The following is a 207,804-nucleotide window of genomic DNA, read 5'->3' as shown; positions in this document are numbered from 1 at the left end:
TGCCGCGGCCCCCGCGCCGCCGGCCCGGGAGGGCTCCTGGCAGCCGCCCGGCTTTTGGGGGGTGACACAACCATGGGATGTTCTGAGTTGGGAGAGACACACAACGATGTTGAAGTGCGGCTCCTGGTCCTGCACAGCAGAGTCCCAAGAATCCCACCACGTGCCTGAGAGCGTTGTCCAAATGGTTTTTGAGCTCTATCAGGCTCGGTGGTCACCACTTCTCCAGGCAGCCTGTTCCAGTGCCCAGCCACCTTTTAGCAAAGAACCTTTTCCCAATATCCATCCTGAACCTCCCCCGACACAGCTTCAGGCCATCCCCTGGGGTTCTGTCACTGTCACCGCAGATCGGTGCCTGCCCTTTCACTTCCCTTCCCAACCCCACAGTTGTACACCACAATAAGGTCTCCTGTCCGTCTCCTCCAGGCTGAACAGACCAACTGATGTTTCACACAATTAAACAAATGTGACTGGTTGGGTGAAGTTCACCCCAGGAGCTGTAAAGTGTCCAGGAGGAGCTGGTCCCATCATCCCCAGCACCCCTTCCTCTCTCCCAGCATAGCCCACCTCCTCCTCCACAGGCTCTGGCTCTTTTCCACTCGCTCCCGTGCCAGGCCTCCACGGTTCCTCCGTGGGGAACCAGCCAGGCCTCCACAAGTTCCCCAGAGTGCCTCCATGGAGCTCTCCTCTGACGGACTCTTCTTGATATCCTGCTCCAGAGCTCGGCATGGAATCCCTGTTGTGATAAGAAACCTTTCCTGGCCGCAGCCTGGTGTGTGGTTTGGCCATCCCATCTCTTGCCGTGCAGTGACCCACAAGCTCTGCCCTGTGGGTGTGTGCTCGCAGGTCATTCCCTCCGTGGCAGGAACCTCTCACGGGTTTGCCCCATCCTCTGCTCCAGGCTGCCCAAATCCACCAGCCCTGGCAGCACCCACACCGCTTGCGCACTCGCTCCTGTTTGTTTGCCTCTCACAACGTCAAATCCCAACTGCAGGGAAAACAACGCTGCTCGTGGGCAGCACCGCTGCTCGCACGCTCTGCCTGAAGTTTGTTTTTTACCCAACTGTATTGACCCGGCTATCGACCTGTGCCAGCGCCGCAGTTCCAAACACGCAGTGCCAGGGTGATGCCAGCGGCTCTGCAGACACCCAGCACACAGGGTGCTGGTGTTGTGACTGGGTGTTGGGTGGCTGCACTTATCGCCATTCTCGGCACAAATCGGGCACAAACAGCACTTCACAGCGTCAGGATGTGTTATCTGCACAAAGGCAGTGGCTGTCTGATATGCTATCTGGCCCACAGGCTGTTGTCCTTGGTTCCCACATAACTGATGTTCAGGTACCTTCACCTTCCTCCACTTCAAATTTTAGTGGGAAAATGACAGTGTGTACTAAGAAGTGCCTGGCTGGTAGGGATTGGCATGTCAAATTCCAGCAGTTTAGGGCTCGTCGGGAACTGTGAAAGTGACAAGGAAACTCTTCAATGGGAATCTGAAAACTGTCTCTGTTGCAGTAGCCCTTAAACCAAAACAAGAGCACCTTATTAATTTCAGCAGAAATTCATTTTAGAACTCTTTTTTAAAAAACATGCAATATATTTAGCTATTTGTTTTCTTTCACACTTTTGTATCATCCACATCTACAATTTCAGGCCTTTGTCAATGATCATAAGGGGTTAATTTAAAAACGAACACAGAAACCAGTAAAAATGTCAAACATCATCAAAAGATAGTACTTGGCAAATGCCAGACTTGGGAATTAATTTTACCCCTTGTTAAAAGCCACTGTCTCTAATGCAGAAGGTAACAGTTGAAAAAGTTTAGGGCAGGAAGTGAAGAAAATGTTTTGAAACTACTTAGATGATTTCTAAGCAGGCAAAATCTTGTATCTGCCATGGCTGGAAAGCAGCCAGAGCACTCTGGTTAGCAAGTGCACTCTTGCAAGAGCTGTGGTAAAAAATCTGCAGTACCCACAGGTGTTTCTGCTTTTCCTTCCCCAGCTCAGCAAAGACGTTCAGTCCTGGGTGAAGGAGGAAGTTGATATGACTGCCGTTCAATTAGAGGCCAAAATATCCCACTGATGAATGTCCTTTGTTCTGTACAGAGCGTGCTTATTTGTTCCTTCACATGCTGCTGGTAGTAAAAAAAAAAAAGTTAAACGTAAGTTAGATTTGACTAAACGTGGGTCCTAAGGCAGCTCTTTGCATGCAGCTGTTTACAGAGCCAGGTGGCAAAGCCAACCTCCTCTCTGCTGACATTCTGCTTTTGTTTTAGGCAAATTTGTTTTGTTTTTAAGCAGGCTCACTGGGTAGCTTTCTAATGAGCAAAGGGACTTCAACACAGCAGAATAAAAGTCTGTACTAGGATCAGGACCAAGTAGTACTGGATGCCATGGGCACACGAGGCATCACATGCACTTTGAATGATCAGTTTAACATTTGTAGCAATTAAACATCTTTGAATTGTGTGTCTTCCAAAAAAAAAAAAAATAGCTTGGTGAAAGTATTTTGAACTTCTACAAAAATTTAGAATCTTCCCCCAGGACCACTAATAAAATGTAATGCCCCTTGACAGCAAATATGGGTTTGAGATGTTTGAAGTGCACTCTGCAGACACATTTGTTCATTTTGGAACAAAGAGGGCTGAAAAGCTTTTTAATTAAATGTAGGATTCTTCAATTTTTTTTTTCCCTGTGGTCTGCTGATTAAAAGCTTGTGTTGTATCAATTCTTCCCTGATGTCCAGAATTCAGTGAGAGTATGCTTAGGCCAACATCCAACACATGCAAATTCTGTTCTCCTCCCACAGTCTCCCATTTGCTAATCATGAAAGCACTACTGCCAGCACGTATTCAACTACTTCCTCAGATGGAGGCATTAATCTTTGAGGGGACAGAGTAGAGAGTTCAATTTACTAATGCAAAACATCAGCGGGGGAAGATCCACTGCTGAGATTTACAATGGGTCGAGAATAATATAAGCATACAATACACCCACTGTGGGAAGCCTTGGAATATTGTCTTGAAAGTCTCTTTTTAATTTGATGCAATTTTATTCTTTTTTTTCTAATTTAAATGTAAAGGAAAGCGATGGTCAAGTGATATCCTGATGACTCAAGTAATGCTCTTTTCCAATACCATGTTTTAATCAGGAGTCATAAATATGGCTCTTTCTACCTCCTGTAATCCAAGAGTGCCATCCTTACCTCTTGGCACAGTGTAATTATCTCTGAGCTAGGGAATTGGTTAAAGCTAAAGAAGTGTGAGAGAATTATGTAAGCAAACTCAGAGTATAGATTTATCATAAAGACAGGAAATTTCCATCTTTTCATAATGCTTTTCTAGACAATTCCATCTTCTTCATACAAGCACTTCTGTTGGCCAGACAGCCATCTTTCCTAAGATCTTATCTTTGCTTTTCTAGTTCAGCAGCTCCAGCCTGGTGTTCCCTTCAGTGCCCAGTGAGAGATCAGAAGCTTCCCAGCAGGCACCCATGAAGCTCAACCACTGAAAGGCATGGGGCAATCCTTGCCCAGACACCATCACAAGGAACAAGTGATTTCCCTTGCTGTGTGTCTCTGTTTTGAACTCAGATTTCTGCTCAATACAATCTCCAAGGCCTTCCTGTTTAATCTTTTCATTACAGCAACTGCCCCAGGGACACAAGCACTGAGGGACAGGACAGCAAATCAATATTTCTGGAGGAAGTGCTGGATTATGAGGCTTGGGCATGAGCAAGATGTGATTGAACGTGTTACTGCACATAGGCTGAGCTTCATAATTGGTCCCACATCTCCTCTTTGTGTGAAATGAGCACTGAAGCCTGAAGATGAGCTTTAATATGTGCTATAGCTCAGTTGTAGGTGTGCTGCTGCTGGGTAATTATTTTCTTCACAGAAATGTGTGCTTGAAACTGGATACTTCACAGCCAAAGAAAATGGACAGAGTAGCACAGGAGGAAAGATCAGAGTTTGAGTTTCAGAGTACCTCTGGATGAAAAGCAGACTCTGTATTCATGTGGATTCAAAACCTGATGCAAATTTAGACATGTTGAGGCAGTTACACATCCGCTTTCCACAAACATCCCAGTGGCTGAGCATAATCACCAGTATCTGGGCAGAGCCAACACCAACCTGAAAGCTGGAATTTTTGCCAGGTTCATCAGGAAGGAGTGAAGGTACTGAATATGCAGTGCTTGGCTAAAGATCAGTTTGGTGGAAGAAATATGTGGAAGGTCTACAAATATCTGTAAATTGTAAAGGTAAATATTAGCCTGGCATTAATGAATGGAAGAAGGGAAGCTACAGGCTGAATTTAATGGAAAATTAAAATTATGTTGTTTAATCATACTGGTTTGTGATGTCTGCTAGTAGGCTGGATTCTGGCTCAGTTACAGTAAGGATAGAACAGAGATTACAGTCCAACAGCACCAAATTCATCAGGATAAGCAAGTTTTGAACACTGCCTTGTTGTGTTGCATTCCTACAGAGGCTGAAGGAGTAGATTAATCTGGAGCTCTGAAAACATCTGCAGATTTACAGCAGCAGTAGAAGTTGTGTCAAGAGTGTTGTTCATACCTCACCAGGGACCTGCAAAAACATAATTCCAGCTCTGGTAAAATGCTTTTGTTTTAGGAAAGGAGAGATCCTCCACTTAGACCATCAGCTCTTGATCACTGAAATGAGACACTGAATTAAGTGATGGAGTCTGCAATCTGCACCCTGACTTTCACAGCCAGCTCCCTGCATCACACACAGAGCAGAGTTTAAAACATTTAGGTGACAATCAAACATGGGATAGCACTGGTGGGATGTCTGAATATTTGAAGTACTAGAGCATTGAGGTTATTCAAATACCTGCTGGAGCAGTGTGGCACTTAGCACAGCACACAGGAGAGGGAGAGTCGCTTTCCATGTGCTCCCATAGTCCTGTCATTTTACATTCTGGGTTTATTTATGCTGTGAGCCACTCTATTGATTAATAGTGCTGAGAGATTTAACTAGCCACTGAATTATCCTGGCAGGCCAGGTCTGAGATGTTTTATTACCTCCCTCCTTGCACATACACACCAGCTTACTGAACAGACATTGTGAATTATTGAAGGTGGCATTTTCATGTACTCAGCAAGGTGCTCTGGCAATGGCCTTCCTGGGTTCCCATGGCATTTTGGTATCAAATGCATTTCAGCTACTGGAAGAGGGCTCTGGGCACTAAAGGCTGTGCTCAGTGTTCAAATCTGTTAGTGCTCACATCAAGGATCATTACCTAACCTGCCTGCCAAGCAGCTGATTATATTAAAATGAAGTTTGCCAATAAATAAGAGTCTGCAAATCCACCCAGAGCAGTCTGTTTTCAGGCTAATTGGAAGCTATTTTTTGCCAGAACAAGTACTGCTTGTCCATAAATCAGCAGGTTTCATTGTGCAGTTCCTTACAAGATGTTGTCTCTGTCCTGGTTGGGAACAGACCCACTCCCACCACCCTCAGTTTCCCCCACAGCCCCCTTTGGTGTGTGCCACCCATGGGGTCCCTCATGTCAGTCCTGGTTTGTTCAGGGTGGGCTATGGGCCTCACTTTAGCCTGGGCTCTGGGATCCCCTCCAGTGTCCATTCAAGTCAGCAGGATCCTCTGCAGCAGCTCCAGCACCAGCCCCTGCTTTCCTGGCCTCTGCATGACTAATACAGGGAAATCCTCCAGGTTTAAGGACCCTCTCTTTTCTCTAGCAGAGAGCTGAAATTCATGGTCAGAAAGAGCCCTTCAGCCCAATGAAGTCTTTCCAAAGCAATCCAGGTGGACAGTGAAATCACATTTTTCACTTTTGGCATCCCAATCCCTCTCAAAAGCAGCCTTGAGACAAAAATCACCAATGAAATCTACAATATTACAGGACTGCAGTGAGTTCCCAGAGAAACCTGCATCTGTCCTGTTATGAATCAGAGGCCTGGTTGCTTCTCCTTCTCTAAGAGGTGCCCATTTAAGAGCAGGTTTAACCCCCTTTCACTGCTGGCTTACAGCAAAGAGCCACAGAAGAATGCAGGCTTATAGAACAGTCATTTCTTCCTCTCTGTCATGAACCTGGGAGGTCAAGGACATGCACCAGTTTAAAAATAGGATTGTCAGGCATTTTCTTTGCAGCTGAGCTCCTTCTGGGGTTTGGTGCATGAGCACTGCTGCCCCAGGAGAAGGGAGGCACAGCCAGGAGCACTGCCCCTCATGGGACCAGCTCATTTGTGATTCCTAACTGCTTCCAGCAAGCTTCCAGCTTTGCCTTGGGAAGGGATTGTTAATAAACTGTTCTCTTTATGACTAACTGGCTCGGGGGTGTCTCTGTTTTCAAGCAGACCAGTAGCACGTACAATTTTCAGTAGGCATTGTTCCAGCCAGGGCCTTACTCATGCAGTGTAAAGCTGGGCAGAAATGATAGCTTCCTTTATTTACAGATATGTCACTAACAGCAAGGAATGGCCACAGGAGATAGGACCAACCATAAGAAGCTCCACCAGTGATGAAGGAGATCTCTGCCCCTGCTGATGGGCTCAGGAGGGGAGCAGGCTGCCCAGATCATTGCTAGAGCTCCCTGGGACATATTGGGCAAACACCTGGCAGGAGTGACACAGCCAAGGACAAACTGTGTCCTTGGATAAGCAAATTGTGTCATGCCCAGCTCTGTCCCCTGTTCTGTGTTTGTTTTCAGTGGTTTGGTTTTGGACAGAGGCTGAAAGTTTCCCTAAAAGCCCAGGGTGAGGGCTCCAAAAACAGGCCTTGAAGGTTATCATGCTACTACCACTCCAATGGATACACAGAAAGATCACTTGAAAAAAGACAAACTTGGGTTCTGCCTCTAGACCTGTTATCAGTTTTGTCAACTGACAAGGACAGGCTGCTCCCAGCAATGTGAAAGGCAGCACAGAAGCTCCCTGCAGAGGCTGGGCACTGCTGGGGGCAGCAGCTGGGATCTGTACCCGTGTTGCAGCACTCCAAAGCAATGATTCCTTGTCTTTGTGTATTTCTAGGAAGCCAGAGAGACCATTCTCTCACATGAAGAGCCATTAGTGGCGTGCAAGAAAAGCTCTCAGTGGATCACGAGAAAGATTTATTTTGTATTTAGTGCTTTCAAACACATTTTTTAAAAAATTTAAAATACTTTCTATTAAAAAAACAACTGCTGTGCTAAGACATCATACCCACCCATACCTATACTCCAGCACTTATGGCCTCACTGCAAAGGAAGACCTAAGGACAAGGTGATAAATTATCTGTAATCTGATATCTGATTTTTTTTTCTCTGTGTGTTTTTCTGGACTGAGCTCTCTGGTCCACAAATTCACAGAGTAATTTCCCAGAAATGCAGTTTAGCTGAAGCACTTGCCTGGGACTGAAGGTCTCTAGCCTGACGAATTAGAAATGCATTTCTGAGAAGTATTTAGGTATTTTAGTCCCCTAGATTGCTATCTCTCCCTTTACCTTATCTGTGTGAATTACAAGGCCTTAAAAGACCTAATTTCTCATAATTATTTCTGTACTACTTTGATTTTTGTAGCACTAAGCAGTAATGGCTATTCCAAATTAAAGATCAGAAATGTACAAAGTTCAGCATTTGTCATTTGTCCTTTGTCAAATGATACAAGACACCATCACTAATAAAGCAAATATCTGAATAAAAACAAGAGGAAAAAGCCTGACCCCCTTTTTTTTTAATTCTTTGTCCATTACCAATGCTCTTCCCAGAGCTGGGTACAAATAATGAGAATTGTTCTGCTAACAAGCCAGGTTAGCACTAATATTTCCTAGTTGAGGATTTTGGGCTTATTGATGCTCTGCAGTGTTGCAGGATGAATTTGTGATGTCCATCTGAAAGGCACTTGAAAAGGCACTTGACCAGGCAGCACCAGGCAGCAGGATCATCCAGGACTGTGGTGCTTTCCCATGAGTCATGAATTCATAGTCAAATATTCCATGACTCATGGATTAACCTAACAAAACCCAGAGGGAAGAAAAGTTATTGGGTTATTGGTTGACAAGAGCCTTTTAAAATTAACATGGCATAATAAGCAGGATGCCAACATCCTCTGACTCGTGAGAAACTTGTCAGGAAGAGTTTTAGGCACTCACCTATTACCAAGGGACCTCAGCTGGGCTTATGTAATTAGGATGGGACACTTTTTGCAGCTTCAAGGCTTGAATAGCAACATTGGTATAATCTGGTTACAGAAAGCAGAGCCACATGCAGCAAGCTATTAATACCACTTGTATTTAATTGCAGTTCCCTTCCATTCTAGTGCAAATAAACAAAATCAGAGAAATAGATGGAAACCAGAATGGAGCCATAAATGAACCACAAGATAAAATATGGTAAACAAGGTTATCTATCTCCTTTTCTGCAAAAAGGTTATGAACTTGTTTAATGCTATAAAAAGAGTGGTCTGACCCCACAGACAGGGCATGGAAGAGAGGTTTTGAACACATTTCCCAAGTCCTGAGTGCATTTGTGCTCCCTGCTTTGCAATAAATTTCCTGGGAAGCTCTGGGCACCTCTTCATTAGCAGCAACATAATGAGAATTAGGTCATGCACAGACTCCTCTAACCCCTGTATAGCTCTGTCCCTCTGTAAAATAAGGTGAGTGGAATTGCAGAGTAAAGAAATACAATAAATACTGTGGGGCCAGTGGTCAGCTGCAGTAACAGAGGCCATAGGAAAGCCTGGGATCATGCTGGTCAAAGGTATAAATTTCTGAGGAACACACAGGAACTGGTATTGGAAAGCTTGTCCACTGTGGGACTTACAGGGGATAGAAAATGCCCCACAATTTTAATGTGGCATTCAGTCTCAGCCTGATCCTTTCCATATCCAGGACCCCAAAGGCCTGTTTGAGTTCTCTTGTGTAGACATAATATTACAGACCTAAGCCTGGGGAGCAATGTAATACATTTTCCATTCAAAGCATAACAGTCAGTTTGGTTTAGATAAGATATTGTATCATTTCACCAATACTGACTGTGTGTTTAAGATTTTCTCCTTCAGAAGCTATATATGATGGATAAAGAGGGAAAACCAAAAAGCAAAAGAATAGAGTTTAAATGGCAGCTAGGGGTAGGAGAGGAACACTGGAAATAGTTGTTTTAAGAAAACTTGGGGGTTTTTTGTAGATATTATCCAGTGGCTCAAAAGACTAGGCTTTGAGCTTGGCACAACTTGCTTTAGATTTCAGATTTTACACTGAGAATCAGATATTTCTGTCAACAGTCCTAATTTTTTTTAAACTAATATATCTTTCATTAAAAACTCCCAAGTGCTTCATCATCCTCAGGCTGTATGTTTTCAGAACTTACTCAGCCATTCTCAATTTACTGTAGCACCCATATGGGAGCTTGGGGCCTCCCTCAGCCAGATGAAACAATTCTAATTACACTGACTTGAGCCAGCAGAGGAGCTGGCTAATGCCAGCCAACATACTTAGGAGGAGAATCAACTTGAAAGACATGTGTAACATCAATTTAATGTGTCACAGGACATGAAATTGAGGCCATGATAAAGCAGTGAGCTGCTGATAGCTGTGTGAGCACAGCCTGCTGTGTAAAGCACACAAGAGCTGTCCCCTGTGACTGTGACACAGACAAAGCCACTGCACAAGGGTAGGGACAGCCATAGCAAGGTGCACACTCATTCCCTGTCACACCTGCATGTCCAATCTGTCATCCCAGGGGAGGGACAGCTGGCAGGAACAGGCCTTGGGAGATGGGAGGTTTAGTTTTTCTGACAGTGAGCTTCAGAGGAAGGTTTCTCACATTTAAACAGGATGTCCCAAGAGCACTTAAAGAAATACTTATAAAAAGAGAAAATATACCAGAAACAATGGAAACACAAACACTGCCAGGCACTGCAAGTCAGCTCTGTCACTGAGGATGAGAACTGCCACCCACAGACCCACCCACATCGAGCCAACCTGCCTAATTTGATCAGAGAAATTCCTGTGGCTGGATTCCTTTAGAAGGACTATGCACAAATGGGTCCTGGAGCAAATGATACCATTTTAACAACATAAGTGTGCTCTTATCTGAATCACAGAGGGTCTGCTGTTACACAGCAAATCAAGTGTGCCCTGTGTCATCATTTGGCCAGCTCCCTGTGACCCAGGAGGCACAGCTGCCTGCATCACCCAGGACATGGCCATGGGCATGTGAGGGCATCACTGCAGCATGAGTTCCTGAGCATCCCAGCTGGCAGCTCCTGAGCACCACACCACACCCCAGGTTTCAGTTTCTTTATAGCCAAACTCCTTCAGCTGCTCAGAACAGACCTGACAGACCTGATATTTGTTTCCATACAAATGCTCCTCACTGGAGTGCCACAGGTTGCAAGTGGGAATGAAGAACCACTGGTGGTGGGCAAGCCTGCCAGAATCCCTGCCTGATGGCATATCAGATGAGAGAGGAGATGAAAAATTTCAGGAGAACATAAGTCATGAAAACATGTTTCAGTTTCACAATGAGCAATGATTTCAGGCACTGTTAAACCTATTCTGTAGCTACATAAAGTGACCAGCTTATACTGGTCACTTATACATTGCTGGTTTACATACCATCTGCTTTTTTTTTTCTTTTCATCATCCAAAAAGAAAACAAACTCAAGGCCTCTTTGCTGTTAACTCTCTAATTTCATTAAAGAGTAATACCCCTTATCATGTACTTGGCTGTAACAGGTTTGTATTTTCCAGAAAATTTCCAACAGAATTCCTTGGACTAATTCCAAGAACTGTTATCAATCAACTGGTTTTAAATAGTGATGCACACATAGCCTTGGTGAAGGGTTTGAGACCTATATTTCATTTATCTTGAAAAATAAACATGTTTGGCAAAATTCTCTCCTTGTGCCCTTGACCTCTCCCAACTGCCAGAAATGAAGACTCAAGGGCAGGAAAGGATTTATCCCTCTGCCACCCTCTCCTCAAAGGTGTCAGTCAGTGAAGGTTGGGGTCAGGCTGTGGTAATAAATTGAATTCAGCAGTTTTAATGTGGACCATATAGATTCTATCCACCTTCTACTCTCTGCCTGGAACATCCACAAAGTTTATTACACCCAGGTAGGTGTAACTCTCAAGTGCCAGCCTGAGCCCAGGAGCAAAACAGGACAGAGCACTTGGTGAAACAGGCTGCTGGGAGGTTCCTCAGCTCTTATGTGATCTCAGAAGTGACCTCAGAAGGAAGGAGCTTAAAGAGTCTGCCAAAATGGATCCTTGTAGGAAACAGCAGCTGAAGCAGAATCAAACAGTGCTGCTTTTCTCTGCTATGTGTAATGAATAGGATAAAAAAGGAAGCCATAAAGATTTCTGACATGATCCTTTTCTGATATTAGGTTTTTTTCTGAAGGTCCTGTCACTTTTGATAGCTTTTCAGTTGCCCAAAGGAGATGTGATTTAACTTGATGTTATAATATAGTACTGTCTGCTGTGTAAAATGAAACACTAAAGATATCATCCAAAGAGAAGGTAATTATAGGGAGTATTTATGTTTGAAGAGTCAATCCTTAAGGTTTCAGGGCTAATTAATTCCTGATAAGAAACTTCTGAGCGAGAAAACTCATGGTGGCAACAGCAGGGAACACCAAATTTACTTGAGAGAGCAAGCAGAATTTGTCTGGCATGTTGGTATGTGAAATCCCACAAGGCTGGATTATGCCTTTCCTTCCTTTATCCCAAATTTTGAACAGGCCCAGTAACACCAGACCAGCTTGAGTCCTGAGCTAGCTCACACCTGGAGCTGTGTCACCATTCTCCTCCTGGATTTACCAAGCACTGAAGCCCAGCATCTTCCCAGAAGCGGAGATCTGAAGTTCAGGAACTAATTTGTTAGCAAACATCTTCAAACCCTTGGTCAGCTCAGACAAAAAGAGTTCAGTCCCAAGGAAACTCAGGCATCCACATGAATTTAAGCTTGGAACTTTGCAGAGGAAAGCAGCTTTGAAATATTTGTGTGCAGACTGTCAGCTTGTGTCCCAGGCTCTGGGACAGAAATCACCAGCAGAGCTCCCAGAGTGAAAATTCTGTTCTGCATGCACACAGAGACCAGGCACTTCTCATCTGACATAGGAAAGGTCTGGTGATTTTTCTCAAGGTTTTTTTTTTGTGGTTGGTTTGTTTGTGGGTTTTTGTTTGGGGTTTTGGTGGGGTTTTTTTTTAAAGGCCATATTTCAATCACACTCAGTCATTTTCCCTCCAGTTAAAACCCAGCTGTTAATTGTAGGTGTTTCATCTTGGTGAGGCTGTGAAGCTGGTGCCAGTACAGTGGAAATCCCACACAGCACACAAAGACTTTGCTGCAGTCTGTCATTTATTGCCTGAATGGAAAGAGTAACAACCCAATACAAATATTTGGACTTCTCTTTGTTCCTGGCAGGGCTCTTGAAGCACACACACACGATTGCCTTTGGTTTTGTGAGGATGGGAGAAGCAAAAGAGAGACAGAGCTGGGAATGAGCCAAATTAGCACAGGAGAGAGGCAGAGGCTGCTCCAGGGCTGTGCCCAGGTGTGCAGGGCTGGAGCACCAGCGCAGGGTTTTATCACGGCAGGATGAGTGGATTCCTGGAGCCTTATCAGGGTGTGCATCAAGGATGGCTGTTGATTATGGAGAACAGCACAGAGCAGAATCTCCCACGGGTAAATCCTCTGTCTGTGGGGCTGTGAGCAGAACTGAACCAAACACCAAAGGACAGAGATGTTTTGCTCCAGATCTGAGCACAAATCCAGTTCTGGACCTTCTTCAAAACTGCTCCAGCCTTGTTACACCCCACTTGACCAGAGCAAACCCTTAACCAGATAAACAGCACCTTCAAAACAACAGCATTTTCCTGTCCTTATCTCAGAGCAAGGGCAGGAGCACTGGAAAGCTCAGCAATTCTGGCTGCACAACCACACAGGTATGATGTCCTACCACTCTCACATCTGCTGCAAGCCCAAATACACAGCTGTGGTAGGGCCAGCTTGTCTTTGGGAGCAGTTTCAGAGTGCTCACCTCATGTTTGGTGCTCTGGAAACTCGTGCAAGGTGCTGCCCCACCCTCAGAAAGAACAGGAGCAGGAGATCAGAGCCCTCCACCGCCCGCAGAGCAGGAGGCCATGAGCAGCCCTGGTTTCACTGATAACAGCAGCACAATTTACACAGCCCGTGGAAAAACAAACGGCCTCTTGGTTGATATCCCTGATTCCTTGGCTCATGGCCCAAGGAGGGAAGCTTGGGAGCACTGAGCAAAGGATTCAGAAGACAGGCCTTGAGTCAAACACCCACCAGAGAAGTTTGTGACCTGTTCTTGCACCAGTTTGTGACCTGTTCCTGCACCAGGACTGAGCTGAGGAGCTCCTGGGAGGGCACTGCCTCCCCAGCTGTCTGCTGCTCCATTTGCCCTCCTGGTGCTGATTTCACCAGCCATCACAAGGGGCTGCTTGTCTCCAGTTTGGAATATGAGTCCCTAGTGACATAACTTGTAATCCATACAAAAAGCAAGATTAGAATGAGAATATTAACTTCTAATATTTCTCCTACTGTTCACCCTGCCCTAATCCAGCATGGTTTGCCAAATACTAAATATTAACTACTGCATCAGGCCTTTCTTCTGACATTAAAAGGAATTGAATCTGCTCTGCAGTCATGGCTTTAAGAAGTAAGAAGTGAAGGAAAAGGTCCAATAGCAACACTCTCTTTGCTGCTTTGTGCATAGCAATGGGCTCAACCAGACACAGCAGCTACACAAACTGTTCTGCTGCAGTGCTGGGAACACCCAAAATATCTGTCTTCAGAAGTTCAGTGCTATGTTGGGTATTCCTGATCCATGTTAGAATTATTCCTTAACATTTACCATAGCTCTTCACATCCCTCTGTGCCAGCATGCCTCAGAGCTGGGTTCAGGCAAGGTGACTGCAGGCAGAGAACAATGCAGCACTTTCCCTCTGCAATCGTGCACTGGGGCTCAGCCCCGGAGCTCCCCTGGGCACACCTGCCTGGCCCAGCCCAAACAAACCTGAGACAGTGAGGGCAGGAGCACTCTGACTCTGCCTGGCAGTGCAGCCTGCTGGCAGCTCTGTGCTTGCTCACCCTCAGAGACACACACAGGAAGGTGGGGAGCAGAGGGAAACTCAGCACTGGTTTTGCAAGGCTCAGGACAGCATTAGAGCCCTTCCCATGCTTTGAGAGCAGAGCAGCAGGGATGCTTTTCAGAGCTGGTAAAGCAGCCCCTGCAGGTGTTGGTCAAGCACCTTTCTCTTGGCAGCCTCCTGTAGGGACCAAAGGAAACAGGAATTGCTGAAGGATCAGCAATCTCTTGGCAAGCACTTCCCAAGTCAGCCTGTACCAGACACTCATGGAAGGAGAGGCGTTCCCTGAAAGGCTTTGCCCAGGACCTGCAGAGGTGCCAGCTCACCCAACTGCAGCCATCTCATCCTGCCCATGCCAAGGGCTCTGGCAGGAGAGGGCAAAGCACAAAGCTCTGCACCAGCTCCCAGCAGGGTGGACAGCAGCAAATAAACAGACAGATGGCCTTTGGCAGCATGTTGAAAAGCATTTCAGCTTCCTAACGAGAAACAGCTCCTGCTGTGGGCGCTGGAGCAGCACTGGCACCATCCCCCTGTGCACCAGGCAGTGACAGCAGCTCTGCTGCACATCTCAGCGGGGCAGTGACAGATGAGGTGCTGTGACAGAGCCCAAGTTCTTCCATCACGTCACTGCTACCTTGTGTGACCCAGGGGGTAGCAATAACAGCCAGGCTCCACTCCATCATCCTGCCAGAATGAAACTGTTTAGAGACAGCTTCCAAGGGCAGCCATGAGCTTGCTTCCCTGGCAGGCTCACTGGGCCAAGAGCTTTGAGAGGTAGGGCCCATCTATACCCCTGAAGGGGGTGAAGGCCAGTAGGGACATGACTTCCTTCATTCCTATAAATGCAGGAGGTGCCAAATGTTTGGAATGTGCTTTGCAGAGCAGGATTAGCATGGGTCCTGCAAAGCTCTACTCGCCCGAGCACGGATTTTGCTTAGAGGGTTTCTAATCTCACCTGTTTATCCTGGGTGTGCATGATAATGAAGGTGCTCCAGAGCCAAGAGAGATGAAGGAAGTGCATTCCTGATGAGCTGCTCCCTCTCTTCCAGCAGAGGACTCAACAACCTGCACAGGGCATTCTTTTTTGTGAGGGTTGGGGCTAGGCTTAGGCTTGAGAGACTCCAAGAGCCTAGAGCTCCAGGAAAGCCATGCCAAGGCCATCCCAGCATTGCTGCTCCTCCATCTTTCTGATCTGAACCAGCAGCACTGGTGATGGGCTGACTCTGAGCACAGTCTCTGGGCTGAGGAGAGACTGCTGTGAGTGTTTGTTTGAGCAATCCAGAGAACATGGAGCTGGGGATTCCAGGCAATAACAGACCAATGCCTTAGGTCTGTTGAGTTTGTGCCTGTGAGAACTGGGACTCAGGCTGGAAAGGAACTGTTGGGAACAAAGGATGGAGTAATTCTGCTCTCTGTGCAGTGAAGGACTGAGGAGCAGTGAAGGAGCAGAGAAAGGGAATATTTATAAACAATATGAATATTTCACCCAAACTGTGGGTGAGCAGTGATGTCCATGTTGTCCTACAGAACTGCTTCAGTTATGGGTCAGAGAGAGAAGGGAAACTGCTTTTTATTTTCTTGCCATTTTTTCCAGACAGAAGTGGGACATCATCTTGCCCTTCCCCAAAGCTCTCCAGGCACATGGGAGTAGCTCAGTGCCGGCCCAGTTCTCTGAGAGATAACAACATTTGAGAGATTTGAGATAAGTGTTACTAACAACTCTGTTGTCTCTTGATTGCAAAGATTCAGTCCTACAGACCCAGACTGATGAGACAAAAAGGGAATTTCTCCATATGGGTTTATCCTAAGAAACACTTTCAGCTCCCTTGCTTTCAGAGCCCAGCTCCAGCCTGCAGTTCCTTGTTCCTGTGCATGTTGATGGTTTGCAGTCACTGTGCACGAATATCCCTTGCAAGGGCTCATTTCTGCTCTGCAGTAGCGCTGTGAGTCACCAGGTGCCACCAGCGAGTCATCTCAGCCTCTGCTCATGTGCCCGCCGCTCGGATTCCACCCACAAAATTCAATATATCCGAGGTTTGCTCCCAGACAAAAGCTGCCAGGACAGAGAGGATTTGGGGACTTCAGCTCCCCAGGACAGCCTGTCACCTGCACCTGAGACACTGGGGCTACGTGCTTTCCTTCCTGTGTCATTCTCTGCCTGGATCCCATTGCTGGAATTTCAATTCCACCTCCAAAATTGCATATATGCAAGGACTGCTCCCACACGAGAGACGTGGTGCTGGGGAACAGGCAGAAGTGCTCTGAAATGGAGGGAAAGCCTCTGATTTAAGCCCTTAAAATGATGAAAAAGGGTGAGTTTCCTTCAATTTAACCCCTTAAAATTAGGGAAGAGGAGGGGTCTGCCTTCACTTAAATCAGCCCTCATGCTGTCACATCCAGTGCAGTAAGCATGCTTCCTCTAGATCTCATTATCTTCTGAACTGAACTGTACTGTCAGCATGTACTCTTAATCATTCTTCTAAGTGATAACAGGTTTTAGTTCCTCCAGCAAAATTAAAGCATAGAACTTTTGCCAATGACCCCGTGGCCTTGAGCTTTGAAGCAGAAGTGCTTGTAAAACAATAAACATCTACCTCCCTTTCAGAAAAACCTGACTGTTAATGTGAAGGAGTTGCAGTGGCTATCTCCCCTTCAATCTTTTCCTTGATTGGAGATGACCTCTGAAATGGAGCATTTCATTCAGTTTGTTTTGCTTCAGTAATTTACAACAAACCTTTGAACAGAGAGAATCTTGTTTATTTCTGGACACCCGTTTCCACTAAAGGCTTTTCTCAGACTAGCACAAAGACTACCACAATCAGCCATCCTGAATCATCTGGACAAAATATGAAATTCATTGGCTTAGACGTTTCTTTCTTCATTCTTTCCACCCTCACTGCTCTTTGGAATGCAGGTAAGTGATTTTCAAACATTTTGCTGCTTTTAACTGCAAATTGTTTTGACTTCTCTACTTCAGAATACACTTACTTTGGTAAGAAATTGTGGATACCGTTTTTACAAGCTAAAGTAAAGGCACACAGGCCAGCTTTTACCTGCATAGTTTCATTTTCAATCCCTTCTTCTGTAATTTTCAGCAGGTCAGTGGATCTCTTCTGTAAGTAAACAGACAATCTGGAGAATGCAGTAAATATATTTAAAGACAGAGAAAAACTTTCCAGCTTCCCATATTGGACAAGTGCTTTTACTTCTCTTCTTTGCATTTTCCTGTGCTTGTTCTTCACCACCCACCTTGATCCCTGCCTTTCTTTCGCTTGTGTCCTCCCAAATAATCAATCCTCCCATAGTTACTTTTTCATAATTGGCTCCAGTTTTGTAAGAACCATGTCCAAATTTAGAATTTCTGATACTTACCTAGATCATCTCAGCATTGCACGGTATTCTTGATATAGCTCCCAAACACTGTTATCCTTGCAAGATTCCACTTCCCAAAAGGTCCTCAGTGCTCCCCCAGCTGTCTCTGCAGCTTATTCATCTCACTTAACTCCCCCTGAACTTTGTGAAATCCAGCTATTTTTTACAGTGCTACTGTAATGTCTGTCTTCTTCTCACTGTTTTATTTGTTGAGTGGTTTTCCATGTGATGTCCAGTGATTACTGACAGTCTGTAAGCCACAAGCCTCCTCACCTCTCTGTGTATCTGCCGTGTTAAGGCCTGACTCAAATCAAATGCACAAAACAAAGACATTTCAATTTCTCTTAATAAACTTGTGTTGGAGCCCATTTCATTGCTGATTTTAACTTTCCAAGAGCATTGGCTTTCTGTTCTTAATGATTGCCATGTAGGGTTGATGGTGGGGTTCTGGTACATTTAAGAATTATCCTCAAAAATAAGTGTAATTGGTGATACTCACTGAGGGGCTGCTCTGGAGATTTATCTATTTATAACATACAAAAATACCCATGGAATTAATGAAATTATGTACTCTCTGGGAGGTAAATAAGTGTATTTTGCTATTCAAAATGGAGCACCCTTAATGTGCAGGTGATTACAACCTTCACCTAAATACATTTCTAAACTAACATAACCAGCCCATTTTATTTACTTACAGCAGTCTTTTGGATGATGTACTTGTGCTTTTGAGAACATCTAGAAGAGTTCAATAACATTCCTGACTCTTTTTTTCTTCCTTTGACAAGGAGCTGAAGACTCTTGTGCACAGAGATGTGGGGAGCTGCTTGGTACCTGTTCTTGCCAGGTGACATGCCAGTCCTTGGGGACATGCTGTCCTGATTATAAAGAGTTTTGTCTTCAAATTTCTCCATACTCAGGATCTCTTATGGGAGGCAAAGACTTTGTGATTAACAACACAGCTTTTGATCCCTCTTCTAAGCTAAAATGCAGGTGGGCCATGATTTTATATTCCTCTGCCAAAGGGAAGCAAAACTTAAAATCTCACTCTCCAGCAATAGGCAATTACCACAAAACAAGACCAGTCTATACAGGAGTGAAAACTTTGTAAAGTTGTTAAAATCCTGAAATGTACAAAAGTTCTTCTCAATCTCACCCTCAAGGATACTTGTGGACTGTATTTCTACACAGGACTGTTTCTTTTAGGTGGAGTTACTGTGTGGTACAATCATAACTCTGCTCATTCTTCCCTTAACATATTAAAACAGTGACTTTTTGGAAGAGTTTCCTTTCAGGGCACTTGTCAATATTTCTTTAGCATTTCCCTTTGTGGGAAAAAAGTATTTATTTCTTAATCTGAATGAGAAAACAGCAAGACAGAGATGTAGGTAGGACACCTGATGTTTTTCCTGTAAGAGAAAGCTGTGGATCCTAATTGTGTCAGCCTGTATCACACTTAGGTGCATGTGGCACGTGCAATACATACAGTACACTGAATTTTGATGACCCAGATGTTGTGCTATTATTTCCACAGAAGGTTCTGAGTGAGATTTTGGAGTCCTTCCCATCTGGGTAGCAGTACCTGAAAAAGTTTTCAATTCTTTATTTGGAAAACCTTTGACCAAGGCATTCACTCTGTAGAACACAACTGTGCACTTCGAAGTACCTGCAGAGTTACATAATTATAGCCAAGGCAAATTGCAGTGCAGAAAAGCAAAGGTCCTATTTCCTGGCAGGCCCCAGCTCCCTCTGATACTTGGAATAGATATTCAGTCCCCATATATCAGTCTTGAAAAGTCACAGGTGAGGTTAATCCCCAGGACTCTGGGCAAGAGCCCTAACTGGAATCAAATGGTTAAATAACAAGTGGTGCCTTCTGAGTTAACCTTTGCAACAGAAATGCTACAACAGCATGAAATTCCTTTTGTTGCCCTCACAGGACTTACCAGGGAAAAAAAAAAAACAAATCAGAAATTTGCAATAACTGCATCATGGTCATTGTTAGCGACCCTGTAATCTTACTAATGCTATAACGTTATTTTCCTCTTCCTGTTGCCCATTGTTGCTAATTTACCATATCTCCCTCCCCCAGAAATTAAATAGTAAATTGAAGGTTTGTAGATCGCTGTATGTTTGTGCAGTTCACAGCAGAATTCATATTGATGCAATGAGCAGATTTTTCCAGTTTATATTCCCTGCTACGAGCAAGACAGCCCCAGACTTGAAATGATCCCCTCATGACACAAGGTTGCTTGTTGAAGAATATTCAGAATTCTCCTTCTATCTATGGTGACATTAAAAAGTGTTTTCAACATCTACAGGTTCAAGAAGGAAATCACAACCAGTGGCTATATTGACAAGGATGGAAAAGCCCACTGCATCTCCCCATTGCTTTATGAGACTGGTTTCATCCCTTTTGAAGTTTCTACAGATTCTGGGTCAACGTTTCCCTACTCTGGAACTTGGTTATCAGGTTACTTATATCTACAGCATTCCTTTTCTTGCTATATTCTTCCACCATGCATGCAAGATTATAGAAGTCTTTTCCTTTAGTTAAGTTTTATTCTTCCTTAACAGGCCTCAGAAAAGAAAGTCTCACTCGCCTCATGTTAATTCATCTTTTGAGAGATGAACTTTCACAGCAATTGAGTAGCAGCAGCAGCATTAACTGATGAAAAGTCCTGCTTTAAAAAGAGATTGACCAAAACTGTTCCCACCTCATCCCTACTTCTATCCCTTTTTGTCCCCTCTTCAAATAATTGCATTGTGGTGTTGTAATCTAAGGACTGCAAGTATTAGTAAGGGTTGCATTCTATCAGCTTCAGCTTATTCTTTTCATGTCATGCATCCTGTGCTGTGTAAAACATACCCAGGGGAAATCCTGCTAAATCTTAAATAATAGAGTAGCACTTTTTCAGGACTATGCAAAGCCAAAATGTCATTAGCCCTCTTTTTCTGCTCTGCAATGCAGTACATCACAGCAAAGTTTCAGATGGAGAAAAATGCACTTTGGTAAATGAGACAAAATGGCAATACTATGGCACCTCCAACACTGGTGGAAACTTAACTCTTACCTGGACACACCAGACACTTGAAACAACTCATGTCAACATAGAAGTCTGGGGATACCAGGAAACAGGTAAAGTGACCCTTTTCCTACAAGCATTTATCACACACAGAACTCTTGTGCAGAGCTCTGCACAGCTTGTGGTCACTTTCACTGCAACCTGCAAGTGTAAATAACTGATTGCAATAATGTCAGCTTTTCCTCTTCATTTATATATGGGTGGAGACATCTCATTTCAATCTTGTGGCTATTGCTCTTTTCCAGCATCCAAAACCTTTTTCCTCCTCTCTCTGACAGGTGACAGTTATTCAGAAAACTGGAGGGCTGAATGGAAATACCTTTATACTTTGGCAAGAGAAACCCCCAATACAGGGAAATATTCTTTCCTTCCTGTACCTGCTGAGGGAAATTACAGTACATGGGACTATGGAATTTTGAGAATTATACCCAGCAGCTATTTTGATGGGCAGAGGCAAGTGAATATTATAATACTAATAATACTAATACTAATACTAATACTAATACTAATACTAATACTAATACTAATACTACTACTAATAATAATAATAATAATAACTACCTTATAAGCTGTTGTCTCCTTTGGCATTCAAAACTGAGACTCAGGCTCCATTTCCTGGGAAAAAATGGGGAGAAAACTGGAAGGTCAAAAGTGAGAAAAACTCATGGGTCAACATACAGACAGTTTACTAAGGGAAGAGGAGCATGGAGGAAGAATTATGAAGTCTCCCATGAGCAGACTGATGCACAGTTAGTCACCCAGTAAGGGCTGCTTTGGAAAAACACCCCTGCAATTTTAGTAATGGACCTGCTGGTCTAGGGCATGGAATATCCCTTTGGTCAGCTTGGGTTGGCTGTCACAGCTGTGCTCCCTCCTGGCCTTCTCCCTGGAGCCAGCACGAGACACAGAGAAGACCTTGACACTGTGCCAGCAGGAGATAAGCTGGTTTATCAGTGTTATCAGCACTGTCTTGGTCACAGATCTAAAATGTGGCTGCTATGAAGAAAATTACTCCAGCCAAACCCATGCTCTCAGCAGAGCAGTATCTGCTGATTCTTTTGTTTTGTCACAACTGTGAAGGAGTCCCTAATTGTGGGACTCAATCCCTGCAGCCACAGCCCTTCCTCTTCTATTTTGTATTCAGGTTTTTGCATTCCTTCAAATTTTATGGCCATTTTCTTTTTTTTCATTGCATATTTCCCCATGATTTTTGGTGAACTACCTTTGTAAGTGCTCCATGGTTATTCCTTCATAATTCTTCTATATCTGCAGGTTTCATGTAGATGGTGTAGACTGTGAGTACATAAATGCCACCTCTTCAGTGTTACAACATATTGCTAATATGTCAGAACATTTTTGAACATAGAAGGATAACCTTTTCCCCTTCTAGAGGGCTTTTTATTACACTTTGTATAGATTTTTTTTTCATGGGGGAAAAGCAGAGTGGCTTTGGAACATTTCAAGGATTCTGAATGATTTCTGTAGCCATTAGTTCTGATATTACTGCTGTTGTTGTGTTTTGTTAAAGAATCCAGATATTCTTCATTCTGGCCTAAATGAAATTGCAGTGTCAAAAGGCATGAATACAAAACCTTCCTCTAAAAGGATCTATGTAAGCCAGAATCATGATTACTAAAATGTATTCTGATTATTGCATACTTGCTGCATGCTGTCCTGCCACCTTTTGAATTTGAAAAATTTTGATGTGCCATAACTTTTTGAAGGAAAAAGAAAGCAGTGGGCTTTGCAATGAAATAACTTGAAAGTCAAAAGATGCTTTTAATTATAATTAGCAATTGAGCCACAGTGCTACTGTCAAAATAATGCTTGTTCAGCTATCAGATCTATTTTTTGTTTCTCTTTTTTACCAGCAATATTCCATCAATCTGGAGCCCAGACCATGCATTGGCTTGGCACCTTGAGAAAGACTTCAGAAATGACCCAAATGCATGGGCAACTGCAAAATGTATGGAATGGGACAGAAAGGAAGAGTTGCTTCCAAACTTCAAGGAAGAAATTATAGACTGCCCTTGCACCTTGGCACAGGCAAGAGCTGACACTGGCAGGTTCCATGTAAGTTATTAACTGATCCCTCTGGCTTATTACAATTCCAGGTGGAAGCTTTAGGAGTGCCAAACTCCACACACACACACCCCTGTTCCCTCTCTAAACATCATTACAAGGACATTAAATTACATATAAATTTGCCCAAGTAGAATATCAAATGGCAGAGGTAAATACAGCTTATCTAGGCAGTATGAATAGAAGTGCCTATAGAATAGGAGATGGAAATGACAATCAAACAGGGAATTAAAACAGGAGTTCCAACGGCAGACTGAAAACACTCTGTGGAGCTGGGAGCAGGGATGGCTTCTTCAAGATCCTACAGGATCACAGTCTGTGTTTGAAGGTGATATCCCATGCTGTGACAAACTATTTCTGCCTAGATTTTCATACTTTGCTGCAAACCCTTCTGCCATGTACATCAGAGCTCTAATCCATTATTTCCTTTATCCTGCTTCCTTCCTCCTTCTCAGCTTCACTGTTATCAAGGAACTGACAAAAGCTAAGAAATCAATTGCCATTCAGTCTACACTTTCACTTACACTGCTGATCTGAGGACCAGATGAGAGTGACTTCCTCTCCTATTTATGACACCAAATAGTGGCATGTGTGGCATGTGTTTATGCATTTTAAAAAAAAAGTTTTGGTAAATATTGTTACTATTCTGGTTATGAAGCTCCAAACATGACGTTTAAAAGCTTGTGAAGATAAAGAATAGATCTACTGCCTCTATGTAAGAACACAGGATAAACATTTACTCTGTGTCTATGTTTGTTGTACACTTACAGTTGAATTCCCATCTGGCTGCCTTTGTCTTCAAGGTCTGTTGTAACAGACTGCAAAATGTTCAGGTCAGACACGTGCTCCAGACACTTGAGTATAAAATTCACCATTTTTCCTATCATTCCACGCTGTTCAACACAACCTTAACCAGTTCATGTCAACTTTACACACCTGTCAGATACAAAAGGTGGGAACAGAATGTAAGAACAGAAAGGACAATGAGGCAAGAAGCCCATTAATTGTGAACATTGATCTTTTTCAGACAGATTATGGCTGTGATATTGAAAAGGGGAGTGTGTGTACTTATCATCCTGGTGCTGTGCATTGTGTAAGAGCCATTCAAGCCAGGTAAAGAACTTCTTTTAAACCGCATTTTTTTGGTTAATCTTTTCATCTCAGAGACATCAGCATCACAGAAGTCAGGGGTGAAGTCTAACTGGATATCACATAAAGCTTGGCTAACAAAATATTTGGCTGTATCCATAAAAACTCAGTAAGCAACCCCTAAATAGAAACGAACCCCACAGAGGTAAATGATGATTTTCTTGCTGCTTTTCTCAATCAGTCCCCGGTATGGGGCTGGACAGCAGTGCTGCTATGACTCCACGGGAACCCAAATCCTCACATACGACTCCACCGGAGGCAGCACACCTGATCGAGGACACGACTGGGGCTCACCGCCTTTCTTGAAGCCTCCCCGGATACCTGGCTTTTCCCACTGGCTTTATGATGTTATCAGCTTCTATTACTGCTGCCTGTGGTCTGAGAATTGTGACTTCTACATGAAAAGGCGGCCCTCTAGTGACTGCAGGACGTACCGCCCTCCCCGAGCTGGTAAGGGCTCCAGATTTCCTTATGGAGTGTAGATTTTTCATAGTGTTGGCTCCTAGAATATTTGTATATGTGCATATATGAGTTGACAATGGTGAGGGGATAATGTCCTGTGGAAAAATTCCATGGAAAGTTTCTCTTGATATATCACTTACAAAAATCTGTGTGTTTTTTAATTGTGCTGCAAGATTTTCTGTTGTTGAGCATCTCACTCATCCCTGGAACCTAAATAGCCAAAGCACAGTAGTCAATGCCCACAACTTTATATCATCAGTGTGGACTTCTTCAGAAAAAAACGTGGTTAGAGGTGGTTAATGACAGGTAGGAAGCAGCTAGAAAAGCTGTCATGGTGAGAAACATTCATATCAAATAAGAAAGTTTTACAATTTACAAGATGTCTGGTTTTCTCCTGCTTGCTTTTAAATCAGTCTTCAAGTCTTGCCATATCTCTGTTGCTACCACATTTTGCCTTCTATGCTGCTGAGATGCTGTGGTGTCCAGCAGGACTTGGCCTCCCATAAAGAAGCACCAAGAGGCAGCAGTTTGCATCAGGAAAAAAGGAGAAAACTGTAGAGGACATTGCACTAGGTAGTTAGGGGTCATGAATGAGTGGTCTGGCTGCTTAAAGAAACCCCATCAAAAGTATTGGCAGAAGTAGAGTTTGAATTTGTGAAAATACAACTTTACAACTTGATGGCAAGGCTCATTGAATTAGTTACTATACAGATTAAAGCATACAAAAGAAGATAAATTAGTAGGAACTTGCAGGAATTTACATGGAAGTTGGAAATGCAAAAGGGGATTAAGGGTGCAAAGGATATGGATGCAAAGATAAAGCAATAGCTCTGTATTCATGTCCAAATCTCCCCATATATGGCATGTGACAGACTTCTCTTTCCTTTCTCATGAACTTGAGGAGTAACAGGTTGTGATTTTTGCTTGATCTGAATTCTCTTTTTGTTTTTAAAAATAGCATCTGCTTTTGGGGATCCCCATTTCTTTACATTTGATGGTCTGAACTTCACCTTCAATGGCCTAGGAGAATACACATTGGTAGAGTCTGATCTCACATCCCTGAGAGTGCAAGGGAGGACACAGCAGGCACACTTTCCCAATGGTAAGAGAGGAAGTAGAGCTTCTGAACTTCTGAGATTTGCAGAACTGAGATTTGATATTTGCTTGATTTGCACTTAGCATCAATCCTCCTGCCATCTCTAGTCTTCTTTTTTGGCCATTTGTGAATAGTCACCATTCTGAAGATAATCAGAAAGCAGACAACATCTTCAGGAAAAGCTTCCCAATCGAAGTTTAATTGCTAGGTTTTTTATTGGGTGTGATTAATGGAAGTGTAAAGTTTTCTACTGTGTTTAAGAGCTCCAAAAAATTCTTATTTCTCTCCATGCCCATTCTCATCAATAAGGAAACAGAAGGCCAGTTCTAGAAATCAGGCAATGCCAGCTGATGCATTTTGATAGCATTGTTTTTTTCCATTTGGAAGGAACTGGGGCTCAGGGGACAGGCCTGTCTGCAGTGGCCATGCAGGAGGACAACACTGATGTGGTTGAAGTGCGCTACTCTGAGGATCTGCACCTGGAGGTCCTCCTGAACCAGAGGGTTCTCAACTTCTCTGAACAAACTTGGATGGACTTGAAAGGTTAGTTACACATATCAGCCTTGTAAGCAATTCCATTCTGATGGAGCCCATGGATAGTTAAAGGTGTCTCTAGGTGCATGCATTTCAACTCTTTTTTTCAGCATCCTTTTGTCAAGTGTTTTAGGTGGCTTCAGTGTCCGTGGTTTCTATGTCCTCTTTCAGTTGTTTGTAGTGTGAAGGTGTGGCTTCCCTTTAAATGCTTCTCAGAGTGCAGCTCAGAGTGGAAGGGAGGAAAAGCTGTATGAAAAAATGGTTAAAACTGATGATTTAAACTGATGCTAAAACACAGCATTTTTTTTACTGTGGATAATCAGCTGTTTTCTCTTCCTCTCATGGTTATAGGTCTCTTTCTCTATTCTACACCTGATCAGAACATCACAGTGATGTTCTCTTCTGGGTCTGGAGTGGAAATAAGGGGAAATGGAGGATTTCTGACCCTGACAGTTCTGCTCCCAGAGAAGTTTATGAATCACACATGGGGTCTCTTTGGAGTAATGAATGACAATCTACAGGATGACTACACCTTCAAGAACAAAACCACCATGTCAGTTCATGCGAGTCCCCAGCAGGTGTTTGAGTTTGGAGCTAGCTGTAAGTAATTTCTGTGGTCTGTTATTACATTTTCTTTACAAATTTAAGACAGATTATGATTTAAGGACTAGGAAATTAAGTCTGTGCCAAGCAACCAGTACTGGGGGAAGAGAAGGGAGTAAGAGAAATATGCCCTCCTCTACCCACCTGGGGAGTGAAAACAGAGCCATGGTGGAGGACTTTTGTTCCTATGTCTCTTCCAGCTCCAGCTACATTTCTGTAGATAAACACTTGGATTAATAGCAGAAGGTGGTCTATGTTGGCAATGTTATGGATGAATCTCTTCCTGTCTCCGTCTCCCAAGGGGCAATTGAAAATGGAACTTCTCTCTTTACTTACGACTCGGAGTTCTTACTGGACAGTTTCTTTTATGGGGACAAGCACAATGCCTCCTTCCTGCCCGTGTTCTCCCCTCATGAGGACCCTGCTGATCCCCTGCTAGAAGAGATGGTCTCACACTGTGGCTCTGACCCATTCTGCAGATTTGATGTCCTGACAACAAGAAACCTTCAAGTGGGAAATTCCACAAGGCTTTCCCATCAGAATCACAAGCTGCTGGTAGAACATCTAGAGCCAGGTGATACAACGTTCCACAAAACATCATTACAGAATAACAGGATATTCTGAGTTGGAAGGGGCCCTCTGGGATCATCAAGTCCAAACCTTAAGTGAACAGCCCATAGAGAGCATCACTATAGATATTTCTACAGGGAAACTAAAGAGTTAACACTGTTTGAGGAGGCTTTGCTTAACTGTAGGTTCATGTACCTATAAATAATCTGATTTTAGGGAATCATCTTTGTACCAGGAAATCTCTGTACTGATAGAATACTTAGGCAAACTCAAAATAAATTTCTTTCCATTTCTTCCACTATAACACCAGAGCACAGAAAGTTTATCTTCATTTTATATGCATTAATCTGTCTTCCTTGGACTTAAAAATAAATTTTAAAAGTAGCAGGAAGTATTGTCTTTCAGATAGTTTAAAAATCTTTGTTTTTCCATGAGTTGCCACTAAAATTCTGTTTGAATCATTGTAATGGAGATTTGCTGGTCTAAGTCCTAAATACTCTAACCAGATATGTTTCTTTTATTAGTGATCTCTTGTGGCTGGCTGGATCAACCAACCAATGGAAGAAAGAATAGTACTAACTACCTGCTGGGCTCAACCATCAATTTCACCTGCAGTGAGGGCTATGAACTCACAGGAGGGTCACAGGAGAGAACCTGCCAAGAGTCAGGAACCTGGTCAGGGGACACACCCCAGTGCAGCCAAGAAACAGGTCTGTTGCCTTTTAGATATCACATATTGTCACTAAAAAATCATTATCAAGGACAAGGCAACCTCAGAATACCATGATGGCCCTTGACAAAAGCAACTTCTCTTACTTGGTAAAACATTGGACATGAGATATCTGAATTTCTAGAAAGACTGTTATTCAAATCTATATAACAGGTGACTTAGGGTGGTTTTGTGTGTTTTGGTGGAGATATTAAAGTTTTTGTTTTATCAATGGGTACAGGTACCTGAAGGCTGGGTGAAAAGAGGATGGAGCCAGGATTTTTTTCAGTGGTCCTCAGGGACAAGAGCAGAGGCCACAGGCATGCTCTGAAGCACAGAAGCTTACCTCTGAACATCAGAAAACCCATTTTACTGTGATTGTGACAGCACTGGCACAGAGAAGTTTGAATATCTCCCTCCCTAGAGATATTCAAAAGTTATCAGGTCATGGTCCTGGACAACTCACTCTGTGTGGTCCTGCTTGAACAGGAGAGTTGGACAAAATGACCTCCAGAGTTCCCATCCCACCTCAGCTGTTCTGTGATTCTGTGATTTGAGAGCAGACACAGCCCACACTTGTTGAACTCTTTCACTTTTTCTTTCTAAAATATTATCTTATCTCAAAACATAATTCTATTATTCTGTAGCAGTAAAAGTATTGTGAATGATGCAATAGTATTTAGTATAAATAACACAGATTTATTCCCCCTCTTGTGTCACTACTAATAGATTATCAGTTAGTCTGGGATTGTTGGATTTAGTAGCAGTTTAGTAGCATAGGCTGTCTCTATGATTTACAGAAAATGGCCCAAAATTTTCTTTTTATTCATTCACCACATACACTCCAAATGTCCTCAAGATGGCAATATTTCAAAGCACCAGGGTGGTGCAAGGCCAGATGGCATGTTGAAGCACTTTCAATGCTGAGTTAATAGCTCCCAAAAGCACTCATCAAATAATTCATACTAACATATTCTCCATTCTAAGACCCTTCCAAAGAAATGTGGGAAGTGCATTTCACATCAGCAACGAATTCCTGTCATGCTGGCACATTTCATCAGCCTCTGCTGCCTGTACCAATTGCTTGTACATTTCCAGTGCAGTTCTCAACTTAGCAATATTTGTAAGATGAACTGCAGTGAGTTTGGGCAGCAGAAAAATTCACAAAGGCCAGATCTTAAATAGGCAATGGCAAAACTTTCTGCCAAGCTGAAAGCTAAGAATATTTTTCCACTGCTGCCATCAACCACATACATACTGGATGAGAGCCAGTCAGTCTCAATAAGCAAAACAGATGCTGACATTTACACTAGCAAAAGGGGGACAGAAAGGCAGCCCTGTGAGATCAGAGGAAAGGAGATGGAAGATATGCAGGGATTGATTGCATTCAGAATGATGGAGATGTGACACAGCTTTGTGGATAAGCAAACAAAACGCACAATGTTTTCCAATGCTTTCCTGGAAGGTGACAAAGAAAAACAAGGTGTGAAAGAATTTTATTGATCTGATTGCAACAAAGATCTTCCTTACTATTTGATATTTTTTGCTCTAGTTAATTTGCAATGTGAACCAAAATTGATGGTTTTTATTAGCTGCAGGAAGTTGAAGTATGGCAAGGCTGCCCACAGCAGCAGGATGCTGACAACACCAACGACTGAGCAACACAATATAAAATACAAATTTGTCTATTCTTTTTTTCTTACTGCTATGCCCTACTAGTGGCATTTATAGCTAGCCTTGCTTCTCCTTCTTCCATAAGGTGCTCTGCTAGATGTCAGTGATTGTTTGTGAAGGCTATTCTATTGACAGATCCAGGTCTCTACAGAGAAGAGAGACAATACAGTTCAAATTTCCTTTCACTAATATCTAAACTTCTCATATTTTTATAGCATGGACAGCTAGTACTTGCTTTCCAGTAAATACATTTCTGCCCCTGGCCCAAGACACAGCTGAAATCCAATGCCAGTTTTCCTTGTCTTATTTCTCTACTTGGCTATTCTCTCTATTCTCCATCCCCCAAGCCTTCTCTTCTCCAGAACAGAAAAGGTCCTTGTGTTGTCATAAGCTATTGTTCCCGAGGTCAGTTTTCTCTATTGTTTTCCTCCTTACACAGCAGCATGCTGCTGTTTCACCAACATCCATTTTATCAAGTCCTGTGACAAAGACCTTCTTGACACCAGGAAAATGCTGAAAAAATTAATGGACAGCCCTTCCCAGTTTCTGGGTGCCTGAATGGGTGATCACTGACCTAGCCACTGTGATCAGCAGTCACTTTTTTACTTTGAAAGTGAACTATTAAACACACACTTTGTCAAGTTATTTCGTTCATGCTGCTCAGGAGCACAGGGCCCAGCCCTCTGTAATTCTAAGCTTACAGGTGTATTTCTTTACAGTTCTGTGTCCATGACACTGCAGTTTTGTGGCACATCAGGTTCAAGCTCTGTCTTGCAAATCATCAAGGTTTTTTAATTGCTATATGCCTTTTCAAAAGGGAATATTTAAAATAAAGACATGGGAACCAGGAAAATTTGATAGGAAAAGAGGTGGAAACAAGAAAATGTAATGCCAGTTATTTTACAAAATCCATTTTGGTATTTTGAAATTTCAAATACAAATGATGTTGTTGGGCCTGCATATTGTTGTTTTTGAGTTTTGCTTCCTTGGATTAAAGTTTCCATGGAAATCCTCTGCTAATAATTATTTTGCTATGCTTCTAATTACAATCCCACTGCAAGTCTTGCCAGTACCACAGCAAGCTCTCTTCACAGAATATCACAAAGAGGAAGAACAAAGAAGCCATCCAGCAAAAGCAAAAAGGAGATTCTAGTAAAATGAGATGTAACATCCAGCTAAAAATCATAAGATAGTGGCAGCATATGTACATAGAGTCTTTTTGAGACAGACAATATGGTGATATTAAGGGCAATCTAGTTTTGTTTGCCTTTTGGGTTACATTCTCCTTTCCCCCCCTCCTCCTCTATTCACTTTCAGATTTCCTTTTCCAGTCTCAGGCTCTGTGTAAATGCTGTTCATTTTGAAAAGCTGTCAGAAATCTCATTAGTCTTCTGCGTTTTTTTCAAACACAAAGATTTCACAACAGAGGCAAATCACTGCTGGACTAACTACTTCAGCCAGTGGTGGGTTCTCATCACTTGGCAGGGACTGGTGCCTCCCTGTGAAGGATGTGCAACACAAACATTAAGCCTTGTTAAGAAGTTGCTGGATGATGGATCAACGCTTGTGAAACAGATTATGCATCCCATTTCTTTCCCTAAACTTCACTATGAACCAAATCAGCAGCTGAATAATCTGTTCTAGGATCACAGAAGTGTCTGTTATGCCATCACTGTGTGCTAGGCTGTGGGTTGGGCAGGTGTGACAAAGTGATGGAAGAAATGCAGCCCTGATGTATTGAGGCTCAGATACAAAATGCAGGAATCATTGTCTCTCCCAGACACTTCACTCCACATGCTGCATCTCTTACCTTTTACAAATATTCTTATATGGTAATCTGCCACTGCTTAGTAGAATAAGAAAACAAAATTATAGTTTTTATTCAAAATTTGTTTCATGTCTGGTTTCTTTCTCTCTTTCAGGTGTCCTTGTTAGGCAGTCACAGAATCAAGCAGATACTTTTTTTGTTTTAGTGTGTTCAAACTCTCTGATGTAATGTAGTCACTTCCCTTTTATGTAGATTATTAAGCGGCAAAGGTAGTTTCAAAATTTAATGCCAAAATAGGGGCAATATTTAAAGTAATCAAACCATATGGAATAAAGATTGAAAACTATTTCAGTTGGGATTGACAGTTCCACATCAATATTGCACATTTAAAATGCTGACTACATATTAACCACTAGCCACCCTTTGTGTTACAAAACTTTTGCAGCCACCTGCCCTAACAGTTAAATGTAGGAATTCTGTGAGTTCCTAATCTTTACCAGTTTCAGAGAATCTGAAAGAGTAAAGGGTTGGAAGGGACCTCTGGACATCATTCAGTCCAATCCCACTGCCAGGGGAGGCAGTTCCACAAAAAAGAGAACAGAAAAATTAACACTACATGTACAATTTCAAAAATTGTCATGCAATTGCATTCAAACAGATATGAAGAAATGTATATCAAAGTCTTCATGGGGTTTTTTTGTGGTTGGTCTCTGTTTTTCAGCTATCAAACAAGTAATTGTTATTGGCACTGTCTTTGGATTAGTTGGCCTTGCAGTCCTGGGACGTCTGGGTTATTTATGCACAAAGAAGAGGTAAGCCTTGACTGAACTGAAAACAGAAATGAACCTCCTAAAGAAACAGCAACTGCTATGACTTTTTAAACAATAATTTAGTAATGACCACTGGCAACAAACTGCCAGTGGGCTACAGGTAAAAAAAAAGTGCAACTGATGTATAAACACTTAACTGTGTGTGAAACTGACTAGTGGAGAAAGAGGGCAGAGTAGTGAATGAAAATGGTTTTGCTGGGAATACTGGTGGGCTGAAATGGAGATATGGTTGATTTTCTGAACTTCGTTAGCAACTGTTACAAATTTTTAATCCTTCTCTGTTCCAGTGTTCACAAGTAATAGAATGCCAGCTAAAATGGAATCAAAATTGAGTGAACGGAAACAAAATGAGGTTCCAGCCCTTGGAAAGAAGACTGTATGTGTGAGGAAGAACTAAATACTTCTGAACCTGTCACAAAAAAGAAAAAAAAAGCACAGTGCCAAGCTAACAGAACACTGATATTGTTTTTCAGTATTTCATCACTTAAAAATGCTACATTCACAATGAATTCAGCTCAAAGAAATAAGAATGTGGCATATTATGCTGTGATATTAAAATTTATGGGTAAATCCATGCTACTATATGAAGACCATTTTTTTCTTTCTATATGTGTCACAAAGGCCAAAAGAAATGTAAGCATATTTTCCCCCTCAAAATCAACTTTATATGGCAGGAAGTTTCTGTGTGCTAAAAGTGAGATGCATCCACACTGTGTATTGGTACAATAGTTAAGGCCTACAAACTGTATTTTGATTGTTCCCCTACAGAATAGCAAATTGTTCTCTGCCTGTATGGGTTGCTATTTGATTACACAGCAGTGTTGTAAAGGGGGTACAAGGATGTACCTTGTACAAAGGATGTTTGCCCTATTTCTGTTCCTGACAAAGCAACTTTTAAAATGCTTTTTAAACTGGTCGTGTGGGGGGGGGGGTTTCATATTGGTTGGTTCTTAGCAAAGCTGTTTTACCATTACTAAAATGTCTCGCAGACTGGGTAAAGACTTTGTAAAAGTTTAGACGATTGCTTGAGATTACCACCTTGACACTTTGTCCTTTGGGATCTTCATGTAGATGAAAACAAACAAACAAAAACTCAAACCAAACAAACCACAAACCCAAACCCTATCTTTCTGCACGTGCATTTTCAGAAAGCAACGATGCTCCTTTCGGCTGGGAGCTGCTGGCTGCTGTGTTTTTTGTCGCTCTGGGTGTGTGTTGTGCTGGAAGCGTGGGTGTCCCCTCACGTCCCCATGTCCGTGCCCGCCCGCCAATGCCCCGGGTCCCTGGGCGTGGTGGGCTCCTGTGGCTGTGTGTTCCTGTCTGTGTGGCTGTCTGTGCGGCTGTGTTCCTGTTTGTGTGTCTGTCTGTGTTCCTGTCTGTGCGGTTGTCCCTGCCACCCGCGGCCGGGACAACCCGGCCTCAGCTCCGCCCGCCTCGGGACGCGGCCTGCGGGGGACACGGCGGCTTCAGCAGCCGCGCTGCTTTCGGCCAGCGCCCCCCGGTCACTTCTGTGAGGCGGCTGCTCTGCTTTTTCACTTTTAGAACGACGCCCCAAATGGCAGCGTGCGGTGCTGGCACCTCGCCGCCCGCGTCCCTCAGAAAGTTTGCAGCGTTCTCTCCCTGTGCCGTGTCCGTCTACGCCTTTGCGGCTTCAGGAGAGGCGAGCCGGGCTGCACCTGCGCTCGCCCATCGGCTCCGACACCCTCAGGGGGAGCCCAGCGGGGCAGGGGCAGCGCCAGCCCCCGGGGCTGACGGGCTCTTGCCCGACCTCTTCCGCGGGACACTTGGGAGTGACGAGAGCAAGGCTTGGACGCTGCTGGGATGGAGGAGTCTGTGTGTTTGTGTGTGTGTTCGTAGTGAGGCGTCCCGGCTAGAGAGGAGGGCTCCGCGGGGCCAAAGCGCTGCCCCGGGGCGAACAGCACCAGCCCGAACGTGTCGGTGTCAGAAGTGGAAGCGGCAGCCCTGCGGTCCCGCGCCGCAGCAGGTTGGGATGTCGGTCTCTATCCTTTCCTGTCACATGGCTGGTAATAGGATCCCTCATCTGCCACTCGGCACCTCGCCGGGGCGCACTTACAGGACACATGCTGTAGGGCCTCCGCTTCCCGCACTTTGCGCTCTTCCCGGCCGCCTGCCACCCCCGGAGAGCCGGGGCTGCCGCCTGCGAGCGCGGCGCGGCCCGGCGGCCGCTGCCTATGGAGCCTCCCGCCCTCGCCGCCGTCCTGGCCTTCTCCGGGCTGGCGCTGAGCTGCTGCCGAGAGCCCGTCCTGTCCGGTGAGTGCCGCTCCGCGGGGAGCCGGGAGGGGGGCGCGATCGGGGCTGCTCCCCGAGCTCCCGGCCGGGCTGAGCGGTGAGGGAGCGGGGCAGCCTCTCCCCGAGCTCCGCAGAGCCGCAGCCCCCCGCGGAAGGGCTCTGCCGGCCGGCAGCGCCTCTTGGAGGTCTTGACGACGTCCCTTCCTGCTCGGCTGAGCCGTGCCGGGCGTGCGAGCGCCCAGCGGGTGTTTCTGCCGGGAGTCCCGGGCTGTTTGAGGCTCTCCCCGTGCTTGCGGAACTGGGAGCTCGGGATCTCCTATGAAAGCGTGATGTGAGAGAAAGAAGAGCTGCACGTTTCTCTATAAAAGTGGTTCGATCTGCGGAATGGAGGCATTTAAAGGGAGAGGGGCGTGCAGTTGTTTGTGTCACTGGGGAAAAGCTGGGGCAGCAGAGCCGGAGCTGGAGGGGTGAGCATCCCGCCGGTCCGCAGTGTGCTGCCCCAGCTCCCGGCCAAGCCTGGGCTCCTCTCACCATGTAGAAGCCTGCAGCTTCGCTTCCTAAGGTGATTTTTCACTTAAAATTTCTCGGCAGTCTTTTGTCCTCGTTTTAGTTGTTACTAATGATTTCAAGTACTGTAGTTCTCCTCTGGTAAACATTGGCCATGCTTTGCAAGATCAGAAGTGGCGGTTCCAGATGGTCACAGCCATCAGATGTGTGGTCCTTCTGGATACGTTTTGTGTATTCTTGATTGCTGTCTCTTCTTACAAAGTAGAATTTGCTCTCTTTCTTTTTGAACACATACTTGCTCATCAAGTTTTTGTAGATGCAACTAATTAGATACGGAAAATACTTGCATAGTGATTTTCAGGGAATAAGAAAACTTTTACAAAAAAGAGTTCTGGTAAATTTTAGTTCTTCTCAGAAGTAAAGCACGAGAGTATTTTCAGATAAGCATTTAGAGAGCTGCCTAGACAGGACCAGGTCTAAGAGTCTTTTCCCAGTACCATTAGGACGTGCTTGGTGCACTCAGTGGATGCTCCTTCCTTTGCTTGGCTTGAAGAATGTTTGCTTGTAAGGTTTCTGAACAGAACACTCCATGTGTAGCCATGTCTCTCACAGAGGGCTGTGTGACAGCCAGTGGAGGATATAGCCCAGTGTGAATGTTTGGCTGCTAAAGAGGACAGAAATGCGTGAGCACAAGCAGCTGGGGCAGGGGGAGGAGGGAAGGGTATATGATGCCTCCAAAAGAAAGTGCAGCAAAGGAGAATGGATCTAGAAAGCACTGCCACCAATGTGTCTTCTGCTCAAGAACCTGGAAACAGTGCAAATACAGCAACTTGTAATTTGCATGTCAAGTACAGGATCTGCAGAGTTCCTGATCTGCACAAGCTACACATAAGGGTCTTCATCTTGACCCTGAATCCCACAGAACTGAAACGGGATCAGCTCTGTCAGGTTGCACTTGAAACTAGCAGAATTCTGAAATGACAAACCTTGCTATTGCTTTTGGAAGGCAGTTTGTTGAATGGTATGTTTTTAATGCCTATTCCTTGTTTTGGTTTTTTAATGCGTGTCCTTATAAGCTTATTGTAAAGTGCAGTCAAAATAAAAACTGTGTCACCATCACTTGCTAAGATAGGAGAAAAACTTCAGGAATTACTATATGAGAAATTACTCCAGTTGTCAGAAATGAAAGTGAATAAACAACCATTTTTGCACATAGTATTATGGTACTTTCCACATAACGTTTCTGCTTTGCCATGCAATGTTCAACAGTTTCTATTAACTCAAACACTGACATTTCTGCATTCAAACCTTGGCATTTGTGCATTCAAACATCACCCATACAGAATTTCTCAAGTGGATCAGAAATAAGAAGTGTGTGGATAGATTACCTACCATTAAAGCACTGTTTGAATTTGGTGAGTTTTGTATTACAATGCCAAAAAATGGAAATGCTTTCAGCAAATGTTAGTTTTGGTGAACAAATGTTATTTTATATACTCAGTGCAATAAGATGTAATTTCTACTTTCTGTATTTATACCATTCATTTAATTTCCCCATCAGAAATGTATGTGATTATCAATCTCTTTTTCCTTTCTCTGTTTTCTTTCCATTTAGCAATACTGAGTCACCATGTCCTTGGTTTTTTTCCCAGCTGAGTCTTTCCTTTGAGCTGTTATTCCAGCCTTCTCTTACAAACCTGCTATCTCTTGCCATCTAATTCTCTCTAAGCCTTGGTGATTCAGAGAAGCAGTTCTACTTGATATGCCATAGACAAGCCTCATAAAAATACTTTAAAAAGCAATTTTTTTCTCTTTCTAACTATGCAGATAGGGGATGAAATAGTCAGACATTTCAGCATATCATGCTTGTACATGCATAGAGCATAACTCAAAATCCAGAGTTATGTGAATAGATTTAAGCAGGACAGAGCCAAAGAAGTAGGAGGGAGTCAGGGATTACTTGCTGCCAGCTGCAAAATTTTCATTTTTGTTATATCACACCATAATGGTTGTGCAACTGACCACTCCCTTCATCCACACAGTGGCTATGGCCCATCCTGATCAAATTGCCAAAGGGATTCAGCCCTGCCACACTTGACAAGGGAACAACAGTTTGAAAACTTCACAAAGAAAGAAAACAAATGGGTGTATTAAGGAACAGAAATTCTTACGGGGTCACATCACACATTCTTACTTCCATCACACATTCTTACTTCCAGTGATAAAGAATCACAAGGCAAGCAAGTGTGTTTGCATCTTGTGGCTGAGGACCAGCCAGCAGCTGCAAAGCTCTGGCTAATATAGCATGTTTGTATTGTGCAAATAAAAAGACAAAAGGGACAGAATGCACTTAGAAATAATGGGAGCTGTCTCTTGTGCTCATAACCTAACTCGTCTGCTTCCAACATATTCCAGAAAAGGTCTGGCCAGACAGATTTTTTTTTTTCCAAATAAAAAGTGATGAAAAGTGATTAGCTTGACAATTAGAGTCAAAATTTCACAAGGATAGCAAGTTCACATGTATGACAGCTCACACACTGCCAGGGAACACAAGTATCAGCTCTGCATGTCTGTACATTTCCAGGAATGTGCATTTTTACAAGACAGATGCTTCAGTCAAGGTTTGAGCAAATCTCAGCTGGCATAATTCAAGTATAATCAGTTATTCACTGTGGCTACTTTCTGGCTTGCACCAATGCTAATTAGGTCTCTAATTCTGACTAGCAAAAATGATTGCATTTGAGGACTTTCAAAAATTAAATATGTATGTCTGTGTGTGTGTGTGTTTGCATGGATATGTAGAATGAGCAGATACAATTCTTAAACTACATGTGGAGTGCCTCCACATTGTAAAGGAAAAAATGATCAGCTAATCAAGTGCCCTCATAGCATCACATCAAAATTTAACTGTCTGATTTAAGAAATGGGGAGTTGTTTCTAGGAATTTGGAAAATTGCTATTTTAAACAAAGATAATTCTTTCATGATGGTTATTCTTTAGCTTGTATCAACTGTTCTATTGTGGGAGGTTCTTACTGTTACAGCACAGGCACAGAAGCCTGACAGTTTTGATGAGTGGTTGTATTATATTAGTATGAATTGGAATAGAAAAGTATTGAAATGCAAAAATAGTACACTATTTTTTTATTTGGGTAGATCTAAATCAGCCTTACACTCCCAAAAGCATTTATTTTGCATCATAATACGGAATGAGATTTTCTTTTCCTGACCACTCTTATGATAGTATGCAAATTAACTTTTGGTTCAGTCGATAAAACTGCATCTTCAAAGAAAACCATTGCAATGCTAAAAATATTTTTAATAATGACCACAGAAGCCATATTTGTGTCTTTCATCTCCTGAAGCTTCTTCTGGTTTTAATCAGTGTTCCCACATGAAGAACTGTGGCAACCTATGATAATAGAATCCCTATTCACATCTCTAGGGAAACAGCAATGTTCTCATTTGAAGAAGGTGATGTGGTGTTCTGCCCCTTCCACCCGTGGGCCCCTGCCTCTGTCACTGCCGGGGTATCTTGGCATCACTTAAGTGGTTTCTGTCCTTTCCTCTGCGCATTACTTTCTCATTGAAGTGTTTCTGCTGTCTAATTATACCCTTTCAATCAAATTAGAGACTGCAGCATCTGGTTAGTGCCTGTAACTGTTGCCATCTGCACCTAGATACAGTGCTTCCATTTAAGGAGGAGTGCTTAAATTGCAATCTCCAGCAAGAACTAGAACGGTTTAGATAGAATGGAAATGACTTAAAATTATTCTTGGAATACTCTGCAAGCACATGCATCAGGCAACCCACACTGAGTCACTATCGGACCTGGCACCCTTGGTTTCATACCCTTATATTCTGCTTAAGTATTTTTCTGACTTCTCTAAAAGGCTGTAGGAAAAACAAGTGAAAACTGAGCAGGCAGTTATACCACGTAAATTCAAGGAACCTTTAATTTTTGGTCCAACCTTACATTTAATTACAATGCTGTAATGAAACCCAAGATTTAAATAGTAGCCACTTTCATTTATCTTTCATTAATCTGCAGATCTTTAAAAGAAAACCTTGCTTATTGTTGGGCAGTAGGTGATAGGATAATTTCTGGCTTGGGTAGGCTAGTTTCAGGTTGATAATTGTTGTCAGTCTCTCTGGACGCTGCTCAATGCTCCAAGTCGCTTTGAAAACATTAAGCAAACAAAGTGGTTTGGTTTGTTTTTTTTCCTCTCCAGTGGAATAGGAAGAAGTTTGTCATTCTGAATTTTCAGTCTCAAAAGCTATGTACAGGCCTCAAACTTGGAAAGTACTCTAAGAAGTCATTTAAACCAATCCTGAAACCTCCATCCCTTCAGCCTGCAATTTGTAGTGTCTCTAGATAGATGTCTTTGAGAAAATCATTGGAAGCCAGTGCAGACTCTGAAATGCCAGTGATTTATCATCAATATAACATCAGGCTGTTATAGTCTGCACTACCTTAATTTTTCAAATGATCCTAAAGTGGCGCCCATGTGGAGTGCAGGCAGCCATGCCGTCCCAAAGTAACAAAGGAAAATGATCATTGTAAGGTCCCTACATTGAAGAAGAAACCGACACAGATGGAAAGAATTTCTACAACAGCTGCTGTTTGATCTTCCAAATGTTGATCTGGCTCTAATAAAACTAATTGTGAACCTGTATCACACACTGAGTATTCACTTACAGTGGACAACATCCCTAGCCTTGTTTTCTGCTTTTTTGTTCTAGCAGTTGTCACTCAGTACATGCTTACCTAGCCTCAGCATTCATTTTAAAAGTTACTTGCTGTCAACCGTGGCGCCTGATGTGTGGAAAACTAAACAGCCCTGACAACAAAGTGCTGTCCTCTTTTCTCATCAAGGCTCATGAACATTAGCCTGAACAGCATCTGTTGGGACCTTTTGTGACTAGAACCACTGCAAAGGTTCTCTGATTAATTATCTCTGATTAATTCTGTTTACAGACATCCCCATGACACGGCAGAAGCAGCAGGGTCATTAGGCAGTTAATTGAGTGAAATCATCATGGACACTGATTCTAATCACAGATTTGACATAAGCCTCTACTTCAAACCATGTCTGAAACCCAGCTGACTAAGATCTTAGAAGTATGAGGTCACACACTTCTAGATTTGAGTGGTCACAGCTTTCTTCATGTCCTGTCTGAAACCCTATTGTTTTAGTAGAGGTTTATAGCTGACAGGATGATCTGAGCCTTGCGTGCCTGAACAAAATCCATGTGGCAAATCTATCAAGCACAGTGGCAACCCGATGCCTTCTTGGGGGCTGTGGTGTCCCCAAGGTGTCTGTCCTTGCCACTGGGAGAGGATTTGAATACAGTGCAAGTTCTGCCACAGTTTACTATAATCTTACAAAATTTAAAGGAATAAGGCTTGCTGAAATTCACAGAACCAGTATGAATTTTCTTGAGGCACAGTTCTGATGGTACATTCCAAGTGAGAGGCTTCATACCCTAAAATGTCATGGGAGTATCACTCAACCTAAGGGTGCCACAACACAGAGGTGGTTGTTGCTGCTTGATTTACTCCTTTCCCCCTCCCTTTTGCATAATCTACCAAAGAGAAATCAGGTGATTTGAATAAACTGAAAAGTTTTACCACCAGCATTCAGTCCAGTCTTTTCTAACTGTTTAGTTTAGATGACCTCATCTGAATTAGTTTTGTGCAGACAAATCCAGGTGACCTTTTTTTAAGCTCATCTTTTCACAGAATTATTGCACCAGTGGTACAAGACAAGAAGTAGGGTGGAGGTTCTAACCTCCTGTTCTCCAGAATCTCTTAGGGCTTGGATTTGAAATAGAGAGGACAGCGGCCTTTCTGCAGACAAAACATGCACCTTCAGCACTTTGAGAGTATTAATTTCATGGTGAAATCACTAAGGTAGTGTCTTGGCTGTCACGCAGCAAAATATGATGAAATCACTGTGTGTGACAAATAGAAGAATTTTTTAGTTGCTGCCAAGTAGTGCTTACTCTAAATCAAGGACTTCTCAGTTTCCCATGCTTAGCCAGTGAGCTCAAGAAGCCAGGAGGGAGCATAGCAAGGACAACTGACCTGATTTTTTGAAATGCCAATATTTATTTGAAAATATTGCACTCCCATGCTATGGCAAAATCGTTATTAATCCTTAAGAAAATCCAAATTCCCTGTAACCCAAAAGGTTTTGTATTTCATTTGATAACAGCTGCTAAATTCCATGACTTAAAGTTTTCATTTCAGTGTTTCAGGGATAATCAATGATTTTGCATGGTATCTCACTGCCTCCCCTTTCCCCATCCACATCTAAGCCAGAGGAGCTTTGTTACTCAGATGAAACATTTGCACCAAATCTCTTGATAGCACAAAGGAACACAGGAGGCACTGATACAGCTACCTATTGTCTGGGGAACAAAAACTGCAGTTAAGAGGAATGAAGAGAGATAGGTAGGCTAGATAGGTAGGCTCTGACTCTACCTTTTCTTAAAGTGCAGTGAAGTTTGAAGAAAATCAGTTAAAAAAAGCTGACATGTAAATGTAAGTCAGTACTGCAAGTTAAAGCATGGGCCAGTCTTAGCAGATTCTAAAATGGACTGAAGATAACTTGAGTTTAGTTTGTGTGCCAGACTAAATTCAGGTATTGTAGCATTCCTTACATTTCTGAGTAGATGGAAGTATATATTGCTTTTCATTTAGGAGTGAGAAGTGAAAAAAAAAATAAAAGCACAAAGCTAATGTAGATATCTTTTCTGGATGTGCTTATCACTTCTCACAGATTCTTTTTTCTGCTTATTATTTTGTTTATATTTTGATTACATTTTTCTGTCTTTTCTGCTAAAATTCATCAGCTTATATTTTTCAGCTGTAACCTACAAAAGCTTTTATATTATCTGCAAAGCAAAAGAGGTATTGAAGAAAGATGCAACACAGTCATGACCTTAAAGTGGGGTTTTTTCATGTTTACACAAATATCTGTGGTGGCCTGAATGCTGGAAACTCAGATTTGCATTTTTAAGCAAATGTCTGCAGCCCACCTGTTTTGCTAAGGCAGGTACATTACAGCAAGGACGAGTATTGACCTGAAGCTTGTTTTTGTTAAATTATACACTTTCTGTCCACAGATGATAGCAGAATATATTAATGGCTGTGCAGCCACCTCTTCTATGTGCCTTCAGCAACAAAGTTTCATTTAATAGAAATCCAAACTTGCCTAGGCATGAAGATGCACAGTGAAAGCACAAAACCATTGTCTTTCATCTGCTGTGTAATAGAACTCTGAAATAATTATTATAATTGTACCATTCTGATATTTGTGAGCCCAGACTAAACTAATTTCAGAGGCATGGTTTTAATATTCCATTTTTCCTTCTTCTACAGTAGTTCTAAATACAAAAACAGTATACTGTTAATATCAGGATTAAAATGTGTGTGGGTTTTTTTTCCCCTCTTCCAACTGCAGCCACACAGGTCTTTCTAGACTTGTTTTGTAAGTTAGATTTCATGAGGGACACCTGACATCAGCACATACTTCAGAGCACTCTCCCACTCCCTCAGGGCAGTAGAACATCTCTGCAGCTGCAATATGGTTTCTACAGAGAACACTATCAGATGAAACAGGAGGTTTCACACCCTATAGTTAGCAGAAAGTTAATTTTCAATGAATTTCCCCAGTAATGCTGTCCAGTACAAAGAAATGTTTACAACAGTTTTAATTCTGTCCCAGACTGTTACGTTTTAATCCTATTCTTACAGAAATGCAAGGATGATAAATGTTAGCAACTATTAGTTATAAGCAGGATGGACTTATTTATGGTAAACTAATTATAATGATTCTTCCTGGGAGCTAATCACAGAATGGCTGAGATGAAAGTGACCTCTGGGGGTCACATTGTCCAAGTGCTGTGCTCAAGCACAGTCACCTAAAGCAGGTTGCCCAGGACCACGTCCAGGTGGCTTTGGAATATCTCCAAGGATGGAGATTCTACAGCCTCCCTGGGCAACTTGTTCCCATGCTCTGCCACACTCATATTGCATAATTTAATCAAAAATGCTTGGCAATTTCAGCAAAAGTAGAATTGTTCATTCATTTGGATGTTTATTTCATCAGAAGATGTCCAGTGAACATGTCCATGGCAGGGGGGTTGGAATTGGATGATCTTTAAGGTCCCTTTCAACCTGAACCACTCCACAATTCTGTGATTAACAAGGCCCAGCAAAGCCATGCAGCAGGAAATTTGTAGTTCAGCTGAGAAGGGGCTAAGGTATTTAGTGAAATCATTCTCTACTTTGGTTTCTAACTTGCTGAGTATTAGGAGGCTAGGAAAATAAATGTAAGTGGGAGAAGATATGAGTGAGGCAGAAGAATACTGACCCATACTTTTTAATCTGAAAGCATAAATGCTTTAGTAGCAAATCACAGTATTGTGATCATACTCTGCTGAAGGAGGTCCCTTTCTAGGCAACTCAATCCATAAGAATTTTTCTAAATCAGAATGCAAATGTTGGTAAGATCCATGCTTACAAAGTCTTTCACTATGTAAAGTACAGATAGTCACAACTTTAGCTGAAGTGGCATGAGATTTTGGTTAATATGCTGATGAGTGGCAGACTGATAATTTCATATGTTTTCACTTTTGGAAAGTTAACAGGAGTCATCCTAATGAGTAAAACACAAGGAAATGTAAAAGTATAAAAGTATTATGCATATTCAGAAAATGCATGTTAATTGTGTAAACCTCTCATCAGACCTTTCTTATACATTGTTTATTAAAGTAATGACAGCATAATCTCTTGAATAGAGGTTTGACTGAGAAAGCTTAAATCCTAGCCAGCATCTTTAGCTGCCTAAACAATGCAGGAAGCATGGTCTGTTGGATATGGGGTGGAGAGTGAGGACAGAACAAACACTAAACCTACACACATTCTTTCTTTTCCATTTCTCTTTCTTGCCAGAATGCTACACAGCCAACGGGGCTGACTACCGTGGCACTCAGAACCAGACCTCCCAGTATGCAGGGAAACCTTGTCTTTATTGGAATGAGACCTTTGAGCATCCTTACAATACTGTGAAATATCCCAATGGGGAGGGAGGGCTTGGAGAGCACAACTACTGCAGGTAAGAAATATCCCATTGCTTTAACATTGCCTCAACACCCAGTGTTACTGTAAGCAGTTGACAGAAAATTAGGAAATGTCCTTTTACACAGCTGAAGAATATCAGGACCATGGGTATCTAACACTTTTTGGTTTACCCTGTTATCAGTACCCTGAATCTATCAGCACGATTACCAGCATAATTTTTTCAACCCAGCTCCCACAGTTTTTCAGTACGGTCTCTATCATGTCCAATTTATAAGGTGGCACAATGGAGAAAGACTATAGATTACTTAAATGAAAAGGTGGAGATAAAAAAAAGATAATCCAAATTAGAAGGACACAGTGCAGTGAGTGTCTGCAGGAGTCTGGATGGTTTTTGTCCTCACACACAAGCCTGGTTCTGTTACGCTTCCCAAGTTTTGTGTTAATGAAAGTTATGTAGTCACTAAAAATTCTAATTGAGTGATTTAGAGTTATTTGAATTCAGAAGCCCATCTGTCAGGGGTTACAATACCAGATTAAACCATGGATTAAGTGCATTAAAACGTGCACTTTCCTTGCCTTCTAGAGAAAGTTCTCCATAGCTATGGATAGAACTTAGAACAAAACTTAAATAATAACTTCAGAATTTAGGAGGCAAATCAGAACTTAAGTTCAGAGATGTTTAGGCACTGTTGGCTTTTTTTCAGCTGTCTCAGTAGGCATACTAATACAGAGCTGTGAAAAATACAGTGGCCACTGAATTCACTTTGATACTAGCAGAATCAAGAATGTAATTTTGATTGTTGCTGTGTGGCAATATTCTAGACAGGCTGTAGCTACAGGATCTTACTCTTGGCAGTCATTTCTGGCTAATATTTTGGTTAGTACAAAGCAAAACATGTACAAGCTGAGCAAAAACATGCATGAGAAACTGGATGTTTATCCAGATACTCAAAAAACACTTACTTGGGACTTGCTTTACTTAGCAAATGAGAACTTGGTAAATGCTACAGGAGCAAGAAGCCTATAATCTGATATGTAAACCTGAGAAATTACTTAATTACAAAAAAGAGCTTTTTTTACCTGAGTCTGCTAAGTATTAGATTATCCTCATTTTTTTCCTTATGCTGTTCCACTTGACCTAGGGATATTCTCACAGGTTTATGGAATGACAGTCCTAACTAATGGATGACTTTTAACTTCACATTCTCTTGAAAGAAAGTTTGGAAAGTCACTAGGAGTGCCAGAATATATGTATAGCAAATGTTGCTGAGGCCTGTGATACAGCTGGTTTAGCTCTTTCTCTGACATTCATCTGCTTGATGACAATGGACAAGTGGATTTTCCCTTTTCTCAGGCAGCACATACCTCACAAGGCTTTTTTAAGGCATAGTACATGGCCTTGATATTTGATTTTGGGGACAACATTTGAATAATCAAATTTTACACTTGAGTATTAATCAGAAGCATGTTGCCTCTCCATGGGTGGTCCTTACTTGGAACACTTTGTTTACTGCAAGACACCCTGTTAAGATGGAAATGTCTCACTCACTTCAACCATAACAAAATTATGAGGACTGAAATTTTGGGAGATTTTAAAAGACAGAGAGTTGTTTTCTAACTGCCATGCCCTTCTGAGGTTGAAGACAAAGATTTCTAAAGACATTCATCACGCTTTTCTCCAATTTCCTCACATTTTAAAGGCATTTCTATGCAGAGTGCCATTCTCATGATTGAATTCCTGACATACGGTTTCTGTCACGAAGATGTAACAGCAAAAATTCCTGTAACTCTGGCAACAAGGGGAAATGGGTTAGTTCAAGTACAAGCTTCACTTGGTTTTAGTCTTCTACTTTTTTTAGCTACTGGAGGCTCTTGCATTGCACCTAAATTCCTAGCATAGCTAGTCTTAGACTTTCCTGGTGCACTGCCTCTACTAATCTGTTTGAAAGCCTAACTAGCAACATTTTAGGTATCTAAACTGCACTCATCTCACCAGTTGTTTCCAGCAGTCTGCTATTTGACCAAAAAACATCCACAGAATTTCTAAAATTGGATCTCCCACAAAAGAGTTGTTAATAGGCATAAATGACAACATACAGCTGGACTGACACTTCAGTACGGCTGTGTCATTTATAGAATTCATGCCAAAGCACATGATAAAAAGATTGCAACTGGTGCTAGTTAAAAGAAAAAGTCATATTTTAACCTGACTGTCCAAAATAAGAAATTATTTTCTTAAATAGATCTTTGCAATGTGAGTAGCCTTTCACAGTGTAGATAGAAAAAAACTTTAAATAACCTAGTGACTAATTAGTTATGCATTTGTAAGTGGTGCTACACAATAGCAAATAATTATAAAAATAGTGATCATCATCATCATGGACACATAAGGAATTAACCATCAATATAAAGAGATCACTGGAATGGATTTAGTTAGTCTTATTGAAAGGGAAGAAAAAAAAAAATCAATCTTTTCCAGAAGCCTTTATCACCTAAGTGTTTTTATCACCATACACACAGAAAGTTGGAGTCTTTTGTACCAAGGCAGAAAATCAGTTTATGAGTCTATGGAACCTGTACACAGGATGTGGGACAGCAAATCTTCCTCTCTGTCAGTACTGACCAGAAACAGCTCTGCACCTTTTAACCTTAGAGTAAAACAAAGCTACATTTTAGACATTACTAGCATCTTATGCTTGATGAATACTGTAATAACCAAAGCTATCTGAATATTCTGGTAATGCAAAACTTTGCATTTTTTGGTAGGTACTACAGCAAAAGTAGTAATGCCATTGAAGATTAATAAGATTGACCTTTTTTTGTGTGATTTTAGGAAAAAGAAAGATAAATTTCAATGACTATTTCTCTCTTTCAGAAACCCTGATGGGGATGTCAGCCCATGGTGCTATATTGCAGAACATGAAGATGGAATATACTGGAAGTACTGTGAGATCCCATCCTGCCGAAGTAAGAGCACCCTGCAGAATTTTTAGGCCTCCATCTCAGCTGAGCAGAGATTGGCAGTTCCACAACAGTGGGTAGTGATTTCCAAACACAAATTAGGATAAGGCAAAACAGCTTCTTTTCATTTGCAGACTAAGCTGTATTTAAAAATTTAAAGGTTTCTTAGAGTTAATGACAAGCTTACTGAATTTTTCCTCCACTGTTATCCTTTTCATCTTACCTTAGAATTACTGGATTATATTATTTACAAACAATACTGTATGACAGGGAATCACACAAAACTTGTGAAGTACTGCTAGTTCTTTGAATCCATAGATAATTATTTTATTTAAGTCTAGAGGCCAAAAAAAAGAAAGTTTTTACAAGGTATATATGTGTACATTCATTGCAATTAGTTTATGAAATAAATTACATTAGTTCAATGTGTATAGAGCATCATACACAGAACTGCTTGGAGGAAACATGAAAATATGAGGGGACACAGTGAAAAGGTGTCTGTGTGCTATATGGGAGCTCTGGAGTAGAATTCTGTCTCTGGCAGGTGCAGATAGTTAACATTGCTGTGAAACCACAACTTGGACTTAGTTTGATTTTTTTTAAATCAGATCACTTACAAGCTACTCACATGAAGCTTCTTTCCAGAATTGAATTTTTTTAATGTATTCTACTTTTTACCATGTCCACAATGTCATGATTTGTTTTTCTTCCAAAATTCTCTTTCCCAAATCACATTGTTTAAAATATGCCCAAATACTAAGAAGATATTCTAGTCTTGCATGTTACCAAGCAACCATGGCTACACATTTTAATAGGTCTAATCATTAATGACTTCACTTGCTTTCCTAACTTCTTTTGTGCAAGCACCCTCTGTTTCTGAGGCATAACTTAGGTCTTCACTGCTAAGCAGAGCAGGTGCCCATATGTGGACACACATTTGATTAGAAGTAATATATTTCTTACTTGAAGTTAAGAAAACAAAGCCAGACAAGAAAACCGGAGCTAAAGTGATTTTTTTTTTTTACTTTGCTCAAAGCTTTGTTGTTTTGGGGTTTTTATGAATGTGAATGACTCACATCTTCATGCTAGGCAAACAAATACATGAGTGTGACCTTAAGACAGATGGCTTTTACCTAGACTTAAATACAGATTAAGGAGTCTAATTTAAATAACACAAAATCATTCAACACTTTGATATTCATTGTTCAGAGGACATCTTACTTATTTTATTAATATATAAGGTATGATTTAAGAAACTTGACCCTCCTAATTAAGAAATTTAACTTGGTCTAAAATGAAAGAATTTGCATTTTCTTTAAAGACCACAGATGTTAACAAATTATCTGGATATGGCACCAGGAAAAAAGCTGAAAGACAAATTCTCTCCACTCCATTTGTTCCACACAAAGGATCCTTTTAAAACCAGCCTTGCTCATTTTCTCTGTGGTGGGGAGCAGAGGATTTAAACTTGGACACTTACTTGCACAGATAATCCAGACTTACATTTACAAAATGTCCTTTTGACCAGTAGCAGCTGCTTCAAGCATTGCACTGAAACTCGATACTAGAAAAAGGAATTGCAGCAATTTAGAGCAAACTGTACATTGCAAGCCCATCCAAATCTTAATACAAACCTCATGGTTTATGAAGCTGTGTAAAAAAATCTTTTATTCTTCACAAGACTTTCTGTTTTCAGTAAGCATGATGCTAAGTCATAGGACCATCAAAACTATCTTGTGAAGTGTACAAATGAAATGCAAAGTCAGTTTTTGAAATGCAAAACTTGACTTTTTTGATGGGGCAAGAAAGAAATTGTTTTAAAAAAACCTATTTGAAACTTTTTAGAGAAAAATTTCTTATATAAGCTTCTTTTCCTTAATGATATTTACTACTAGAAAATTATCTGGAACATAAGTTACCTATTAACTGTGCCCACATAATACCATGGCAGTGCCAACAACATGAAGCATCTTGATTGCCTAGAGAGATTTGCATGCAATGATTCATCTGAACAATAATTAAGAATCTACAGTTAAGAATTTTTCATTACGGTGATGAATTCACATGATTATCTCATGTGTCTCATTCCCTAATATTTACACATAACACCACATGCTTCAGTCAGAAATGTGTTCTGACAATCTGCATGGGTAATGTACAGAATTTAGCAGCGTTAGATGAAGATGGATGAGCACAATCACAGAAGACAGTGGTGGTTACTCCAGGAGGAGCTTTGTCTTCCCTTTTCTTCCTCTCTCCTTTTTCATGTCTGCTAAGCAGACTAGGATGGACAGAAACAAAATAAAAGGCAAGGCTGCAGCTCTGAGTGCTGAGAGAACATGTGCATCTCACATGGAACATTCAGACCTGAATGCTTCAGATGGTTTGTTTGCAGTGCTGCAGCTATTCCTGACTTTTTTGGTCTCCTTGTTAATGAGGTTAGGTTTAAGTTCAAAGGAAATAACAACTTACACTTCCAAAATGTGAAAGAAAGAAAGTCTTGCTATACCACTTAACTACATCTTTATGTTTATGACTCACATGACTCTCTCCTCATAAACAGATTTCATTACTGGAATCATATTTCCAGTGTGCATGTATGTAATGCAATAAATTTGACTGAAATATGGAGGAGGTGTTAAATGGCAGGGCCAGGTAAGTGACACAGATCTGTATGGAACACAGGAACAAGGACAGCTCAAACACTTTGTGCATGTGCAAAAAGCTGGGAGGCTCTTCAAAGACAGCTACATGAGCATAGCTGGAACATGGTTTTGAGCTCAAAAGGATTAATCCCGTATTTTAATACATTGAATATGTGCCTCAACATGTAAAATGCAGAAACTGTGGTGTTTGCCAAGAACTCATTAAGTCAAATGCTGCTTAAAAGAAAAATAATATGCTTGTGCAAAAAAAGGTGACCTTTTAAGCAGAAGAGGACAAATAGATACAAATGGGTGAAGACAACGTAATAGTGAAACATCACTGGTGAGCATGAACAGTAATTGCAGAACACTGACTACCTCACTTTTTTGCCAAGTTTCTTCAGCAGGCTAAATATTAAGAGCAAAGAATGTTAAAATACTGCTGGGACACCAGAGACTTATTAGCCTTAGGATGTACGCTTGATTTAGTTAAAAAATTTAAGAAGTTTTCAAATTACTCCGGTTTCTTTGCATACTGAAGTACTAATCCTCTGGAGCCAAGGTTGAAAGGTCTCACTAATAAAGCTACTTTAAAAAAGAAAAAAAAAATTAAATTCCCAGGTCTCTTAGGAAATGAGCTAGGTTGGATAACTAGGAAGCTTTTTCAGGGCTGTGAAATCATGCACAATACAAAAAAGAATGAGCTCTCTCATGAGTTATCTGCCCAGCTGTACTCAGCTGGGGTGGGGCTGCAAGTGGGGATTTCCAAAGGTATGTTAAATCAGGCTGTAACTTGAAGTCTCAGTACTTATATGAATGTTGCTGCAGGGCATATCAAAGCCATAACTCCATGCAAGTATTTATAATTGAAATTGTATTCTTAGAGAACAAAATTAATTTCTGAACAGTATTTCAAGCAACGTTATGTCATTATTTATAATAAGTTTACTGGGTACTCTAATAGCCAATGACTGCATAAATAAAACACACAGGTCTCTGAGCACATCATGTCAAACAGAGCTGTGGCAGTTAGGTGGACAAAAAGAATCCATGTCCATCTGGCACAAGAATAAAACTTAACATGGAGCTAGTAACAGATTTAATTTCAAGCATGTGAATAGATATGACAAGTGGGCATGGGATAATTTTCTGCCATTATCCCAGCACTGTATTGTACTCCACATCCTCACCACGGGGTGGTCATGGCTAAATTCCAGTGCTTTGATGAAAAGTGCAAAACCAAAAAAAAAAAAAACAGAGCACTGAAGGGAGAAAACTCTGATCTCCCATAGTGACCAAGGAGCCTTGAAACAACATATTAATGTAAATAGATGGGTTGTTTTCTTAAAGTAATATTGCTCATTTTTAATCTCTTTGTATGATGCTTCAGATTCATATCAGAATTCAAGTTTTAAATATTAGGAAATTCCCCTATATTAGTCCCTCCCACAAAACTTGCCAAACTCCATTCTAAAACTGTTTAGGTTCACCTCCCTCAAATATTCTGTTTTGAAAACTTCCAGAATGTCACATTTGGAAGGTCAGACAGAAATCAAACAGTTTAATTTACATTTTCAGAATATGCATGCCAGTAGTAAAAAAAAAAAAAAACAATAAACAAACCACACAACCCCCCTGAACCACTTAATGCCTTGGGTTTTTTAAATTGCCTCTTTCAGGAAAAATGAACAAAGTATTTATCTCGTATATTTTACTGCAGCTTACTGAAACCAGCTAGACAGTCTTACAGGTATATTGCTGAGATGATATGATACTCTTTTTGTCCCATCACTCATCCCTGGGTGTGTTTGGAAAATATGACAAGAATCATGCAGAGCATGAGTAACAAGGAGTAATAAAGAGTTCCCATAGGGCAACATAGAGAACATAGAGAGAGCTGCTCGGTGACCAGGTAGTGCATGACATGGTCTGGGCTGTGTACAGGCACTCTAGAATGACTGTTTTGTGTCCCTCTTGCCAGTGCCAGGGAATCTGGGTTGTTACAAGGACCATGGGGAGCCACCACCCCTGACTGGCACCAGCGAGACCTCCAACAAGCTCACCATCCAGACGTGCATCAGCTCCTGCCGCAGCCAGCAGTTCAAGGTGATTTCCTTCACATCCATTTACAAAATGCTTTCAAAGACAAAAATGGCAGCGTGCCTAGAGGTCTCTGTTGTATTTCTCCTCTTCCCCATTTTTTTTTTTAACCTTTGGGAGGTCTTCCCAAAGGTGAAAGGTTGGACTTCCACCCCGCTGATCAAGCCCTCTCTCTGCATCCAGAGAAATCTGGACAAATGGCTAATGAATAACACCAGGGTAAAATATGGTTGCTGACTGCCATTATGTCAGGGTGCCCTCCATTCCATCTTTCCCCCAGTCTTAAGTAGCATCCTGACAGCCCAAACAAAAACAGCCTGTGGTTGTTCCTCTGAGTAATCATACTTCTCCAAAACACACATTTTCTGCTGCCAGCTTTCTTGCTCAGACAACCTCCCGCTGTCAATCCTTCAAATGCTATTCCTCCCTTCCTTATGCATCTTTGTTGTCAAAGTTTGCAGGCATGGAATCAGGTTATGCTTGCTTCTGTGGAAATAATCCTGACTACTGGAGATATGGGGAGGCAGCCAGCACGGAATGCAACAGTGTTTGCTTTGGAGACCACACTCAGCCCTGCGGTGGGGATGGCAGAGTCATTCTCTTTGACAGTAAGTATTGAAGCAGGCTGAGCTTTTCCCAAAGGAGAGGTCTCACATGTTCAGCAAATTAGGGAAAAGGCTCAAAACAAAGAGAACTGTTGCACAGCAAACAGCAAAACACCTCCATTTGGTATAAATGAAAGCTGCTTTCCATTTCTGCCTAGAATTCTCATCCATTAATAATGTGAAATAGCTCTTCCAAGAAATTATGCTTACTCATGCTCCAGAGGTCCTTTCACTTTCCTCACAAGTGGTACTAAGTCAGCTGTCAGAAACTCCCTTAGCATTGATCTTCATAGAGAGTAAAAATTTGTATGTGCACGTATGGATATGCACTGTCAGTTGGTGGCATTTGAGTTCTCTCTGGATTCACTGGAGTTTAAGTTTTCAATTGCCTACAGCTGTGAAGGAATGCCAGTCATTAAGCAGTGAGAGTTAATAATCACTAATCCACTTTCCTGCCTGCCTGGTTTAGAGTAGAAGCCCCTGAATCAGTGATTTATCTTTCATCCCATTTCTGCAGGGATGCAGGAGAGGGTACCTGGTTACACACAGGGACAAAGGAAAGTTGCAGTGTTCAAGACTGATGCATAGGTCAGAGTAATGAGGCATAAGTATTCCAAGAAAGGGCAACAAAAGCTGTGCTGAGGGAGGGAAAGAGCAGAGAGTGCATCCTGCTGGCCTAGCCAGCCTGTACCTTCAAGTCACATTTAAGTATTAGAATCTACAGGGTGCTAAAGCTTTGCAAAATTAATGTATTACTTCTTTTTTTCTTTCTTTCTTCCCATTTTCCCCCTTTTCTCTTCTTTTCACAGCCCTTATTGGTGCCTGTGGAGGGAATTACACTTCTGCTACAGCTGTGATCTATTCCCCAGATTTTCCTGACACATATGGCACAGGCAAAGTCTGTTATTGGACCATACAAGTTCCAGGAGCATCCCAAATCCACTTCACCTTTGTCCTTTTTGAAATCAAAGATGCTACAGATATGGTGGAATTGCTGGATGGTTACACCTACCACGTTCTGGCTCGTTTCAATGGCAAGAACAAGCCTCCTCACACCTTTAACATCTCTTTGGATTTTGTCATTCTGTACTTTTTCTCAGATGACATCAATCAAGCCCAGGGATTTGCTATCAGGTATAGAGGTAAGAGGCTACCTTTGCTGTTTCTACCTTTCAGTGAAGCATTTAATTCCCACAGGAGATTTCTCAAGTGGCAATTAAAGAATAAATATTTCAGCTCTTATCTAACAGGTGTTTCATCTCTCTTGTTGCCACTACTCACTGGGTGAAAATGTCACCAAAATTTCTCTCAGTTTAGAACATTCCAGTCAGCTACATCATAAATAGAAAAAATACAGGTTTTCAAAACCTGCACTTTGCTATTTATTTCATAATTTTAAAATTCAATTCTATAGCTTCATGTTAAAACAGATTGAAAAACGACAAAGGAAAACAAAACAAGCAATAATCCATCTGCACGTTGGTTTATCTTGGCTCCTCCCAACAGTTTCTCCCTCTCCATCATGAGAAAATGTCCTTGAGTTGTACCTACTGTTATGATGAACAGCCAGCTTCCAGAAGAATTCCGAGAACCCCAGCCTGATGAAGTACAGGCTTTTTTAGGAATCAGATATGATTTGATTATTTGAGTTCTCTTATGTAAACCAGAGAGCAGCATGTCTGCTTATAAGCACAAAATAAAGTCCAATTACACCTGTTAAGAGATTGTTTATTATTGTAATCACCCTCCTGTGTTTTCAGCTGTGAAGGACAATGTGCACCAAAACAAGATCCCAGTGAATCACACCCTTCCAGAGAGGACAAATGAGCAAGCAAATCTCAGCATCAATGCAGCCCGGTCATCAAAGATACTCTATGTCATCACAACCAGCCCAAGCCATCCAACCAGCTCCATGCCTGGTAATGACACCATAAAATGTGGAAATGGGAAAAAAACATTTTGCCAAAGTAAAATCTGGAGTCACTATTTCCTCTGCTGCCTCCTCCATGTTAGCAGATGCACTGTGCACCTTACTAAAAAATGAATTTTCATTCTGCCTAATTAGCACTAACTGGGATTCTCTCATTACATTTCAAAACACTTCTCAGCCTCAGTCAGAAATAGTGTGAAGATAGTGAGTTCTTGAGAATGAAAATACATGAGTCAGAGCAGCCTCCTTACTGCAGTCAGCTTTAGTGACCTGCATGCACAGAAGGGCACAAGTTGCTGAAAAAAGAGCAAACTTTACTTGTAGAGTCTAGAATAGCTTGAATGCTGGTTGCATCCCTGCTACCCCAATTAACAAAAGCCTCATCAACAATACAAAGGGGACTAGACAAGGTAATGGGTGTAGGGGAGGGCTCACTGAGAACTGTCATGTGTTTAGAACTGAGCTTCAGGACATCACTGAATTCAGGAAATTACCGAGCTGTGAATGATTGAAGGCTGGAAATGCACTCTTGGTGAATATCACTATTATTCTCTGTTGTTAAATCGCTCTTTTATGTATCATTGGAGCTGGGGCCTCAATTCCACAGTCCTGGAGCTGCATCCCAAACCTGGAACAGGAGCTGCACACCCAACCCAGCCAAGGTGCAGAACCTGCCCAGGAATAGTCTGGGACCAGCCCCAGCCTAATGCTGACTTACCACAGTTACACCTAAGCTGCCTTAGTGTGAAACTGCCCAGGAACACCAACAGAAACTGCACCCTTGGGTTTTATACAGTTCCAAAAAATACTGATCAAATCATCATGTACAGGCAGTGCTTTGAGGAAGGGGCAGTGGGTGGAAGGGAACTTCTGCTTCCTTTCCTAGATAATTTTACTAGCATATGCTTTGAATTTTGCCAGCTTTCAGTTTTACTGGGAGGAGTTCTGCAAGGGAAAAAAGCAGTTCTGACTGAAAGTTGTATGGTTTGTGCCAGTCTGCAGAAACTACTTGCAGGTTTAAGGCATTGTCAAATTCCAGATTTGAATAAAGGATCACAAAGCTGTTTGTTCCTTTCATGCAATATTCTTACTGTAAAAACTGTAAATAAATGAACGTACTGAGAGTTCTCCCTGTTCTCTTTTGCAGAATGGACAATATACAGCCTCACAGCACTGCTCATCCTAAGTGCTACAGCCATAATTGCAAAGATACTTCTGCATGTTACCATGAGGTGAGTGTGCAGCAAAACCAACCTCAGAGAACCAAGATCTCAGCTCTGAACCAAACCTGGGGCTCCCCTCTGCCTTCCAATTGTCAGATTGGCCCTATTCCAAATCAAGTTAGTTATTACATATTTGTATTCTCATAGAAGATCCTAAATTTTTTAACTTTCCAGCCTGTTAGGATAGCATTTGCTACTAGACTATCTCTTCTGCTCTTGATTTGACAAGATTTGTACTTTAGGAGGAAGGAGGAAAATGCTATCAGACATCCAGGTTTGGTGAGAAGAGGTCAAATTGTGATAATGCTTTGCAGGGAAAAAACTAAAACCTCTACACTCCTACCAAGTAAATTTTGGGTCCTCTAGATGGACACTCACTGAAATAAATGATGGGTGAGTTATCAACAAATCAAAATGTTGACTATTGTATTTACATAGCACAAACATGCTTAACAATATACAAGGAAATTAATTTGCATTAATAGCAACTATAATAATAACAACAACTCCAGTCTGTAGAGCCCTCTTAGCTTAATGTCAGTGCTGTCAAAAGGATACTTAATTTTTCATTTGATCAAGCCAACCAAGAAACACTCCAAAAACATGCATTTTGCACAGCAGGTAGAAAGAAGTGTCACAGATGCAGTGTGAGCACTCCCAGTGCAGACACATTGATAACCACAGCTACCCAAGCACTTCACACAAGAGTGAATTCACTCTTGTTTCCTAGGTCCCACCAGATTCCAGCTGCAGCTGAGACAGAGGATTGCAGTGATGTCACTACTGCTGGTGAGATCTGGAGTATATTTTACCAACCATCCACATCAATTTCCATCTTCAAGAAAAAGCTTCGAAATCAGCAAGATGATTGCAACCCACTGGTGGGAGACTGAGCTGACTTATCTTGCAAGAATTGATTTCCTTAAAATCCAGGTGACTTGAGATTAATCTTCCTTTTTTTCCTCCCAACCTCATACCTGTTTTGCAAAAAGTCCATTTCCAAAGGCCTTTGAGTGACTTTGCCTCTCTGCTGTTCTCTTGGATCTAGCGGTGACAACGGATTTAATTGCAGCAATAATTCTGAAATACCTGGTGCTCCTCAAGTCTGTAGTGCTGTTAATTACTGCCTTTAAAACATTGCACTTAAAGTAGATGTAAAAACTTGTAAAATTCAACATGTCCTGTACCCCTGCCCAAGGTAACTGAAGGGGTTTTTACAGGTTGAGGATTTCTTGTGTCCCCCTTGCCTGTGCCACTGCATTAGATCAGGCTACTTGAGTCCTCTTATTCTCAAGGTGAAGACAGAGGTGGGTACTGCTAACCTGTTCAGCAAACAGAGCTTATTTGCCTTGATGTAAACACATCTCAGTGGTATTGTACAGGAGAATGGGAATCAAAGACTGGAAAAATGATCAGCCTGGTTGCTCAGTGCTGTGCTCTTTCTGCATGTTCTGTTTCTGTGTCTGCAAGCAGAGATGCAGACATAAAAAAATCAAATTCAGGATGCCTCTATAACAAGATTCAGCTACAAATATTCATTTTGGTTGACTAGAGCTCACCAGGTCAAGGCCTGCAGGAGCATTGAAGCCTTTTAAATGACTTTGTCTGACCCATTATTCACTGATGTTTATGATAATTTTGTTCATATTCACAGTGATCCTTTAAAAACACTAATTGTACTCCAGCCTGAAAGCCAGGATTCATCCTGGATATAAGCTTAGGGCTTCTTAAAGGATTGTCCAAAGATAATCCACTGAATTTTTATCAGTGAGGCTGACTAACCAATTTTTGCTCTGAAGTCACATGCATTGATCTCAGCAGCCCAAACATTTTACAAAGTTGTAGACTCAGATGACCAGCTCCCCTGGGCCAGGCATGCACAAAACAGCTGCCTGGACACTCACCTGGGAGGAGAAGTGTCTCCTTGCCTGCAGCACTAAAACTGAGCTGAATTTTTAAGGTAATTGCCTTACTTGTCAAAGAACTGAAACATCAGTGGGGTTCTGATCTGTGAACTATTTTCTTTGACTGCAACAGACAGCATTAACTATTTCTGCTCTTCAGTTGACTGGCTGTCCATCCACAACACTCAGATTTCTCATCCCACCACCACAAGTGGGAAACAAGTGATTCCAAGGGATCAGCAGTGAATCTTTCAGCCTCAGCAAGTTCAGACCAGCAAGATATTTAGGAAAAACTGTCAATGCAAATGTCAGATAAATTGACTAGAAAAGTTTACCGTGGGCAGCTCCTTAAACTCAGAGAAGGTTCACTGAGAACCATTAAACTACACTAATTCTGGTTAAGTTTGAACATTAATTCTGGTTAAGTTTGAATGTATACCAACGGTCTGCATATACCAGATGTGCAGTCAGAGAACATCTATTAAGTGCACCTACAAAAGGTAATTAAGAATAGTAAAAAAATTGTCACCGAGTTTAAATTCATTCCAGAATCTGTCCTTATGTTTTTTTTAACATATAACTCCCTCCTTTTTGTGAGAACTACAGATTTCACTGAAAAATCAGGGCATCAAACAATTAAGCAGATTTCACTTAAGCACAAGTGAAATCTTGTGCCTTACCACTGCAGATCTGGTCTTTTACCTGAACTGAATTCAATCCAGCTTGATTTATGCACCACAGATGAGTGCTGGAGACAGCTGAACAACATCACAATGCATGCTTAAAAGAAGCCAGACTTTACTAAGCCAGCAATTATGGAATTGTTTATATAAAAAATGGAACAGCATGGGAACATCTAGTACTTTCTTGCATGAGCTGCTGGAAAGAATACAGGAAAATATAATTACAGTATTAGCTAAAATGAAGACAGGACAAGTTGTAAAAGCTGTGCTGGTTCTCTCTGACGTGTCACCACGCTGGACCAAAAACCATTGTCTGTTTCAGACCCAACACAAGTTCTGAAATTGCCTTTTTTAAAGGTAAGGTTTTGCATCATGCTGTGTGGAAAAGAGTTCACCTCAGAGATTCAGAGCAAAACAAAGCGGGTTGGTTCCTAAGCATCCTTAATTTGGAGCACTAACAGGAAACCAGGCAGGGAGAATCACAGTGTGCTGCCAGATCCTCAGGAGCTGTTACAGGCACACAGTGCTTATCACAAAGTGATGAAGCTTTGCTTGCCTTATCAAAGGCAAGTTAAACATTTTGTCAGAGAGACATTAATAAAGCAGTTACCTAATGGTGATAAACTGAAAAAACATCAGGAACACCCAGTGACTGATGTACACCTACTGCAGAAAGAAAAAATACAGAATGCTACACTTCTCTTCATTAGTGAAGAATTTAATTTCACTGTAATATTAGAGAAAATATTACAAATAGCAACAAAGACTGACACTACTAATGCAAAATCTACAGAATTTAAGAAATGAGATTTTTGCATTGCTCCCTTAGCTCCTCAAATATTTTTTAAATAAAATTGTATTTCGTGGGACTTTCATGGGGAGCATTAATCAAATTTATGTACTAAGTCCCATAAAACCAGCAATTACAGCAGATTAACTGGTCATGGCAACAATAAACAGGACTAGCATTAGACAGTGCATGGGTAATTCACTGATAAAAACATAGAAGAAATTATGTTCCCCCACACAGAATTTTTCAGATTGGCTGATTCTAGATCCTGCTAGTGCTAGCAAACAGAGCAATGGATGGAAATTCATGGACAGGGTCCCTTAAATAGCACTTATTACTTTGCAGGGCTGAGGCCATGAAGAGCAGGTAGATCTCCAGTGTGGATTTTTCCAAATGGGGTAGGGTCACTCACACTGCTAGTGCAGACACTTCAGGGTGTGGTGATTTATGGCCAAGAGATGTGGTAGCCATGAACACAGCAGGTTCTGATCTTTGCTGTAAGGGTTTGGGGAAGAAAGAAGCAAAAAGTGTGACCATGCACAAGTGTTGTAATCCCACAAAGGAAATGCCCCTGCTGCACAGGCAGCTGAGAGCTGACACCTCAGCAGGGTGGTGTCTGCCCCACGTTCTCCAGCAAATTGAGAATAACTGCAGAAGAATTTGTTTGGAATTGCATTGAACAGCCTAGCAGTCCCCTCAGGAGGCTGGGCAGGCTGCAAAGGTGACACTGGTACAATGTCAGAAGCAATGTCAAAATCCTAATGAGGAGCTGCCTCCTCCTCCACAGGGATTTCAGCTCCTGCTCTGGCCCACTGCTCACTCTCGTGTTGGTGTGACCAGCTGTGTAGCGGTGCAATAAACTGATCAGGTCAAAAACTGCCATGGCTTTTTCTTCCCCGAGCTCCTTTTCTCAGAGCTGAGCTCTCTGCCCTTGCCCCTGGCTGGTGGCACAGGGAGATGAGCTCAGAGCCCCCCGAGTGCACACTGGGCAGACAATGAGCCGTGGGGCAAGGGCAGATGTGTGCCCCAGGGACAATGAGCACTTCTGCTGGAGCTCCACAGCCACGGGTGAACCTGCTGCCTTCACCCTGCACCCAGCTACAGCTCCCTCCCCTGTGTGTGCACCTCAGGTGGAAAGCAGCCAGCTAGACAAGTGCCTTCTCCTTCAAAATCTACATTTTAAACTAGTTTAGTTTATTGACTACATGATTTTATATGTATTTTTATCTTAATATTGTTATGTTGTGGGAAAATAGAGACTTTGTTATGTAAAAATGTGTGATGTGTTATCATAGTAATATATATATTTGTATATGTATAGGAAATGCATTATTTAATACAGCATATTATGCTTCTATCTTGCTAACATTTTATAGGAAGAAAAGATGTTAGTTTACACTCTGGGAAAAATAAATTTTCTATACACTGTAACCATAGGGGAAAAAAATCAAAACTACTTCTTTGGTGTATATGATAGAAAGACATTGAGAATAGGGGAACTCAGCCTCAGTTTTGTGACAGAATAGATGCTGATAAAACAATTGCTGTAAGAAACATTTTCCTCCTTTGAATCTCACTTCTAGCCTGTAATTGTATTAGGCTGTTCATAAGATTCTGCAAATTCATGTGCATACACTCTCTGGATGATTTTTACCATCAAACATGTAATCTGCTTTTGCAATCAAGCATCAACATAATCTTTAGGACTTGTTTCTGCCAGATTTTCTACAGCCAGGACAATGCTGAGGAAGTTTATCACATTGCTCATGCAGAAATCCAGTGGGATTGCAGAATTAAAGTCTGTGTATTCCAATCTCCCAGCAATAATATAAATAGGAGATTTTTATGGATAGTCCTGGAAACTGCACTGAATCTGCAGCCTGGATGACTACAGGTCAAACACATCAGCAGACACATGGTTGCCACTGAATGAGCATAAATAGCCATTCCACTTTCATCTTCTGCTTAATAAGCCCTCTCAGGCAGTGGGAAGGAACAGAGTTTTCTAGTGCACCACTTTGCCTAAAGGAAGGGTGAACTACAAAAACAACTCCTGACAAAAACTCGTCCAACTGGTTCTTACTGCCCTGCAGCAGTATTTCACAATCTTCAATAAAACACAGTTCACTGATAGTTTCACCTGAATATTGTTCTGGACACTAATGAACAATTCTGCTACCTTGAGAGTGAAAAATACAATTGCCTTCAGACCATACAATTTTTTTTAACAACACATCCCCACTGGACACACATTTCACGCCACTCAGACTTTCCCAGATTTACTGAGCACCTGTGCTTTGGGATGAAATCTGGCAACATGAACTTCAGACTAAAGACATTTTGCTCCAAATCCAAAAGCTATCACATGAACCACATAAGGCTATCAAGAAACCAGAATAAATCAAATTTGAGGTGACTTGCTGCTGAAATATGCACTGTGTTTGTAACTGTTCACCCTGCATTCAGCAAATGGTTGTAAATAATAATTATGAAAAAATAAATACAGTGTATTTGTGCAGGAGGAGTTCGGTTAGGATGACTAAAGTGTATACAAACATGAAATAAAGGAGGCAGAAACTGCTGCAGTTCACCAGCAGATTACAAGAGCACTGCCTGCTGTACATGTTAGAAGAGAGTAATTAGAGCTGAGAATGATTACTTTACATATGAAGTATGATACTGCTCTGAGACACAATCTCTGAGGTAACAGCAAATAGAAAGTATTCAGTTTATGTGTTTTCAAACTCTTAAAAACTGTATAAATTCGTTCAGGGTTTGCTTTGCAATTGCAGCACTGTGTAATGCTGTTTCCACTTTCTTGCAAGATTCATCTTTTCTCTAATTAATTCCTCCTGGACAAAATAATGCTGCATTTTAAGAAACCTTCAGCAGCCTTTTATGTAAACAAGTGACAAATACCAAAACTGCCTCCTTTTCATGAAAACTCACTTTTCTTTTAGAAACACAGCTGTCACAGGGGACTGGTCTCCCCTTACACAAGGGAGGTTACTCTGCTCTCCTTTCTTGCCATTCTGGTTATGGGACTCCGGCACTTTGGTTCTTTCTGGGAACTGTTCCCTTATGTTTTCTTGCTTGTTTCCTAAGCAGCAGTTTCATTCCCCACGAGGGAAATGTGTTCTTTATTCTGAAAGAGACACTTTTCTAAGACACATTTAAGTCACAGGAGCAGGGTGCTTTCACTGCAAGATAAAATATCTGGTTTCAGGTCTGCCATTGTCTCCCTGGCCAGAGAATTAGGCCAGGCTGGCTCCACAGGGTATGGACACAGCCACCCTTTTAAGGGCATTTTTCTCTTCACACTACCCAAGCAACAACAAACGTCACCTAACAGCTGCCATAGGATTTGACAGATGCACACGATATTGCAGATAGTGTTACACGAACACCAAGTGTTACAGTAATGTACAGTCCACTAAGAATAATCTGCTGCTGCTTTTTATTTCCTACTTATCAAGGTTCTGTGGAGGCTCATGGTGTCACCTTTTGTCACAAATTTGTTCCTTAAGCATCAAACCTGAAAAGTAAAAAGAACCTCCCCCCCTTACCAAGTATCCAAATGTTCATTGTGAACAGACAATATTTACATTTAGTCATTTTTAAAAAGCCACAACAAAGACTAGACAGAATTCCACACAGAGCTAGCACCACACACAAGTTCAGCCCTGCTGTTTCATGCAGGCAGAACATGGGCTCACTGGTTATTCTGTGGGACAGTCACAGTTGGGACAGCCACAATACAGAGTGTCACCATACAACTTCAGAAGGCTTTCAGCATTTGCCCATACAGAGTAACACCTTACCTCATCAGAAGGCTTCAGGCATCTGCCCATACAGAATAAAATCCTGAAACTACAGAAGGCTTCAGGCATCTGCCCATGCAGAGTAACATCCTGTCCTTTCAGAAGGCTGGAGGCATCTGCCCTTCTGGTTCTTCAGCCCAACCTTTTATCCCCTCCTGTTGATGCATTGCACCTGTGTGCTCCTCATTGTTCATGCACTGCACCTGTGTGCCCTCATGGTTCATGCACTGCACCTGTGTGCCCTCATGTTGATGCATGGCACCTGTGTGCCCTCATGGTTGATGCACTGCACCTGTGTGCCCCTCATGCTGATGCAGTGCCCCTGTGTGCCCTCTGTTCCCTTTGGTGGTTGCTCAGTGCCCCTGGCACTCCATGGCTCGTTGTTTCAATGCTGCTCACCTGCTCCTCACAGCTGTGCCCACTGGGGATGGGGCTCAGCCACAGCCCCACTCCCAGTGACCCCAGACTGTGTCCCTACAGGGCACTCAGGGTGGTGGCATGTCCTGCTCCTAAAAGCACAATCACCTGGCAGTTTTCTTCAGAGCAGGGAACAAGAAAACAGAACGCCAGCAGTAGGAATCAGGGGGATGGAGGGAGGGAAAGGAAATTCAGATGTGACCTGTTAACATATGAGTTACCAGCCACCCACACATGGGAGCTTTATGCTATTTGTAAAAACAAGTGGTTTGTGAACTAATTTGCGTATAAAAGGCATATCTGTAATCACTGGCAATTGCCCAGACTCTGCTCACTGAGCAAAAAAAGGGGCACATATTTGAATTGGGAAGCACCTGCTCCTGTTGCCCTTCCATTGCTGTGCCTGTCTCCCACACAGAGCAGGGTTTTCCATCACACCTGAGATCAGGATGGGAACTGGTCCTCGTGCTGTGAAGGGTCCCCTACAAAACAATACTCTTGAGCAGTCTGTCATGCCAAATGGAGTTATCACACATGAAACAAGGAGGGTTGGAGAGCAGTAAAGCTCATTGCTTGGCTGAATGCTGAGGTGACTGATTACAGTGCATTTGAACATGGATGAGAGATGGGGAAAGTCCAGGGGATTGCCAGGTGGAAATCTCTGGGAGAAGGAAGAAGCTGGAGAATCCTGAAAAAGGCTCTGTGAGTGTCTCACTGGATGGGAAATGAGTAACACATGCAGGTGAACAGGTGACACAGTAACACACAAACACACATGTACATACACACACAGAGCCACACAGCCCAGGCTCCCCTCTTCTGGAGTCTGCATAAATATCTCTGATGAAATTGTGCTCTCTGCTGCCAAAACAAGCACCACAATATTGATTTCCACTAAAGCAGGACCAGTGATTCCATGATGCAGGGCAAGGACCTGGATCTTGGCTACTCAAGCCATGATTTACCCAGCTGTGCCCACCTGTATCATGCTCTCTCAAAACAATTTTATTTCAGGGCAATAAATTACAATAAATTACTTTTATCTGAAATTACAACAGAGTTCAGTTCCCCTGCAATGAGGAACAGGCAGGTTCCAAACATTAATGAGGATTTCTTTTAGCAGATGTGGAACTTCCCTGTGCCTGGGGGGCTCAGGGGCTTGTGTGACCCCTACCCCACACTGCCCCCCAGTAAGTGGATGCTGTGTAAAGGCACATAAATATCCAGCTGTCTGGTGTTTAAAAAAAAGGGAAAAACGTTGTTTATTAGAGTTCATCCCAGTATATCTAGGACTGTACTTTGAGAACAGTTATCTATGTCCTTTCCCCCAAAACAAGAAGGACAACTCCCACATGTATATGCAATAAAACTGTATTTTTTGTGTGGTTTTGCCTTTTTTTTTTCTTTTAATACAGACATTTGTACACTTTCTTACAAAACCGCAAGTAACTACACTTCTCTTAAATCATTTTTGGTCGGCAAGTACTGTAAAATCTTTGTGTGCAATTATCATGTATTTACAGGGCCTCGTGTTAGTGATTTTCAGTGATTATTACAATAATGTCACACACTCTCAACATAAGACATGGCTTAAGATAAATATATTAGTAAATAAATATTCTGAGAACATATTTCCATACATGAAATGTGCTGCTATACATATACAGAATATATACAAGATGCTTTCTAGCTTTTAAAACATTTTTAAAAATGGTAATGAAGGAGAAAGAGCCCTTTGACCATATTACAAATCTTTACAGCAAATTTTATACAAAACAATTTTAAGTGCTATAAGACAATTTTAATTAAAAACATTTTAAATAGTGCCTCATGAGCCAAACACAACGACAACTGTTCATGTAAGTAGTAGAAAGGCATTTTGTTATAAAAGCCATCTATCATGGCCAGCTAGCCTGTGAGTCTGCACTGGACAGAGTTTTGTGTTAAATGGCAGAGCCAGCACAGAAGGCAGGTGTAGGTGTCTGTGGTGTGGCCTGCAGAGATTTGTACCAGCAGAGATTTCCACAATGTGTGGGACCAGCACATCTGGGATCACCAGGAGCCAGAATATTCAAATCTTTGTAAGAAACACTCTTACCACAATATGCTGTTTTACTTACAGAGTACAATGTATCCTAGGTGGCCTTTACAGTGCCTCACAAAACACCAAGAAGAATAACCAAGCTAGTGTACCATAGCTTCTAAAATGCATTTCTTTTTTAGTGGAGGAAGGAGAGGGTAAGACTTAAAAATTAAAAAAAAAAAAAAATTCCAAAAATGACAAACCCTTAGAGTTTGTTCTCCCAACACATACCACTTACTTCAGTCATTCAGAGAATGAATAAGTTTTTAATAAGCTTTATACACAGAAAATGTGTTTATTGAAATTTTTCTTTTCATCTTATACCCAGATATTGCCTTGTATTAATTCTCTGAACAGCTGAATTTTGGTGCTTGTTAACTGAAAAGATGAAATGTGAATTCCTTTAGGTGGAACTTTTTTCCTAACTTACTGGGTATGAAAGCAAAAGGAAATAGATGAATGTATTTGTTATTTCTTAGATATCTGTTTCCTTCTTTTAAAATAGTTCATTTGGGACTACAGAGAATACAAATTAGCTTTGCTGGTCTCACAACCAGCCCAGTGCTGTCAAGGACATTGCTTTGGCAGAATATGAAGTGTACATCTCTATTTCTTGTCTTTGAGTATCTCCAAAGTGTACTGAACTTAGGACAAATCTTTTCAGAAGACTGGCACTGTGGGCATTAAATACTTAGTTTCCCTTTAGAAGAATTCCTGCTGTGAATACACCACAGGATGACACTGTGTCCTCAGGCACATGCAGCATGACAGGCAATTTCACCCATGCTATGGTAGCCTCTTACTCAGAAGCTGCTGTTTCCACAGGAAACAATTGCTATCAGAAGTGACGACATGAATTATCTCATGATAACAAACATCCCCACTAGGACAAGAACAAGGACAAAAGGATGTGCCCAGGCTAATGGGGTACAGAGAGCTCTCTGTACACAAGACAGAAATGAAGCACAACCGGCTGGGCCCAAGAAACCTTTAAAACAGATCAATCTATGGAAGCTACATCAACCACAGCAAAGAAGAAAACAATGATCAAACCAAGTCCCTCACTTTGCCACACACACAGAAGGTGACAAGCACTGCTTCCCTTAGGCATGCTTGCAGCCTGGAAGGAAACAAGAAACCCTGTTTCCAAAATGAGCCAGCAAAGCTGTGAGCACACTGCAAGCTCTGCTTTCCTGCACGTGCCAGCATTCCTCACAGCTGTAACAGGGGCTACAGGTGCCTGAAAAACTTCCTATGGAAGGAAAAGTTCATTACCTACAAAGGTAATACCCTTTCTAAGCACTTTGTTCGAGCATCTGCTTGAGGGAGAGGTCCCCAGCATTCTTCACTGGTCAGAAGATACAATGAGGTCCACGGTTTAAATACAGAAGTGAGGATGAGAACAATCTGAGCTCTCAGTTTCCTTACCCCCACTCTGTTGAAACTAATCCTAAAGGCAGGACACCTTCCTAGGCAAACCATCAGAGCAGCATGAAAGGGGGGAGAAGGGAAGAGGAGAAAGGAGACAGTCCAATGCTTCACCTCCCTCAAAATCACTCACATAACTTGCTGGCTGCTAGGATTTGCTACTGGGATCAGTCAGTATCTGAGCATCCATTCAGCAGCTGTATCCCTCTGGATTACTATATTTCAAGGTGCTATCTGGTTTCTAAGGCAGGTGTAGCCCTGAGCTTATCAAAGGCTGGACTCCTTCAAGCAGGAGATAACAGCATCTACACATAGCCTGGCTTATTTAACACACTGTGTTACCTCTCAGCAAGAGGTCACTTCTAAAAAGAAAATATAAATAACACTTTGTCATTAATATAGAAATGGCACTAGAGCTCAGAAATGCTCCACACCATGTCCCACATGGGCTTTGCACACAAATCAAGGCCTGAAGTTTCAGGCAGGAGGGACAAAGGAGACAATCAAACTGATGTGAACACAGAGGAAGTAGGGGAGGGACTTCTCCACATTACCACTTTTGTGTGTTTGTCAAAGCTTAAAAAAATTAAGTCCATGAGAATTTGGAGTCTCTGATCAGCTCCGCTTCTCCATCTGGGATCTTCTGGGCAGGTCTAGTCACTGATTTGGCTTCTCTCCAGGGGATGAGATCCAGCACCTGAAGGACAAAGAAAACTAAGGAACATTGCATGTAGAATATTGCACACAGTTGGGGCCCCAAACAAGCCCCTCAGTGAGTGGAGTTTCACAGAGCCAGGATGCTCAGAGGACTGCAGCACCTGGAGTGCAGGGGCTGAGGGATCTGGGCTGTCCAGCCTGCAGCAAAGGCATCCCCAGCAATGCCTGCATGGAGGCTGTCCCAGATGAAAGCACAGTCCTCACACACATTCTGAACAACAGGTGAGGAAGTTGAAGTGTGAGATGTTCACACTGGACATAAGGAAAACCTTTTGACCACAATGGCAGTCAAGCACAGGAGCCCAGAAGGGGACTGCACTCTGTGTCCCTGAAGGTTTATCCAGCCTGACTGGATACATTTGGTCTGACAAGCTTGGTCTCAGAGCTGGCTCTGCTTTGAGCAGGGGGTTGGACTAGATGATGGCCTGAGGTCCATTCCAAACCAAGGTACCTTGTGATACAATGAACACCCTTTAAAATAACCCTAGCAAGGCAGGTAAGAAATATCCCCCTCTTTCTGTGAGTGGCTTTTTTTTCCCCTTGTCTATGTCCACAGTAGAGACTTACCCACATATTCTTCTACAGCAATTCCAAGATTTTCACCTTTTTTAAAAAAAAAACCTTCAGCTTGTCTGTTGTCTCTCACAGTGGCATTGCCTGCTTAGGCAACTCACCACAGCTGCCATGACCAGCACAGGGTCCCTTGCTTTGGGAACTCTAATGGGGCCCTCTCCCCACAAAGGATGAGCATGAAAGCTTTTATAGGGTTAATTAGTAAGTTATCATCTTCTCCTCCTCTGGCTTTACCAAATGAGCACAAGTAACCAGGGAATAATACTCTGGGGCAAATGGTTAGTCAATAACCTGCTCCTATGTGAAGGATGGAGTAACTTTTATAGCTGCAGGTACCTAGGCAAGTGGCAGCATTTCATACACTAAGAAAGGTAGCAAGTAATCAAAAAAAAAGCACATATGTTACCTGTGGCCTTTGTGGTCATCATAAGCTTCTGGGAGTTCAGAGTGGGACTGGGAAAGGGCATTCCAGTTTCCTCCTCCTGAGAGTAGTTCTGCTGCAGGAATGACGTTGCCTCATAGCACACCTCCCTCTCCACCTGTACCTCTCCAACACCTTGACAGTGCAGGTAAGTGTCTAGCTCAGGTGTTCCATCCCAGGAGCTGCAGCCTCCTATGTGGGTCCCTTGGTGCTCTGGTGGTAGGATCAGCTCACAGTCTCTGTCTTCAGGAATGATGGGAATGCGTTGACCCAGATCACATACACCCTTACAGCAGTTTGGCAAGGTGTCATCAGGAAGCGTGTACTGCACATTCACTGCATAGTCTTCTGTATAGCAGCCACCACCTCCACTGCCACTGGTGCTACTACAGGCTACCTGCTTCTCTTCATAGAAGCAGCAGGGCAACCCCTCATATTTTACCCCATCTGTCCTATGTAAGTGGTCTGAGTTAATACTGTACAAGCCTGGGGTGTTCCCTGACTGTGGTTCCATTCCTTGGCCACACGCCCCCCACAGTGGGGAGCTAAGGAAGAGGGCACCACAGTCAGCTGTGCCACTGCTGGGCTCCAGGGCAGAGTGCTGGAATTCAAAGCAGCACGCGCACGCCTGCTCCGAAACCGACCCCGCCACCTCTGGATTCTTCCAGTTCCTTTTAACATCCAAGGCAGCACCAGCAGCGGCCTCAGGTCCTCCCTCTGAGGTAGTGCCATTTGGATCCCTGTGCTCTAGTGAGGAATTACTGCTATAGTTCATATCCATGCTGCAATTAGACAGTTGGTCCCCTGAGGAAGAAGCTGGCACGGGCCTGCAGTCAGCACCCACCAGGCCGTGAGCGTGAGCTGGGAGCTCGTCCTGGTGAGGGCCCTCCAAGAGCACAATCGCCCCCCTGCTGGCAGCACCAACCTCGGGCACCCGGCAGGGGCTCCTGCTGCGGTACACGTAGGGGTCATAGTCACTGCTCAGAGAGCTGCGGAACGTGGAGCAGCTCCCGTAAACCCCCTGGTTGCTGACCTCAGTGCAGTCAACCATGGAATCGCTGGAGGAGCAATGGCACTGACCAGAGCTGCTGCTGCTGCTGTCACTGCCAGGGCAGTCGGCCAAGTACCCGCTGCACACCGAGCGGTGGCCGTGGTAGCAGCTGAAGCTGGAGGTGCTGCCGCTCTCCAAGCGGGACGAGGGCATCACGTGTACCACAGGAGGGAAGAGCACGCTGCTGCCAGGCTGAAAGGCACGGGAAGGACCCTTGGAGGCAATGCCAGCTGGAAGCTGTCCATCTTGCTCAGGGTAGCTAAGGCCTTGGAAGTAGTAGTGCTGATACATGGTCTCGTATCGGGAAAAGCACGCCGCTTTGGAAAAGTTGCGTCCGCCAAACTTGGGCCTGCGGAAGTTGTGAGCTGGAGAGTAAGCCCTGTGCTCCAGGCTGCAGCGATGGGTGTTTAAAGCATGGTCCAAGTGAATAGGCTGATAACTGCGGATGTAGGCTGGGGAAGGGGCTTGGTAGAGGCTCTGTTCCCCGTGTCTCTCCACTGTCAGCAGGGTGATGGGGTTCCCGTGGGGGTCCATGCTGGTCCGGGTGGGATACGCTGTGATCTGGCTGGCCCTGTGCACTCGGCCCGGGTAGTGCACGGGCAGAATCACCCTCTGCTGCCTGCTGCGGGCTGCATTGATGGATTCCAGACAGATTGGGGCTGCATTCCCCTTCTTCTGTTCTGAATGAGAGAAAGAAGAATGGAGAAGTAGAACTAGAAGGGAATAAAACTACTTTATGCAAGAAGCGTATTTTGTTTTCCATGTCATTATATTATGCACCGATTTTTTACACGGAAGGAAATAAAAGCAAAACAAAAGTCAAATGCATGTCTGAAAAACTTTGAAACACCCAAATGTATTTGCTTAAAAAGCAAAAGAAGTCAATTTATTTCAGACACTGTTCTCATATACACAAAATCTTTTGCTAACATGTTGCAGAGGCTGAGAGAGGCTGGAAGTCATTGCTCAAATTTTCACTTTACGCATTTTTACATAAATGTGCAGCGCCAGAAAACTTTCTTAAGACAGAGGAAATGAAAGCAGGAAGAGGGCAAGTAAGGGAAACCACATTCCAAGTTACAACACCATGGAAAAATAAAAGCCCATACATTGTTTTCTTTGTAATTCCCAAGGGAAAACATATCCCTTTTCTCCATGCGTCCTTGCACTCAGGGCTGCACAACACAACACTGCCCTCAGCTGGGCATCATCCCCAGCCCAAGGTTACGCCAGGGGCACTCAGCTGCTCTGGCTATGTTACAGTAAGGACTGAGAGCTCCGCGGAGATTCACAAACAGGGACGCTTTTTATTTCATCCTTTCAGCTGTCTGAAATAAACAAGACACCAGAGCATGCAGAGTGCAGCACTTACCTATGATGTTATGGCGGCAGTGAGGGCAGGTGTGGTGCTGCAGCAGCCAAGGATCCACACATTTCTTGTGGAATCTGTGAGTGCAGGGAATGACACGCAGCTCCTACAGGAACACATGAAGCACCATGAAAATCTACTTCTTCCTGACAAGGGAATTTCTCACAGCTTGTTCCTAGTTTTTTTCAACCTGGCTATTAAATGGAGCAATTCCTAGTCTTGAAGTGCTAAGAAGGAAAAAAATGGCATCAAGACAGCCAAGAGCACAACAGGTAGTGCTCAGGTGTCTCTAAAAGAACAGTCTGCAGGCACCTTAAGATTCCATGCAGATACAGGACATTTCTTCAGGACACTTTTTTAGTATGTCTCTATGACCCAACAGCTTTAAGAAGGCCATCATAAAAGTTTTCTTTAATATATTCAATGAACTTAAAAAACAGAAATCAAGAGTAATGATGTACCCTTCCTACAATTATTCACAATGGAAAACACTCAGGCAAAGGCAAAACCAACTCAGTGTATATGAAACTTTTTCCCTTGCCCAGGACTCTTATCCTTCAGCTATGATCTGTTTACAGGATTTCCTGAGCCTGATGGATATCTCAGAAATCTGTAACAAATCTTTCTTCTAAGTACTGCTTATGTCTCCCCATGAGCTCAGGTTTTCAATTTCTAACATGCTTTGGCAAGGAGTTCCATGGGGCTACTACCTTCTGGTGGAGAAACACCACACAACTTTATTCCCCTGTATTCCCCTGTCCCCAAGCAATCTGGGTCTAAAGACTTCTTGCCCACTCAATCATTTGGGGTTTTTTACAGGAACCATTCAAAATGTTTGACCATTTTGTGACTACCCTTTCCTGAAGCACCTTCCTTTCCATTCAGTATCTTTTGTGAGTTGAGGTCAGAAGTACACAGGACTCAATGTGAGAACATGACTAAACTTACACTGTGGTGTAATTTTGTTTTCTGTTCAGCTCTCTAGACTTTCCCATATTATTTCTAGAATCTGATTTACCTTTCTAACTGCCACAAAGCAGATAAACTGCCACCAATTTGCTTTCACAAAGCTATCTAAAGCATCAAGATCTTGTTCCTGAATAGCAATGCTCAGTTCCCAAGCCATCCCTGATATATGTGAAGCTCTTCCCTGTGTCTGTCATTTCAAGCTGAAGTTCATGTCTGAATTTCCTCTGCAGTCAGTTTGTACAGCCCTTTTGAAGTCCTTGTCTACCTTCATCCTTGCTACTCTGAATAATTTCCCACCAACTAATTCCATTAAACTTTCTATTTGCACTTTGCAACACTCAAATATGCAGCTGCTATTTTCTATTGCCTTAAAAGTTATGACTCTTTTATGATAAAATAAAATGTCTTCACATAATCTTTCTAGTGGAAGTTGATAGCCGTGAATATTGACTGCCTCTATATTATGTTAAGGAGCCAATTTTCTATTTCATCCTTTTGTTGCTTCCTTGGGTTCCATGATGGACACCAAGCCCTGACATCAATACAGTGATTGTAACTGAAGAGTCAAAAAACTGTTCCTGAATGTTTTGACCTCTCTTCCTTCTCCTCCTCTGGTTTCCCAGCAGTGCTGTGTAATTGACATTTTTAAGACAGGGTGCCATCAAATCTTAAAAAAGTAAAACCCTAAGGATATTCCTTACCTCCAGCATAGCTTGCACACATCATCACCTCAGTGCATGTCAAAAACACCCAGAGAACCAACTGCTGAGGCAACCCTGCCTTCTTTGTGACTTGTTCTTCAGAAATGCAAGAACAGTGAAGGTACCAACTTGCAAATGGAATCTCTCACCTCTCCCTCTGCAGCATGGGTAATTCAGAGCCGCAGGATGCAGCTGAGGCCACGCTGGCTGCTCAGTGTGATCAAACTGAGAAGTGGCACCACCTCAGCACAGAATGTCCCCAACAGCCAGCCACGTACCACAGTGCTAAAACCACCTACATTCCCAGCCCATGGTGAAGAAACCTTCCATCCTTTACCTCCCCATCAATGTACTTCTCCAAGCAGATGGCACAGTCAGAGGTGGAGCTGCTACTGAGTGTATCCAGTGCTCCACAGTTACTTTCTCGGTGTCCCTTACTTTTGGACTTAAACTTCCTGGTCTCCATTTTCTCCAGTGCTTGCACTGCAAGCCTGTTCATGGAATTCTACATGAGAAGAAACAAAACAAAAAAAAAAAAAAGAAAAGAAAAAAGAAAAAAAAAAGCCAATGCTGCTGTGTAAGGGACTAGAGTGTAATAGCAGAGAAACACCACCATAACATATCTTACAGATCATGTCAGGCCCAAGGGATGTATAATTTATTAAATTAAACAGAGAGAAGGCTAAGTAGAATTCAGATCAGAAGCCTCATGGAAAAAAATGTATGCCACATGCAGAAGTGAGGATGATAAACTACTCTGAATTAGAACTGGATGAAGGTGCTGACAAATGGGATAATACACTGCAACTGCCCAACTGATAGGCAGCAACTATTCAAGCCAACATATAAAACTTGGCCAGGAACTTTTTTTTTATATCAGTATTGATTGTAATGCCCCAATATGCTGTTACCATCATATTACCTGGAGCAATACTTGAGAAAGGGATTAAAATGAAATATTACAGTGAGCTGTATCATTTCCTCCAGGACAAACTCTAATTATGTCACCTGGAATTTCTCCTAACCAAACTTTTTACCTTGAAAACCCCTCACATTTCAGTAAATGTTATCCTATTGAAAAGATTTGTGATTTATTTTCAATCCTCTCCACAATACAGCAGCAAGAGTCTGGACTCATTTAGAAGTATATCAGTGCTACTGATAACCTGTGAGCAACCAGAAATGTTCTTTCTTCCCAGGGCCTAACTGGACTGCTTCTGCACTGTTTTCATTCCAGGATTTAACTGAGCAAACATCATGGGTCAATGTAAATCTCCTTTAAAGATATTTCCAAGTTCTTCCAAAGGCCTACACACATGGATAAAACCACAGAGCCACCAAGATGGTTATTGTAAGTCAGTGGCCTGCACTTCCAAAAGTTGCAAAGCACATTTTAGGACAAAGTAAGAGAAGCTAACTTTCAGCATTTGGAGAATTCCCACTACTGCTCTTACCTGACTGCGTCGCTGTTTCAGTTTGATCTTGACAAGGAGAATGAGGCAAACCAGAGACACAACCACAAAGAAGGCCAGGAAAATTCCCATGTCAAAGTATTCTGTGGGTTGCTTAAAAATTAAAACAAAGGTATTATTACTCCTTCCTTCAGATCATACTCCAAGCTGTTGTTTCTAATTTCTCAGGGGCCATTGCTGAATGGCAGAATGGCAGAAGTCAGGGTACACATTGTTCTGTTCATTAACTGGGATTCTCTGAGACAAAACCTGCGTTTTGTGTGCCACTGCAAGTGAACAGAATACACAGAATGCCAAGCATGACATGGCAGGTTTACAATCTCTGAAGTGCAAAATGCAGGTTTTTTAACTGAGTGCATCACACCAAAACTAATTTTTATAGCTTATTGAGTGGCTCATGCATGTAAGTGACTGAAAATCAGCTTTTTGATTTTTAAAAAAATGGCCCACTTCTCAAATACATCTCTCAACAGAAGGATTCCATTAAAGCAAAAAACACCAAAGTGATAATTGGGACATTGATGACCTTCACTTTTGTTCTTCTGTAAACTATATGTAGAGAGTGTTAGGGAAAAAAATCTAGAAAAACTATTTTATATTACAATTACAAATATCAGATAATCTCATAGTTAATCAGATAATCTCAAATTTAATCCATGTTTAAAATACTACACAGAATTATTAGTTAACACAGGGCAAATTGCCTTACAAAACTCCTGAACCCTCAGGAGTGTGCAATAATTAAGAAAAAGGAAAACTTCTACTGTGTGAATTTTTTGGCCACTTCTATACTCAAAACTATCCTTCTGAAAGACAACAGATGCCACATTGTGGATTCTATACTTACACCAGGTCCAGCTGCTTGCCCACAGTGCTCAGTTTATTTAGGTCAACAGAATTTCACATTTATTAATGCACACAGGGAGCACCAGAACATCTTCTCACCAGGGCAGGGAGCAAGCCCTGCCTGCAGTGACAGCAGCACTGATACCCAGAGAAAGGATGTGAAAGTCTCACCCGTGGGGGGCGATGCTGAATCCTGGCCCGTGCCACTTTCTGCTTGTTTACAATGTTCATCAGCTTGACAGCATCAGCACCTTTCACATACACCACTGGTCTCTTCAGAGGGTCCTCTGAGCCCTGGTTCAGCTAGAACAAAAAAAAAAAAAAAAAATAAAAATAGTCTTCTCAAAAGGCATGTTTCAGGAAAACCACCTTCCTTCTGGACAATGCAGAGAATGGTTAAGGAGTATGAATGTGATGTGGAATTGATTTCAAGCACTTTTGTCCTCTTCTAGCACAGACCTTTAAGTAACCCACAGAATTAAACCTGACTTATGCTGCCTTTTTTTTATTATTATTTATGATTTTTTTTTTAAGATTAAGGACAAGCAAATGCTATTTCTGAACAGCCTCTTTAACTCAGCTGCATCATGTATCAGTGCATTAATACTGTAATGCCAAACCTCACAATGAAGAAGAATAAAAATCTGCACATTCAAAAAAATTGTCCCTGCTACATTTTATCAATCTTTCAATTTCAACATTATTCACACAGAAATTTCTTCAGCTTTCTGAACAATCTCATATCAGAGTCCTGTCTTTCAGGCTCTTTGTACCTAGCCAAGTTAATTTAGTAATTTCTGATGTTTAACTCTACAAACTCATTCAAAATTACTTGAGTTCTAGCAATGATGAGACTTACTGATTCCAGGATGGGGGGCCTCAAAGACTAAAACATTTGAGCAGACCACATAATTCACCCTGAAACTTCCTCCAGGTCCAGCTATGTTTTGTCAAAAAGGCCAAATGATAGAATCAGAAAATAATGTGTGTGGGAAGATATGTCATGAGCCCTCATGGTCAAGGCAGGGTCAACTATGACACCAAATCAGGCTGCTCACAGCTTTATGCAGTCAGATGTTGAAAACCTTCAAGTGTGGAGAATGTGCAACTTCTCTGGCCAACAAATGCAGAACAACAATCTGCTAAATTATACACCAGAGAGAGTTATAACTACACAAGAGAATTGTTCTGTTAACCAGCACCAACACAATAAATTCATATAGCTTATTCTGACTGATGAGCAAAATATGAGTGCAGAGGATAGAAAACAAGCAATGCACTGACCAGCAGATGGAAATGGTACAGGGGAAAGGAATGAGATGACAGGAACGGGAGCAAACAGAACAAGAATATCTTATGGCTGAGATTAACATGTCTGCATTGTTGATAGATACCTGTTAGTTCTGGCTAAACCATGTAGAAATTACCAGCTGACTGGTCCATCATCCTGATTAAAGGACTCTACTTAAACTGACCAGATGATGAGAATAGATTTCATTGAGACTTTTTTAAAATTGATTCTTCCTAGAATTTGACAGATTTTCTGAGAACACTGATCAAACTGCTTTTAAGGCAGGTGTCTCATGATGAGCTAAATACTAGCTGCAGTATCCAGGGATCCTATGTGTCCACAAATCCAGTCACTGTCCTTCCATTCCCAGACACTCTCTCTCATGGTTTCTTGCTCAAGAGAGAATTCTCCCAGTTCCTCAGTCATTTTTGCACATTGTCAGACTCTTGCTAACCATGCTGCTCTGGGTGCTGTTACTCCTCTTCAAATATGCAAAAGTAAAAATAAGAAACGAGTCAGACTTCAGAGGACATTTTAAAAAAGTTTCATTCTTAATTTACAGTAGAAGATACTCAGATCAATGGGAATAAAACCCATTTAGGCAAAGTCCTTTTATTTGGCATTTACCAAATTATCTGAGGACAATTCTTCTGGTCAGGCCTGCCTCCAATTTCTGTTCACTGACTGGCAGGAGGGACTGCCTTTCATAATACTCCACTCCTCCTTTTCAAAGCAATCTCCTTTATTTGTTCTATGCTTGGTAACAAGCATACATGAGAAAACTTCCTAAACAGCTCCCCTCAGTGTCTCAGGATATTTCCTTTTGAATCAAAGACAGTCCAGATTACCTCATGTCAGTTTTCCCTGCATGTTATCTGTCATTGTTTTCCACAATTCCATTATGAGTGCCAAAATGGTATTTATTTTAAAGACCAATTACTTAGCACCCAAATGTCAAAGGTTCTGAAGACTTTAGATGAGAATCAAAATCCACTAAAAACAAGCATCCAGAGCAGCATGAGAACAGAGCCAATGCAGTAACTGTAACTTTTAGAGTATGAAAGCTACATCCAGTCATCCCTCTCCTGTTTGTTTCCACGGGCTACTGCTCTTTCATCTAACAGAGCCTACTCACTGTGTTAGCTACTGCTCTAAGCCACTAACCTTCTTCCATTTTACTGGAACACCCAAAATATTCAAACATCCACTAGACTGGGTTCCCAGCTCTTGAGGACAGATGCACCCAGTTTATTATTTATAATCAAGCAAGGAAAGCTTTTGTTGTTAGAGGGAAAAGAGCAAGAGACAGTAACTCAGCTTCCCAAGTCCAGAGCAGGGTGGCTGAAAGTAACCAGAAGCTGTAACACAGAGTTAAAAAAACAGAAAATGACAGATCTTTGTAAGGAGATTTTTTTTCCTGCATAGCAAAGTGGGAAAAAAATATCCCTGTGAATATTTTCAAGATCAAGGCTGCAACTTTGATGCATATGCAGGCCACGGTACTCAAAGCATCCATTGCACAGGATCTTCTGCATTCCTTTGTCTAACAGATTTCAGAATTAAAGACAGCTTCTTTAATGCAAACATTGATGATCTCCTTTTCCCCCAAGAAATACAAGCTGCACTTAAAAACCTTCAGCTCCACTTGTTTCTGCTGTAACAGAAACAGCAGTTTTGTTTCAAGACAAAACAGAACCAAACCAAATGCAGACTATTTTTGTGCTTATGTTTCTTCACTGAAATAACCCAAAATTAGCTGAAGTATGCTAAAGCCTTTCATAGGGCTATTACCTCACCCACTTCAAATAAAAAGACCAAAGTTATAACAAGACTTGGAAAAAGAAGAAAAACCCTGCTTGTCCACAAAATACATAGGCAGAAATCATCAGCTGTAAATGAGAAAGAAATGGTAATAAGCTTTAAAAAGAAACTTGTTTAGAATCAGGTTTGAAAGTTGTTTCACAATCTCAAAAATAGCAGCTGTTTAACAACACTATTGATCACAGGCTGGATAGGCCAAACATCCTGTGTTTTGTACACAGAGCTGGGCAAAGAAAACCTCCTTGATTAGATAATGGGCCACAAAAAAAATTCCCTCCATCCTCTTTCAAAACCGTAATCCCAGACCTGGATTCTGGATTCTAGCAGGTGCTAGAAGAAAAATCTAACTCCCCAAAGTTTTCCCTTTCTGCCAGGTGTTCCCAACAGCTGTGTTGCCTCCTGCCTGGCATTGCTCATACCTGATCAATGGCATCTGGGTTTTCAGAAACATCAAAGATGACCGCGGTGGCTCCTCGCTGTACTGCTCGCTTTGCCTGCAATAACAAAGACAGCATCCTCAGTGCCACCCCAAAAGATAACTTCTTAACTCCAAAATTACTCCCTCTCCTCACCTCCAGATAGAAAACTTAACATTTTGTGTTTCTGTGCAGTTAAAACAAATGACAGGACAATTACAAACAGGAGTTCCTGAACCAGCATGGAATGTAGTTAAACTTCACTACAGCTTCTAAAGTGTCTCTGCTCCTTCCTTCTCAAACTCTTCTTTCAACAACCTTTTAAAGGGATTCAAATGAGATTTAGACCCTCTAAAGACTTTAAGTAGAAGAACTTTTAAAATTATATTATTTTCCCTCCATTTTACCTGCAAGTGCCATTAAAAATCAATTTCCCTATGACTTGGAGTGGAGGCAAGCTCACTAGTGTAGAAAATTACGGTGGACAGGATTCTTTACACCTTTTCAGTGTCATTCTCACAAACTAGGATATCACAATTTCAAAGTGTGCCTCAGAGAATACTGCTTTTTCTGACCATCAGAGGTCAGAACTGTTGCATACGTTTCTTATGCTGATCAGAGCTATGTAAGTGCACAGCTTTACTTCAAATACAGTCCAAACCTGGAGTTACCAACTGCACAGAGAAGGCATTAGAAGATATTAAAATCCTTTGGGATAGAAAAAACAAGGCTAACACAGGGGTTTTATCCTGCTTCTGCCACTGTGTCTCTGTATGTACTGTTCAAATGTTGCTCAATGGCTCCACAAAGCAGACATTCCCAGGAACTTTTCAAAATCCTATTGCCTTTATGGACACAGAATATAAGAAATTATTTGTCAAAGCAATGAGAGCTATCACCACCACAGTACTAAACAAGAAGGCACTGGCCCTCCACAGAGACTACCAGAACCTGAACTTATATTGAGATATAAGAAAAATCAATAAAATAAATTATGAAACATTACTCAGCAGTTTCCTGGAAAAACGTTGACCAATACAGAGAACTTGGTTTGAATACATAAATGTCACTTGCTTTGCTCTATTCTTGTATTTTATTTTAAATCAAAAAGGCCCATCAGACAGCAAGCACAAGAGGGAAACCAACTCCCAAATTAGAGCTTTTTCTCAGCCCACCAGGTATTTGTCCCCTTTGAAGTCGGCACACCTGGTTAATGACTAAGAACTGTTGGGGGGGAAGAGTTAAAAGGAATCCACCACCCATTCTCCCTTGCAGCAGCCCTGAGGTGGGGCTCATGCAGGTTTCCCTAGAAGCACCCCTTACTGACACGCACGGCTTATTGAACTGCTCAGGCTATTTAGATTGTTTCTTCAGGATGATCAGTCAACAAGCAGGGCCCCTTGATCTCTGAAGAGATTTTTCAAGAGATTTTGCAGATCAGCGCTGATAAAAAGTCCTTAGTTGGGTGCATACAATGAACGAGCAGCAAGTTTCCACCAGCAGGTGTTAAGAAAGGAAAAGCACCGAGTAAAAAAAATCACGGTGCGGTGTTTAATGGCAAATGGGGGTGATCTGTGTGGCCATCATGCCAAGTGTGGGGCTCGTTTCACTGCGACCAAGCCGGGCTCGTTTCCCCGCGCCCTGCGAGGCTCCGGCCGCCTCGCCCCGCTCTCCTGGCCCGCGGCCCTGAGGGCCCAGCGCCCCCCTGCGGCCGCAGCGCCCCCGCGCCGGAAGCGCTGCCTGTCCCCGGCCATGGAGGGGAGAGGAAGGGGCCGGGGCCGCGGGGAAACGCGGGGGTTTATTCCTTGCTGGGGTTTAAATCCTGATACCCAGGGAAAGGCGCTGCTGCCTGGAAGTTCGCTCCAGCCAAACCTCCTCTGCCGGAGGCGCTGAGTACTCCTGCACAAGGCGCTAAAGAGGCACGGGAGCTGGGCCCAGCCCTCTCCGGCGGGCTCGAGGGCCGCCTGACGGGCCGGGTTCCGCTGGCCAGAGATCAGAGCGCGGCTGCCTCCGCCTCCCCCGCCTCCAGCTCGGCCGTAAAACCGGGCACTGCGGAGAGAGGACAGCAGGGCGAGCGGCGGGGAGCGCCTCTGCCCGCTGGGCATTGCCCTCCTGCCCTCAGCCCCAGGTGGCGGCCGGAGCGCACCTGTGACCGGGGCTCCGGGGTAACCTGAAACACCTGCGGGCACCGCCGGCCCTTCTGCATCCCCGAAAATGCCTTTGAAAGTACCCTGTCCACGAAAACGTCTTTGAAAATACCCTCCCTGTCCAGCTGTGACCGGGGCTCCCGGCAACCTGAAACGCCTGCGAGCACTGCCGGTCCTTCTGCGTCCCCGAAAATGCTGCAGGATGGTTAAAGTCAAAATGTCTTTGAAAATACCCTGTCCACTCCTCAGTAATCAGGGCAGCTCAAAATAACACAGCAATGTTAAGTCCCACTTAAAATAATGCCAGTCTGTAATAGGCACGTGATTTTTTTTCTTTTTGGGCTAGCCAGCATTTAGACTCCCTTAAATCATTTTTCTAAGCAGAGTGACCAAACTTACATCAAAAATAAACACAAGCTGGATTAGGAGGGAAAAATAAGCTCATACTTTCACATTTTTAATACTTGTGGCAAACAATCAGACATTTCCACAATTCAATTTCCATTAATTTGCCAGGCCTATTTCTTTGTGTGATTGTCTTCTGTGGCTTAAAACAAATGACTATCACGATGTATCAGTATTCTTCCCCTTTTGTAAAGACTAATAGAAAACAAACAAAAAAAAGGTAATTGCACTTCTCATAATTCAAGTGATCACTTTGTTCATAGCGACAACAACCTCCCAGTCCATGTCTGTATTCAGAGTTTTGAGTTTATGCTACTACAGAACAATGGACGTTACCAATAAAATGCACATTAAATACTGTCTCAGATTAAAATCTGGCAGAATTTACTAGACCTTGTAATCTAGGTAAGATAAGAGGATTTGCCTGTGACAGAAGCACAAGAAAAATACCTCTCCATATCTCCAGGCCTGAGGAATTTTAAGTTATTACCTCAAAGAACACCAGAAAGATTTTAAGAGCTTTGCATTACCTCCCTGTGGGCCAGGCAAATACAATAAGGAAGTAACAACTTCCTTGATGAGGCAAACTTTCATCCCAAGGGACCAGATAATTATTAAACAGGTGCACTGTTCCTCTCGTTCACTCAAGTCAGGTAGGACAGCAACAATCAAACAGTAAAGTTCAGCTCCTTCCTGACACCTTGAAGGACTTTGCATGCTTGCACAAATGAACATGGCACTCATCTCCTCCCCTCTGCTTTCTAGTATGGTTTTATTCCAGTTATTGTTTCAGTTAGAATGCAACAGTGGAGAATCCATCATAATAAGGTTCCCCTCTAAGAGAAAAATCATACCAACATCAGCAGTCTTTATTCATTACATTTACTTCTTTGCCAGAGTTAGAATTCCCTGACAATATCCAGGAGGATTTGCACCTGAGGACATGACACTTTAATCTAATGGATTTCAGAGAGTGAATAAATTACAGATGAGAGAAAGACCGAGGCTCAAACTATAGGTGTAGAGATCAAAGTTCATTAAGCATTGCAAGCTCTGCCATTTACATCAACACAGTAATGCATTACACATCTATTAAGAGTGTACCTTTTGCTGAAAATGGCTATTGGCAGAGCCAGATCACTACATATAAATAAACGTTTTTAAATTAACATCCTGGATAATACTGATGGACTGAAGGGAGAAAAGTAAGTTTTAAAAGTACTGGCTGCCTGTATAAGGCACAGACATATCCTGGTGATATAAAATGATGTTCTCACAGATATTTTTACATTAAAAACTACCTATCCCTCTTCCTGGATTTGTTCACCCAACTCTAGGTATTATTTTCTTGGAACTTAGTACACTCTAGTTAACAAATATTAATTATAATTATGGTATGTGCTACATGAGCAGGTTGATTTATTCCCTGAGTTAAGAAACTGACAAAGCTGGGGAAGAGGAGGTTGGGCAATGGTTTAAGGAATAACCAGTACAAATGCCAGGAAACTCCTTTGAGCAAACTATTCCATTGGGTGTCAGCGTTATTAGCTGGTCCTCCAAAATGAGGACACAGTACAGAGAACAGTCCTATGGATCCCAAAAGCAACATGTTGCTAGAACTAAGGGAAACAACACAGCTCCAACAGGTGTAACAACAGCTTTTTCCCACTGCCATTCCTTTTTTCAGTACATCTTGATTTCTGGGGCAGAAAATATGGTATTACTCTAAATCAGTGCAGAGTCTGTTGAACACAGTAGTCAGTAAAATTGATTTGTATGTCCTCATTCAACTGACCCAGCCTGAATTTTCTCTGTCAGTTTTTGAAGGTTTTTTCCCCTTCAGTTTCTCTATGAAATAATAATTATTGAGCTTGAGGCCTATTTTCTGGATATTCCCAGCCCATCAGATCCAACAGTCTGTGTCAGATCTCTCTACATGGTGGAGTCAGTGTCATTAATCTGACAAAAGAGTTGGATTATGCAAGCAGTATTAAGTGGAACATTTTTCATAGCTGATTCTATCATCAGCTGTCTTCTGGTGCTTTGAAATAAGAGAAGTCAGCCTCTCACCCAGTGTATGGTAACACAGGAGCAGCACTCAGTGACATGCAACTTGCAAACTCTGTGACTCCAAGGAACAAGATTTTCAATGAAAAGGTGCAGTTTCTTGTTTTACTGCTCTGAAAAAGCAGTTCAAGAATTTCAATTATTTTGACTGCTAGGGAATACAGCTGAAAGAATAAGGTTTCCATCTCAACATTTCACCAAAATAAATGATGAATGTAGCTACTCAGTGGTTTTAGTCTTCTCTAGATCAGATTCTAAAGTAACAAAAGTCTATTCCAATATCAATTGATTTGTACTTGTTTTCCCCATATCAAATGACACCACAAAGACATAGACAATATTACTGAGATACAATACAGAATATGCTGTACCAGGTTCTAGAATATTGGCTTTTCTAGTAGAGGTTTGCTGTAGTCGTGTGGTTAAACTATGACACTTCTGCAGATTTGTCTTCATTTGATTTTTATTTTTTTTTCTTTAATATTAGCAGAGGACAACTTTGGTGCTGAAACAAGCATTAGGAGCCTACTTTATCAGGGTTTAAATTTCTGCAGCTTTGAGAAAACCTCAGTTAAGTCTGGACAAACCCAGGAAGTCCTAATGATGAGGAGACCACTGGTTCTTACATAAATGCATGATGAATCTGCAGGCTGTGACAAGGAGATGTTGCCACTGCCACTTTGCCATTCCAGTCAGCTGAAATGTATTCTGACCCTGATGCTCTCAAAGCCCTAAACTTCTCCAGGAGAGAGGAATACCTTAAAAAACCCTATTAAAACAAGCAGTGGGTATGAACTGCACCCCCATTTTGTGGATGGCAGTACTAGATTTTCAGAAATGGCATCACATGAAGCTAGGCAATAACATCCAAACCTGCTCATCATTAACAACCCTACATAAAACCCACAGCACTGTGCAAATACACCTTTTCTTTGCAACTGTGAAAATGCAAAAATCTGTTTCTCTCAGAGCTACACAGAATACAAACAACATCTGAACAATCCAGGCCCTCTCTTTTTTCTCCCCCCACACTGCTATCAGGCTCAATCAATCACAAAAAATACCTTGTCCCTTGAACACTGGAGCTAGCAAGCCAGGCCACAGGCCAATTCTGCAGGGCAGAGGAGGAAGGAGAAAAGGACAGCCATCTACTTTGCAAACAGCACAAGTTACAAATTAACCAACTGATGCTTCAGACCTGTTAATGTACAATTCCCTGGTAATTCCAGAAACTCAGTTAAGCCAAGCATAGACAGGATGCCATTTCAAACCTTTTCTGAGATAATGAAACTGTTGTGTGAATATTTCTGTCTGAAAACAGAGGCAGAGTATCAAAACAAGACAGTCAAATCCCCATGTATCACACCAGCATAAAACTCCTTCCTGACTGGAATACTCCAAATCTCTGGCACCTCGAGGTATGTTTTATACACATGTCCTATATTACACAGCATTACAACAGTTGCTTACCAATTAAGAAGTATAGAAAGTGTGAAGCTGCATTTTAAAATTTAAAAGCATAATCACAAAACCAATGTACTTTTCGGTAAATAAAAAAAAGGAACCTTAAAAAGCCATGTACTTGCAGTTTTAAATAAACTATCACCTCATGCCATATATAATCACATCAATAATTATATATATACACACCAGTGTGATTCATACCACTCAGTACTGAGAGGCTCTCAGATGGTTAAAATGAAGAACAAGAAAACTAAAGTGTCTCTCTTTTCTGGGGTTAGGGAGAAACGCTGTTATCAGTTCTGAGTCTAGACTGAGTAAACCAGTAAGAAAAGGAGATTTCTTTAATCCTGAACACAGCAAAGCCTGCTGGCTGCACATCTCTTAAGATCCATTTCAGAGTCATGGGACTCAGTCCCAAAGGCTGAGCTCTGCTATCACCAGGCTGCAGCCCAGCAGCCTTGTTGCTATGACAAGGCACAGAGAGAAGGGTGAGCACTGGCAGAGATCAAAGGAGGGGATGGGGTCTTGAACTAGATTACATATTCACAGAGAACCTAGCACACTCAGCAAGAACCGGGTGGCTGCATTCACAATTGATGGTTAACCCTTCAAGCTTTTCCCAGAACTTCTATATGCAGTTACCTTTGAAATATAATGGTCACAAGATGAGGATATTTTAGGAATTATGTACTAAGCATGTACTATATCATAAGCTATAAAATACCACTACAGCAAATTCAGATAATTCTTAACCTTTTCACTGAGGGTGTACTGAAAGTAGATGGATAAAAACAACAAACTAGATCTAAGATAATGATGTAAACATACATGCAAGCATGTTGTAGTGCTGAGAGAATAAAAAACAGAGATATAAGGAAGCATTGGAGGAGTTATTCAAGGAGTAAATTAAAGAAACTGTTAATGCAGACCACTACAAAAAGGCATCCCTGCAGTACCCAAGCTGTTCAAAAAGAATGTACAGAAGCTCCTCTGATAGGCATGTGCTCTAATTTAGAATTAGAAACTGCTATTTATGTACATCAAAAGGGAAAACAAGGAATTATAAGAATTGTCTTGTATTTAGAATGAGAAGTGGCAAAACTTTTTAAAATTGTTAACAAGAATTCCCTCTAACCTCAGTCAGTGTAATGGGGAATGCTCAGTATCCTCTGTCTTGCTTAGCTCACCCTCAGGAAGCTGACCTTCATCAATAGGTTGGTATCTACTGTGAACAAGGACATTTTAGAGATAACACAATAATCTGAGATGATGAAACAATAAATCCATATCTCAGTAGTGACAGAAAATGCAGTGCTCTTGGCAGGATTATTAAGTGCCTGCATGCAATCCCTAACAGTATGTTCAGATAGACATGATATACACCAAGGTGAGTTGAGAAGAAGCAAAGGTATTTTCACTTCCACACATATCAAAGTGCTGCAGTCCATCGCCCTGGAGGTTCTGTCCTCTTTGGCAGGGATGAGCATCTATATCCAAAACCACAGAAAGGCATGTAAGCCCCACTGAAGTACTTCAGTCTTTCTGAATGAACAAAAAAATCATGTGGGATGCCCTTGGAATCCAGTAGGATTCTGTGAGATCCTCCCTCTCTACTACTAGATTCAGCTTGGGTAATAAATTCAATAGTAAAAATCTGTATGGTGAGCCAGTATTCCAGTTTAGCTAGCAACTTTCCACGTTCATGGCTGGCTAATACAGGATGATATGGCCCTTCTTCCAAACAGTTATCCTTGGATTTGGATTAGTTTAGCTTCAAGGTCCCAGACTGTGGTGGGCCCTTGTAGTTAGTTTGTTGACTCTGTAAAAAAAAAAAAAATTAAAAATGAAAAAAAAAAGATAAAAAGAAAGGGAAAACAAAAATGAAAAAGGTGGAAGATTTTTGTTACAAAGGGAAACTGGAAACTTCTCTCCACGCAAGCAGAGACATGGCTGTATTGCAGAGGCCTCGGGGCAAGGATTAAAGAAAAACAAAATAGAAACCCTTCCATCTCTAATTAGGGTCTTCATTTGCCAAAGAGCCATTCCACAGCGGGAGGAATTACATTCAAGCCGTTGCTTGGATAACGTCTCCCAGCAGGTTGGCTCCTCAGAACAGGCTACTCTGAGCCAACAATTTCTGGTTACTTGGAGGCAAGCAGCCTGCATATTGTTTTAACTGGCCTGGCTTTTACAGCCAGTTTTGCTGAAGAACAATCTTCTATTCAGAATGCAGAGATAAAAGCTTCACTTGTTTTGAATTTGTCGCCAGTTTCTTTATCCCTTTCTTTTTTTAAACATGGGAATTATAGGTTCTGGAGATTGCATTATTTCCCTTGTAGACTTCAATGTTTTTCTCCCTCTAGCCACTTGATTCTTCGCCAGTGAAGGCTGCTGTCTGGAGTCCAGCCATTCATCAGCCCCTACCTCATCATTAACACTGTGGTGCTGGCGGTCACAGCTCATTGCTGGCGACAGGAAATCCTAACTTGCAAGAGGTTAACCACAGCCCATAAACAGTCAGACTGGCTCATTAGACCCTTACACTCAGCTGAAGCGACCCTCTGGGAGTTTCAACACCATCCATGGACCTCAATCTATGGATTCTGTGCTCTTTGCAAATGCTTCCTCCCCCCCATATCCATTTAAAAGCTCACTATTTGCATCCTCAGGGCTAAGGTCCATCTTCCTATCCCAAAGGAACCAAGTTATTTGAGCATTTTGAAAAATTACATGTCTGTTCTCTTGGCTTGCCAATTGAACAAACCACCAGTGGGCCAAGAATGGAGAAATCAATGCACTAGAATACATACATTCTTGTGATATTTTTAGTAGTCTCCATGAGAGTTTTATATCCCTACTAAACAGTTCTAAGGCCACAGCAATGTAAATACTAATAATGTATAATTAATCTGTATAACCTAATTTATGTCACAAGTATGTCTAACTCAAATGTTCAAAAACTAACCTGCTAGAATTTTAAGTAGCTCAGTCAGTACTCCCTATACTGACTAAAAAGCACTTCCTCCTCATTTTGTGTTCACAGTATGATCACTTGTTTCATTTGGAGTCATTTCCTTGAACTCAGTACAAATGTTAAATCATCATGTTATCCAAAACCACACCTCTAGATATCACCTGGTCATCAAAAAGATAAAAAGTTTAGAGCAGAAAAACATGTTCTGGCAAATTATCTCAAAGCAGTAGGATATGAAGCACAATTTGTGTAATTTTTTTTTCCTCTTTCCTTCCTTTCAGTCTTGTGAAAATCATTGCAAAACATTCCCACTTTATGTCTGTCATTTTTCAGGACTCAGCTTTTTACCACTGTCAGTTGTATCTGCCCAATTTTTATTCTGAATATTGGAGTCCCTCTGATGCAGCTCTGGTTACATTCCGAAGTTCTCCAATTTCTTTCAAAGCCTTCTGTCTCCTAGTGCACCAAAATTAGGCATGTCACTCATCTGTGAAGTCCTAAATAATTCCATTCCCTGTCTCCATATCTGCTCCTTATTTTCTTCACTTTCTGGTCCATTTATCTGATTCTGCTTGCCAGGCTTCTGTTGTGCTCATTTCTATACTCCAACTCAGCAGCACTTACTTGCTCTCTCACTTTTCTGTCTCAAACTCTTGCCACTATGCATTTCTCCTGTTGGAGAAACAGGTAGATTGTGCATGTAAAACAAAAACAACTCTCGATGTTTGAAAGGCTTCCAAGGCACACAGAATAATGAGGGTCCAGAAAGTTAAAAGACATGAAGCATTTATATATTATTATGATGATGATTTGTAAGTACAGCATGCCTTAAATAATTGTGCCTCACTCTTTACTCAGCCCTTTGACTTCCATTAGTTTCACTGGGAGGTCTGACTGAGCTGAACTCCAGTAACACATGTAATGCAACAACAGCTGCTTCTTTAGCTTAAGGGAGAGGCAGCTGTGCTCCACAGTTGGTTAGAAAGGAGTGAAGATGGTGCTGGGGACTGCTAAGGACTCAACTCTAAAAGTGGACTTTTATTTAAAGTAATCAATCCAACAATGGCAAATCTCAGGAGTGCCCAGAGGGAGAAACACGAGAGAGGGCTTTGTTCATGAATAGCTGATGCTTTTCCTAACTGTGCAGGCAACATGGAAAGAAAGTTAGTCAAATAATACAGTAGCAGATTGCTGGCACCAATGGAAAGAGCTCAGCACTAGCCATGAATGAAAACCTGACAGAGCCACTTCTTCTGAACTGCATAACCTGATTCAGCCCTTGTTTGGCCCTTCCTTTGAGCTCTCTCCTCTTTGGCTTTGATCCAGTTCTTTTCTTTCCTTCTGCATCTTTCACCATACAATCCATGCACAAACCTTTCCTCTCCCCACATTTCAGCTGGCTTGCCTGTCAGCTCTGTTTCCTGTGCTCAACCTCTCCCTTCTCTCCTCAAAGGGACTGCAGAAATTACAGTGGAAAGCAGAGATGGAAAGAGAGGATTTAAAGAGGGAATACATGAGAAAGGAACTTATAAACTCAAGAATTCAGTTCTAATGATGACACTGCTGTTTCGTGCAGTGGCTACATGCTCTAACACTCTTAGATGCAGCCTTTCTTCCTTTTTTCTTTCCCATTCAAACCCGCTTCTTCATCTGTTAAAATAGCCTTGTTGCTGGAGTATGACCTGTGGGGGGTGAATAGGCAGGGAGATGGGAAGCAGAAATACACTGAGCTTTTGGCAGAAAAAGCTCATTTTTTTTTCTTCTTCTTTTCTTTTTCTGTGTGCCATTAAGAAAAGCCATATTCTTCCTGAAAAAACATGTATTATCCCCTCTTCTGATCTCATCTAGGCTGGAGTTTTGTTAGAACTCTAGCAATCACTGTGTCTATATGGTGCAGAGGTCTGATCACACTGCCAGCACTGGGGAAGTAAGAAAAATTAATGTCAAAACATAAATGACATCAAAACTACTTCACAAATAACAGTATCACTTCAGATATCATTTTAAAATATGTTTTATGGTTGTTTAAAATGGGTTTTAACATTTCAGGTGTCCTGGAGATTATAAATGATGCTGAAGAGGGGAATAACAAGAAACAATCATTATGATATTACACTATTTATGATGTTCTTTGGTGCTTTGGGAAAATTATAATTTTCTCTTTCTCAATACATTCTTTAGAACAAACACAGTAAGGACAAACACAAACATGGCAGGGATTACAATTATATATACCATGTTTTTTTCACAGTAAACCCTAATTTTAGGTAGTGCTAAGACACCAAACCTTGGAAATAAAAAAATTTAATGTGAAGTAAATGAAGACCCCTAAAGAACATGACTGATTCAGAAGGTCTGAATCCTTAACACTAGCCAGGATGCTATTTTTCCCCATTAAAACTCATATTCCTTTTTCATTACAGAACAATGGGACTGACAAAAACAATAGGTTTTGTTTTGATCAGGGTTCTGGCATGCTTGACATTGCAATATAGATCTGACAGCTGGTCCACAGCCAGAGGAGTCTGGTCTCATTGAAAAAGCTTTCTTCTACTTCATAACAACTTCCTTCTTAACACAGAATGTCTGGGAGTTCAAAACAACCAATATTAAGTTTATACTGCCAAAACAACATTCCTCAGTCTGTAGTCTGACACATTTATGCCCACACAGCCATCACAACACATAGACCCTATCTCCTCTTGTTCCTACCTCCACTGGACTCTACACTGTCAGCACAAACCTTCAGGTGAAATAAATAAACCAACCAGCTTAAAAATCACTCATACTATTACTTTTCATCCAGATCAATGACATTTTGCCACTAATTTTTGAGACTACTGCCTCAAAAAGAATTACAGATGCTTTTTGGATGCTGTTTGCAAAGAAGAAACACAGACTAACAAACAGAAGGTAGAAAAGGTCTCCAAATTGTGGAATAGATACCATGAAAAGGATGTCAACTACTCCAGTGGATAGAAGAAGTTTTCCTGAAGTGACAATATTTCCTCCTGCATGCAGCAAGGACTCAGCACAGGGTGCCTTATGCAGCTGTCACTACCAGTTGAAAGTATCTGAACAAGCAAACTTTTGGAAACACTGACCAATGGTTTCAGGCATGTCTCATTAATTTTAGATCTTAATCTATGGCATAGTTCAGTCCTAATTTCTGAACAAGTTTAGCACAGAAGAGTGTTTGCCTAAATTCAATATCCATTTCTACAGGAAATTATCCAAACTGTATATAAAACTATTAATTACAAAGAAACAAAAAGTATACTTATACTGTCAGCAACCAACCTGAGCATATAACTGATTGCTTAATTTAGGCTATTAATACAAAGGTCTAAGTTGCTTTTGTTTAATTTGCCTTTTTTATTAGTTTTAGTAACTCTGAAAGAAAAAGATTAAAATGGACTCCTCACAGGCCTTCTTGTTTCTCAAGTCTTAGAACAGATCTCTCTTTATTCAGGAACTAAACTACCAACACAGCCCCATAAATTCTCATTTGATTACCTTATAGGAATTTTTATACTTAAACTAAGCTGTTAGACAAAAGGTTAGGAATCACAGTTCAACTGTTAGCGCATTTTCAAGTAATGATGATTTTTGCCCCAGCCTAACTAATGTAATAATAATGATGACATGGTAAAACATGAGATTTTTCTAGTTAGTACTTGTGTAAATTTTTGTAAATAAGCTCTTAGAAAAGAGGTGAATGGATATTGGAAGCACTGGCAGGAATTTCCTCATATTACAGATTTCTTTCATCTGAAGAAAACAGGAAGCTGTAGTAGCAGGAACATCCTGTCTTTGTTAGGTTATACTCAGATGCACATCCTCAAATACATATATCCTATTCATACAGGAGAAGAGCAGTCCCTGGAAGAGAAAGAAGAACTAAACCCTTTCTTGTGGACTTTAAATCCAGCAGAAAGGGAAGAAGTGCTACTTTTAAACTAATCTTCAGCATTTTCTCACTATTCTGTACTAAAATAAAAAACAATGGTATTGCTGAATTGTATTAAATCTGTCAAGACAGTGAAATTTGCTCTGAAAATTACTGGGGTGGGGAAGAACAGGAGTCTGCATATTGGAGAGTGCAGGACACATGCAGGTGCAGTGGATCACAGAATCCCAGCGTGGTCTGGGCTGGAGGGGACCCCAAAGAACACCCAGCTCCAGCTGGCCAGCCCTGCCAGGATGCTGCAGCAGGCAGTCAGCATTGCAGGCAACCCTGCTTCTCCCTTCCTCCAGCACAGGGCCACTGCTGGAGCAGTGAAGGAGCCTCATTGTGCTGTGAGCAGAGGGAAGGCAGGAATTCCAGGAGGGGAAAGGTTCCCTTTGAAGCACATGGCACCAAGAGCTTCCCAGTGACCATGGCAACAGCTCAGTGGGTTCCCAGCCTGAGAACCAAGTTACTACAGCCATGCCTCAAAAACAAAAAAAGTCTGAAAGGAGGAGAGAGGGGGAGGTGGGGCTGGGGGTGTGGGGGAGAGAAGCTGAAGCAAAATTAGCCTGGCAGAAACTGAGCGGCTCCCTGGTAGGCAAATCCAGCCAATAATGCTGCTCGGGTTCACGGGGTTTCCTTTTCATTTCCAAAAGCTTTCTTCTTCCTCTGTCATTCCCCTTCTAGCCCTATTCAGGAGCTCATAAGATCAGTAAAACCCAGGCCTTTGCTTTGCCTGCATGCAGCATGGCCTCAAACAGGGCTGCACTGTGATCAAAGGTAATGGTAAAACACAGCTGCCACACACACTCCTTGCTTCAACCAAGGCCCAGTTTCCACAGGCACTCTCAACAGCAGAGACATTTTTTTAAACACTTTCATTTCCATTACATCATACAAGCAATGACTAAGAAGGATGAGCAATATCAAAATCAATATTAATTACAAATCAATACGAAAATTACAAAATCAATATGAAAATGGACACATTAAATTCTGGATAGCTCCCTGTGGATAAACAACTAGAACAGAACTTCTAAAAAGATAGGCCAAAGTTTTACATTAAAAAATCCAAACAAACAAAAATACCACCTCTAAATCAAAACAGACCTCAACAACCAAAACCAACAGTAAGAATAAAGCCATACAATTTTTTTTACCAGATTGATGTGTCATACAACTTGCTTCTACAACTTTTAACTAGTCCACATTCTGCTTCACCATATTCCAAACTTTCAACAATATCACCTCTATGATGCCCTACCTTGGGGGCAAGTTAAATCAAACTTAATGAGGAACAAACTGTAGGTTTGCACTTCTGGATTTCTTCCTCCTTTTCTATATGGAAAAAAAATCCAACTCCTTTCCCTGTTCAAGACCAGCCCTCCCCCATTTTCCTTTCTTTTACTTCCCCTATTCCTTTCCTTTTTCCTTTTCCTTCTCTTTTTTTCTCCTCTCCCTCCCTCCTTTCCTCTCCTCTCTCTCTCCCATTCCTTTCCCTTTCACATTTTCTTTTAAGTCAGATGCCAAATCCTAAAAATAACCAGAAGAAGACACACATACACATGCAGCAGGTTTGATATTTACCCAGGCAAAATAGTTTACAGGCCACACTGAATGCTCACATAGCAATCTGTGTACCAAACTGCATGGAAACTGAACATTTCAGAGACCCAATCACAGCACAACTTATTCTCTCTGCTAAGGTAACCAGGGTGGATTAACTGATAGATCTGAAAGAAGCTCAGGGCTCCTGCTGCTATCTGCACTCAACAATATTTCAAGAATTCTGATAGTCCTTCTAAATCAGGACATAGCTTGAGCAGAGTGAGAACTGAGCAGAAGGGTTGCTAGCAATAGATGGAGAGGAGAAACTACAGCAGAGAGCATGAAATAGGGAAGAAATATTTCAGGAAGAGAAGAATAAGTAGAAAAAATCCAGAACAATGAAATGCAGTGCAGTATTGACTAGAAGCTTGGCCAGACTTTTCTCACCTGTTGAAATTGCTACACATAAACTGGCACATTTGGAACTCTCTGCCCTAATTCTCTGGACACACCCTATGTCACATCACCATCATTATTCATCAAAGCAGATGCTACAGAGCTCCTGAAGCAAAGCCAGAGTCTGCTGCTCAGCAGGCCAAGCTTTAGGAAGCAAACATCAGCAAATACTGAGCTGATCTTATTCTGGAGATGGGTGTGGCTTTGGGGACATGGGGAGTACAGAGGACATGGTGGGATTCGGGCACATAGCAGTGGGCCAGGTATAGAATTTTAACCTTTTTTTTGTGCAGAGTACCTATGTTTTAACTTTCTTTGTCCATTTTTTACATCTATTTCATCATCTAATTTTCAAGAGCCTGACAGATGGGACTGACCAGACTTTCCTGAAATGGCTTGCCTCAAGATTCAACTTACTCCTGGAGTTTGCTTATGGATCAGTATGCATCTTTCAGGACTGAATCTTCTCTGATTCCCATCCTTACAAGACCTCATCCTCAGATTATCTTTCTAAGAACAAAGAAGCAACACCTAGAATTTCTGTGAAACAATTTTCCAAGTTAGAACAAAAGCTGTATTATGCTGAAATTCAATAGAAAGGGAAGCCACTTCTTAAAGAGATGCTTTCCCCCATATACTACAAATTAAACCTACAGCAACTTTTAGACAAGAAGATGACTTCCCATTTCCTTGGAAAGGTGAAGTTTTTAGAGGTTTTGTTTATAAATTACAGAGTCAAGTTTTACACAAAAGAAATGTCAACCTGCAGTGTTATTTTCTGCTTGATCCACTGCTAACCTGAAGTCACCAACACAATCCTACCAAATTCAGGCAGCTGGATTTTAGCATGAATCCCTGTAATGCAGTTGTTTTCAACTACTCAGTTACTGGTAGAATTTGTGGCCTATGCTCTTTCACACACTTTCAAACCCTCTAGACTTCAAATGCCAACACATAATAACCTCAATACTCAAAAATTCTAAGGCATAAACAAAAGAAGGTCACCTTTCTCCTTTCTTTTTTTAACATATCAGTAATGGCATATTAGTGACTTCACCCCATAAAACAAAGAGAAATTTTTGCACTTAAATTAAGATTCCAGCGGCCCCATTCCATAGCAAGATTTCAGGATGATGACAATTTTGATTTTTTTGACCAGTACAATAAGATTCACTATTTATTAGTTATCTATCCTGCAATGAAAGTGAATAAATCTTTCTAGGTTTGAAAGCTTCTCTTTCCTCAAAAAGAGGAAATGAATGTATGTATTCTCAGAAAATTGTGCCTAAGGAAAACGATTTAATTTTGACTGCTTTGACCAAGTAAGAATTACAGTTGCAGTTCACCCTTTCTACTCCAATACTGATTCTGCTAAAAAGCCATTTTTTGCTTTCATCTTTCTTAGGTTGGTACAGAACTCAAAAAGGGAATGCTCAGCTCCTCATCACCATCTCTATCAGCTGAGTAAGGACAGCATCTTTCCCTGAAGTACCTAGAGTGAAAACAGGAATATTTTATGGAGTAAGGGGATTTTCCCTGGGTTTATTTCTTGCTGATTTTTCTCAGAAAGGAACTAATCCTTCCAAGAAACATTTACATGCAGCCCCAAACTATTTCCTTACCTTTCCTAAGACAGTGAGGCATGGCTTAGGCTCCAACTCTGGCTGTTCCAATTTCACCACTCCTACCCAGCCATATTCATACAGGTCTTCCTCATCATTGCTATTACACAGTCCAAGTGGATGCATCTGAAACAGAATCAAAAAGAAACTTTTAGCCAATCATTAGAATTCAAAACCATGCAGACATAAAAAATAAAAATAATAATAAACAACAGATTAAAGTATATTTGTTTTAAGTTAAGATACACCAGAAAAACTGAAAGGTAAGGTTGCATATATGAGGAATTCAGATATGTAAGCTGTCATCTTGCTTATAAAACATCATCTAAAAATCACATTTAATTGTTAGCCTAAGTCCTTTGCTCAGATATAAAATTCTTAACTACAAAGCCTCCCCTAGGTATTGCAAACCACCTTTCCTTGCAAACTGACAGAAATAATACAAACTGCTTGGCAGAGTCCCTTATAAAAGCTTTACACATCATTAAGATCCAGACCCCATGTTTCAGAGCCATTATCACCTTTTTTTTTTAAATAATTGCACAGTATTAAAAGGCTGTCATCCTTTGAAACAAGCCTGTCATGTAAGCCAAAGTAAGATACAAGGAACTTCCTAACCATTGTGAAGCATTCTCTATTGTTTTCTGAACCCAAATGATGTGGGGGGTAAGGCTATCATGAAGTGAGAAACTTCAGTCTCCTTTCAGACATTTGTGTTTCTTACTCTAGGCAACAACATGTCTTTGTTTTAACTTCAAATATTTAATCTGTTCTTCCTCCTTCCAACACTTGGTGTAGTCACTCTAATTACAGCAGTTACTCTAATTTTATTATGGCAAGGAGTTTCCTACACATCGTTTTTCTTTCCCAAATTTGCTGTCTTTCCTTAGGATAATATCTTTGTGTATAAACTAGAGTGTCACATATCTCACTTCTTATACTGTATACTGTCTTCTCCTTGTTCTTTTTTTCCTTGGATGTTTCACAGACCCTTGCCTGTTTCCCAGGCTTTAACATATATCCACAGCTCTGTGCAAAAAAAGTCTGTACTTCATCCAGTTTAGTGTCTTTCCTTAAATCTCAACTTTATCAAACTAGCTGAAGAAAACCAGGAACTGATACCAACACTATGACAACTCTGCTTTCTGGTAGCTGATTATAATAGGAGGAGATTATAGTGCTCAATAATTTACATATATATACCCCTCACTAATCCATGCAAAGCAGCACCATGTAATGGCCCCTAATCCTACCATCACTTCTGCATCACCAGCTTGTCGTTTTGTCCTTTTCTCCTTTTCTCCCATGTCTTGTACCCTGACTTCCATTTTGCAAGTGATACAATACATGGAGTGCTATTTATATTATCTTGTGGGGCCCTAACTTTCTGAATAACTTGGGTGATTACTGTAAAATATGGGAAACATGACAGTGAACTGACACAATACAGGGATTTTCCAACCACAAGTTATTTTTCAAGATTCATCACCAAAACACTCCAAGAAAAAAAAACAAGCCACACTGTACTAGGTAGGCTCTTTAACTTTTCTCCTTTTCTTTTTTTCCTAAATGAGTTATTATGACATGTTGCTGAGCTGTCTACCACCTCACATGGATGAACAATTTAACTTAGTGCAAAAAGCTTGAGGGAAGTACTATCACTGGCAGATGAACCACTCCCTAAGCTCAGTATGTGATGGATAAACTCTTCAGCACAGACACAAAAACAGAGGATGGAGTCAGGCAGAATGTTCTCTCCTAAACTGCCAGAGCAGATATACCAACATAATCAACCCCACAAAGAGTCCATGGGATCCTTCAAGCAAACACAAAGCTTTAATCAATATTAAGCATCTAAAGAAACAGAGAACCATTTCCTTGATGTAATTCCCTTGACATAGGGTATATCAACTGAGCTTTGAAACCATAACCCATATCTAAGAAGTTTCTAGTTCAAAATCATTGAAATATGCTGGGGCACTTTGCACATGCCTGAAAGGGTAAAACTGAAACCTGCTTTTATCCAAGGTTACAAAATCTGTATACATTGCAGAAGGTCTAAAATAACTTTATAAAGAGCTGCAGCAATTTTATGTGGGTTAGTGTTACAGGGCAGACAAACATTAAACCAACAGATCAAGAATACTTTGCTCTGTAACTCTATCACCTAAAAAGTCCTGATGATTAAAAGAGAACTTTCACCCTTTTGCCCTTTTTTTATGTCTGCCTGGATAAGGCATTATAGTATTACAAAATGCTGTATGAACAGCTCAGAAGAACTTTCTACACACTGTCTCATGTATAGAAAAGCTTTGGTCTTTTTTTCCCCAACCACAGAATAAATAACAGCTCTACCCACTTTAGTCCAGAAAAAAAGGACTAAAGAAGGTAGAAGGCCAAAAGAACAGAAAATTTTTTCCATTGCCACTTTCCTCAGGAATACTGTTATTCTGTACCAGCTTCCAAGTGTCAATGACCCTCTGGATCAGACTCACCAAGCACACTCTGCAGTTTTGTCCCTGGAAATCAGTATAAACCTGAAAGAGCTTCCTCTCTTCCTTTTACAAACATGCATTAAAGACTCAGAAAAACCCCAGAATCAGCACCAAGGCCAATAAGACATGGGCTTCAATGACAGAAAACTTTCTGTCCAGAAGAGCACTCCAGCCCTCCAAGCCACAAGCAGTTGGTAGATTCTGCTTGGATACCACAAGCTTACATTGTAGTGATCTCTGTAGATCCTGACAGATAAAATATACTGTAATTTTCCAAACCAGAGATATCAACTAGAAGTGCAACAAGAGCATGTGAATTTAATAATTCAAGCTGAAATACTGGTGTTACTTCTGATTAGGTGCCCACATGGAACGAAACACCATTCACTGGGGCTGATGGTGACAGGACTCATCCAGTGCAAGTGTATGCCATGTTCTCATGGTTTCCTGTCACAACACAAGTGAATTAACTACTGAATCACAGAACACAAAAAAGTAAGGCTAAATGAAAACATTTATCAGGCCCAGGGAGGATCCAGGGTGTTTCTCCATCACAGACATCTTTTACTTTAAATACACGAAACAAAAGAGATAATGGACAACCTACAATGGCAACAATAAAACTAATTATTTTCTGTGAGGTAGAAAATTATCAGTAAAAAGCAAATTCAAAACACTACAGTGCACGAGCCTCTAAAAAGGAGCAGGACTATTCAGTCTTTTTGTGAAGATTTAAACTCTTTATTGCTGTACAGCCTGAAACAACAGACACTCCATATAGCTTTCCCACCTGGAATGCACTTGGCATGGATTCATCTCTGTCCACATGAATTCACATTCCTTCACTAGACAGGCTTTTGAAATAAAATTTATGGGGTTTTGCAGTGCTCAAAAGAAAACATAAAAAACAACTCAACCTGAATAGGAACTCCATCATCAGGGAGAGCTTTCTCCTAAACCAGGTGTAGCCTCTGGTAGCTGAAATGAAGAGATTCCTTTCCTGGCTTAGCCCAGGTGGGTGGGAGCAGAGCCTGGTAACTCAGTTCAGACTCGAGACACTTTTGGTTACCCAGCCCCTCAGTGTCCTGCCACCACTTCCAGCTCTTGTTTCCTTCCTCCAATTCCCTTTCCCAGGGAAGCTTCTTCTAAAGGAAGGATCCAAAGTCTGAAGTGTATCAAGGCTCAAGTGAAATTAAGGCAACCAAACAATGTGTTTTACAGGAAGCACAAAAACCATTAGTACACCTCTGCTGGGAGCTCTGTAGTAAGCAGCTCCCCTGTCAAACTAGACATATTAAACACAAAAATTGGACTGAGTGTACATGCTTTATCCAAAATGCAGTAAGCCACCAAACAGATTTTGAGCAAATAACAACTTCATTCACCATAAAGTACTAGAGGTTGCAGAATGTCTGATTCAGAGACAATCCAGTATTTTGGTGCTAGACTCACCAGAAGTTGGATGAAATAGATATAGGTAAGAAAGGGCACAATCACAAATACAGAAATATTCCTTGGAGATGCAAAGAATTGGGAAACCATTAGGAGCTCAAACTGGCAAGAGATGTCAAGACTAACAAGTATATTAACAGCAAGAAGAATTTCAAACAATAAATGCCTGCTATTGAATGGGGTTGGCACAAAGCAGTAACAAAGCAAGCAACCCACAGCTGTAAGGAGGATGGAGTTAGGAATCACCCATGCAAACCTGGCATAAGGTGTCCAAGGAATCAGAGGATGCCTCCAGATATCTAATTAGAGCTGGCTGCTGTAATTGCAACATCAAGCTCTATTATTTTTCACAGGTCATGGAGATTGGGGGGAAAACCCCTGATGCCAGGTAAAGAATGCCACACTCATCTGCAAAATCCAAGAAGATCTGGGAAACCTATCTCCACTTACTCTTCTGTATTGGCACAGCAAGCTGTTACCAAAACCTGATTTAAGGTTCTTGACTGCAATATTCCAACCCAGCATTACTAAGACTCCACCAGAAAGAAAAGGATAAATCCTTAACTCCACTGTGTCATTGCTGTTTGAAAAAGGCTTCAGTAGAATGTGCCATTCCACATAAGCAATCCAAAACTGTACAAATAGGGGGAGGAATTTTTTAAGAACTAAAGAACAGGGTTTCTTTTAAGAAAAGTTAGGCATTGCTATTGTTTCTGCAGCCTCATGATAAAACATGAGGGCTTTTTATGCTGGCTGCAGCTGGAACACAGCAGCCTTTTTGGAAAAGGTGAAAGCCAGAAGCATTTCCCCATCCCTCTGCAGCTTTGCCATGCAGAGAAGAATGTTTATTCCCCAGCACAAGTAGAAAACTCCATTAAAATATGGTTTCTTTTCCCTTTCAGGCATATTTTTTTCTGTTTTCAAGAAGTACATCCTGCAAAAAACCCAAACTGCCACAAAATGTAACATGATAGGACCTGGGCATTTCAGCAGGGCGCTTTTCTTGGCTATCAGTTGTGCCCATGCTGTCCAAGGCAGTGGTCAGCACTGAACCCACAAGTGGCTTCCACTCAGCTTTCTCTACAGCAAGAGCATCAGGCATTCCTGAAATCCTCTCACAGTCCACTTACTCCAGGAAGCATGCCAAAAGGGATGATGAGAAATCCAGTCTGCTGTAATTGAATGTAAAACCAGAGATTCTCAGTTGAGCACATCCACCGTGCAGGAGAGGCCAGGCAAATTCTACAGTGCAGACTGGCCAGTGCTGCACAAAGCCCACCAGATCCTGGGAAAAGGAGCAGTAAGTTTTGAAGAGCAGCCAAAGGAGGTTTTGTTAACTAGGGAACCAGATCTTAGCACTGATCTAGTTCATCAGCAAACTCAATTCACCTGTGCCATGGTCCAGCTTCAAATCCCTCAGGAGAGGAGGAGAACTGCCTGAAAGACATTGCCAGGCATCTCCTGCTAGGACTGTCCCAGCTCAGAGACACCACAGATACCCACAATATGTGCACAGTAACACATGTTTACAAACCTGAACTCAGCACATTTGCACCAGATTTGCTGCACAAGCAGGGATTGTACTGCCCAAGCTTTGCAGCTGAGCAATCTATTGCAACAAGGCAGCTGGACACTAATTATTCCAAACACTGCAAAGGAAGCTCCTGGTCCATTCAAACAGAAAACTGGTGCATCCTTCCTTTAAAGCATCTCAAAAAACAAAACTCCCATGAAAAGATGCACATACTACACACAATTTGAATTTCTTCTCTCAGAAATTTAAGTGCTTTGATTACACTGAGTTCTCCTACCATAGTATTGACAGACCAAAGGAGAACAAAGCCATATTTACACTTGTGGTTTCCCCCCCACTCACTTTAAATTGGTGGAAAGATGCTGGCAAAAAGTGAAGGCATAATGTCACTAAGGATGGGAGAAACCGGAGAGAAAATTTGGAATAAAATTATACCTTCATAAATTACTTTCAGCAGAAGAAGGCCAGTAGCTACATGGTAAAACAGAAGAATTTCTGGCTCTATAACAAACAAGACAGACCCCAAAACACACTAATTACCAAAACTTTAGACATAATCATAACTGGCTGGGAAAAGCAGGAAAATCTCACATCTCAATAAAAACTGCATTTGTCCCATAGCACTCAAGCCAAGACTTATAACTGAAAATATTAGGTCACTGCCATATAATCTCCTTGGCTTTAACTAAAGGCCTGATAGGAAGTTACCAACACTTTGCAACTAAGTTTTCTAGCAGAAAATGGAGTAGGAAGTATGAAAACAACCTGACAAAGACCGTACAACATAATGGGATTTGTTCAACCTTAGGGAGTGTTTGGGTCCCAGAAAGAATGAATACAACTATTCAACAACAGAACCCAAACAAACAACAACAAAACCAAACAAAACACTAAACCCCAAACAAACAAGCTACCAAACCCAGCTGATGGAAGCTGTTCATACAAGGAACCCTAAAAGAAATTTCCCTTTGCATTCCCTTGCCAAAGGCACACAAGATGCACACTTAGGAAGTTTGGCTGGGATGAAAATTCCAAGACTTTTAGGAGGGAATCAGAAGACAACACACACACAAGTGCACATACCAGAAAAGGTAGGATTTCATTTTACAAAATCACACAGCTCTGAAAAGTCTCAAAACCATTTATATGTCAATTGTATTTTAGCAAGTAAGTTTAACAGATTGGCAAATCTGATGCTGACCCAAAATTTCACAGTTCTGTGAGACTCCAGACCAGCAGTGACTGTTCTTTGCAGGTGCACACTGATTTCAGACATCCAAACTCACTGCAGTTCATTTTTCTGACACCTGAACTGGTCTAGATCCTGGCTTTCCAGGCAGTCCTGGATGTAGTAAGAGGTGACCTCTGACAAGAGAAGATTTTATTTTGTGTATTTTGCAATAAGCTACCAACAAGCAGAGCTGGTTTGCTTGCATTCAGAGAGCTTGTGGGGAGCTTTGCTAGACAGAGAAGGGTAGAGAAGGAGAGAAAGAGAAGTTAAAAATAACACAAATTATTTCTGTGGCATCATTTGCGTTAGAAAGTGAAGATCCAATTACACAGCAGTATAAGGATATACTAATTACATCTGCAGCTCACAGATCCCCCCCACACCCTATTCTTCTAATTTTGGGTGGAATGCTGCACTGAGGCATTCCAGCTTCATACACAGGTACATCCAGATTATTTTCTACATGTTGGCTGTAAAATACCCTCAAACATATAGTAATCCTGCCTTTATTCATCAATATTCCACATCCCTCAAACATAAATTACTCCTGCCTTTATTCATCAATATTCCACAATTTCAACTACCACTCTGCTGCCCTTGCCACACTTCGATGAAGATTAATTTCATCATTGAGAAAATCTGAAAAAGGAGATGGTGAAATTTGTGAAAGTGTGTAAACACAGTTACTTACAATGCTCTGTCCTAAATAACCTCACCTGTTCACCTTTCACCATAGTGAAAATTGGATGCTTGATCCCCTTTAATACCAAACTTCTTCCCCTACAGCTACTGCCCCTATGAGACCCTCATGAAGGATATTCTCAGTATTTAGCAAAATCTCATTGTTTGGATTTCCAGAAGTAGTGTCCATGGAGAATGTGACCCAGGCACAGAGCTCTGGAGCATCCCTTGCCATCTCACACCACAGCCTTCATTAACAAGGTGTTTATACTGTCCTGTCCCCAAGAGGAAACATTCACTGGGGTGAGAGGGAGGGAAGAGGGACAGAGAACATGCACACAGAGAAAGGCTGCACTATAACTAAGAACAATATTGTACTTAAAAAGAGGGATGGGGGAAGGGAACTAATGTGAGTAGACTGTTACAGAAGAACATAAAAATCCTTACCACAACACTAATCAAACTTCCTTTGTCCTATCTACACATACCAAGCAGGAACTCTGTATTTCTGCCAGAAACCATTTTCCATATGCATGACAATATTTTATCTATATAGAGAGGTAAAAGCCACAGAGAGGGAAAAAAAAAAAAAAAAAGGTGAGAATACAGAAAGAAATGAGGCTTAAAATGCACAACACTCCATTCCATCCCCCTTCCCCTCACGCCAACCTCTCATCTATAATCCAACACAAGAGAGACAACAGGCAAACAGCAAGAGGTCATCTTCAAAGGGCTGGTTGCCAAGGGAGGCCAGTGGAAAGAGCGAAGGCATGTCCTCATCAAAGTCCAGCAGCTGTGGGAGAGCCACAGAGGTGCAGCTTCCCCTGGGGCTGCAGGGAAATTCAGAGATGGAGGATAAAGCTGGAGCTGGCAGGGTAAAGTGGGCAGCTTTGCACTTTGCTGCAGGGGAAGCACAAAAGAGAAGGGTTAGGATATTTTAATCCTTCTCTCCACCCATTTTTGCACTCCAGATACTTGAACTGCTGTTTAAACTCATCAAGATACGTAGTGTGAAATATGCTGCACTAGGCACAAGGCAGCAGCAAGGATCAGTTTTCTACTCAGTTCAAAATTTAAATTTTGTCTCAGTGACTATGCTTAGAAGAGGGATGGAAAAGGTACAGCAGATAATGCACAGACAACTGTAGTTTCATTACTGCTCACAGAAAACATAAATACATCTTCACAGCTGGAGCCTGGGAGGCAGTCACACAATAAACACTGCCTGCAAACTCTATCCAACAATATATGTGCTATTTTTCTAGGAGACACTGTGGAATAACAAATAACAGACTCCTAGCTACCTGCAATATTTGCATAAAAATTAGAAGGCAACATAAGAGCAATCCCAGACTCTGCTTTTCAGAATTCTCATAACTTTTTGAGGCATTTTTATTAAATATGCACATTATGACCAAATGTAAAATTAAGCCCCTAGCCCTCAAATACAGGAAAAGCAGCTGCAAATGCAAGAAGTGAAATCTAACAGATGAAGTAAAATCTGAATGCAAAGAGGACAAAATTGCTGGATTATGAACAAAAAAATTAAAAATTCAAGAAATAATTAAAATTTTAACTTTGCAGTTCTATTTTAGAAAACTCATTTTTCCCTGATAGAACCAGCACTTTATTCTATTTTTCTCTTCCGTGTCTTAATTAGCTGACAGAGCTTAAAAGCAGTTGTTGAATTATCAAGTAATGGTAGGATAGAAATAATTTCATTATATTTACCTCCCACATCATGGCCAGTATCTTCCCCAAAACAGACAAAGAAGGGGAGCAGCTGGCATCTGCTAAGGATGAACAGACACAATTCTTGAGCGTGTGTTTTGGAGCATGAAGTTTCAGTTGCTGTCAGCACAGTGGCAGCCTGAGTGCTAATTCAAATGGCACCAAAGCTACATGGTTTGAACAAATCCTCTGGGTTGCAGTACAAAAAAAGCTGACAGCAAGAAAGGTTTTAATATTTAGAAAATTCTTGATCGCTACTCTTGACTGCAATCAGTCTGGAAGTACCATCAGGGAAGGAAAAGACAGATACAGTCAGCTTTAGTCAGGATGAAAAATAAGTTTTCTCAAGGCTGAAATGTAATAGTTCACAGCCTAAAGATCAACTCTGTTTCTCAGTTTAGTATGGGAACTGAGTTTTGAATATTTACATCCACGCTCTTTTGAGATTCTATGATCTCTGGCCAATAGAAAAGTCCCTTCAGCCTCTGCTGCACAAGATGCTCTTTAAAGTTTTTGAACATGATGAAAACTGAACAGCCGAACCTAGAACACTGATTTTGTGTCTTTCAGAGTGATGTGAGAGACAAACAACTCCCCATCTCAGAGATGTGCTCCCAGCTCAGTGCTGGCATAAGGATTTCCCAGCTCCCAGAGCTCACAGCACACCCCGAGGCACAGCCCCAGCAGAGGTGGGATTCCAGCTGTGCCTGCTCTCACTGCCCAGACCAGACTTTCCAGCACCCACTCTTCTTCTCCACACTCTCCCTCCCACACTGCATTATTTCTAAGGAATTGTATTTATTCCTCTGTCTTGATATCAAAGTCCCTGTAGTGCATGCTCTGTTCAGTCTTTCCTCATTCCTCTGCCATAAAACACCCAGTTCTGACCCAGTCTCCTGCAAATCCCTCCACACATCTCTCTCCAGACATCAGAAGAAGAAAAATACTGGAATCAGCTATGGGTATTATGGGTCTTCATTACTTCTTTGCTATGCTGGTATTAGTTAGACTATTTAGGACACCTCCCCTTACCTCTTACGTTTGCACAGATTTCTCTGCAGCTTTAACCTTCAAGATTTCTAAATTTATAAATAGCTGACTTGAGGATAACCATCATATTCTTGTGTTGAATTTTGTCATAAATTACAAAGCACTCTCAAGGTCTCTACATTTAACTGCAGCTTACACTGCAACAACCAAAAGATCTTCCAAGAAAATCCTTGTGACAGTTTACAATCTGAAGGTAGTGTTAGTCTTAAACTGTTTCTCAAAGTTTGCCTTTTTAGTCAGGTTCTTTACCTTTTATAAGCCATTCTGGACCAATACACAAACCAGTAAAGTTTACAGAATTCTGTTTCCAACTCCAGCTGTCACAAGCCTTCTCATATCCCTGTTTCCCCACTTTGTGCTCCAAGCTTTCCTCTCCAAAACTTATCTTTTGAACTTCCCTTCATCTGATAACCTAGATTACTTCAATGGATTTGTACTCAGCTTATGGCTTCTGCCCATGTGAAAACATTTAAATGTGCTAGGTAACTTTTAGAGGGAAAGGACCCAAAAGGGAAAGCAGAGGTCTCCAAATTGGTACTGTTGGCTTCTAAAGTGTCTCCTCTTTCTCCAGCACCAAGTTCTCAAGAAATCACTTCCACAGCACCATTCATGCTCCGCAAAATCTGGCAAAATCCAAACATCACACCTTGCTAATGCCCTTCTTTGTCAGCTCAAATCAGCACAATCTCTCTGACCTATATCCTGTGGAAATAAGGTGAAGCCAAAGTCTCTTCTGTGGCTGCACAAGATGAGGCTCTAGAACAGGATGTAACAAGAGAACACAATCTCCTTTACTGGAGAGTGGGATGCCCCTGCCCAGAGAGGAACTTTAAAAGAAGTGCAGGCCTGTATGTAAATCAGGTGCCAAGAGTTATTCCTGAAAACATAATATTGGGGTTTCTCCATAAAAGAAAAATACCTGCTGCACTGGGTTCTCCATTTCAGGCAAAGCAATGAGTAATGCACTGTTCCAACACTTTCCATTACAAGAATTCCGTGCACATTGCAATCTTTCGTGCTGGCAGACAGAAAGCACTCAAATCCACTGGGGAAAAACGCCCTTCTTAAAAACTACCACCTGATGGCAGCCTGTGGCTTCGCTCCTATTGTTCCAAGTGGCAACTGGCAACCATTTTGAGTGAGATTAGCTCTACCCTGAGTCACCACTGAAGAATGCTCTGTACTAGAGAGAAGGACTTGAAAATAAAAAGCTATGCTTAATTCTAACGTAGCACGTCGCTGAACTAGTCCCTGCAAACATTTCACACGCTGTGAAATCCATCCTCCCCTCTTTCAGGCCTAATTTGTTTTGTTTTGCACAGGAAATAACCAACACAAATGTAACACAGGCTCCACAACTCAGTCCAGTGCACAATTCATGCAGATCAAAAGCTGACTTGATGGCCAGTTTCACTCCCTGCTCACAGCCCCTGCTTTGACATCCTGAACCAGAATCAGAACTATTCTGCACTCAACTAATTATCACTTCTTTGCTCGTTTTCATTTATCAAAGGGACTTGGCAGGAACTTGGTGCCTGGAGGATTCAATTAATGTTACTTAAAGTCAAATGAACAATAATGGAAGTTTCTGGAATTCTGGAGACCCAATGCACTCCCTTTTCATTACAAGAGGTTTATTACAAGAGTAAAATTAAATTCCACTTTAAATAAAAATCTACAAAAAGTGATCTGTTTTACAGAACAGTGAACCAAAACAGGTTTTCTCAGCTTTTTCTGAGAAATATTAATGTATATACTTATCATATTACAGCACCCTATGTATGGGTGGAAAAAAACAGGTAACAGAAGTCTCAAAGTTAGATTTTTACCATAATTAGAATAATTAAAATAATGAGCCCAATTCAACCTTAAATTTCAGATGCTTGTGCTGTATTTCGGGATACATCAGAAGTTCTTCCTCCTTTTCCCATCTTTTTCCAGATGATTCCTCCTTCATACAGTCACTAATCTATTCCCTCAATTCTCCTCTCTTCCTGACCAGCCCTTCACCACTCCACTCCCACCCCATGCTGCCCCCATTTTTCTCATCCAGCTCCTCCAGCCCTCATACAGCCCATGCCAATAAATCCAGTCAAGCCCATTGGCTTGGGTGTAGTGCTGTGTATCTCCTGCTGGCACACCCCAACACTGAGGTATGCCTCACTGATTGGGAAATTAATGCTGTAAATGCACTCCAAAAACACAGCAGTGAGGGCTGAATGAGTTCTGGCTGCAGGACATTCCCCTCACATGTCAGGAAGTTTGGACAGGGCAGGGAATGAAGTAAGATACTATGAGAAAAGAATATACAGTGTTGTGGTTAAGGCAGCTGAATGCTTCCCAACAGATGGGATTGCTTCCTCTGCCACAGGATTCCTGTGCAATGTTGGGCAAGTCAAAAGCAGCCATGCAGGGTGTGCCCAAAAATCCAACCAGCACTGTAACCTATCCCCAACAGTTGCTAACTGCAGAAATTCGGAGAATATGAAAAGCAGAGAAAATAAGGAATGATTATGCTTGAGATACAGCCTCTTCATTATGGCTATCCATGATTAAGACCTCCAGAACTGATATTTCACCCAAAATACTGTGTTTAAGTAAGCAAATCATCTATGTTCCATGTTTTTACCTAATTCCTTTGGAATGACACACATACTTATGGCTTTTACACCATCCTACAGCACAAAGCACAACCTACTGTTTTTAAAATGTACTTTTTTTGCTTTACAGTAAAGCTGTTTTGTGAATTTCACTGAGAATGCTCTGGTAATCATATTGCAAGGACCAATCAATAATTGTTCCTTAATCACTGTCTTGGCATCAGACTACTCCAAGTCTCTTGTCAACAGCCTCTTTTCCAAACTGGTAAAATTCGGGTCTCTTTCAATGAATGTCACACTGTTACAGGACTCAGATGATCCATAACTTGTGATTTACCTGCTCCATTTTCTACTCTCCCCTTCCACTTTTATGATGCACTGCACTTTTATTTGCAGCATTCAAGCTCTTGGAGCCCAATGGTGCTCACCAAGTCTTCTGCTTTGCTCTCTCACCTTTTCTACTAATTGCAACATCCCATTAAATTTTTAGTCTAAGTATAAGGTTTTCAGAATACACTTTATTCTTAAGAAGCAAAAGAAATCTTAGCCAAAATTTTGAGATGCTTTTTATGATGCTTCTTATTTCTTCCTGGTGCATTCCTCCAACTTGTATTACAGTTAACCAAGATCAGCACTGATAACCTGCTGTACATACAGCAGGTATGGGAGAATCCCTTGAACCAAGGTCCATAAAAGGCACATTCAACCAGATATAAACAATGGGAAAGCAGAAAATGTGACAGACACAAAAATATAAACAAAGTCAATGAAATCTCTGCCTAATCATTAAAACAAACAGGAAAGGCTAGGCATTGTGAAAAGAACAACCACACAAGCTTTGTAAGTCCACTTTGCCCTCCACTGCTAGGGAGCCTCTAATTTTGTCTGTAGTATTTAAATAACACTGAATTGGTCTTCATTTGTAAAAGAGTCCATTCCATGAGGCATTTTGAGAATAGTTTATCTATCTATAGAAAGTCAATATATATCACAACCACCAGAGGCCACATGAGAAGAACATCTGTGCTGGAAAACCCATGGTTAGGATGCTTCATTGACTGTCACACAACATGCAGCCTCTTTCAGGTAGCTAACAGCACAGCAAAGTATTTACATCAGTCTTGAAACACTCATTCCAGTTCAAGAAATCACAATCCCTCCCAAAAATCCAGCCATTCAAGTAAACTTCTCTTTGTATGACCAGGCCACAGACAGAAATACTGTATTTATACCTGGGATACTGTTGTTCTCTATAAAAAGTTAGCACATTTCCTCCTAGATTAATAACCTTTCCTAGTTTCTTACACAAAAGAAAATCTGAATGAGCAAATCAGACATTGTAGCTGACAGTGGTACAGCTCTGTTCCTATATATACTCATATATACTCCCTCAGGCTGGAGTCTGAGTAAAACCTGTTCATGATCAAACTCATCTGCTCACTATCATCATCAGCTTCCTGTTCATTCATCAGTATATGAATGGTTACAATAGGGACATCAAGACAAAAGATGGCTTCAGAGGGAATGTCTAACAGAGGAAGAAGTTACATCAGCCTGACACTCCTTTGTTCACAAAGCTCTGACCATTAATAGCAGCTAAAGACAAGGCAGCTGCTGCACAGAATTAGGAAGAGACAGAAAGAACAATTACTTCCTGGCAACGTTTTTTTCCCCTGCAGCTCAAAAAAAAAAAAAAAATTCACACTGAACAGCAAGAGAATGAGAAAAATTCTGGAGATTTAGTTGTCTTCCCTTCAATCCTGTGAGAAATTTAAGTTGGTACCTGTCAGACATGCCAATAAAACTGCTGTTCTACACCTCATGCACAACATGCACTCCACTGCTCCTCAAAAATAAAGTACAATGTCACAGTGTGCATGAATCCCAAAACCAAAACAGATCTTCCCTGTGTGCTCTCAAATTTAGACAACACATGAAGTAATGGACTGGAAAAAAAAAATGAAAGAAAAACCCATCAAGGGCTCTCCTGTAGAACTTGATCCTTATGGGAAGGCCTGAGCCACAAGCTGGCAGAGCCTGGAAGCATGTACTGCAGAATTCTCACCATATGCTTGCTCTAATCTTACATTCCTTCACAAATATCTGCTACTGGTTTCTGCCAGAGTCACTGGAGCAGAGGAACCTCTTTGGTTAACTCAGCATGGCAGTTGTGTTAATTCACTTGGCTGCATGAATCCAAAGGCCACAGATAACTGCTGGCAGAAGGGGCTGCACAAACTCAGCAGAGCATACAGGAAATCAGCTAAAACCTCTCTTTTTTTCATTCTGTTCCTCACTAGAAGCAAAGAATGGGGATGCCATACTGATGGCAGAACCCATCAATTTACCCTGTCCTATGGGCAGAGAAACCTCTGCTTTATTAACTGTCCTCTACAGACTGGAACAGTCTGTCCTTCACACATCTGGGTGGGATTTCCAAAAAGAATGTATTTTAAAGCAGAAAGCCATGGTAACTGCTAGGATTCCCATCCCAGAATTTTTCTCTAGCCTCTGTGTATGGTGAGGGGAAAGTGCCTGCAGCACTAACACAAGTACATGTCAGAGCCCATCTCAAAGCTCTGTAAGATGTGCAAATTTCCTGGTGCCTGAAGGTTTGCTAAGTAAAAACCAAAATCAGAGTATTTTAAGTGTATTGAAGCACTTTCTATTAGTGTCAAGTATCAAATCACACAGATCTGTAGAAGCAGCATTGCAGAAGAGACATGCAGGAGGGTGAAGAGAAAAAGTTTTGATGCTGACCAGCAAATTTTAGAAATTTCCACATGAGGCAACACAAGAATGCCAGTATCATCCCACATATGCCACAACAAAGAGGATGAATCCCTTTTTCAGCAGGGACCTTACTGCTTGCCTTGTTAAGGTAATAAACTGATTCAGCAGACTATAAATGTAGCTTTGACCCAAGAAGAAAGCATTAAAGTTAATATAGGCAGTCATCTTTCCCTCATGACAGATTTTCAAACTTCAGAGAACCACAATTTCGTGTACTAATCTGAACTGCACTGCAAATGGTCTCAGACCTACGGGGGAAGGAAAGCTGTAGATTTTGCCAGCAGAAACAACCACTTTGATCTCTGGCATCCTGGAAAACATTTTGGGACTGAGATAATCCCATTAAGTCTTTCTTCTAAAACAATCAATAAGTGAAACAATGCAAAATGGTGAAGCTGAGTTTAAGTTTTGGAGTTAAGAGCTTCCCAAAGACTTACAGAGGGACAGGCTTTGCTCACCATCTCAGCAGAAAAGCTTGTCCTGCCTGAGCTCCAAACATGTGTAAAATCAATGCAATTATATTAATTGATATACATAGCTTTTCAGGTAGTAGTCACTCATTCAGGATTTGAGTCATGTCTTCATGTAACTTTTGGGTATCAGACTGAGCTAGCTTGGGTTATTTGCCATACACCATGCAGGCACAGCTTTGGGTGGAAAAGCTGGACTACCATGCTCTAGGTCATAATTTCACAAGATTCCCTTTGAATTATAAAGATGGGACTTTTATAAGCAAAATGAAGGTTCAGAAACACTTCTGCAGCTGTAGCACATAAAGTGAGGTCTGTAACAGAGAAGGTTGAAAACTCCCTCCACCCCTGCACATCTGTTCCAGAAAAGTCCCACCTCTTCTTCCCCCTTTCCACAGATAAAGGGGGAGAACAACTGTTTCCTTCCAATTCACAGCTTGTGCCTGAACAAGCCTCTGCTTCTTGACAATGGATCTGGTTTATCACTTCCCCTCCAACTCTACCTTGCCTGTGCTTAACTTCTTTTCATACAAATCCCAGAAATTTTTAACTGGCATTTTCAAAGAAAACAAAATAAGTTTCCATTTTAATAAGGACTGCAGCCTGAAAACAAGCATTCCTTCCTTTGCCATCTTCCTACTTCATTCCACATGGACACCACAAGTGAAAGAATACCACATGCAGAAGTTGTGCAAAGTAAAATGAGAAAAACTGCAACTTTGCAGACACTTCCAAATGTTTGAGCTCCACACTCTTCATGAAAATCTTCTATATAGTGAGGTATCCCTGCTCTATCTCTGTGGCACATGCTTCACCTCTCTAAACAAACAAGGACTGTCTTTGTGCCTTTGTTTAAATTAAGAAAAAAAAAAAAAACCAACCTGTCTCACAGGCTGTGATTACATCAGCAAGAGCATTCTCCTTTTCTCTATCAATCCTCCCTTACTCAGGCTTTGAAGAGCCTCTGTGTGCTGCTGCCACTTCCTTTGATCTTTCTATTTTATGCCCCAGGGCCAGCCCTGATAATATCTGCTTTGCCTGCACAGTTTTGGAAAAGGCAGCAGCACCCATTCCTGTCCAAGAGCAGCTTTGTGAACTCTCAGAAGAGGCATGTGTGCCCTGTGATCCCGGAGCAGCAGGCACACAGCACACACAGCCCTGCACCAACATGTGGGCAGCCTGCCTGTGCCCTCCTGCCAGCGCCTGCAGCTCCCTCTCTTAAAGAATAGATGACCCTGACAACTTAGGGTTAGTCTTTCAGCCAGGCAAAGCAACTGCAGGAACCCTAGAGGAAAATGCTGCCTGTTTCAGCAACTGAATTCTTGACACTTTTTTTGTTCAAAGACAAAAATAAAAAGGCAGAGGTAGAAAGCTAAAGACTGAGTGGCAGAGCAGCAGGGAGAGAAACACAGAGATCCCACAAACAGGCAAGTGTCTGATTCTGAAATGAGTAAAGATGAAAGGACATTATCATTATTATTGCTATTATTATTTTAAATAACTCTAACTTTAAATTTGGAGATCTGACCTGCAGCACTGCCATCATAGTCTCTTCAACAGATATAGCCAGGTATTTAAATGTTACCCCTCATTACCTGTTGGGGAAATTGCTTTTGATTGTCCCTTTAATGGCATTGCTAGAAGGAAATTTGTTTTCCTCCGTTTCAAGTAATGGCATCTCCCAAAAAAATGCATGACAAGAGATTATTAATTCAACAGACAGTGCTGCCCTAGAAAACCAAGGAGCAACTTCAGTCAGTGTAGTTCCATGCTGGTCCTGGCAGGAGACACCAGTGTGTCAGAGCCAGTGTGCAGCAGGTTTTGCCCATGGCAGGGTTTGCTCTGCAGAAGAGCCCCCAGCAGTGCCATGCACAGCTCTGACAGCAGAGGATGCACAGCTTCCCATGCACAGCTCTGACAGCAGAGGATGCACAGGGCTAGAAATCCATGGCTTTTCCTGCAAACATCATGGTTCAGCTTCCTCCATGTGGGCCAAGTGCCACTGCTGTCATTCTCCTGTCAGCTCTACACTGAGAGCTCAGCTTGGCTGAGGTGGGACATCAGGCCTGAGATTTCACAGGTTCTGGCCAACTTTGGAAAGCTCTTTCCAGACAAAAGTTTGACCTATTTTACACCACTTGGCAGAGATGAATCCTTCTATCCCAGACAGCAGCAGGGTGCACTTCACTACCAGATCACATCAGAAGCAGTCAGAAGGAACTTCCAACAAAACCCCTGTATTTCTCACACCGTTATGGGAAAGGTTATTTTTAATCTGTATTTCTTGCAATGTGTCCTAATCCAAAAATTTATAAGAACTAGATAGCATTTGAAGACTTTCAGAAGGATTTTCAAGAACTAGATAGCATTTGAAGAATTTCAGAAAAATAGACACTGATGGCAAGAGTGAAAGAAAGCCTGACCTTCTCTCTCTGCCATCTCACCCTGCAGTTGCAGGCAGCTGCCTGCTCCCAGCTGAGCCCACTGCAAACTGCTACAACCCCATTCCAGGTTTTACCCTCAGCCGCTCCTCCTAGCACTTCAAAGGAAAAGTATTTTTGTACAGCCCAGCAAGGAGTGTAAACTGTTCAGCTGCTTCCAAAGCAAGATTATTTAACTCTTAAGTACCCAATATCCCTGCCCTCAGCAAGGGATTGCTGTGTAAAGGAAAAAAAAAAATTACCAGGAGCCTAAACATTAATTCTGATGTGTTCATGATTAAACTAACAAGTGACATGCCAACAGTCACATGCCCATTTCCCCTTCCTCTTGTTTTGGAGGTGAGAAAGAGGTCAGAAAAATTAGGAATCAATTTGTGAGTGCCACAGATCACAGAATGGTTTGGCTTGGAAGGGAATTTAAAGCTCATCTGATTCCAATCCCCTGCCATGCTGGGGACACTTTCCACTAGACCAGGTTGCTCCAAGCCTGGATGGGGCATCCACAGCTTCTCTGGGCAATCTGTGCCAGTGCCTCACCATCCTCAAAGTAAAGAATTTTTTCCTAATATCACACAGATACTTTCCATAACACATTATGAACTTCTTTAAACAGCTAGAAGACATCATTTCTCTTCAGTAATGTCAAGTCAGCTATAACTATCTAAATACCTTCTGAAGTCAGGCCAAAGGATCCCACAAATCCAGCAAACTCCAGTAAAACTAAATGCTTCCCTTGGTCTCCCACCCATTCTCACAGTAGTGACAAGCTGGAGCACAGGCTTCCTAACAAATGAAACCTCAAATAAGTCTTTGCAGAGAATATGAAAATAGCCTGAGAGACAACTATAAAGGTAGACACTCAATGTTCTGTTCCTAAAATAAAAATGGGACCAATTGAATCACTTTTGTTCCAAAGTTCCCCATGAAGTTGGAGTTTCCAGACTCTGCAGTTATTTCCCCAGCACTGGGAGCACACAATGAGTGGGCACTGCCCACCACTCCCCTCCTGCTCCCTGGGGTCCCAATTTTGCTCCAGGCCCAGATGGTTCACAATTGTACACAAACACTTACAACCCACCTTCCACCAACACAGAGATCCAGGGAAAGGCACTCATCTTTACATTAACAGAAGATGGGTGAACTTTGATCTCAAACAAGCCGCTTGATTTTGTCTGACATCAGCATATATACTCAAGCATATGTACTCCTATATTTCAATTACAGAATCTGCAAAAACCATTGGGATTTACTGTATCCAAGCTTCTTTTGTTGGTTATTAAACAACAGAGGTTGCCTATTAATTAAAAACAAGACTCTTGCTTACAGTGAGGCTGTCCATGCCATTTTTCTAATCATGCTTTTATTCTATATTTTTTATTTTGCAGCTTGTCTGACTTGTATTTGTACAAGGTTACACTCAAACTTCAGCTGCATCTTCTTTACTAAGGCACATCTGTATTTAAAACACTCAAACCCTGGTAGATGTGCTGCCAAAACCTTCATCCAGATTACAACACAAGATATTGCTGCATTTTTAGTTTGGATTCTATTTTAGTTCTGAATTTTTATTTTTCTCTCACACACCTAGCTGGTATTTTAAATGACTGCACCTCTGTTACCAACACCGAGAATGAAAGCTCAGATAGATTCAACTCCTCATTGCTTTGTCAAATGTTATCCTGTATCTGCAGAGTGGAGAAGGGGTTCCTTTGGAGAGTGCTGCAGGTGTATCAAGGCAAGTCCCTTCCTCTAAAGGATAAAATAAACAGTGTGTGCTGCAGCACTGCCACCCCCATTATGACAGTGTTGGTAATAAGGATGTGGGATTTGCCACAGTAAATAACTTCCCACACTGCCTTCTGTCTGGTGCCATTAAAATTTCTCTTTTTTTCTCCCTTTTCTCCAGCAGTTTCACTTATTTTGAGGTGGTCCCAAATCTCTGAGAGCAGGACAGAATTACCAAAAGGAAAGTCAGGGGTGCACATGTGGAAAATGCAAGCAATAAAACTGGTGTGTGTGTGTTACACACCCATACTGTGGGTGTGCAAGGCAATGGGGTACAGCCAAGTGCTTTTGCCTCAGACCTGATTTTGATGAATGGAGGAACAGTCTTGAGTTCTTCTCCTAAAACTCATAGGAATCTTTAACACCCAGCCCATGAGATTCCTCTTCCAACCTTTCTGTGGTTTCAAAACTATGGTTTCAAAATTAAGAACAGTCAGAACTGAAGAAAACCTGTAAAATTATGACTTACTGTGAGCATTTAATGTGATAAAATTGTTAATGTCACGATCATAGTTTTCTACAAGACCTGTCTCAGTACACAAGAAAATGGAAAAATGGAGTAAGGGTTAAAAAATTAGAGAGGTTACAACTTATAAGAACTTCTTATTTGAATGCAAGTTGAAAAGTTACCTGTCAAATGATTCTGTGCAAACCTGAAACTGGCTAAAAAGCATCCCCAATATGTATGATTTATATGGCTGCCTAAACCGCTCCTTCATCGAACATCTCTACAAACATGGGTAAGAAACTCACACCAGAATATACAGAAATAACAGCCACTTCTACATTATTTAGGTTTCTGAATTCTCACTCAAAATATTGAATTTTCTAGGTGCTGCATTACTTCATTACTACTGGCTAATATCTGCAACAGCTGCATCACTCACTCAGCAGCAGAGCCTGAGGAGTCAACACAAACTCTACACACAGGAGATCCAAACTTTCAATTATTTTTTCCAAAGACTACGGAAACAGCTTGGGCAAATCACAACAGCAGCCTTCCCAGACAGATAAACCAGAGAGAACTCAGTTGAGCTGTACCATGAAAACACAGCTGTGGCTGTTTGCAAAACTTTGGTGCTGCAATTGACAGCGAGCAGGGCAAGTGTGTCCCAGGAATTTCCATGTCAGGCACCAGTGCCTGTGCCTGAACATCCAACACAATGCTCAAAGTCAATTGTCATGCCCAGTCCTTCCCAGTGCTGAACTGGAAGACTGGACAGAATCCAAAGTATTTGATAATAGATCACTATTACCTGGAAGAAGTATTAACTTTATATTAACATTTTTGCACAAGTGGTTGATGTGAGGGGATGTGTCAGGCCTGCAAGAGCCATTAAATCGTATTCTAAAAGTTAAATGAATGTTCTAGTATTTATTGGAGGGGAAAACAAAGCTCTGCCTTTCTCATTTTCAGTCTAGAGACATCTTCAATCAATACAGCAGCTTAAAATCTCACACTAAAGTTTCAGAAAATTGATTTGGCTTTGGGCAAGCAGGCTGGGGAGAGGTGGTTGGCAAACACTTCTTATCAAATATGTACTAGAAAATGAAGGTGATGACCAATTTTCAGGATTCTGCTCTATGGACTACAAAAGCAGTGTATTACCTACCAGACTAGCACACTGATTCATGCATGACCCATCTTTTGGGCAATATTAGAACAAAAAAAAAAAAAAGTAAATCCTGCTGGAACTTTGAGATGTGTCTAAATAGCCAACTTTTGGATCTGCTTATTTGCAATTTAATTCTCTCTGTCAGATCCCTAATTTTGACCCTAAGAAGGGCACTGAAGTGATTTCCAGAGCACTACTAATTAGCTTTCCTCAAGAAAGGGAAGGTCTCTTGAGATAATAAATACCAACCCTAGTTTCTCTGCCTGCAACCCATCTGTAAGTAATTTCATCATGAAATATCAGAACATGACAGAAATAGTGCCACCTATAAAATTGTCCTGAAGGATAACCAGACTCAGCACCAGTGATTATTTTAACAGACCCTGCAGGGCTGGGTTGGGAATTCCAAGATTCTACAGCACCTTGGCATTTCCTTTCAGTGTCTCTGAAACTTGGTCCATGTCAAGGCACCAGAGATAAAACACATAAAAATAACACTTAAGTAGCATCACATGTAAGGAATTCTCTCTTTTCCTAATTTAATTCCCTTTTACTGCACTTTTGTGGCTAGATATAACAAACAGCTTTTAACAAATACCTCCAACTGCAGGACTAAACCAATCACATTTCAAATAAAACCAAAGCTTCCTTCTCTACCCTCAAAGATAGATGAGAAGAGAAATTCAACTACACAAATATTAACTCTGAATTAGTTGGAAGCTATTATAATTTTTCCTGTCTTAATTATTATAGAAGAGTGGGGTTGAAATGTTAGGCTCATGAACTTTTATAAATTCTCTTGCAAATCATTTTCACCTTGAAGTTCAGAAACAGTTCTGTGTTTTCCTGGTAGTGCCCTGAGAATTAACACAGGAACTAAAAGCAATCAGAAAATGAGAATTCAAAGGCAAGAAAAAGGCACCAGGAAAAAAATCAGAGGGCAAACCTGATTTTTTTTCCTCCCTTGCTCACCCACCCAGATGTAAAATCAGTCACTGCTTGTCCATCAGGGCTCCTGTGACCATGCTGCCAGCCCCAGAAACAATCTCAGGCTGTCAGCAGCACCTGAGCCCTTCCAGAAGCTGCTCCCACTCCTCTCCATCCACCTCAGAGAGCAACAATGTGAGCTTGGAAATGCAACCTGTAGGACAGCAGGGGAGAGCTGCTCTGCCAGGATCAGCTGCCAAATTTTAAACACCCTGAATGAAGTTTATTCACCCACTGAATAATCCAGGACCTGCCTCAGTACTAGAAATATGATCCTGGAGTCTTAACATCAGAGATCAATTCTCCACCAACTAATGAGAGACAGGAATAGGCCAATATCAGAAAATGTAAATATTTTCCTAAAACATTCATGATTTCAAAGCAGTCTTTTCTAACATTTCAGTTAGGCAGCATATGCTCACCTGTTGCAAAGCAGAGCATATGTTTTGTTCTAACCCATTTTGCTCATGCTTCATTCACTGTTAGCAGTCATCCCTCAGCATCTGCAAGGATATTTCATTGACAGGTTTCTAAATGGACATTAAAAAAAACAAACCAAAAAACACAGGTACACATTAAGTCCATGTCAAAGAGCACATTCTTAAATGCTTTAAAGATTACTGCACAATTATAAATGTACTCAGTATCCTTAAGAATCAAGCTGAAGGAGCACTGAAAATGCCTGAAATTACCCTAAAAAAAAGTATTTTTCATGTAAATTGTCTTATCTCTAAATAGATATTGTTTGGGTTTTTTTTAGATTATATTCTTCTAGCAGCTGCCTCAGCTTGAAAAGCTAAATAAAACCAACTCCTCCTTCCAGAGGCACAGCCTGTAATGTTAATTCCATGTAACACAAACAGCAAAAATCTGTGAATTCACGTAGAGATTCTCTTTCAGAGTAAGAAATGCTGTTCTCTGCTGAGAAATGGAGCCCTTCAGTTGGGCATGGATATGCCACATTATCATACTGATACAAAGATTAAATTCCTGTATCATACAGTTCATGAAGCATCCCTTAAAGCAGAGCAGCCATAACCACCATGCCCCCAGAGGCAGAGCAAGTGCTAGAGGATATTCTCCAGCTGGGCAGTGTTTACAGTGTGCTGTACCCAGCAACTGCTTTAGGATGGCTTTCTTCTAAGGCTTGTTCAGCTTCTCTCTTGTTCTTCTTGGTTGCTGTTCCAAGCTTTTTTTTCTGGCGAGAATGTGATAAAAAATTCAAGTTCCCTGCCCCACAACTTTCCATTGACAGACACTCAGGATTGCTATTACTTTTCTCAGTCCTTCCTACCTGGACTAGTCCTAACCTAAATCAAAATTCCGCTTTCTCAAGAACATTAATAGATTGCATCAGTTTGTGGATCCTGTTCTAAAGACTGCAGAACCCATTTTATCTGGAATATGTTTATAATGACAAGATTTCAACATTCACTAGCACTTGGATAGTACAACTACTAAAAAATATTTATATATATATATAATTCAGCTTCTTAAGTAGTGCTACCTAGTCTGACAAATATCTTTACCTACAAGGTTATTTGCTAGCAATATCCTTACCACCCAGTATGTTTTATCACTTACACAGGAAGCAAATATTTTCCCAGCATCACCAATTTGAATTCTAAGACACCAAGTGCAACTTAAGGACGGAAAAGTCATTTGATTTGCAAAAATTCTCACTGCAATTACATTTAACTAGATGTATGCTACTGTCTGTTACTTCTAACTGAGACAAAAGGACACTGACAGAGGGAATCACAGAACCATTATTAAGATCAAGTCCAACATCACCATGTTCATCACTAAACCATGTCCTCAAAAGCCACATCTACACATTTCTTGAACAATTTCAGAGTCAGTGACCACCACCACTTTCACTAGCCAGGCTCTTCCAATGCTTTACAACCCTCTGTGTGAATTTTTTTCCCTCATATCTAATGTAAACCTCCCCTAGCACAACTTGTGGTTGTTGGAGAAATCCTGCCCAGAGACAGAAGTATTGAGTATTTCCACACTTGATAATTTTCCTGTCTCACAAGGATATTTCAGGGTATGAAGGGAGAAGGAATTTGTTAACAACAGTTTGGAGGCAGGAACTAAAGAAAAATGAAGTCACTGTCACATCCACCCATCCCTAGACACAAGCACTGAATGGCACTCCAGCAGCCATCCAGTTCTTTCTCTAGTTCTGTACATTACAAAGTTCTGTTTACTGGCATATTTCAGAAACTCTCACTGCTACATTAGTAAGTTACAGGTCTGTTTCCCTGCTGAATGTCCATAGTAAGAGAAACCTTACTCTTTGAGCAAACTGTTTATATCACATAGAAAGCAAGCACTTTCCTCCTGTGGTTGATTTCCAGTGCTATTTATCCACCCAGGCAGTGACATTGATTTCACTAGCTGAGCTAGAAATGGCTGTATCAGCAGAGAAGTGCAGCTACAACAGAAATGTCTAAACCCACAGACCTTTTCCTCTGCACGCTGTGCATTAAAACAAATTATCATCACTGAAAGAATTTTTTACTAAGTGAAACCATTCAAAATAATACACACAAAAATCTGCTACTTCAATAATGGTGCTCCAAGTTTACCTAGGAGATCATCCTGTAACAGAAAGTGTACAGAACTTCAGAACAAACAGTGAGTGCAGCAGAGAAGGATACAGGAACCTGCCTGAACTACCAGCATCCACATGGAGAAGTTCCAGGAAAAAATGCCATTGCTTTGCTGTCCCAGTTGGCCATGGCAAAGTTTCTGTGGGTCAGGACATCAGGAATAAGGGAATCCACATGATATCCATCACACAGGGCTAAGGGGATTCAGCAGAAGGGAAACATGGCAGGGAAGGAGGAAAAGAGAATCTCACAGCAGAAGCTGAGGGAACATTTTCTTATGACCACAATCTGCCTCCTGTGGCACCATCAAGGTAAAGGTAAATCACAACAAGGCCCAGGACACCAAAGCCAGAGGTATTTGAAGTGCCCAAACCCCACATCTCTGTTTATTAAAGCACAGAGCCAGCTCTGAGCAGCCACTGCCAGTGGAGCAGGGAAGCACTGAGGCAAAGAAGCCTGAGATGGGTTAACACTTGAATGAAAGCTCATCCATCAGGTGTCTTTTTTAACACTCCTGCCCAAGGCTGGTCAAAGTTTGATTCAAGCCAAATGATCCAAGTGGCAATTTCCTTCTAAAAATTTTTTCCATCATTTCTGATCAGCTGCTATTGAGAGCCAAATCCTAAGTTTTCAGTTCCTCTTCACACCACAACCTGCTCCTTCCTTAGGGTCTATGACAAACATTTCTGTGATTCCTGAGGGTGGTCCAGGTCTGAGCCACTGCAGACCCACCTGAGTTTACACAGGTAATGGAGAAGGATTCACTGTAACTGGGTTTTGCTCAAATTCTGTTTTATCTCTTTTACATTGTGTCTGTAGCAAGGCTCAGACAAGGAGCTGTGATCCAGTTACTGGACAACCCCCAAGCTGCAGGAACTAGAAAGGAAATCAAGTGGTTCCCCCCTTTAAGTAAGTACTTAAGCAATATTTCTGTAACATAAAACCACTCTGATGTCTACAAATCCAAAAGAGACCAAAGAGTAAACAGAGGGAAAGAAATTTTGTTGTGTGAGGAAGAACTTCTGCTCCAGTTAAAAAGAATACACACTGGAGTGATCTGAAGCTGCCTATAAATATTCAAGAACATCAAAGCCGGTCCTGTTAAATTAAAAATGCTGTCACACAGATAGGAACTAGCCTCTAGCACTGCCAGCTTCAACATGTGAGCCTCTGATCTGAGAGGCAGAGGCTCAGCTCTTCAAGAAATTTTATTCAGCAAAAGAAGAGGAAAAAAAAGTGAACCAGCAGTTGAGTTTAATAAGGATATTAAATACCTCATGAGTGAGCTAAGTAGAGCTTAACTCTTTCAGGACACTTCAGCCCTTTCCCTGAGAAGGTCAGGAGCTTCTTCCTGTACAACTTCCAAGGCTGGGGTGTCTCTGGGCTCCAGGAAAGTTCCCACCCAAGCCCCTGAAACAAACACTTAACACAGACTTCAGAAACAGAGATTCTCTTGTACTGCATACCTCACACACACATGTGCATACATTCTGGCTGTTCCTCATCAGGGATCTATGTTTAATACTAAAGCTGTCCAGAAAGATTTCAAATCACCTGCCCATGGCTGTCTGAACAAAACAGGAGTGGTAGACAACAGAATTTCAGACCACTTCATGTGACTTTTGCTATTTGAGGACATTTAGCTCTGGTGTGAGAAATTAACCCCAATGTGCAACTACAACCATGTTATTTCACTGTAGAAAAAACTCTGCCAATTCCCAGTATCCAAACCCAAAAAGATTATCCCTGATAGCTCAGAATGAGGGCAGTGCAACTCTGGGAGAGTAGCTTTCTCAAATAAAATAGTGGAAAACCAAAATACTATCATACTTTGGAAGTTCTTTAGCATTAACTAGTCCACAATGTCTTTTTATCAGATGCAGCTTTGGGATGTAAAAGATAGTATCTTCTAAGGAGGCAAAACACTGCTGGCTACCAGACTGGGGATACCTTGTCTCAGAGCAAAAAGAGGTCTCCAGACCTTGGCTCCTCCTAAATACTGAACTCAGCAGCATCCCTTGGCACTGTTTCAAGAGTTCATTTCTTGCTCCCAGCCCTGCCACACATCATCCAGGATATCTGCCAGCTTGGCATCCAATCCTAAAGTGTTCATCTACTCTTTATTCTCACAGCAGGCAAGACAACATCTGCTCTAAAAGGTTTCTAAATAAATACAAATCAGGTATGAGAAAGCATGCTGGACCTACTAAAATACAACACTGGAATGGTGACCAGTAGCTTTTCCTATTTTATGACACACACCTTTAGAGACTGCTTTAGGAGAAAATCCAGTGTGCCAAAGCAAAGGGCAGCAGGTGCTACATTGCATTTCCTAACCTCCAAAGCCAGCAAGGACAGGCTAACAGAACAGAAAACACTGTGCACACAATTGGCATGCTGTATATAGAATATTGATGTTTTATCTATGAGACACAGGTATTATTACTGTTGCTGTTGTTATTAGTGTAAAACTGATCAAAGCTCAGTTAAGTTGCCATCATTTATCCAAACTCAAACAAGTCTATAAATCTTCAAGGGCAGTCTCTGTGAGGAAAATAAAATAAAATTTAAAAAAACTCATAGCCTTTAAAAGAAGTTCTTCTCCATGAACCACAGAATTGTGAAATTGACCCATGAGTGTAAAAAATTCTAACAGAATGCCTTCTGCATTTCCAGTTCAGGCCTTCAAAGGTACATTTCTTCATGTGTCACCAAAGCAGGCAGTTTAAAAGCTCAAAACTTGCAGTTCCAAAGGTGAACCCAACTGCAAGTTTGGTTTGAGCCTCTTCTGCTTGGGGGAGGAGGGGCAGAGTGGAATGGATAAAGCAAGAAGTAGAGAAGAAGGATTTTTCACAGCCACACTTAAACCACTTTTTATTGTGTGTATTTTTTTAAAGCAGGCAAGCATCAAAAGCCTCAAAATAGGAAAACAGAACTTGGCACAAACTAAGCTCTTTTCTGAATTAAAAGCAATTTTTCAAACACTACAATCAGAAGTATTTGAAAGTTGCTTACCAAGCACATGCAGTAAATTCACAGTAGGAGGCACATACTTGCAACATGCATGCCTGTACAGCTAATTAAACACTTGTACTCAAACCATGACTGCAGACTCTAAACCATGGCCCTTCCTTCTTCTCAGGCCAGTCACCTCCTCACTGCTTCTTCCATTTGCTTCACTGCTGAAAATTATGCAAAATAATAAAGCAGCTTAAGCTCAGGGAAACCAACAGAAAGCTTAAGCTGGCCATCAGCTTTAGAAAACAACTAAAATCCTCACATTAATGCACCGGGTAACATGTGTCTGGGAAGCCCAGAGAGTCTGCATATATTAAGCTGCATATTTAAGGCTGTACTTGTGTCTGGAACATAACAGGCACCTAATCAACCTTTGTAAACTGGCTCTTCATCTTAAAGCCAAGTGCAACAACAAAAGTCTCTAAGCAGCATGAAAAGGAAATTGAAAAAAAATGAATGAAAGCAGTCTGCCACTGTGAAGAGGACACCCTAAGTCACCAGAGGCCTGTTTTCCTGAGCACTGCTGCTCAAGCCTAATGTAAGCACAGCTTCACCAATGGGATAAGTGCAGTCAAGTGCAAATTTTGGGAGTCTCAGTTGGGAATCTGCAAGATCACACTTCCCTGGTCACCTCTGGTTTGTGCCAAGCAGTCGAGAAAAATGCAGAAAATATGATTACTCTTTTCCTTAATATGAATCTTCTGCTGCTGTTTTAACAACTTCAAACCACACTTTTGTTTAAAAACAATCTGTTTTTCCTTTGCTGGTCTCTGTGAGTGTGAAGGGCCCTCCTTTTAAGCCAGGAAACAAGAAATAAGGCCAAGCATTCAAATTGCATTCATTCTGTTTTTATGTGCAGGCACACGCTTTGGTTTGAACATATTTGAATACTGAAGGGCAGATGCCCAAAACAAGAGATAGAATGTACCAGTTCACACTTAATGCTTCCCAAATTGAGCACTTCCAATGTAGTAAATGTATTAATGCGAATACCTGTACCACCTACATAACTGGGTAGAACATACAGCAGATTATTGCACTACAGATTACTGCATCCAGATCTTATCTTTCCTTAACCAGTCCAATGCTGGCCTCCTGAAAGCATTCATACTTTGAAAAACCATTTCTGAAAGTTATTTTGGTTCAGAAGGGCCTCACTTTGCAATTCCAAAACAAGAACTAGAAGACTGTAATAAAAAAAGGGAGCCTTTTTAAATACACACTCCACCACAAGATGGTATAAACTGGAAGAAAATTACTATGTATGCTAATCAATGGTTTTATCCAACTACTCAAGAGTTTCCTATAAGATCTGCTGGCACTAGAGCTGCCTCCAAGTCTGCCACACTGAATAATGTGTTCTGGACACTTCACCTGGTGTCATTTCAGCTGTGCTGCCCAGCAAGGGCACCAGAGAGGTGCTCAGGGGGGCTGAGGGCCAGTTCCACCCATGGGCCATGGCTGGCCACAAGTGCTGGTAACACCAGGAAGCAGGCTGTAATTAGATATAAACCACTGCAGTCACGTAGATCCAGTCTAAACATAAATAAATATATATATAAATGAAAATAAATTCTCCAAATGGATGCATGTTGAACAGTTTTTGATTTTTCCTACTTCCAACTCTGAAACAAGCCAGAGGAGCACATGGAAAAGGAAGTGGTCAGCATCCTGCCACCAAAGGCAAGGCTTTCAACAGGGCAGAGCTTCAGCATCTGTGAGGAAGTTTAACTAAGCATACAGACACATGCAGAAAAGTTACCTGAACTCCCACAAACTATTCTCCCCACTTGATTCCCCACCTTTACTTGGAAGTATGGAAATTGCACTGGTAGGTCTGAGTACTGAGCCAGTGCTGTGAGCTTTCTGCTTTTATTTACTTGGTTAACCTACTTTATTCCTCTTCCTCTAAATGGGTCACATTAGCATTTTTTGTTCTTTCCACTCTAACTTCTCCATACTTAAATATCTTTTACTGCATTTTCTTACACTGTGCCTCCCACCCATTCTTCAAAGAGCTCCCTAAGTTTTGCAACAAGGTTCTGATAGGAGGATTCTGGTATTGCTGCAGCTCTGTGCAAAGATAAGAGATACTTGAGCTTCCTCCAGAACCAGTAACTCATCACTGAATTTGGTACCTCATCCTCAGATCAGTCCCCTCCCATGTCTTTTCACCACCATTCTAAGAGACATCTTAGATATTGCAATGCTGAAGAATTAATAAAAAATAAGCATCTTTATTTACAATATCACAGCTAGAAGCCAATGGGAACAGGCAACTCCTTGCAAAATAAACCAGCAATGAGGGGACTGGGCTGGAGCTCAGGGTGTGAGGACAGTGCTCAGTGTCAAGACAAAACAGTACAAGAGGATAAAAACCTAAACAAAACACCTTAGGGATAAACCATGATTGAAGCTCTTTTTAAAAAAGGACAGAGGGAGGGATAAAACTGTGAAACAGCTGGACCAGTCTGTCCTGAGATCAAGCCCAAGACAACACCTCTGCTGTGAGCAAGCTGCTGTGCATTACACCCTACAGAGGCTGTCCAGGTACAACAACCATGCAAGGTCACTTTCCCTAAGTGATCTCTCATTTTGGAAGCAAATTATTCTTCCTTTAAGGACACAATGACAAAGCCAACCTGAAGCCCAGATAGATGCATTGTGCCTGATGTCCTCAGGATCATTACTGCAAGCCACAGACTCACAGCTGGGTATGGAAACTAACACAAACCCAATCACAGGCGCCTTCATATTCTAAGAGGATAACTAGCAAAGAAAACATTCAATAAGACAGTGACTCAAAGCCACAAATAATTCCACTTCCTCATTTTGAGAGGCCTTCAGGCACTCAGCAAGAAGAAACTTAACCTGCACGTTCACAAAAGAACAACCAAAAAAATCCGAAAACACTTATTTTTGTCTTCCACTCTCAAAGGACACAAACATTCCCTTGATTCAGCCTCCTGTGATCATGGCTAGACATCTTCTGTATCTGCACAGTTATTTCAAGTCACTCCTTTCAACACCATCAAAACCTGCCAATGCTTCTGAGTGAAGTTTGCATCCTTTGGTAACTTTTGCATTTTGAAAAAACAGAGGAAATATTCAAAGCCATTGAAGTAAGGGGTGGGAGGGAGATGGAAGGAAGGAAGGAGCACACAGGCTCTATCTTGCAGTCCAGTTTGAAACCTCACCACCTTCTACAAGAGAAAGATGGGCAATAATTTGCTACTAGGAAGTATCATGCAAGAAGCTGGGAAGTGTCCCACTTCTGTTTTATTCCTGGAGCTTAAAGCACTGAGTTATGCTTGTTCTCCCCAGACTGTTACCTTTTGAGCACAAAAAATATATGCAAGTGGAGATTGTTACATCATCTACACGCTGCTCCAGTTCAATGGCTACATGAAGTTCATCATTTCCCTGCTGAGGCTTCCAAGCAGAAACAAACCAACCAAAACACAAACTTTCATTGCACAAGAAAAACCACCCATAATATCCTCAAATCTCTCCTCCATGCTGTTTTTCTCCAAAATTGTATATCTCAATAATCCACACATATTACTGTATTCAGCAGTAGCTTTAAGGCAGAAGTACAAAAAAAAGCAAGACTGAGAGAAAACTGATAATGATGAATGTGCATAATTTAAAGTTTTTGATACATCACAGGCATTAAATTTGATCCTCTTTCCCAAGCACCTCACCTGAGCAGTGCAATCACAACCATAACTTTATAAGAAATGTGGTATTAGATACTCCACAGCTTAGCTATCAAGCTGAACAAGCAACAGGAACAGGATCTCACCAGTAGCAAGTAGATTAAGATACACAACTTCACTCTGAGCAATAAAGCCACTGCTGTCAAATCAGTGATTTTTACTGTCCAAGCACCGTCAGTCTGTGGCCATGTAACACTGAGTTTGAGACAGGGCTACATCTGAACTTTTGCCCTGAATGGTAGGAGAAGTTTCAACCATAGAGAGTTCTCCAGTGATAATTTGTTTCAAAGCAATATATCATTTCAGAGGTTTCAACAAAGTCTGGTTTTCACAGTCACTCTCTAACCAAACATCTGCAACTTCCAATCTCTTGCCCATATCAGTGGCCAGTATACTGCCCCAAGAAACATGGGATATTCCTGTATGCCAGATACCACCAGAATTGTCAGAGTTTCCAGCAGTTTAAGGACCAGCTGACACAGCAACATGAGGATGAGTTTGCTGAATACAAACTGTGGCCACATGAAAGAAGGCATATGAACATTTCATCTCTCTGAAGAGTTATTCTGGGGAGACACTTGACCCTAATAAGATTCATTCACAATAACTTGAGAAACAATATAATAGCACACCACTACTGGATAGGAATCTGACCAATAACCAGTTCAGGAGTGGATGTATGACCTATCAAAAGCTGAAAGTGCATTGTTTCTTAAGGTTGGGGTTTTTTTGTTCAGACTTTCAAGACCAATGAGTAATTGATGCTATTAACATAAACAAAAGTAAGCCTTTGTGTAGTCCCAAAACCACAATTCCTTTGATCCATTCTTTAATGTGTGCCTGATTTTCAAGAACTTCTAATATTTCATCTTAAAGAAAAATGCATCTTATTCTTGAAAGAGCTGTGTGCACTGACAAAGGGGCTGGGGCCAAGAAGAGCTTGCTTCACTGACTGATGTACAACGAGCTGCTGCTGAACAGGTTCTGAGTGGCAACAGCTTCACGAGCCTTTTCTAAACCTCACAGTGAGCTTTAAATGGTGATCCAGAACAGCAGAGTCAAAATGTTCTACAAAAACACAGCCCAGCTGAAAAAAAGGAGGCAAGACAATGCTGTGAGAATCTTGATCAGTTTTGGCTCTGATAAACTCTCTTTCAGGATGAGACAGAGGAAGCAGGACATTGACAAGAGATATTATATGCAATCTAAAACCTCAGCAGTGAAAATACAACTGAGAGCATTCAGTCTAGCTGCTCTGGAACAGTATCTGCCAGGTTCTCTCCTCAGGAAAAAAAGAGCAGCACACACAGCTCATAAAAAAAACAAACCCAAACCTGTGCATGGCATATGTTATCTAGCATGCATCCAGATGAATAAGCAAATCAATTTTTGAGTGATAAATGACTGTAAAAGATTTGCCACACCATGTGACTTTCACTGTAGTTTTTCCTATTTGGGGTGCTGGCTATTCAGGCATGAAGAGGAAGCAGACAGGTGATGTTACAAACAGTAAGGCCTGCCAAAGTCTATTTAATACCCTTGTTTCAAGTTGTGCAAATCTGAGTCTTAAGAGAACAGTTTATTTTTTCTCCACTTTTACTTACAGTCACCAAGAAAGTATGACCTCAGCCTATCTTCTGTTCTTAATACTAACACCTGACACAAAAGAACCTTTGAAGTCTCCTGCTGGCCTCAAAGACACTATTAAGTCTTAAAATGAAAAAGCACTAAAAGGTTAAAAAAACGTCCATGTCAGTTCCAGCCCCTACTAGCACCACCTCTTCTAAATGTCATAATTATAACTTAATGGGTCCATCCCTCTTTTCTCTGAAAAATTACCTTACATCAGCAATTTGGCCTCACAACTCTTCTGCTTCCAAGAGAACTTTTACAAGAAATCATCCCAGCTGAAACTCTTTTGAAATATCAAGCATTCATAAGCAGTATTCTTTACTTAGAAAAAAAAAAAAAAAAAGATATTTTGATAGTAATGCATTTGTGTTTGTAGAGCTTTAACAGTGGTTTCTATAACCTACTTGCTACCAGTTAGATTCTTGTAAGTTTTGTATGGATATTTACGTGTGTACGTATGTGTACATATGCATACATATATGGAACGCAAACAAACCAACCCCACAGCTGTTAAAGAGAAATAAAGATTGCTATTGGCACTTGCTTAACAGTGAAACTTACTAAAATACCATTCAAGTAATTTTTCTCTACTTGGCACTTGCTTAACAGTGAAACTTACTAAAATACCATTCAAGTAATTTTTCTCTACTTAGCCAAAGGGGGAAAAAATAAAGTCAGCAATTACAAGCAACTACAAAGGAATTAGATAAGCACTTCAAGAGTTTCAATAAGAGTAAAGGGTAGGTGCGTTCAGCCAAAGACAAGAACCATTTCTCTGGTGAGCCAGCCAAGCACAGCTCTGCACGAAGCGTGACGCGGTGGGAGCCGGGCTCCGAGGGACCCCGAGCGCAGCAGCCCCGGCTCCAGCCCCGAGCGCCGCCGGGCGCGGAGCGGTCAACGAGCGGCACAGCCCGAGGGCTCAGCACCCCATGACTGCCGCAGCAATTCCAGCCCGGGCCCGGCCGTCCCCGGAGCGGAGCAGCCCCGCACGGCTCCGGCCGCGCACCGCCGGCAGCTCCGGGACCGGCAGGGGCCGCCCGGCGCGGCCCCGCCTCCGCCCGCCCGCCGGCCCCGCGCCCAGCGCCCAGCGGAGGGGCGAGCGGAGCGGAGCGGAGCCGAGCGGAGCCCGCCGCGCGTGTGGGGCGGCCTCGGCTCCGCCCGCTCCCGCCGCCCAGCGGAGCCCGCGCCGCGCGCCCGGCTGTCAAAGCGGGGCGGCCCCGCGAGCCGAGGCCGGCGCTGGGCCTTTGTGCGCGGGCGCGCATCTGTCACCGCGTCCCGGGCCGCGCGGCGCACGTGGGGCGGCGGGCCCGGCCCCGCTTTGTGCCGCAGGTGCCGGGCCCGCGGAGCCATCTTGGGGCAGGCGGCGCCCCCCGGCCGCGCTCACCTGCACGATCTCGCCTTCGGCGCTCAGCGTGGCCCCCGCGCGGGAGAAGCGGCCCTGCAGCCCCGTGGTGTAGGTGGTGTAGTCGCCGCTGGGGCTGGACTCGAAGAGCACAACCTCCACGAACGCCGTCTCCTTGCCCAGCGCCGCGCCCGGCGCCGCGGCCAGCAGCACCCCGAGCAGCAGCAGAGGCGGCGGCAGCGGCGGCACGGGCAGCCCCGCGCCGGCCCCGCAGCCCCTCATCGCGCGGCGGGAGGAAGCGGCGCCCCGCCGCCGCGCATCTCTCCCGAGCGGCTCCAGCTCCGGGGCCGGGGTCCCGGGCCGGTCAGCGTCCCATGGCAGCGGCCCTCCCGCCGCGCTGCGCCCCGCTCCTCGCTGCCGCGCTCCCCTTCCCTCGCCCCGGCTCCTCTCCGCCCTGCCAAGCCGCTTCCCTTTCATCTGCTCCACGTGACGGCCACCACGGGGTTATCCCCGCCCTCCGCGCCGCGCTGACCCGCTCGGTCCCTCCCGCCGTGCACACACCGCCCGCAGCCCCGCCGGGCCCGGCCGAGCCCAGCGCTTGCCGTGGCTGCCGGCGGTCCGGCCTGGCCCGGCCCGGCCCGGCCCCGCGTGGGTCTGAGAGCGAGCGGCACTCGGGACGGCCCTGCCGGGATCGGCGTTCCACGCGGCCGGGCCTGCAGGGCCGGGAGGCGGAGGGCAGCCCCGGAGACCTGTGGCAACCGCCTGGGCCCTCCGCTGCCGGGGCTGCCGGGCTGCGGGCCCGGGGTCGTGGCGGCTCGGCCCGGCCGCTTCCCGGCGCTGCCGCGGCCGCGGGCCATGGCCGGTGCGTTCGGCGGGGATCCTGGGCGCGGGGGCACGGCCCGGGTGGACGCGCCCGGCGGGCGGAGCGGTGCCCTGGCAGCGCGGGTACCACGGGCACCCATCCTCCGCGGGCACCCATCCTCCGCAGACACCGCTGCGCTGCCCGCCGGACGTGCCAGCTATTCGCAGGTGGCACCCGGCGGGCTCCTCGTTTGTGTCTGGGCTCATCGGACCCTAATCCAGCCTCCTGAATCTGAGTTAGGGAGGCTGGGTTACCTGGGCTCATTTGCTTGGCTGTGAATGCAAGCCTACAAAACCTCCATCAATGATGAGGGGAAAATGTGTTGGTAATGATTTTTGTTGCAGTCTCGCACAAGAACTGGATGTCAGCCAGTTACACGTTTTTCCATTAAAAGTATGTACAGCTAAGTCATGGAACTCATTAATACGTGGTGTTACACAGTCTAAAAATATAACTCAGTGACAAGGAGGATTGAGACAAACTGATCCAAGATCCCTTGTTGGCTATGAAACACAATGTTTGGAAACAAAGCCCAGCCCTAATTCAATGGCAGAAGAAATAATACCATAGTCCACAAATGGCCAGCTCTTTTCCTAAATGTACTTTGTTACAGGTGAAGACACAAGGTAATGTCTTCCTTAGCATGACGCAGTGAGCAATGTTAGCTTAACACACCATGGAGGATTTCTTCAGTGGCAAAGGGTCAAGAAGGGATTGCAGGACCATAACTCTGGGCTCCTACAGTAAGCCACAAAACACCCACCTAAGACTGCAGTACAGTGGATCAAAGGCCACAAAACTACTGCATGTTTAGAAAGGGACATCAGTGTGGTCCCTTTTAAATTTGCATAAATCTATGCAAATTTAGATGTGGTCAGCAGGTGCTAATTTTTGATTACAGATATGTTTCAGTACAATTTCAGAAATGCATGGCATCTAGTGTACTAAATAGAAGTATTTTAATCCCTTAGTGCAAATTACCTCTACTTGATTTTCCTTCTCCCAAATGGCTGATGCTTAGCCAACATATGGTCTGCTACATCACAATCAACATAGGAACGGCTTAAACTGTCTGGAAGCTACCAACAGAAAAAAGATGTGAATGGGGTTCTATACAGCAAGTGGACAGATCCTATGCCTGAAAAAAGAGTTGCTGAAGATCTGATCCATTCCACTTGGACTACAGACAGAGCAAAATTGCCTTGGAGCAGCCTCACAGTCAAATACTGAGGAGTGACATGAGGCACTAGGTCTCAGGTCACCAAGTTCCCTCGACTTGGGCAGAAATCCAAGCAGGAAGTTACAGGAAGAGAATGGACTGTCTATCATTAAAGCATCGAATATTTCTAATTGGCATCCTGCCCAGCTGGCAGTATAGAGTTCACAATTCAGTTGTGCCATAATACTTCAGATATGTTTTCTTTTTTTCCCCCTCAATGACAAACTGAGGCCCAGGGTCTGAATACAGAAGTCTCAAGCATTTATAACTACAGCTGAGGACAGTGAGAGCTGTGATTTGAGCAAAACTAAATTATATGCAATACCAAATGGTCTGAGAAAGCGTTCTCTGGGCACTCAGTCTCTTGTTTCAAGTAACAAGTGACAGAACCAGAGGAAAAAACCTCAGGTTTCATCAGGAGAGGCTTAGACTGGATATTAGGGAACATTTCTGCATGGAAAGAGTTGTCAAGTGTTGTATCGGGGGGTCATGGATAGAGGTGGAGTCACCATCCCCTGGGGGATTTAAAAGATGCGTGGATGTGGCACTTGGGGACATGGTTTAGTGGTTTAGCAGTGCTGGAGGAATGGTTGGACTCAATTGTCTCACAGACATTTTCCAACATAAACAATTCTATAATTCTATCTCAGAAGCAGGCAATCAACACCAGAGGATGCTTTTGACACTGAACGTCCTACACCTCATTTCCCTTGCAAAGAAATGGATATTTTAGAACCCTCCTCCCTCTGCTCTGGAGAGAAAACAAAGTTAGTGAAGTAGCCACATAATACATACACAATATATACACAATACACACACACACATATATATACACAATATATCACATAATAAATGTGATGAACATTATAGAAAAAGCCCAAAACAATTTCCTCAGAGCAGACCAGCTGTCCATAGGAAGGATAAAAAGCCTGGTTAACTCATTCACCAGTCCAGGTGTTTTCAGGAACTGATAACTCAGACTACTGCCCACATTCCCTGTATGTTGCTCTGCAGAGCTTATTTCCTAAGTAAATTATATTGGACCCTCTTAATAAGCAATAGAACAAGTGCTATCCTTTTCCCAGTAAATTCAAGGACATGTATACGCCTGCCCTTGTTCCCTGAGACAGAATTGCACAGCAGAGAGTTTTCGGGCTGACTTGGAGCTGTGCTCGGACACACCCGGGCGCTCGCGGAGCTCTGAAGGAGCCGCGGCAGCTCCGAGGGCGCGGGGCGGGGCCGGGCGGGGCGGGTGCAGCGCGGGGCAGCCACCAGCGGGTGGCGCCCGAGAGCCGCCGGGGCCGCGGGACGTGCCCGGGGCGAGTGCGGAGCCAGAGCGGGGCTGCAGGGTCCGGCAGCACAAGGGTTAAAATATCTCCCACAGCCCCGAATCATCATCTTCTTCTCCTTCTTCTTCATCATCATCATCATCATCATCATCTTCTTCTCCTTCTCCTTCTCCTTCTTCTTCTTCTTCATCATCATCATCTTCTTCTCCTTCTCCTTCTTCTTCTTCTTCTTCTTCATCATCATCATCTTCTTCTCCTCCTTCTCCTTCTTCTTCTTCTTCTTCTTCTTCTTCATCATCATCATCATCTTCTTCTCCTTCTCCTTCTCCTTCTCCTTCTCCTTCTCCTTCTCCTTCTCCTTCTCCTTCTCCTTTTCCTTCTCCTCCTTCTCCTTCTCCTTCTCCTCCTTCTCCTTCTTCCTTCTCCTTCTCCTTCTCCTTCTCCTTCTCCTTCTCCTTCTCCTTCTCCTTCTCCTTCTCCTCCTTCTTCTCCTTCTTCTCCTCCTCCTTCTCCTCCTCCTCCTCCTTCTTCATCTAGCATCTTCATCAAGCATCTCAGGCAAATCTTACCACTGCCCTTTGGACCTGAAAGCCCATCGTATTTGACAACGCTTTTACTATAGATGCTTTACTAACAGAGCAAATCAGTGAGGATATCAGAGACAAACCATTATAGATTTGTCCCTCTCTGAACACCAGCTGCTACCTCTGGGGAGTCAGCAAATCAAAAATGTAGGAGGCAGGAGAAGGAGGATTTATGGAAGTGATGGTTTTGTCATTATCAGCAATTATTCTAAATTAAAGTAACTAACCATTGTAGCTTGTCAGCTTAATTAAAGAACAAAAAGAAAAGTTTTTGTCAGTTATTTTGTCAGTTTTTGTCAGATATTTGTACTAAGAAAAGAAATTCGTGCAAAGTGGCTTTGTCCCTTGCTATTTCAGGTTTGGAAACACAATTCAAGTAAATCAGCATCGAAGCAATGCAAAATAACCACTTGACTAGCCACAGCAACTTTGATTATAACAATTTTTCCTGAACAAAATTTGTAGTTAATGTTTGAATAGTTAAGGCAATGTTTTAAACAATGTGTAGTCTTTCAAATCTGTAAGAACATGGTGACTGGGGAATCCTTCACCTCTCTGTACATATAATTGTCTACTGAAGGGAAAAAATAATAATGAATCAGGTCTGTAAAACTGAATTATGTAGATTGTACTGAAAATACCCTTATTTAGATAAATTCAGTCCTTTCTTTTTGCAAACTATTCCCTAATACACAGTACAAGCTCAAATAAGAGTTACAAGAGGTTGCATTAGTGCTTGGTGCTTTCCTTCAGAGTCCTCACCAGGCAGGCACAGCAGATCATGTTACCAAAAGCAGAAAAAACAATTCTAAGAAACAAACGTAGGAAATTATTTCTGTATGCTTTTTGGTCATCTAAAATCTCTGCAAGGAGTGTCAGGAGCAGAATGGATTTGGAAAAAATGTGGAGCCATATCTTCCAAGATTCTCAGTATTCATTCTGCAAGAAAGACCCTCAAATGCATCCATAGAAATGTCATTTACTGTGCTGCTGTGTTCCTGAGGCTGCTCTGTATAACATCTACTCACTTTCAGTTACAGTTGCACTAATCCCAGACTGCTGTTAATTTCATGTGTTCATTAGCTCAATGCTTAGCAGTTTCCTCATTCATAATATTGCATAATATTGAAGAAACCACCAATGAAATTTAATATCAATAACACACCCTGCATATTTCACATATTTATATACAATCTAGATATTGACATTTCTGTATTTCATTCAACATTGTTGTTAGTGTTTCTGGACTAAATATAGGGTACAAGTTGCTGTTCATGAAGCCCTACTTCAAGTAAAAATATAAAATGAAGAATATTTAAACATTGCAGAATAAATTTGAACCACATGGTTAAAGTGTATGATGTATCAGCTGCTAACACTAATTGCAATATGAATGCTTTATGCTAAAGCCAAAAAATAGACATCACTGCTTCTGAGCACCAAAAGCAAAAAGCACTCTTAAAATATTATTGGTTAAAATGAAGGAATTCCTACATTAACAATGGATTGATTCATGTGATAGTGAGTTAAGAAACTATTTACTCTATTTCATCTTGGGTTATCTATTATATTAAAGACTCACCTAAGTTAAAAGATCTGGCTGACACTTTTAATTAATCACCTTAAAACACTCATTTTCCACATTCAACTACTAGAACAGGATCTGTTTAATTAGTAGATTAAGGGCTTTAGCTGTCCCTGTCTGTTTACATAAGAGTTATCATTAAAGTCAGTGCTAACAGAGCAAATCAGTGAGGATACCAGAGACAAACCATAATAGACTTGTCCCTCTCTGAACACCTGCTGCTACCCTGTGCCCCCTGGGGAGTCAGCAAATCAAAAATGTAGGAGGCAGGAGGAGATAGATGATTCTGACAATATCCCCCACATTTGGGGTCCTGAACTTATGGTGAAACAGAACAGATTCATAACTTGACATTTCCTGGTAATTTCCCCTTCTCATACAGGGTCACATGACAGCTGGAGACAGGGTTCTGCATACAAAAGGGCACCCAGATGGAAGAATATAAGGAAATAAATTCAAAATTCCAAAACAAGAAAGCTTCCAGGACTCTCAGGCGCTCTGGACTTCTAAAATAATTTCAAAGCCTAGGGAAGTTCTAAGAAATAAGAAAAGATTTTCCCTTTTAAATGCTGGCAGTGCTCCAAAGAAGAGCTGGCTTCTGCCAACAGGAAGCAGCCATCAAGTTTTCCTAAGCCTGGTTGTTTACCTCCCTGGGTATTTTCCAAGAAGAGGTTCCAGTTCTGAACCAGGATGCGCAAACAAAAAGACTTACTGGAACAGGAGCTTTTAGGTATGTGAGATTTCAAGTGAAGTGTTTTCCTCAGAGAGCTTGCTCAACATGTGAGACACTGGCACAAAACCCAGAGCAGCATTGTTGGTTCCCTGGGACAGAACAGCAGCAAGTTCAGCCTCTCCTGTACTGCCCAAGCACATTCTGCAGAACCACCCCAAAAAATGCACTTACTGCATCATCTCAAGTCAGTGTAGGACTTTTGCCTTTTTTCTTTTGCTTGTGACTACCACCTCTAATGTGTCATTGTGCATCAGCATACACAGGTGAGCACAGCAGCTCCTGTGGCATCCCCAGAACCTCCAAATCCTGTGTGCTCTGCTCAACTCTCTGGTTCACATTTTCCTGCCAGCAGGAGGAGAGAGCCCTGCAGGGGAACACTGTGCTTGGGACCAAGCTAGAAAGAGAAAAGCCAAGGAGATGAAGTAGGACTACACATGGGAATAGGTACTGCAATCAAACCACAGCAAAGCACCAGAGGTGCCAACAGCTGGACCTTTTAAAGGGAAAGGGGATCCGTGCAATGGGAGCAGAATCAATAGAGCAGCAGAGGAATGGTGTGGGAAGGGGATGGGCCAAGCTGGTTGGAAGCAGAGGTCAGAACTACAAAGCAAAGCAATAACAACTACAACCTCCTCTTGACCTGTGGGATTCCTGCAGGGATCAGGGCTGCCCACCAAACAGATCACCTGACCTGAGCCCATTTTCCTGGCTGAGTGACCAGTGCTGTTTGATTCCCAGCTGGACTCTCTCAGGGACTGGCAGATGGCATAAACCTTCCCAAGGACATCCAGTGGCTATGTATAAAGATCTGTTTACATTACTAATGTTTGCAGAGTTTTCCCAGTAACTTTTCATTCTTCCAGAACTGGGCACAGGGTTGCCAACCTTTCTGTTTACTGTGGTGTGGATATCTTGTCTTCTTTTAAATTCCCAAACCATTCCCAGTGGTTTAGTCCAAGCTCTGAATATGCAAGAGAAATTTCCTTCTCTGTCTGACAGAAAGAATCAAATCAAGAGATCTTTATCTCAAAATACTGCCATGTTCTTGTAAGTGGATAGATTTTCCCTTTCTATCAGCAATCCTTGGCAGTGTGAGGGGGAATAGGAAGCTGTCTATAGACTGGGACCTCTGCTCTTTAATAAACATGTCAGTTTTCTGGAAAAAGATAGTAAATTGGCAAACAAATGCCACTGCTACAAAACTATATACATTTGTTAATTTCTGGTCTTGCCTGACACCAGTGAATTCTTGAGTTTCAGAGGAGTCTAAAAATGAAGCAAATTGGAATTACAATGCAAGTGAAATTCAGGGGAAAAAAACCACTATGGAGATAGATATAAAGGAACATGCAAGGAATACTGTGAGCCTTTTATAGAGATTGATTGATCTCAAATTTACTGTTATCACTCAAAAAGACAATATATCATTTGACCGTTTTAAGAAAAATCACTGTGTCTTTTCCATTGTTTCCATGTTTCTGGTGGTAACCTGGGAACAATCACAGAAGCCAATGAAGCAGAATCCCTATAATTTATTAAGTGTTAATGGAGAAGAGATGGGAGCTGAGTGAAAATCACCTTTCTGAAGGGCTTGCTTGTGGCAGGGTTAAGAGAAGGGAAAGCCAATGTCACTTTGGACAGCATGCAGGCAGGGTGGCAGCTCCTTGCTGATGATACAGATTCTGCATATTCCCTGAGTCTGAGAGCACTAAAACTTTGAAAAATGCACTCCTGAATCCAAACGTGTAATGACAAAATTTAAGAATAAGTAAAATTTGTTTACAGGTTTTGAACAACCTTGTTTTAGGCTCCTAAACAGGTTCTCTTCTCACTTAATCAGCTATTGATACAGGTATGGGAACACTCCAGCTGGTGTCAAGAACTTGGGGCCCTGGGCCACCATCCAAGTATTTTCAGACACATTTGGCAAGCAAGCTCTTTCTCAGATTATCTTCTCTCTATGCCCCCCTCCTCCATTTTACTTTCCTCCCCTATTCCCCCTTTTTTCATGTGTAGATAACATTGAACACACATTTCTCTCTCTGTATCTGAGATTACACAAGGGTAAAGCCTCTCCACCTTCGTTAAACAAAATTATTTCCTCTGCTGGGTTGGCCACCTGGAACATAAAACATAAAGCTGTTTTAGCAGGAACTAATGTGGTTTCTGGCAGGACAGCCAACAGAATCCTCATTGGCACATCCTTGGTGGTGGTGCTGAACCCCCCAGCAGGGTGAGAAGCATTCTTGAGTCACGTGGATCACAGGATTAAATCAAATGACTGAGAAAAAGAAAAATACAAAGACCAGAATGTGTAAACAGTGAAGGGGGGGAAAAAGTGGAAATCAGAGATAAACTTGAAGACTTTTTGTTAAAACTCTCTGAAAGGGTGTCACAGTGTAAGACCAGCTTTATGGACCTTTTCTCAGGCACTCTCTTACCCAGTGACTCAACCATATATTTAATAAAACACTTTATATATCCTAATGGTATATAATATTTGTGAGCCTAAATATATTCTCAGCAACTGCCTCAGAGCTCTCTTAGTACTACTAAACAATTCAACAGGCCTAGAATGCAGGGTGTCATGCCCTTCTTTTGCTAGCTATTACTGCCAACACTAATGGATGCTGTTATTATATTCAGTAACAATGGACAGCACCAGTGCCAAGGGCAGATTCCACTTTTGTTGGTTACACATCACTGTGAAGCAGCTCAGGCACCACTACTAGCACATATGTCCCTGTACTTCTGTGGGTTATTCATGATCACAAATGTTTGTTGCAAAAGGAAACATGATTTACATGGGCTCTGGTTCTACATAAAATTAAATAGGAAAATTAAATCACCTGCAGACAGAAGGTGAGGATTTTTCTTCAGTCGTAATACCAAGACATATGGATATCTTTATGATAAATCATATAGTGATAAATCAGATCTCCTCAGTACAGCTGTAAATATTACAAATCAGAAGTGTTCACCCCACTTTTCTTGCAAATAAGGGCGACTTGAAATGGATGTCTGAAATCTGAAGCAGTTATTAATACTGAATCTGCATTTGGAAGAAAAAAGTAACACTTTAAAGTGGGAATTAGAATTACAGAAGAAACATGAGGCCAAATCCAGAAGAGACACACAAAAGAGAAGCAGTATCTCCAATGGCCAGTGTCTCAGGGGCTTAGCAGGACCCGAACAAACAATTTTTTGCACTCCGATTAAAAGGCTTATTGAAAAATTGCCATGTTTTTCACAAAGGTGTCAAAGTAGAAAGATGAACTTTCAGCCTTAGCTCAATGTCATGCTGCAGTGCGCAAGAAAAGAACAAACACAAGCTTACAAATGCAGTTTGTTCTCTGTATCATGAAAGCCTGGCAGAACTCCAGTGCTGGAGTAATGCCAAACCAGCACACCAGCGTCTTTGATCTTCTAAAGCTCATGTTTTCCTTTAGTGTTTAACATCTCCACTAATTTAAAATCAATGTACAAATGGCTTTCAGAAATAATTGTGAGCAGCCAAAGTCTCGACATTTCATAACTATTCAGGTCGTTGGCAACTGTCACAAGCGTAAACTTGGAAAGCTGCAGGGGCTGAGCTGCCGGGGGCTCAAACACCCTCGATGCCCTGAAAACTGTGCATTGTGGCCCGTAGGTTGCTGAACACCTGCATTCCCATGGGCAGAGCATTTCCAGGCTTTCTACCTGCAAACCTTCTGTCTGAACCCCAGATTTATCAGATCTAACACCAGCCCGTCAGGGCAGGGTGATTTCCTCCCTCAGACACCACATCAGTGCTCACTTCACTCCCACACAGCTCCGCTGCTCCTCAGGGGACAGCGGTGCGACTTCCCTGAGGATTTCTGCATGGCCTCCTGCAGTTCCACTCATCAGTCACTAACATCGCTGCCTTTTTAGTCTTCTTAGACTAAAAGGTTCATTCTTATGGCATCTGCTACAGCTCCATTCGTGGCACTTGTGTTCCTCATGATTATGCTTGTGAGTACTTGTGACAGACCGGCTCCAGGAAGGAGACCAGAGAGAGATTTCAGCTGGATCGCCACGCTAGGCCCAGCTCACTGCCTTTTCAAGGAATTTCAACTTTGGCCACCGCCATCGCGGGCACGGCCGGGATCCGGCCCGGGTTTGGCCCAGGTCCCCTCGGGCCCCTCCCGGCCCCGCTCCGCCCTCAGAGCCGCCCGCAAACCCCGCCCCTCGCCAGCGCCTCACAGCCGCAGCCCCTTGTCTGATGCAATTCGCTTCCCCCCTTGCTCGCGACTTCGGGCCAATCACGAGCTCTTCCTGCCGTGACGTCACGCCTCGCAGCCAATGAGCGAGAGCCACGATGGTAGAAATCCGGGCGGGGCGGCGCGGGGCGCAGTCGGCCGCGCTGGTGACGCGAGCGGCGTGTCCGCTGTCCCGCCATGGCAGCGCTGCCCGGTGCCGCGGCCCCGCGGCTGCTCCTCATCCCTAGCAAAGCGGCCGAGGCTCCCGGCACCGCGGCTGCCCGGCATCTGTCCGTTGTCCTGCCGGCAGGAGCCGACCCCGGCCTCCCGGGGATGGAGACCGCGCAGCCGGCCCGCAAGCGGCAGCGGCTCACGCATCTGAGCCCGGAGGAGAAGGCGCTGCGCAGGTGAGTGCGGGCAGCGGTGGCGGGGCTGCGGCTCTGCTTGGTGGGGGTAAAGTCTCCCGCTGACGGCCGCTCTGCCCCGCAGGAAGCTGAAGAACCGCGTGGCGGCCCAGAGTGCCCGCGACAGGAAGAAGGCGCGGATGACAGAGCTGGAGCAGCAGGTGGTGGAGCTGGAGGAGGAGGTAAGGGGCTGCGGGAGATGCGGGGCTGGAGCAGGGGGAGCATGGGAGCGGCCTCCCTGCCTCACGGCTCTTTGCAGAACCAGAAGCTGCTGCGGGAGAACCAGCTCTTGCGGGAAAGGACGTGTGACCTCGCGAGGGAGAACCAGGAGCTCCGCTGCCGCCTGGGGTTGGATGCTCTGAAGACGGAGGAGGAGGGTGACGAGTTCCAGGTGAGCCGCCCGTGTCCGCCCCCGCCTTGGGCAGAGCTGCCCCGATCCCGGGGCACCCTCGGGACTGTGGGCAGGGATATGCGGGAAAGACCTTTGCCCTCCATGTGGAGGCTGTCCTGAAACTCTGTGAGTGCCGAGTGGGAAGGGGTAATGTGGGAGGTAGAAAGCTGACTAGTTCCAGGCTGGTTTAAGACAGTTTTCTCTGATTGCCTACCTCATAGAGATGAAGTAAAAACTGTAACAGTCATGTAGGTGTGTCTCAGATGTGGTGGTGAAGGTCAGGCTTTAATTTAAAAGTATCAAAATAAATGTGCAATTGTAGGGAAGCTTTGGCTAACTTTGAAATCACCTTACCTTCAGGTTCCTATAGAACTAGCAAATTGGGAATTTTGTGCTGGAAGCCTTAGCAGAAGAATTATGATCTTGAAGATCATGTACTGTACTGCCTGCCAGAACACTTGAAATGACTGAATTTTTGCCTTGGTACAGGTTGTGAAGGAATCCCAGGTGGATGAGATCAGATTGGTGACCGGGTCCGCTGAGTCCGCAGCACTCAGACTACGTGTTCCTCTGCAGCAGGTGCAGGCCCAGCAGTCACCATTTCTGATAGCTTCCACATGGATTCTGATGGCAGTGACTCTTCAGACTCTGAGGTGAGCATCCAGTCCTATACAAACTGTCCATGAAATTCAGAATTACTGTAGATTTAAGATTAGTGTTGTAATGTTTTGATGTTAAATCATTTGGTGGTTTCTGTTTATTCCAAATCTTGGAATGCCATACCTTTGCATCAGAACGGCTATGTCCAGTGAGTACAGGAATTCACATGAAAAAACCCAGTCCCCCACAGCTTTAGTCACGTGCAGGTCTGCCTGAGCCAGGTTTTGGTCCGTGCTTTGTGTAGCCAGCAGGCACTGTGTTGTTGGTACTTGATGGGTACAAGATCTGAGGGAGTTTCTAGTAGTGGCTGTAAATCTCAAATGCATGTATAATTCCCTGGGGATTGCCAGTATCCTTGCAAAAAAAGCTGTGGGCAAAGAATGACTGTGCCCTGGCCCTGGCAAAGAATGACAGATTGCCCAAAAGGGTGTGGAGTCTCCCTCACTGGAGACAGTTGAGAACAATCTGGTGCAATCCTGTGCCACGTGCTCTAAGATGACTCTGCTTGAGCAGGGAAATTAGACCAGATGTGACCTACTGTGGTCCCTTCCAACCTGGCCTATTCTGTGAATTTCTGCAAGATAGGTAACTGCTTTAACTGTGTATTTGATGATATTCTTGGTAGACCAGCTGTGATTGCATCACTGTATATTAACTTCCACATGGAGGTTAACAGATGCCACATTTGGTGTTTGGCTGTAACAGTAATAAACTGTCTTTCTAAAATTCTTTCATTTTGCAGTCTGATGTCCTCTTGGGCTTTCTGGACAGTCTGGACCCAGAGTTGTTTCTCAAATATGCTGATTCAGAGTCAACGTGCCTGGAAAAGCTGGATGAAGAGATCTCTGGAGAAACAAATTCCATACCAGCCGCCCTCTCTCCCTCTTTGGGGTCCCCATCAGCCAAGCTGGAAGCCATTAATGAACTCATAAGGTTTGATCACGTGTATACAAAACCCCTGGTAGTGGAGATTCCTGTTGAAGTGGCCAACCAAACCAATATGCAAGTGAAAATTGAGAAAGAAAATCTCTCTTCATCTGACAACAAGGCCATCCCTGAAGTCCCAGTGTCTGTGAAGAACGAACCTGTAGACAGCTTCATGCCTGAACTGGGCTTTTCTCATCTGCTTTCTTCTTGTCATAGCCTTGAAGCCTCAAGCTACCTGTTGGATGGCTGTAGTGACTCTGGGTATGAAGGATCCCTGTCTCCCTTCAGCGATACGTCGTCTCCGCTTGGCGCCGACCATGCGTGGGAGGACAGCTTTGCCAAGGAACTCTTTCCCCAGCTCATCAGTGTCTAACCTGTAATGTTAACTCCCTGTCAACAACTGTCCTGTCCTGGCAGGAAATCTGCAATGCCCCTTTGGGGTGTGTGTGGGCAAAATCAAGCCCATTCAGAAAAGTGTTTCTCACCTTTACCATGCTAGTTGATGGTATGAAAAAGCCTGGGGTATCCTGTCCTGCCCTGGCTCCCCCCAGTCAGTGTTGGCTTAGGAGAGAGGCAGGTTTGTTTCTCAACTTGCTCATTCTCTCTGAACCTGAAAATGTTTTGTTTTCCAGTTAAAATTTTAACACCAAAAACTAAACTGGGATATTCATGTATAGGCAACTGGGCTAGACCTTAATAGTCTCTAAGTCTTAAAGCTTCACTAAATGCTTGTTTTCCATTTGCTATGTAGAGTTGCTTTGTCCATTTAATATTTAACTATATTGGTGCAATTAAAATGCAGTGCAGCTCACTGACCCTGTTTTGCCTTAGAACTCACTGGGGAGGGGAGAGGATCTGGGATCTGGAGAATTTAAGTTCAGGTCCCTCAGTTTCTCATCTTGCCCAATATATTGGGGAGCACTGCTCATAAGGTGTCTGCAGCTGGGTGCTTCAGCAGTTCCCTTTTGGGGACACTGGATGTGGTAGATGGGTTTGTGTGAGGGCCAGAGCAAAACCTTCAGCCTTTGTGAGGCAGGCACGTGGCAGGAGCTGGAAGTGTGAATATTCAAAAGTCAGGGCAGTTGTGGCACCCTGGTGGCCAGTAATGCTGTCCAAAATTCTCCATCTGAGGGAGGTGGGTGCACAGACATGGTATGAAAATGGTTGCAGGTTCTGTATTACCACAGGAAATCCTGAAGCATCAAATGGACCTGTCAGGAGCTCATTTCAAATACCACAGCAGGACTTCTCATTGTCCACATCCATTTGCTCCAGTATCCAGTATTTATCACAATATTTAAAAAAACTTGGAGAGACAGAAGAAATTTTATACTGAAGATAAGAGAGTTGTTGCAGGTGTTGGCACAGCTGCTCTTGGTTTCAGTGCTATTTCATGTTTTGCATTCAGTTTTGGCAAAAATAACTTGGGGTGGGGAAGAAAGAAAACCAGAGATGTTTCAGTCAGTAACATTCAAGGTGACAGGACTGCTTTGGATTACAAGCTTGAGTAACCTCGTTTATAATGAAGGATTCCACCTGAATAGTGGGTAGAAGTAAAGGCTACAGCTGTGCAGTGCAACGAATTTAGATTGAAAATCCAAGTAGTCAGAAGAATAAATTGCTTTACTTTCACGATAGAAAATAGCGATGACTGCAATAGTATCCAATTGTTGCATGTCCAAAAAAAGCAGACGTGAGGATTTGATCTGTAGCTTTGCAATACATTTTGTAAGCACCCTTTTATGAAGCCCCAGCTCTTTCTGGCAACCATGAACAAGCCATTTCAACATCTAAAAAATCCAAAGAAAATTGTATTACATTCTCCTTTTCATCACAGTAGGACATGGGATGTGCTTAACATTTCAACCTCCTTAAGCACAGGAGACAGAAATGGTCAAGGATGTGGTCTTTTGTCTTTGCACTGTTTTGCTTCCCCTTCTCAACAGCTCTATCCTGGCATGCTTTATCCTGGCTTACTGCAAACACTGGTGTTAATAGTTACTGAGACCTCTTCCACTAAAACCACAGAAGTAGTTCTTGTTTGGCATCTGGAAGCCTACTACCATGGAGAATCCTTATGTGCACTGGTATTTTCTACTAGAATCAAGTCCACTAAGATGGTACACAAAAAAAGCAAGTCTTACCTTCCAAGAAAATTACTAAAATCTGAATTTAAAACTCTACTCAAACATTCCTTAACTTTAAAAATACCTAGCTTGCTTAGTTCTGAGTCATTTTATTCTGAAGTAAAATAAAAGATCTCAAAACACAAGCTATAGCAACATTAATTGGTACTTCTATTGCTTTGTCAGAGGTCTTTGGATCATGACAGACTTAAAATAACTTTTCCTTCCTGGCAGCTTCAGGTTTATTCTATTCTGCTGTTGCCTTCCCTTGTCCTGGTGAATATTGTGGAGGAAAAAAGGGGAATGCCTTTAACATAACTTAGATAAATTCAAATCTTCTTAAGCCAGAAGAGAACTTCACTATCCAGCTAAAGGACTACACATGGACTCCCAAGGTTTTATCACTCTTACCAGGAATGAAACAGTCATCTAAAAAATATTTTAGAAAATTTATTGAAAACTGACATACAAAGGGTGATTTGGTCCCAAGAGAAGACAGACCAGAATCAGATCTTTAATATTTCAAAATAATGTTTTTCCTAATACTGCATTGCCTTTGCCATCCTGTCTGTGAACAGCATTAATAAAAGTCTTTTAATGAAGACAACAACAAATGAAACTCACAAATACAGAAGTCTGTAAATGCCCACAGCTTGATCTCCCATCCAGTCCCCCTCTCCAAGTGATTGCTGCAGCAAGGGTCTTGCTCAGTGCTCCTGGCACTTGGTTCCCACTCTTCCATCAATTTAAGCAACTCAACCCCTCTGTCTCCTATCACAAGGGCAGAAATGCGTTGTGAAAAAATGAAACCAAATGTTTTCTATCAAAGCAAACTTTTTAGACAATTTTTTTTCTCCATCTCAGTCTTTGTCAACAGTGCACCACTCTGTTCTTGCTTTAGATGGCAGTAACAGATCAGTGATGCCCTCCTGGCATTGAATTAAGAGGAAAAACACCTCTGAAAGTCAACCTTTGGTACAAACCTAGCAGGAAAAAAAGTATGCTTAAAAGCCATCCACAACAAATTCTGCAAATCTGATATGCAATTTGGTGTTTTTAAGAGGAAAATAACTGCATCAATTGATGTACTTAGGCCTCCCAGATTTTTTTTTGCATCTTCTGTTGCAGTTTCAGTGTTACTGAGATGGTTTCATAACATTTTTGAAATTTTTATCCTTTTTTTTCAATTTATTTAGGATTCAGAGCTTTCACCTAAAATACTTTAACTATAATCCAGCAGCAAGCTGAAAACCAGTCACTTACTTGGAGGCATCACATTTTCTACCTGCAGTGACTACAGCCTTCTCCAAACTGACTGCTTTATGTTCTGCTCAACCACTGGAGCACATCAGAGGCTGTAGGTTTTAAAAGATGTTCAGCAGCTTAATAATACATAAGAAATTTTCCACAGTTCATGCAAAAGATTTATAGCAGACCCTGAAATGAAATTAGGCATTATAGCAAGATAGGCTGCACATGTTCTTCAATTTAATAAACCTTCCAGAATGGTACAGGTGTGCACTGGTTTCCAGAGTAATACCTACTCAAATGCTGGAGTGTTTTTAGTGAAACTCTAAAATGTTTTACCAAGAGACAGGAAATTTCAGACAACCTTCAACAAAAGCAGCAAGATAAACAGGGTTCAACAAACAGGTATGTTTTGAACAACCAGAAGGACTGCAAAAAGAGAAGGCTGATTTTAAGCTTTGAGCTATGGGTTATTCAACAGTGAAGAATATTATCACAAGGATTATCTTTTAGCTGTGCAGAGAAGAGTAGATTTTCTGCAGCTGCATTCCTGTGTACTTGCTCCTTTATGTTAGCAAGATGTCAAAACCAGATTGGGACATGGGACTCTGAACAGACCCTGTTACTTGGAAAGGATTTCTTATAAAAGCCTCAGTTCAGGTATCTCTGAGAAAGCTCAAGGACTTATGAACAAAAGATAAAACCCTTAAACAAGTTAGAAAACCTTAAGCATAACAAACTGCTGTGCACTGAGAAAAGGTACAAGCAATAGCTCATTGTGAACTCCTTTCCTTGGCACCCTTGCAGGGTAGAAAATTCTTTTGGCAAACATCTGTATAAACAATGTGAGGCTATATTATTGGCACATACTGTGGCTTAAATTTTATGTCTAGATTCTCTCAGGAAAAAGACAGGCACCTCCTTTACCTTACCACCAAAGCCATCAAAGGCTGGGACTTTGGTACAGACCCAGCATTTGACCCTCCCAATGGCAGCAAGCACCATAATCCCTGTTAGCTGATTTACTTATCACGTTTACCCAAATCAATGGATGCCATTCATTTCAGCAGAAGTTACACTGTCCTAACTGACTTTCCAACTCCATGCATACAGAAAATCTCAGCACAATGTAAAATTCTGCTGAGAACCACTTTGGGGAAGGGAACATCAAAAATACACAAATAAAATTTAGAAGCCAATGAACCAAAGATGACTGAAGTCAGCAGGTATCCTGCAAGTTACAAGTGCTGGCTTTACTTTCTACAAAGCAAAAGACTTAAGCTCAGCTGTAATATTCCTTCCCTGGCACCCCGTGGACTGTGTAATTTCTACATCTGAGTTTACATAAAGTCCAAACAAATAAGATGGTGTGAAAAGCTGTATTACCAGAGGGACTGCTTTTCTATCCATGACTAGATTTGAAGATGTTTCTTCCTTTACATTTTGTAATTCAATTTAAACCAAATGGCCAAGAATAGTATGTGCACCAGTTTCAATGGCTCAGTAAGACAAAGGTGTGGCTTAAGCCACAGTTACATTCAATATTTGGATTTTATGCTTTACCAAGGGCAATTAAGAGGATATTTCACCACTAAGCAAGATGGAAAGCTACTTCCCTGTTCCAAAGGCCTCTGAATTACCTTTTCAGTAAAAATAAGAATATTTAACAGATTGGAACACAGAAATCTTAGGGTGTTTCCTGGCCACCCTATGATTGTGGTGTGCTTATGATTGTTAGTAAGAAAACAAAAAAACAAATAATACAACTTCAGATTCACACATCAAACCAGAAAAAATAATCAAAAAACCTCAACAATAGGCATCAGAAGCTCACCACTTCCAGTCTAAAGTCTGGCATCTACAACTCCATTTCTTCTTCTGCACACCCAGATATTCCCAAACTAGCATATGGATCTGGAGACATGGCAGTCTGTTGTGATCCAGGGAACGTTTCAGTCTGTGGGTCAAAAGGAGCTCTTGGTATTGGCTGCTTAGCTTGACATACTTCTGTACTCTGCTGCTTGAAGTTCTTAACAGAAACAGACTTCAGTTTATCTGTCATAAATTCAGGAAGAGGTTTCCAAAGCACGAGTTCCATAGAAGGACGGCTCCTAGAAGGGATGGAGTTTCAGTAAATTTTAAGTTCTCCAAGCACAGCTATTAAATGCAGAAGACCTTCATCCTTTGAGCTAGCCTGGAACCATAGTCCAGAAAATAAACACCTTTTTCCCCCCCTCTATTAAATTTCCTCTTCCCTATTCCCTAGTTCCCTTATTTCTAGTTCTAACCTTGTATTTCCTCTCTTTTTTTTGCACCAAACTTGACCACTGTTGGTCGCACTTCAAGATCTCATTTTGGAAATTCATATACATAAACCCAAAACTGATACTGGTTCACTCCACAAATTTCAGTCTGTAGAAGACATGAGGAGTACAAAACACATACTTGATGACCACTACAGTCACACTTATTTCTTTTTTACATCAGGACAGTTTTTCCTCTTTGAACCACATGAATGGTCTGTTACACAATGCTGGCTGCATCATGCAGTAATCAAGGACATCTCCATAAACATGAAACGAGGTCTCTCTTTTCATTTGCACGTTAGCTACATAGCACCATGATTTCCTCCAGAACTTACATAGATTCTATTATTTTCTTTGTCAGGACTTCACCAAAATCCCTCTTCATCCCTTTCTTAAGGGTATCTGACAGGATAAGAGTGGGCAGATTGCTAACATTTCCATCAGCATGAACTTCCTCATCTTCATCAATTATCCTAGGAATGGAGGGGGAAGAGGGAGATAAACACTATTGAGCATACTGTTATCAGGAACATCCACTGCAGACTACAGTCACATCTACGTGCTCTGCTCTGTGCACATCTCTGACCTGGGCTGGGTACCAGGAGCAGCAGGGCCATGCTAACATGAGTGAGTCTCTCTTGGGCCAAAACACCCTGAGAAGGACTCACAGAAGCCACTCAAACAGTAATGCCACTCCTGGTACCTGAGCTAGCTTTGCTATCCCAGCAGTGTCAGTACAAACATACACTGAGAGAAAATAAATAAATTCCCTCCAAGGGAAACTGAATGATTCAGTCACATTACACAGGTGAGTCTCAGCTATGCAGCTGCTTCACCTGCTCAATTCCCCAAAACTGGAATTGAGAATTATTGCAAAGGTACTGGACATACTGAAAATAATGCTTCACTTTTCACAACGCTGTGCCAATTCCTGAGATTAAATCAGCACAAATTGGTGAAGTGTTTAGAACAAATGGAAGCATCTCCTTTGTTTTTGGTTTTTGTTTCACAGAAAATTTAGCAGTGTAGCTGGGAAGAATAGGGAACAATCCTCCAAGAAGACCAAAGCAGACACAGACAGATAATAGAGACAGATTTCACTACTCTGATTTATCCATTAAAAAGTAACAGTCTAACAGTACCTTGCTTCTCCTTATGCATCATCTATGGAGTAATCTACAAAAAAATCTTGTTTTAAAATTTCTGTAACTTTTGGCTTTTCTAATCATCTGCAGTGGTCATTTTAGATATTTTGGAATACCAGCTCACCTGCAATCACCTGATACATACACATGCCATTTCCAGAAATCTTTCAAGGACCAGAATGCACAGTAAATTTATTAAAACACTACAGCAGACTCTCTATAACCACCCAATTGCCCACGTGACACCATCAACAAGATGAATCTCAGCCTTATGTACAGAGAGACCTCTTTGGTTCATGCTACTCCCTCCACTTACAAATCCACATCTATTTTAAGTTTAAATCACAGAACAAGCTGCAGTTGGTTGAAAAAAAACTGAGCTAAAGCCTGAGCAGGTAAATGTTAGAATTTGAGCTTCTGGACACTCACAGAAGAGCATTAAACCCAATTATGGTATATTGGAGCTGCATAATGATTGTGACCAGGGTGTTATTTACTCAGCATCTCCTGCTCTAGCACCCAAAACTTCTGATCAGCCTGAGGAGTCACAGGACCACAGGCAGCCTAAAATTAAATAATTTTAACAGAAGGTTCACCTCAGACTTACAGCAGCGTTATCACACTGCTAAGTGCCAGATTTACCCCTGAATGCCCACCAAAAAAGGGAAAGCTCAGCAAAGCCAGGCTACTCAATCCCTGCATTTACCTGTCCTCAATTTCCTGAAGTTTCCTGCGAGCAACCTCGCATTGCTGTTCCCCCATTGTCTGATCCATTTCTTCACAGGGACTTTCTAACATGGCAGTTTCAGGACCGCTGCCACCATACTGACTTGCTACCTCCCCAGCTGCCTGCTGACCTGCACAAAGAATCCATTCTTCAGTGTTGGGATTCAAAGGGCAATTTTTGGTTCCTGTCAGTCTCTTCTTCCGCACAGGACAGCTAGGAAACAAAGTAAGTTTACAACTGTCAAAAAAAGAAACGTGGCATTCTACAGGAACAAATGTAAAGTGCGTCTCAGCAGCTTGGACATTCTGTGGCAAAGCAACCTCAACAAAGGAAATAAATCCACATTGCTCTTAGTAAAATGTGAGTACCTATTCAGGAAAATCAGTGCCACACAATTAATTAGGTAACAGAAATGGATCTGGGCTCATGTGCAATTCAAGGGAAGAGTTCCAAAGGGAAACAATGATAGATTTCCTTCCTGTTTGTATTGTAGGTGAGATGTGCTCAAACAAAACAAAAAGCAAATCAGGATTTTTCAGGCTATAAAAGACAAATTAATTTACCCTTCCGCCTCTTCTTCTAGCTTATGCTTCCTTCCACATCGCACAGAGACACTACAAAAGAAAAACAGTTACTTAGCTTCAAATTGTATCTTTTGGTTATACTGACAGTGTCAAACAATATTTCCCCCTTTTAAAATTTCATCTGAGATCAATGGTGACAGTGTGTCACCAGCTGTGATGGGAATAAAAGTTTGGGACAACAAATAACCACTTTGTTACAAAGGAAGTCAAAGGCAGCTGTAATTGCTCAGTTCTCTGAACAGAATTCCATGCTAATTTCTTCATTTCTTCTCCTTTATATTATTTAGTTTTCCACAAGGGGCAAGACCAATTTTTTGGTCTAAAATTCAAATGCTTCAAGAAGCAATACATGACCCAGCTTATGTCTCTTAATACTCTATATGACGGGACATACTGAAAAAATACTAAAACAAATAAATGAATTTGAAAGTACGCAAATATGCTGGCTCTTGCCTTTTAAACGGTTCCCTCATCCCCCCCAGCCAGCTTCAAGGTCCTTAACCGAGAACAAGACAATTTTCTAACCTCCTACCAGCGCAACACTGCTACAAGGAAACAAATCCCAAAGCAAAGCACCCGCCGCAGCTCTCCCCTGCCTGGGCCCTGCGGAACGGCTCCGGCACTTACTGGCTGCGGCTCCTGGTGAAGGAGCTCACCGGGGCCACCGTCAGCCCCTGGCTGTGGCTGCCGAGCGCGGCCAGCGAGGCCAGGTCGAAGCTGCTCTGCAGACAGAGGCCGGAGGGTCCGTCCACGCCGTCGTTTCCGATCCCTGCCATGACCATGCCGGGTGGCTGCAGACGGCCGTGGCCGCCGGCTAAGGGCTCCGGGGCAGCGGCCGGCGCTGTGGGGAGCTCCACGGCCGGGCCCGCCGGGATGCCCTGGAAGGATCTGCCTAGCGCTGCCATTTCCTGCTGCAGGGGGCAAAGCGCACATCAACGCCGCAATCCGCGCTGCGCCACACGCCGGCCCTGCCCGAGGCGCTCCCGCACGAAACCTCCTCCGCCCGCCGCGCTCACCCGGGCCGAGCCGGGCCCGCGGCTGCGGCCGCCGCTACAGCCCGGGTCCTTCCAGGCCTTTCGCCGCGATCCGATAAGGACCCGCGGGCACTGTGGGAGCTGTAGTCCCGGGCTCTGGGAGACCTCTGGGAGTTGTAGTCCCGAGTGCTGTGGGACCTGTGGGAGTTGTAGTCCTGGGTGCTGTGGGAGACGCGCTCTGAGAGCGGGCGGGCTCCCTGCCGCAGCCCGTGAGGGGGCGCCGCGGGCTCTCCGCCGCCGTGGCGCGTGAGGGGAGCGCCGCGGTGTCCCCGAGGGTGCCCGAACAGCCTCTCTCTTGTCCGTGGCCCGTGAGGGAGCGCCCACCGCGGGCTCCCCGAGAATGACCGAAAAGCCCCTCTCTTATCCGTGACCCGTGAGGGAGAGCCCACCGCAGGCTACCCGCCGTGGCCCGTGTGGGGGCGCCGTGGGCTGCCCGAGGATGTCCGAACAGCCCTTCTCTTGCCCGTGGCCCGTAAGGGCACTGTGGGCTCCCCGAGGATGTCCCCGAACAGCCCCTCTCTTGCCCGTGGCCCGTGAGGGCGCCGTGGGCTCCCCGAGGATGTCCGAACAGCCCTTCTCTTGCCTGGCCGGACCTAATCCCCGCAGCGGGGCGGGCACGGTCCGGCAGCCAAATCCCGGTCAGCTGAGGAGCTCAGGCGGGCTCGGGGAGGTGGCGAGCGGAGCGGAGCTGAGCTCCGGGCAGCAGGAGGGAGGGATGGCGCCCCGGCACACGGTAACCTCCCGTCCTTGTCTTTGGTTGCGGGAGGCTGCGGGGTCTACGCGGGGTTAGAGAAGGACAGTGGATGTACACACTGTAAGAGGTGGGAAAGCTCCCTGAGGCTGCTGTGAGGCTTTATCGAAGTAGGACATCCCTGTCACAAAGTTCGGAACCCTTCAGGAGAGTCCCAATGGGCGGCGAGAAAAAAAAACAAAACCAATCAAACAAAACGACAACAAAAAGTAAAGCTGTGTCTTAATACAGTAGTAACTTAAGTTCTTTGGCACTTCTTTTTTTTCTGTAACATAGTTTATTAAATTTTGCAAAGGAAATCTAATTCGGCCCATGCTCAGAATGGAGCACCAGCCCCTGCTCAGAGGGTCTAGCTCGCCCTGCAAGGTAAGCAGAACCATCCTGAAGGTGCATCCTGCAGAGGTTGTGGTTTTAGCAATGGTGTACAGATGTAAAATGTGCAAGAATTTTATGTTAGCATTTGAATAGAAATACATTAGGTGATTAGACTTGTAAGGTTTTGTGCTTTCCTTGGACACCTGGCTGTGTTCAAAAATGGAAGCTGCAAAAGCAGCTTTCTGATTCTGGTGTTTTACATTGAATACAAATAGAATTTTGTTTGTGTCATGTTTTCGGAATGAAGTGAACGCCCTTATAAACTGTCAGGAGCTCAGAACACATGAGGTGATTATCTGTGCTCTCTCCTAACTCCAATGTCAGACAGCATACCAATGTCACGAGCCCAGCTGATTTGGGCAGGAAGAACGAAAGATCTGTCACAATAAATCCTAAGTTATATGATGTATGTTCATTATTTTGTGTGTTTGTTTGTTTATTTTCTGTTCCTTCTACATTCCTGGCTGTACCCATAAAACACCCAAAATAGGTTTACAGTACTTAGTTACTATAAGGGTCTGAGTGTGCTGTGCCAGTATTTACCACATCAATTTTGGTTTTTTCTACCATACTCACTGCAGCCCTTACTTATAACTCTTAATTCATTGCTTTGGTTGACATTCAGAGAAACACTTTTTATTCTTGGAAACTGTAAGGAAATGTTCATTGGATTTTACTTTAAAAAGATCAATTTCAACTTGCAAATTTCAGGGAGGGAGGGAAGAAGGAAGTGTTGATGAATTATCTTTAGGAAGGACACAGCTCTGTCAGAATACAGTAAAATATCTGGAATAACTCAGCATTTCTGGGAACTGGACCAAGAATGAGAATGATGAAGAATTAGTCTACATACCTAACAATGAGAAATTCAGTGAATAGAAGTTTATTAAAAGAAATATGTACAGCCTTTATATATGGAGAAAGGGGAAATTTGATCACTGAAGTGTCTTGATTTTCTTTTGCTCCCCAGCTCCCCAGCTGGACATTGTTCCTGGCTGTTTGTGCTGTTGGAATTGGAGGCACCTTTCAGTATGGGTACAATGTCTCTATTATCAATGCACCCACTCAGGTAAAAGCTCATCTTTTATTCACTGGGCTGTTTCCTTTCTGAACTCTGCCACGAGGCCAAATGTCCTTTTGCTGTGATCACAGAGGGAACTGAAGCAGTTCTTCCTCTCTTATGAAGGAATCTTTTTCATTTCCTAAGTGGTTTCATGTGCATTTGTTTGTGAGTACCCCCTGTCACAGCTATTCTGTGTCAGACTAAAGTGTTAATATGTCTTATAAGTACCTTCATTATTAGAAGGATTAACTGAGTAAGTAATATATTTTTTGATTACTAAAATAGCCCAGAACACTAAGGGTAGAATAGACCAGAACATTTGCAGTTGGAAGAGACCTACAATGACCATCTAGTCCAACTACCTGACCACTTCAGGGCTGACCAAAAATTGTGTTACTAATAGCAGTGTCCAAATGCCCTTGGAGCGTTGACCACTTGTCTGGGAAGCCTGTTCTTCTGCTTGACCACCCTTTCTCTAGGATATCACCACTGTTTCTCCAAATATCAAGTTTGAACCTCCCCTGACACGCCTTTGAGCCATTCCCATTCTTTCTATCACAGGGAGAAAGCATAGTTACTATTTACAGGGGTCCATCACAAGGCATATTACTGAAAAAGATCTCCTTAGGGAATTAAAATGTTCCATCTGTAGTGGCTGAGTATCTTGTAAATATTTTCACTTGTTACTTGAGCGTTCTTTGCTGTAGCCTCCAGGATTCTGCATATTTTGTGGATGACTCAAGGATCTGAGCAAATGTTCTTGTGAAAGTGGTGGGTATCAGTTTTTTGCCACCAGCTGATTTATTTGGTTGGGAAACTGTGAAGACTGAATTTGCTTCAACATTGTATACTTTTTACAGAATTTAAAAGGAGCTGTTTGTGAAAGAACAGGTCATATGCTAGGAACAGAGGGAGAGTCCAAGAAGTTTGTTCTTCTGTAGTCTTTGTTTGCAGGCAAGGAACAGGAGCCTCTGATTACAGATACATGCCAGTTCAAGTGTTTCTAAAGGCAAATTTTAGAAAACCAAGCATGTGGAATAACAGCCTCAAAGTTCTGACACATGGATACTCTAAGAAAGGTGGAGTATTATTGGAGCTGAAAAAGGGATTTTACTATGACTCTTTGGATTACACTGAGGCAGGGAGATTTAGACCAAGTGTCAGAATGAGTCCCCTGACAGTAAAATTTTTTAGGTTGCAAAGCCTCTGTGCTGTGAGAAGTTCCTAAAAACAGTAGGGCCAGCCATCCACCCTGTTCAGAAGGACCTCAGAGCTCTCTCATGGCAGTGCATGTCAAGGTTGTGTTTCTCCTCTGCTGCAGCACCTGAGGCAGGGCACAAAGCAGAGCTGCTCAGCAGCCTTTGAGGTGTGTGGGGAGTAGGAAACACAAAGTCTTCCTTGTGGTCAAGGAAAATTCTGCCAGTCAGCTGATATCTCTTAGAATTAACTCCCAGAATTGATTTTCAGGGTTGAGGTGCAAGTTATTTGTAGTGCTGTGTAAAATGCTACGCATTCATCACTCTTTTCTCCTGCAGCATATACACAAGTTCCTAAATGAGACCTGGAGCAGTCGTTATCACAAGGAGCTAAATGCAGATTTGCTGACTTTTCTTTGGTCTGTCATTGCTTCCATCTTTTCCCTCGGAGGCCTGTGTGGAGCCCTGATTGGAGGCAGCATGGCCATACGCCTGGGCAGGTCAGTTGCAGCAGCAGGCATCAAAACATGTTTGCTTTTCCTACCTTCCCACTGGAATAGAAAGTAAATAAATGGGAAAAGAGTGGGAGAAAAGAGTATTTTTTTCACTTTAAAGCTGAGTTTTCTAGTAGAATTTTACCATTTATTCCAATGTGGCTTTCAAGGATGAGCCCTGAATTCTGACCTTTGTCTTTGCGTTACATTTACTGAAATCTGAGTAGGGGAATGCACACAGAGTGTGTTGGAAACATGAGTTTCCCCCTGACACATTTGCAGCCCTAGTGCCAGTAAGGACGAGCTGCTTCATCTGTTGCACTTCATTTGTCTAAATGAAGAAACCCCGCTCCTACCTTGTCAGGCATTTCTGTCATATTTGTACATTATTCTTATGTTTAGACATTCTAAAAACATAAGCAGTTGTATCAGATATCTGGGTTTCCAGGGAATAACATGTTTCTTCAGTATAAAGTCCATTTATCCCCCCACGTTATCAGAAAAAGAAAACTGTTTAAAAACCCACATTATTACAGATTTCCATAATGTCTGGTTGAGACCTTGGGGGTTTTTGTTTGTTTTAATCAGTTTTTGTTTGTTCTGTGGTGTATTACTATTATTATTTTATTTTTGTTCCTCCTTTTTAGGAAAGGAGCTCTTTTGATGAATAATGTTATAGCAATACTAGCCTCCATTTTAATGGGGATCAGTTTTCCTACAGGATTGTTTGAGTTACTGATTGCTGGAAGGTTTTTGATTGGCATAAATTCAGGTGAATGATTTCTTATTCCTACTATCAATAAACTATGGGGAATGATAAATTATTGTTATTTCTGATCCTTTAGGTTTTTGATGAAAATGTTCTGTAGTTTAGCTTGGAATCTGAAGGCAGCTAAATGAATAGGAAATTAAGTCCCATTTTGCATGTGTTTTGCTTTAGTCACTCTTTGCAAAGCAATTTATATGATAGGAAAATGATTTTTCCATTTACTTGCAGGTGTTGGGCTCTGTGTGCAGCCTCTTTATATTGGGGAGTTTGCCCCAAAGCACCTCAGAGGTGGTTTGGCCATGGGGACTTCCATCTTTCTGACTGGGGGAATTCTGACAGGACAAATAATTGGTTTGAGGTAAGAAATATTTGAGGGTTTTTTTCCTGTTTTGTGTTATTCCCGTGTAAAGAATTCCAATTTCCTACAGCTCATTGCAGCACATTCCTTGTGCCATTGCAGCATTAGAATTCACACAAGGTCCTCCAGGAGAAGAAAATCTTGAGTCACCTTATTCCTACAACTGCCATCAGTGCTGTGTCCTCAGGGGAGTAGTGTCAGTTCAGATGGGTCACCAGATCAGCAGCATTAAAGCAGCCACCTGAGCTGAATTCATGTTTTCTACCAGTTTCTTGCTGGAGACAGTGGATGTTGGAAAGGACTTGAGAGCAAAGGACTCACATTTCTCTATCACAGCACTAGCACTGTTTTTGTTCCCTGTGTGATCAGAAGTTGCTCAGGCCTTCATCCAGCTGGAACTTAGAAAGTTCCAAGAGCAGAGACTGCACTAAATAGTAACCAATAGCAAATTATTATATTTCTTTGCCTTCTTTTTCCACATTTCTCACAGAGAATTATTGGGTGGAGAAAAGCATTGGCCTCTGTTGCTATCCAGCAGTTGTATTCCAGCATTAGCCCAACTGTTATTCCTTCCATGGTTTCCTGAAAGTCCCAGATATCTTCTTATTGACAGAGGTGATGAGCTGAGCTGTGCCAAAGGTAATATCTGTACTTTCTGTTCTCCAGAAGGGTACAATGAATATATTGGGTTCCAGATTCTCCTTTTATCTTTATCCACACAGCACAGTTGTATCCTAGTGCTTTTTGGCCCATGTTTTACCTCCAGAGAGCTTCTATGGAAGAAGCCATTGAGGAACTCAGGAACCCATAATGGGTTATGAACAAAACTTCTATTATCCTGTTTCAAATATAAGTTCATTGACTGAAGCTCCAAGCTGATTACTCTCAGTGGAAAGTTCATTATCAGGATCATCAAAACTCCTACTGTTGACCTTAAGAAGACAGATTGTCATTTGGGATATATTTAATCATGAAGGTTTTAGAGGAACTGATGCTGTATAGTCTTTAAGACCATTTGTAAAGATTTTAGTCTGGGATCCAAATGAATTCTGATTATATTTGCCTTAGGAGAAGAATTTTCTGTCTTTGCTCCAGCTCACTAACTGCATCCATTGGCAACATTAAAGTCAGGGCCATAACAAAGGACTCAATATCTCCCTAGAATTTAAGCAAAACTAACCAAAATGGCAAGAGTGTCCTTTAAGGAAAAGACTATTTGAAGGTCTGAGGTTCAGATATAAAATATTTTGCCTGGTGAATATTTCAAGGCCAGATATTCCTCTAAAAAGAAGGAAAGAAATGCCACAGAATTCTCCAAATCCACCACAGCAAAAAAATGTTGAAAAAACAGCAAGGAACAAGCAAGTCACAAAGCAAATTTTTCCTATCCTAACAAAAGCCAGATCTTTATGAAAAGAGATTATTTCCCAGGAGCTGTGGTTAATAGATAAATGTAAATTCTTTTTTTCTATTTGTAGCTTTGAAGCGATTTCATGGTTCCTCAGAGTACCGCAGGGAGCTGGAGGACATCCAGCGGGAATGCTTTGCCTTGGAGGGGGAGAAGCCCAGGAAGCCCTGGCAGTTGTTCACTGACCCTGCTGTGAGATGGCAGCTCATCACTGTCATCGTGATGACCATGGGCCAGCAGCTCAGTGGCATTAATGCTGTAAGAGTGAACAAACAGCTTAAATAATTATTTCATTTCCACCTGTTGTTCATCTATTTATCAACACAAAGAATCCACATAGAGAAGATTGGCGAAATGGGATAAGTGGGAAGGAATGTCCTTGCATTATTTTGGTGTTTCTCTTTAATTTTTTTCTCATTTCTGTGTTTCTGGTGTGAAAACCTTTCTAAAGAATGACTTGATGCTTCCTCTGAAAAATAAATAAAGGTGGATCAGTTTATCGAGTGTGTCTGGTTTAAGAATATAAAACATATTCAGTAAGTTGAATAATCCTCTTGGCTTTTATGATAGCAATATGTTTACTTAGACGTGAATTTAACAGATTGTAATTGCTGCTTATGTTGAATTAGTAACTCACAACATAAAATACTCTGATCTATATGTTTAGTATGAACATGACTTTGTTTCCAGACAATGTTTTAAATACCAGAAAAATCTCATTGTTTGTTTTTGGTGGTTTTTTTTTTCTGTTGTAGATTTATTTCTACGCAACTTACGTTTTTGAACAAGCTGGGATTGTGGCAGAAAAAATCCCGTATGTGACACTTGGCACTGGAGTTTGTGAGTGTCTCACAGCCCTCTCCTGTGTAAGGAGCAGTTTGTTCTACCTCCCAGTACAAACAGTAATGATTCTTCTTGATGAATATTGGTAAAAATGAGATCAGTATATTAACAGAAGGTTGTATCTCGTCCACAGGGTTTGCTGATAGACTATGTGGGAAGAAGATGCCTTATCATTGGGGGTTATCTCCTCATGACTCTCTGGTGCACTGTTCTGACCTTCTCTCTGACTTACCAGGTGCAAAGGACTCGTTCCTCTTACCCAGTGTGACTGAGGAGTGGAAAGGGCACGTGGTGACTCAGTGAGGGGGAATGGGTTTAAATTGAGAGTAGGGTTAGATTAGGCATCAGGAAGAAATTCTTCCCTGTGAGGGTGCTGAGGTCCTGGCACAGGGTGCCCAGAGGAGCTGTGGCTGCCCCATCCCTGGAAGTGTCCAAGGCCAGGTTGGATGGAGCTTGGAGCAACCTGGGATAGTGGAAGGTGTCCCTGCACATGGCCAGGGGTGGGATGGGATGAGCTTTGAAGCCCCCTTCCAGCCCAGCCCACACTATGACTACAGAATTCTATTATATGATTTAGTAAAAATCATTGAATGAACACTATTTAATTTCTCTGAAGCAGAACTGTTAAATAAATTAGCTGTAAAAGAGTCGTGAAAGACTGCTGGTCTTAATTGAAATAAAATACAGAAGGAAACATAACTGTTAAGCCAGACTTTAAAACTGGATTATCAAAATCTGAACTAAACCTTCTCATTGTCTTCTGTTTCAGGAGCTGTACTCCTGGGTGCCTTACATGAGCATGATGTGTGTGTTTGCCTTCATCTTGAGCTTTGGGCTGGGCCCAGGTACTGCACAGAACGTGTGTGAGTGGGGAAGGTCTGGGAGGGCTGGGGTGTCACACAGCCAAGAGGCCTCTGCAGAACCCAAGGGAGGCCATCCTGTAGCCCAGAGCTGAGGCTTACCATGCATGATTCTGGGGGAGCTACACGTGAGGGAGGGCTTAGTTCTGCCCTTCAGAGCACAGGGGTTCCACACTTGTCAGAAAAGGCCTGCTCCCTGAGCAGTGCTGCTGAAATTAGGGGCTGTGTTTTAGTGGGAAACTTCCTGCAAGGGCAGCAGCCTCAGAATTATGCTGTGAGGAATTATAATAGATCAGCTGATGGCATATTCAAAAGCAATCAATCTTTTGAAGCTTTGGAAGTACCTCAGATGGACATTTAGCACAATTCTCTGTTTCTGAACCATCCCCAGGTGGCATAACAAACACCCTGACAGCTGAGTTATTTGTGCAGTCCTCACGTCCTGCTGCCTACATGATTGCAGGCACTGTGAGCTGGATTAGCTTCTTCACAGTTGGGATGCTCTTCCCCTTCATAGTGGTGAGTATGAACAGCACAATTTCCATTTCACCTGCTCCCAGCTTCCATCCCATTGCTTGTATTGCATTATATACACTTGTACATGTAACTGACACTTGACCAGGATGCACACTGGCCCTCAAATGAGTTTAACTAGATTCAGTCCCTCTTAAAAGTATTTTTTACATATTAAAAACCCAAATATAACATGATAAATTAAAAGGAATGCACTGGAGGGCATTGCTCATGTTCAGATGAAAAAAATCAGAAGGTAGCAAAAAGAGAAAAACTTAATCAGATACTGAGATTTACACAAAACATTTTTTAATAGTGCCTTGTGCTTTCATGGCAAAGTAACGTTCAGGTGGCACCTGTGGCAAATAAGTCACATCCCTGAGAATTTGCTGAACTGACAGAGTTCTGTAAGCAGATTATTAGGAAAGGCAAGACAGGCTTTCATCTCCAGCTTTGTATTTTTAGTTTTAGCACATGTTCTTGACAAAATGTGCAGGAACAGCATGAATCTGGGTATCTGGATCTGCCTGTCCTTCCTTCATGGTTTAGCTCTGCTTCTCAGTAAGACAGTTGTTTTTTTGTAATGCACAGCATTGAAAAATATTAACATTTACAGAAATCTAAATTACATATTATTTAAACTATGTGACAGACAGTAGCAAATGCTGACTTTTAGATTGAGACATTTGTTTAAATGGTTTATCTTATTTTTTAAAATAAAAGTCTATTGCACAGCCCTTGACATTCTTATGTAAAAAGTTACAGGTAAAGATTAGGTAGAACGACTCCTTTTAGAAAAACATCTGAGCAGCAATGTTAAGTGTAAATGGAAACAAAAAGCTTATTTTCTCAAACCTACTATTATTACACTTGAAATATGTTGCAATCACATTTATTTTCAGAATGGACTGAAGCAGTATTGTTTTGTGGTGTTCTTACTGGAGTGCTTCTTTGTTGCTGCCTTCATCTTCCTCATAATTCCTGAGACAAAAAACAAATCTTTTCTGGAAATCAAAAAGGAATTTAACAAGCTTAATTTTGGAAGAAATGCCAGGAAAAAGGAAACGGAGCTTTATGAAAGAAGACAACTCCAAGATGAATTTTTAAAGGTTTCAGCATAATTTCACAAATGCAACAGAAATTCAGTGAGAATTATGAACCTTGTAATACATGATCAATGGCTTATTAAATCTTCCTGTGTATTTAGAGGAAGTGTAACTAAAGGCAAGTTACCACTGCTGTTAAAACATGTATTGCTGAAATACCATTGACAACTTATTGTATTATCCACAGAAAACTTGATCTTTAGCTGTAACCTGGTGCTGTAGGGATGCAGAAATGCCAGGGAGGATGTTCAGTGAGCCCCTCTGGCAGATTTCTGCAGAGAATTCAGCAACTCTTCTTGCATTTCAAAGCCCTGTGTTCAGCTTGGGTCATTGGGCACATCCAAATGCTTTGCTGAGTGTAATATTCTGAGTTCTTGTTAAAACCCATACAAGAACTGATAGCTGATATTTGAAATATTCCAGTTTATGTAGAAATAGTGGCATTTAGTTTGTTTTTCCAGTTATGTAACTTTGAAAGCCTTAAAGACATTCCTCATCCAGTCCTACTACTGTACTGTGCAATGAAAGTACAGCATTCTGATTACTGGTATTTGTAATAAAAACTTTTTTCCTGATAAAATACTGCCTGGGGTTTCAATTTGGTTTATTTTTCCCCTAACCTAGCATCTTAACATTTTAAACTATGCAACAGGGTAAAACTTCTTCTAGTTTTGGAGGTTAGTTCCCATCAGACTGAGATCTACATACCCAAAAGCATGAAGTAGCAGAGAGGACAGATGACAGGAATTAAATACTTTTTACCTTTAAATTCCAGGAGACATGCTGAATGAGCCTTCTGCCCCCTCTCCAGTATTTTTTCATGGACTCTTTTTCAACTTAAAATAAATTCTTCACATGTTAGGAAGTAAGAAATCTCACATCTGGAGTTTGTTTGTGTGCCTCTCTGATATTTGTTTCCACACCTGCCACTACCAGGACAGTGCTAACCTTACCCAGTGCAACTTTTCCTGGCTGTAAGCATTTCCAAATGCCATCTGTTACCCAAGTGCTGCAGCAAGCATGGGATTTCTTTTCTATTTATTTTCCTCCTCTCAGAATTAAAGCTTTTAATGGAAGTACAGGAAACAAACACCCTTGGTCTGATTTTGCTAATAGAACCATTTGTTTAATTGAAAATAACACTAACTCTGAATAGCTAACAAGGCAACATCAGGAAGGGATCTTCTTGGCCTTTAGTTTATCTTCTAAGTTGGCAAAATATTTCATTCTTCCTAGCAGCTTCTTGGCCTCTTGCAGATCATCTGAAATGAAATAAAACATTACTGGTTTACAGAGGGAGAGGTGAATTTGCATTTTCAAAATCATCTCAAGATTTCAGTGACAGCACCTGTTTTAGTAGCAAGAGTTGTGACCTGCAAGGACTCAGACTCTACTAAAACCATGCTGCCTATTGTTTTAACCTCAGATGGTTTGGGAACATTTCAAATGTTCCACAAAACCTGTAACAATGAACAATTTGGAAAAGAAATGTGGATGAATGCCCTTTAATGACTCTACCCACCAGGCAAGACAAATGTTTTTGCTTGAAATGTGTATAAATAGACCAACTGACATAACTGAAAAATGCAAATGGGAGGAGTCTGGTCTGGATAGTGCCAATTCCAAAACTGATCTTGAAACAATTTCTGCTCAAGGGGAGGGTGGTTTATGACCTCCAGACAAAGGCAACACAGTCCTTCTCATGGCACAGAGTAACAGAATGTAACTCCTCATGGGCAGGGACAGCCAGCACCACTGGGATATTTACAGTTACACACACCCCGACCAAAGTGCAGCATTCTGGACCTGGCACACAAACACAAAGGTTTTTTCCCAGCTTCAGAAGCTCAGGAATGGTTCAAGCCTGTGCCTATCCACTGGCTGTAGAATGAAGTTATGTTGATTACTGCACAGGAAGTCCCAAATGTTGTGCTGAACAGGCCTTTACTTGCCACACAGCAGCTGTGGCTTTCACTGCAAAGAAAGCACTCACTGCTCTGCTGCAGCTGCAGGACTGCAGAACAACTTCGCCCAAATTCAAGTGTCAAACCTCAGAACATGTCTAAGATCACATCTGTCCTTCCCAGCATTCTGGGAAACACACCAACAATTTCCTAGCATCCACATTCCCACTGAAAATTGTTATTTAGATGCAAGATGAATGGAACTTTTGTACTGGACTTTGCTTTTAATGTGAGGTCCTGAATTTCCCAAATCAGCAGGAATGTCAGTTTAGAAGTACTTATTCTAAATACCTAACAAAGAACCCTTGTCAATGCAGTATTTCTCTTCCATATCTCAGGAAATATTTGCCAGTAAGAGATTGTGGAGTTTTAAGCATTTGACAGGTATGTATGGCAGCTAAAAGCTTCATAAAATCAGGTACCTCTTTCAAAAGCTGCAGTCACCTCTCTGGTCAGTTCTTCTTGTTTAACTGCAAAACAAATTATTTCATTTACTTTTTGTCATACTTAGGATATTTGATACCACTGCATTCTCACTGCCTGTGGTGGGAAAGCTCGTTACTACTTTCAGCCTTTGGGAGCCAAGTGAGTTATTCATTATACTGCTGTCAACGTTGTTTTAATTATAATTTCAAACATGTATTTTTTTATTTAAACAGGTATACTGACAGCAATTCCAATGCACATCAATGGTCACTAATTTCCCAGCAATCTAACTTATTTTTGGTGTATCAGTTTATCCTGCTACAGTTAACTTTCTCCTGTGCTACTCAGTTTTTATTTTAGTTATTGTAATTGCTTTTAGCACATAGCTGTTATTGAAAAGAATTAAATATATCAGTGAACCAAATGTTTTTGGTATCACAAACAATATAAAAAGAAAGTTGCTTGTGTGAGGAGAAGAACCACTTAATATAATGGCTGCCAGATGAAGAAGGTGAAAGAACTACAATGCCTTTATAAATAACATTATTTAGTGTGGTCAGACAAGCATTTTATTCAACTTAATTCTGACAGGTTTTTTTTTTTTGGAACAATTGACTAACCCTCACCTGATGAAAGTTGAGTAAATTCCTTTTTATTGTCTATATATATTTATTTTGACATCAGAATAGGTTCTCTTATGCAAATGTTCTCAAGACAGATGTGATGTTTAGGTGCATAAATAGGTAAAGACAACATTGGAAAAGAGGGGAACAGGGCAGAAGATCCTGCAGTGAGTCAATTCCAGACTAACACAAATTGAAGACATTACAAGAAATATACCAACACGGTTTAAAGCTTTCAGACTGATGTATTACACAAGATTCAGTTCATTAATTCTGTACAAATTCCTCAAGTCATAACCTACCTTTAATGGAAGTTTCAACTTCTTCGAGGTCCTTGTTTTTGGACTCTGCTAATTTCTCATTAATTTCCATGACTTCCATAAGGAATGCTGAGTCTGAATCACAGTCTGTCTCTTTTGCTGGCTCCACTCCATTCAGCTCCAGCTGGCAGAGGAAATGGGAATTTGAAAATAAATATTCCCACATCCATTCCTATGGAAATTATTTTCTTTAACATTAAGTCTCTTAGTGGGGCATACTCAGATATTCGATAAACCTACAGTGCACTGAGTCAGTCTGAAAATTAACTCCATACATAGGCTGATCATAAACCAAAAAAAAACCATAAAAAAGGCTGCCATGGGCCAGACTGAAATTCTGAATGAGCAGCCATGGCCAAACACCACGTGTGATGTGAAATTACTGTAAGATGAGTAGTAAATGAGATAATATGCTGATTAAATTTTGGACAAACTTGGTTCTGGTCTCCCTTCTATCTCTGGTGATCCTCTTCAGGGGAATTAGCACAAATTAGCACATTAAGGACTGAATGGAGGGTGGGATCCCTACCAGCCCCCAGGGTTAGTTACAGAACACTGCAATTCCTAACGGGGACCTTACTAGATAGAGGCCTCGGCTCAGAGGGTTCAGCAGAGTCTGGTAGGCCTTGTTGATCAGGGAAGAGTGTTGCTCAGAGTAGTGCTGCTCTTTCTGCAAATGGATGGCAAATAATTGGAAGCTAATTACAAGTGGCGAAACACGCTTTGTTACATGCGGAACAGCAGCGTCCCCACAGTGTCCGTGTGTGAAACGGAGAAGGCTCCGTGCACCTGGCGGCTGTGGCACTGCGCTAAGGCATCACGAACCGCAGCGGCCCCGCATCGTCCGCTCCTCCGCAAATCCACGGCAGAGCCTCTCTGAGCACCGAAACACAAACACAGGCGGAGCCCCTCACTCCCCGAGCGGGAGAGACGCGGGGACTCCACACTGCGACCCCGCCACGCAGCCGAAGGCTAAAGGCGAGCTCGTCCGGCGCTCCCCGAGCCCCGCGGGCCCCTCCCGGCCCGGCTCCCCCGCCCGGCCCGGGGCTCACCGGCGGCCTCTTGCCGAAGCGGTCGGGGTGCACGGCGCGCTGCAGGCTCCGGAACCGCCGCTGCAGCTGCCCCGGGTCGACGCGGAAGGAGCGGTCGCTGTGGGACACAGGGCGGGTGAGACCCGCGGCCGGCCGGGCTCGCGGCCGCCCCGCCCACACTCACCAGTCCATCAGGCGGAAAAGGTCAGGCCGCGGCGCCGGCGGCTGCAGAGCCTGGCAGCCGGGGCAGAAGTGGGGCGGCCCATCGCTGCTGGGGAGCGGAGCGCCGCAGCTCCAGCACGACGGCCCCGGGGCGCGGCCCAGCGCGGCCCCGCGGAGCGCCAGGCGCGCCCACCCGAGCCGCGCCTGCAGCGCCGCCAGCATCGCGGCCCGCTCCCGGCGGCCCCCGCGCGGGCCGCCCGCTCATTGGCTGCGCCCGGGGCGCGCGCGCGGCGCGCACGGCGGCCCCGGCCCGGCGGCGTGAGCTCCGCGAGCTCCGCGAGCCGTGAGTTCGGGCCCCGCTCCCGCCCCGCCCGCTCCCGGCCCCGCGCTCCGCTCCCGGCCCGGCCCCGCCGCGGGCTGCGAGCCCCGCTTCTCCCGGGACGCACGCGCCGGCCACGCGGTGCCGCAGCGCTCAGTGAGGGCGGCGGGGCCGCTGGTGCCGGTGTCGGTCCAGGGCAGCAGAGCCCCGGAGGGCAGGGCCGCACGGTGCGAGGCGGCTGCTGGGGCACGGCCCCGCAGTCTGAGCGTTCAGAGGGAGGTTCAGCTTGGACACGAGGGAAGGCGCCGGTATGGAAAGGGCTGCACGGGTCAGAGGTGGGGTCGCCATCCCTGGAGGGTCCCGCAGCCGTGTGGCAGCAGGGGACACGGCACGGTGGCTTTGGCAGTGCGGTGGCACTCGATGGCCTCTGTGCTTCCCAGCCCCAATGGCTCCGCGGGTCTGTTCTGTCTGCGGGCGGAGCTCTGGGCCTCGCCCGTGTTTGTAAACACCTGCAAGGAACGGGACGGGGGAGGGAGCTTGGGAGCTGCCGTGGTTTTATGGCTTGTAATGAAATGTAGCAAAGGATAAGGAGAAGTGTACATTAAACTGTATGGCAACTGGCTAAAAACCCCATATACAGCTGGTAGGGTTGGAAGGCTCGTGGGCATTGCTGTGCTGGAGGAAGCTGGCTAGAGAGGGGGCTGGGGCAGCCTTTAAATAGCGAAGGAGGCACCAGAGGCTGTGAATTTCCGGGCTGTTTCCTGCATTGAGTCAGTCTGAAAATTAACCGGCAGCTGCCGGGCAGCGTCTGAATCTGGCAAGGTTTTGTACACTTATGTACGGGTGTGATAATTCTCTCGGAGGCTTTCACGAAAGCCTGTGTGATTTTACAGTTCTTACTCCTTTCGGTTTTCTCTGTGTCGGGACCAGCCGTGGTCCCTTGCTCCGTGCGGGGATGCTCTGTCAGAGCACAGCCCATTCCTGTATGACCCTACGGGAGCGCTCAAGTGCTCGGTAGCAATCCGGGAATAAATAAATCAGGGCTAGTTCTGCTTTAGAACCAGCAGAGGCCGCCCCACGTTGCCTTTTAAAAGGAAAACCATCCTGTTTGCACACTTCCTGGGAATTTACGTATAACCCAGATATGTACGCTTTGGTTGTAAGTTTTACTTCTTTGAGGCTGCGAATGGATTTGAACATTATTAATGCAGCGTGTGAGTGTTTGCCAATTTTACTTTGCTGTAGTAACTGTGGTTTTTTAACATTCTCTTTTAAAGCCAACATGTCTCGGGAGACTGGAAGTGAAGCACAGCAGTCTCAGAGTGCCCAGCAGCCTCAGAGTGGGACCAGTTCTTCCAGTGGCTCACAGAGCACCAGTCAGTCTTCCTTAAGTTCTGGCACTGTCAGTTCCTTGGACACTGTTCCCACTCAGGAGCTTCCCTCCATCCCTGAGGACCAGGAATCTGAAGAGCTGGTTCCTCAGCCCTGGGGCCGACTCTTTGCACTTGGAAAAGGTTTCAGCAACTGTGGTAGGTGTAATAAATCTCTTGGTTTCTTTGTAGGATCTCAGAAAAGTTCTGAGCAGCTTGTTGAAGAGCAGTGTCTTTTCATTTTCAAGTTAGGTACAAGCAAATTTAGGTATGGGGTTTTTTGCTATAATGTTTTATTCCATACTACATCCCAGTGTTAACACTGAGTTCTCAGACACACGGCTGCCACAGACTTACAGAAATTCTAGGGTGTTCATATTCTTTGTTACATGCTTATTAAAAAAAATTATAATTTATTTTATTTAGTTATATGTCTCTATATTGCTGATGGTGAACTGAAAAATACCACTGCTGAAGAGGGTAAAATTATTAAAGGATTTGACAAGGTGTGGTCCTTTGCATGAGTTAAGACAAACTTGATTCTATAGGAAGAATCTTGTCTCTGTTATCGTATCCATTGCCATTTGGACTCATTCTGTGGTGCCATAGTTATTAACTTTCTGCAACATTGTCTTCTCTCTCTGCTGTACCTTCCCCTCCTCTGCAGACTGTGTCAATGAGGAATACTGGTTTGGGAGGGACAAAAGCTGTGATTACAGTTTTTCTAAGCTGGGATTGTCTGAGACTGGCTTCTACCAAAACTATAGCAAGAAGCACTTCCGAATTTTTAGGGTAAGTGCTAAAAATGTTAATTCTGTCTGTTTTGGCGTAATTTAAAAAGAGACTTTGGGTCAGAGATCCTAAAGAAATCAAAGTATCTTCAGGGTTAACTCCTTTAATGTGACTTTTGGGAATGCCCCATTCATGTGGTTTATGAAATAAACTCAGTCTCATTTCTTGAGTCAACAATAGTAAATTTCTAGTGTACTGCGTCTTTATTGTAAAGTCATTTGTTCTTTACTGTCATCTTCCCCATTTTTTTTCTCTTTGAGGAAATGGGTCCAAGAAATTCCTATGTTGCCTACATTGAAGACCACAGTGCAAATGGGACATTTGTTAATAGAGAGCTCGTTGGAAGAGGGAGGAGGCTCCCACTGACACACAACTCTGAAATTGCACTGTCTGTACTGACCAATAAGGGTAAAATGTGCTTTAACTTAAATAGATTTTTTTATGTATTGACAAGGAGGTTGTTTCTGCATTGATTTGAGTGTGTTTCTTGAGAGCTGAGCTGCTTTGTGAGCACATCTCATTAATAGGTGTTTTAGTACTCACATAAAAATTATCCATGTCAACCCTAGAAAAAACCTGAAAAAGAAAACTTAAAGAAATCTGTATCAGGCAGCACCTTACTAGAGTATAAAAACTTTTATAGGTTTTTTTCCTGTTTGTGAAACCCTTTTGGGCTTCAGTAGCTGTGCATATGATGGTGGGAACAGGGGAAACAGACTATTCAAGAAACGTTGAAAAAACCCTCCCAGATACCTAACAAAATGCTGCACAATAAATAGAAAATCTTCTTAAAAATAAACAGGGCTGGGCTTTTGTTTCTTTGTCTTTGATTTTCCACTAAGATGCTGTCTTCTTGATTATTACTTCTCTCTGATCTTTGCTGGAACATTGAAATTTTTGCTCCTTTTGCTCTTAAATGTAATTAATTACTTAAAGACTGTTGTGAATTGAATCCCAAAATGCAATTTTTTAGCAATTAGATCACCTTGCTAACCCATAGCTAGTAAAATTCATAGCATATATTTAGTTTTTCCTCTAGCAGGCGCTATTTTCTCAGTTATATTGTTGACTATAAAAGCTCACAAAACATAGCTGTTTGTTATAATAAAAAATTTAAACCTAATAATGGGAAAATGATGTCCACTTGTCTTCCCAGTGTTTGTATTTTCTGATCTTACGGTGGATGATCAGATGATGTTTCCTAAGGAATTCAGAGAGAAATATATTATGTCAAAGACTTTGGGAAGGTAAGCTCCTTATTCAGAAAGTTAGAAAGCAGTCAGCTCCTCATTATGCTTTCAATTGCCTGCATTTCTTGATACACAGATTTTTGACAGAGCTGTGCTCTTGTTGCAGTGGTGCCTGTGGAGAAGTCAAACTGGCATTTGAGAAGAGCACCTGTAACAAAGTTGCAGTGAAAATCATCAATAAACGGAAGTTTGTGGCAAGTGGCCTGAATGAAGAAGTAAGTATTGTCTGTCTGTCTGTCTTGGCCACCTTGCAGCAGTCTTGGAATATTTGGTAACTTCTCTCACTCCTCAGCTGTCTTCAAATGAGGATTTTCTTACCTAATGTCTCCAGCATTTAATTTAAAAATGTTTTTTGATCTTGTATGATGCACAGAATTTTTGTTTTTATTCCTTGACCACATTCCATTAGGTTCACCATTTAGGACTTTTAATGGGATTTATCCAATGGGTGGTGTGGAGTCTTGTGGGGTTTGGTTAATGTCCTAAAATGCATCGGATAGACACATCATAACCAGCACAGTCTTGACCAAAAGTGTACCAGCTAAGCTAATTCTGTTGAATGCTCCATCATAATACATTTGAAGAAAATTGTATGAAGCTTTTAGGGAAGGTCTAATGGCAGAGGCAGGATTTGGAGAAGTACAAAGACAACTGGCTCAAGATGCTGTTGTGAATTATAATTACTGATACATGGCATTCTACAAAACAGACACAGGAGTGTATCTGGAATGTTGTGTATGGGTTAAGTTGTGTGTTCCAAGATTGATTTGGATTGGAAGAAGAGCAAAAAATCCCTGCTGAGCTGATTTCATTAGCTGAGCCTAAGCCATGGGTTAGAGAATCTGTTTATGTTATCTTGCAAAATAGTAGCATGCAATTTTAGGTTGGCCCATCTGCAAAGCATCTTGGAGGGAGAAAAGCTGTTTAAATACAAGTATATAAGCAAAAACAATTTAATTTTTTTTTAATTTGGAAGCTAGTTGGGGATTTCTAACCTGCAGTGAAATTTCATGTCTGGAGCAATATCTTGCTTCAGATAGTGACAGCACTTTGTTTATTTAATTCACTGAAGGTATCTGATCATTATATGGAAAAAAAATGTATGTTGTGGTCACTTAGAGTAGCAAAAGGCATGGAATTATGTTTTTCCTGGTATTGTCTCTTATTTCTCATGTGTCTTATTCCAGAACAGCTCTGTCTTACCCAATATGGTATTTGATTCTTTTAATAGAACCCAGGTTTAAATATCAATACAGAAATTGAAATTTTGAAGAAAATAGATCACGTGAGTATTACTGTACATTTTTATTATTTTTTGCTCCCTCCTGTATGTACTTGTTTAGTTTACTGACCTTAGTGTAGCAATGAAAGCAATTTTATCCATACAGAAATGTGTTAAAATGGATATATAATTTCCCTTGTAAATTGTTGAATGGGTCTTTTTAGTTTTTTGAATAGTTGAATGGGTCTTTTCTTCTTTTAAGTGTATTATATCCTAGCAGATTTGATATTTTAAAGCTTTGGATAACTTAGATATACATTTGAGAAGAAACATCACAGGAGAAATTTTAACCTGAGGCACTATTGCAGAAATTTTACTTTGATTCAAGTTTTTGTAAATGCTGCAAAAGAACTGAATACAAAGACTAGTTTTCACTGGCAATTCCTTGAATTTGTATCCCCTCTTTCCTCTGCATGTAAAATAGATAAAATATTGAGGGGGTGCTTGTAAGTCACTTGTGTTGTGTTAGCTTAAGTGACCTGGTTTGAAATACTGAAATAAGAACTTCAGGATTACTTTTTACAAATTATTCTATTTTGTGTGTCTCTGTTTGTGTTTCCTTTTCTGTTAGCCTTGCTTAATCAAGATTAAAAACTTCTTTGAAGCAGAGGATTACTACATTGTTTTGGAACTGTAAGTAACCTGTTTGAAAATAAATGCATAAAATGAAATGATTTTTATAGCCACAATGAACTGTGGAGGTTTTGCTTTTTTATTTTGTTTTCCTTTTGCTGGTCTGCCCTTTTCTCTAAAACCTTTGTAAGATTAGGAGCTAGGATAACCAGGAGAAATCATTCTTCTATGCTTTGTAGGCACTCAGGGCCTGGGCATTGCTTGCTCTGCTGCTGTCGTGGATTGCCGCTATTTTTTTTTTTTTTTTTTATTTTTGAGCTTGTAAGAGGGGTCTGATCAAAAATCATGTAACAACTCCCAGTGCAGACTCATGAGATTGACCCTAACTCAGCCATGCATGTGCTGTGTTTAGGATGTTCACTCATTTTCAGAAATAAATTATTTCCCTGTAGCCAGAATAGCCAAATGTTTTGGTCTTAGTCTTGTCTAATGAGATGAATCTTCTGGAAGTTACATGTTGGTTTGTTAGCCTGCATTTGTTTTAGGATGGAAGGAGGAGAATTGTATCACAGAGTGTCAAGGCCAGTCAAGATGAAAGAAGAAATCTGCAAGTTGTACTTTTATCAGATGCTGCTGGCAGTAAAGGTACATCATCGTGAATTTTACCCAAAAAAAAGTCACTAAGATGAATTTTTCTGTCACTTGTCATTGCTGAAACCCATGTAAGCAATCAGCACAGTGTTCTTAACAAGTTGGTTTAACAAGAGAGAGACAGAAAAGCAGAATTCCTACAAAGGTGACACAGAATGTGTGTCTGCACACTGTGCTTGCATGAGATTTGACATTTGAAGCATAATGATTTCTAAGGTGCTTTTTTGTTCTTTGTGATGGTGTTTTGGTGTGGGTTTTTTGTTTTGTTTTCATTTTACTTTGTTTTTTAAGGGACAGTTCCATGTTAGGAAGCTTTAAATATTTGCCCTCCTCTTACACAGCTTTCAGTTATCCTGCCATTGCCATGAGAAAAAATGGAAAGCTTACCTTTTAAAATAAGTTAATAATCTGTTTTTCCTTAATTGCCCATCTGTATGTATTTAGTATCTTCATGACAATGGAATTATACACCGAGATCTAAAGCCAGAAAATGTGCTGCTTTCATCTACTGAAGAAACATGTCTTGTAAAGGTAAGGAAAACTACATTTCTTGTTAATGGAGAAATTTGGGAGTGTTCCTTCACATTCTTCTTGATATTTCATTGAACACAGCCAAAAAGATATTATGGAATTATTCATACAAACCATGAGTAACTTGAAACATAGACTGGTTTTTTTATAATTGTAATTTTACATCTATGGATATTTCAACCCATACACTACACATCTATTTTCAAATGTCAATGATTTTTTCCCCAATAAAATCTAAATTCTTGAATTACAGACAGCATTCCCACAAATGTCCAGGCTGTGTGGTGACAGTGATTTTTTTCTTTTGTTCTTTTGGTTTTTTTGGGGGGAATTAGGGTTGTGTATTTTCTTTTGTGTTGAGAAACCATTGACTGTATTTGCATGCTGAAATGCTTATTTTTCACAAAAACTCTTCTAATAGGCTACAATACCTTTATTCTGTAGTTGTCCATTTATATCCATATCTTAGAGTGTTTTTGCTAGTGTAAAGTGTGATCCTTTGTCATATTTCTCCCTCTTCCTCCTCTCCCATTCTCACTTAATAATGTTTGGGGTGACTTCTATTCATAGTCATGTACTGGAACTGGCTTGGAAGGAAGAAACTTAATGCTACCTCCTGATGTATGTCTACAATGTGATGTGTTCTAGTACACTCCATCCTCATATGTAATGTGGTGTTACCATTTTTAAATGCAAGATTACAGATTTTGGACAATCCAAGATTCTTGGAGAAGCTTCTCTTATGAAAACATTATGTGGTACTCCCATGTATCTTGCTCCTGAGGTTCTAAATTCACTTGGGACTGCTGGATACAGCCGAGCTGTGGACTGCTGGAGTTTAGGAGTTATTCTTTTTGTATGGTAAGATATTGTGGAGATGTACCTTCACTGGGCAGTCTTTGACATACCTGGCTTGAGACTTGGCAACTTCAGTGTCTGTCTGAGGAAGTGAAAGTTTAAAACACTACAAGTATAAAAACACTACAATAGCAGATGCCTTAAAATGTGTGATTTCAGTGTTTCATTTGCTGTGAGAAATTCAGTGCTATTTAACTTCTTTTCTTTTATACAGCTTGTGTGGATATCCACCATTCAATGAGCAAAACTCTCAACTCTCTCTGAGGGATCAAATCACTCGTGGAAAATACACTTTCATTCCAAAAGAGTGGCAGCATGTGTCAGACATGGGTATGACTCCAACACAGTGGGTAGCAAAATATCTACCTCTTTTCTTGTAGTTTTTGTTTTCCTTTATCCTCCTTTCAGCTGTGTGTTAATATGTTTATTTTTTAAGCTAATATATTAAAAATATTTTTAAAGTTCATAGTTAAAGCATTAAAAAGAGAACATACTTTATTATTGAAGAGATTTTTTAGTAGTATTTAGCATAATTAACCACACAAGCATAGAGTTTGTGGGCACATACATCTATTTCTCCTCTTTTCACTTTTTCTTCTGACTTTATCAAGCTGGTCTACAGACTTTGCCTAAAGATTCTTCAAGTGTTGAACCAAAAATACCAGGAATTTAAGGAATACAAGTTAGAATTCCAAAAAACAAACGTTCCAAGAGAGTCCTTTCATGGTGCTAGTCTTTGAGCTGAAAGTGTCAGTCACATTTGAGGAATCATCTATTATGTTTGGCCCACTGTAAGTGAAGTAGTCTGTGAAACTGAGTTTTTGCATTACAAACTAAAATGATAATTACTGTCTATGTGCTTTTAGTTTTTCAGGACATTTTATATGCACAAAATAATTGTAGTGTTTATCTTGGACACTTCTTTGTATGTGCAGAGGAGTTTCTAATAAATGATGTGGTCATCCTTTGTCTAATAAACTTATCAAATATAACTCCTTCCTGGATAGTTTGGAGGTTATTCAATATTTAGCCAAACATTCATGAGAATGTACAATCTTAACATAATTTCCATAGTCCTCCTTGTATGTATTCAGAATAATCTGATCGAATGAAAAGTAAATCTTGCTGAAATTCCTTTATGGGAGATTTGGAATAATAAAATACAACATAAATGCCATATTTTTCACAGTGTCTACTAAGCAGCTTCCTAAGAAGATGAAACTTTATGTTAAGCATACATGTGTATGTCCTGTCTCTCCTCTCCCACTTTCCCAGATGGATAATCTGCTTTCCAAGACTCTGTAAACCAGAATAAATTAAGTTGTCTTTGCTTTTCCACAGTAATACTGAAGCTTTTAGGGAAATGCTGAGCCTCCTGTGCATGCTCAGAACATAAACTGTGTATATGCTAAATATATCTCTGGGTAATTCTGGTGTACTGAGAATTGCTGAGCTGTGTATATGTGAAGGAAAGATGAGAGAGTGAGGGAAAGATGAAAGATAGTTGCAGTCTGCAGCCCTCCCCATGCATAACAAAACCAAAAGGGATCTGCCCAGCCTGCACTTGTGTGCATTGCTCTGAAGGGGTCTAAGGCACATTGTCACACATGTTTTTTGTGTAGGCATATTTCAGGTAATGAATGCATTGATCACATGCCAACCAGCTCATTTTACTGTCTTAGCTCTGGATCTTGTGAAGAAACTCTTAGTGGTGGATCCAAGCGAACGTCTTACCACAGAGGAGGCCTTAGAGCATCCTTGGCTGCAGGTAGGAATTGGGTTTCAAGTGAAAGCTGAGCTGTTTGAGGGATAACTTGTTCATATCTTGTGTTTTCAAAGATTTAGATCCTGTGGAGAAACTGCAAAAGCAGCATGGAGTAATCTCCTGAATACCTTTTGTCAATACAATAAGCAGCTTCTGCATCCCTTCTGACACCTCTTCCCAGAACTCTTTCTCATGTGAGATCAAGATTTTAGAGCCCAGGTCTGACTGTGGTTCTGGTAGGATGGACCTCTCCTTCTGAGCATTGGAACAGAGCCCCATCTCCTCAGATGTTTGTGTGGGCAGGCAGTGCAGTTTGTTTCTGGCAAACATCCAATACTAGTTTGTTTTTACTCTGCTCTGCAGGAATAAATGTCCCTGGTTTGGGAACCCTCTGAGTAGGAAGTGATGGTTTCCCTGCCTCCTGTTAAAGTCTAGGTTTGAGAGGAATAGTCTTGAGGTGGTCTTTGCTTAATTTTGGCAGAGGTACCCACTGAACCTATGAGCTTTCTTGAATATTTTTGCTTGAAGAGGCTGAAAAATGTCACCCAGCCTAAATCTGAGCCATGCAACAGGTTCTGTTTATTCACACCAAGCACAAGGCTATTCCTGTTCCCCCACTGGGAACAGGAGAATTTCAGATGCTTTGGTAAAGAGCATAAGAAATGGGGGAAGCAAGGGAGTATCCCTCAGTGCTCAACAGCTGATGGTGTTCTGAGACAAAAAACATGTGTGGATTGCTCTTTAAAGTGATTAACTTGTCTTGATTATGCTCCTGGGCATCAGGAAGCATTTCCTGACATTCATGGGTTTTACTTACTGTAATTTTGCATGTAACATCTACAGTGAGTTAATCAGATATAGATTCTTGCACTTGAATTACAAATCTGAGCAGAAAAATTATTCAGAAACCATGCAACACTGATTTTAAAAATTGCTGGTATGCATAAGGGAGAAGGGGAAATTGATGACTGATTTAAATGAGCTAAGAATTTAAGATATTTCAGTATATATATTCAAGTTGTTATTAACTTCATTATATTTTCCATGTAAGGACATCTCTTACCGTTACATTTAATTTTGAAGACAGCACAGAAGGTTCCAGAAAATATCACAGCCATAAATCCAGATATCATCTAGCACTCAGCTGCTGTTCTTTGAGCTGTTTCCCAGCAGGGGCTGTTATTAAGAGTGTCAGGTGTTCATAGGTGATGTAGACTGCCTTCTTGGAAGGCCAGCATCCAGCATGCTCAGGTTAGGGTATCACACATCTCATAGCACCAAAGGAGCTCCCCAGTCCTGCTCCTGTGAGGAGTTACTGGCTCCTCTCTCCCTCTTGTGTTGTCTGCAAGTATCGACTTTACAAGTCAGCAGGAAAAACTCCATTGTCTCTGTGACCAGCTGATGCCTGTTAGCCCTCTGATCATTTTGGGAGCATTAGGAAATTTCTAAATTTTTTACTAGAAATAAGCATGTTCTGCAGATTTATTTAAACTAGTAGTGCTTTCATATTAGTGTTTCCAGAAAAATTGTTTACTCCATTATTTGTTCAAATCTAGAACTTTAAAAACTTGTTGAGCTGTGTAAACCTAAGTACTGCTCAGTGGAAATGTTTTCTTACCTGTATTTACTTAATAAAACATTTTTAAAGGCATATAAACAATTATTGCTGTTTCTGCCTCTGAAATCTTCACTGAAATTTTTTGAATGGTGCAAGATTAGTTTGGTTGCATGCTGAAGAAAAACCACAGGTCTTTGTTACATCAGTGGAAAAATATTTCTTACCTTATCCATCAATTCAAATGTAGCCACAATCAAATCAGGTGAACTGGAAAAGAAAAACAAAAAAAATCTACATAAAATTAAATGGATATTCAAGTCAAATCCTTTTTGTAGCACTTAGGAATGGTTAAATAAAAAAGGAGATACTGCAATACTCCTTTGTTTAGGAAAAGGGACCTCTCCACTGCCTTCACCTAAAAAAACTCAGTTAGCTGAAATCCTTAGGACCTCAATGATCTTTATTTCTAATTGTCTTTAGCACTGAATGTCCCATTCACTTCTCTTTGATTTTCATAATCTTTACTTTTCCCTTAAATATTCTATATACTACTTAGATGCTGGGTTTTTTTTGCAGGATGAGGATATGAAAACTACATTTGAACAGCTCCTTGCTCAGACACGTACCAATATGAACCCACCAGAAACATCAAAAATGGTATGTGCAGTGAATATTTGAAGATTAATATTTGATGCACAGAGAAACTAGATTTTGAAGTAATCTTTAATAAGAAAATCAGTTGATTTTGAGACTTTAGAGAAATGTACCCTTGGGCTGTATGTGGCAGACTGCTGGTTAGTTCTCTTTCCTGAACAATGGATTTCCATGTTTTGTCAACACTTTGTGTTTACAAAATGTTTAAATGTATAGAAAAGTGTTTAAATGTATAGAAACACTTGCCTAGGCTTTAAAGGATTACTCCTGTATTTAGAACAAAATTGTTGAATGTATTTTTTTAATGGATTCAAGTCACTAATGTTTAGTATTCAAGTAAAAATGCTCGTGCTGGTGCAAGGTTAGGACAGCATTGTGCCATTCATCACCAGATGCTAATTAGGAAAATTGTGAACAGCGGCTGTCTCAAGCTGGGAGCAATGTCTTATATGAGAACCATCAAATATAATTAGATGGATCTTGGGAGAGAAACATGGGTTAGTTTTTGGTCACACTGTCCAACACCTGTAGTTCTGGAGCAAGCAGAAAGTCAGGTTCTGCCTTACCTGGTTTCCTGGAGCCATCCTCCTGTGTTTTTCTTCCAGCCAACTACAACGAGAAAGCGTCCCCATGACAATGATGAAGACAATGGCTCTGCTAAACGTGCTGTTCCTTCTACCTCCTATCAGAAAATGAGGTGAAAAGCAAGAGAAAATGACTTTGTTAATGACAGCTTTTTTATGGAGAGCGGAATTTTTTATTAAGAAAAATCTTAATAATGGAATAAACGGTTGAAGATGTAAATTTTCAAATAAAAGTAACTTTGTAAGACTGAAGTGACTGTTGTGAATGCATGAGAATCTGCACAATTAGTCATGTTGTAGTCCATCCAGCTGTCTGACTCGAGGAAAGTATCAGAAAAACTCCAGAACTAAGTTACTAACACTTTTTTAGGCTGGCTTCATCCCCAGCTACATTCTCTGTTTCTTCTTTTCCAATTTCTAGGTTAGGCATGGAAATAATGCTTAGTCCTAAGAGATGAAGAAGGAATACTAAACTTGCTGAGCTTTTGCCTGAGACACAGCATTACCTGACACAATGCTGCCCACAGACTTCTGAGAACACTTAAGACTATTCAATTCAGATGTAAAACTTCTGATGGACCTTGAGGTGCTCTGGGCTTCAGGTAAAGCTCCCCAGTAAATGCTGGACTGGCAGAATCCCAGCATTGTGCACTGGGATGGGGCTGATTGGCTTCCAAAGCAACAATTGCCATCTGCGTGGTGTTGTAACATGTGTGTACCATGTTCATTTCCCAGAGGAGGGATGAGTAAGAGGAAACGTGATAATAAGAGATGAAACAAAGATGTATAAATTTCTGTCAGGGAAGAACTAGGAATTGGCTGAGAGGAAAAACTTGCTTGCCTGTTAGGCGAAAATTTTCATCTGTGTGCCTCTTATTAAAGGATTACTGATTGTTATCATTACTGACTGAAAAAACAGTTTAGTAACTCTGTTCTCCAACATACATTTTCTGTTGAAAGGCATCTACTGTAAGATTGTTGATTTGTAAAGAATAAAACCTAATGCATTATGGAATAAACCCATGTCAGGTAGGAATTAAAATATCCATGAGTCATTTTCCTGTATGTGCCCATTGCAGAGAACTTGTGTGTTTTGACATATTTCATATTAACCAATGTAAATGATAAAATGCTGATTCTTGTACATTGATACCTTTCTTAATGATTGGATGGAGAAACATCTGTGGGCATGTGGATGGAAACAAAGCTACTGGTTCCACTGCAGATGCAGTGGTGATGGAACAGAGGTGTGTCTTTCATTGGGGAGGTGCCCTTTGGTACAAGTCTGTTGGTGGCACATCCTCAGGGAGTTCTGGTGCTTGTTGTAGCTCATGTGAAGTAGAAGGGAACACTCAGCTGCCATTTGCTACATAAAAGAATCACACGATGCACTGAGCCAAATTTGCATCCTGTTTTACTGCAAATGCTGATACCTTTGGACTTTGATTACCAGTTACTTTAAAAGACCTACATCGTGGCTGATGAGAAGGTAATTCCCTAGCTCCTATTTACACTGCCAATTTGTTTTTAGATAGAAAACTTCCATAATTCATTCCTCCATCTTTTTATACATCCCAGAGTTGTTTGCTAATCAGTGACTGCTTTGTTTGGGTCCTTTCCCTGGGTCCTGACTAACACCTCCTTTCCAATGATGTCCTAAATTTGATCTCACTCATTTGATGGCACACCTTTGGGCTACTGGCCATGTGTTCATCATTTGATTGCAGAAAGCCTTCTAAAGTTTCAGACTCAATTTTTTCCATGGAACAGTAAGTTTCACTACGGTGAAGCGGCATCCACTTTTCACATAGATAAGAAAATATTTATCACTTATCTGCAGCACAAGAGTCTTCAGCATAATGCATTTTGTTCATTTCAAGAGGCAGGATGGGTCACAGCAGTTAGAAGGTGGGTTAACCAAAGTGCTGAGGCTCGCTGTGCCCGGTCAGTGCGGTGTCATTAGTGACCAGCATCACCACCTGCGGTCCGTGTGGGCCGCGCTTACTCTCGAGCTCAGGCTGCCGCTGCTTTTGGCCGACGGTCCCCCACCCGTACGGCGACAGAGCCGTATCCTCCGTGGGGACGGAGCCCGTCCGTGTTGGCGAAGAGGCGAGCGCTGCTCCGGCCGGAGCCCTCGGAGGCGCGGCCGGGCCGGGGCAGCCCCGGCGGCAGCCGCAGGACGTCCGGCGCGGGCCCGGCGCCGTCGGGCGGGGGTGCCCGGGGTCCGGGCGGAGCCCAGCCCCGGGGCGGGGCCGGGGCACTGCGGGTCCCACTCAGCCGGGCCCGGAACGTGGCGCCGGGGGCCGGAGTGGGATCGGCCTGGCGGGGGCGGCGGCGGCCCCGGCCCCCGCAGGAGAAGGAGGAGGAGGAGCAGCAGCGCGATGGAGCAACAGGCGCCGCCGCCCCCGCCGGGGGCCGTGGCGGTGGGCCGGGCTCGGCGGGAGCAGGACGCGGAGCCTCCCCGGGTGAGTTGCCGCGGGACGGGCAGCGCCGGAGCGGCCGGGGAGGCGGGAAGGAGGGAAGGAGGCGCCGGGCCGGGCCGGACGCGGGCGGCGGGGGAGGCTGCGGGGCGCGGGCTGGCGGCTGTCCCGGCCGGAGCGGGACGGGGCTCGGCGGGGGCGCAGGCCCGGTGGCCCGAGGCGCGGCGAGGGGCCGGGCGGCCGTGGGGCAGCTCCCGCCGGAGCTCCGGGAACGCCAGGCCGAGCGCTCGGCTCCCTTCGCCCTGGGCACGCTGGGGTGCCGAGAGTGACCCCGCTGCCTGGGAGCCCCGGGGCGGGCGGGGGTCCCGGCCGTGAGGAGCGGCGGAGGGCCCGGCCCCGGGCCGGAGCGGGGCTCTGTGCCCCGAACGCCGCCGGCCGCCGCTAGCTGGAGCGGGACCCTCGCGAGCACAGAGCTCGGATGTCGGCATGGGCATTGTGCTCGCTCTGGCGCCCCCGTAAACAAACTCGAGCTTCGCTGAAATCTACAAAGTTTGGAGGTGAGCGTGTCAGGTGTACTTGGCAGCGCTGCACAGCTCCTTACCTTGCTCCAGTGGTACAGAAAGTTGTTAGGAACTTGGTTATAAGGACTTTGTCACTGGCAGAGCTTAGAACCCGGGGATTGGATTCAGTCAGCGCACCAGGGGTGACAGCAGATGTCACCAATTTGTCACCGATGTGGCTGTGCCCGTGACCGAGCACAGAGTGGCGATCAGCGATGCTGCTCCGGGCACAGCCTGCGCTCCCCGAGCTCCGTGTTGCAGCCACCGGGATGCCCCTGGCTGTCGCTACTGAATTTAGAGTTGAAATCCAGAGAGTCGGGTGCCTGTGCCTTCGTGTCCTTCCTCCTCTTCTCTTCTGGAGTTGTTCATAATTTTAGTGTCTTTCCTTTTTCTTGGAGGTTTTCACAATCTTAGATAATACCTCTCCTATGCTTTCTCCTGGTGTGGAGCAAGAGCTCTTCAGGTGCTAATGGAGCCCTTTATGGGCTCTTTGAAATGGATATGTGGCAAATGGATAAATTCCTAAACGGATGAGTGGATGTGCCTTGAACGTTGCCCTAACAGGTGTTCCTCGAGTGAGCGAGGTTACTGTTCATGCCTGGCTTTTGCTGAATCACTGGTCCATCACTCCCTCGTGGCTCACAGATCAGAGGGAAAGGTCTGTTTCCTCACTGATAGTTTGTGATTTAATTATATTTATATATAATTATTATTAACAATAACTAGCTTTTAAAATTATGTATGAACCAAAAAGTACTGTTTAAATTTAACTATGGATTAATTGCAATTATTAGCAACGTGTTATTACAATTACAGTTGTAATTATTACAATTTTTAGCAATATGTAGCATGCCTTAAATTAGGGTGGATCTAACTGCTGTAACAAGTGCAGATCTTTCCAAGCTCAGTATTGGAAGATCACAACTTTTTTCCATTTTAAAAAAATTCTTTAAGTAAAACCATTTTCTATAGAAAATTTTGTTTAAGCTCCAGTTAAGAAAAAAATCTTTTTCCTTCCTGCAGTGGCTTAAACCTCCAGTTCTGGTGGTCTTTCATTTCTTTCCACTATATTTCTGTTGAAATTCTTCTCTGTTTAGGGGAAGGTTTCATATCTCTTCAGGAGTGTGGTACAGCCTGGCTGAAGTGCTGGCTGATGGGAGGTATCAGGGACACACTTCATGTGCTTTATTTGTTCTTGGGCTCTTGTTGAAGCCAATTTCTATTGCAGAAAAACAGTAATTCCCCAGAATATGCAGAGAAACCATAAAACCATTTCACAGATTAAAATATAAGTTGTGTAGAAGTTTTCCTAGAAAGGGAAGCTCAGTTACAGATTTAAGCTGATTTTGGAAACCTGTATTTAGCTTAAGTTACTGTCACTCCTTTTTTTCAGAATCCATTAGGAATGCCAGTTTTTCTGCTTGACTCTTTTTGGTTTTTTTCCTCTTCCTATTGCTTCTATAAGTATCTTGAGCTATTTAGATAATTTAAAATATAAAAATTATACGTATCATACAGTATCTTTTTTGAAAAATTAGAAATAATTTTTTAAAAAAGGTGTCTTAACTATGGACTTGCCGCCCAAGACATCATCAAATCAAATAAATTATTTGCATTATGTAGCATTGAATAGGAGGAATTACATACCAACCAACAAGCTCTGAGGTGTAACGTTGGTGTTTTGATAAAACATTTACTTCTGTACCACGTTGTTTTCTTTAGTCCTCTTGGAGCAGAATGTGGATTTGCTGTTGTCTCTCCTCATTCTTACTGGGACTCACTGGGAATCTGTTCCCTGTGGCTGTTCACAGGCATCTTTCAGTGTGTATGGACACTTCTTGTATTTGATGGATGTTCTGTAGAGAGGACTAAGTCCAACAAGCTTGATCAGTGAAGACAAAAGCTCTTATAGGAGAGGTTTTGCTGTATATTCAAGTTCCTGTTTGCTATGGGGGCAGTTGGGAGTTAATTTCGTCCTGAAAAAGACCAAGGAAGGTTGTGTGTGTTTTAACACTCCACTTGCATGGCCAGCATGGTTAAATCCTGAGCATCCTCTCCCAGAGGAGGCGTTCTCACCAGTGAAGGAAGTTTGTTGCTGAGTCTGATCTGAAGCGGGTATTGTGGAAGCTTCTGTCTGACGTGACACTAAGAGCTGATTTCTGCTGTCTTATGCTGGCTTGGAGAAATAGTGTTGAGAAGCTCATGCCATCCCCTAATTTATGAGAAATATATGAGCTTCTAACACAGACTTTCTCACTAAATCCTCTTCTGCACTTCATTAGAACCTGATTTGTTCTTCTGCACTAAGAAAACTTCTTCTTTAGCATTGGTTTAGTACATGCAAGCACCTTCTGTAGCAAAATAGTAGGCAGCCCAAAAATGTGCATTACCATCACCTTCCACTGTGTTAACGGGAGAGGAGCAGTGGTGAGCAGTGGAAAGTGGGGATGACTTTTTAATGAGTACTTTTTGTGAGTTGGTACCATAATCATAATCTCTTTTTATTTGTGGTTTGAGTGCCAGAGTGACTCAGTTTTACTGTTTCAGGGTTTTTTTTCTTTTAGCTCATGATGTTTTACTGCCTTACGTAGTTCTCATGATAGCAGGAATTAAACAGGAACATATTCCACAAATTACCATCATAGCTTCCTTTTTTCTTTTTCATGAGATTGTTTAGCGTCACAGGATATTAGAGGCAGAAACCACTTCACTTGGATGCAGAGGATGTGTCCTCACGGATCCTCCTTGTTGTTACAGACTCCCAGTGTGATTCTGGAAGGATCATTACCAGCTTTGTGTGTGCATTTGTTTGTGTGTAATAAACTGCCAGAAAAGACAGCTGTTGTTGGGCTTGTGTCACTGGTGCTCCTCGAGGTTTTGTGCCCTTGCAGAGGCCCCAGAGCTGAGGGTTCAGTAGCTTTTGGTGGTCCTGGGCTTGCAGCTCCAGCAGAGCCCCTGTGGTCAGGCAGAGGGGTGGGTGAGATGCCACTGAAGCCCCTGAGCTCTCCAGAGGCAGCTGTGCCTTCACACCAGGTCAGCCTCCTTCTAGTGGACTTATGGCCACAGCTGGTGAGGAATCTATTTCTTGAAATATTTTATCTTCTGAATAACTTAAGTTCATGGCTTGTTGTCATCCTGCTTGTAGAAGCTGCAGTTGTTCACTCTGAATGTGATAAAAGCGTGGGAAATAGATGACATTTGGTATTTTTCATTGTCCCTGATGCAGGTCAGTGACCAGGAAATACTCGGGGAGGGAGGGAGGGAGGCAGCAGCCACCTCTAAAGACACACGGAGAAGCTGCTGCCCCTGGCACCTGGGTTCTCACCAGCCCCCTTTCCTGCAGTACCTCCAAGCCTTCTGCTGGCTAATTACCTTGCTCAGGGTTTCCTCAGCTTTGTGTTTGGACACCTGCCCAAATAATAGCTGCTGGATCTTCATACTCAGCTCTTGCCCTCAGGTCACAGCAAACTGTCCATGGGATGAAGTTTATTATCAGATCTCACTGATGTGTGAGTTGTTGCACTGCTTGGATGAAGCAATGTGTTCAGTGCTAGCATTAGCAAGAATACTATAGAAAAAACAACCTCACAGATGAAATGAAAAGAGGTTTTGGTTCAGTCTACTACAGGACAAAACACAGTACATTTATTGACACAAAGGAGATTTCGATATTAAGAAAAATATTTTAATTATGAAAATCTTGAAGCAGTGTAAGGAGATTGCCTGAGTAAAGAATAGAATCTGCTCAATGGAGAAGTTTAGAAAAAGTTTGGACAAACACACAAACACTGTCAGAAAAGAATGGATATAATAAAATAAATAAGAAATCATTAGTTTCTAACTTGATGCTTTTCTATTGTTGTTATTTGACTTAAGGAAGAAAGGAAAAACAAAAGTCTATAGACCAATTGATCCTTGTGACAGGATGTCAGTTTGCAGCTTGCTTCCCTTTCCACCTTTAAAAATATTCCCCAGCTGGCTCTGGTAATGCATTTAAGCCCTGTGGTTGTTGTGTTGTGGTAACAATATGTGATATTCTTAAACTTTTTCAATTTGCAGGACTAAAACTAGATGACACCAATCATAATTATAGTACTCTGAACCTTTAATGAATATTTTCAAGTACTTTGTATGTTACCATATGTATTGTCTTGCCTGTTGCCAGATACTGTTACTGCACAGCTCCCAATGCCTTGTGATAAGAGCTGGACTGAGATGTTCTGCTGAGTTCTTGAGTGTCCTTGGGAGAGAGTAGGGTTTGTATGACAGAAACAGTCACTGACTGCAAAGGGGACTGCAAACTAGGATTTTTCTGCAGCTCACTTTAAAAAATGTCTTATAATTAGGAGGCTTAAATATTTTTTCTTTGTTATTTTGTATTACTTGAAGTTGTCAGTGTGGGAGGGTAGCTCTGCTGAGGATGACTGTTCTGTTGTTACAATAAATTGTATGTCCCACTTACTTCTGTGAATGTCTATGGTTCTAAAAACTCCTCCTTCCCTTCCCAAATAGGAACAATTTGCAGCTGCATGTTGTTGGGTGTGAGGTTTGTGAGCAGAGGTTGCAGGGCAGGTTCCTTGGTTTGGAGAGGTTTTACACATTTTTCCATTGTCTGTGTGTGCCTGTGCTTCTCTGTGATACCAAACTTCAGATGTACCAACATCATCTTCATATTCACAGCTGCCACCTGTTCTCTACCTGGCAGCTCTGCTTGGTGCTGTAGAATCCAGTAGCATGGCTGAGGAGAAAAGCACTTCTAAATATGTGGAGTGCAGCATATGTAAACAGACTGCAGCTGCTCTTGTGTCTAGAACATTCATAGGGAATGATGTATTTTGCAAGACTCTTTCTGGTACTCCTGTACCCTCAAAAAGAGATTCAATAGCTAAACAATTTACTTTTTTAAGAATCTGGTTCTGAATTCATCATTTGTTCTACAGTGATGCTCGTGGCTTTAATTTTTGCTGTACAGTTTCTAACAGTATAATCTCTTTTTTGAGTAGCATTTCTTAACACTAACACACAATTTCTCCCTTTTCCCCCCTGTCAGCTTTCTTTCTGTGGATCAAAATCCTCGAGAAGAAAAAGTCCCGAGAGTCCCATGTTGAGCAAGGCCGAGTTTGTGGAGAAGGTCCGGCAGAGCAACCAGGCGTGCCAAGACGGCGACTTCCACACGGCCATCGTGCTCTACAGCGAGGCGCTGGGCGTGGACCCCCAGAACTGCATCCTCTACAGCAACCGCTCCGCAGCCTACATGAAAATCCACCAGTACGACCAGGCCCTGGATGATGCCATCAAGGCGCGGCTGCTCAATCCCAAATGGCCAAAGGTAAGGAGCTGTATTTGTCTTCTTTGTGTTGTTGTCCTCTAGGGGAAGGTGGAAATCCTGTTGGTCACACATACCCACATAGTGACTTCACCTTGAACTTAAATTTCTGCCAAGTAGGGGAGGCTCTCCATTCATTTGCTTGAGCACCAGAGAGTAAGGCAACATGCACACATGCTACCTCAATTTGTCTTCCAAATATGCCTTAGCAGGCATATTTAGATAGTAATGGCTTAAATCTAAATCACAATTTAAGCAACATTTTGGATAAAAATTAGTATCTAGTATATGTATATTAGTATATGTAGCACCCAGTGTAAAAGAGGGCATGTGTTTCTGTACTAAAGTCTGGTTTTGCTAAAAGCTCCAGATAATAATGTTGGGGAAGATGAAACAGGAAAGCCTTTTAAATATGATTGCCTGGCAAAAGATTTTGAGAATATGGAAAGTATAAGTGAGGTAGAAATGAAAGCAAGCTTTGAGATACCTTAATTACTAAACAGCTGGAAAACAATGATGTGGCCAGCTGAAGTTAATGCCCTTTTGATGAGACAATACCCTTGTGGAGGTGTTCACAGGGGTCCCAGGACGAGAGAAGAGATGATAATCTTCAGTCCATGTTTCAGAAGGCTGATTTATTATTTTATGATAGATACTATATTAAAAGAAAATTATATACTAAAACTATGCTAAAAGAATAGTAGAAAGGATTTCATCAGAAAGCTAGCAAGGAATAGAAATGGAATGAAAAGATAATAAAATCTTGTGACTGACCAGAGAGTCTGAGAGAGCTGGACTGTGATTGGCCATTAATTAAAAACAACCACATGAGACCAATCAAAAATGCACGTGTTGCATTCCACAGCAGCAGATAATTGTTTTTCTTTTCCTCTGAGACTTCTCAGGAGAAAAAATCCTGGCAAAAGGATTTTTCATAAAATATGTTCCTGACATACCCTCTGCTTGCAGGCAGATCCAGGGGTCAGAGCAGACCCTGCCAGCTTGGCAGAAGGAGTCCAAAGAGTAGATTTTAGGATTTAAAATGTAACACAGTATGGTAATATAATGATTCTTATAGGCTGTATGGAAATGCTATAGGATTTGTATCCTGGACTAGATTGGTTAGTGCAAATTAGAATATTCAACACAGAAGAGGATTTATTGTATTGTAACAGGAACCTCACTCTCTCCCATCTTTTTCACCACACTCTTGCCTTCTCTCTCTTTCCCACTCTCTTTTCTTCTCTCAGGCCTGCTCCAGCTGTGGCTGGCAGCTCCCAGCAGGGCCCTGCACCCAGGCCCTTTGCAATAAACCCCAAGTTCCTGACCTGGCTGCAGAGATCTCTCATCTCTGTCTGTCCCGACCGTGCTACACCCCGTTGCTCCTACGTAATAGTGTATTTTCTCTTTAAAAATTGTTTGACTTGAATTACCTGTTGGGTATTAAACAGTTTTTCTGTGTAAGCATACTGTTCCCCAATGGGAGTATGCTACTATTTTACTGTTTCAACACAGCATGGTTCCTGGGTTGTGAAGACCAGACATCTGTTTTAATGTTTAATGTAGTCAGTATTCATCAGCATCCAGGAACATGTGGTTCCAAAACTTTGAGAGGTAGCATAGACATTCTTATTAGTACATTAGAATGATAAGGTCTTTCAAAATACTGTTCAAAGAGTGTTTGTGTGTAGTATAGTTTGGACAAACATTTGAAGAAATATGTATCTTGGCATTCTCAGTAAGACTGACTATGTAAGGAAACATTTGTAAAGAGTAAATGATGTTGGTTGCCTCTTCCTCCTGGGCTTGCTTCCCACCAGCTGCCATTGATTGCTCCAGTAGCTGCCTGGCCTTGGCTAGTCCAGGGCCAGCCCTTTGCATGCTAATTGATTTTAACAGCATCTGCTCCAGATTCCATTTCTCCTGTCTATCCCTCGCCCATCCTTATGAGCCACTTCAGCTAGAGGTGCAGTTTAAGAGCAGACTCATCACCCAGGTTCCTCTCCTCAGAAATTAGAGCAGGTGGCAAGCAGGGTGCTCTGCACCAGCTGGGCTCCAAACTATTGAAGTTTTCTTCTATTTCAAAGCAGATCACTCTTAATTCTTGTATTTTCATTTACAGTTGTTTATTAGCCTCTAGAAAAGCTTTTTCATATGCTTCCTTAAGACTTTAATTAGTCCACACTAGAAGAGAGTCCTGCTTTGTCAGGGAGATGATTTATCTTCACAGATGGAGTGGTTCAGAATGGGCTCCCAGGGAGGTGATTGAGTCACTGTCCCTGGAGGTTTTTAAAAAAAGCCTTGATGGGGCACCCAGTGCCATGGTTTGGCTGAAAGGTGATGTTAGGTCACAGCTTGGACTCCATGATCTCCAAGGTCTTTTCCTATCTAGTTTATTCTGTGATTCTGTTTTCCTCATTTTCAACATTTATAATTTCTGAGAGGTGTATTTGTATTTTTATTACATATTTAATCCTAGTTTTAGCCAGAACAAGGAAGGGTATGCTTTGGGGAATGAATTAACTAGTTTGGCATGTTTTGAACACAGGCATTTCAAGAATATCTGATAGCAGAAAATAGGCAGTGGTGTTCAGAAACTGAGAGGACATGCAGATGGTCGAGTGCCAGTTTTCAGAGTGTCCCTACACAGTACAAGGATGTTTATTTCCTTGTGTGTGTTTGTGGAACTTGTCAGAGATAAAAGGAGAGCTGTGTCTGAAGTTGAAAACTTGTATATTTCAATGTCAACCTTTATTTACCAATTTCTAAAAAATATTTTTTTTTTTATTGATAGAACAGAACGGGGAAGGTCAAAACTTCTGCATACAAAGTCTAAGCAAGTTTATTAATTAGCCAGAAGAGGGAGCTTAGTAGGGACAACTGGTATTTGGTTTGAAAGGCCTGAGTTTTAAATAGAGAACCTGACTTCCTTTTCCTTAGGAAGTAGAAATATTAATTTGAATGCAGTTTTTTTTTTTTTTTTTTTTTTTTTTTTTTTAAGTTTTGAATTACTAAATATAAGTTTCTATATTTATTTTCCTCCTTTGGGTACAAACTACATTTCTTAGGTAGTTCGTTAATTCTTATGTTTTTGCTCCTACTCCACTTAATGCTTGTTAACATTAGTTCAATACAATCTGTGGCTGAAAGTCAGGCTCTTAACATCCCCACCCCAAAATTTTTCTTTAAAGCATTAAATAATGATGGGTAATGAGCAGGCGTGTTTATTCAAATGCATATGCTTATCTATGCAGCTCAAGACATGAACAATGAGAAAGTGATTGCAGAGAGAAACATCAGATCTCTTACAGACCACAGGAACTTGTTGTGTGTGCCTGAACCATGTTTATAGCAACAGCACATAAAGCTGTTCATAGCCTTTGTCTGAGAGGGCTGGCTTGTGTGTTCTGCTATTTGAAAAACATTTTGTGTATGTAGCACTGAGAAATGCAAGGATAACAGAATATTTCAGGAATTAAAATGCATTTTGGAAATATCCAAGAGGCAAATCAGATCATGCTCATTTTGTTCTTTGATTTCCCACTGAACGGTTTTCTTTGTTTTGCTGTCGATTGTGCTGTAGAAAATTTTTATTCTATTTCTCCTCACAGCTGCACAGCCTTAGGCATGGTGCATGAAAATGGAGGGATATATATTATGTGACTCTGATACCTGAATAGTCTCTCCTTAGTTCTTGCTGATTTTGAGGTATTTTTAAATCCTCACATTATAGGAAAAATGCTGTGGCTTAAATAGTTTCAATTTGGACCTAATTCTGTGCTAAAATGTGAATTTCACTTCCCGTTGAGTGCTGGCTCAGTGCTGTGACAGCTAACAAAAGGTACAAACAGCCTACTGCTACTGAACAATTAACTGGGTTTTGGCATTGATTTATTTTCTTAATCTCTCAACAGAAAAGTTGTTCTTTAACAGGAGATGAAATGACTTTGTCAAACTTGAATACATTTGGCTAATAGGAACACTCACAGCCTAAGACAAATGGAAGCAAGAATCACAAAGATGGATGTTTTCAGCACTCTGAGGGGTACCTTGATTTTATTTGATTTCTTTGTCCTGTGTGAGTGGAAGGATGCTGACTGTACCATTAGTGGCACTGTGCTGTTTGAAGCCCCAGGGACTGGAGCTTGAGGAGCAGCATTCCCTGAAAAGCACAGTGGGGTGCTGAATGAGAGGGGGCCAAGCTGGCAAATTGAAGATCAGGGTTCAGTAATGATCTCTGATTATTGCTACTGTTCAAGCCGCTAGGCAGGGAATAATCTTATTTCTTAAAACAGGACCACCTTTTTGTATCAACCTTTTTTAGAGCTGAAACACCTTTTAGAGAAAAGCTGAATAATCTGAGAATGATGCAAAAGGAATGCCCTGTGCATATGTAATTCAAAAGTAGCTAGGAATAATTACAGCACTTTTTATCAGGCACGACTTTCTCTTATGGTCTTTGTTTCTCCTAATTTAAAATTATTGTCTCAATTTAAAAATGTGGCTTAGCGTCTCTAGTGGAGAAAAACTATGAAAGACCTGGAAGAAGGGGGAATTGTGAGCTGTGAAGCCTTTGGGTGTTTGCAGTGCAAGAGGGGTTTAGGAGCTGTTATCTCACTGTGGGGGAATTTGGCAGAAACCTGCACTGGTATTTTTCAAATGCCTCCAGCTGTCATTTGAGCAGGACTTTTACAAGAAGAAAGGACACTTGCATGTCCACTTGCACTTCTGACTGCCTGCCCATCTTTATAAACAAACCTGCACATGCTCTAACAATCCCTAGCAACCTCAGAGTTTCTCAGTCAATGGCAAGCAGAGTGCCCACCCTCGGTCTCATGTAAAACTTCTGAGCAAAGAATGTGACTTGACCACATAACTTTTTTTCATGAATAGACCTCTTGTTTTTAATTTGATGAGCAAGGAACTTTCCAGTCCTGTCCTTCAGCTTACAGTCTGTCTTTAATTTGCAGAAAGTTGCATTCCAGTTTTTCAGGCATACGTAAAACCATTTAACAGACTTCTTTCACTCTGCTAGAACTTGTGTTACATTGTCATGAGATTTGTGTATTTCTTTCTGTCTTTTTGTGTTGGAAAACCACAGCAGAGCTGAAGTTGGCCGGGACCCTTGGAGATGAGTGCACGGTCAGCTGGAGCAGGTTGTCCATGACTTTCTCTGGTCAGGTTTTGAATATCTCCAAGGGTGGAACCTCCACAGCCTCTCAGTGCAACATGTTCCTGTGTTTGACCACCCTGACCAAAAAGTTTTCTGCTCCTTTTTTTTTTTTTTTCATTTAGATATTTAAATAATGAGCATCATGTAATATTTCAACAGCTTTATGGAGTTAATGTTTTTCCCAACAGTCAGGTTCACTGGGGAATTATTCTCTGCATCAGACGAGATGGTTGTGGCAGAAAACTGCTGTGCAGATAAGTTGTGGAGGTTCTCCTTTCCCTAAATTCTTAAAATTACAGAGCAGTAGCAGTGCAACATGAGAGTGTGGGACAGGGACACAGTGGACTGATGACAGTATAGCTATGTCATCCTAAAAAAAATATGTATTTTCACATGTAATGGTTGTCTGTCTTAGACAAGTACACAAGAAAAATGGCTCCTTCCTTTCTAAGAAATCAGTTTATTGCCTTAGAATTAGAAAAGCTTATAGAGGTACTTGAGCTCAGCATGCAACAAATCAACACAAATTTTCCAAGCACTTACTGTAGGGTTTCATTATTCCTCCCTTTGTTTTCTGGAACCCTTTTGTATATGGAATAAAGCAACCTAAAATTTTCTTTTATGGAATTAACTGCAGTTATTCTACTTAGTCTAAGTGCTGTAATGTAAATTTCTCTCCTGGAAGGTGGTAGTTTTTTTACCCCACAGTTCTCTTGCCGCTGGAACTAGTTATATTACAGTGCAGGAATGGTATAGTGGGTTTTATTCCTCCTATATCTGAATATCCAAAGCACAAATGCAGAAGTAATTCTGAAATGCAGAAGTGAGGATTGATTTGCAAGGGTGATATTTAAGAAAAATATCTTGTTACCTGCTCATTGAGATTCAGGCACATTACCACTGGATAGCATTTTAAGACATTTGGACTATTTTCATTTATTTACACAATGCTGGGTTTTGTACCCCATAGTTTCAGACTAGAACCTCAGTGTGTGTTGTTACCTCTTTTTCTCACCTACCCAAACCTTGAGGAGTTAACTGCCAGATGATTTTTCTGCTCAGTTTTTGGCTCTTCAGAGGTTTGTTCCTTCAATTTTGTTATTCTTAAGAATGAGATATATATTCCTTGGTTTTCCTCAGTGTACACGGGTTGAGTTTTCTCATCTTAGAGATTAATCCCTTTGCTAATCTGACCATAGTGGTGACTGATTGTGAAGTTGTGCAGTTGTGTAGTGTTGCAGTGATGTGTGGAGAAATGAGCGAAGCACATGAGAGGGCGCTCTGTGCTCAGGCGTTCAGCAGGGCCTGGGACCTCATTTCAGCTCTGCAGAAATTCACATCTTTTAGATACTTTTAAGTGGAATTTCATTAATTTCTTTCCGCAGTCGGTGCTGTTCTTGCTGCCCACTGTGTTTGTCTGACATCAGGCAGGAGTGGCTGGCAGGGCAGTGCTGGCAGATCTGGCTCCTGAGGCTGCAGTGTCACTGATGCTCAGCAGTGGAGGGAGAGCAGCTGCTCTGAGCTCTGCTTTCTGAAATGCTTTGCTTTGCACTCACTTTATCTGGATTTCTTTGCATTTTAATTGTTTACTCTAACTGTGTTACCCTACTGTCTTTATGCCCCGTATCCCCATCTATTTTTCCTTTTGCTACAATTCCATTATTTGCTGCTTTGGTTAATCAGATCACCAACAACTGTGTCTCAGATGTTTTTGGTTTTGTTCTGCAGCAAATAGTCTTGTTTTACTTAAGGTTTGCCATCCTGGGTTTGTCCCAGCTCTCCGAATTTATGCTGTAGTTCTGGTTGGCCAAGGACTAGAATTTGAGAGTGGCCAAGATGTTGTGGATGATAAGGAATGCATCAAACCCTCCTCTCCTTTGAGAGCTGCCCTTTGGCGGCTGAGTGACAATAAAGAACAGAATTTGAGTGGATTCAAGGATGCTGTACCTGGTTTCTCTGTGATAGACAAGAATGCTCTTATAAACCTGCATTTCTTCTTTGGGTATACAGGCTGATACCTCATGGCCTTTCTGGACATCACTGGATCCTCATCACAGACCTAAAATCTCAACCAGTCTCTGAGGAAATTAAATTAAATTGAGAGTTTATGAGAGCAAATAGACAGGAGAAAACACTAAAAATGGAGAAAGCAGGAAATTGCCTTGACTAGCAAGTCAGTAGGAAGCACTCAAGGATACCATTTACACAGTGTGCTACGCTGTGCCAAGGGCAAGAAAACCCAACCAATTAGCAGGGGCCTTGCTGAGAGCTCCCTGACAGCTGAAAATACATCCAGGGCTTAACATTCCATCTTCCTGGCCTTATGGAGCCAGCAGGGGTTTGTTCAGGTCATTCCATCTCCGCGAGTGAGATGTGAAGTGCCTGTGATCATGTTCAAGGAGGAGATGCAGCACAGGGATAATTGCTGCATTAAGCACAGACATTTTCTGAGACAAGAGCATGGTGACAGTTCAAACTAATGCAAGCAGGGAAGAGGTTTGTGGCAATTATTTTTATTTCTATAACCTGTTGTTCTCTGAGTCACTGCTCCATTTGCGTCTGAGGGCACTGAGGTCTGAACTGCTGCACAAAGCAGGTGACATTTCCCTTTTGCCACAAGCATCTTTGTACATGATTTCTTGTTTGCTTCAAAGAGGAAATTATAAAGCCCCTTGTGTGACATGGAACAACAGAAATAATTGCTATTTATCAGCTATTATCCACTGCTATTTATCAGCTATTATCCACTGACAGAGAATTTGCCCCTGAAGTTTAAAAGAAAGGTTGCACAATATTGTAGTTTCTATCATGTAGTGAATGGGCACTCTAGTTTCAATTTTATTTTCTTGATTTATGTTAGTTTTGAACTCTTCCTTTCTTCCCTTCTCTCAGGAATGTCAAGTTTCTGTCCTGGAAGTCAAGTAAGTTAATTTCTGTAGAAGTTCTTAGAAGTCTATCATAGACACAATTTTTTATGCTCTTCAGTGCAGTTATTTTTGTAATTTCTGATGACTTTACCAGAAGTTGGCAGTGGCATGTAAATTCCTGTATTGCTTTTTTCATTCTAAAACAGTTGAGGAACCAGCTCATACAAAAAAAAAAAAAGAAAAAAAAATCTATTAATATTATCATATGAATATTGATATATAAAAATATAATAAAGGCATTTTTCTTAGTGTCCAGTATTTGAAACTGTTCTCCTCAGGCAGTGGATGTGATGGCTTTTGTTAGTCAGGGTCAAAATTCTGTTCCATGTGCTTGATAGGTCTGGAGCTGAAAACTATTCCTTCAGTTTTTCTTGTGTTAGAACTAATACAGTGCTCACTTCCCCTAATGGAAAACTTATTTTTTATTTAGACAAGTGTTAAATTCATGGTTCTATGATTCATTTTTAATGAACTTCTTCAAAGATGTACACCAAGCCCTAGATATTGTGGATGCTAACAAAGAGAGAATGTACTTGGATGAAACATTTGTTAATAGAGGCTTCTCTCATATGGGAAGTGGAAAGAAACTTTCTTGAAACACTGGAGAGTGGGTAGTTCAGGCATAATTTTCCAACTTTTTTCAGGGTGAAAAAGGAGGTTTAATTTTCGCCAAGTATTTTAGTCATTGTGGCTATCTGCTTGCAGGCTCCTGTCCTTCACAAATAAAACACCAAAAATTTCAGTGCAAGACACAGCAGAAAGGGGAATGTGAGTTATACAAAATAAACAATTAAACAATTTCATGATAATTGAATAATTACTGATTTATGTAATTAAAGGTGATTTTGTAAACCCACATCCTCACAAGCTTTGGGATCCATGTGTCACAGAATCACAGAATCACACAGTCTTCTTCTGCCTCTTTGAGGGCTCTGTTCCCCTCTGATAGGAGGTGCTGGCTCTTCCATGAGAATTACTGTGCTAAGATTGAAGGGCCACATGGTGGAATTTAAGCCCTGGTGGGTAGGAGATGTTTAAGGAAAGAGGAATTGTGGGGTTGGTTTACCTGGCAAACATGTCAGGCAGATTCAGAGATTTTGGGGCTTTCTGTCCTCGAGGTTACATTTGAGCTGGTGTATCTTCATTATCACTCATGGGCTTCTTAAGAACTGAATTTCTGAGCCCGTTTGTCCTGTGAAGCCATAACATCTAGTGGAATCAGTTTCATAATTTTTCTGAAAGTGTGAAGAAGCTGGTGAAAGGTGTTTTTAACCCTGGTAACGTTCAGTTCTGTGTTTGCTGGACAGCTCCCCCCTGAGTTGGGCAGAGCCTGGTTGGGTCCTGCCTCACTCTGGTGGACTTTTGCAATAACTCAGGAAAGGAATTCTAGACATATTTTCTTATTTTTATTTTCTGTTTATTTTTTATTGCACTGTAATTCATTCTTAATTGGTCCAAAATACAAAATATTTTGATTTTCCTTTGCTTTTCCTTTACCAGATGAGTAGTAACTGGAAAACAATCTAATATCAGGTTTTGTTGTGTAACCTTTAGCCCCCCTCAGTTATCACACAGGAATACCTGTAAGTTCTTGATCAGCTCTTGGTTTTCATTGCTTAGACATCTTGTTTTGGCCCTGATAGCTCTCCTGCAGTGAGCCACAGCATTACTGGAGGTTTGTGATCACTAATAGTGATTAATTTTAATGACAGTTGCCCTGAATCCTCTCCCATGCCTTTAGAGATACATGTCAAGCTTCAAGGCCTCTTATTCATTTAAATGTTCTCTGGGAACACAGAGTAGTAGTCTCACTCTGGAGAATTCAGATGTGCGATGTGCTCATGTTTATTTTATGGTGATACATCTCATTCAGTTGCCATTGTTACCAGGCTGTGCAAGGAAATTACTTTTTATCATGAGTAGGGTGGATAGGAAATGCATGCAACTGTATTTCAGGGAGTAAATTTTTCATGTTTATAGCCCATGGGTACTAAATAAAAAATGTCAGCTTCTTGGGTTTGGTTGCACTCTGAAAGTGTGCTGAGAAATAATGGCTTTTGTGACTGTTTGGGAAAGGACAGCTACAGCACTGAGCCCTCCTAGGCTTAAAGCAGAAAATATGTGCACTTAACTCAGATGGAAATGTTCTGGTTTGGTATTGCAAGGTACAGTCACTGAGGCTTTGGAAAGCTGTAAGAGAATAGGGAATGCAGCAAAAAAGGAGCGTGGATAAGAAGAGTGTGTATAGTAAATGTAGCTTTTTAAAGAGCCTAAATTAGTGTTCCAATGAATAAAAAGAAAATCAGTTGCCTGTATGATTTTGTGCCCTCCCACATTTGTTCTGCTTGATCTCACACTCTGCACTGAGTGAGGATTCTGATCCTGGAGTCTGCAGAGGGAGCAGCAGCGAGCTCTCAGTTAATGATCCAAACCAGCAACTCACTCCTGGCTCACACACATCCATTGTCTCTCGTGCTCTCACACAATTTCTCCTCCCAAATACTAATGCTTTTGTTCTTTTTTCTTCTGGTTCCCCACACAAAATTGTTTGTATTTAAAATTGGTTTTATATTTTATTTTGTATTAAATTTTGTTTGTACTAAACAAAAAAAAATCACAGAAATGTAATTTTTATTGTTTGTTAGTTTAGAGTGCTCAGTACTGTTAAGTACAGTGATAAATCATGTCTGGTGTTATAAATATTTTTAAGCATTTGTAAATATGGTGCACATTGTGTTGGGTTTGGTTGGTGCTTCATAAAAACAGGAAAATTTAAAATTTGTATGAAAATAACCATCTGTATTTCGCTAATTAAAAATTTACTGCAGTTTCTGTGAATTCATGTTTCATAAAATCACACTGTAGAACATAAAGAAGCAACTTGAATGTAGCAGATCTACAATTATCCATTCTGTGAATCTCAGTTAAAGACAGTTTTGCCAGGAAGGTAAATGCAGTGATCTTTCAAATGCTGAGGTTTCTGAAGGGCTTTTGTGTATGTTTAACTGAATTTTTTTGCTTTCTACCATGGTAAAGACGGTAGATTTTACTTTAGGTATCTCTGTGAATCTCTCTAGTGCTACAACCCCCAAAAATTCTCTCAGTACAACATAAAGAAAGCTTGTTTTGTAGTTATTTTGCTTTCTTTGGGGTTGCCCCAGTCCCTTGGCCTCTGAAGTGAGCAGTAGTATTGTTCAAATATTCGCACTTCCAGTATTGTGTAGCCTTCAGGTTCAGCCTGAGGTTGTGTTTGAGGAGCTGGCTCTGAAGGTCAGGTACTCACAGTTGTGTGGGAATTCCATCTGCTGATTTTTAGTGAGGTTGCAATAATAAAGGTGGAGAAACACATACTGTTTGTGATCTAGAGGTACAAAAATTTTATTGCTGGAAATAGACAGGAAACAGGCACAATAAAATTTTTTTGCTCTTGAAGTATTTCCCAACTTCTAAATAGCTAAAAAGCCTTGAACAATGTTTGGCAGGTTTTTATTTTACCTGAAAACAAACGGAGGATATGAACATTTGTCTCATAATCTAGAGAAGGCTAAATTTGCAGTCAAAAATTTAAGCAGATATCCAAAACAACTGTTTTTTATAACCTAAAGGACCCTGGGACACTTGCACCAACAAAAGTTGTTTTGTTTCTTATTCCCTGCTCACAAAAATTAACCATCTGCTCATTAGAAGTGTTACAAATGGAAGAGCTGAAATGGGGCTGGTATGGCTTGCAGCTTTTTGGCAGCTGCTGAGAGCCATAGTAGGGTTTAGCAGTGCTTTTCCTAAAATCCAGAAGGGTTTGGGTTGGAAGGGAACTTAAAGCCAGCTTGTTCCAGCCCCTGCCATGGGCAGGGACACCTTCCACTGTCCCAGCTTGCTCCAAACTCCATCCAACCTGGCCTTGGGCACTTCCAGGGACGGAGCAGCCGCAGCTGCTCTGGGCAGCCTCTGCCAGAGCCTCAGCACCCTCAGAGCCAAGAATCTTAAGTGGCATGGTGGTGCTGATATGAAGAATAACAGAATGTGAGAGCACAATTCACATCCCAGCCATGCTGTGCCACACACACAGTGAGGTCACTGAGGGAGCCTCTGCCACCTGTCACAGGAATGTTCTAGAGTGCTCATCCTTGAAGGACTATGGTGAAATTTCTGTTGTTCCTGCCAATGCAGGACTCAATCCTTTGGGAGCTTCAAGTCCATATTCTGTGCTTATTGTAACACAGGATTCACGTGAAATGGCTTGGGTGGGATGGCACCTTTGGAGACCATCAAGTCTTTAAATGTGCATCTCTAGGAGGTGTATGGTTTTTGGAGTAAGCTTTGATACAACAAGATATGGAGGAGATTTTATAACTGAAAAATTTTAATTTTGGTGCCTGACTGGGACATGTGCTGAGATCCCTCATGCAGTTTGCTGGTTGTAATGTTTGAGGAGCACATGGACAGTGTGTTCAGGTCCCTAATATTTCATGGCTATACCCTCATTGGGGGCATCTCAGAGCTACAAAAAGTGACAGCTTTCAAGATAATGCCTTCATAATAAAGGTAATAAACTTTAAACAGCTGTAGGTTTACATGCAGTCTGCTTTGCAAATAGGTTTCAGTTATCTTTGCAGTCAAATCTCTTTTCAAGATGTTCTGAAAAGTAAAATTCAAGTAAATACATTTTCAGCTCTAGTTTTTTGATACTGCTGTAACTGGGTGAACTGGGGAATTGGCTGATGCATTTCAAAGGAGTAATTGAGATAATTTTTGAGTTAGTTTGATTTGACATGATTATAAGCTTAGCTGTGAAATGAGAAGATTCCTGTTTTTACATAACTAAATAGTAGTTGAGGCTGAAAAACTCATGCTTAGATCACTGACACTTTCCTGAAAGATAAATATGCTAAGTAAGACTGACCTTGCAGTTGAAATGAGCAAGGGTAATTGCTAATAGAGAAGATGATGGATTAAGATTATCATCTATTGAGCTGGCACTGGCAGCACCCACAGCTGTCACAGTGGTGGCCAAGCTGCAGGGAGGGAGAACACCTCTTCAGAAGGTGGAGGAGGTGGGTGGACTCAGCTATTAGAGGACAGCCTTGATAGCCCTCTCTGTTCTGCTGCAGCCATTCCAAGAGGGTAATTAATCATGTTGGGCTATGTCTCAATCTAGGGTTGAGGCACTGCATTCTAATGAAACTCATTAGTGCTCCATCTTTATGAGCACAGGATAACTTTTCTTTAAAGCTTCTGTAAAGACTCTGTCAGGAATAACTTGCCATGAAAACAGACACAGAACTGAAATTCAGGAACATAAATTTCCTTGCATGGCTGTTACAAGTGAGGAAGGACCAGAAATATTCAGGACTCCCTGAGTCAAAACAAACCACCCTGTAACAGTCAGAGTAGGAGTGCCAGATTGACTCTTCCTTCTTGCAGTGCTTTTTAAATCTACCTTATTTCTAAGGTATTTTACTTTATCTACAATTGGGATTCTCTTTATACCATGTATTTCCCTACCAAAAGTAAAAAGAAAAATACATTATCCCTGGAGTATCATATGTGGCAATTAATTAATCTGAGATATTTTCAGGGGAAAAGGTAGTATAAACAAAACATACATTTCAGTGTGAGAAACACATAGTTATGTGTATATAGCATGTTTTGATCTTTATTGATGTAAAAAAATACTTAAACACTGGTTGTCACTGGAAAAAGTACTAAAATAATAATTATTTTTTAATTATAGTACTGGATGTAAAGAAATTCAAGGGTGTTTACTGGGTGACCTTTCCAAGAGTGCTCTGAAATGAGTGGCAGTAGCCACAATTACTGAGTGCAGTTACCTGATGCCAAACACAGCAATTGGGCTTGAGAACCTTCAGTCAGGGGGGCAGGCAATAGGAAAAAATTGCTTTTTCATTTGAGAGTGCAGTGACTTGAAATCATTCAAGTGCCCTCATTTTTTCTGTTCTGGAACATTAGACTGATATCTGGAAATGCTCTGGTGGCAAGCAAAGGAGATGTCAGTGGAATCACTGTATCTAGAAATGCAAGTACTGTCTTGGGGGAAATGGATTTATGGGCTGCTGCTGCCTGGAGCCAATGTGCCTAGTAATTTGTGACAGACCTGGCTTCTGCTGTGTCCTGTTTCTGTGGATAACCTCTGAGTGACCCTTGCCTGATGAGTGAGTTGGCTCTTTTGCACGAGACCACTTTACATGAGAAGAAAACTGAATTTTGTCATTTTGAAATATCAATCTGTCGCAATTTTTCTCCACCCTTTGACAATTAAGCCCTATTTAAGAGGAATCAGCTTTAGAGACCTTGTTTTTCACCTCTGTTAGTGAAATTATTGCGGGGAAATCTTGCAGCCTTATCTCTCATTGTGACTTCATGACCAAGTTGCAGTATCTGTAAGTTTATTTCCTTCTGGCTGATTGGTTTGGGATTGATAACAGGAGTTGGAGCAGAGAGCCAGTTTTGGTAAATTCCAGGGTCTAATCGTGCAGCAGTTCTTGGCTCCAGGTCTCCCCACCAGTAAGTGTGTAAGTCATGGATCTTTGGTCTTGGCATTTGTCTGCCTTTCTTTAAATAGTTTTGAAAGATTTTGAACATGAACATTTTTCAGGTAATAGAATTATTTTTCTTCTGATTTGCCCTACAGTGTAGAACCTATTTTCTTAAGTGTGCCAGAGAGCTTCTGTGCTGCTGAGGCAGTGTTAAGTAATGAGTATGACACAAGATGAGCCATTAATCCCATCTCCAGAGAACAATCAATCTGTACAGTGCCACCTACTATTACCCAGAGCAAAGAAAAACAAAGGTAGGTTTCTTTGGGAAATACAGATTTCCCAGTTTTCAGGTTGTTAAAGAGTTAAAAACCCACTGTGAATAAAAGGAAAAAGGGTTCTGCTGAGAAGTAACTGAGTAGTTACAGCCTTGTGCAAAGAAAATATCTTTACAGGCAGGATAGAATAGAAGCAATTTAGGAATGATTTGAAAACTGCTTTTGAGTAATGGATGTGAGTGGGAGAGAGTGCAGCACAACAGATGAAACACCGAACAAGATTTTGCAAGGGGAAAACTTTTGGGGCTGGAAGTTATCCCTGTTCCCCACAGGGCTGCTGGGGCTCTGTTTTGGTGGTCTGTAGAGCAGAGCCTGCTCCTTGGCAGGCTGAGGAGTGCATGATGTCATGGGATGCAGAACACATGCACCGAGAGCCAGGAACTGCTGTTCGCGCCGCGGCGCTGCCAGATGTGCGCTCTGAAAAATGGAAAAAGCAGCTTTGGAAAGATGCTGAGAAATGTCCTGTGCTGAGCCTGGGCTCAGCCACGCTCTGTGCACACTACAGATACACTCCATGGGGTTTCTCAGTCCTGGAGCCCAAGTTCTGCTCTTGGGAGTAGCCTGTGTAGAATGCCTTTCCCTGTTTCTGAGAAAAACAGGAGAAATTCCTGTTTTATGCAGAAAACATACTGAGGGCTTCTTCCTAGGAGTTACTTGCAGCAGAGGAGAATCAAAGGAATCTCTTTACTCCAGTTTTCACAATTTTCACTTGTACTTCCTATTAAGGATGGTTCCACATTCCAGCAGAGGCTCTGGTGCCAGACATTGCTCTCTTTACTGATCCTCAGCTCTCTCTGCAGATTAACTGGCCTCCAGGAATTATTTGAATCTCTTACCCAACAGTGTTTCACGTGCAATAAAGCCAAAGGTGGGTTTAAGCTTTTCTGTATTTCAGGGTGAAAATATGAGGTTTTTTCCTAGATTTTTTTCCCCATGGATTTTGAGGTCAACTAAAAATATTTTTATTCAATACAGAATGTGTTATCTGGTCATTGGTGTACAGAGAGTTAAATATAGCTTTGCTTCTCCCTCCTTTTGCACAGGCTCTAATTAAAGGGAGGAGGGGAGATGCTGGAAGGCAGCAACAGGAGAACGCCTACAGAAAGTCAGGAATTCTTTATCCAAATGGAACATTTCGAGCTTGAGAGATTTTTTCTGTTTTATGTATTTTTTTGTGTTTACTGATGATTTTTCCTGCTAAAAGGATCATTGCTAGCTAATAGTATTATAATCTTGCTGGTCTGTGTACAGGGCTACAAAGAAGTCTCCTGTGGTTGTCACAGAGGTAAATTGCCACTCTGGAATCTTTGGAACTGTGCCATCCTGAGGAATCTGCTTAAGGGTGCTCTGATGGTTCCTCTCAGAGGAATGTGAGATCTGTGAGTTGCCAGAAGGTTCTTAGTGTGCACTTGTTGAGTAGAAATGATTCTGCTGAGCTCAGAGACTGTACCACAGCAGGGATCTGGTTCCTCCTGTCTGGGATGCCCAGGCATTGCTGCCGTGCTGGCAGTGAGACCCTGGCCTCAGCAAGCCACGGAAAACTCAGGAGGCAAATGGTGTTCTGGGCTGTTTTAGTAAGGAAGGGCACAGCCCTGTAAGTGTCCCTGTGCTTGGATAGGTGTGGTTACTGCTCCCAGACTTCAAGGCGTAAACTTACAAGTGGCATCAGGAGTTTTCTTCCTCATAAACAAGATGCACCATTTGCTGTCTTCTTCATGCTGTAGATGGATCTACCACAGGTATGTTCCCAGATTTTGTCTGTTCTCTTAGAATGATCAGCACCCCCAGCAGAAAAAATCAGATTTAATAGGCCAGGCTGTTAGATTTAGGGACCAGCTTGTCTGTCTGATATGGGGTTCCTGTATCACTTCGGTTGAGGCTAGAAACAAGAGCTCTTTAATTTTCTTTAATTTTTATTTTTATTTTAATTCTATTTTATTTTTCTATCATTTTTATTTTTAGGTTTATTTTTATTTTTATTTTCTAATTTTTTTTAATTTTATTTTTATTTTTAATTTTATTTTATTGTTTTTGTTGAGCCAGGAATTATTTGGAATAAACCATTGTAAAACTGTTTCAGTTTGAGGACATTACAGTCATGGTAATTAGGCCTAAGCATTTATACAACTTAATTAGAAGGAGAAGAATAACAGCACACTTCTCTGAAGTGTAAATATGAGCTTATTGGCAGCATTTTACCTAACTCTGATGTTTGTAGAATGGAGGTTGGGTAGCAAAGTGAAAACCTGACAATCACTGCATTCCTGACAGCCTGCTATGATGTTGTGTTGAGCAGTGAAAGTCTGTGCCCAGGCAGAGAGAATATCAAACCAATTTGTGTCTCTTTTGTCTGTCATTGCTGGTACATGCAGCATATAAAGGAGGCATCGTGTGTAGCAGGGTAATTCAAGATCTGTTGAGTCTTTTCCATTTCTCTTAGACCTTAATAAATTGAAAAGTTTTTGGATAATTCTTCCCCTTTGTTATTTTTGCTTATTTCATTCAGGTAATTCCTTCCCACACTTCTTTTTTAAAATATTTCTGATTCACATTCAGAACCTGCTATTAACGCTACTGTGTATCATGTTAAAAATACCTACCTCAATCTTTTTTCCAGCTATAATTACGTAATTACATTTCAGTTCTAATTGAGTTTTCTCTGCTGCATGGTGGGGCCTGGGCTTTGGGGTCTGTGGGTGACACCAGAGTCCTTGTTCCAAGGGGTCCAGACACATCAGCAGAGACATTCTGGGAAAGCAGATAATGTTATTTTTTCCTATTTGCCCTGTGCCTGTGCAAAAAGCCTCAATTTCTAAAGTATCTGCTGCTAATATCACTTTTTTAAATGAAAAAATCTGTGCTGGAGAAAAAGAAAGGTGAAGTGAGTACAGGTTTCAAGACTGGGTTTGTGCTTCTGGGTCTGCTGTGGGGTCACCTTTTGTAGTAAAACTTCAGTAAGAAAATATGCTAATTGAAAAAATAGATTATGGAGTAATCTAATATCTAGTAATTAACTTCCATTTACATAACCTTCAAAAAAGTATTTTAAACCAATCTCTTATCATCAGTAAACACTTTTATGTAGATGCATATTGAATATTTTATTTTTTTTGGTTCTTGCAAATAATTCACCCTTCACCTTTCCTGTCAGGCATGAATGGAAACTGCTGCATGGTTGTCTCCTTCTGTTTCTCCACAGAGAAAAATTTTAGTACCTCTTTAAGCCTTCTGCTTTTTCAGTGCTGGATGTTTGAGCAGATGAAGGTAAATTAAACAGATGTGTTCTGCATTTTTAGGCTGGAGCCAACAGCTGTCCTGGTTATTCTTAAATGCTCTCAGAACTTTATGCAGAAAATGCCATCGAAGTCAGGTTCTGACTGAGCCTTGTGTGCTGGCTTCACTGCTGTAGGACAAAGCTAATTGGGGCTGCCTTGGTCACTGACAGGGGCTCAAGTTCCCATTTTGGTGAGCTCTCCTGATTTTGCTGGTTTTAGTAGTGAAGCTAACTAAAATTGCATCAGAAATCTTCATTGTAGTGCTGAGTTGGAGATGCTTCTCCTCAGCAAACTGCACTGGGTGATTGTTTCAGGTCCCTCCCAACTCGAACTCTTCTATTCTAAGGATCTTGGATGCGACTCCTCAGAGAGCCCAAATTGTCTCTGCTCCAATGATTTCAGTGGTGCTGTAGGGTTTTACAACACCTTAAGGTTGTTTCCCCCTTTTGAAATGGTTATCTCTGACATGACAGTGACAAGGTATTCTTCAGATTAGCTGTAGAAGGAGCTGCTCCTTGAACATCTGTCTTTCTGAAGAAGATTTATCCGATTCTGGTTTTGAGGCTTCACTGGCTGTCTGTAGACACTCTGTCATTGTAGAGGAGTTCAGTTTATTTCTTTCCTCTGTTCTCTTCCTGCTGCAGCAGTGAAAAGGGCAGCTGTGAGATACAGCATGCTGTGCTTCGGGAAGATATGGTGCTGCATATGGATAAATTGTGTCACATCTCTTATTCATACAGTCCTGGCTGAAAATGTGAACAGACACAAACAAAATTCCTGGTACACATTTTACAAGGAAGTTCAGCAGGTGAACTGCCTATCATTTAAATCAGTAAGAGAAGAGTCCTTAGGGAGTTTTAAGAGCTGTTTCTGACAGTTACAGGATCTTTTGTTGAGTGGCTCAGGGCTCAGGTGTAGGATAGCTTGGGTAACATGCTTACATTTCCACAGTGTGGAAGAAGAATTGAGAATAGACAAAACAGATCCTTTACAATACAATAGTTTTATTGTGTAGCCCTTTCAGACAAAGCTAAAAAAGAATTTTTATTAAAACTTTGCATATGCTCCTATGATTTCTTTAAATTGAGAAGGTATGTTCTGTATCCTGAAAACAGAACAAATTTAATGTGCAGAGTATGTCACCAGACTCAAACTCCCTCCCTGCTCACCTGTGAGCTCCAGAAGAGCTAATTGTTAAAGCAATAAGTTTGGCTTTAATTTATTTTATCTTTCAGTTTCTTCATGTCATTGTCAGGTGTATCTAAATCCACCTCTTTAGGAGAAGTGTCTAAGTGGGGATGTGATTTTAAATCATAATTGAAAGGTTTCTCATTTAATTTGCTGCTGGGGTTTGGGAGTTTGTTGGTTCCTCTAGTGCATTGATGGATCTGTTTCCTCCATGCAAGAGTGTCCTTAAAGGTACCACAGCCATCCTCTATCCTGCTTGATTTTATTTCATATTCAGAAATTCACAGAATTCCCTTCAATTTCCCACAGAAATTCACTTCAACCTTTCCTTTGAATCAATTGCCTTTTCCAGCAAATTATCATCTCAGGTCTTTAGTCCAAGCAGCATCATACCAGGAAATGCAAGATTGTTTTCAGTCTCATTAGTGTCTGCACGTAAGATAATACAGCTTGCAACTGGGATTTCTGTGAAGAATTCATAGGAATATATTTAAGGTGCACTCTGAGGAGCAGGCAGAGGGGATGATCTTGGGGAATAAAAGCAGTGTTTTGGTTCAGGAACCTGGTAATATTGTAAGTATACCTTAAAACCTATTTAAGCTTGTATAGCCTTCTCCACTAAATTAATATAAATCTCCCATTTTGGGCTATTAAGAGCTTATTTGAGGCTGTTATGCCCACAGAGACACTGAAGATCTGAATGCTGGCCGATCCTGTGAATAGCTGGAGTCACTGGGTAAGGTGGGGCAAGGGAGGAAGAGCAGCTCTCCTGGTGAGAACTTCCAGGTGTTACAGGTGATTTATTTGGCTCCTCCTTACCTGAGACAGCAGATGGTGATGGAAGTTGGCAAGGGAAGACTGGAAGAAGACCCACAGATAGCAGAAAGAGTGTTTGCTTTTCTGTGAATCTTTGCCTTCCAAGTATTGCTTTGACCCACATCTTGCCTAAATTACACTTGTCTCCATAGCAGCAGTAATTGTACTTCCTATGGAAAAAAGGAGGGGCAAGTCATAATTAGAAGCAGGTCCCAAACATGGTTTTCTGCTCAGGATCATGTAAGGGTAGAACTGAAGCCTCCAAAGCCAATAAGAGAGTCTCAGCAGTTCTGAAGACAAACACCTTCCTTGCTAAGATGCAGTTAAAATTTGGGATATGTTTCCTATCCATGGAAGTACAGAAATACATTTTGCCATAGGACTATCACACAGATATTTCACAGCACATCATGTCTATATAATAGTCACAACTGAGGTGCCAGCAGAGACTCTCACTGTGCTGTGAAGGGAAGGGTGATGGAACAGAGCACTGAGGGCACTGTGTTCTCTCCCTCTCTCTGATTATCACCTCTCTTCCCCCTGTTATCCCTCATTTTCCCTTCTCTTTTCCAAAGCATGGAGTAGGGCTTTCATTTGAAACACCAAAGGATGGATAATGATGGAGTGTTGACCTTTTATTTCCTGAAGGGTGTGAAATAGACGGAGTTGTGTCACAAGACTTGGTCTGGTAATTAAAGGAGAATTCCTGCACTTGAAGGGAGTTCCCTCCTCCCAGAGCAGAATTTTCTGAACTCCTTTTTCCCTTTTGCAGGCCAGGCTTGCTCAGCAGCTGCTGTAGCTCAGTCACTCATGCAGAGTCTCATCTATAAACCCTTGTGAGGTGCTGTGTCTGCCTTCAGCACTCTGGCTGG

General features: G+C 42.1%; 8 protein-coding genes across 11 annotated transcripts; 5 read left to right on the top strand and 3 right to left on the bottom strand.

Moving 5' to 3' along the window:
* Window positions 1-16,851: 16,851 nt before the first annotated feature.
* SUSD2 (sushi domain containing 2) lies at window positions 16,852-32,541 on the top strand. The gene is made up of 15 exons (XM_058037086.1): window positions 16,852-16,990; window positions 18,234-18,438; window positions 19,767-19,918; window positions 20,417-20,584; window positions 20,810-20,984; window positions 22,403-22,604; window positions 23,641-23,726; window positions 23,944-24,212; window positions 25,183-25,326; window positions 25,708-25,863; window positions 26,206-26,454; window positions 26,759-27,031; window positions 27,552-27,737; window positions 31,900-31,990; window positions 32,296-32,541. Exons 1-15 carry the CDS (start codon window positions 16,924-16,926, stop codon window positions 32,306-32,308), a joined length of 2,436 nt encoding a protein of 811 aa, XP_057893069.1. The 5' UTR covers window positions 16,852-16,923; the 3' UTR covers window positions 32,309-32,541.
* Window positions 32,542-34,200: 1,659 nt separating this feature from the next.
* KREMEN1 (kringle containing transmembrane protein 1) lies at window positions 34,201-57,157 on the top strand. The gene is made up of 9 exons (XM_058037067.1): window positions 34,201-34,279; window positions 43,727-43,889; window positions 46,731-46,822; window positions 51,443-51,567; window positions 52,016-52,169; window positions 52,976-53,308; window positions 53,927-54,085; window positions 55,244-55,328; window positions 56,050-57,157. The coding sequence occupies exons 1-9, from the start codon at window positions 34,201-34,203 to the stop codon at window positions 56,210-56,212; spliced, it is 1,353 nt and encodes a 450-aa protein (XP_057893050.1). The 3' UTR covers window positions 56,213-57,157.
* Window positions 57,158-64,289: 7,132 nt separating this feature from the next.
* Window positions 64,290-130,159, bottom strand: ZNRF3 (zinc and ring finger 3). The gene is made up of 9 exons (XM_058037097.1): window positions 129,965-130,159; window positions 94,725-94,850; window positions 78,096-78,170; window positions 74,736-74,867; window positions 73,701-73,811; window positions 72,584-72,751; window positions 70,580-70,682; window positions 68,142-69,887; window positions 64,290-67,142 (listed from the first exon to the last, which is right to left on the bottom strand). The coding sequence occupies exons 2-9, from the start codon at window positions 94,848-94,850 to the stop codon at window positions 67,099-67,101; spliced, it is 2,505 nt and encodes an 834-aa protein (XP_057893080.1). The 5' UTR covers window positions 129,965-130,159; the 3' UTR covers window positions 64,290-67,098.
* A 10,410-nt stretch (window positions 130,160-140,569) lies between these two features.
* XBP1 (X-box binding protein 1) lies at window positions 140,570-145,068 on the top strand. The gene is given in 6 exon segments (XM_058036877.1): window positions 140,570-140,821; window positions 140,904-141,000; window positions 141,078-141,209; window positions 141,699-141,776; window positions 141,779-141,862; window positions 142,612-145,068. Coding segments are annotated over 6 exon segments (1,158 nt in total). The 5' UTR covers window positions 140,570-140,612; the 3' UTR covers window positions 143,170-145,068.
* A 284-nt stretch (window positions 145,069-145,352) lies between these two features.
* CCDC117 (coiled-coil domain containing 117) lies at window positions 145,353-151,971 on the bottom strand. Of its 2 annotated transcripts, XM_058036878.1 has the most exons (5): window positions 151,560-151,971; window positions 150,912-150,962; window positions 150,328-150,561; window positions 148,812-148,949; window positions 145,353-148,281 (listed from the first exon to the last, which is right to left on the bottom strand). In XM_058036878.1, the coding sequence occupies exons 1-5, from the start codon at window positions 151,835-151,837 to the stop codon at window positions 148,029-148,031; spliced, it is 954 nt and encodes a 317-aa protein (XP_057892861.1). In that variant the 5' UTR covers window positions 151,838-151,971; the 3' UTR covers window positions 145,353-148,028. The 2 variants fall into 2 exon arrangements, with proteins under 2 accessions (XP_057892861.1, XP_057892862.1); XM_058036879.1 differs by lacking the exon at window positions 148,812-148,949.
* Window positions 151,972-152,648: 677 nt separating this feature from the next.
* Window positions 152,649-162,282, top strand: LOC131091240 (solute carrier family 2, facilitated glucose transporter member 11-like). The gene is made up of 12 exons (XM_058037183.1): window positions 152,649-152,699; window positions 154,063-154,161; window positions 155,691-155,851; window positions 156,493-156,617; window positions 156,843-156,972; window positions 157,463-157,611; window positions 158,451-158,638; window positions 159,136-159,246; window positions 159,357-159,458; window positions 159,993-160,068; window positions 160,475-160,602; window positions 161,499-162,282. Exons 1-12 carry the CDS (start codon window positions 152,682-152,684, stop codon window positions 161,715-161,717), a joined length of 1,506 nt encoding a protein of 501 aa, XP_057893166.1. The 5' UTR covers window positions 152,649-152,681; the 3' UTR covers window positions 161,718-162,282.
* Window positions 162,283-162,806: 524 nt separating this feature from the next.
* Window positions 162,807-166,450, bottom strand: HSCB (HscB mitochondrial iron-sulfur cluster cochaperone). 2 transcript variants are annotated; one of them, XM_058037181.1, is made up of 6 exons: window positions 166,251-166,450; window positions 166,088-166,184; window positions 165,616-165,705; window positions 165,018-165,159; window positions 164,089-164,136; window positions 162,807-162,964 (listed from the first exon to the last, which is right to left on the bottom strand). In XM_058037181.1, exons 1-6 carry the CDS (start codon window positions 166,448-166,450, stop codon window positions 162,873-162,875), a joined length of 669 nt encoding a protein of 222 aa, XP_057893164.1. In that variant the 3' UTR covers window positions 162,807-162,872. The 2 variants fall into 2 exon arrangements, with proteins under 2 accessions (XP_057893164.1, XP_057893165.1); XM_058037182.1 differs by lacking the exon at window positions 165,616-165,705 and having other exon boundaries at window positions 166,251-166,335.
* A 316-nt stretch (window positions 166,451-166,766) lies between these two features.
* On the top strand, window positions 166,767-179,375 carry CHEK2 (checkpoint kinase 2). 2 transcript variants are annotated; one of them, XM_058036939.1, is made up of 16 exons: window positions 166,767-166,855; window positions 167,825-168,076; window positions 168,585-168,709; window positions 168,970-169,117; window positions 169,866-169,956; window positions 170,066-170,174; window positions 171,191-171,244; window positions 171,813-171,874; window positions 172,360-172,459; window positions 172,910-172,996; window positions 173,694-173,857; window positions 174,069-174,184; window positions 175,537-175,622; window positions 177,754-177,834; window positions 178,437-178,528; window positions 178,837-179,375. In XM_058036939.1, the coding sequence occupies exons 2-16, from the start codon at window positions 167,830-167,832 to the stop codon at window positions 178,871-178,873; spliced, it is 1,599 nt and encodes a 532-aa protein (XP_057892922.1). In that variant the 5' UTR covers window positions 166,767-166,855; window positions 167,825-167,829; the 3' UTR covers window positions 178,874-179,375. The 2 variants fall into 2 exon arrangements, with proteins under 2 accessions (XP_057892922.1, XP_057892924.1); XM_058036941.1 differs by lacking the exons at window positions 178,437-178,528; window positions 178,837-179,375 and having other exon boundaries at window positions 174,069-174,200.
* The last annotated feature ends 28,429 nt before the right edge of the window (window positions 179,376-207,804 follow it).

The sequence above is a fragment of the Melospiza georgiana genome, chromosome 18 (genome assembly GCF_028018845.1).
Source record: "Melospiza georgiana isolate bMelGeo1 chromosome 18, bMelGeo1.pri, whole genome shotgun sequence".
NCBI classification, from domain to species: domain Eukaryota; kingdom Metazoa; phylum Chordata; class Aves; order Passeriformes; family Passerellidae; genus Melospiza; species Melospiza georgiana.
Note: the sequence above shows the minus strand (reverse complement) of the source record. Positions and strands in the feature narration are given on the sequence as shown.

Coding starts and splice junctions, on each gene's coding strand:
- SUSD2 (XM_058037086.1), top strand. CDS start 16,924: ATGAAATTCATTGGCTTAGACGTTTCTTTCTTCATTCTTTCCACCCTC. Junction 16,991..18,233: donor CACTGCTCTTTGGAATGCAG/GTAAGTGATTTT, acceptor TCCTTTGACAAG/GAGCTGAAGACTCTTGTGCA. Junction 27,738..31,899: donor CCAGTGCAGCCAAGAAACAG/GTCTGTTGCCTT, acceptor TCTGTTTTTCAG/CTATCAAACAAGTAATTGTT.
- KREMEN1 (XM_058037067.1), top strand. CDS start 34,201: ATGGAGCCTCCCGCCCTCGCCGCCGTCCTGGCCTTCTCCGGGCTGGCG. Junction 34,280..43,726: donor CCGAGAGCCCGTCCTGTCCG/GTGAGTGCCGCT, acceptor CTTTCTTGCCAG/AATGCTACACAGCCAACGGG. Junction 51,568..52,015: donor GCCGCAGCCAGCAGTTCAAG/GTGATTTCCTTC, acceptor TTGTTGTCAAAG/TTTGCAGGCATGGAATCAGG.
- ZNRF3 (XM_058037097.1), bottom strand. CDS start 94,850: ATGCATCCACTTGGACTGTGTAATAGCAATGATGAGGAAGACCTGTAT. Junction 74,868..78,095: donor ACCCAGATGCCATTGATCAG/GTATGAGCAATG, acceptor TTTTTGTTCTAG/CTGAACCAGGGCTCAGAGGA. Junction 69,888..70,579: donor CTGCCGCCATAACATCATAG/GTAAGTGCTGCA, acceptor TCTCTCATTCAG/AACAGAAGAAGGGGAATGCA.
- CCDC117 (XM_058036878.1), bottom strand. CDS start 151,837: ATGGCAGCGCTAGGCAGATCCTTCCAGGGCATCCCGGCGGGCCCGGCC. Junction 150,562..150,911: donor CTAGAAGAAGAGGCGGAAGG/GTAAATTAATTT, acceptor TTTGTTTCCTAG/CTGTCCTGTGCGGAAGAAGA. Junction 148,282..148,811: donor AAGAAAATAATAGAATCTAT/GTAAGTTCTGGA, acceptor CATCCCTTCTAG/GAGCCGTCCTTCTATGGAAC.
- LOC131091240 (XM_058037183.1), top strand. Junction 156,973..157,462: donor GGACAAATAATTGGTTTGAG/GTAAGAAATATT, acceptor CATTTCTCACAG/AGAATTATTGGGTGGAGAAA. Junction 160,603..161,498: donor TGCTCTTCCCCTTCATAGTG/GTGAGTATGAAC, acceptor ATTTATTTTCAG/AATGGACTGAAGCAGTATTG.
- HSCB (XM_058037181.1), bottom strand. CDS start 166,450: ATGCTGGCGGCGCTGCAGGCGCGGCTCGGGTGGGCGCGCCTGGCGCTC. Junction 165,706..166,087: donor GCTTCGGCAAGAGGCCGCCG/GTGAGCCCCGGG, acceptor ATCCATTTGCAG/AAAGAGCAGCACTACTCTGA. Junction 162,965..164,088: donor GACTGCAGCTTTTGAAAGAG/GTACCTGATTTT, acceptor ATTTCATTTCAG/ATGATCTGCAAGAGGCCAAG.
- CHEK2 (XM_058036939.1), top strand. CDS start 167,830: ATGTCTCGGGAGACTGGAAGTGAAGCACAGCAGTCTCAGAGTGCCCAG. Junction 172,997..173,693: donor AAGAAACATGTCTTGTAAAG/GTAAGGAAAACT, acceptor TTTAAATGCAAG/ATTACAGATTTTGGACAATC. Junction 175,623..177,753: donor TAGAGCATCCTTGGCTGCAG/GTAGGAATTGGG, acceptor TTTTTTTTGCAG/GATGAGGATATGAAAACTAC.